At 38.4% G+C, this 288,358-nt stretch overlaps 1 protein-coding gene and 1 long non-coding RNA gene across 8 annotated transcripts; one reads left to right on the top strand and one right to left on the bottom strand.

The window, feature by feature from the left end:
- Window positions 1-3,277: 3,277 nt before the first annotated feature.
- Window positions 3,278-23,730, bottom strand: LOC103008118 (uncharacterized). The gene is made up of 3 exons (XR_451941.2): window positions 23,591-23,730; window positions 5,937-6,045; window positions 3,278-3,522 (listed from the first exon to the last, which is right to left on the bottom strand). It is a non-coding gene; the product is annotated as an uncharacterized LOC103008118 (long non-coding RNA).
- COMMD10 (COMM domain containing 10) lies at window positions 23,716-198,645 on the top strand. 7 transcript variants are annotated; one of them, XM_057540906.1, is made up of 7 exons: window positions 23,716-23,815; window positions 25,265-25,355; window positions 34,916-35,026; window positions 37,685-37,840; window positions 54,537-54,647; window positions 192,324-192,383; window positions 193,118-198,645. In XM_057540906.1, exons 1-7 carry the CDS (start codon window positions 23,775-23,777, stop codon window positions 193,154-193,156), a joined length of 609 nt encoding a protein of 202 aa, XP_057396889.1. In that variant the 5' UTR covers window positions 23,716-23,774; the 3' UTR covers window positions 193,157-198,645. The 7 variants fall into 7 exon arrangements, with proteins under 7 accessions (XP_057396889.1, XP_057396888.1, XP_057396892.1 ...); XM_057540905.1 differs by having other exon boundaries at window positions 193,122-198,645; XM_057540909.1 differs by lacking the exon at window positions 37,685-37,840 and having other exon boundaries at window positions 193,122-198,645.
- Window positions 198,646-288,358: the final 89,713 nt, after the last annotated feature.

Below are 288,358 nucleotides of genomic sequence, written 5' to 3' on the forward strand. Positions count from 1 at the left end.
ACATGATGTGGTCTTTTTCAATTCCGATACATTGTAGGAGGTTTATAGAAACTTCCACAGAGCCTTCTTTGAATTTGTTTTTAGGAGTCCTGTTTACCCTAACTCAGTGGTTCTCATCCTTCAGTGTACATCAGAATCACCTGGAAGACTGGTTGTATGGTAGATTTTTCTGCCCCACCCCCAGAGTTTCTGATTAGGTCTGGGGCAGGGGTCAAGAATTTTATTTCCCAGGTGATGTTGTTGCCACTGGTGTGGGGACTTGAAATGTTAGTTTTTTTTCCTGCCTAATCAGTTTCAAAAGCACTTATTACTGCACAATCCGCATGCAGGGGAAGGTTCCTGATAATTCTAGACTTGTTACTTGACAGTATGTTTTGGGACTAAAGTAACAAAAATCCTGCAAGGCATGCTGTGAGGGCACTATTCCTGTATGTGCAGCAGGAGAACTGACTCTGTTTTTCACAGAATTTACTGAGTTTTCCAGACTCAACTTTGTGCTACATGTTTCCAATTCACTACCTTTAACCATCACAGCCCTGGGAGGAAGAAATCAAATTACCCAAGTCAGATCCTTTGAAGTGCTTCATCAGGAGTGCACAGCCCTGAGACCAAAGGAGTAGGAGCCTTTTTTGGTTTATATTATATTTTGTTTTGAGAATAATTGTTGTTTTGTAAATGACTGACCAAGTGAATTGTTTCTTTACTTATTTATTTTAGAATCATATAATTTTAAAGTTGAAAAGGAATCTTACAGGTTGTCTAACTAGTGATCTGTCAACAAATAATAACCAAGAGGCTGTTCTGTGCCAGGCTCGGGGATGGAGCTGTGAGTAAAACTCAGCTGGTCCTGGTCTTCATGGGGTTTATAGACTAAAAACAGTCTTGTTGTTGTTGTTTTGTTTGTTTTTCTTACAGCTGAGGAAATTTGGACCCAGTGAGATTCAAATGACTCTGTTAAGGACAAACAGAAGCCCTGGCAACCTTGGTGTTTTGAACCCTAAGACTAGGTCAGTGTTCTTTCCATGACACCAAGTATGTCCCTAATTGGCCTGATTGTAAAGCTCATCCAGGTGCTTTTAATAGTATGCATTCCTGAGCTCCATCCCAAACTTCAGGAGTCAGAACCTCTAGGCCTGGGAATCCATACTTTAAAACAAGCACCCCCAAGTAGGTCTCATGATCAGGTAAGTTTGAGAAACACTGCCTTATCATAGCTGTCTTATTTTCATATTAAAGAATAATCAGGCAAATTGACATTAAAGTGTATTTCCCTTTTGTCTCCTCCTACTGTCTTAAACATTAGATGAGAGGATCTGATTTAAAATGATCTCATTTAAAACATGTGTTGGCAAATTACGTTGGTAAGTTTTCCAAGTAAAGCAAAAAATAAAATAAATTCACATATTTATTAAGCAGACACCTCATACTACTTTTATGGAAACCTAGTAAAACCTTTGATGAAGTCCTTTTTTATAAACCAGTGTATTTCATCTTGATCTACTGCCAATTCAATTCATTTTTAAAAAGGCTCCTGCACTAAAATGATTCTTGCAAAAATAAATTTATGTGAATTGTCAGAAATTTATTTTGTAAGTGTCTAGTTCTATCACAAAGTGAACAAAGCTCTTTAGTTATTTGAACTAAATTCAGATTAACAAGGAATATAGCTGTACTATCTGATTACATTAAGGAAATTGTCTTAGTGTAATCGGATTTTTTTTTTTTATCGGATTTTTTTCTCTTTCTGCGTGGCTATCTTTCTTTCAATGTTGACAGTGTGTCTTCATGAATATGTATAGAAATTGCAAGGAAAGCTATTTCACAGAAGGTTGTTTAAATATAAACTGTTATTTACTGAAGGATTTAAACAAGTCACTCAGTAATCCTTTACACAAGGATTTACAAGTGGGATGCCGTATCACATCAATTTGCAGAATACTTTATCTGAGTCTGATTTGTAAGAGAAAGAATCCATACAGCGTCTGAGAGAATCCTTAGGCACCTCCCGCCCCCGCCCCCCCAATACAGTATCCTGGATCCATTACAGGTATGAACCTTGGGATGCTAGCTCATAGAAAAATCATTTAAGCTCTCCTTTATATATTTATTTGCTTTTCCTGGAAAGTGAACACTGCCAACTTGGATATTTTGTGGCTATCATGGATTGCAGTTCTATAATGCCTCGGAAACGTAAACACTTACGTGAGCAGGTCTGCAGTGTTTGGCTACGCAGGCTATTGGCTGCACATGTCCAGGGGTGCCTTTCACATGGGCTGCACTGCCTCCAGTGCCCCCCGGAAACACAGCAAAGTGGTTCTGCTAGCAGGTGCCATTGATGTGTGGATTTCTTGATTGTCTAGTATTTATGGACACAGTATATGCTAGGCATTGAGTGCTTTACGTTAGCTTACATCTTGCATAAAATAATTAAAAGAATATCCCTACATCTTGCTTTTTCCCCTTCTACTGTTTCTTTTTCCTTCATTCTCTGTGGTGTCTATAACCGCAGACTACAATTTTCAGGTTAGTTCGAACAGTACTCCAAATATATTATCTAGCCAAAGCAGTTTTCATACTTTGTTTCTTTTCCATAATCTATATTTTAATCCTAGATTTGGAATATTCTTTTTCATATTCACAGATTTTCTGAAATTCTGCTTTTTCCATAATAATTTTTTTTCACTCTGTGCAAGGGATATGACTCTCTTATCATCACTATTCATGTCTAACGAGCAGTTTATTTTGTGTTTATAGTTTGTAGTTTCAGAAGAATTTCCCGCCACACTTTGTATGCTTCTTTTAAAATTGGCCGATGCTTAGGTCAGATATAATAAATTCAAAGAGATCAGAGACTGACTTTGTTTTCCTTTGACAGTGAATTCAATGGCCCTGAATGCTTAATAGATATACTACTTAGTGACCATTCATTTGTTCATTCATTCATCAAGCACCTCCTATCTGCCAGCTACTTTACTAGGTGCCAAGGATACAATGGGTAAGAAAAAAAAATTTTTTAACCTAGGATACATAAAGTAGAAAGAAAACCCAGGCTACTTAAACTGTGTCATTCCTCATATCCAAGGTCCCTATCCTGTCCGCCTTCCTCTCTCTATTTTTCAGAGTCATCTTATGTTTTATTTATCATGTCTAACCTTTTAACCTGTACTTACCGAAAGAAATGGAAAAAAGTACGTCTGATACCACTAGGTGGCGTTCTGGGGGGGGCTCCAAGGAGCTCCAGTCTCAGCGCAGAAAGAATTCAGCAAGAGGCAAAGTGGTAAATAAGAACTGATTTATTAGAATAGGGACACTTGTGAGACTCACAAGTGGGTGGGTGAGAGGGTGCTTCACCCTGAGAACTTAGTGGGATACAGTTTTATAATCAAAGGAAATGTAGGGATAGGGAAAAGGCCATCTTCCTCATTCTTGAGTAGATGTCATGCTTCCACCATCAACTCCTCCTCCAGGTTGGGCAGGGGAGTTTTCTTCTCCCTACATCGTCAAGCCAGGACTGCCATGGCACTATGGAAAAATTATTTTAGGTTTCAGTACAATGAGAGTCTTTCACTTTGAAATATCACCTTTCAATAAATTATTGTTTTTTATGTGTGCAGAGAGCATGTCCCAGGGGTCATTAACTTACTGAGCTCACTGGGCAGGATGTGATTCTCATGCCACCATTGTTCTATTGTTTGGGAGCATGTCTGATGCTTCTGTTGGATGGTTTTTTTGCTAAGCAGACCTGCTTGGTGGTGTGGTTAAGCAAACCTGCTTTCTTGAGTGATCATTAACTTACATGGGTTTCCCATACTTTTTTCTTTACTTACAATCCCCTAGGGGGATTAACTACTTAATTACCTAATTTGTCCCTTTACTCTGTCCCTATCACATCTACCCCATCTTTCTGGAAGTGGAATCCCTTGTGGTCTTTGATATCGAGGTAATACTCGTCTCACAAAAGGAGTTGTGGATTACTATCTCTTTTTTCTTCTCTGGAAGGCTTTGTTTCAGATGACTTTGGTTTCCAGATATTCCTTAAATATTTGCTGGAACTTGCCAGTGAAGCCATTTGGGTCTGAGGTTGGTTGGTTGGTTGGTTTTTATAAGAAAGTGTTTAATAATACATGCATTTGTAAAAACAGTTATATTCTATTTTATTCTATCCTAATGTCAATTTTGGAGAGTTATATTTTTTCTAGGAATTATCCATTTAATCTAAATTTTCAAATTTATGAACATAAGTTTGTTCAAAATAAACTCTTATTATCATTTTTCATTATAAAATATTCCCCCAAATTTTAGTTATAAACTATTCAAAGGATAGTACAAACCAGCATCCTTTCAGTAAATTCCTTTCCCCACTAAGTTAGTCAGAATTGGATTTTCTTGCTTATAAACAAGATACCCTAACACAGGTATCATGCAGAAAATGGAAAGACACTTCTATTTAGTGGCAGCAATTTTTTTTAACAGACTTCCATGAGAAATGCGTCCCTTCTCTTTCCTAAGTTATGCCTGAAGCCTGACTTAAGAGGTCTGAGCCAGAGCTTCTTGTCCTGTTTCTTGTCAACACACCTGTAACAAGTATGCTCCCTGCAGCAGGAGCTGAACAAGTGTTGATACAACTCACAGAAAGTTTCCACTTAAATAGAATACAAATGACCTAGCTTTGGGGAGTCACTACAAACCAGCCCCAGAGAGAGGAGAGAAACAGAGAGAGGGAGGGAGGGAGGAATGCTTCTTTTTTGAACTACTTGAGATTCAGAATCCCCTTGTAGCTTTGAAATTTTCTCTAATGTACTTGGCATCAGAGTAGCATTAAATTATACTATTTCTTTAATTTTTGCATACATTCTTGGAAGATGAAGTTTATTTGCATTTGCAGTTTTTAATAATCCACTTTCCTAAAAGCTTTGTAGAAAAGCTATATGCATGGTTTTGGCTCCCTCAGCTGGCCATTCATATGTACTTTAAGTTTTAGAGAACAAAACCAAGACACCGCTATTGAAATAGATTTGGGTTTCCCCCCCAAAGTTTATTGCAAATTTAATGCTTCCAAATTTTTGACAATCTTTCAAGTTTCGTAAGTACATTTTTATTCTGGTGTTTTTTTTCTTTAAAGTTATAACTGAAAGCAAAGGCTACATTTTAGCAAAAACATCAAGTTTAGAAAATATTTCAGATAAAATGTGTAATTCCTTTATGTCTCTTTCTCAAGCTGTCTGTGATGAAGGTACTAGTTAAGCAGACTGATGCTGTTGCCTGTTCCCATGGCAATGCATCCTTTGGTCAAATGAGCTCCTCAGCTGTCGCCACGGTAACCTTGTAACCTTTAGCCTTTTATTTATCTATTTATTTTGAAGTTTTGAATTTTATTTATTTTATTTAGTTTTTATATAGCAGGTTCTTATTAGTTATCTATTTTATACATATTAGTGTATATATGTCAATCCCAATCTCCCAGTTCATCCCACCACCACCCCCCCACTTCCCCACCTTTAGCCTTTTAAACTCACCACCTCTTCATCCTCTCAGCAATGTTTCCTCTTTCTTAGAAATGATAGAGGTTACCCAACACAAATAACTTTGACATCCTGATTATCTCCCCTGCCCCAAGTCTTCAGACAAATCTCTATCCTTTTCTTGCCTCCGTGTCTCTAGGTTCAGTGAAACAAGTTTCTCTCCTGTCAAGGACCAGTCAGTTGGAATGACCTCTGGATCCCTTTTCCCCTGATTCTTCAGGAGCCTCACTCTATTCATCGTTGTTATTTCTCCTCTTTCTTTTCTATATCTCTGCACTCTTAGTCTTTGTTGGCTTTCCGTGATCAGCATACAGACATGCTTATGTCAGCTAAGGTTTTTCAACTGCAAACAGTTCTGGCTAATTTAAGCCAAAAAAGGGCTCACCCCATGTTAGGAAATGTGCAAGAGCTCACCTCGGGAAGAGCAGGTGCCAGGACAGCTCTATGGAGCTGGGGAGCAATGCACGGTGGACAGTGTCCTCAGGACCAGTTGCCGGGAGCTTAGCTGAGCAGGGAGAAGGAGCTGAGTTGTCAGGTGTCAAAGAGCCAAAAAGGAATGAGTTAAGTCTTTAATCACTTACTGCGATCGTATAAGTAAGAGGCTAAAACCAAACGATGCACCACCCCCCCCAACCCCGTTCCTTTTTCCCCATGGTGGAGGGTCAGGTAGATCAGTGCAGTCATGGCGGGCATCTTACAGTTGACAAGCCCTGAACAAAATGCTCCTGCGGTTTTATGGACCCTGGGATGGGGAGGCCAGGGGGTGAGGACTAGGAGTGGATGAGTACTGGGTATTGAGTCAGAGTGGGGAAAGATGTCTTCAGAATTCCCTCCTCTTCCCGATAAGGAGGGCTCAGCAGAGGTCTGCCCAAGGCCTCAGATAAAGACACCAAGAATTGATGAATGCAAATGTGCAAAGCGCAGGTCTGAGAGGCCCGAGTCCTTGACTGCAACACCCCTCAGAGATTACAGTGCCCTGGCTGTGCACCAGTGTGGGGAGGGCAGCCTTCCCATGAGGCGTCCAGGGAGAGCTCTTGTAATGGCCCATGGTCAGGCCTGAAAAGTCACATGTAGGTTTTTTAACCAGGAGCCGGACTCATCACTGTGTGGGTGAATCAACTCTAACCATTTTTTGTCCTGGTGTCAATCAGTCCCTGGGAAAGTGCTGAATGGTCCTACAGTAGGTCAGAACCTTCCCAGATTAGCAGTCCCACCAAGACAGCATAGAGTGGGAGAAGGGGATTAGCCCAAATAAAATCAGGGGCTGTTACAAAAAAGGTGGAAGAGAAGCTAGGCAAGTCAACTCAACAGCCATAAGCTACCCATGCTCCCTTCTTAGAAAAACCAAAGCAAAACCTATTGTAGAAAGGTCTCCCTTTAAACCTGTCTATTGACCCCTCCTCTTTTCCGAACAGCTGAGCTTCTAGAAATAATATTCAACACTCACTGTGTCCATTTCTCTGTCACTTATTTACTTATTTCTCAACTCACTGTGATCAGCTCCGCCTACCCCCTAGTCAACCAAAACTTCCCTTGCCAAGATCTCCAAGGACCACACCATGGTTAAAGCCCAAGGACCTTTACATCTTTATTTTGGTTGACCTTCTCTTGGTATTTGACTCTGCTGACCATGCTCTGCTTTTTGAAATCATCTCTACCCTTGTTTCTTTCCCCTCCTTCCTCTCTGAGTGTTTTTTCCCAGTCTCTTTTGTGGTCTCTTTGTTATTCTTTCATTACAGAGTTTCTGTCTTCAGCCCAATCACACACTCCGTGTTAGATTCAGTCATTCTCCATCCCTCAGCAGGACGGTGGTTAGGAGTTCTAGGTCTTGAGTTAGCACATGGGGTCCAAATCATGGCTCTACCCACCACTCATTGAGTCACTGTGGGAAAGCCACTCAGACTCTCGTTGTGAGTTTTCTTATCTGTGAGAGTGGACCTGCCGACAGGATTGTTGTGGGATTTAATGAAACAATGCTTGCAAAGCATTTAAAACAATGCCGGGCACACAGTAAGCATAGCTTGATAAATGGTGGCTATCGTTGTGTATTCAGAGCATCTACCCTGCCTTGTGCTCACATCAATCCTGGCACTTTTTTGCTTTGTATTGTCCTTTTTTAGACCTCACATTAGTTAGTAACTTCCTTTTGAGGAGGACTGTGTTTTTTGGACACCAGATTCTTAGCACAGAGCTTGGCACAAAGAAGATGCTGGATAAAAGCACATTGGTTGAAGATGAGTGACATCATGGATCACGTGTTGAGGGGAATGTGAAAGTAAAGCTGGCGTGGTTATGAAAGGTCCTCTGGGTTTCCTAGATGGTAACATAAATTCTTTTCATTAAGATGTTTGGCTATCATTTTTATTTTTTCAGTCCCACCTGACAAATATCCTGAATCCTTGTTCAAATAAAATTCAGGAGTCTATCAGACAAAAACTTTTCCTTTCCTTTGTCTTCCCATCACCATGACCACCTCTACCATCATCATCACCATCATAATTGTCTTCAAGTACCTGAGGCAGTCATTGAGTAATAATCTTGATCAGTTTGTCCAGTAAGAATCCCTGTTGCAACTTAGGTTCCCCAGTAAGTGGAATCTGAGCTGAAATTAGCATGCAGGAAGTTGGTTAAGGAGGGCTCTTGAGTTCAACACCTGGAAAGGGGTGGGAAGAAAGCAGGATTTGATGGAGGGGGAGAGTGGGCTGTGATGCAGTCAGACCAAGCACTCAGCTGGCCCCAGGAAGCTCTGGAGCTGAAATGGTTCTTTGACATTGTCCCAGTTTGACTTCAGGGAGACACAGTGGTGTGCTGGAGTTGGCTCCTACTAGCTCTGGAGGGGAGAGATTGCATACATCTCTTCCCAAGTGTGCATTCATTGACAAAACATTGGTAGCTTGAAACAGGCCATGGTGGGAGCATTTACGTTATAGAAATTGGAGACAGGCTGCCCTGAGAAGTGTATGTGACCTTGAGCTGGGTGGGGTTCTTTAGGTGAGGAGATCCCTGAAGAACACTGACAGCTTAGAGCTGTCAGCCAGCAACCTTCCCAGCAGCTGGGGGAATATAGCCCTCCTTCCTGGAGGAGGGTATGGGCTGCACAGCACAGCATCCCCAACGGTCCCTGTGATCTAGTTGTGCTGCTATGAGAAACCACGGAGATGATGATATATTTAAGTTTTATATGTGTCATTTTGACAGCAGTATTGCCTTTATAATTTAAAAAGTTGCAAATAGTTAATAGGTTTTTTTTTAAAAAAATAAACTTTCTCTTTTAGAACAGTTTTAGAAAACAGAAAACTTGCAAAGACAGTACAAAAGTTCCCAAGTACCCCACACTCAGTTTCCCCTATTATTAACATCTTAGATTAAATAGCATATTTGTTACAATTAATGAACCAATACCAACAAATTATTATTAACTAAAATCCATAGTTTATTCAAATCACAAAGGAGAACCTCCTCGACTCCAGATTTAGAACTGAGAATGGGCAGGCAGGTGGTTGGAACAATGAGGAAACGGGGAGAAGGGTCAAACAAACCTTATGTTGTTACCTGTGGCTCTAATGAAGCAGACTGGGGCCTCTCTGGCTATTTGGCTTTGTCTTTACTGATACTATGCTTTGTCTTTACTGACGCTATGCTGACAGTTCCTGGGGGATAGTAACTATGTCGTCTCATCAATTTGCTAATCGAAGCAAACGATAAAGAAAAAACCTTTAAAAATCCTGTGTAAATAAAAGAGGGGCAGTTACACTGAAGAGATATATGATTGCATTCTTTTCAAATGCAGGGATATTAATAAATTATTTTGGGCTTTTCTTTCCTTGAACACAAAAAAAAAACAAGTAAATTTTGATAATGATTAATAAATTAATATTATATACAAATTACCTTGAGAATGGTGTTAATATTTGGGTCACCCAAAGTATTTGTATTGATATGTAACCTCCTTTAGTACCTAATACATATAAAAAAACTAACTTGAACATGTAACTAATTCACTTTGTTTTCATTATATTTTGAATAATGATTTTATTGTTTTTATTAAAATAATACATTCTCATTATTGGAAATTCAAGCAGTACAGAGAAGTAAAGTAGAAGGTAAAAAATTATAGAAAATTTTAGCAACCAGAGATAATACTGTAAACACTAGCCAAACCTAATTCCGGTAATCTCTATATGGATATTTTTCTAGATCTCAAACTGTATGCAGTCTATAACACCTATATATGGCTATATAGACATAGTTTTATCAAAGTGGATAAGAGAAAAGAAAGAAAGCGAAGAAATTGCTTTTTAAAAAAATAAGTTGTTTCTTTAACAAAGTTATGTGTGTTCCTAAAATATTCCTCTAAGACAGGGGTCACAAACTCAAGTGGCTTTACGAGCAGTGACAATACGATTCATGAAGCATGCTATAGATTTCAAGTTGCTGCTATTGTTTTCAAAAGAAAAAATCTCTCTGATTACATTGCCTATGTCATCACTGAGTAGGTCAAAGAAAATGAGGAAGCAAAATATTTCCATAGTCCATTAGCCGTATTCAGACTACAGCTCTCTAGATTGTTACCCTTGGAAAGATCAAGAAAAGATTAAGAAGTTACAGTCAATTCATTTTTTAAGTGATGTATTTCATTTAAGATAGCATTTATTGATACTGTGCCATGAAAGTTTAAGAAATCAGTACTCCTAAAACTTTATTCCACTTATTTTGTGCATTTTAAATTAGGTTTCTTAGCTATATATAAATTTTACATTTTCAAATATTAAAATATTTATATTTAATCTCATAAGCATAATTCCCATTTTTACTAAATCTCGGTTCTAAATGGATTTAATGTTCACTACATGCCATAGCACCTCCATTCCTGTGTTCTTTGTTTTTATTAATCTCTTGGTTGGCTTGTTTTTAACTATCAGTCTTCCCAAAAAGAACTCATGAAAACTATAACTACAATCATATTTGAGTATATCTGACTTTTGCTTTAATAACTGAATAGCATCATGGCTGGACAGAATGTACTTTTCTCAAAACTTTGTAGACATTGCTATGGAGGAGTCTGAGAATTGTTAATTTCTTTCCTCTTGTAAGTGACTTACATTTTTTACCTAGATGCTTGAAGAATTTCTTCTTTATCCTAGGAGTTTGATAATTTTACAAGAATTTGTCCTAGCATCATCATTCTATATCAGGTTCTTCCAGAAAACAATTTACTCTTTCATCAAAGTACAGATTCAGTTTTTCCAACATTGTAGGCAACTTGTCTTCTAGTGTATATTTGTTGTGATCATCTCATAGAGAGGAGATGGACTCCCCACCCCAAATTTGGTTTGCTATTAAGACTGATGATCCAAAATCTTGGAAATAGAAGGGAGAAAATACAAGAAACATTTAACAAGGAACTAGAAGAACTAAAGAGCAAACAAACAATGATGAACAGCACAATAAATGAAATTAAAAATTCTCTAGAAGGAATCAATAGCAGAATAACTGATGCAGAAGAACGGACAAGTGACCTGGAAGATAAAATAGTGGAAATAACTACCACAGAGCAGAATAAAGAAAAAATCATGAAAAGAATTGAGGACAGTCTCAGAGACCTCTGGGATAACATTAAACACACCAACATTCAAATTATAGGGGTCCCAGAAGAAGAAGAGAAAAAAGAAAGGGTCTGAAAAAATATTAGAAGAGATTATAGTTGAAAACTTCCCTAACATGGGAAAGGAAATAGTCAATCAAGCCCAGGAAGTGCAGAGAGTCCCATACAGGATAAATCCAAGGAGAAACACACCAAGACACATATTAATCAAACTATCAAAAATTAAATACAAAGAAAAAATATTAAAAGCAGCAAGGGAAAAGCAACAAACAACATACAAGGGAATCCCCATAAGGTAAACAGCTGATCTTTCAGCAGAAACTCTGCAAGCCAGAGGGAGTGGCAGGACATATTTAAAGTGATGAAAGGGGAAAACCTACAACCAAGATTACTCTACCCAGCAAGGATCTCATTCAGATTCGATGGAGAAATTAAAACCTTTACAGGGAAGCAAAAGCTAAGAGAATTCAGCACTGCCAAAACCAGCTTTACAACAAGTGCTAAAGGAACTTCTCTAGGCAGGAAATGCAAGAGAAGGAAAAGACCTAAAAAAACAAACCCAAAACAATTAAGAAAATGGTAATAAGAACATACATATCAATAATTACCTTAAATGTAAATGGACTAAATGCTCCAACCAAAGGACACAGACTGGCTGAATGGATACAAAATAAGACCCATATATATGCTGTCTACAAGAGACCCACGTCAGACCTAGGGACACATACAGACTGAAAATGAGGGGATGGAAAAAGATATTCCATGCAAATGGAAATCAAAAGAAAGCTGGAGTAGCAATACCCATATCAGACAAAATAGACTTTAAAATAAAGACTATTAAAAGAGACAAAGAAGGACACTACGTAATGATCAAGGGATCAATCCAAGAAGAAGATATAACAGTTGTAAATATTTATGCACCCAACATAGGAGCACCTCAATACGTAAGCCAAATGCTAAGAGTCATAAAAGGGGAAATCGACAGTAAAACAATCATAGTAGGGAACGTTAACACCCCACTTTCACCAAAGGACAGATCAACCAAAATGAAAATAAATAAGGAAACACAAGCTTTAAATGACACATTAAACAAGATGGACTTAATTGATATTTATAGGACATTCCATCCAAAAACAACAGAATACACGTTCTTCTCAAGTGCTCATGGAACATTCTCCAAGATAAATCATGTCTTGGGTCACAAATCAAGCCTTGGTAAATTTAAGAAAATTGAAGTCATATCAAGTATCTTTTCCGACCACAATGCTATGAGATTAGATATCAATTACAAGAAAAAAACTGTAAAAAATACAAACACATGGAGGCTAAACAATATGCTACTAAATAACAAAGAGATCGCTGAAGAAATCAAAGAGGAAATCAAAAAATACCTAGAAACAAATGACAATGAAAACATGATGGCCCAAAACCTATGGGATGCAGCAAAAGCAGTTTTAAGAGGGAAGTATATAGCAATACAATCCTACCTCAAGAAACAAGAAACATCTCAGATAAACAACCTAACCTTATACCTAAAGCAATTAGAGAAAGAAGAACCAAAAAAACCTCCAAAGTTAGCACAAGGAAAGAAGTCATAAAGACCAGATCAGAAATAAATGAAAAAGAAATGAAGGAAATAGCAAAGATCAATAAAACTAAAAGCTGGTTCTTTGAGAAAATAAACAAAACTGATAAACCACTAGCCTGACTCATCAAGAAAAAAGTGAGAAGACTCAAATCAACAGAATTAGAAATGAAAAAGGAGAAGTAACAACTGACACTGCAGAAGTACAAAGGATCATGAGAGATTACTACAAGCAACTATATGCCAATAAAATGGACAACCTGGAAGAAATGGACAAATCCTTAGAAAAACACAACCTTCTGAGACTGAACCAGGGAGAAATAGAAAATATAAACAGAACAATCACAAGCACTGAAATTGAAACTGATTAAAAATCTTCCAACAAACAAAAGCCCAGGACCAGATGGATTCACAGGCAAATTCTATCAAACATTTAGAGAAGAGCTAACACCTATCCTTCACAAACTCTTTCAAAATATAGCAGAGGGAGGAATACTCCCAAACTCATTCTACAAGGCCACTATCATATCACCCTGATACCAAAACCAAAGATGTCACAAAAAAAGAAAACTACAGACCAATATCACTGATGAACATAGATGCAAAAATCCTCAACAAAATACTAGCAGACAGAATCCAACAGCACATTAAAAGGATCACACACCATGATCAAGTGGGATTTATCCCAGGAATGCAAGGATTCATCAATATATGCAAATCAATCAATGTGATACACCATATTAACAAACTGAAGGATAAAAACCATATGATAATCTCAGTAGATGTAGAAAAAGCTTTCAACAAAATTCAACACTCATTGATGATAAAAACTCTCCAGAAAGTAGGCATAGAGGGAACTTTCCTCAACATAATAAAGGCCATATATGACAAACCCACAGCCAACATCCTTCTCAGTGGTGAAAAACTGAAACCATTTCCTCTAAGATCAGGAACAAGACGAGGTTGCCCACTCTCATCACTGTTATTCAACATAGTTTTGGAAGTTTTAGCCACAGCTATCAGAGAAGAAAAAGAAATAAAAGGAATCCAAATCAGAAAAGAAGAAGTAAAGCTGTCACTGTTTGCAGATAACATGATACTATACATAGATAATCCTAGAGATGCTACCAGAAAACTACTAGAGCTAATCAATGAATTTGGTAAAGTAGCAGGATACAAAATTAATGCCAGAAATCTCTGTGTATAGATTTCATTCCTATGCACTAATAATGAAAAATCTGAAAAAGAAATTAAGGAAACACTCTCGTTTACCATTGCAGCAAAAAGAATAAAATACCTTGGAATTAACCTACCTAAGGAGACAAAAGATCTGTATGCAGAACAGTATAAGACACTGATGAAAGAAATTAAAGATGATACAAACAGATGGAGAGATACACCATGTTCTTGGATTGGAAGTATCAACATTGTGAAAAGACTACACTACCCAAAGCAATCTACAGATTCAGTGCAATCCCTATCAAACTACCAATGGCATTTTTCAAAGAACTAGAACAAAAAATGTCACAATTTGTATGCAAACACAAAAGACCCCGAATAGCCAAAGCAATCTTGAGAAAGAAAAATGGAGCTGGAGCAATCAGGCGCCCTGACTTCAGACAATACTACAAAGCTACAGTAATCAAGACAGTATGATACTGGCACAAAAACAGAAATATAGATCAATGGAACAGGATAGAAAGCCCAGAGATAAACCCACGCACACATGGTCACCTTATCTTTGATAAAGGAGGCAAGGATATACAGTGGAGAAAAGACAGTCTCTTCAATAAGTGGTGCTGGGAAAACTGGACAGCTGCATGTAAAAGAATGAAATTAGAACACTTCCTAACACCATACACAGAAATAAACTCAAAATGGATTAAAGACCTAAATGTAAGGCCAGACACTATCAAACTCTTAGAGGAAAACATAGGCAGAACACTCTATGACATAAATCACAGCAAGATCCTTTTTGACCCACCTCCTAGAGAAATGGAAATAAAAACAAAAATAAACAAATGGGACCTAATGAAACTTCAAAGCTTTTGCACAGCAAAGGAAACCATAAACAAGACGAAAAGACAACCCTCAGAATGGGAGAGAATATTTGCAAACAAAGCAACTGACAAAGGATTCATCTCTAAAATATACAACCAGCTCATGCAGCTCAAAATGAAAAAAACAAACAACCCAATCCAAAAATGGGCCTAAGACCTAAATAGACATTTCTCCAAAGAAGATATACAGATTGCCAACAAACACATGAAAGGATGCTCAACATCACTAATGTTAGAGAAAGGCAAATCAAAACTACAATGAGGTATCCCCTCACACCAGTCAGAATGGCCATCATCAAAAAAATCTACAAACAATAAATGCTGGAGAGGGTGTGGAGAAAAGCGAACCCTCTTGCACTGTTGGTGGGAATGTAAATTGATACAGCCACTATGGAGAACAGTATGGAGGTTCCTTAAAAAACTAAAAATAGAACTACCATATGTCCCAGCAATCCCACTACTGGGCATATACCCTGAGAAAACCATAATTCAAAAAGAGTCATGTACCACAGTGTTCATTGCAGCACTATTTACAATAGCCAGGACATGGAAGCAACCTAAGTGTCCATCCACAGATGAATGGATAAAGAAGATGTGGCACATATATACAATGGAATATTACTCAGCCATAAAAAGAAACGAAATTGAGTTATTTGTAGTGAGGTGGATGGACCTAGAGTCTGTCATACAGAGAGAAGTAAGTCAGAAAGAGAAAAACAAATACTGTATGCTAACATGTATATATGGAATCTAAAAAAGCAAAAAGGTTCTGATAAACCTAGGGGCAGGACAGGAATAAAGAAGCAGACCTACTAGAGAATGGACTTGAGGACATGGGGAGGGGGAAGGGTAAGCTGGGACGAAGTGAAAGAGTGGTATGGACATATATACACTACCAAATGTAAAATAGATAGCTAGTGGGAAGCAGTTGCATCGCATGGGGAGATCAGCTTGGTGCTCTGTGACCACCTAGAGGGGTGGGATAGGGAGGGTGGGAGGGAGACGCAAGAGGGAGGAGATATGGGGATATAAGTATACGTATAGCTGATTCACTTTGTTATACAGCAGAAACTATCACAACATTGTAAAGCAATTATACTCCAATAAAGATGTTAAAAAAAAAAAAAAAAAGACTGGTGGCACCACACGCACACTCCAAGAAGCTATGAAAGTGTTTATTGCTCATATCATGAGGCTTTCTGGGGTGAGCAGGACAGGCTCCCAGCAGGTCAGAAAACAGCTGGAGAGAGCAGGGAGTGTGACCTGCTTGGGGTCTTATGGTGCTCAGGGAGCAGGGCCGGGATGAGGGTTCCCCCACACAGGCAGGGGCTTGTGTGGTTTGAACATCCTGCCAGGGACTAAGGAGGGAGCAACCGGGCTTCCTCATCACTTTGCCCAGATGTGGGGCAGAAGGGAAGAGGGAGTGATGGGGGCTTGAAATCTGTCCGCAGTCACATCGAAATGGAGTCAGACTCTTTATTACAGTAAATGAATGTCTTTTTGTGTCTTTTTGTTGTGTTCTTGTCTTGGGGACACAGTTATCCTCAGGTTGGCTTTTCTTTGTTCTCAGTATCTACTTTGTGCTTGTCTCTCTCCTTTGCCTTTGCTATAAATAGCCGTTTCTTTCTATCAGTAATTCAATTTGCAATTGTATCTAGTCTGTTTCTTTCCATTTCTTATTTACCTATTAATTAGGAGATGGTGTGCTTTTAGTCCTCAATTTCTTTCTTTGGTTTTGCCATGCCTTTTACATCTAATTTTGTTGTTTCATCAAGTTGTCTTTTAGCTCTTGTTCCACTGAATTTATTTTCGTCTTAAATTTTTTAATTTATAAATTTAGGTTTTTTTTTTCTTTTCTTTTTTTTTTAAACTTTGGATTTATTTATTTATTTATTTATTTATTTATTTATTTATTTATGGCTGTGTTGGGTCTTCGTTTCTGTGCGAGGGCTTTCTCTAGTTGTGGCAAGTGGGGGCCACTCTTCATCACGGTGCGCGGGCCTCTCATTATCGCGGCCTCTCTTGTTGTGGAGCATAGGCTCCAGACGCGCAGGCTCAGTAATTGTGGCTCACGGGCCTAGTTGCTCCACGGCATGTGGGATCTTCCCAGACCAGGGCTCGAACCCGTGTCCCCTGCATTGGCAGGCAGATTCTCAACCACTGCACCACCAGGGAAGCCCCTCGTCTTAAATTTTATCTTGAGCAATCACGTGGCATTTTCTTGTGTCTCTTAGGCTATGTTTTATTCCAGGCTGAACTTTTCATCTGTTTCTTGTATGCTGAATACCTCTCTTTTTCTGTAGGATGATTGCATAGTTGTTATGCCCTTTCTTCTCATCCTATTTATGTTTAGCGTGGACAGTTCTGGCCAGACCTCTGTTGTCTCTGATGTAGTGCCTAATCACCTTACTTCCTTTGCCTGTTTGAGTGAGATCTGTTTTTCCATCCCGGTGGCTCAGAATTGCATTCTATCTACTTTTCTTCTCCTCCTCCTCCTCCCCCTCCTCCCCCTTCTCTCCTTCCTCCTCCCCCTCCCTCTCCCCCTCCTCCTTCTTCCTACAAAAGCTTAAGTGAGGGAAGCTGGGACTGAGCACTTGTTGGTGGATTTAATTTTCGCTGTCTCAACTCTGAGGTTCCCTTAACTGTTCTGTATCAGGATTCACTCCACTTGGTAGGGGCATGCCCAGTCCCTGAAGGTGGACAAACCTTCACTAACTGTGGCACCGCAGAGCCTCTGATTCCTCCTGGGTCAGCCCTGGTTGTTCACACCCCTATTTCAGTCTTTCATTTCCATGTAGCATGGGGGGAAGGATTGGGGTGCCCATGGGTTTCAGCCAGTGTTAACAATGAGGTGGGGAGCTCGGGGTGGAAGAAAGGCTATTTTCACTGCAGCTCTGATGTAACCTTTTCCACTGGCTTTTTTCCTCAGGATAGCTTTTCTTATTTTCTCTTCAGATTTCCAGCTCCACATTCATCATTTGGCATATTAGATATAGTTTTGTTTTTTTCCGCCTGTTCTACTTTTCCCCTCCCCCAGGGGCACCAAAAGATTGACTCCTGGAGGTTCCTCCACCCTCCGTGGCATCCTGCACCTGCCTTCACAGACATACATTCTCCAAGGATGTCCCGTGACTCCCCTTGGGCTGACTATTTACCCCCCTCCACTTCTGCTCTTCTTTTTTTTTTTTTTTTTAAACTCGGTTTCTTTTTTTTTTTTTTTTTTAAAGGATTTTCTTATTTATTTATTTATTTATTTATTTATTTATTATTTTTGGCTGTGTTGGGTCTTCGGTTCGTGCGAGGGCTTTCTCCAGCTGCGGCAAGCGGGGGCCACTCTTCATCGCGGTGCAGGGACCGCTCTTCATCGCGGTGTGCGGGCCTCTCTCTATCGCGGCCCCTCCCGTCGCGGGGCACAGGCTCCAGACGCGCAGGCTCAGCAACTGTGGCTCACGGGCCCAGCCGCTCCGCGGCACGCGGGATCCTCCCAGACCAGGGCTCGAACCCGTGTCCCTCGCATTAGCAGGCAGATTCTCAACCACTGCGCCACCAGGGAAGCCCTCTGCTCTTCTTTAAGGTGCAGGGTAGGAGAATTCTCCTGGCTTTGTGGACGCCTTCTTTTCCTAGTACTGTTTCAGCAGTGCGGGGCTCACCTTTAAGAGACAGCTTAGCCAAAGCAGACATTCTTTTTTTTCTTGGCAGATGCTTTTCCAAGTGTGTTGTTAAGCTATGCTTCTTCCTTTGTTTGCTGTCAACAGGTAGGTTTCTTTTTTCCAGTTGCCTATTTGTGGTGTTTACTGTTTTTATTTCCTTTCCTAGTCATTGGGTAAAGAGGAATCTGCAATTGTGCCTCCGTGGACATGTCTATAAGGGAAGCACCATTTAATTCTTTTCAAACTGTGCTCACGGGTGAAAATTACTGAAGAAACCATTCAATGTTTCACACATCCTACGTGTAAATATCAGTCCTGTTAATGGCACGGGCCTCTGAGAGGTTGAGTGAAGGAAATTAGGTACAAATTAAAATGGAAGGGTGATAATTTGAGATGGTTTTCAACTTTAAGTTGGAGAATAGATTAGAACGGAGATCTGTTCATATATCACAAAGTATATTTTTGTTACATTTTAATAAAAGTTTCCCTCCCATTCCCTTCCCCACCCTCCATTCAGTTAAGGGTGGGTGAACATAAATACTGTTTGTATGGACAAATGTGGCCTGCACCCTTGATACCGTTCCTTCTTTTCTTTTTTTCTAAGCTTCTTGCTTCCTTTCCACATCACAGCCTGGTACGCAAATACTCAGAGAAGACTTTATGTTTATGCTTTCTTGATTCCTAATGTATCTCACATTAAACAGGAACATTCACATAACCAACTCATAAATTAGAATATGTGATTTTAAAACTTCATTCCCCTGAGAATCTGGGGAGAAAATGTGGAACAATTACACGTTTACCACGTAGAAGGCTGTTCTTCAGTTACATCCCAACTGATTCACTCACACTTATGAGGTAAGTGCTGACAACAGAGCTAAAAACAGGGCTGGAAAGTGTGACTGATGCTGGTGTGGAGACGGGGAGGTGGAGGGAAGGAGGAAAACTGGGCCAATGGCTTCTGCAAGCGAGCATGACAAAGCAGCTGGATGTGACTTTTGTATTTGCCAGTCGTCTGGGTATAGGCCATGAGTGGCAGGCAGCTCCAGTCCTCTGCCCTGATGTGACTCTCAACTACCTTTGATAGCTCACCTGAGAAACTCAGGGTGAGTTGTAAGACTGCAGACTTTCATAGCGTTAGGGTCCTGGGCCAGATACTTAGCTAACCCATTGCCAGAATAATCTGGGTATGTAATAAAATCCTTTACACCCGGCACCCCCCCACCACCACAATTTGACAGTATATATCAAGAGCTTACTTAAAAGGTCATTTCAGCTGGACTAGATTCCTGGGGCTCAGATACCGTTCTGATGGCTGAGTAGGTGTTACCTTTCCTCCAAAGATAATCATTTACATTTGTGGCTGGAATGTTGAGGAATGGATTTGGGCTGGGTTCCTTGATGTACCCAGGGTTTTCTTAAGCGTTGGAGGAGACTTCTGGAAAAAGTAGGCCCAGACTTTGGCTCTACTTCATTGCGTGTTAAACATATAAATCATGCCTAGTAGGGAGAAGGCGGGTGCAGACTGAGGCCACATTGCTGGATACTGCCATGGGGCCCTTGGGAAGGAACCCATCAAAAAGGAGGGGCTCCAGGGACTTCCCTGGCGGTCCAGTGGATAAGACTTTGCCTTCCAATGCAGGGGGTGTGGGTTCGATCCCTGGTTGGGGAGGTAAGATCCCACATACCTCGCGGCCAAAAAACCAAAACATAAAACAGAAACAGTATTGTAAGGAATTCAATAAAGACTTTAAAAGTGGTCCATATCAAAAACAAACAAACAAACAAACAAAAAACACAAAAAGGAGGTGCTCCAAATGGGACAAAGTTCACACCTAGTTCTAAAGACAGAGTGGAGGGTGGTCACCAACCTCACTCCAACCTGTGTTCTGATAGACTTTGGTAAAACAACTAGGCACACGTGAATTGAAAAAGCTGCATCAATTAAGAGCTGAAGCACTCAGGGCCCAAGCAGTTCTTGTATTGAGATTCCACTTGAGGAGTAAAACTGTCTTCAGGCTATGTACCTCCCCAGATATGCTCACCCCGCTGCATCCCAGGCTTCAGCCCGTTGCTTGACTTTCCCAGTAAAGTGACCCCTGGGAATGCTGAATTATTCCCGTGGTCTTAAATCTCCTGTCACTTGCTGCCAGCCTTAGTGGGGCAGGGATTGGGGAGGAGACATCTGAGATGGGTGTTGGCAGGGATTGAGCCGAGGGCTCTTTTCTACAGCTGCAGACTCAGTTCCTACTCTACCCGACTCATGGAAGCTCTGGATTTCCCAGTGGCCGCCTAGAGGTGCCAGGTAACACACCCCAGGAGCTCAGGGGAGGCGTGAACCATAGGACAAATTTGGACCAAAAAAAGACAGCAGATTGGAAAGAGTTTGCAGACAAAATTTTTCCCCCTCCTGCTATCTCTTTGCTGTTGCAAGACACAGCAACTTGAAATAGTCTCTCTGAGAAATAAGCTGGGTTTTGAAGCTGTAACAATTTGGATAACATGCCACCTTTTATTTGCTTTCCTCCTCCCTTCATTCCTCCTTTCCTTCCCTTTGCCCTCACTCCTACTTCCCTACAATTACAGGCCCCAATGAAACACCAGCATGCAACTCAGGTTGTTTTCTAGAGAACCCAGACTAACACAGAAAATAAAAAAAGGTGAATTTGGCAGAAGTTTGCAATAAAGGCAAGGGTATGGAAGAAACTTCAGGGCACTGAGCATGTTTAGTAGCCCTAATAGATCAGGGGCAACAGGTCTGGGCTCTGGATCTATCATAAAGATGGGTTGACAAGTTGGGGGTTAGGAGTAAAGTGTGGTTATGGAATTATGCCTCCAGGAGGTACATTTCCTGCTCTCCAGCAGGTGGCAACAGGAAGACAACTACAAGGACTTGTAGCTTTGGATAGGTATGCCTATACTCCAGAGACTACAGAAATATTTGGGGTAATAGTCTCATTTAGGGGTTGAAATTATTCACTGCATCAAGCCTTTATAGGAAAAAGTAGTAATAAGAAGTGATCACCCCAGGGCTTCCCTGGTGGCACAGTGGTTGAGAATCCGCCTGCCAATGCAGGGGACATGGGTTCGAGCCCTGGTCTGGGAAGATTCCCACATGCTGTGGAGCAACGAAGCCTGTGTGCCACAACTACTGAACCTGCACTCTAGAGCCCGTGAGCCACAACTATTGAGCCCGCGTGCTGCAACTACTCAGGCCCGCGTGCCTAGAGCCCGTGCTCCACAACGAAAGAAGCCACTGCAATGAGAAGCCCGTGCACCGCAAAGAAGAGTAGCCCCCACTCGCCGCAACTAGAGAAAGCCCGTGCGCAGCAACGAAGACCGCAACACAGCCAAAAATAAATAAATAAATAAATAAATTTATTAAAAAAAAAAAAAGAAGTGATCATCCCATCAGTGAAAATGAAGAGAAATATAGTGAGAGGCCCTCTGTGTCCACTGGACACCGTTTTGCTAAAATCTTGGAAGTCTGTGCTTTGCTTTATAAGGGAAGGTAGAGAGATTCTTGCACATACACATCAGGCTGTTTAATTCTCACCACAGCCCAGGGGAGCAGACATTATTCTCACCTCCATTTTGCAGATCAGGAAGAGGAAACTTGGTGAGGTAGAGTGCTTTGTTCCAGGTTACACAGATTCAGGGCTCAAACCACCCTGAGGTTCTTTGGCTCAAAATCCCAGCTATAGTTTTGAAGGGAACTGAAGAGGAGGTAAACTTCACCTCCTCCTCCTAGAGATTCAAAATAGTTTTACCTGGTTAGTGGCTCTACTTCAGGCAATGAATCAAGACAAAAGGGAAATGATTCAAAAGTTGAGCGAACTGGGACTCTATTAATGTGCCAGGTAAGGTAATCTGTGTTTGTATCAGACACCTATAATTTATGTAGATCCACGTACATTTTTTTCAGATGCTGCACAAATTGGGAAATGTGTGGAGTGTTGTGGAACCATATGTATTTGTATGTGTTCAATACACTGTATAATTGACTCAATTATCCATGTGGGGATTATTCACTTTTAATTTGCAATCTGGCTTCTCCTTTCAGTTAGGATGTTTCAGGGCTGCTCTAGGAATGCCAACTAATGTAAATAATAATTTAAGTAAAACATAATTGGGTACGAAAATTAAATCCAATCTTTTCTCAGCTCCTGAAGATTCTACAGCTGAAATGTAACTCTAATTCATCCACTATCTTTTCATTCTCCAATGCCATTTTACTACCAAGGATTTTATTGCTTTCCATAGGTGATTGCAGTAGCTCCCTATCTGGCTTTCCTGCTTACCTCTTTCCCATCCAATAATCATTCTGCTTACGGTAATCTTCAACAAACAAACAAACAGAGTTCTCACAAACATTTCTTTGCTTGAAAACATTTAATGGCTCCCCATTTCTCACCAGACTAAATGTACATGCCACAACCTATCATTCAAGGCTTCTTAATGCCACCTGTCCCAGGAAGTTTTCCTGATCCAACCTCGGATGCCTTATCACTGTTCCCAGCTCTGAATCCCCTTAATGCACTACATGTTTTTCTCTAAGTGAGACAAAGGTATTCCTGAACCCGCGTTGTCTCTCTATTCTCCTGAGACGTCCTTAATCGCATTCTCTGCGGCGATTCATCTCCGCTACTCTGCAGTACCTAGCTCAGTGCCCGACCACAAAGAAAGGCGCAACGGACACTTGCCCATTTACCTGCTGGCAAACCTCAAGGGCAGGAATTTTGGTCTTTTTGTATCCCGAGTGTCTAGCACAGTGCCTGGCACACAGTAGGTGCTCAGAGAACACTATTGAACGAATAAAAGTACAAAGAGCCCAGGCTCCGCGTGGGGCACTGCAGAGCTCCAGGGATGTAGATACAGGAAGGGCTGGTGGCGCAGGGTACAGGGTGGAGCTGGCCCTGGGCTCCTTCGGGGAGCGCGTTCCACCGCCTGCCCATCTGCAGCGCAGGCCAGACACCGCGGGCAGTGCTTAAACTTTTTTTTCCAAAAAAAAAGTATGTGTATATGCACGCAAGAGTAAAAGTATATGTTTATACACACACACTACCTACATAATACATAAAAATAGCCACACCATATCCAGGTATGCGTATATATATAAAATAGGCAAAAATGTACATATAAATAAATCAATATATGTACAGCCTTACCTCGGAACGGCGGGAGCGGCGGGGAGGACGACGGCGACACCCCTTCGCCCCTCCAGGACCGCTGGACCGGAGCGGCGCGGCCCCTGCGCGGCTTGAGCCTTCCGGCTTGCCGTCCGCCGCTGCCGCCGCCATTGGCTGGACTCCAGACAGCTGATCCTGGCGGCGGGGCCAGGGAGCTTCGAGGATGGCGGCGTCCGCGGCGCTGATTCTGCGGGAGAGCCCCAGGTAACCCCGGCTGGGCACGGGGGCAGCGCGGGCAGGGCAGGCGTAAGGGTGCTGCTGCTGTCTGTCGCCGAGGCGCGGGTTGGGGTCCGGGGCGGAGGGGCAGGTGCGGGGCCGCGGGTGTCCGGAGGGGCGGGCGCGGGGCTGGCAGAGTCGCGGTGCGGGCCCCGCGGGAGCGCGCGAGACTGCGGGTGCGTCCACCTGCACGGTAGTTCACCTGCGTGGGCTTACAGTGGGCCTGGGCAGCTGAGGTCAGTACGACAGTGTGTGGTCAGTGTCACCGTTCCCCGAGGCTGTATCGCAGGTACCCAGGCCATCCTGGAGTAACACTGAAATCACGTGGAAAGGTATTCCGTTTCCGTTTTCAGTTCTCTTTCAGACCTCCTGATGATGAGAAAGTCTCCCATTGGTCCCGGATGGTCTTGAATACCTAACACGCGTTAATATATCTTTTCAATCAAGATAGACTAGGCCTCAGGCCAGGAGTTTTTGGCTTGTAACAGTATCTAGACAGAATTTAGTAACATTGCTTTTGTTTTCATTTGATTTCTTTTGAATTCATTTGTTTATTTAGTTCATTTCTGTTTATGGTAGGTAAGTAAGGTCGGCTGTCTATAGTGGTGATGTAAACTTATGTTTTAAAATAAAATTATTTAAGTAAAAATGACTCCATTTAGTGAAAAATAAATAATAGTGCAGGTGGTGTGTGGATGCAGAAAAGTGCGGAAGTATACAGGCAAATAATTGAGGCTGGAGAATAACTTTGTGTCTAGATTGGACAGGAGTCTTTTTGAAGAAGAGAGTTGTCATTTTGAAGTTTTAACTTTTTTGATTACTTGAGTTCTGACAGCCAGTTCCTTTTCTCACACCAGTGTCCTGGGTAACACATGACATCAGTAAACCATATTCAACGTGGTGCAGTAGAATTGTTCTTATCACATAATTTAAGTTGATTATTACAATTGAAACAGGGTTTTAAAACAGCTGTGTACTCAGTGACCCCAAATGATATTGTATGTAGTTTTGTTTGTTTTTTTTTTATTCCATTACCTGCCATGCAGCAGTCTTTTCTTTCTATTTTTGGTGTAATTGCCAATTCCCTCCTCCCACTCTTCTCAAAGTTCTGTTTTAAGTTAAGTGGATACATAAACTTTCACTCCTAAATTAATACCATTCCCCACAGAGTGCAGGCTTCTCCTAGTAGTTTGCCTTGCCCAGAAGAAAGAGAAAATTTGCCAAATAGACCTTTTCAACAGAAGTACTTTTGGGGGCATCTTTTGGAAACGTCCTGCCTTTGCTGGCCATCACCTGTTTTTCTTTATTTTACTCAGACTTACCTTGTAGCAAGCAGAGTTGTCGAAATGAAAACTTAACAGGCAGCTGTACTTACGGTAACTACAGTACCACTTGGGGAAAACTCATTCTAAAACTTTGTTTTATGAATTTATTTAGCATGAAAAAAGCAGTGTCGCTGATAAATGAAATAGATATAGGAAGATTTCCACGATTGCTCACCCGAATTCTTCAAAAACTTCACCTGAAGGTTTGTATGTTTGCACTTCTGTAGATTATAATATATTCTCGTGATTCCACTGCAACTCTAGGTTTCTACTTGAAGTACTTTTTTGCGAGGTATTGTTCTCCAGCATGTCCTCAGGAACACCGGGTCTCTAGAAAATATAATATCCCACGGTCAAAAGTTTGGGAACTTCTGTCTTCATTCAAATTAATTTTTTTAAATCATGGGACTTTTCAGAGTATATTTTATGGTGGTGTTAATGGTAAATATTTAAGCGTGACTGTTGTGTGCAAAATTTTCCAAATGTGTTTGACCAGGGAACTGTTTTATCATGGTATTTATTTTGGGACCAAGGCTCTGTGGAACACGCTTTGGGAAAATTCTGATATCATGATTTCATTCTTTGTCTTAAAAATAACTCTGTAGTTTTGCTATCAACCAGTATGTAATTTTTCATTTAATCTTTCTCTTCCACTTTTATTTCACGGATGTGGTTATCTTGGATATATTGATGCTTAGTAATTCATTACTTGGTTAACTTGCTAACATTACTTAGTTAACTTCTTTATCAGGTTAATAAAATTTAATTCCATTCAACATGTGTTAAAGGAATGCCCACTAACTGCTCTGCCTGGTGCAAAGTATCACCATTAAATGAGAACCCAGACTCTTACCTCTTCTTTTTCCTGGCCAGAGGCCAGTCCCAAAGCCCTGCCGTTTCTCCCTCTGAAGTATCTCTCAAATCCAAGTTCTCTTCGTAATCCTAGTTCAGACCCTTATTATTTCTCCCTTGGACTACAACAGTTACCTTCAAACTGGTAGCGCTGTCTGTAGTCTTCTACCTTCTTATCACTTCTTCATGGTGCTGTTCCATTTATCTTTCCAAATATTTTTTTCCTAAAAAAAAAAAAAAAAGTTGATCATATCTTTACAGTGTTCAAAGCCATCAATGACTTTCCATTGCTCTTGGGAAAAAGTTCATATTCCTTAACATTGTATCATAATAACGTTACAATATAGGTGCAGTCTGTGTTTTCCCCACTTTGCAAGTGTTTCAGTTACCCTGGACTATGCTCTTTTACTGGAACGTACTGTGAACTTTTTCCACTTGGTGTCTGTGTAATATATTCTTTCCCTTACCTGAAATATCTTCCCTTCTTTAGTGAATAAACTATTCATCTTCCAAGGATTTGACAGTCCTACTCTCAGCAGCTCGTCCTCTCTTCTTTGCTTCTAAAACGGTTCATCCTCACCTCACTTTAGTACTACATCATTAAGTATTTGTTTCATGATTACAGGGTCTTTCTCTGACCTTGAATACTTTAAGTATCATGTCTTACTCATCTTTATATTTCCTACACTTGATATATTGATACTTATGCAGTTGGCACTCAATAGCTATTCTTGGAGTTCATTCTTTTCCTTGCCATGGGAAACACAAAATGAATATAGGTTCTCTGAATTCCTGCCCATAAGGAATTTGTGATGTAGAAGGAGAAACAGGAGGAACAACCACAGTAACAATGGCAGCTACATTCTGTGGTGTTTGCTATGCACAGTTCCATTGCTCCCTCTGTGACCCGTGCTGTTCTGATGGCTTTGTGGTGTTAACTCATATGATCCTCACAGCACCCTTAGGAAGTAAGTACTGTTGTCATCCTTATTTTATCCATGAAGAAACTGAGATAGAGACCAGTTAAGTAATTTGCCCAAGGTCACACAGCTAGCTAGTAAGGCAGTCTGGCTCCAGAATCCATCCCTCTGACTCATTACAGTAAGCCTCAGGAAAGAGTGTGAAACGGTATATAAATCAGTCCCAAAGTGAATGATGCAGGCAGTTGATAGAGAATTTCTTTGATTGTCTGAGTTGGTGGCTGCCTTCTTTTTAATTTTTATTTTATTTATTTTATTGTATTTTTCAATTGAAGTATAGTTGATTTACAATGTTGTGGGTGGCTGCCTTCTTAAACACATACAAAGTGATATGGGACACAAAACACTTATATACATCTTTTGTTCTTCATACTGTGGGAGGATGGAACATCTGCAGGAAACTCGTGACCTTCTGGAGTTTGTCTTTGACCCTCTGGAGTTGAGAAAACATTAATATCTATCTTAGGGTAACTGAATGGCCAAAGCATTCCACAGAGGTGTTTGAATGCTGTGCCTTCAGAGGTGGGGAGTGGAGGTGAGAAGGTGTGGTTGTTGAGAGCTGAAGCAGCTGAGGACAGAAACATCTGTATTTGATTACTTGCCTGCAGAAAGTCAGGAGAGAAAGTCAGGAAAGGGGCAACCCATCCCCACTCCCCCAACCCACCCGGACAGTTTTAGGGAATGTTCTTCCAGAGGGACTCCAGTTGTGATAAGGGCTCTTATCAAAGAGTTTGCAGTGACATCTCAGATCTGCCAGCTTTCTTTTATGTACTCTTGGTCTGTCAAGTTGGCCTTTGCCTTGGGACAGGCAGAGTCCTGAGAGCGGTGAAACCGCATGCAGGTAAGTTGGTGAAGAGGTTTAGGGATTTGGTTGCTATTCTTAATGCTATCAGCTTGACATTTTGATTTTACCAAGTTTGATCTTGGTAAAATGGGATTGTGGGCAGAGGATATCTGTTTTTGTCCAGACTGGTTCCTTGGAATCTCTAGTAGAAATAAACATGGGGAAAGTAAGCTTAGGTATAGAATATGGGCACGCCTAAGTATGGGTCTGGGAGTCTTCTTTGAACTGGCCCTACTCCTGAGCAATCGTAGCATATAGGAATACTTGGGAATTTTGGGTGGTTTGTTACCAATGTGTGTAGGGTGCTGGTGGCATTTAATGCCCAGGAACTTTATTTATTTTTTTAACTTTTTATATTATATTGGAGTATAGTTGATTAACAATGTTGTGTTAGTTTCAGGTGTACAGCAGAGTGATTCAGTTATACACATACATGGATCTATTCTTTTTCAAATTCTTTTCCCATTTAGGTTGTTACATAATATTGAGCAGAGTTCCTTGTGCTATACAGTAGGTCCTTGTTGGTTATCCATTTTAAATATAGGAGTGTGTACGTGTCAATCCCAAACTCCCTAACTATCCCTTCCCCCCTGGTAACCATAAGTTCGTTTTCCAAGTCTGTGAGTCTGTTTCTGTTTTGTAAATAAGTTCATTTATATCCTGTTTTTAGATTCTGCATATAAGCGATATCATTTAATACTTGTCTTTCTCTGTCTGACTTACTTCACTCAGTTTGACAATCTCTAGGTCCATCCATGTTGCTGCAAATGGCATTATTTCATTCTTTTTAATGGCTGAGTAATATTCCATTGTGTATGTGTACCTTTAAATGTCTTGCAGTGAGTAGGACAGCCCTGTACAAAGAACTGTCTCATCCTGCATGCTAATAGGGTCTGCATTGGGAAACACTGAAGGAACTCATAGTAACTTCCTTATCTGTGAACTTAAAAACAAACATTTGTGGCCTCTAAGTTTTTAAAAATAGCTGTCACAACTCATGCAATTAAAAAAAAACCCTCATATACCTTGCTCCAGAGACTCTTAGGCCCTCCCACAAAACCTATCGATGTTACTATGTTAAATGTCTAGTTCTGCGAGATGAGGTGTCTGGATTTCTGGCCATGGCCTACTAGCAACAACAAACTGGGGGTTGAAGGCGCTCCTGTAATGGGGCATGTGGGCAGTTTCAAGGATCGACTGCTGGGTATAGACTGAAATGGAAGAATTACGAAAATCAGACACAAGAAGTACAAAAGCAAAGAAATCTGAGGGTTTTTTCTGAAGTGAAAAATCATCAGTGTACCTTAGCAGTTCTTTAGGAAACTAACTGCAGGACGGAACTTGGATGCTCGTAATTATGATCTGACTTATTGCAAGAATCTAGTGTAATCCAATATACTTTGTTTACAGAAGCCTAGAATGGGTGCCGTACATTTCAGAAAGATTGCTTTTAAAAGTTTAAAATAAAAGTTCTTTTATTTGATAGATTGACTTGTGAGTACCACCATATTTCCTCATTATGACCGCTAGAGAAGTCTCATTATATTAATATAAAGGACAGTCACAGTTGTAAACCCCAGCCTACAGAAATGCCTGAGGATTTTGTTGTTGTTGTTGTCACAATGTATGGAGGGTGCTGCCGGCATTTCATGCCCCGGGACTTTAAATGTCCTAGCAATGTGCAGCACAGTCCTGTTCAAAGAAGAATTGGCCTCACCCATGTGGACAAAGAAAGAAAAGAGTAGCTTATCCCTGAAAATGCATTTATTTTGTACTTAATATAAGCTGGAGGGCTTCTTACAACTTAGTTTATTAGGTTAAAATGATATGTATACATTTTAAATTATGGCATATGCAGACTACTAGTACCATGTGTTCTTGCATTGTGGTGTTGGTGTGTGTGTATGCCTGTGTATGTGAGTCAGAGCTTGGATTCCGGACCACAGGCCTCTCTTGTCTCTCAAGCCGTGCTCTGAGTTTTTAAAACCTAATTGCCTTCATAATTATTTAGATAGTATACTGTCTTCATAGAATAGAAGATCGGTATAACTTTCTGAGGAATGTGACCTGATTTCAACTGTATGTGGAATTAAGATGAGTTCACTCATCATGCATGTTAAGAAAATAAATTCTTCAAAAAAAGAAAAAGTTGGAAGGATGGATTTTTTGATTTGTTCTTTTTTGTGCCCTTAAAGTTCAAAATAGAGTGCGTAAGTGAAGTGTTTCAGTAACATTTTAAATTTCACAAATAGTTTATGAGGAAGTTTTTGTTTTAAGACATTTAAACAACATGGACGAACTGAAATGCCCCCCTTGGCTAACTCTTGCCCCTTCCTCCATCTTCATTCTCTCCTGTGTGAGTTATCTATTGCTGAATTGAAAATTTCCCCCAAAGTTAGCAGATTAAACCAACAATAAACATTTATTATCTCTCACGCTTCCTGTAAGTCAGGAATTTAGCAGTGGCTTGGCTGGGTGGTCCTGGCTTGGGGTTCTCATGAAATTGCTCTCAGATGTTGGTTGAGGCCGCTGGTACCTGAAGTTTTGTCTGGGGTAGAGGATTTCCTTCTAACATGGCTAGATGGTGGTACCAGTTAGATCCTTGTCACATGGGCCTTTGCTCCTGACGTGGAAGTTGTCTTCTTCCAGAATGAGTGGTCCAAGAGAGGGGGGTGCTGTCCTTTTTATGACCTAGGCTTGGATATCACATACCTTCACTTTTACTATATTCTGCTGGTTAGAAGTAAGTCAGTAAGTCTGGCTCATATTCAGGGGAGAGGAAATTAGGCTCCATCTTTTGAACAGAGGAGTGTTAAAATAATTTGCAGATATGATAAAACCACCACACCTCCCTAGAAGTAGCCTTTGTTGTCGATTTGGCTTTCATCTTTCCAGGTCTTTTTTTCAAGTATTAATAAATACAGATGTGCAAACATATGTGCACGCATATATAAATAGAAATTTTTGGTTTTTATATAAATGTGTTCATAAGTGGCATTATACTGTTTACCTTTTTCACTTATCACTTGTATCAGAGATCTTTCCATGTCAAGCCGTACAGCAGTTATTCTTTTTAAATACTGTTTTTCCTTTCTGCCTGTGTATATATGTTTATGGCATATGCTTTTTAAATATATAGAAAAAATTAACATCCATTTTCCATTTAAAATTTAAGTTTCTTAGACACTTGCTCTCTAATTTTATAAACGTGGGCCTTAAATTTCTCCCATTGAGAGGGTAAAAACGAATATATCTCCTTTACTTTCTCTTCAACACCCAGATATGTGTGGGTTACTTTTGGTACCTAGGAAGAAGTTAACCTGCTGCTGTCTGGAAGCAAATAGAGTGACTTACATTTAATATTGATCTACCCAGGGTCGTTGTTGGAGCAAGATATTGACTATGGATTTGGAACTTTGTTTTATGGCTGTATTTTATTCTCCATTTGTTGTTCTGCTCACATATTTTAAGCGCCACCTTATTTTAAGGGTGCATGTTTCAGGTACCAGTGGATGGGGGAGATACATGTTCCCTTGTCCCCCTTCACTCCAAACCACTTCATTAATATGATGCCCTTGAAGATCTTGAGAATATCCCTTTTCTTGCTCTTTTTTAAAAAGTCTCGGGACTTCCCTGGCGGTCCAGTGGTTAAGAGTCTGCCTTCCAATGCAGGGGAAGCAGGTTCGATCCCTGGTCGGGGAGCTAAGATCCCACATGCCTCGTGGCCAAAAAACCAAAACATAAAGCAGAAGCAGTATTGTAACAAATTCAGTAAAGACTTTAAAAATGGTCCACATCAAAAAAAAAAAATCTTAAAAAAAAAAGTCTCACTTTCTTGTACATATTGGGGACACTGAAGTTTATTTTTCTACGTGCTCAATCACTATTTTTATTTTGTCAAAATACCTCGTTTGGTGTATATTTAAAGGAATCAGATTGACAAACTTGGAAGTTAAATTGTACATATCCATTGAATTTAATGCAACATGTGGTTCATTGATTGTACATGAGTAATACTGTTATTGTCTTTCTCATATTGATAAAGTCTGGTACTGTAGGTCACTATTTCAAGAAGGTGTATGGTAGTCACAGAAATTCTGGAACTTTAAAATCAAAACATTGCTCTTGAGGTAAGTGATTGGCATTTTGGCCAAATTGGGTTCATGCTTTTCTCAGTCATAAAACAGGTAGTAGATACTGGGAGTTCTGGTGACTAGCCTCCCCAAACCAAAAATATGCCAGCTTAGAGTTCTAATGCTGCTTCACTTGAGCAACTGTAAGGTTGTACCTCATCCTAAGCTGTTGAGGCATGGACTTCTGAAACTTCTCCATGTAGCTGTTGGGGAGAGGCAGCAACAGGGAAAGTTGTTTTTGGTATGTGTAGATAAAGTATTTTTATTTGAAAGCAGTTCTAATAGTGTATATTTTTCATACATGAAAAACAGTCTTTAGATCAAGGAGATTATTTTGGAAATGAAAGAAAGGAGACTAGCCAGAAGTTATACTCAGATGGCTAACTTCTTTCTTTCATATATTGCTTATAAAAGTAATGTGTGTAATGTGTAAGTTTTGGAAAATATTAAAATTATCAAAAAGACTTAATTTCTCGCTTTATATATGCTCTTATAATAACCCATACTTTTGCAGAACTCATTAGAAAGGGAAGTTATTTGAACAATTATTTGTTTTTAATTTGTCTTTCTAACTAGAGGATAGTACTCCTGAGGACATAAACTGTCTATGTAGCACATAATAAGTACTCAGCAAATATATATATGTGTGTGTGTGTATATATATATTTTTATATAGAGATATATATATATATATATATTTGTACTTCTGCAGTATCAGTTGTGATTTCTCCTCTTTCATTTCTTATTTTGTTTATTTGGGTCTTCTTTCTTTTCTTCTTGGTGAGCCTGGCCAGAGGTTTGTCAATTTTGTTTACCCTTTCAAAGAACCAGCTCTTGGTTTTACTGATTTTTTTTCTATTGTTTTTTTAATCTTTATTTTATTTATTTCCTCTCTGACCTTTATTAGCTCCTTCCTTCTTCTGACTTCAGGTTTTGTTTGTTTTTCTTTTTCTAATTCTTTTAGGTGGTGGGTTAGATTGTTTGAGATTTTTTTTGTTCCTTAAAGAAGGCCTGTATCACTGTAAATTTCCCTCTAAGAATTGCTTTTGCTGCATCCCATAACCCATTGACTTTTTTTTTTTAATTAATTAATTAATTAATTAATTTTTGGCTGTGTTGGGTCTTCGTTTCTGTGCGAGGGCTTTCTCTAGTTGCGGCAAGCGGGGGCCACTCTTCATCGCGGTGCGCGGGCCTCTCACTATCGTGGCCTGTCTTGTTGCGGAGCACAGGCTCTGGACGCGCAGGCTCAGTAGTTGTGGCTTACGGGCCTAGTTGCTCCACGGCATGTGGGATCCTCCCAGACCAGGGCTCGAACCCGTATCGCCTGCATTAGCAGGCAGATTCTCAACCACTGCACCACCAGGGAAGCCCAACCCATTGACTTTTAATAAAATAATCCTAAGGGTTAAACTAGTTGCCACCTCTCTATCTGATGGGAATCCTGGTGCTAGGTAATGGAGGATATAGATTAAGGTTCTCAAGGTTAACAGTTTTTATCTGTTTAATCCTTCCAGGGTAGGCTCCCTCTTATTAAATGCCTACAGGGGCTTAGGGCTAGGTAAGGTCATATACTGGCAGAGGTTTTGGGGTGAGTTGGGGGGAGGAAAGAGCTACCAAAGGAAAGGAGCCCTCAGGTATTTTCTATCTTAAAATGCTGTTCTCTTAAATGGAGGTTTTGCTTTGGGCTCTTAGAAGAGTTGCTGGGACCCATTATAATTGGATAGTATTATTACAGAGAAGGTGTTTCCCCCCCCATGTTTTTTAATTTTCTTTCTTAATTTTTATCTTATACTGGAATATAGTTGATTATAACGTTGTGAGTAAAGATGGAAATTACTATTAATTATTGTTAACATTTTGGGGTTTTACCTTTTAGTATTGTTTTTTCTAAATGTCCTTTTTTTGTTTTTTTTTTTAATAAATTTATTTATTTTATTTATTTTTATTTTTGGCTGCACTGGGTCGTCATTGCTGCTCGCGGGCTTTCTCTAGTTGCAGAGAGCAGGGGCTACTCTTTGTTGTGGTGCACGGGCTTCTCATTGTGGTGGCTTCTCTCGTTGCAGAGCACGGGCTCTAGGCACGCGGGTTTCTGTAGTTGTGGCACGTGGGCTCAGTAGTTGTGGCTCGCAGGCTCCAGAGCGCAGGCTCAGCAGCTGTGGTGCATGGGCCCAGCTGCTCCACGGCATGTGGGATCTCCCCAGACCAGGGCTCGAACCCACGTGCCCTGCATTGGCAGGCGGGCTCTCAATCACTGCACCACCAGGGAAGCCCTAAATGTCCATTTTTTTTTTTTTTTTTTAATTTATTTATTTATTTATTTATTTATGGCTGTGTTGGGTCTTTGTTTCTGTGCGAGGGCTTTCTCCAGTTGCGGCAAGCGGGGCCACTCTTCATCGCGGTGCGCGGGCCTCTCACTATCGCGGCCTCTCTTGCTGCGGAGCACAAGCTCCAGACGCGCAGGCTCAGTAATTGTGGCTCACGGGCCTAGTTGCTCCGCGGCATGTGGGATCTTCCCAGACCAGGGCTCGAACCCGTGTCCCCTGCATTGGCAGGCAGATTCTCAACCACTGCGCCACCAGGGAAGCCCATAAATGTCCATTTTTAAAAAAATATTTTTTTATACAGCAGGTTATTTTTAGTTATCCATTTTATACATATTAGTGTATATGTTAAATGTCCATCGTTTATGTTATTTACCATTGTTTTCCACCTCCTGTAAATCATAGAATTGAAAATACTGGGTTTTTTAAATGAAATTTATTTGGCAAGAGCCAGATAATGAACTGTGTACTATGATTTTAAGATATTGAAATTTACAGACACATCAGTTTCTTTCAAGGATGGATTTACTTTCTTTCAAGTTCTCATTGTCATATGAATAAATGAATCTTCTGTTGAGTATCTGAGTTTTGAATACCTGAGTGTATGCTAATAGATTGCTTTCTGTGTTGTAGGCTGAGAATAGTTTCAGTGAAGAAGAGGAAGAAAAACTTCAAGCTGCATTTTCTCTGGAGAGACAAGATCTTCACCTAGTTCTTGAAACAATATCTTTTATTTTAGAACAGGTATTTTTATTGCCCCAAACTTCCTAACCATGGTTTGTTTACTACATGTTTGCATTGCTGTGATAGCTATAACATTTTATCTTATTTTTCTCAAGTATACAGATGGAAGCAGTGAATATGTTTTATCAAAAAATTTTGATGTAGTAAAAATATTTTGAATGTGTGATTTTTTTTCCATGGTATTGCGTTCTGCTAAAACAGTCTTAGTGTTGAGCAGCCTAAGTATTTGACAGTATGAATCAAGACTTCGTTGACTTGAGACAGTTAAAAAAGATTCAAATTTATTGTTACTTGGTATAATAATTTGGAAAAATGATTTGGAAAAATGAACACATTTTATTTAAGAAATTTAATAAATGATTTTGGAGGATTTATTTGACTAGGTTGATAAATAAAACATTTAGATAAGAAATATTTGTAAAAGGACCTTTTGTCATACTATTTCTTCCTACTGAGCTGTTCTTCTGCATCCCTTCTTTATATCTAAATTCAGTTCTTTGTTTAAGTTCATTGTGCTGTTCAAATCACATCTCCTCCCACTGCAGCCTTGACCCCTTATACTTGCAATCCTCCCCTTATTTGGGTTCCTTTTATGCTTGGCTCATCATGGTAGAGCACATTGTTCGTCTTTTCATTATTTCATGTATGTCAGTTGTGTCTCCTTCACTAGGTTTTGAATTTGTGTGGGGCCAGGATCACATTTTCTGTGCATCTTATGTAAATGCAGCACATTGCTGGGCTAAAAATAAATTCTTTTTTTTAACATCTTTATTGGAGTGTAATTGCTTTATAATGTTGTGTTAGTTTCTGCTGTATAACAAAGTGAATCAGCTATATGTATACATATAACACCGTATCCCCTCCCTCTTGCGTCTCCCTCCCACCTTCCCTATCCCACCTTTCTAGGTGGTCACAAAGCACCCAGCTGATCTCCCTGTGCTATGCGGCTGCTTCCCACTAGCTATTTTACATTTGGTAGTGTGTACATGTCATTGCCACTCTCTCACTTTGTCCCAGCTTACCCTTCCCCCTCCCCGTGTCCTCAAGTCCATTCTCTATGTCTGCGTCTTTATTCCTGTCCTGCCCCTAGGTTCATCAGAACCTTTTTTTTTTTTTAGATTCCATACATATGTGTTAGCATACCGTATTTGTTTTTCTCTTTCTGACTTGCTTCACTATGTATGACAGACTCCAGGTCCATCCACCTCACTACAAATAACTCAATTTCGTTTCTTTTTATGGCTGAGTAATATTCCATTGTATATATGTGCCACATCTTCTTTATCCATTCATCTGTCAGTGGACACTTAGGTTGCTTCCATGTCCTGGCTACTGTAAACAGAGCTGCAATGAACATTGTGGTACATGACTCTTTTTGAATTATGGTTTTCTCAGGGTATATGCCCAGTAGTGGGACTGCTGGGTCATATGGTAGTTCTATTTTTAGTTTGTTTTTTTTTTTTTTTTAATAGATTGAGAAACTGATTGGAAATTGAATGCAAACTAAGACCACTTGACTGTTACTGAAATGAATAGCCCAGTTTGCTTTTTTTTTTTTAAAGAAATTCACGTTCTTTTATTTATTTATTTATTTATTTATTTATTTATGACTGTGTTGAGCCTTCGTTTCTGTGCGAGGGCTTTCTCTAGTTGCGGCAAGTGGGGACCACTCTTCATCGCGGTGCGCGGGCCTCTCACCATCGCGGCCTCTCTTGTTGCGGAGCACAGGCTCCCGACGCGCAGGCTCAGTAATTGTGGCTCACGGGCCCAGTTGCTCCGTGGCATGTGGGATCTTCCCAGACCAGGGCTCGAACCCATGTCCCCTGCATTGGCAGGCAGATTCTCAACCACTGCGCCACCAGGGAAGCCCCTATTTTTAGTTTTTTAAGGAACCTCCATGCTGTTCTCCATAGTGGCTATAAAAATAGATTCTTAATAAATTCCTGTTGTTTGTTTATTTCACAGTAAACAATACTGTAGCTTCCTGGGCATTCTAGTGAATAGATACCGTTAGGAAGACAAGCTGCTGGGCATCTACTACATGCAGCCTTATACAGATTACAGATCATAAAGATGATTATGGTTCCTATCCTTGGTGAACCTTCAGTAGAAGGAAAGGATAACTGAACAGGGCAGAGCAGCCTGGGGTTTATGAGAAAGTTTTTTCAGAATAATGTAAAAAACAACAGGTATCACCGTGAAAAAAGTTTTCAATTTTTTATTATATATTACCTAGGAAGTCGGTAGATGAACGTGGTTTTGAGAAAGTGTTTCTTGGAAAAATTTTGATAGTTGGGAAACAAAACCACTGTGTACTTATTTGAAATAATGAAGTGAAATAAGGAAATGAACTTTTAATTAGGATACCATTTACATAGCCAAAGCAAAGAAGTTTTTCTGTTAAGTGGATTTAGTATTACTTAAACCACAGGCAAAAATGAAGCAGTTTAGCTTGAAAAATTTAGACCATTTAATTCTGAATCTTCCAGCCCTTGGTTGAGTATATTATTATTTGTAAAATAATAAAAAAATCTCTGCAACAGAAATATGAAATTTTTAAAATTTAAATCATTTAAAATAATGTTGTATTTGATTACAGTTCAAGGTCTCTGTATGAACATTTGGGATATATGTAATTTTTTTTTTCCTCTTTAATAGGCAGTATATTACAACGTGAAGCCAGCAGCTTTGCAGCAGCAGTTAGAGAACATTCATCTTAGACAAGACAAAGCAGAAGCATTTGTCAATGCTTGGTCTTCTATGGGTCAAGAAACAATTGAAAAATTCAGGCAGAGAATTCTTGCACCCCACAAGGTATAGGATATACTACTCAAAAGATATTTTTCAATATGTATGTATGGCATAAATTATTATATCTGAAAAGTTCCACTCTCTTCTTCTATTTTCTGGAAATATTTGTGATTGGTGTTATTTTACATTTTCAGCAGCATTATATGAGCGTTCCAGTAGTTCCAAATCCTTGTCAACACTTGGTATTGTCAGTTGTTTGTATTAAAGCTATTCTGTTAGGTTTTGTAATGATATCTTGTGTTTTTAATTTACATTTCCCTAATAACAGATTATGATGATTATCTTTTTATGTACTTACTTGCCATCCATATGTCTCCTTTGGTGAAGTGTCTGTTCAGATCTTTTGTGTAACTGTATTTCCACACTGTGACAGATAAAGAATTATAGTAATATAAATATAAAGGACAATTACAAGTGTAAATCCCAGCATATAGAAATGCATGGGTTTTGTTTTTGTTTTTGTTTTTGTTTTTGTTTTTTGGTTGTTACAATTTGTAGAAGGTGTTTGTTTTCTTTCTGTTGAGTTTTGTGAATCTTTGAGTCCTTTGTCAGATATGTGATTTGCAGATATTTTCTCTTAGTCTGTAGCTTTCCGTTTTAGTTTCTAACAGTGTCTTTTGCAAAGTAAAACCTTTAAAATCTGATCAAGTTTGGTTTATCATTTTTTTCTTTTATTGATACTGCCTTTGGTTTTGTATCTTAAGAATTTGTAGCTTGATGCAATGTCACAAACTTTTGTTTACTTCTAAGTGTTTTATAGTTTGTGTTTTACATTTAAGTCTAACATCCAGTTTGGGTTAATTTTATATAAGCCATGGGGTACAGGTCCAAGTTCTTTTTTTTTTTTCTGATATGGACGTTCATTTGTTTCAGCATAATTATTGATAACATTCTTTTGTTATTGAATTGCCTTAGCCCCTTTGTCAAAAATCGTTTGACATATTTGTGTGTCTCTTTCTGGACTCTCTTTTTGGTTTCATTTATATATTTGTCTATCTTTATGCCAATATCATGCTGCTTTAATTACTGTAGCTTTGTAGTAAGTCTTAAAATCAAGTATTGTTAATCTGTTGACTTTGTTCTTTTTAATAATTGTTTTGGCTATTCTAGTTTCTTTACCTTTTAATACAAATTTGAAAACCAGGTTTTTTAATATCTGCAAAAAATCCTCTGGAATTTTGATTGAGATTTTGTTTAATTTATAGTTCACTTTGTAGAGAAATGACTTCTTAACAGTATTGAGTATATCTCCATTTATTTAGGTCTTGTTTGATTTCTTATATCAGTGTTTTTCATTTTTCAGCATATTTTGTTAGATTTGAACACTCTTAACCTAAGTTTTTTTTTTTGTAGTTGTTGTAAATGGTACTGGTTTTAGAATTTTGGTTTCTAGTTGTTTGTTGCTAGTATATAGAAACAATTGATTTTTATATATTGATACTGTATTCAAGACCTTGGTAAACTCACTAATTAGTTATAGCAGTGTTTTTGGTGGTTTTCCTTGTGATTTTCTTTGTAGAAAGTCAGATTGTTCATGAATATAGAGATAGTTTTATTTCTTCCTTTTCAGTTTGTTCAGCTTTTGTTTTTCCTACCTTACTGTACTGACTAGGACTTCTAATATGATGTTGAATAAGACTGGTAAGTTTGAACATCATGCTTTGTTCCCAGTTTTAGAGAGGAAGCATTCAGTCTCTCATCATTAAGTAAGATGCTAGGGACTTCCCTGGTGGTCCAGTGGTTAAGACTCCTCACTTCCATGGCAGGGGCACAGGTTCAATCCCTGGTCAGGGAACTAAGATCCTGCATGCTGCGCGGTACAGCAAAAAAAAAAAAAAAGAGAGTAGGATGGTGGTTACCAGGGGCTGGGGCTGGGGTAGGGAAATGGAGGCAATGTTGTTCAAAGAATACAAATTTCCACTTATAAGATGAATAAATTCTGGGGATCTAATGTATAAAATAGAAACAAAAAGATGCTAGCTGTGGGTTTCCAGAAAATGCCCCTGTATTGTTTTCATTTCTCTCTTTTTTTTTAAACTCTACATTCTAAGAGCTCTCAAGTGTCCTCCACATCACAGCTTCATTTTTCATTTTAATTTCTGCTTTTTCCTGTATCCTGTACAGATTTTAAGTTTTCCATTTTTTTAAAAAAATTTTTATTTATTATTTATTTATTATATTTATTTTTGGCTGTGTTGGGTCTTCGTTTCTGTGTGAGGGCTTTCTCCAGTTGCGGCGAGTGGGGGCCACTCTTCATCGCGGTGCGCGGACCTGTCACTATCACGGCCTCTCTTGTTGCGGAGCAGAGGCTCCAGACGCTCAGGCTCAGTAGTTGTGGCTCACGGGCCCAGTCGCTCCGCGGCATGTGGGATCCTCCCAGACCAGGGCTCGAACCCGTGTCCCCTGCACTGGCAGGCAGATTCTCAACCACTGCGCCACCAGGGAAGCCCAAGTTTTCCACTTTTTATCCCTAAAATTTTTTTAACCATCATCATTTAAAAAGAAAAAAATCTCCACTTGCCTTTGAATATTTGCCTATTTTTTATATTTATATAATTTTCTTCTGTTTTTTTTTCTTGTATTTATATATGTACAGTATACTTGTATAGTTAAAAATATTTCTTTTTTCACCTCTAATAGTATGTCATTTTTTATTGTTTTCTGGATGATAGTTTGTTGCTTTTTTAAAAGTAATATTTCTGGGGCTTCCCTGGTGGCGCAGTGGTTAAGAGTCCGCCTGCCAATGCAGGGGACACAGGTTCAAGCCCTGGTCCGGGAAGATCCCACATGCCGCAGAGCAGCTAGGCCCGTGCACCACAACTACTGAGCCTGCGCTCTAGAGCCTGCGAGCCACAACTACTGAGCCTACACGCCACAACTACTGAAGCCCGTGTGCCTAGAGCCCGTGCTCCGCAACAAGAGAAGCTACTGCAGTGAGAAGCCCGTGCACTGAATGAAGAGTAGTCCCCACTCGCCACAACTAGAGAAAACCCGTGCATCGCGGTGAGGACCCAATGCAGCCAAAAAAAAAAAAAAGTAATATTTCTTCCTTATGTTGTATTACGTTAACTTCTGTTTAAGAAGTAGTTTGATCAGTTGTCATATAAAATATGCAAAAAAGTAGTTGGATATGATTAATTGGTCCCTACAACGTTGGTCCCTTAAGAATGTAGGAAATTATCTTTTGCCAATACAGAGTATGTGAGAGGGTAGCTAATACATTTTTTAATACCTTAAATGCTAATTAAGATCATATAATAATAGCAAACATTTCTTGTGTTTACGGTGGGCCAAAAACTCTACTAAGTGCATTATATCTTGTAAAATCCATTAATAGTTCTAGTTTATATGTAAAATTAAACTGAGGCTTAGAGAGATTAAATAATTGGTCCATGGTCACACAGCTATATAAGTGGTAGAGTTGGGATTTGACAGTTACACTCCTAAGCCACTGTGCTATACTACCACCTAAATGTTAGCAGCAAAATTTTTCTGTGTCAGGCATTATGCAGGGTGGTTTACATAGTTTGTGTGTGTGTGTGTGTATACGTGTGTGTGTGCTTTATATCTTTGAAAAAGAAATAAAACTTTCGAAAGTGTACCTTTACTGTGTTAACCCAAGTGGTCCATGGTGAAGGTGAGGTGGGAATCAGATTGGGCTCTCTCTCTCGCTCTTTTTTTATTTTCAATTTTATTTATTTATTTTTGACTGCATTGGGTCTTCGTTGCTACGTGCAGGCTTTCTCTAGTTGTGGTGAGTGGGGGCTACTCTTCGCTGCAGTGTGTGGGCTTCTCATTGCGGTGGCTTCTCGTTGCAGAGCACGGGGTCTAGGTGTGTGGGCTTCAGTAGTTGTGGCACGCAGGCTCAGTAGTTGTGGCACACGGGCTCTAGAGCACAGGCTCGGTAGTTGTGGCGCACGGGCTTTAGTTGCTCCGCGGCATGTGGGATCTTCCCAGACCAGGGCTCGAACCCATGTCCCCTGCATTGGCAGGCGGATTCTCAACCAGTGCGCCACCAGGGAAGTCCGAGATTGGTCTCTCTCTTAATTAAGCCTTGTTCCTTTTATGTCATGGTACCTCTGGCAGCTATAATGTTATCTTCCTTTATTGCCCTGATGACTGTTAAAGATATGGTGACTAAAATAGCTGTGGATGAAAATAGAGCATGTCATTTAAATTGTAACGAAAATATATGACAGTGATATATCATATAATGAACAAAAGTTGTATTTGCAGTGACTGTTTTACAGTCATTTAGAGGTTCACGTAAACTGTGTGGTGCTTGCAGTGGAACATCTGTGTAAGTAATTCTTTCTTTTTAATTAATTAATTTATTTATTTATTTATTTTTGGCTGTGTTGGGTCTTCGTTTCTGTGCGAGGGCTTTCTCCAGTTGCGGCGAGCGGGGGCCACTCTTCATCGCGGTGCGCGGGCCTCTCACTGTCGTGGCCTCTCCCGTTGCGGAGCACAGGCTTCAGACGCGCAGGCTCGGTAGTTGTGGCTCACGGGCCCAGCTGCTCCGCGGCATGTGGGATCTTCCCAGACCAGGGCTCGAACCCGTGTGCCCTGCATTGGCAGGCGGATTCTCAACCACTGCACCACCAGGGAAGCCCTGTTTAAGTAATTCTGAATTCAAAGAGAGTCAGATTCAATTAAATAACAAGTTAAAAAATCAAAAGGAACTTATTTTTAATTCAGTTTTTAAAAACACCTCTTTTCATCTTCTATTATTTTAATCTAATAAGTGAGAGGCAGATTGAAAATTGATTGGATAGCTTTTTACAGGATATGATTGAAGGGATTTAAAAATTTTATCCCGTCTCACTTTTTTTTTTTTTTTAAATACACTTTATCTTAACCTCTTTGGACACTGAAATGTTACCACTGCTTATTAGAATTGGTAGTCTTCCCTCTTTTATCAGTGTTGACTATGTTAGCAGTGTCCTTCTAACAGGGTTTTCTGTTTGATTTTTGTTAAAATGCCTGTGTGGTTACAACATTTATTAAATTATGAATACCCTTTCAGACAGAACTTGAATACTATGTTTAATTTTACTCCTAAAATTCTGGTTAGAGTTCCTTTATGTATATTCCTGCTCTACAAAATGTAAAAACTTACATGTTAAATATTACTGACATATTGATACATCTCTTTTTTTCTGAGACCTTAAGGAAAAGAATTGTGTTTTTTTATATGATATTTTTTCTAAAATATTTTTACATTTGAAGCTCACCCTATTCCTCAGTAACAGGTATGATTATGAGAAATATACCTAAGGCTTTTCTTTAGCACTCTGAGTTGCCTGCTCTTTAAAGGCTACTGATTCCTTTTCTTAAAATGCACTTGTATGTTTGTTAGGGAGATTTTAAAGATAAATGTGACAGTTGTATTTGTTTTGAATGCTCAAAATGTGTGTATTGTGATTTCATCCTGTTAAGAGTGTTCTTAATTTTACCAGTTACATAGCAAATTTATTATTTCATTATGTAGTAAAAATTCATCATGTCTCATATGTTCTTGAGAAACCTGCATTTAAAAATGGATGGCTATGATAGTGAGAGGCCCGCGCACCGCGATGAAGAGTGGCCCCCACTTGCCACAACTAGAGAAAGCCCTCGCACAGAAACGAAGACCCAACACAGCCATAAATAAATAAATAAATAAATTAAAAAAAAAAAATGGATGGCTACTGGCCAGGACCAGAGGGGACTCACTCTCTAGACTCTCAACATCTCTTAATTCCCTAGCTAATGTGGTGATGGATAATAGACTGGTCTTGGATTATCTCCTAGCTGAGCAGGTTGCAACAATTTGACATAAACATGATGGTCATACAGGGACTCCAGCCACTGCCTACTGCTGAGGCCTCTATGGAAATCTTGGGACCCCTTGACCAGAAAGGAGGAAAGTTTCATTCCCAGGTTCAGACAAGGGAAGACTGCCCCTGCCAGCTTGAAGAAGTTACAGAAGAATGAGACTTTTGGCCCTGAATAACCCCAAAAGATTTTGGGAAGGAACTCTTTCAGGGTGGAATTGAGGCAGGAAAGACAGGGCTGGACCCAAGGACAGCCTCCTCATACACAGACTTTAGGCAACAGGCAAAGCCACCTCTCCTTGTTTTGCACTTAATGAGACTATGAAGCATGGAGGAATGGCCATCAGCAACAAGAACATAAATTAAACCTTGATTAAACTTCGTGATACCTAAACAGAGAACCCTAACCAGAAAACCCACAGAGCTAGAGCTTGGCGGAGCATGAGCAGTAAAAATGCACAGGCTGTGGGTGGCTGCTATACAACCTTCCACACGTGGCGCTAAGGAAAAATTTAAGGGAAAACAGCTTTCAGAAGTGCTGTGGCTTTAAAAGACCAATGCGCAAGAGAAGCTGATGTAACCAGATGCAATCAAGATCCCACCCCAGGGACTTCCCTGGTGGCACAGTGGTTAAGAATCCTTCTGCCAGTGCAGGGGACACGGGTTCGATGGCTGGTCCAGGAAGATCCCACATGCCACGGAGCAACTAAGCCTGTGCTCCACAACTGCTGAGCCTGCACTCCAGAGCCTGCAAGCCACAACTACTGAGCCCATGCGCCGCAACTACTGAAGCCATGTGCGTAGAGCCGGTACTCCACAAGAGAAGTCACTGCAACGAGAAGCCCGAGAACAGCAACGAAGGCCTAACGCAGCCAAAAATAAAAAATAAATTTTTTTTTAAAAAGCAAATATTAAAAGAAAAAAGATCCCACCCCATCCTTCCAACAATGAATATTCCGCCCCTAATCAAAGAAACCTGCATCCATTCAAGGAATTAAAATGAAATTAAAAAGGGGGGGCGGTGGTCACAAAACTCAAAAAAAAAAAAAAATGGATGGCTAACGTTCTTAAGATAATAATGTTCCTAAACAATCTTTTAAAAAAATCCTCTTTAAGCCATTATAATAAGATTTACTTTATTGTTAAGTGTAACAACTAATTGTTTACTTCATTAATTGTTAAATATCTGTCTTTTATATGTAATATAAGAAATTTAGATTTGACATTTTTAAAACTTAGTGTATTCTTTTGTTTTATTATTTTCTCTTATATTCTTATTTCATTTCTTTTGGAATTCTAAGGATGGATGAATGGCTTTATTATAAAGAGAACAGAAAAAGCACACTTCATATAGCTAAATCTAAATACGTTAACTATGAATACATATCTGAGTGCTTTTCCAAGATTTAAACGCTTCTTAACATTATCATCTGCATTTATAGGAGAGGTATTTTGTTATAATTACATCCATATACAAGTCAAATTTCTGCCTCATTTGTTACGTTAGTTGTTGGCATGTTAAGAATCAAGTGAAAGCCATAGTTTTTCCATGTGCTGGAATTGACTGAATGTAAATGTTTGTGAGGTTTAAATGCTGCTATATTCATTTACTGTTTTTTTATTGAAATATAATTTACCTGCAGAAAACGCAGAGATTTTAAGTGTGTTCAGTTTGATGAATTTCAGAAATTATATATACCCATTTAATCATTCTCCTTAACAAAATAGAGAAAATTTTCATTACCTGGAAAGTGCCCAGTTTTAATTCCCTCCACCTTCATACTCAGATTTCCATCACTGTAGGTTGTTTTTTTTCTGTTCTTAGACTGAATATAAATGAACTCAAATAAATGTGTCTGTCTACTGTCTCTCAACATAATGTTTTTTGGGATTCATTCATGTTGTTACTTGTGTCAGCAATTCTTTTGTTGCTGAGTAATATTTCCTTGTATGAAAATAACACAATTTGTTTATCTGTACTCCTCTTGATAGACTTTTGGGTTGTTTCCAGTTTCTGGCTATTATGAATAAGACTGCTATTGACATTTGTGTACAAGTCTTTTTGTGGACATATGTTTTTATTTCCCTTGAGTAAATGTCTAGCAATGGGATTGCTGACCCCTTAAGCCAAATCTGAGGCTTTGTATTTGAGTTTTAGCCAGTCCGTGCTGCACGGTTTGGGAAAAAGTCATATAAATGTAAAAAGTTATAGAATTGTGAATCTGTCACCTTGTGTGGTTCCCTTCCCTTTAACTTCTTTCTGCTTTTAGTCATTCTCCAATGCCTTCAAATCACTGTTTTTAAAATATTTTGTTTAGAAGTTATACTTTTTATTTGCAAGGGAAGTTGATGTGATATAAACTCCTTCCTACCATTATCAGATTAGGAACTCTAAAACTGCTTCTTTTAAATTGTAAGTCTTATTCTGTCCCAGCTCTGCTCCAGATCCACCAAAGTCTTTCCGTGTTGTTTAATTCTTTCTTTCTTTATTTATTTTTGGCTGTGTTGGGTCTTCGTTTCTGTGCGAGGGCTTTCTCTGGTTGCGGCGAGCAGGGGCCACTCTTCATCGCGGTGCGCGGGCCTCTCACTATCACGGCCTCTCTTGTTGCAGAGCACAGGCTCCAGACGCACAGGCTCAGTAGTTGTGGCTCACGGGCCCAGTTGCTCCGCGGCATGTGGGATCTTCCCAGACCAGGGCTCGAACCCATGTCCCCTGCATTGGCAGGCAGATTCTCAACCACTGCACCACCAGGGAAGCCCCTTCTGTGTTGTTTATAATGGAAGTCAAAGTTCTTACAATTGCCTTTAAGACCCTACATGATCAGTGACCCCTTTTGATCCACTATCTTGTTGACGTCCACCTGGCTCACTTTGGATAATTCTAGTCTCTTTACCTCAGAAGCTCTTGGTTGTTCATGTGGTTGGTTGGCTTCCTTATCTTTTTCAGCTCTTTGCGCAAATATCACACTTATCAGTGAGCCTTGCTGCAATCATCATAGTGAAAAGTGCTTCCACCTGTATGGTACATTCTTACTTCATTTTTTTCTATAATACTTATTCTTATCTGGCTCTCTATATATTCTACGTGTTCATTTTTTTAAATTGTCTGTCTCTACTACTAAACTATAAACTCCACAAGGGTAGGAATTTTTGTCTGTTTTATTCACTACTGTATTTTCACTACTTTACATGGCCCTTGGTAGATAGTGGGTTCTCAAAAAATAGTTGTTGATTAAATAAATGCACAATATCCCTGCTTTACTAATTGTGCTATTTTGAGGTTCAGTTTATAGGGTTTTCTTATAAAGAGGGATATTTGCGTTCATTGGTGGAGGAAAGAAAAGTAAAGAGAGGAGGGTATGGATTATATTTTGTATTTCCTAGTGTTCTTTTGTGTTTTCGTTTTGGTTGTACTTTAAGCCTTTTGTGGTTCATTTATTTCACGACTCGAGTTTTGCTGGAATACTAGATTCAGTCATTTACATTTTTCCTCTTTAAAAGTGGGAATATGTATAATAAGAATTGCTTTAGTTTGAAATGGAAATTCTCCAGGGAAAAAAGGTGATGTCATTAGCTGTTCATGCAGCAATCAATTTAAAGAACTTTAGATCTAAGAGGCCTTTAATCAGTCTAATTTGAAATAGAAATGTATTCTCTGCTTTATAAATAATTGACTAAAACCAGACCATTAACAAATTAAATAAAGATTTTACTAATGCCAAAGAACTGTGCTGTTAGCAAAATTACTCTTACGTCATAGTCGTCAAAGATGTGCACTTGCTAAATAGAATTGATGTACTTTTTCAGAGTGTTGCCAACTGTGAGAGCATTGGTTGAATGACATTTCGGTGTCCTCAAACGTGTACTATGGTCTTCATATATTCATGGTATGCAGAGGTGGCAAGCAGTCTGAAGGATGATTCATTGATGTTTTCCCTCATCACTTTATAACTTGGATATGAAGACCAATTAGGTATTTTGGCCAAACCTGTGGGTCAAGGAGTATAATTTTAAGTTTCATGCCACCCTGGCAGTGACACTAGGTTGACTTTTGTGGCATCTAAACTTGAGGGTATAGGTTAGAGAGTATCCCTAAGTTGTGATATTTGTAATAAAGCATTTATACCTCTTGTAATGTGGATACTGTATTGCATAATAGTCATCCCCAAGATCCTGACCTTGTCTTCGTATATGTATAGATGTCACAGTATAGAATTCTTTCTCTGGGAGGCAAGTAGTAGTGTGGCTTGTTCCTTTGAGACTTACTGCCTCCTGTTCTTGCCCATGACTAGAGGATGGCAAAGAGGTTGAAGATGTTCTCTCATCGCACCTATACATTCCTCTGTTACAGCCTTTAATATATTGTATCTTTTAAAAAATAGCATTATTAAATTATCATTTACATAGTGTAATCTGTATCCTTTTAATTGCACTGTTTGGTGAATTTTGATAGCATTGTATCTGTGAGATCATGGTCATAATCAAAATACAGAGCATTTTCATCGTGCTAAAAAGTTTCCTCATGCCCCCTGGCAGTTCTTTCCTCCCTAAACCCTGGCTGCAGGAAACCACTGATCTGCTTTGTGTCACTATAGATTGTGTTTAGTAGGATTTTATATAAATGGAATCATACACATGTACTTTCCTCTGGCTTCTTCCACTGAGTATGATTTTGAGGTTCATCCATGTTGTTTAATTGTTTTTTATTGTGGGTTGGTATTCTTTTTTATTGCGGGGTGGTATTCTATCATACGGATGTGTCACAGTTTGTTTATCCATTCACTTGTTGATGGATAGTGGGGCTCTTTCCAGCTTTGGGCAATTTTGAATAAATCTGTTAGCATTCATGTACACATCTTTTTATGGACATATATTTTCATTTCTCTTGAGTAACTTCTTAGGGGTGGATAGACTGGGTTGTAGGGTCAGTGTATATTTAACTATATGAGAAACTACCAAACAGTTTTCCAAAGTGGTTATACTATTTTACCTTCCAACCAGCAGTTTCTTCATATCCTGGCCAACACTTGGTGCTGCCATTCTTTAAAGTTTTAGCCGTTCTAATGGGTATAAGGGTGTTGAACATAAGGATTTTGAATATCTTTTTATATGTTTATTGGCCATTTGTTTATCTTCTTTTGTGAATTATCTGTTCCAATCTTCGCCCTTTTTGTATAGATTTCATTTTCTTTTTAAATTTATTTTTCTTTTAACATCTTTATTGGAGTATAATTGCTTTACAGTGGGGTAGATTTCATTTTCTTATTGTGATAAGAATTCTTTATATAGTTTGGGTACAAGTCCTTTGTCAGGTATATGTATTGTGAATATTTTATTAGTCCGTGGCTTGCCTTTTTCTTAATGGTAACTTTTAAAAAAGAGAATTTTTTATTTTGATGAAATCTAGTTTATAATTGTTTTCTTTTATGGTTCATATTTTATTAGTCCGTGGCTTGCCTTTTTCTTAATGGTGACTTTTAAAAAAGAGAATTTTTTATTTTGATGAAATCTAGCTTAATTGTTTTCTTTTATGGTTCATACTTTTATGGCTCTCTCTAAAATCTTTGCCTATCCTAAGATCACAAAGATTTCCTTTTATGTTTTCTTCTGGAAGTTTGATGGTTTTAGCACTTACATTTAGGTCTGTGATCCATTTTGAGTTCATTTTTGTGTTTGGTGTTAGGTAGAGGTTGTTTTTTATTTTGTTTCCATGTACATATCTAGTTGTTCCAGCATCATTTACCTTGGTACCTTCGTTAGAAGTCAATTGATGGGTCTTTATGTCTATCCTTTGCCAATGCCACATTGTCTTTATTGCTGTAGTTTTATATTCTTCAAGTTAGGTAATATAGCTCCTCCAACTCTTTAAAAAAATTGGTTTGACACTTTTAGGTCATTTGCCTTTCCATTTAAATTTTAGAATCAACTTGTCAGTTTCTGTTAAAAAATTCCTGCTGGGGATTTAATTAGATTGTCCTAAATTCTATAGATCATTTTTGGAAGAACTGACATCTTAATAATATTGAATCTTTAAATTCTTGAGCATGGTATATCTCTCCATTTATTGATATCTTCTTTAATTTATTCCAGTAATGTTTGTAGTTTTTCCAGTGACCAGGATTTCCACAAATTTTGTTATCCTTATGCTATAGACTGAATGTTTGTGTCTCTTCAAGATTTGTATGTTGAAACCTCACCCCCATGGTGATGATATTAGGAGGTAGGACCTTTAGAGGGTGATTAGGTAATAAGGAAAGAACCCTAATGAATGGGATTAGTGCCCTTATAAAGAGGCCCTAGAGAACTCCCTTGCCTCCTTCTGCCATGTGAGGATACAAGAAGTCTGCAGTCTGAAAGAGGGCCCTCACTCAACCTTGCTGGCACCCTTATCTCAGACTTCCAGTCTCCACAACTGTGAGAAATAAATGTTGTTCTTATTAAGCTGTGCAGTCTGTGGTATTTTGTTTTAGTGGCCTGAACAGACTAAGACTGTATATTTGCATGATTTTGGTTGCTACTATAAATGGAATTGCATTTTTAATATTTTCCAATTGTTTGTTTCCAGTATATTGAAAACTATTGATGTTTCATATTAATCTTTTGCCATAACTTTCTTAAAATTGGCCATTAGTTTTAGTAGCTTTTTTGCAGTTACTTAGGATTTTCTACATATGTGTTATATCAAAATTACTTTTGTGTATGTTTGTCTTCATCACTAGACTTGGAGCTTTTGGGACAGAGATTGTAAGTTTATTGATTTTTATGTCCCCAGCATCTGTGACGGTACAAAAGTCAGGTCCATGCTCTTCTGGTTTTTCTCCTTTCTGGCTGCTTCTTTTAGTCAGTCATATTTGCTACTTTCTTCTCATTTCCATAACCTCTAAATTTTGTATTGTGCCAGGAGTCAGTCCCTGATCCTCTTCTTTTTTCTTTTGTACTTCCCTGGCAATCACATCTAGGCTTCTGGGTTTAAAAACTATTTTCTAATAAAACATTTTTTCTCTAGCCTACTTGATAGTTTCATTGGATATAGAATAGGCATCTCAAGCTTAACATTAAAAAAATAAACTGATCTTTGGATCATTCCTCTTGAAACTGTTCCTGTAGTTTTCTCATCTCAGTTAATGGTAAACTTGTTTTTGTTTGTTTGTTTGTTTTTGTTTTTTCATTTGCAGAGGCCAGTCTTTATATCATTGTGCCATTATTATTTAAAAATGGGTAGAAGACTAGGATGAAAGTCTGATTCTACTGATAAGAAGTGTAGGTTTCATCAGCATACAACTTGTGGTATTTACGTAAAGATGGGAATCATTAGTGTCCTGAAAGCAACAGGCTTTTTCTCAAATTATATGCTTGTTGAGTTAAGGCTGATATCTATTGTATATAATAGTTAAGAAAACCACATATATAAAATGCCGGAAATTGAAGATTTTTCTTAATGCCAAGGTATTATTTTTAGCCATTTAGGACTGGAATTTATTATTTTTTGAGTTTTAGATATTCCTCTAGTTAGGACAAAAGTAGGGAACCACTTGCATTCCTTCTGTTAAATTACTTGGTAATTTAATCACCATTTATAATTTTATTATATTTGCAGATTTGTTCTAAGTCCCAAACAAATAGCTTTTTTAGAATCTGATTTTGTAAATTGGGCACTGCCAGCTTAAAAATGGGGAATAAAATTTGGCATCTCCCGGAGGGCATCCAAATGACAGCCTGTTGAAATTTTTGCTGATTTGATTAATGAACCTATTTGAGCAGATTATAAATACCTTCTTCATTTCTTCTACAGCATTTTTTTTCCAAAGGAAAAAGGTGAAAATTTGAGGTATAATCATCAGTGCCTCTATTGTTCACTGGTACATAGAATGTTTCCAATTCATTCATTCACTGTTCATTTCAAATCGAACTTTCTCCACTTAAATTTAGTATCCATTGATGATTTTTACTTGCATCAATTTCTGTAACTTTTGATTTTGATATAATTTCAAACTTAGAGAAAAGTGGGAATAATAGCATAAGGAATCTTCATATACTCTTTACTCCTATTCACCAGTTGTTTACATTTTTCATATTTAATCTCTAGAATGGGGATAATAAGAGTACCTATCTCAAGTAGTGTTGGTATTGTCTCCTAGTTTCACTGTAAATATTTTGTTAGTTTTGTTTTTCTTACTACTCTGTGTAACTGTAAAGTATTTTTAAAAATAATTCTAGTTATCCTATATTCCCTCTTCATTTAAGTTTTCTGAATACTGATCTTTTTCTGTGAAATTTTATGTGTGGGTGTGTGTATGTGCGTATACCTACATATGAATTTAGCGATTTTTTATTTTTAATTTTTATATTACTCTTTCATGTGGGCATGGGACAAATATTTTTAAATCACAAAATTCAATAGAAAAGGCTCTAGAATTTAAGAACGTCAACCAACGAACTCTTTTTAGTTATGATGGTTTTAAAAATTTACCTTTCCTTGAAATTTTTAATTTGTTTCAATTCAACAGATAGATATAGAGTGCCAACTATATTTAAAAGATACTATTAAAAAAAGAGGGCTTCCCTGGTGGCGCAGTGGTTGAGAATCTGCCTGCTAATGCAGGGGACACGGGTTCGAGCCCTGGTCTGGGAAAATCCCACATGCCGCGGAGCAACTGGGCCCGTGAGCCACAACTGCTGAGCCTGCGGGTCTGGAGCCTGTGCCCCGCAACGGGAGGGGCCGTGATAGTGAGAGGCCCGCGCACCGCGATGAAGAGTGGCCCCCGCTTGCCGCAACTAGAGAAAGCCCTCGCACGAAACGAAGACCCAACATGGCTAAAAATAAATAAATAAATAAATAAATAAATAAATAAATAAAGTAGCTATTAAAAAAAAAAATACTGTAGGAAACATTAGGCGACCCAAATGCCTTATATTTATAATGCTTTGTAGTTTCCAAAACAATTTGAATATGCATTTTCTTATTTGATATTACCAATAACTCAGAAAAGTAGATAATTCACGTAGATTTATTTCCATTTTTTATGAGGAAATTGAGACCTTGAAAGATTGTGACTTAACTATCAGGGTCACCTAGCTAGTGAGTGACAGCGTAAGCATGAACTAAAGCATAAGCTTTAAGTTAGTGATCTCAATTCTCCCATTCCACCTCTGTGCAGTGACTGAGCATCCATTAATTTATGCAGAGGCCTGACCTAGTGGGACCATATTTTAATTTATTCACTTAATATTTATCTTTGTCATTTATCTTAAGTACTTAAAGGACAGGGATAGGATTAGTTAAATGAGATCAAAACAGTGTCTTACAGGTCCATACAAATACCTAGAGGGTGCTTTTCAATTAAGACGGTGATGTGTGTCAAAATGCTTGGATATATGAGAGTAGTTATGACATGTTCTTTCCTGTTATATTGGAGGGTCTACTGCATGTGACTGTTGAAAAAGTAGTGGGCTGCCATTAGAGACTATGTTACTACTGCAATCAGTGCTAAAGATCAGTACATTACGGATCCTTACTTAACATGTACCATTAAATTGATTTTTTTACTTGTGGTATTATGGATTATGTCTTTGCAACATCTTCCCCCTTTTTACCCATAACCTCTAAAAGGTTCAGTGCCAGAAAGTACAGAATTGTATCTTTATTTTCTCATCACATCCTCTCTTGAATAGATAATACTTTCATTGCTCTCTTTCCAGTTTGGCTTTGAGTCACTGCTGTGATTCTAGCTGTTGAACAGTCTTTCAAGTTAGCAATTAGTATTCCAGTTAAGTAAAAATTGTTGTGAGGCTGCCATTCTTACCAGTGTAGCTAAGGTAGTTTTACTAAATCAATTACTAGAGTCATGTTGTCAGAGGTATATGACAATTACATGTCACAAAACTTCCCTAAATATTGATACTTTAGATTTATTGGAAATTAGATTTAAAACTTCATAGTTTTAAGGTTGGAGAAACCAATAATCTGTCCTGTTCAGTAAAGCCACATTTATGCTGCTTAATATTTTGAAACTTAAGCTGTTTTAGTTTGTCTTTACTGTTTTTGCCTTCCTGATTCAATTTTGCTGTTGTTAATTAATAAATTCAAAGAAAGTATTCTAATTAGTTTCTGTCATAACTGGGAACCATAGTAAGTTAGAATACTTTGGAAAGCATGATAACACCTGCTCACTAGTATATATCAATTCTTTGCCTGGCTCTATTCCAGTCTCACTAACTGTGTCTAAATGTGTGAACCTCTTACCATCTGGGCACTTCAATTTCCCTTTAAAAAAAAAAAAAAGTTCTACCGTGTTCTACTTACTGCAAAGAGTTTTGAAAGATAATAGGAGGTCATTGAAGTACTTATCACCAGTATATGCTATTTACTGGTTAAAATTTATAGCTATTTAAAAAACATTGGCTTTAAAATATACTGGTTTTTGTTTTTGTTTTTTTTTGCTGCACCGCGTGGCTTGTGGGATCCTAGTTCCCTGACCAGGGAGGGATCAAATCCTGGCCCTCGGCAGTGAGAGCGCGGAGTCCTAACCACTGGATGGCCAGGGAATTCCCTAAAATATACTGTTTTAAAATAGTAATTTACTATTTAAAAACCATTGACTCCTTTAGTGTAGTTCATTGCTTAGTCTCAGAACTTTTATTTTTAGAACAGAGTGTATTTAAAGACCAGTTTTACTGTTGAATTTGACAGGCGTGGCACGTGGCCAATCTAATGAGCCCAAAGGGATAGTGTACAGAGTGTGCAGGTTAAAGGAGCCCTGAAACTGACTTTCCACAAAGTCCAGGCTCTCCATGTTCATTCCTGCTGATTGGAGATTTGCTTAAAGTTGACTCTTTTCTTCCTTCTGTACCATCTGATTCCAATCTGTGCTTGTCTTTTGTAGCTGGAGACGGTTGGATGGCAGCTTAACCTTCAGATGGCTCACTCTGCCCAAGCAAAACTAAAATCTCCTCAAGCTGTGTTACAGCTAGGAGTGAGCAATGAGGATTCGAAGGTAAGAAAGGGTATCCCATTGAAAGGATGTATTTTGTTTACTAGGTCTTGTACTTTATTGTTAGCAAGGTCTTTGTTCTCTGAATTGAAGATTTAAACATAATTTAATTAAAATTAAAGAAAGATTAACAAAATGACAGGTCTTTGTGACAAGTTTTGATGTCAGATTTACATATCACTTTGTTATTTATTTGAAAAAACAGGTTGTCTTACAAGGTACTTTTCTTGCAAGAATATGTTATAATGTCTTCTTTTAAATTCTGCAGTGGAAAAAATTGGTAGTAGTCATATAAAATTATGATTTTAATGTTTTAGATAATTGTGGATGTTTCTGGGTGTTTTGTGTTTTAAGCTGCATACATATGGCAAAGGGAATAATCTTGTCCAGCCAATGCCTGAAATATGAAGGTGACCTGAGTTCTGTTTGTGTATGTATAGTATGTCTGTGTGTGTGTTTAAATCTCAGCTATTACAAAATAGAATTTTGGATTAGTTTTAAACTGCATGGTGATTTCTTCTTTAGTATTAATGTAAGAAAACTAGAACATGTTTTCAAAGGTCAAAGAGTTGCTATGGAATAGTTTTTACTACAGCATATTGAGAAATGTGTATTTCAGTTGTCATTGAATGCTATTTTTACATATTTTTTACTACAATTGAGTATCTTTAAGAGAGAGAGAGAAGGGGGAGTGACTTTTTTTCCTTAAATAAATGAGACTGTCTCATTTTAAGACAAATGAAATAGAGGTGAGAATGAGGTAGGAAGATCTGAAGAAGAAGAGATGACTGTGGCTGTATGTGATCAGAGAAGAATGGAAGAAATGTTATTATTTATAATGGGCATTGAAGGATGTGTATATTATTACTTCTTTGTTAGCACTTTCACTGTTTATTATGTCTTGTACATTTCTGTCTTCCATAAGAACTGGCATCAGTGCCTAGCTCAGGTTACATGTCTACAGAATTTTAGGCAATTGAATTGGATCTTAACATATATAATTTATTAATTTATTACAGTGTTTGCAAAGAATCATTTCATTTCACACATTTTCAACAGAAAAGAACATAAACTTAATGGTTAAGTGTCGAATTGACTGGTATATTATATATGCTCTGCAATTTAGTAGCGGTCTAACCTTGGGCAAGTTACTTAATCTTTATGAGTGTCAGTTTCTTCATCTGTAAAACAGGACTAATATTATCTGTCTCACAGGGCTTTTATGAAGATCAGATACTCAGTGTATGTAAAGTACATGATGCTCTATAAATGCTGGCTGCTGCCATCTTCATCATCATCAATAAAAGTTTTCTTGGGCTAATGAATAAGTAAATCTCTTTGTTTTAAACCAAAGCTGCCACTAACTTTATTTCTTGATGAAATTAACCTTTTCCCTTTTCTTTCATTCTCTCTCCCTTTAATTTTTGATCATATTTTTCATATGTATGCTTCTGAGAATAGGGGAGGGAAAGGATAGCCTGGAAAGTCCTTTATTTTTTTTTCTCCCGATGAACTAGGGAAGACATTCCCTTAGGTTTAGGATAATAACCTGGAACTCAGTGGTGTGGACTGGGGCTATTCCATGAGGGAAAACACACACCTGTATACACACATACATATATGCGTTCTCCAGGTATACGTTCACTGCTTTATTTCTCGTGACTATCATATGTTAAGTCTGAGTAGCTAAATGGAATTTATGGCTTGGAAGGATACAATTTTGACTCTATATTTGATATACTTTAAGCATCATGACTTTGGCAGTGTGTAACTTTGGGATGGATGCTTGAGTCCTCCCAACTTCTTTATTATGTCTTCAAAACATGTCTCTGTGTCAGTTATATCTTTAGGCAGTAGGAATGAATGAGTAATGCTTCAAGTAAAAGAGTCATGTTTTTAATTCATATTATTCAGGAAATCTATACAGATGTGAGATCCAACTCATTTGAGATATAGGCTTGAGTACATTTGTATTTTTCTGTCTGTTGCTATTTTAAAATTTTAGATGAACATTTGGTTACCCTTATGACTTGCAGAGCTAGAGAACCGTTTTCATTAACAGACACTTGGGAAGAGGCGCAGCAGCACACAAATGTAAAGGATATTTTCATTTCGTATGCAGACTTAAGTGACCCTCTTTCTCTGTGTTGCCTATCTCCCCTGTGGCATTTTGTGGATTTGGTCCCTATTTCTTATATATTGTAAGCAGCAGACATAATGGAATGTACAACCACGGTCAACCTGGTTAGAAACATGCCCTCTCCAAGTGACGTGTGCCCTAGCTATAAAGGAACAGTTATCTACCATACCTCTGTTCCCCTCAGTGAACTGCTGCTGGGAAGCTTTACTTTTTCTCCATGTTTTTATGATCTGGTATTCTATTCTTTGTACTCTTGTTATATCTGATTCCTTGATGTTAATTTTTACATAACTTCTTTTATTAAGGACCACACACTACTCTTCCCCCAAACATTTGCTCTGTTCTGAAATGAGAATTCGGGAATTCTAGACAGGTTAGAATATTAGGTGAAAGGAACATGAGTATGGAACATGTTTTAAAAACCAAATTTGTTAAAGGAAGGGAGAAATTTTATTAAAAGGAAGATTAAAAGTTATCGCTGATTAGTTTATGATGCAGAGTATCAAAGTACAAAGTTGTCATGCTTAAGAAATTGACATTTGTTTAAAACAGGAAACGGGTAAAATTCTTTCAAATGTATGTTTTACAGTGTAGTTATCCTGAAAGTACATATATATTAAAATAATTCTGAGAGGATTAGAGTCAGTGCAAATTGTAAGAGAATATTTTGATAGTATTTACAATACTTTTGAGCTGCTGAACTGAAAACTTACAGTAATTCGCTGAAAAGCATGGTTTCTAAGAATCTCTTTCTTCTCATTCCCTTCCAACATACACATGAAAAGTGTAGCCTGCAGTGAAGTTTTAATTGCTGTCACTTTAGATAACATTGTTGTACTGGCCTCCTTTCTGTTAGAACATTTCTGTCTCGAGGCTTTCCTGTTTTGCTACTAATTTTATCATGAAAACTGGTTGATTCTAGCTTTTCCTGTAGTATTTTGATAGATATTCTAGTTGTTTTCAGTTAATTTTCTTACTGTTTGTCTACTGCATTTAGCAAAGTAAGATTATCTTCCTGTTCCACACATACCTCAAAACAAGTTTTCTGAGTTTTTTGGCTTTTTTGTTTTTTTTGTTTTACTTCATTAGGGGGCAGTAGAGCTCTTTGCTTACCTAACCTCTGGCACTCATAGTGTTATTTGAAATAACATTCAAAATAATTTGTGAAGTCAGTAGTTGTGGGAAATGCTAAGTGTTTACATTTCTAATCTGTATATAACAATAGAGTTCTCTTGTTTCCATCAACAAAATTAGTGCCTATTAATCAGATATGTACAGAACAAATAAATAAAATCATCCTGATTTCAATATTTGCTAATTTGTATATGATCATTTGCCAAAATGAAATTTATTAAAAAGCTTTCTACACTGTTGATTTTTTTTGTTACATTCTGCCACCTGTATTAACTTCTCTATGAGAAAAGAGAATACAGTAATCCCAAAGATAGTTGAATGGCTGTGTTAGGTTAGAGCATAACTGGTTCCAAGACTAGTCATAGACAGTTGAAATTTCTTTATTTATAGAGAATAGCAATTTTATATGTAACAGATTTGGTAATTTTGAATGGCATCAACACTTTAACTGAATATCCTAAAAACACTAAAATATTTGAATTTTACTACTAATCTTGCATTTTCCAAAGTAAATTTGCTGTTCAAGACAATCATATTTTGTAAATGCAGTGATTCTAAATTCTTTTTGTTCATCCTTTAAGAAAGGATCCTTGTGTTTCATTCTTTTTTTCTTCTTCTTTTGAAACAACTGGGATAAAGTCACCTTGACAAGAGAACTTTCTAAACATTTATCTAAGTGTTCCATTGGATTGTGCTCAGGTTGCAGAAGGGTAATTATGGTCTTGAGTGAACTTAGGACTTTTAATACCAATTTTTAAAATTAGAGGTCTTCATTCTTATTTTCAAAATGTATGACAAATTCTATTTAGATTGAGAAAAGGGGAAAAAAGCCTTTTTTTAATTGCTTACTCTATGTAGATATGGTATTACCTCCTTTGATATTTAAAACATCTCTTCCAGGTATGAATTCTTATTATTATCTGTATTTTATAGATAGATGGAGAAATGGAAACATGTAGTGGTTAGTTTATTTTCCTAGGTTATTCCTAACTAATAAACAGAGCTAGGATTTGAAGTCAGGCAATTTTATTTCAGAGACCTATGCTATATTTATTGCTAGGATACTGTATCATTTTGCTTATTTAATAACTTAGCAGTTATCCTGTAATATGTGTATATGTTTCAAGGTGTTGAAAGCTTTTCTAAAATGCAATGATTGTTTTATTATTGTTCTTCATAAAACTAAAATTACGTGGATTCTAAATTTCCTTTTCTTTTTCTTTGATTAAATTGAAACAATTTTACACTAAAGTCAATGAAAGATGCTAATATATTCTTCTATGTGGTAAGTAAAGTTGTATGTTTTGATGTTGTCTCAGTTCAATAGACACTGCATTTATTAACAGACCTTATTGTAAGGGCTATATGACATCATTGATGTTGATGTGTCGTGAACAAAGAAATAGGGTGTATCATTAAAAACACATCCTTAGCTGTATATATGACAGGTTTTTCAGTAAGAGAAAAACACACATATGCTGTTCAAATCATGAACTCTTTGTATTAGAAATTTAAAGTATTTTGATCTTCTTAAAGGTAATGTTTGTATTGACTGATTCGGAAGGACCTTCAAATTTTTCTGAGCTGCTTTGATGAACAGGTCTAAATTTTACAAATGTTGTATTTTTATTAATCTAATCTATATAGTGAATATATTTCAGCATATTCTCTTGATAATTTAATTTATTTTTCTGTGTTACAATATTTGTGCATATATTTATAATGGACATTTTGGAAAATATAGGGAAAAAAAGCTAATTAAAATCAAGTGTAATTCTAGTACCCACAGCATTGTTATGTTTTGTTATATGACCTTCCAGTCATTTTTTTCCTATACCTCTGTTATAAGTGATTTTTTAAAAAACAGTGATGTTTGCATTTGGTTTAAGAAAAGGAATTGAACTTTTGTTATTACTGTTCAGTACTAGATGTGGTATGAGAAGATAGTCTCATTCATCAGTCAGAACTTTTTTTTTCTTTTTTGATAAATAGCAATTATTCATTTTCTACAGTATACTATCTTATGATCTGAAAAGACATTCTATAAAGTCTTGGGCTTTTTTACTCACTGATTTTGATCAGAAATTTATAAAATTAGCTTTGTCTAATGAGCAGGTCTGTGTCAAGATACTTTTATTTGTGTCATTTGGGATAATTTTATTCAGGGTTTAGAAGAATTTTAAGACAGGTCAGTGGTTTTTACTTTTGAAATGAAATGATTGATGAATATTGCTTGTCTTTTAAAAAAGATGTTTCTGGTTCTTTTTTTATTACCTAAGTTGTATACGTTTATTTTGAAAATTTTATAGATATGGAAAGAAAAACTCACAGATTTACCACCACTGTGCAGTCTCTTTTATTTCAGTGTTCGTTCAATAGCTACTTTCTTTTGAAAGTCTTCTGATTTTATATTCTGCTTTTTTCATTTAACTCTGTAACAGATCTTTTCCATATTCAGACTCATCACTAATATATTTTAAATGACTGACTGCATCACATTTTGGCTATGACTTACTACAATTTCCTACAAGTTCCTCTGTTGTCACATAATGAGTTTGCTTCCAGTATTTTCCTATTATATTGTGATAAACATCTTTGTGTATAAATACATGGTAGGTGTTCAGTAAACACTTATTGGATGATGAATGAACAAATGAATGAATGAATAAAACATCCTTGGAATTTATGGTTATTCTTCAGGAGTGTAATTACTGGGTGAAAGGGTGTAAACCAAAAAAAAGGTCCTTACTATAGTTTGATAATGGGCTTTTCATAATCGTTTTAGGAACACACACACTCAGAGGTGGCATTCAAAGGATATGAGCTTCTGGAGAAAAGTGTAACATTACTATCTCAAAAGTAGGTTCTTTGATAACTAGTTAATTATTTTGGATAATTTTAGGAGACCAGTGAAAAGCCCTGGTATTTTTGTAAGATTATAGAGCCCTCTCATTTATAATTTCTTTATTCCATTAGTATACACATTAAAGAAGCTTTTGTTGTATGTGTTTTATTATAGAACATGTAGAAGCAATCTCATAAAATATTCTAGCAGTTAGAGTAAATAGAAACAGCCCTTATTTGGTAGACAATTGCCCATATACTTTGAAAAAAAAGCCTGGTTCTTTGCAATCAAATTTATTTATTTAAGTAATCCTAAGGCTTTGTGGCTCTAGTTTTCTGATTCTTAATTTTGTTTTGTATCCTTTTTCATTGTGATCAGTTTCTCAATGATAGTATCCTTTAAGGTGTCATGTTTTCTAAATGAGAGCAATACAAAACTGTCTTTCCTCAATTTAGTGTGTTTTTTTTTTTTTAGTTTTGTGATCAGTATGACTTTCTGAAAGATCTTAGGTATTCAAGTATATTGAAGTGTTCAAATCATATGTGTATAGCTCCTTGGTATCACAAAATGAACCCCCTTGTATGCATGTGAAGAGTAAGTCTTTTTCTGTACTTTAGGTTGCCTAATGGAAAGTCTGCATTTATCCATAATAAGACTTTTAAGCTAGCAAAAATATTGTTTTAGACACTGTGTATCTTTGATGAGTAAAAACAAAATATTAATACACAGTGTGATGGAAGTTAGTATTCATGTGGAGAAAATGATAAAAACGACTTGGAGGAGAAAATCTTTTTTTTTTTTTTTAATTAATTTATTTATTTTCAGCTGTGTTGGGTCTTCGTTTCTGTGCGAGGGCTTTCTCTAGTTGCGGCAAGCGGGGGCCACTCTTCATCGCGGTGCGCGGGCCTCTCACTGTCGCGGCCTCTCCCGTTGCGGAGCACAGGCTCCAGACGCGCAGGCTCAGTAGTTGTGGCTCACGGGCTTAGTTGCTCCGCGGCATGTGGGATCTTCCCAGACCAGGGCTCGAACCCGTGTCCCCTGCATTGGCAGGCAGATTCTTACCACTGCGCCACCAGGGAAGCCCCAGGAGAAAATCTTTTTAAAAAATACTCCATTCATGTATTTCATAATTTAAAAAATCATCTTTTTACTAAAATTCTTTTCAAAAATTTTGTGAAATTTCCAAGTAGGCAAACAATATCACCCTAACTTTTCTTTCCTAGCTTCTGAACTTCTTTACTTTTTTGAAATCTGGAGGCAATTGATAATTGTAGAATTCCTCAAACATAATAGAATATGTTTAAAAGTACCTTTAAATTTTGTTTAATGTATTTTTATGGATTAGAAATGATAGCAATGTAAGTGAGTGGCTTATGTATTTTGAAATAAAAGTGTTAACAATGAATTAGACATCTGAACAAATAAAATTCAATAAATTAAAGTTCAATAAATTAAATAAGCTTTTAAAATAGCTCAAATTCAATTCAAGAAACATTTATTAAACCTTTACCATGCATGAGGTACTAGGCAAGGTATTTGTGACACAGACGGGTTTTATTTTCCATCATGGAGCTTAATGGCCTAAAAGGGAATACATACATTAAGCCGGTAAATATATTTAAGTTTATGACTGTTACAAAAGAGGAAATACATGGAACTGTGGAAACTGACAGCAAGGAGTTGGAGACTGCAACAGGCAGGGGAGTTTCAGGTGGAGGAAAGAACACATGAAAAAGGATAGGGGCTTATCTTCTGAGCATGTTGAGTATGAGGTAGCTGAGATATCCAGGTAGAGATTGTTTGGATGGCAGTCGGTGAGGTGGGGAGTGGATTATAGACTAGAAATTGAGACTTGGAAATCATCAAGGTTTTGATTATCATTTCAGTTATGAGATGGAAGAGGTTAGTCACTTAGGGAGGAAGTATAGAACCTGATGAAATCCCAAATTTAAAAGGCAAGTAGAGCTACAGGAGCTTATCACAGTGATTGGGAAAGGAGCAGCCAGCGACCAAAGCAAGAGAGCATTTCTTGGGGGGTGAATAATGTTACATGCTGTAAGAGGTAAAAGAGAGAAAAAAAAAAGATACTAATTTAACCCTCACAGCTGTGAATTAAGTACTAGTATTTTCCCTAGCTTGTAGATTAAGAAGACTAGTCTCAGTGGATAAGTATCTTTCCCTAAATTGGATATTAGAAAGTAATATGGGCAAGATTTGAACCCAGGTCCACCTGCCACAATAGCCTGAACTTATAATCACTATATAGCAGTTTAAAAAAAAAAATGAATTTAGTGTCATGGAGGTCACTGGTGATCACTTTGTGGGGCAGGAGAAGGAGGTGTTTCAAGACGGAGGGCGGTATTGAATACTGTTGAGAGGTCAGGAAAGAGAAGAACAGACATATATATGACTGTTGGATTTGGTTAGATGGACTTCTCTGATAACCTTGGTAATTGTAGTCTCAATTACAATTGAGAGGCAAAAGAATCCTGATTGGAGTAAATTGAGGAAAGAAAACGAGGCAAAAAATGAAAGCAACCACATACGTAACTCCTTCAAGAAACAGAAACGGAATAGTCAGTGTAGGGGAATGTGGATTCAGTGACTGGAGATATTAGAGGAGGTTTGTATGCCGATTCCACATCCAGTGGGGAGAAATTGATGCTGCAGGACAGAGAGGGATATAAGTTCCATGAGAAAGTGAGAAGATAAGAGGGCCAGAGCACAAATGAAAGGGTTGGACTTTGATGAGAGTGGGAACACATTATTTGTTGTAACAGCAAAAAAGAAAGAGAATGGATTGGGTAGGTAGTTTTGGTGGTAGAAGAGGAAGCTGTGTCTGATTGCTTCTGTTTCTGAATGCAGTCATTAGTTGAGAGAGTGGGTAGGTCTAGAAGGTTTGGGAACAGGGGAGGAAGTATGAAACAGTTATTTTGGATATTGGGAAAATGAACAAACTAGTTATTTTAGGCTGTTTCACTGTTACTGACCAGTGCTTATTGCCCATTTGAGATTTGTGACCATGAATTTGAAATGAGAACTGTTGAAATGGTGTACATTTTCCTTCATCCTTTTTAGTTGCTCTGATGCAACTGTGAAGTAGGTAGATAATTGGGTTTAATCAGCGTTTCATCTTTGCCAGGTGTATCAGGTGAAGGGAGAAAGGGACAAAAGGATTGGCCTTGTGTACAAGGGAGTGATTTTAGTGATGGACCATAGATTCTAAATCAGATCAGTTGGAAAGTGAGGATATGGTGTATGTTGCGGGTGGCGTGATGGAGAGTGAGAATCTGGCTATAGAACTGGAACCCTAGCCGCAGGCTCCCTTGAGTTGTTTGTGGTACAGAGGAACCTCAGACACATTAGTTCCAGGGCCGCTTGGGAATTTTTTATTTGAATCTTCTCCCTCCCTTCCTCTCTTCTTCCCTCTCTTTCCCCTTCTTCCTTTCTTTTTATAATCAAGCAAAAATGCAGTTTCTTTCAGCGTTACTCCATTTTATCTCAAGGAGTTCCAACCTATCCATCTTTAAAGGGCCATTTTATCCAAAGTTAAAATACTGCCACTTCCTTGGTAAGGGTAATATAATAGTAACTCCAAATATAACCCTTTTATAATTATCAGCAGTAAAACAAATGGAATTATTATTCATATACAACGTTATTTATGGATTGAGCAAAGGCTGATGGAATTTTCCAGCAAAAAGAGATCTTAGATGGATATGGCAGTGGATTCTTAGATATAATATCAAAAGCACGAATGACAAAATAGATAGATTGGACTTCATCAGAATTAAAAACTTGTGCATCAAAGGACATTATGAAGAAAAAGAAAAGGTAGCCTAAAGAATGAGAGAAAATGTTTGCAAATTCCTGATAAGGAATTTCTGTCTAGAATATGTAAAGAACTCCTACAACTCAACAACAAAAAGGCAAACAACTCAAATAAAAAATGGGTAATGGACTTGCATAGACATTTCTCCAAAGAAGATATAAAAATGGCCAACATGCACATGAAAAGACACTCAACATCATTAATCACTAGGGAAATGCAAATCAAAACAAGAGTGAGATACCACTTCACACCCATTAGGATGGCTATAATTAAAAACAAAAAAAAGTAGAATAACAAGTGTTCGTGAGGATGTGGAGAAATTAGGACCCTCATATATCGCTGGTGGAAATGTAAAGTGGTTCAGCCACTATAGGAAATAGTTTGTCAGTTCCACAGAAATTCAAACATAGAACTATTGAATGACTCAGCAGTTTCACTCCTAGATATATACCCAGAAGAAGTGAGAACAAGGACTCAAATGTGTACATCTGCATGCATGTTTATAGCAGTACATAACAGGAGCCAAAAGGTGGAAACAACTCAAATGCCCATCAATGGATGAATGGATAAACAAATAGTAGTATACACATACAATGGAATATTATTGAGCCATAAACAGAAATGAAGTCCTGATACATGCTACAATGTATATGAACCTCAAAAATATTTTTCTTAGTAAAAGGAACCAGACACAAAAGGTCACATATTGTATGGTCTCATTTATATAAAATATCCAGGTTAGGCAAATCCATAGAACCAACAAGCAGATTAGCAGTTGTCAGGACCTGGGGGAAGGAAAGAATGGGGACTGACAGCTTAAAGGTTATTGGTTTCTTTCTGGGGTGATGAAAACGTTCTGAAATTAATGCACAACATTGTGAATGTATTGGAAGCCGCTGAATTGTATACTTTAAAAGGATTAAAATAGTACATTTTAAAGACAGAGAGAATGAGAGAGAGAGAGAGAGAGAGAGAGAAGGAGGATGAAGGAGACCAACTTAGGGAATATTTCAGCCCTCTAAGTTTACTGAGAAAACTCAGGCCCAGTGAGGTTGAATGGTTTGTCAGTTGATTATTGGCATAGCCAGATGAGACCCTAGTCTGACAGAATAAAGGGAGTACACTGGATTTAAAGTGTAAAAGTGAGATGACTTGAGTTTAGATTCTTAGACTGTGGGCAAGAATCTGAATCTTTCTGCAGCAAATTTCCCAATTTGAAAATGTGGCTAGTAATACCTGTCTTCTAGGATTATTGATAGAATTAAATATCTGTGCAGTGCCTGTTATCGATAGAATGACTCTCACACAGTAGGCACTTAATGTTAATTGAATTTGAATTTTCAGTGCTATAGTTCAACATTGTGTTAGGAACATAGTTTATTCTGGAAAATATTTTTAGGAGTATATTATTTTGGAAGATAGTTGAGTACTGACTTGATGGCTTATATAGTAGTTTGCCCTTATTAAAAAAATTGTTCAGTGTTACAATATTCTCCTTTGTAACCAGGCTGTTGGAATTCAGATTGAATCTTCTGTAACCATCATTTTTAACAAATCACTGTTCCTTTTCTCTTAATTAGTAGAAATGATTCCCAAATGAATATAGAGGAAGAATACCACTTCCTTAATTACTAGTATTGCATTGTAGGCTACTTGAACTCCCTGTGGGATTTTTTTTTCACCCACAGTGACCTTTCGTAGAGTATGTACTCTGAAAGAACAAGTCCACAGGGGTAGTATGGCATTGTGCCACTTATAAATGTAATTTTCTAGTATCTTAAACCATCTTTGTTTTTATATCGCTATTCTTGATTATAATACTTTGTATGTACTCTTTTAGCCACGAGGCTCAAAAATCTACAAATATTGAGTCTCAAAACACTCCAATGAGGCAGGCATATTGCAATCATCCTTTTTAGTTAAGAGAGGAGGAGAAGGATATTATTTAATTGTTAATGTATAATAATAGAAGAAATAGTCTACCAAAAATCTGTTGCTAGTTTTACGATAGTCTTGTTTTAAAATGAGAAATCAAAAGTTCTTCTGCCTCATGTAAATGATGCTCAGATTTTCATCCTCATTTTATTTTGGGTATTTTCTCTACTTTTCAACTGATTTTTATATATATTGACTTCTTTTGACTCCTAAGTACAAGAAAATATGAACATTGTAAGCATATACCTAAAGTAGCTTGAACAATTTAAATTTATCAAGCATTTTGCTGTAGACAGATAAGTAATTTATAGATTTATATATAAATTTATATTTAGATATAATTTATAGATTTCTTAGCTTTGAGAGTGGGTATTGTGTATTCGTTTATAGGTTAAATTATAGTCACCTCCTCAGGTATTTTAGGTTGGCATGGTAATGACTAATAATAACACTGCTGCCATATAAGTGTATTTATACTTCTCTTTGATGGTACACATGTTATTTATGAATTAAGTACTACCTAATTCTATGTATTTCAGCTGTCTGCTTCTAAAGCGTAGAGATCTTTGGAGATGAGGGGATATTATATAGGACAAGAACAAGTTTAAAAATAAAAACAAGTTTAAAAATACAGTTTAAAATGCGATCTAATTAATGGTAATTCCTAAAAAAAGGTAAACATTTCTCATAAGAAAATTTTGTTTATTTAAGAAGTGAACCCACAAGTTGCCTTGGGTCAGTTCATATGGATTAGGACCTATTTGGAGGCTGAGGGGACATCTAATTTCTTCATAATATTATATGAAATATGCAGGTGGCTGAGATACCTCATTGTCTCTTTCCTAAGTGCTGCCACTTTGTATTTTTCTGAATTCTAGTCAGCCTAGGTGGATGGAGCTCATTAAAGCTGAGTGTCTCGATAGCTGCAGTGCACCGAAAGTAACCACTATGCCTGATACTGCCACATTTAAACAATTAAGAAGGTAATGATAATAGATAACATTTATTGACCATTTAATATATGCCAGGTATCCTATGTGCTTTTATACTTCATCTCATTGGACCCTTGAAATTAATAAACAATAAGTCACTTTTTTATTTGCCCAGAAGGACTGAAAATAATGTACAATTTAATAAAGTAACCACTATGCTTCCGCAGTCATTACTTTGCCCTCTGTCTTTAGTGAGGTCCATGGCTAGTGCCTATTCTCATAGTCTATATGGTTTTATCTTGCTCTTAAACATTTTGTTTTGATAGTCATGAAACTCTCCGGAGGGTAGGTGATTTATTTCCGTTTGCCAAGTGTGAGGAGTGAGAGAATGACCTTGATAGACGATTGCATTGAGAGTTTTCCTATTCTTTTCTGGCCGGGCTGTCTGGGTGATGAAGTTCTCATAGTACTAGAGAATCACGGAGTTTCTGGTAGTAAAATAGAGTCTGTACTGGATTTTTCTAGATGATAGCTGCTCAGCTGAAGTGCAAGTAGGTAACAGGTTAGCTGAATATTGATTGCTCTGTTCTGCCCTTGGGGCAGCCAAGCAGTGTCTGGGGGAACTGGAGGGCCCGGCCAGTCACCCAACCTCAGGCTGCCTTGTTGGTTAACCACGTTGTAAAGTACAAACATGATCATTTTTTTTTGTCAGCGCCGGGATGTGAGTTAGGCTTAGGAAACATGATTTCCCTCAGAAGTGGGAAGAAGTAGAAATTGTAAAATATTTTATCTTTTTTTTATACCTAATTCTCTCTCTCCTGTTGTTTAATTGCTGGTGGGATGTTGAATTTGGAGCTTGAAATTTGTACTTAGCAGCTTAACCATAGCCACTTGCATAAAAGTGTAAACATTTCCTGACCATAATGTGTCTACCAGTCAATTGTATATATTGACAGAGGGCAAACTTGACCTGTTTACTTGAGGGTGCTTTTCGCTTCCAATATTCTTTTTGGGGAAGTTTGGTTTACAAATAGTTTTAGGTAATTTTTGAAACTCTGATGTAAAAATTCTATCAGATAGTTTATAATTCATTAAGTTACATTAAAAAATTCTATCAGTTTATAATTCATTAACTTACATTAAGCGATTCATATTGCAAATTGGCCCAAATCTACAAAGACTGCCTTTATTAGCCCACATAGTTTTCCCTAATTCTCATTTCTGCCAGGCTCTCCCATAAAACTTCTTATTTTTCTTTTTGCACATTAATATTAAAAAGAGTGATGTCCTCTTTTTTTTTCTTTTACGTATAAGGAATCTTATGGAGAGATGGGTTTTAGGGTCTCTAATGTCAGTGCAGAAGGTGATGATCTCATAGAGACAAGACTATTCTTGGGAGGGAGAGGAAATCACTTAGGAAAGTAACACATTGGATCCCATCATAGCATTTCTTATTAAGTCAATTTCAGCCGTATTATTTTTCTTCAGAAGTTTGTTGGAACAGTTTGCTGTTTCTTTAGTTGAACATTTAGATTTACAGTGCATGTATGTATTTTAGCCCTAGAATCACCTTCGTACGCGAGGCCTCAGCACACATCGACTGAGGAAACAGAAGATTCACATTTTCCGTCTCACACTCACACTGACTCCAGGAGCTACACTCATTCAGGGAATGGTGGGCCTCATTGCTTTCATTATTTAATTAGTATTCTATCTCTGTTTGCAGAGTGTATAGTTGAAGTCCATATATATAGTTGAATTTAACTGACTCACAGTTAAATTCACATGAATTAAATATGTCACTTGTATTAACTGATGACTTGTTTGTGCTTTGGTCCCTCTTATGTTTTACTAATTTATGCCTTCAGAATCTTCAAGTTCTCTTGTCTTAGAATTTAAAAGTACTAGTGTGTTCATTAAGAAAGCCTCCTGCCTATTACCAATCTGTTACTGATTTATAGGATTAGAGCCTGTTAGGAGAGAGAAAAGGTTCTTAAATATAAACTCACTGGTATTCTGTATTTGTCAGGGAAGTATATTCTTGTAAAAATCTTGTAGGTAAACAAATATTCTGTGTGTCCTAGTGAAAAAAGGAGGGGATAAGATAGTATAGATGATGGTTCCTAACTTTTAAATTTGACAGGAAGGAATGTGAGTATATTGACCTAGTTAATGCCAATTTGAAGAATTCTAATATGATTCCCTATTTTCCTTCAAATTGTATTGAGCTGGATTCTGTTGGTACCAGCCATGTTATTTTAATTGGATTTAGATTCAGACATGACTGTCTCCCGTGGCTTCCATTCTTGTACGCTCTACTTATACTGCTTTGTACAGTAGGGGTTTGCCTTTATTTATATTTGCAGCATTAATCACCTATTAATTTTTCATTTTAGGTCGCTAAAATATATCACATACATTAGTATAAGAATTATAAAAATCAATTATCCTAATAAATTGCGGAGCAAAAAAATTGCAAACAACTGTGATTTTACTTTCTTATATTTCAAAACGTCTGGTTGAAGATTTTTATTCATGATTTCTTCCCCCCTCACCTCTCCCATGTTAATATTGTTGTAGAGAAGGTTTAGACTTTGTTACTAAATACACACCTTATTAAATAGGTGTGTGTCCTAGGACAGAGCATTTCTCTGGTTCCTAGTTATTTCTACCATTCAGCTAAAAAATAGCTCTGTATTACATTTGACAGATAATAGAGAATAATGTAAAGGACTTTGAAGGTGGCATTGGTATGTAGTAAAAGCAACACAAGCTTTGGAATCACACTGTTTACCTCTTGGGAAATAGCTGAAGAATCTCGAGCAGGTTACTTACCTGATTGAGGCTCAAATTCTGATCTGAAAGTTTGGACAATAATAGCAACCTTCCAGGGTTTTTCTGAGAATTAAATATGGTAGGAAATGTAAAAGTGTCTGTTACAGTACAGTACATTGATATCTTCATTACTTAAAGAGGTCTTTCCAGTTTAGAGCAGGAAAATTGAAATGCCTAACTCTTTATAAGGCCATTATTAAGTTTTGCCAGAAGTAGAACTAGTTGTGAAAGTAGAAGGCATAAAGAAGATAATTCCTTCTTTCTTTCTTTTTTTTTTTTTTTTTTGGTCTCTCTAATATCTTTAGGATAAATTTAGGAAGAAAATGTTTAAGGGAAGATTAGGTCTATTAAAAGACCTTACTGAATTTTGTTCTTTGATGCTAGTGACCTTCTTTTCCTAGCTGTTTGAACCAAGTGAAAAAGGGTAATAATGCTCTACAATAAAACAATCTGATTAAAAATAAAGCTGCATACTTAATAAAAAGCCTGTCCCTTTGCTTACAACAAGTGGGAGAATATAACTTTGAATGTTTGATGAATGCAGAACTTTAACAAGAGTTATGAATATACCTGCTCAATTTTAAAATAAAAATGAAAAGAAGTTTGAAATATACAGATCACCAGATGAGAGTATAAATTATTATTGGGAAATTTATATAAAATAGAAATTAGAGAGATTATGGGCATCCTAATCTCACATTATTATGAAGATATGAAAAATTAAATGAAATGTCTTCAAATTTTGTAGTTTTAACCAGAGAAAAGTTATTTTCTGAATACTTCTATTTACAAAAAACAGCCACTGACTTGGTTCTAAAAAAGTTAGATTATTTAAGTCCTGTAAGAATTTCATCTGAAATAGTTTTAGCAGCATGCAGTATCAGTAATTATACTATGAAGTCAGCATGATGTTTGGATCTTCTAAAACTGTTTTGAAATTTGCTTAGTGCAGTTTTACCCAAATGTGTTAGTGACCTTGAGAATTTTTTTTTTAAACAATACCAGTTACAGTGGTGTCCTGTGAAAGAAGTTTCAGTAAACTGAAGTTAATTTAAAATTACTTATGATTGTCACTTGGTCAAGAGAAATTATTTAACATGGCATTTCCCTCAATTGATAGTAACATAAACAAAGAAGTAGATTTTAAAAATATTACTGATAAGTTTGCTTCCATAAAACCAGGAAAGTAAACTTAAAACATTCTGTTGTTGATATAAATAAAATACTTAAACTTAAAATGTTATGAATTTCAATTTCTCAATAATGTTCTGCAAAAATATTAACCATTAAAATATGCATTAAAACGTGAATGGGGGCACGTGTTTTTCCTTTAGCGTCAAGTTCCAGGCACTGATAAGAACTTTACAGTAGTATACATTCATTCCTCCCAACCCCTGGCTTTTTGCTTTTATTATCACATATTTTTCTTAAATATGTTATAAACCTTACACTATACTATTTTTGTTTAAATAGATAATTATCTTTTACAGATTTAATTAAAGTCCCAAGTCAGTTGGTTTAAGATATGGAGATTTTTCTGGGTGGGCTTGGCCCAATCAGCTCTTCACTTTAGAAGCAGAAAGTTTTCTTTGGCTGGTAGCAGAAGAGAAATCAGAAAGATCTGAAGTGTACAAAGGACTCTGCATGTTGCTGGTTTGAAGATGGAGACATTGGTGAGAAAGAATGAGGGCAACCCCTAGGAGAAGAGAGTGTTTTCTGGTTGACAGCAAGGAAACAGGGAACACGGACCATTAGCTGCAAGAACTAGATTCTGCCACCAACCTGAATGAGTGTGGAAACAGATTCTTCCCCAGAGCCTCCAGATAAGAGCCCTGCCTGACTTACATCTGATTATACCCTTGTGAGAGGCCAGCCAAGCCTGTCTGAACTGCTGACCTACAGAACTATAAACTAATAATTTGATGTTGTTTTAAGCCACTCAGTTTGTGGTAATTAGTTATATAGCAATACAAATACTAATATACCTTATAAGACCTTTTGTCAATCTGAACATTTCTATGAGGCTTTGTCTTAGCTCTTTCTGAAGTCTTAGCACAGCATGTTACAGCCCTACTCTGGATTTGATCTTTACCTGAAAGCCATTTCATTATTTGAGAATCATTTTGTCATCTGGAGGTCCTTGTAACTTCACACACTTTTATTTAACCCAGCGAGTCCTTGCTCTTTTGGAGCTAATAGTTCATTCTTTAGCTCATCTCTTTCCTATATGCAATGAGAAGAAACCCAGTGGCACTTTTAGTCATTGAGTTCATTAGGAACATTTCCCATTTTCAATTTTTCTACCAACAACAGTATTTCTAAACTTCCCTCCAAAATAAAACAAGGAACCCCTTTCTTGCAGCTTCCAATCACACTTCAGTACTTTTAAACCCTTACCAACAACCGCTTCTGGTCCTTTTAGGCTTCCACTAACACTGTCCTCAGTGCCCTTTAGGCTTTAACCTGATTCCATTGCCAATGGCAGCTAAATCCAAGAGCATCCTAAGGCAGAAGTGCATGACATTTTTATGACCTAGGCTCATAAGTCACATAGCATAATTTCTGTTGTCCTCTATTGGTTGAAGCAATCACAAAGGTCTGCAAGCTTCAGGGGGGAGGGATATTGACCACACTTCTCTATGAGAGAAGTGTTAAGGTCATATTGAAAGAGGGGCCCGTGGGATAAAAGATATTGTGTCTATATTTGGATAATTAAATCTACCACAGATCTCAACATTTTAGCTTGTATTTTAAAATTGCATTTTGTCTGATTTGTAATGCTCTTTCAAAATATAATGCTACCAAACCTGTAGCCCATTTCACAATTATAGATTTATGGGAAAATCTAAGGTTTTATTTATAACAGTCTTATAGTATATCCAATACTGACATCAGCCAACTGGTACATTCTTTAATATAATTTAAAAATTAAAAATTAAATTTAATTAAATTATTAGCTAGTGATTCAAGCTGATTTTTTTTTCTTGTTTAATGAGTTTAGATTTTTAAAGAAAAGTATTTTCTTAACTGAATCAATCTGTAACCCTCTTTTATACTTTGTGTTACAGATTTCAGAAATGGTGTAGCAGTAGAATATGAACTGGACAAATACAAGTTATGATGTATGATTTTTCAGCATTTTTTTTTTTACAGTGGTGCCTTTTTCTTTAAGAGAAGGTTCTAAGTGTAGCATATTATTATTTTGTGTTATACATGTCTCTTCTCACCTAAGTCAAGCTGATCGTCAATGCGATACATACTGAAGCCTTGAGGGAAGGTTCTCTCATCTCTTGTGGCTTCTCTCATCTCTGGTCTTTCCCTGGCAGAAAAAGTCTAGGACTTAGCTTTCAGCTGTAATGGGGCTAGGAGGCAATTCTACTCAAACGTTTCTCATCACAGTAAAATTTCACAAGGAACTTCTGAAGAAGTAGATAAATGATGGAGGAATAATACTGTATCAGGACTTTTTGAATTGCTATTGAGCACACATCTTACAAAACTATTATTGAGGGACTTCCCTGGTGGCGCAGTGGTTAAGAATTCGCCTGCGAATGCAGGGGACACGGGTTCGAGCCCTGGTCCGGGAAGATCCCACATGCCGTGGAGCAACTAAGCCCGTGTGCCACAACTACTGAGCCTGTGCTCTAGAGCCCGCAAGCCACAACTACTGAGCCCGCATGCCACAACTACTGAAGCCTGTGTGCACAGAGGCCATGCTCCGCAATGAGAAGCCACCGCAATGAAGAGTAGCCCCCGCTCGACGCAACTAGAGAAAGCCTGCGCACAGCAATGAAGACCCAATGCAGCCAAAAATAAAAAAAATTAAAATAAAAACAAAAAACAAAACTATTATTGAAAGTGAATGGTGCTCCTGATGAGAGACGGTGACAGATCATCTCATAATATAGTACCTGCTAGATTTTATTGAATCATTAAGCAAATACAGGGAATCCTCTTTTCCCCTTTAGTCTTAAACAGGCTGACAGAATAAATCAGTGTTGCTCTGATTACATGAATTGAATAAAATCTCAGCAGAGCATATCATTTAAACAAAATAGTTCTGTCTAAAGTGCTTTTGAACCTGGACATGTTCCTAGTTCTTTGGCTGCCACAGTCCTTTGGTCTCACTGATGCACATCTTTTATACATGTTAAATTATGTATGTACAGAAAAGTGCATAAAGCACAAATGTCCAGTTAATCACAAAGCTGACATCTGTGTAACTACCACACAGATCAAGATATAAAATATTGCCAGCTTGCCAGAACTCTCCTTGGCCTCTTCTAAATAGTTTCCCCTTCTTTTCCCTCTCATGTAGTCTACCTTCTATGATAATATTTTCTTTTTGTTTTTATATTTTTACCCCTTAATCATACATCTCTAAACACCACAGTTTAGTTTTAACTGTTTTATTTTTGACCTTATTTAAAAGGAATTATATTATTTTCTTGTGTTGCTTGCTTCAAAATTATGTTTTTGCTATTCATTTTTGTTGCATATAGATATAGTTTATTTTCATTGCTGTATAGCATATTATTATATGAAAGAACACATTTTATTCAGTACAGTTTTTAAAAATTTATATTCATATTCATTACAATGTTGATAGGCATTTGGGTTGTTTCCAGTTTTTAGCTATTATGAGTATTACTGCTGTGGACATTCTGGTACATGCCTCTTGTTACATATGATCATCCATTTCTGTTGGGTATCTGCCTGGGAGTAGAATTGCTGGGTGTTATTATATGCGAAAAGTCAAACTTATAACTGTTTTTGAGACACACTTCTTTTTCTAGACTTATTTTGGGTGTGTCAGACTTCTGTGAGACAACTCCTTTAAGACCATAGAAGGCCTTTTATTTAGCTGAGGGGGTCTTGTAGGCCCCTTCATTATTCTTTTAGAGACATTAATGAGGGGGTTTTATATCTTGATTTGGTCTACAGTCCCAGACTATACATTTGGAGAATGTTTTGCCAGCTGAGAGACTGGAGATGAGAAGCAGTTGTGTTTTCCAACCCAACAAGTCCTGGCCCCTCTTTATTCCTTCTAAATTTTGCTTGTAAACTGATCACTTTTTTCTTTAGCTCATCTCTTTGTTGCCCTGTTACCTTAGTCGTGCACAGCTGGGAACAACCAGCTGCCTTAACATTTGCCTGGAAATCTCAGACAAATCTAAATGTTTATTAAGTAACTTTTTCATCTTCTGAGTATTATAGAGAACACAATTTTGCCACATATTTTGTTACTACGTGCACAAATTCCCATTTTTTCAGCGTCCAGTGAACATTTTCTTACCCTTTTCCAGCTTTTGCTAAGAGTTTGCTCACCATTTTTCAAGCCTTAGGCCACTGTTTGGTTCCAAAACCAATATTACATATTTTATTTTTAAAATTGTGGCAGTACCTCACTTCTGATGTCATCAGTTAGCTGTTGCTGTAGAACGAACCCCTCCAAAACTCAATGGTTTAAAACAGTAACCATTTATTATTGATCGTGGGTCTGTGTGTGGGCAAGGTAGTTTTCTGGCTGGGCTTGGCTGGTCTCAGCTGGGCTTGCTCGTGTGTCAGCAGTTTGCTGGGGCCACACTAGTTTAGGATGGCTTTAGTCACCGTGGCGACTCAGGTAGCTGGGCTTCACGTCTTCCATCATTTGGCAAGTTAACCTGGGCTCGTTCACTTGGTTCAGAGGGAGCATGAAACGCAAGACACAAGGCTTCTTGAGGCCTAGGTGCCGAACTGGCACACGGTTGTTTTCAACACATTCTGTTGGCCAGAGTAAGTCATACGTACAGACCAAATCCAAGGAGTAGGAAAATAGATTCTAATTATGGATGAGAGACGCTACAGAGTCACATTTCAGAGGTAATCTCTATAGTAAAGGGTGGAGAATTGAAGGTATTTTTACAGTCTTCTAAAGTATATGTATGTTTAATTTTGAAGTAGTTGTACAGTTTACACTCACACCAACAGTGTATAAAAGTTGTATTTGTTCTGCATTGTTATCAGAACTTAGTAATGAATCTTTTTAGTTTCAGCTATTTTGGTGAGTGTCCAGTGGTATTTTGTTGTGGTTTCAATATTTATTTTCTTAAATTTCCTAATAAGATGGCTTTCCTTTTTTCCCCTTTTATTGGCTATTTGAATATCTACTTTTGTTAAGGAGGAGGGGAGAAGTAGCTCCAAAAGAGAGTTCACTTCTGGGCTGCTCCTGAGCCTCAACTGTAAGTCATTACTTTGTTGTTAGCTATCCAGTGCCTTCAAGAAAATGTTTTTAAGTTTTTGCTTTTAATTTTTTCTTGGTAAGTTTTGCTAGTTAATCCTTAGTGGGAGAGTTGGTCTTAGGCTCCCATTCCTGGAAGTAGAATAATTCATTGCTATTTCTTTGTAGTTTTGACTTTCATGAATCTGAGAGATTTGGGGATGCACATCTAAAGATTTAAGGGTTAATGTACATTATGGAAAGACCTTTGTCAATGAAATATCATTTGCCTTGCAAACAATGATTTTTTTTTTCCTGAGGGCTGACTAATCTGTTAGCAAACAATTTTGTTGTGTTTGACATGTAACAGGTGCTAACGTCTTTTACAGTCTTGTCGCAGGGAATAGAGGGTCTAGGTCACCATATTCATTAATTAAGTCCAGGAAATTTTATTTCTCCTGTGGCTAATCATTTACATTTGACATGAATCTGTCATTTGTGCCTCTGGTTTCCCTGCTTCTGCCTTTGTTCTGTGTAGCTTACTTTTCACACAGCAGTCATAATTTTTAGACATAATTCAGATTATGTTATTTATCTGCTCAGTATACTCTAAGGACTTACAACTAAAAGTAAGACCCAAAGGCCTTAGCATAGCCTGTAAGATCCTACTGGATATAACCCCATGCTGCCTGTTTAATTAACTTTATCTGATACCTTTTCCCCTCTGTTCCCTCTGCCCTATCCATAGAAGTTGCCTTGTTTTTCCTGGAACACTTCACGGCCTTTGCAGTTTCTATTTCCTCTTCTAGAATGCTTCTTCCCTTGATATCCACATAGATTGGTATTTCCCCTCTGTTAGTTTTCTGTTCAGATATCTTTTCAGAGAGAAGCCTTCCCTGAACACCTTACAAATAATTGTAGCATCTCTCCTGTCACTCTTTATCCCCCTTAACTTACTTTGTTTTTCTTCATATAACTGTCATCTCCTAACATATTATTTATTAATATGTTTATTTACAGTTCCGCTGTCCTAGAAAGTAAACTCCATGAGAGCAGAAACATGCCTAAAACAGTGCCTGGCACACGGTGGACCTTCACTTATTATATTTTTAATGAATGAATAGGTGGCTACTGCAGTATTTTTATTTCACACTTAACAGACTGTTCTAAATTGATGAGCTAAATAACTAAGTTGAACAGCAGTAAAACATAGAAACTTATACCAGCAGATAGGACTGAGACCTTTGTTGACATAGTAGAAGAGCAGTTTTGAGCCCTGAGCACATCTGGCCATGGTGATAGTGTTAAAGATCTTTCTTCAGGCAGTGGCAGTGTTGACAGGGCATTGTCCTTCTGATTTTATAAACCAATAAACACCAAATTAGGAATAGATTATAGAGGGAAAATATTTTTTCTGCATCTTAAATCTTTACAAGGATTTTAAAGCAATATAATTATTTTAATTAAGCATTTATTGCTTAAGAGAGCTTGTTGTATAAACAAATATTTAATAAAATATGTCTAATGGGAAATAGAAAATTCAAATTTGGCATTTTAACAAATCCACCATTTTAACTGTTAGTAAATGGATTCGGGAATGGACTCATAAAAGGTTTAATAAATTTAATATTTAGTGATTTCAACTGTGATTTTAAAGACATTGGGGGATAGTTTTCTAACTCTGTGCCTATACCTTACTTCCTTTGTCCTTGCACCAACAGCAAATCTCAGAATGAGGTGTGGGATATAAGTTATATTTTTATCAGTCACACAAGTATTTTTTGTGTTCTTTGTTAGACACATCTCTTTGAGTATCACTGGTTTAAAGTAAGACTGTAATCATTGCTGGGTTAGGGACAAATCTCTATCATAGGGACAACAGCTGCATATTTACTGAATGTTTAGTATGTGCCATTGCTTAAAATACATTATCTAATTTGCTCTTCACAGTAACTCTATGAAATAGATACCACTTATTATCTCCATTCAATAAAGAAGAAACTGAGCAAGATCATATAGCTAGTAAGTAACTGAGCTGAGATTTGAGCACAGGTCTGTCTGACTCCAATTTAATAAATCATTCAGTGAATAACTCTCCTGATTTAGAGACGAAATTATTTCAGCACTTGATTTTCTATTTAAAATGGAAAAAAAAGTCAGAAATGAGGATATGACGTGGAAAATATATTGATGCTAAGCAGCTATTTATATCAATTTCACTTGTTGAAGAAAATCAAGAATCAAATTTTGCATTAGAATAACAAAACTTGAAGATTCTGATCAAATTATAGTCCTTATATTTTGGGCAAATACAATTGTATATTTCTGGTAACAGAATGTGTACTCTTTTTTTACTGAAGTATAGTTGATTTACAGTATCATTTTAGTTTCAGGTGTTCAGCATAGTGATTCAGTATTTTTGCAGATTATACTCCATTACAGGTTATTACAAGATAGTGGTTATAATTCCCTGTGCTATACAGTATATCCTTGTTGCTTATCTGTAATATATATTGAAGTTTGTATCAGTTAACCCCAAACCCCTAATTCATCCCTCCCTACTCTCCTCTCCCCTTTGGTAACCACAAGTTTGTTTTCTGTGTCTGTGAGTCTGTTTCTGTTTTGCATATACATTCATCTGTATTATTTTCAGATTCCAAATATAAGTGATATCATACAGTATTTGTTTTTCTCTGTCTGACTTATTTCACTGAGCATAATATTCTGTAGGTCTCTCCAGTTTTCTGCAAATGGCAGTATTTCATTTTTTTTATGGCTGAGTAATATTCCTAAAATGTGTATTCTTAATAAAGTATGAACATTTATTCAAAACCTATTATGTCCCAAGCTCTGTGATAGGTGCTGAGTGGATAAAAATGGGTATTAAGGTTCCTCTTCTGGACAGACTCACAATGATATGATAGATAAAGACTTGGAAACAATGCAGTTAGTTGGGAAATATGTTAAACACCTAAAATCGTGCCTGACATACTAGAAGCTTATAAATAGTGATGAATTATGGATGTTTATTCACAGTGCAGTGTGAATGTACAATGTAGGGTATTGATTTTATGTAGATTCATAGGAAAGTGTCCACAGTGGAGTACATATTTGATTTAGGCCTTAAAAAGTGAGTGAAGGGCTTCCCTGGTGGTGCAGTGGTTGAGAGTCCGCCTGCCGATGCAGGGGACACGGGTTCGAGCCCTGGTCTGGGAGGATCCCGCGTGCCGCGGAGCGACTAGGCCCGTGAGCCACAACTACTGAGCCTGCGCGTCTGGAGCCTGTGCTCCGCAACAAGAGAGGCCGCAATAGTGAGAGGCCCGCGCACCGCAATGAAGAGTGGCCCCCGCTTGCTGCAGCTGGAGAAAGCCCTCGCACAGAAACGAAGACCCAACACAGCCATAAATAAATAATAAATAAATTAAAAAAAAAAAAAAAAAGTGAGTGAAAAAAGGAGTGGATAATCTGAGTAAAGGGAAGAGTATACACAATGACTAAATTCAGTAAGATTGAAACCTAAATATATTGCCCACAAAGATACTTCATTTACCTCCCTTGTAGCTTTAAAAAAAAAAAAAAACAGAAGGCGTTTCATTTACTGTATGAGTAGATTGTTCCAATAATATTGTATTATGACAGGGAGTCATTGACAAAATCAGGAATATTTATTTTTATTTTTCATTTTTTTATCTTTGAGCAATGTAGATACATAACCTAACTGTACCATATAAAGTACAGTAGATCAATCAGGATACTATTTAATCCTTAAAAGAGAGGATTGCCAAATATGTTGGCCTAAAAGAGTTATTTCATAAAACTTTGGACTTTATTGCCAAGTGATCGTTTAGAAGCTTCAGGTGTCTAGTGAGTACGCTCCATTCTTAAGACTTTTAGGACAATTCAGGATGGAATAGTGATGGAGCAGGGACCTAATGTTATGCCTGATACATTAGATGCTCATAAATGTTAATGAGTTTTAGAGGTCAGTTCCAAGTGCCATTGGACAGCAAATAGCAAGTTTTCTGTCTGTCTGCTTCCCATCCTAGACTCTTGAACCCATCCTCTGCCTAGTAAGTAGATGAAATTAGAAATAGAGATATGGAAGAGACTACAGTATTTAGGTTGTATGTGTCTCAGAATTGTTATGACTTTTCCTGTTGGTCACTGTTGGAAGACAAACTGTGAATTTTTTAAAATGTAGATTTATTAGAAATTTTAGCTCAAATTCACACTTACTAATGTTTTACACTTTTTCTGACATTGAGCTAATAAATTCATTGTAATTGACCCTAAAATAGTAACTTAGGATCCTAATATCAGATCCTACATCAGAAACATGAGAAAGACAAGGTCCTTGCTCTTTTTAATTAATATGTGATAGATAAGGCTGGAAAGACAGGAAAGCAACTGAAGACGGATGAGTCTCTCAGGTGTGAGGTAATAGATCTGTATTCTTTAACCACTCTTTTGATTGCATCGATATAAAGATTTTGTTTGAAGGAAAAGCCTAAAGAATGACTGCTATCTGTGAAAATACATAATAATACTGGAAATGTTGATCTGTTGATACCAGAAGCTTCCTTAACTTATTTTTAAGCTTCTGAAGTTGTCTTTGTCCTCAGAGCCTCAGCATATATATAAAACTTTGAGAAAGCCCATGGCTTTAGTCAAGGAAATATGCATTCTTTTCACCTTAGTACTAAAATTAGAAGGAGTAAATAGAGTGTTTTAGGTTCTGTATTCTACTTCTCTCTTATGGGAAACAGCGTGCTTCAGTGCATTTGTTCTCATTTGCCGCTTGGAGGACCTGTTTTGTGGTGAAAATATCTGTCTTTCTTTGATATTGAGATTGTCTTTCTTTTGATATTGTCTTTCCTTTTTTTTTTTAATGTTAATATCCTTTTGTTTTATAAAATAATGCTGATGGTAGATAGTAGGACTTAAAAAATATATAATTTCTTAGAAAGTAAAATGTTGCCAGCCACGTGAGTACCACCAATTGTGTGTGGGTATGTGCGTGAGTGTTGTTCTGGTTTGTAAAATCTAAAAGTCTGGAAAGTACTGACTTAATGGAAAGATCATAGGCTTTGGATTCAGCAAACCTGGTTTAAATTTTTTCTCTGCTATCGTTATCTTCTTTATCTCTAAAATGGGATGCAAATACTTATCTCTTACGGTTGTTGTGAGGATTCACTGAGATAATGTAAGTGTAAATGTAGTGCCATGAGTATAATAGGAGCTGAATAAATTTAGTTTCTTCTCTTCTTTCTTAAGTGGTTGGGGATAGAGGGAATCTCAGTAAAGTTACCATTTAAATTGAATATAAATCCAAGAGGAAGAAATGAAGAAAGGAAAGGGGCTTGGCAATCCACAGTTTGATGAGCCTCTTAGTAAAGGGATATGACATAGTGCCTTGTACATATTTGGAATTTAATAAATATGTATTGATTTTAAATTATTTGAAAATGTTGGAAAAGGGAGTTAATAAAATGTTTGAGTCATAAAACAAAGAAAAATAAATCAAATTTAGAGAAAAATTGAAAGATTAAAAATTTTATTGTTGTAGTAAAGTGAATCAGGCAATGAACAAAATACTGTGGTGAAGAATCCACCATTTTTACATTCCACATTTTAATAAAGTGTTAAAAGTATTAAAAATTTTTCCAATCTCATTATACTTATAACAATAATTTATAATAATTCAAAAATGTGTTCTTTTTTGTTTTAAAGTGTTTTCACACATTGTGCCGTCGATGTTTCTATGTATGTACTATGCATATTAATATTTTATTAAGTTTAATAGATGAGAGAAAACTGAAGGTAAGATGGTTAAGTGACTAGCACAGTTAGTCATGGTTAGTAAGTGATAATCAGACCAGATCTTAAGATAGCTAGTATAATTGTCTTTTATTTTTGTTGCTATTATTATGACTAAGACAACTTTATGAGGACCCAGTGATTTTAAATATTTTATTTTCCCTTTTGCCTTCTATGCAACATTTTAATCCTTATTCTTATAAATTCAGAATTTAATAAAAAGGACGATGATTTCCCCAGGGTCACATTAATGACCTTATAACTCTGAAGCAGAATATATGTAATCACTGAACTCCCTTGCTTTAGCTGAATTACAGTGACAACAGTTGATGCCATGGCAGTTGGATAAAATCAGCCTAAGAAAATATTTCTTGGTGTAGATACTTGGAATAGATGATCTAGATACCTTTTCCACGTTTATGAGCAACTATGTTTTTTTGGGTTGAAATATTTAGAAAACCTTTTCAAATTGCTTTAAACATCTGGAGATTTCTGTGTAAAATAATTTACCTGGACCAAACATATGCAAACCAGCTCTCATTTAGTGACATATATATACATACATACACACACACACACACACACACACACACACACACACACACACACACACACATATATGGTGTCAACTGTGTAATATATAAGATATATTTGTATCTTACATACATACAGTGTATATATGTTTAACATTTTAATTGAGCATGCGCTGTAACCTTTGGTAGCTGTTGTCTCTATAATTAGATACCCATATAGGCTGTGATCTAACCCAGTAGCTTTTGATAACTTTCTTTGCTGTAAGAAAGAATATATTGGTTGGAGGTGGAGGGTAACCATGCCCCAGCCCAGCTGGATGGAGTACGTATATTCATCATTCTCCATAATTGAACTTGGTTAATTTAGAACTAATTTTGTTTTAAAGACTTTAAAGCATGGATAACACAGCAGTTTAATGAGCAGCAAAAATGTGCACCTTGATGTCTGAAAGGACAGTTGGTAATATCTCTTGTCAAATCTGTGAGACTAAGTTAAGAAGCATAAGTCTTTTGGAAGAGATACTGGTACATGTCCCAATCAGTGTTTAATTATCACTAGGATCTAATTTGGAGCAGTAATTTTGGAACTGTTTTAGATGCAGGACCTTTTATCCTGGTAGTCATTCAGCTTCCCCCCACCCCTTCCTCCCTCGCTCTCTCTCTCTGTCTGCTCTCTCTCTCTCTCTCTCTCTCTCTGTGTGTGTGTGTGTGTGTGTGTGTGTGTGTGTAAATATTTGACAAAACTTGAGCAACTCCTGTTGGAATGAGGGAGCCAGGCATAGTTAGTAATTTGGCCTGCTCGTACTCCCCCCCTTAATTCCTAGAAATCTCTCTACCACCCTTAGGACTCCTTACCACTTCTTTAGAGGTTCAAATAAGAAAAGGGGAATCTTTTGACTTAAAGAATAAGCTAAAGGGAAATAATAATTTACCTTAGTGAGAAATTTTTAAATAATACAGCAGTTAACTAGATATATACAAATGCTTTTAATGTCAAAAGATAAAACATATCTGTTAGTACCTCTTATCTAGATCTGCTTAAATCTTTTAAAAGTATCTTCCTAAGCAGCGTCATAGCACAGGGAGATCAGCTCGGTGCTTTGTGACCACCTAGAGGGGTGGGATAGGGAGGGTGGGAGGGAGGGAGATGCAAGAGGGAAGAGACATGGGGATATATATATATGTATAACTGATTCACTTTGTTATAAAGTAGAAACTAACACACCATTGTAAAGAAGTTATACTGCAATAAAGATGTTAAAAATAAAAAGTATCTTCCTAAAGTTTATTTTTTAAATGTTGGCTTTTTTTTTCTTGAAAGCATCTTGTAATTAAAAAAAAAAAATCCTCAAATCAGTGTGAGAAGTTCTTGATTATTTTGTGAATAATTTATAGTTTATGGTTGGATTTATTTTGTGGCATTACATTCTTGAATTAGTCAGATTACTTTCACCAAATAGTGCTATTTTACTTTTTAAAACCATTTTTTGGTATAGAGCACTTTTTATGTTTTCTAAAAATACATTAAATGATATATTTATTTTAATTTAAAAACTAAATGATGTGCAAAAAATACCCCACCCAATTTCCATTTGAATGAAATTTATGTGTAAGTTTCTGGTTATGTCTTGTATGTGAGTAAATAAGCCTAGTCTCTTCCCCTTCCCCCACTGAAGTTATGGGTTTATAGCTACACGGGGTGATTGAGATTACTTTGTGTAACTGTTCTCCCTCACCAATAGAAACAAACTCTGGATTAGTCTGTATTTCAAATTACTGGTTAACTTTTGCTCTACCTCCAAGTAAGTGTGGGTTGTAGATAATTGTTTGTTCAAAGCTTTGGATAGATCTTTGATGAAATTTCATCAATTTGGAATAAGTCCTAATGAGCATGCCCACATTGTCAAATCTTCATGCCATAACTGCTAATGAAATAAAAATGTTAAGCTAAAATAGTACCCATCTAGCTTTTTAAACTTTAATTATAGAAGCTAACTGTCATGGTTTACAAATGACCACAGATATCTTTATTTCAAGGAAATTTTGGGATACTTCATTTATTTACACATAATATATGAAGTAAAAAAAAGAAAATAAAAAGAGTGTGGTTCTGGGCTTTGCCACTTACTAAGACTCAGTTTTATAATTTTGGAGAGAGGAAAGTGTATATATTTCTTAGAAGGGGTTGTGTTGTACAGATCAAATATGATATTTGACATACAGCCACTTAATAAGCTATAATGTGCTCTTGGTAAAATAGAGTGAACAGGAGTTATAGTCTGAACCCTGGAATCTATTTCAAGTCCTTGGAGGCTAGAGTAAAGCACCCCCTAAAGACTTGGAAATGAAGAAAATGCTTCATACAAGATAAGTCCCTCTGAGACTTATCTTGTATGTACACAAAATGAATCATGGCTAACATATGAAAAGTCACTGATAAAGTCAATATTTATCTTAGTCTGTAGTTATAGCTTTTTCAATTTATCAACATATCTAAAGAAGTATGTGCTCCTCTGAAGCTGCTCAAATGGCCTTGTGCTGTTGAATCCCAAAGAGATCCCTGAGACAAGGACCAGAATTGGCAGTCCATGAAGAAAGGAAATTTAACTCAGAAAAGTCTGAATAATCTGGTTCCATTGTTGAGGGAGTGCCTGTGGTGAGAAGGATATTTCAGGCCATTAAAATATCCTGTTCATCAGACTCCCCTGGTTTTGTTTCTTGGCTCCAGGCACAGTTCTAACAAGGAATACAGTTGACCGTATCATATTTTTGGTAAGTGTACTTATTATAAATTAATAATTAGCTGTTCTTATAGGTCTGATGTACATAGTGTATTAGTTTGCTTGGGCTGCCATAACAAAATACCCCAGCCTGGGTGGCTTAAACAACAGACATTTATCTCTAGCAGTTCTGGAGGCTGGGAAGTTCAACATCAAGGTGCCAGTAAATTTAGTTTCTGGTAAGGGCGCTCTTCCTGGCTTGTAGACGTCTACTTTCTCACTAGGTTCTTAGATGGGCTTTTCTCAGTGTGTATGCTCAGAGAGAGCAGGTTAGCTCTCTGGTGTCTCTTCTTATAAGGACACTAATTCTTTCAGATTAGGGCCCCACTTAACCTTAATTACTTCTGTAGGGGCCCCATCCAAATACAGCCACACTGGGGTAGGGCTTCAGTATGTGAATTTTGGGGGGCATAAACATTTAGTCCATAACACTTGGTTACCATGTATCTGTCTCAGAGAGGTGACCCCCACCTTGTACCTTTTTTTTTTTTTTTAAATCAAATTAGGATTTGGGGACTTGTACTGCTAAGAGCGGCAAACTTTGGTGGGAAACTCGCTAAGCATATCATTTTTTGCTTTTTGGGAGCTATTCTGTGTCCCTTGTGTCATACTTAGACATTGTATGGTTGGCTGAAAAAGCCAGCACATTAAAAGATTTCTGTGTTTCAGGCTTGGCTCTGGTACATCTAGCTCCGTGGACCTGAGTCTGTTTCTCTGTAAAATGGCAGTAATAATTGCTCCCCAGGGTTGTTATTGGTCATGATTCTTTAAGAGGAAAATATGTTAAAAACTATAATAGGATACAAAGATGAGGGTTTTTTTAAATAAAGATGTGCAGTTCTGTTAGGATACAAAGATGAGATTTTTTAAATAAAGATGTGCAGTTCTATTTTATTATTATTTACAAACTTAAGAACTTGAACTCAGACCTCCTAATTCCAAGATTAGGACTCTATAAGTGGCCAAACATGCCCATTTTCCCAGAAATAATTGTAATTCTCTATGACCAAGTCCTCTGGGGAAAGTCCCATAAAGTTTTATTTGCACCATCTCATGCAAATAAACCAAAATGCTGTGCTTTGTTTTGTGAATTTTATCTAAATTCAGCTGCTAGTGGTTGGTGCCCAAAATAAAAGATTTTTCTTAGTGATATATCTAGAGCTTACAGAAGAAAAATCCAAAACTGGAAAAATACATCTCTTAGCCCAGCCACTTTATATGTTACATATTGAGAAGTCTGTAAAATGTTAAGGAAATATCCTGTATTGGCTTACCAGCTGGCACTTTTATAGAGAGAAATCTGATTTAAGTTGATATCTAAGGCTGGATGGAGGTGGGGAGGAAAGTAGAGAAAAGGTTTTGATTATTACAGGAGGAGGAAGGATATTATCTACACTACCTCAGTGATAGCAAGGGGGTAAGAGGTAGAGAGGTAGGGAGAGGGAGAGTAAGAGAGATTATATGAGGAAAAATTCTATTCTGATGCTAATTATATTTTGTAGGAATATTGATACTGCCTCTTTTCCCTCTAAATTTGCTACCTTGAATTATAAGGCCTTTTTAGCTTTTTGATTCTACTAAACCATAGGACTTCCCTCAAACTTGAAGCATTTGCTCAGACTGACTAATTGCTTTATGGTTATCTATCCTAGGTAGGAAATATTTAAGTGCTTTTTCTTCAGTCCTACAGAGTTTTAGGCTGATACCTTAGAAAGCAGAGCTGAGTTCCCATTTGGAGAAAAGCTTTACTTACAGTGTTCTGTGTTGTGAAGCCATGTCTCTGGGGTGTCTTCTTCTGTAGCCGCAGCCCTGGACTAGGCCAGGAGCCATGGAGAAGAGGTGCGCAGGGACTTGCGCTCCTGAGTCCTGGCTGTGCCTATATGTGGGTTAACATTAAAAATAAACTAATTTACCTCACTCATTTGAAATAGAGAGGCTTTGGAGCTTGAACTCTCTGTGCTTTTTAACTTTTTGAAAAATTGTTTAATGATATTTCAGTGTTATTATTGTAAAACCTCGAGTAATAGAGTAATACATCCTAGTTTGAATTAGGATGAGAGAACGCCTTTAATAATTTTATGTAATATGGTCAAATCTTTGTCTTTTGCTCTTGTAAAGCTTATAATATTTAAACTATCTAAAATTATGACACTATTGTATTCTTCATTGAGGTTCATAATAGTGTAAATGAAATACATTTGCATTCATGTTTTCTTTTAATATATAATGAAAATATTTAGATAATAAGTTAAGGTCAAGACAAAGTCCTATAATTTTAATTCATCTAACAGCTGTCTCTTGTCCCCATTTATTCCCTTTTAAAGGTACCTGACAAGTGAAAAAAGCTTCGGTATTAAACTCTGTTTCTTAGAAATCAGGAAATTCCTAGGTTATACTTCCTATAGAATCATATTTCAACATTATTTCTTTGACTATAGTAATTTTCAATTTTCCTGTTATACGTTCCTTTTAAATGCTAAGTAAGCCAAGTTAAGCAAGTTAATATTAGAGTGGAGTATAAACTTTGGAGTTTCCTGACTTTTAGCATTTAAACTTTTTACTTTGCTTTGGTGGGCTGGATCATGCAATTTAATTTATATAGTTAGTATAGATATATTCATATTCAAAGAGTAGTGGTTATTTTCTGCCATCACACTGTGAGTAGCTTAAAAAATAACTAATTTGCATCCTAGATAGTGAAGTACTTGGTGTTTGCCCTTCACTTTTGGTAGCTTTTAATTTTCACCTTTCTAGCTATGATCAGAGATCTTTCCAAAAGTTCTAGTATGTTCTTTGTTTTCGGTAGAGGAGTTATAGTTTCATAAATCATCCACCTTCTGTAGATATATTTGTACAAATGCAAATACAGTTGTATGTGCTAACTGAGGAAGCCAAAGTATTGGGTATTAATTTCCTTGTGAATACATTTTAACTCTTTCTCTTCCCTCCCCTGCAATGAGTACAATCAGAACACTAGTAATAAGAATTCGTTCATTCATTCTGTCAGTCAACAGACATCTATGGAAAGTATACTATGTGCCAGGCACTTCTAGCTATTGGGGATAGAGTAGTAATCAAAGCAAAGTCCCTGTCCTCTTAGATGTTTTTTTCTGGTAGGTGGAGAAAGAGCATAAACAGATTGAACAAGTGTATATTCTATCAGGTAGTGATAAATGCTCTGAAGAAAATCTAAGTGGAGTATGGAGACAGAGTAATAATGGGGTACTATTTGAGATAGGGAAGGCGTTTCTCTCAATAAGGTAGTTTCTAACTGGAGACCTGAAAGAGGTGTGCACATCTTGAGGAAGAACAGTCTAGTAAGCAGGAACAAGTGTCAAGGCCCTGAGATGGAAGTGTGCTTGTAGTAGTCCCAGAATATCAAGGAAACTGCTGTCGTGGGGTAGAGTGTGTTTGGGAAGAGAGTTTCAGATGATACGGTGAGAGTAGTAAGACGGGTAGAGGGTGTGAAATCCTGTAGTGCCTTATAGGCCTTGGTAAAACCTTGAATTTTACTGAGTGGAGAATTTTGAACAGAAGAGATGGATGATCTGAATTACAGTCTACAAAGATAACTATGGCTACTGTACAGAGAAGAAGTTGTAGAAAAGCAGTGGTAGAAGCAGAATAACCAATTAGTAGATTTTAATAATAATTCAATCAAGAGATCAAAGTGGTTTAGACCAAAATGACAGTGGTACAGGTGGTGCAAGGGGGATTCGGGGACTTTGAAGATAAAGATGGTAGGATTTGTTGGTTAGATAGAAAGTGTGACAGATAATGAGTCATTAAGGATGAGTCCAGAGTTTACCTGGATAATTTATGTCTCTCTCACTTGTCTGTATTTGCAGGAACCCTTTCCCAACCATTCTGCTTACCCTCAAAAGAGTAGCCACTCTGACTCAGTGTTTATCAAAACTAGCAATCTTCCTTTAAGTCTGTTGACGTGTCCTTTTTTAACTTCTCTATAAAGAAGTGGTCAAAATCTAAATGTTTACTAAAAGTTTGAAATTGATTTAAACCATTTAAAATAGTAGATTAACTTTTATTTTTTAATACTTGTATTTTATGGCAGATAAGATAAAATACAGCCTGCCGATGCAGATATGGAGGACTAGTTCGCTGGGGAGCAAGTCTGTTTTGCTCTTTTCAGTCTCTCATAGCTATTTCCTTCACCTCCCTCAGGCCTCTTCTTTTTTTTTTTTTTTTTAATGTAAGGGCTTGGGTGCTCTCATAGCTACTTTATTTATTTATTTATTTATTTATTTTTCACTGTGTTGGGTCTTCGGTTCGTGCGAGGGCTTTCTCTAGTTGCGGCAAGCGGGGGCCACTCCTCATCGCAGTGCGGGGACCGCTCTTCATCGCGGTGCGCGGGCCTTTCACTATCGCGGCCCCTCCCGTTGCGGGGCACAGGCTCCAGACGTGCAGGCTCAGCAGTTGTGGCTCACAGGCCCAGCTGCTCCGTGGCATGTGGGATCTTCCCAGACCAGGGCTCGAACCCGTGTCCCCTGCATTGGCAGGCAGACTCTCAACCACTGCGCCACCAGGGAAGCCCCCTCAGGCCTCTTCTTAAATGTCATCGTTCAAAGAGGAATATCTTACCACCCCATACGAAACACCTGCTCATTACTTTCTGTCTCCTTAACTTGTTTATTTGTCTTCCTTGAACTTATCATTATCTGATATATACTTGTTTCTTATTTTTGTGTCTATCACCCCACTGAAATATAAACTCATTAAGGCAGTGGCATTTTTTTTTCCACTGCAGTAGTCACAGGGGCTAGAACAGTACTCAGCATGTAGTAGTTACTCAGTAAATAACTACACATGAATTGAATGAATGAATGGTTTTAAGTAGATGTCCTTATTGTGAAAACATAGCACAGTACATGGCACAGAATTAGGGGTTTATTAAATGGCAGCATGAAAAGAAAAATGAGCATCCTTGTGGATTGCTTGTGGGAATGTAAAACAGTGCAGCCAGTGTGGAAAACCGCATTGTGAGTCCTCAAAAAGTTAAACATATTACCATATGATCCAGCAGTTACACTTCTATGTATGTGCCCAGAAGAAGTGAAAGCAGGGACTCAGGTATCTGTACACCCATGTTCATAGTGGCATTATTCACAATAGCCAAAAGGTGGAGGCTACCCAAGTGTTTGTCGACAGATGAATGGATAAAAATATAGTATATACATACCATGGGATATTATTCAGCGTTAAAAAGAAATGAAATTCTGACACATGCTACAACGTGGATGAACCTCGAAGACATTGTCCTAATAAGTAAAATAAGCCGGTTACAAAAGGACAAATACTGTATGATTCCACTTATATGAGGTACCTAGAGTAGTCAAATTCATAGAGACAGAAAGTAGATAGAATGGTGGTTGCCAGGGTTAGGGGAGGAGGAAAATGAGGAGTTAGTGTTTAACGGGTACAGAGTTTCAGTTGGGGAAGATGAAAAAGTTCTGGAGACGGATGGTGGTGATGATTGCACAATAATGTGAATGTATTTAATGCCACAGAACTGTACACCTAAAAATGGTTAGAATGGTAAATTTTTTATTATGTATATTTTACTACAATTTTTAAAAAAACAACAACAGAAAGAAAAATGGACTTGAAAGCAGGCTGTTCTGCGTTTGAATCTTACCTTGACCTTGTTGGCTTTCTGGGCTTTTTCATGGTTCTACTCTGGGCTTTAATAAATAGAACCTAAAGTATTTAACATAATATTCATTGAATTGGCAACATGCCAGTGTTATTCTGAGGGCTTTAATTTTATATTTCCTCATTTCTAGCTACTCGGACTCAATTTTATTTATGGTTATTTTTCAGTATTTTTTAAACTTCATTGTATATCTCAAATTCTTCTTCTGAAGTCTTAAATTCTTTATTTTCTGATGTTTAGGTCCTGTGTTGTACTCTTAATAGATGGTTTACTTTCATTTCCTCCTTTTATTATTTGTAAAAAATATTTCCTGGTTATTAGTTCTCACGTTATTCATTCTTGAGTAATAGGTTATTTATTTTTGACCACTGTTGTCTTTATTTCTCTGGGTTGAATCAGGAGACAGAAACCACAAAGTAATTCAAACAGGGGAAGTTTACTATAAAGAATTATTAAGCTATGATAGGTGAGAAATTCAGAGGTCTCCAAATATCATTTTCTTCTCCTTTGCATATTTTGTCCCTTCTGCTGTCCCTTACTCCCTTTGCCATCTGGAAAATATCTACTCATTCTTTAAGACTTAAATGCCATCTATTCTTTCCTTATTTGCCCAAGGCTTCCTTAGTGCTAAGTGACCATTTTGCTTTAAACATGCATCTATTTGTTTATGTACGTCTCATCTCACAATGGAACTGAGTTTTTTCTTATGTCTTAGTGCATTTGGGCTCCTATAACAAAATACTGCAGACCGGGTGGCTTATAAACACAGACATTTATTGCTCGCAGTTCTGGAGAGTAGAGGTCCAAGATCAGAGTGCCAGCATGGTTGGGTGAGGGCCCTCTTCTGAGTATCAGAGTATCATCACACGGCAAAAGCTGCTAGGGATCTCTCTGGAGCCTTTTTTTGTAAGGCATTAATCCCAGTCATGAGGGGTCTGTCCTCACGACTTAAGCACCTCCCAAAGGCCCCATCTACTAATGCTATCACTTTTGGGGGTTAAGATTTCAGCATATAAATTGGAGGGGGCACAAACATTCAAGCATAGCACCCTATCCATCTTTTAACCCTTGGTATTTTAACCCTTGGTATTTACAGCACATAGTAAGTGTTAGGTGTTTGTTAGATGAATAAATAAACTATATCCATGCATTCTTGGCTTTAAATAGTTTTTTATTCAAATAACATAATCACCTACCATAACTTAAAAAAAATAGAATTCAGAAGGATACATACTATAATTGATAATTATTTGGGTTCCGTGTGTTTATACCTGAAAAAAAAAAACACCTTAATTTCTATAGTTCTTTGATTTCCCTAATGCTTAAAAGTATATTGCTATGTGATAGGTAGAGCAAATTAGAGATGAAGAAAATGAGGTGAAAAGGAGCTAACTGCTGAAATGAATGATGGAGTTGAAATTAGGAACCACCTCTTTTTGGATTATCTTCCTTTAATCTTTCTAGTATTAAAAATCAAGTAGATATGGGGGCTTCCCTGGTGGCGCAGTGGTTGAGAATCTGCCTGCCAATGCAGGGGACACGGGTTCGAGCCCTGGTCTGGGAAGATCCCACATGCCGCGGAGCAACTAGCCCCGTGAGCCACAATTACTGAGCCTGCGCGTCTGGAGCCTGTGCTCTGCAACAAGAGAGGCCGCGATAGTGAGAGGCCCGCGCACCGCAATGAAGAGTGGCCCCCGCTTGCCGCAACTAGAGAAAGCCCTCGGACAGAAATGAAGACCCAACACAGCCATAAATAAATAAATCAATAAAATTAAAAAAAAAAAATCAAGTAGATAAATATTTATTTATTGAGCTCTTCACTATGTGATGTTGTGTTAGATCTGTGACTCTAGGTTCTCTTCCACATCTAAGATTCTGTTATTACTTAGTAAGTTTGAAAGCCTAAAGAAACCTTATTTAAATATTTTGCTAAAGTAGGTGGTTATGTCAAATATTTGAAATAATTATAAATTACTGTAAAATTATCACATATTAAATAAAATACAATAAAGTATAATATACAGCAAACTCTATGCTGCACTACCCAAAGATATCCTAAAATGTATGTTTTTATGTTTGCATATGCATGTTTACTCACACCTATGTGTGCCTATTTAGAATTTCTTAAATTGGCACATAAATTTATAATTTTTTAAATTGGCACGTAAATATAATATGGGTGATGGTACCCCTTTTTTGAGTTCCTGTCTCTGAAAAAATTGTACCATTCTAATTCCTAAGAAGCGCTTAAAATTATAGTACCAGGAAATACAGCCTCTTTGGTAAAGTTTGTTTTCTAGACGATATAAGGCCTTTTGTAGTTGGTTCTGCTTTTTCTAGTAACCTTAAGGAAGATTGGTTCGATAATAAGATTTTAACACAAAGTTTGCCCTGACTTATTCTCAGGAGGGGTCAGGTACAGTTGATGAAATCAGCCATTAGAATGTATTCACAGAAACATCTTGATTCCTAAGAGTTTGAAAATGTAATATTGTATGTCTTAATCATTCAGTTGCATTAGATACATGATAATTCTGTAATGCACCTGGACGAGAGACTTATGGGTTTCAGGTACTCTATGTTAAAGGGATACAAAGAAAGCATGTTTTTTTTTTTAACATCTTTATTGGAGTATAATTGCTTTACATTGTTGTGCTAGTTTCTGCTGTATAACACAATGAATCAGCTATACGTATACATATATCCCCATACCCCCTCCCGCGGCGTCTCCCTCCCACCCTCCCTATCCCACCCCTCTAGGTGGTCATAAAGCACCAAGCTGATCTCCCTGTGCTATGCGGCTGCTTCCCATGAGCTATCTATTTTACATTTGGTAGTGTATATATGTCCATGCCACTCTCTCACTTTGTCCCAGCTTACCCTTCCCCCTCCCCGTGTCCTCAAGTCCATTCTCTATGTCTGCGTCTTTATTCCTGTGCTGCCCCTAGGTTCTTCAGAACCATTTCTTTTTTTTAGATTCCATATATATGTGTTAGCATACCGTATTTGTTTTTCTCTTTCTGACTTACTTCACTCTGTATGACAGACTCTAGGTCCATCCACCTCACTACAAATAACTCAATTTCGTTTCTTTTTATGGCTGAGTAATATTCCATTGTATATATGTGCCACATCTTCTTTATCCATTCATCTGTCGATGGACACTTAGGTTGCTTCCATGTCCTGGCTATTGTAAATAGTGCTACAATGAACATTGTGGTACATGACTCTTTTTGAATTATGGTTTTCTCAGGGTATATGCCCAGTAGTGGGATTGCTGGGTCATATGGTAGGTCTATTTTTAGTTTTTTAAGCAACCTCCATACTGTTCTCCATAGTGGCTGTATCAATTTACATTCCCACCAGCAGTATGGTACTGGCCAGTATGTGCAAGAGGGTTCCCTTTTCTCCACACCCTCTCCAGCATTTATTGTTTGTAGATTTTTTGATGATGGCCATTCTGACTGGTGTGAGGTGATACCTCATTGTAGTTTTGATTTGCATTTCTCTAATGATTAGTGATGTTGAGCATCCTTTCATGTGTGTGTTGGCAATCTGTATATCTTCTTTGGAGAAATGTCTGTTTAGGTCTTCTGCCCATTTTTGTATTGGGTTGTTTGTTTTTGTGATATTGAGCTGCATGAGCTGCTTGTATATTTTGGAGATTAATCCTTTGTCCGTTGCTTCATTTGCAAATATTCTCTCCCATTCTGAGGGTTGTCTTTTCATCTTGTTTATGGTTTCCTTTGCTGTGCAAAAGCTTTTAAGTTTCATTAGATCCCATTTGTTTCTTTCTGTTTTTATTTCCATTTCTCTAGAAGGCAGGTCGAAAAGGATATTGCTGTGATTTATGTCATAGAGTGTTCTGCCTATGTTTTCCTCTAAGAGTTTTATAGTGTCTGGCCTTACATTTAGCTCTTTAATCCATTTTGAGTTTATTTTTGTGTATGGTGTTAGGGAGTGTTCTAATTTCATTCTTTTACATGTAGCTGTCCAGTTTTCCCAGCACCACTTATTGAAGAGACTGTCTTTTCTCCATTGTATATCCTTGCCTCCTTTGTCATAGATTAGTTGACCATAGGTGCGTGGGTTTATCTCTGGGCTTTCTATCCTGTTCCACTGATTTATATTAATGTTTTTTTGTCAGTACCATACTGTCTTGATTACTGTAGCTTTGTAGTATAGTCTGAAATCAGGGAGCCTGATTCCTCCAACTCCGTTTTTTTTTTTGAATTCGATTATTTTATAGCTACTTTATTTATTTATTTATTTATTTTTGGCTGTGTTGGGTCTTCGGTTCGTGCAAGGGCTTTCTCTAGTTGCGGCAAGCGGGGGCCACTCTTCATCGCGGTGTGGGGACCGCTCATCGCGGTGCACGGGCCTTTCACTGTCGCGGCCCCTCCCGTTGCGGAGCACAGGCTCCAGATGTGCAGGCTCAGCAGTTGTGGCTCACGGGCCCAGCTGCTCCGTGGCATGTGGGATCTTCCCAGACCAGGGCTCGAACTCATGTCCCCTGCATTGGCAGGCAGATTCTCAACCACTGCGCCACCAGGGAAGCCCATCCAACTCCGTTTTTTTTTTTCCTCAAGATTGCTTCGTCTATTCGGGGTCTTTTGTATTTCCATACAAATTGTGAAATTTTTTGCTCTACTTCTGTGAAAAATGCCATTGGTAGTTTGGTAGAGATTACATTGAATCTGTAGATTGCTTTGGGTAGTATAGTCATTTTCACAATGTTGATTCTTCCAATCCAAGAACATGGTATATCTCTCCATCTGTTTGTATCATCTTTAATTTCTTTCATCAGTGTCTTATAGTTTTCGACATACAGGTCTTTTGTCTCCTTAGGTAGGTTTATTCCTAGGTATTTTATTCTTTTTGTTGCAGTGGTAAATTGGAGTGTTTCCTTAATTTCTCTTTCAGATTTTTCATCATTAGTGTATAGGTATGCAAGAGATTTCTGTGCATTAATTTTGTATCCGGCTACTTTACCAAATTCATTGATTAGCTCTAGTAGTTTTCTGGTAGCGTCTTTAGGTTTCTCTATGTATAGTATCATGTCATCTGCAAACAGTGACAGTTTTACTTCTTCTTTTCCAATTTGGATTCCTTTTATTTCTTTTTCGTCTCTGATTGCTGTGGCTAAAACTTCCAAAACTATGTTGAATAATAGTGGTGAGAGTGGGCAGCCTTGTCTTGTTCCTGATCTTAGTGGAAATGGTTTCAGTTTTTCACCACTGAGAACGATGTTGGCTGTGGGTTTGTCATATATGGCCTTTATTATGTTGAGGTAAGTTCCCTCTATGCCTACTTTCTGGAGAGTTTTTATCATCAATGAGTGTTGAATTTTGTCGAAAGCTTTTTCTGCATCTATTGAGATTATCATATGGTTTTTATCCTTCAGTTTGTTAATATGGTGTATCACATTGATTTGTGTATACTGAAGAATCCTTGCATTCCTGGGATAAATCCCACTTGATCATGATGTATGATCCTTTTAATGTGCTGTTGGATTCTGTTTGCTAGTATTTTGTTGAGGATTTTTGCATCTATGTTCATCAGTGATATTGGCCTGTAATTTTCTTTTTTTGTGACATCTTTGTCTGGTTTTGGTATCAAGGTGATGGTGGCCTTGTAGAATGAGTTTCAGAGTATTCCTCCCTCTGCTATATTTTGGAAGAGTTTGTGAAGGATAGGTGTTAGCTCTTCTCGAAATGTTTGGTAGAATTTGCCTGTGAATCCATCAGGTCCTGGGCTTCTGTTTGTTGGAAGATTTTTAATCACAGTTTCAATTTCAGTGCTTGTGATTGTTCTGTTTATATTTTCTATTTCTTCCTGGTTCAGTCTCAGAAGGTTGTGCTTTTCTAAGAATTTGTCCATATCTTCCAGGTTGTCCATTTTATTGGCATATAGTTGCTTGTAGTAATCTCTCATGATCCTTTGTACTTCTGCAGTGTCAGTTGTTAACTTCTCCTTTTTCATTTCTAATTCTGTTGATTTGAGTCTTCTCGCTTTTTTCTTGATGAGTCAGGCTAGTGGTTTATCAGTTTTATTTTCTCAAAGAACCAGCTTTTAGTTTTATTGATCTTTGCTATTTCCTTCATTTCTTTTTCATTTATTTCTGATCTGGTCTTTATGACTTCTTTCCTTGTGCTAACTTTGGAGGTTTTTTTGGTTCTTCTTTCTCTAATTGCTTTAGGTATAAGGTTAGGTTGTTTATCTGAGATGTTTCTTATTTCTTGAGGTAGGATTGTATTGCTATATACTTCCCTCTTAAAACTGCTTTTGCTGCATCCCATAGGTTTTGGGCCATCGTGTTTTCATTGTCATTTGTTTCTAGGTATTTTTTGATTTCCTCTTTGATTTCTTCAGCGATCTCTTTGTTATTTAGTAGCATATTGTTTAGCCTCCATGTGTTTGTATTTTTTACAGTTTTTTTCTTGTAATTGATATCTAATCTCATAGCATTGTGGTCGGAAAAGATACTTGATATGACTTCAGTTTTCTTAAATTTACCAAGGCGTGATTTGTGACCCAAGATATCATCTATCCTGGAGACTATTCCATGAGCACTTGAGAAGAAAGTGTATTCTCTTGTTTTTGGATGGCATGTCCTATAAATATCAAGTCCATCTTGTTTAATGTGTCATTTAAAGCTTGTGTTTCCTTATTTATTTTCATTTTGGTTGATCTGTCCATTGGTGAAAGTGGGGTGTTAAATCTGCTACTGTGATTGTGTTACTGTCGATTTCTCCTTTTATGGCTGTTAGCATTTGCCTTATGTATTGAGGTGCTCCTATGTTGGGTACATAAATATTTACAATTGTTATATCTTCTTGGATTGATCCCTTGATCATTACATAGTGTCCATTTTTGTCTCTTTTAATAGTCTTTATTTTAAAGTCTATTTTGTCTGATACGAGAATTGCTACTCCAGCTTTCTTTTGATTTCCATTTGCATGGAATATCTTTTTCCGTCCCCTCACTTTCAGTCTGTATGTGTCCCTAGGTCTGAAATGGGTCTCTTGTAGACAGCATATATACGGGTCTTGTTTTATGTATCCATTCAGCCAGTCTGTGTCTTTTGGTTGGAGCCTTTAATCCATTTCCATTTAAGGCAATTATCGATATGTATGTTCCTATTACCATTTTCTCAGTTGTTTAGCATTTGTTATTGTAGGTCTTTTCCTTCTCTTGTGGTTCCTGCCTAAAGAAGTTCCTTTAGCATTTGTTGTAAAGGTGGTTTGGTGGTGCTGAATTCTCCTCGCTTTTGCTTGTCTGTAAAGGTTTTGATTTCTCCGTCGAATCTGAATGATATACTTGCTGGGTAGAGTAATCTTGGTTGTAGTTTTTTCCCTTTCATCACTCTAAATATGTCCTGCCACTCCCTTCTGGCTTGCAGAGTTTCTCCTGAAAGATCAGCTGTTAACCTTATGGGGATTCCCTTGTATGTTATTTGTTGCTTTTCCCTTGCTGCTTTTAATATTTTTTCTTTGTATTTAATTTTTGATAGTTTGTTTAATATGTGTCTTGGCATGTTTCTCCTTGGATTTATCCTTTACGGGACTCTCTGCACTTCTTGGATTTGATTGACTATTTCCTTTCCCATATTAGGGAAGTTTTCAACTATAATCTCTTCAAATATTTTCTCAGTCCCTTTCTTTTTCTCTTCTTCTTCTTGGACACCTATAATTCGAATGTTTGTGTGTTTAATGTTGTCCCAGAAGTCTCTTGAGACTGTCCTCAATTCTTTTCATTCTTTTTTCTTTATTCTGCTCTGTGGAATAGTGGAAATAATTATTTTCACTATTTTATCTTCCAGGTCACTTATCCGTTCTTCTGCCTCTGTTATTCTGCTATTGATTCCTTCTAGAGACTTTTTAATTTCATTTATTGTGTTGTTCATCATTGTTTGTTTGCTCTTTTGTTTTTCTAGGTCCTTGTTAAACGTTTCGTGTTTTTTCTCCATTCTGTTTCCAAGATTTTGGATCATCTTAGTATCATTACTCTGCATTCTTTTTCAGGTAGACTGCCTATTTCCTCTTCATTTGTTTGGTCTGGTGGGTTTTTACCTTGCTCCTTCATCTGTTGTGTATTTCTCTCCTCATTTTGCTTAACTTACTGTGTTTGGCGTCTCCTCTTTGCAGGCTGCAGGTCCGTAGTTCCCGTTGTCTTTAGTGTCTTCCCCCAGTGGCTAAGGTTGGTTCAGTGGGTTGTGTAGGTTTCCTGGTGGAGGGGACTGTTGCCTGTGTTTTTTGGTGGGTGAGGCTCGATCTTGTCTTTCTCGTGGGCAGGAACGAGTCTGATGGTGTGTTTTGGGGTGTCTGTGAACTTATGTTTTTGGCAGCCTCTCTGCTAATGGGTGGGATTGTGTTCCTGTCTTGCTAGTTGTTTGGCATGGGGTGTCCAGCACTGGAGCTTGCTGGTCCTTGAGTGGAGCCGGGTCTTAGTGTTGAGACGGAGATCTCTGGGAGAGCTCTTGCCGACTGATATTACGTGGGGCTGGGAGTCCAGTGTCCTGAACTCGGCTCTCCCACCTCCGAGGCTCAGGCCTCATACCTGGCCGGAACACCAATACCCTGTCAGTCACACGGCTGCTAGTGCTGGAGGGTCTCCTGCAGAGGCAGGGGGTGGCTGTGGCTCACCACGGGGACAAGGACACTGGCAGCAGAAGTTCTGGGCAGTACTCCTTGGTGTGAGCCCTCCTGGAGTCCAATAAGCATGTTTTTAAATGTAATTCTGGCTTCCTGTTTATCTATGTAATTTTATAATCCCAGAAACAAAATAAAATAACAGAAAGGGAACCAATATAAAAACGAACAGTATTTTGCTATAAAAGTTCCTAAAAGAGCTGAGCTAGAGTTTGCCACTCTTTCCAAGAGTAATTATCTGAAATACTGAATATAGCTAAGCATTACAAAATATATTCTTATGGGCTTCCTAAAAAGAAATTCTCAGATCCTGTTTTATCTTTTGCTACTTAAATTAATTGAAGAAAAGGAAAGGAAAAAAATAAACTTCCCCTCATACCCTGATTTCATGATTTTGAAAATTATGAAATTATTTTAAGGTTTTATTACTTAAAAGAGTATTGCTTTATTCATTTTGCTTGATATAGACAGAGGAGTTGTCAGAGTTAGTCAGTCACAGGTATTAAGGATCTACTTATCAAACACTGTGCTGTGTCTTGCTGAGTTTGCAACTAGTTGTTACCTCAAAAATCTGCCCAGAGTCACAGTACTGGATAATGTCAGAAGCAGAGTTAGAACCCACGTTTCCTGACCATAGTGGAGTATTTTCTGTTTGTAAGCACCTATGAGCATATGTGGAGTGGGCTTGATTCAAGACACGTGGAAGAAGTGAGATGTTGAAGGATATGAACAGGTGGTAGGGAGAAGAGCTGGTGTTCCATGAGGGAGAGAGCTTAGAAGCCTTGGGGAAGAATAAAGGGAGCAGCCTAATGAGAGTGGAAGGCACATAGTAGGAATTGTTAGTAACCTGGGGTTAGATTAAGGAGATCCTTGCAAACCATGTACTTTTTATGTTGTAGGCCCTGGAGTGCTTTTATAGATTTCTCAAACAGAATGACTTGATAAAATTGTATTTTGGGAAGATCATTCTGTGACGGTGAGCATGAAGGATTGAAGTAAGGTAATACCAGGGGGTGGAAAGGCAGGATAGATTGAGCTATCAGGTTGTCGTAGTAGGAATGAAGTAGAAAATTCAAACCCACGAGGCATATCTAGGGAGAAAAGCAATAGGACTAGATTTTAGTTTAATACAGAGAATGAAGGGAAGAGTGTAGAAGGATTGTGATCCTGATGCTGCTGGTCTAGGAACACATTTTGAGAGCCACTGTTACAGATCTTGACAGACGCGTTTGAAGTTATCCAGATGAGAATGAGAAGGAAGATTTTTTAATTTAAGAAAGTGATCTTTAACTTCTGGCATCCATGGTCTTATTTACCACAATGGTAGTGTGTTATGAAACTGGCCGGCATCTCAGCATTTTTTCATCTGAACTTTCCATTATTTATTCATTTATTCAATAAATGTTTTCTAAATATTTAATATGTGCTAGGCATATTTAGAACTGGAGATAAAGAGTAAGACAGACTTAGCTCCTGCTCTCATGGAGTTTACATTCTCCTGGGGGCCATATATAGACAAATAGGTAAACAGGCAAATTATGTAGTTGCCAGTTGAAGTACGTCATATGAAGGGCACAAACAAGGGAAAGAAGATAGAGAGTATCAGAGACCAGACTCTGTTAGGTATGGTGGTCTCTGAAGAGATGACACTGAAGTTGAAACCCAAATAAGAGAAGGAACTAGGTCTATTGAGAGGAGGAGGCGGGAGTATTATCTTAGTTAAATATTTATAGGCCTTCTAATGAGAGTGGCCTTCTAATTTTATATTTATAAAATATAATATTTTATAAATATTTATATTTATAGTGCTATTATTATTTTTAAAAAGTTATATGATAAGGCAAGATGAAAAATCTTTATTCTAGGAACTGAAAGTAGACTAGCTTGCTTATAAGTTTGGGGAAGGGAGGCAGGGGGGAGGTGAGGGAGAAAGAGGAGAGAAATTAAGGGCAATCCTTGGCTTTCTGGTTTATGTAAATAGATGAATAGTATTGTTGGAAATGGGAAGAACGTGCGTGTTTGTGTGTGTGTGTGTGTGTGTGTGTGTGTAGGGTCAGGGGGAGCTCAGCTGTGTTTTGAGAGTTTGGTCAAAGAAGCAGTCAATGAAGGTGATTAAAATCATTACTACATTAAAGTAAGATTACACAGTAAGATTAAGATTACACAGAGAGGAAACTTTCATTATTACTAAGAAGATTAGGAGATCCCCTAATTTTGGGGTTGTTTAAAGTAATATTGGTACCCACAAAGATTAAAAAGTTAGAAAGTCAAGTAAAAGATTAAAATTCTTTATCAAATGGAAAAAAGGCAGATTGTCCAGATGGGAAGTGAAAATAATAAATTAATATGTAATCATAAAGATAGATTGTTGGTGAGAGAGGCTGTTGGCTCTTCAGAGAATATAGAAAATAATTACCACGGACATAGAATATCTAACATTATCGTTGAAATATGAAATGTTAGTATTCATAGGGGTTACTAAAGGGACAGTGTCAGAATTGAAAGGAAAAAGCAGTTTCTAGGACCTAAAACCTAAAAATCTTAGCAAACTCCTTGAGAATAAAATTTAAATGCCTAAAATAGTTTTTAAAATCTGGGTTTAGCTAGCTCAGTGCCTTAGAATTTCAATGACTACATAGAAAATTAGCTCATTAAAATCAAAGTCAACCTTGTTTTTATTTTTAATGTGATATTTCCCAGATCTCTAAGGGACCATTGGAAGGATTTAAATATTCTGTATCCTTATGAAACTGAATTATATAGGCCTCCTTGAATTTAAAAAGTGTAAAGACTTTCCAAGTAGTGTTCAATTTAAACTTGTGGCTTTCTTTCAGAAGGAAGCTCTGTTCTGAGAGAATACGGTTTTGTTTACATTTGGAAGAAATAGACATTGGTGTTTTGTTTGCCACTTATGTATTCATCATACTTACCACAGTGCCAGACACATAGTAAACATTTAGTCAATAGTTTTTGAATGAATAAATGAATGAATGAATATGAATTTTACATTCAGTTTTGCTTTTTCTGGAAAGCTGATAATCTGCAAAGCAGTTCATTTGTGGTATGTGAGGAGATCTCTCTCCCATTACTGCATTCAAGTATTGTACAGTAGCAGGGCTATACCTAAATAGTGTTAGTGTTGATCAGAAATGGGCTAGAACATTTTTTTTTTTAATTTATTTATTTATGGCTGTGTTGGGTCTTTGTTTCTGTGCGAGGGCTTTCTCCAGTTGGGGCAAGTGGGGGCCACTCTTCATCGCGGTGCGCGGGCCTCTCACTGTCGCGGCCTCTCTTGTTGCGGAGCACAGGCTCCAGACGCGCAGGCTCAGCAACTGTGGCTCACGGGCCTAGTTTGCTCCACGGCATGTGGGATCTTCCCGGACCAGGGCTCGAACCCGTGTCCCCTGCATTGGCAGGCAGATTCTCAACCACTGCGCCACCAGGGAAGCCCTGGGCTAGAACATTTTTGAGATTGTGTTTCCATGCATTACAGAAGAGACTGATATTATTTTAAGCCAAATAAAAATTCCTTTTCGAATTTGTGTGAATTTTGATCATTTTGATCAGTCTCCTGTTTACGGCTAATAATCTACAGTTGACTGTGTTGTCCCTCAGTTCCAAATATGAAAGGATTGAATTCATGATGCTTTTGAGAAGAAATACTGTAAAAGAATATTGGAAACAGTTATATGAATAATGAGATATGCCAGGACCTCATTTTACTTGGATTATTTTTGAAAGTTTAATAGATGTACTTATTACTCTAGTCACATGTAGAAAAATGACAGATATTTCTATCTGGTCCATAGTTCTCTGTTCTTAAAAAAATCTGGCATGTTCTTTTGTATTTACTTCCTAGTTATGTATCCATACTTCCTTTATTTTGCTTATTTATGTATCTGACTTTTTTCCTGAAGCTCTTAATTAAAATCAACTTTTCCTCTACAATACTTAAAATTAATTTGGGCTCCTTTTTCTCATGATCCTGTTACTCAGTGATTGTTTTCTCAAATACTTGTTTCCAAGACCTTTGTTAGTTTTATGTAGACATATTTTAGTGGTTGGAGTTTGATCTCCAGCCAACCTTTCTGGGTTAGTAATACTGCTTTACCCTGGCTTCTAGGCTAGAACCTCATCAATCATGCAGATGTAGAATAGGACATAAGGAACACTAAAGAAGCAACATCATCTTTTATTCTAGCAGCAGTGGAGAGGATCATTATTTACCAAAAGGAAACAGATTGAGCAGAGATTTGACTATGTTAAGTGCTATTATTATTTTTAAAAAGTTATATGATAATTCTCAAGGGTTGAGCTGTTTTTAATGTTTTTTATGCAAAAACATTTTATGGGCTTTTAGCCAGAGAATTTTATATATAAATGGTAATAGAGGGACAGCGTAACATTTATGAACTTGGAGGCAATGTGATATAATGGACTTGGGACTTTAGGAGCAGATGCTTTGAGTTCTGACACCTTTACTTAATAGTTTTGTAACTGTGGGCTAGTTACTTGACCTCTTTGGGCCTCAACTTCTTGTTTTGCAAAATGGAAATAATATGATTTATTCTCCAGAATTTTGAGGGAGTTGAATGCAAATATATACACAAAATGCCTAATGAAACTTTTGGCACATTAAGTTTTTCTCCAAAGACAAATAGATCCTATCGCTAAGTATAGAAAGGAAGACGTAAAAAAAGTTTCTTCATGATTTGCTAGAGCTTTGTGCCCATAGATCTCTATATTGTCTTAACCTGTGATCCATAATGATCCCAACAAGGATGCGTGTTTTAAGAAGGCATAGAGTTTTTACTTTTTTGTTCACTTTGAATAAAAAGTCAGTTTGTGCTCTGAGGTCCTAGGTGGCTGCTAGATACAACAATATGGGAAGATGGAGGATGGGCAAGGGGAGTTTAACGGGCCCCTGGTCCTACTTCCACCTATATTTTTCTGTTTTAGCTTTTGTATTTATGTGGACAGTATTGTTTGAACAAAAGGATCGGTGTCTTTCAAGAAAGTTTGGAAAACCAAGAGCAGGCTCAAGCATACTATTCCTTGACTTCCCTTTCTCTCGGGTCCCACTCTGCTTTCTCCTTAGCCTTGGTGGGGCAGGGAGGAGGGAAGAGTTTTCCAGGCTGTCTTCTTGGTAGAGTTCTCAGCCAACAAAACATCACAGAAGAAGGGTCCTATGCAAAGAAGGCACTCCTGGTAGAAAAGTTCCTTGACCTGCTTAGCTCTAGGATTGATCTCTGCCCATACAGAGGCACATTTTGGGCCATGATCAGAAATTTTCCAACTTTGAAATAACAAAAACAGACATCTTGCCTCTGATTACTTTCTCCTATTTGTCCTTATTGAGAACTCTTTGATTGACCTTTACTATTTTTGTTTTCTTCTGTATCTATCTAAGACTCTAATCCATCATTTACTCTCTTTTCAGTGTCCTAGTCTTCCCTGAACCCACCAGCAAGAACTGTGCTTTGGGATAAGTCTATCTGACTTTACTCTGCCATCAAGCATTAAGCATTGCTGGAGAAAATAACACACTGGCTGATGAGTTGCCTAATAATTTCTTGAGCTCTGAGTTCCTTCTCTTTCCGTTGTCCGAGTGACTTCTCTCTCCTCCATCATCCTCTCTGTTGGCTTCTTACCATCAACACTTAAGCATGCTCAAAAGAATCCAGCATCAAATAAAAGTAACAAATGAATCCATCTGCTATTTGAGATGCCTCCCTCTTTCTCATATTCTCACAAACTTTTTAAACAAGTTGTTTATTTTCATGGTCTTTAGACCATTCCAATACTGTTTCTGCTTTTGTAAATTTATTTTACCTTCCTGCTTAATAATGCTTAACAGCTTTCTCATTACTTTATGAGAGAGTCTCATATCCCCAGCCTTACATTCATATCATTCTATTTCCCCTTTTCTTGTCATATGCACTCCCTTCATTTCATCAGATATACCTGGTTTTTTCTTCTGTCTCTGGGTTTTTACAGGTTCTGTTTCTTCTATCTAGAAAGCACTCTCCTCGATTTCCCCAACTCCTCGAACATACTGTTCAGTTGTCACATGTCATTTCCCAAGAGATTTTCCCTGACCTGACCTGACATGCCTTAGTCTTCCTACTTTATACCTTATCTTCATAGAACTTGTCACATTTGTAGTAATTTATTTAATGTCTTTCTTCCCATGTCTTTTAGTGTTAGCTTCTAAAGAGTAGGGATTTCATTGGTCATAGGGCCTGATACTTGTAAGGAGCTCAAGACATATTTGTTGAAGAAATGACTGAATAAGTGAACAACTTTATTTCTCCATAGCTCTGTAGATCAGTATGTCTTTGACCTTATGAAGCTTCTTTTCATTGGTAGTGTATAATAATAAGTTTTAAGTGGAGGAGCAGCAATTAGTTCCTCTACTAGAGTTATTAAGCAGTGTACTCAATAGGGCATAATAGCTGTATAGCATATACACTTTTTCTTTATCATCCTCTGCTTTTTACTTTTTAAAAAAACTAGAAATATGTAATAATCTCAAAGTTTTTTATTAGGAAGCTGAATATTTTGTTTCTTATGGCATTTTAAATTAAATCACATATTTATTGACTACTATTTAGTGTATGCCCCTAAATGAAAAACTAAAATATAGGTAAAAGATTTTTATCAATTTTCCAAAGAATGTTTTTCTAAAAATAAAATACACTTTAAAAACAGTTAAGGAATACATATATCCAAAAGAGACACCAGAAATTCTGTTTTCTACCTAAATATATTAGACTTTTCTCAGCTCCTAATACTCTAGTAAATAAAATGTTACGAAACTTTTATAATGAAGAACAATTTGACAGCTGAAAGTACAGCTAAAAGTATAAGGTAAATTAATGAATATATAAAGGAGCAGAGAGCAGTGACATTGTACTCATTTTGTAGATTTATCATTTCTACACAAAATAATAATGGTATGTGCATTTAAGTACAGTCAAATATTGCACATATGTACAGAGATTGCTACCATGTTTTATGGATTAGTAAAGAGTGTTAAGTGGAATTCTGAAGATATTTTAGTGTTTAAAAGTAACCTTTATATCATTTATAGAGCTACTTTAGTGCTGTAAAAAAAATCCCCGTCTACATATCTACCTGTGAATATGACAAAGAAGAATGACAGAATTTGGTTTACCACTAGGAAGCAGATTAAATGATCTCTTAATTACTTCTCGTATTAACATTTACATGTAACTATATTCCCAGCATATTCTAATTCAAACTCAAAACAGAAATTTAGAAATGAATGTAGTTTATATTTAACTGAGTTGAGAAAACATATGGTAGTAATTAAATTCTGCCTTTTTTTTTTTAAACAAAGCTTTTTTATGAATAAAATTGCTGGCTTCCAAGTACTTGTACTTTAATTAAAACAACAACTGTACATTGTAATCCAGATTTTCCTCTTAAATACTTCCTTTATATCTTATACTTTATTTTCTTTAAATTATAGCTCTGTGTCTTGGGTAGAATTCTAAGAGAGTAATAATGGACTTTACCCTGCAATCAAAAAAGCAGTGTGGTAATATAGGAGCCAAGTGACAGCTTTTTCCCTCTAAGTATATAGATCCTTAGTCTGGACAGGAATCTTTATGAGTGAGATAACACGTCTTTCTGTCAGTTTACAACAGAATATTGACTCTTTCAGTTTCCAGTAGCTGTAATGGAAACTAACCTAGATGAACATCACTACTTACTTTGCAGTAAGTGACTGACTACTTGACCCATTATACTTATGGTGGAGAAAGAAGTAACTTGTTCATGACCTGCCATAATCTACCCCAGCAGGTCAAGCTTTGATTGCCTCCTGTTTATTGATTGCCTTAGTATGCCCATTTGAATTAAATTATGTGGTAGAGGCAGGATATATCTGGGGGGAAAGGAGATGGAGTTTATTTTTAAGGAATTCTTTCTGCAGGAATTGGAGCCAAGAGTTGATTCGGAATAATCAGTTTTTGCTTATTTTCTACCAATAATTTTGTGATTTGGGAAATATCTTTGTTGCGTTTTTTTTTTTTTTAATGAAAACGATCTATCGCTCATATAGTATCATGGTAAAAACATTATTTGCCACATAATTACTTAAACCATGCTTTTATGAGAATAATAAATTATATTTATTAAGGGCTTATTATATGTTAGGGTTTATTCTAAGTGCTTGAAGTCCTACTTCTACTGTGGAAGCCATAATGCTGCGATCATGCCTCTCATACCTCTTGATACAGCTTGAGTTCAGGCACATGATTTATGCTCAACTGGTTAGAAATCTCTGCATGAAACTTCACATCTGAAAAAAGCAATACAAAGGAATAGGGGACAGTTACAAATGAGGCACTGGTACCAGCAGTGGTAGTGGTGCCAACATTCTCAGCAGAGGCTTCCTAAGACAACTTTTCTTTCCTTCAGCATGATTTTCGTGGCATTTCTGGCCTCCTAGTGCTCTTTAGTTCCAGCTTGTTTCCTAAGTCTGTTTCTTCAGCTTCGTTTATGTGTCCTTTTCTGCTTAACTTAACAGATTGCACCTGCTCCTGCAACCAAGAACTCTGACTGGTACAATTATTAGTGGCAGTAATTGGGCTTAATCTCTAACTATCTGGAAATATATCCTTTTTTTTTTTTTTTTTGGTAGCTACAGCTGTCAAAACCCTGAATTTCAGTTAACGTTGTAAAAGGGAATTTGAAAGGGGGAAATTATAGGTTTTAATTATTTCAGTAGTGGCATCAGAAGGAAACAACGAACATCTAATTAAGAATACTATTTTCAAGAAATTGTTCATATAGTTCCACTCTAAAAAACTTAAAACATTTTTTTGTAGATGTTATTTTTTGTTCATATAATTTTTATTATGAAAAGATATAATTTGTATTGGGCATGTATTCCTGATATTATGGAAAACATCCCTTTGATTTTCTTTTGAAGAATCCACCCCTTCCTTGCTCGTAGGGTAAGGCCACACCCACCAGCCAACTCAGAGATGGTGTATGTGACCTATACCTAAGCAATCAGCACATTGTGTCTCCTTACATACATGGATTGGTGCAGATTGGGTGAGTATATATCAGTATATACTGATAGAAAGATGGCTGTAGCAGCTTCAAGCACTACAGCCTCACACATCACATGGAGCCTGAGAAGGAGGCCAACAAAGCAGAAAGTAGAACTGAGAGGATGGAGGGAGAGAAACTGAGTCCTGATGATATATTTTGAAGCCTAAATCCAGCTATGCCTGAAGCCATTCCTACTTATACATTTTAATCCTTTGAGCCAATACATTACCTTTTTGCTTATGCTAGTTTAGGGCGTAGGTTTCTGTTGTTGGCAACCAAGAGTCCTAGTTTCTTTGGGATGTAAATGCTAAATCATCTTGAATTGGCATCATGGATTATTGCCACCACATTTTAAAGGTTAGCTTTTTATTTATATTTTAGTTATATATACCTTTTATACATGAAATATTAACAAGGAAAAGCAACTAATACTTGAAGGTGAAGAATTAATCGAGAAAGAGATGAGAATTGAAACCTTGAATTCTATAAAACTTTAAGATAGCTGCATTTTTACTTTCTGTATGACTTAAATCTGTAAAACCCAAGATGAGAAACAAAACTTAAAAAGAATATTATAGTCATGTAAAACGTGTATTTTAAAAAGTCAAATTAAACACATTACAAACATTTGCTGAATTGTATTTGATTTGTAATAAGCACTTCCCTACATTTTATACTGTTATTGCCTTATTATATAACTTTCTGAAGTTTTGATGTTGAAACATTGTGATTTTCTGTCAAACATCGTGACTGAAAATATGAGCGTATGGATGAGAATCATGCTATTTCCAGATTTTTGTACATAAATATTTTAAGTAGGAAAGTATATTTATTAATACTGCCTTTAACTGCCCCAACGTCATTCAGTATCCCTGTATTTTCCCTTTACCAATCATTCTTGGTCTGAAATTGAAATTGATTATCTTCATTTCCCTCTTGCTTGGAATGGATAAAGAAAAGAACCAGTGAAAGCACTCCAGGGGGAAGATGCCCTCAAGAGCAAACTCTCAAAAACCTATGTTAGTCAGGATTCTTCTGGGTGTGAACGTCAGAGATCTAACACAAATTAACTTAGTCAAAATTTGCTGGCTCAAATAGCTACTGTGAAACAAGAGGTGAATCTCTAACCTCAGTCATGGTGGGATGCAGGGGTTCAAGCAGTATCACCACGGCTTTGTCTCTACATTGTTCAGTTTTACTACTCTTTTGTGATGGCTTTATTCTCCAGCAAGTACTCTCTATGGACTGCATGTGTCCAAATGTCTATCATTCTTATAGTTCCAGACTTCAGATAAGTATGAATGACTGTTGTTTTCCCCAGTGACAATTTAAAAAAATCTCTGGGGGGTGGGGGAACCCCAAAAACTATTGGCCTTGCTTGGTTCTCATGGCCACCAGGGTTTGGGGATGGACGGCCACATGATTGATAGCTCTATCAGTATCACACTGAATGGAGTTGTGATATTTCCAAAAAAGAAAAGATGCCAGTGAGACAAGTATAGAAGTCCTCTTCCAGTAGGGCTGATCTACTTCCCATTGCAAGCTGTTCTGCTTGCTTTTGTTTCCCTATCTAATCTATCATTCTTGAATTCAGTTGAATTCAATTGCCTCCTTTTGAAAAGATGCAAATGCTACTTCTGGTAGGATTTAGTTATTTATATCCAGTGCAAATTACATAAGAAAGGTTTCTTCTAGTGTGTAGCTGGGATCACCTGTGTTAAGGACTGCAAATTTTGGCTCTGGAAAGGAAAGTAGGTATTTTGAAGGTTGGCAGTGTAGCAAAGTGGTAGACAGCATGGACTTTGGAAGCCATGTGGACCTGAGTATGACTTTGCCACTTCCCAACTATATGACCTTAGGCAAGTCACTTAATTTTTCAAGTCTTCATTATTTTAACCTGTAGGATGAAAATAATACCTATATCACTGAGTGGCTATGAAAATTAAATGAGGCAAAATATGTGAAGCATTTATCACAATACCTAGCATGTAGTGGGTACTTGGTAAGTAATAGCTTACTGGATATTATGATTCGCACTGGTAATAACAATAATAAACACTGTCTCTTGCCACCCTTGTTCCCAAATGCTTCCCAACTACCTAGGATTAAGAGTTTGAAAAGGTTCTGTAGTTCAGCTACATTAAGGTTCACATCAAATTTTACAAGTGAGTCTGGAAGTCTGATTGCTGTTCATAATGTTGGTTCTATGGGGAAAATTTTCTTGAACTTGAAGAAAATATATTTTTGTAACATAAGTGATTCTTCAGTGGAATTTGCTTCTCTTTTCTGTGTTATTGTTGTTTTTTAAATTATATTTAGTTTTTCCTTTTATGAGGGTCAATCAAGTAAGTAAGGGTCAGAATCTATTTAATAAAATGCTAGAATTAAAGTATATCCTAGCAGAATAAAATATATTCGCAGAGGCTGCTGATGGCTATAAGAAGTTGTGTCATAGCCATATGACTTGTTGTGGGGAGAGGTGCTTAACTTAGAGCCTAATTAAGCCACAGATGAAATTTCAAGCGTTTTCATTTTGTTTTTATAGTCAGATATTTAACATTTCACTTTAAAACTCCTGTCATAACTTGTGGCCCTTTACAGTGGTGGGCTGACTGACTCAGTATGAGGAAATGTGGTTATGGTAAGCAGGCACAGAATTCAGCTGTTTTGTTATTAATGAGAATAAATTCATGCATGAATAATCATAGACACACATAGCTAAAATGATGACTTTCTAGTATAAAAAACTTAATAGCCAACTGTGTTAACATTCCCATCCCTGCTTTGGTGAATGTAGGTGATTATCATGATATTAAGAAGTCAGAGTTATGGAGTTGATATTGTACTAGCTTACCTTTAAGAAAATTTATTTATGACTATAGACGGTGATACTTTATTCAGACATCCCTCATGCTATTATTAGTCACAGAAATACTAAATCTGTGTGTATGGATGGCTTGTCACAATCTAATATAATGATTAGGAAAATAATATAGTGTACTCTAAATGATAAATTTTTATCTTCATATATAAACGATAGCACAGATTTTCAAATTTATCAGGAAAAGGAGACACTAAGCAAAACCTAAGAAATAATGGATATTGTTTTAGTGTGACATATGATTTTCTAAATAAAGCTTAGAAGCACTTAGAATATACCTGTATTCCTGTTCTTTCAGCATGTGCAAAAATAACATCTTGATAATAAAGGTTTTCTTTTTATAGATTGTCAGTAACTTTTATCAGAAGTATATAATCAAGAAAGGATAATTGTTTCTGCCAAATAAATATCTATCCTTTTTTATGTTTTCTGCAGTAAACACTTGTGGCATTTTTAATATGTGGGATTGTTTGCCACATTTTGCAGAGTCTAGTTCACAGTCATAGTCTTCAGTTTTGGAAGAGAGCATAAAAAGGTCATTTCATTTGATGGTAATGTGCTTTGCAGATATAATATGAAATTAACACCTTAGGCAACAATTTTTACTTTCTAAAATGTCATTGTATTTCATGTAAACAGTTGGGTTTTTTTATCTTTCTTGCCAATAAGAATTATAAGTAGAGTTGAGGACAATTTTATTTTTATAGAAATAGAAAATCTGTGGAAGAACTCTGCTACTTTTTCTTTCTGAAAGTGCTGTAAAGTGTAAATTACCATAGGCCCCCATGGAAGGAGCCAGTTACCGTTTGAGTAGAATCCAGTTCAGATACTGAAGCACAGGGAGATTACATGACTTGCCTATGTTGTATATTGAATTAGTAGTAGAGGTAGAATTGAAGTACTAGTGTTTCGGAACCAAACTTGGGTCTGCTCGCAATAAAGCCAATCTGCAGACACCAGGTTGTGGTGAAGAGAAGTGCAGCATTTATTGCAGGGCTCCAGGCAAGGAGTTCAGGATAGCTAGTGCTCAAAGCACCCAAACTCCCCACGGGTTTCAGCAAAGCATTTTTAAAGGTGAGGTGAAGGACGGGCATCCCAGGGAATGTGATCAGCTCATGCATAATTCTCTGATTGGTTGATGGTGAGGTAACATGGGCGGTATCACAGGGGTTAACATTATCAGTCCTTAGGCACCAGTACGTCTGGGGGCTCTGTGCTCATGATCATCAAGTAGTTAATTTCTTACATTTGGTGGTGGTTTTAGCATCTGTAGAACAACACAGGAAATGTGCATCAGATACTATTATCTAGGTACTTCCAAGAGGAGCTAGAGCAGAGGATATGGGGCAGGGAGTCTGTCCTGGGAAGGCCCCATAAGGTCCTGCTCCGTTATACTAGGCCCTAATTCTCAAGTCAGTTCAGCCCAGAGCCAGAGCCGTGGATGCTTTCTTTGTGGTTATTATGTGAAAGGCTTGACAACCAAAGATGTAAAGAGAGTGGTCTCAGATGCGTCTCCCCTCTCCTCTCCTCTCCTCTCTTCTCACACACAGTCTTAGTTAGCTTGAGATAGATATACATGTATATATAAATCTAAAACCACATATATATACTGCCTGCTACAATTAAAACTTAATTTCATAGTCTTAAGTCAAGTTATCCTCAGAAATGTCCATTGTTACCCTTAAAAAGAAAGGCTTTAATATTAGTCACAGCTGGAGAGAGAAGAGGAAACTTAGAAGGAGCAGTTTAATTTTCAAGTACATTTTGGTTCTCTCCTTGCTCTGTAGTAGAGATGCATGCTTTTAGTAGATGTTCACCTTTAGAAGCCAGTCTCTTGCTTTTGACTGAATAGAAAGAATTATAAATACTGTATTGACACCAACTGGTTGCTGTGGAAATCATTTTAATGTTATAAACTGACACCCTGACCACACTGCAGCATTAAGTGAAGAGAATGAGGGGCTTCCCTGGTGGTGCAGTGGTTGGGAGTCTGCTTGCCAATGCAGGGGACACGGGTTCGAGCCCTGGTCTGGGAAGATCCCACATGCCGCGGAGTGACTGGGCCCGTGAGCCATAGCTGCTGAGCCTGCGCGTCTGGAGCCTGTGCTCCGCAACAGGAGAGGCCGCGACAGTGAGAGGCCTGTGCATCGCGATGAAGAGTGGCCCCCACTTGCCACAACTAGAGAAAGCCCTCGCACAGAGGCGAAGACCCAACGCAGCCAAAAATAAATAAATTAATTAATTAATTTTTAAAAAAATGTACTTTAAAAAAAAAATTTAAATGAAGAGAATGAGAAGTTGCTGTTTGGTTTTAAGTCTGTAAAGCAAATGCTAGGAAGGTTTTTGGTTTCCCCGAAGTTCCACAGCCTGTAAATGACAGAGATGGGACTAGAACCTAAATATTTGCACTCTCAATCAAATTCTCTTTCTACTGCACTAAATTACATTTTTCTGAAAAGTAATATGAGTGGTTCATATAGGGAAATGTTTCAATGAGGCTTAAGTTACTGTTTCTTATCTCATGTTCACTTAGGTGTTTTCACCCCTTCTTTTCTTTTTTTTTTTCTTTTTTTTTCTTTTTGGCTGTGTTGGGTCTTCGTTTCTGTGCAAGGGCTTTCTCTAGTTTGGCGAGTGGCGGCCACTCTTCATCGCGGTGCGCGAGCCTCTCACTATCGCGGTCTCTCTTGTTGTGGAGCACAAGCCCCAGACGCGCAGGCTCAGTAGTTATGGCTCACGGGCCTAGTTGCTCCGCGGCATGTGGGATCTTCCCAGACCAGGGCTCGAACCCGTGTCCCCTGCATTGGCAGGCAGATTCTCAACCACTGCTCCACCAGGGAAGCCCCACTCCTTCTTTTCTGTACCTTCTTCATTAATTTTTCTTTTGGATCTGGTTCCTGATTATGTTGAATATTTAGAGAAATACCTGCCATTTTTGAGGAGAAAATATTTAATAATGTTACCCTCATTTCTACTTTATATTACAGGCAGAAGGAGAACTAGAGCACAAATTTGTCTTCCCTCTTATTCATTTGAATAACAGAATATGTTAAAAATAATTGTAATATGCAAACAAAAAATCACGCAATGAAACTACTTACATGCTTAATAAGAATTCAGCACCATAATTAAATTGCAAAGTTTAACATCATTGTATTCCATTTTAATGTTAATATTTGATCTTACTTATAATGGATGTCTGCATGTAAACTTTTTATTTACTATAGAGGTTGTAGTATAGGATATTAAAGAAGACATTCAACTAGAACTGGATTTTTCTTATGAGCTCTGAGGTTCCCGTAGCAATTTTAGACAACACATGCTGTTTTACTGGAAGAGTAACTAGAGGATATAGTCTGATCACTCTCTACCTCCCATGGTAAACCTTCTGTTTGTTTTGTGAATTTAGTAGTTAAAGGTGCATGATAAAACTTGTCATCTCTGTTGGATGATGCTAAATCAGATGGTAATAAAATGGCTGCCAAGCTCCAGCAGCTCTTCTTTTTATGCCATTAAACATCAGTTTCCTAGATGGTCATACATCTGGTGTGTTCAAAACCTTCTTACTCTGAAAGGACTAAAATGTACAACGTAAGTTTTAAATTCCAAAGTAAAGGGAGGAGGGGGATTCTTCATAAATGAAAACGTTCCTCAAACATGTGAAAGAAAACAGAATTTTTCGTGGAAATTTATTTTCACTTTTCTGACCATTATATGATTTTCCTAGCAATACAAAATAATTCCCTGCAGTTCCTCCCATTTACTTGTTGAAGTAGAAAAGTACATTAAATCTTAATTAGCCATACTACCTATAGTAGCATCTGGTGTTACTGAGTTTCTGCAGGCATCTAAAAGCAGTGTAGTAATCATTCCTTACCTGGAGGAAAAGATTTCAGCATTCTGTTTCATTAGGTGTTTTTTCTAGTCTTTCCTTCAGTTACATGATATGTTGGGGAAAAAATTATATATTCAGTTAACATGATTTGTTGAGAAAATACACATATGCATATACACACATATGCATATATGTGTATTTGTATATGCACCTATGTGTGTATGTATATATACACATATATATATACATGCATATGTGTGTGTTGTGTTTGTATGTATATATTTATGTTCCTTTCTCAATAGTATTCTATTTCATACCTTGGAAAATATAAATAACCACCAAAAATATAAGATCAAGATGACTTCTTTTAAGAAACTAAGTTGTTATTCCACTTTTTTTTGCCTTCACATCACAGATATTAAGAAAACTAGAGGACTTAATTTGGCTTAGACATTTTTTAGCATCTGTTTGGTTTTTACTTTGTTTTCTTGACTCGCTCAGTTATAGTGGGTTGGCCAAAAAGTTCTTTTGGTATTTGCTTCCTTTTATTGTGAGTGTTTCTTATTTCTCTAAAACACTTTGAATTCCCCCTCCACTGATTCTTTTCCCTCCTTTGTTTGTTTACATGCCTTACTTATGTGGTAGTATCTGAAAGTAAAAAAGCAATTTAGAAACAAAGTTGAATAAAATTTCATTGTTCTTAATTCTGGAGATTGTTTACTGAGGTTATTATCTTGTTGATGAGTTATCTTCACATCAAGCATTCAGGATATCAGTTACCAGACACTTCATATTTAGTTATGGTGGGCTTATGGTTGTGTATTGTGCAGAATTCATGAAGGCATTTTCTACAGATTTATCATGAATTTATGGCCAATGGACCTGTTTAAACTTCCTAATCCATTTGTTCCACTGAGTAGCCTTAGAGTTAAAACAGCAGTTTCCATTTCCCTTATGGGTAGGTGAACCCATGCACACATTTATCATTGATTTCTAGCACTGGAAAAATGTAGAAAGTGGGTGAGTTGCTCTATATTCAAAGGAGGGAGAATATTTGGGAGGAGTTTTCCTGAAAATAGGATTGGTGAAATAAAAATAAAATTTATATTCACCCTAAGGGAGATAAACTACCAGGAGCAAACCTCTTTGGTAGATGTTTGAATCAGGGATATAATCCAACCATGGTAGAGTATTTGGTTTGACTTTCCTTTGAGAAGCAGGGACAACCCATGGTGTTGGGCTGGCAGGCGTGAGGAAGCAATCACCCTTCTCCTCTCCCTTCCTTCCCCCCAAATTATAAATAGAAACATTGTGTCCAAATAACTGCAAAGATACAATCTAGCTTTTTTCTTTTCCTATTTTAATAAGCCTTTTTATTTTTTAAGAATTAAGGTTAGCAAACTTGAGAGAGAATCTAAAAGTACTCTTTCAAATGTTTCTGATCTTCAGTTGAGTTACTTGAATTAGACACATCTATTAATATAATTATTGCATTACTACATCCATTTTATTATATGCAGTCTAGAATACCTGGTCTTTTTACTCCTATAATCCTGAAATAAACATTTAATTTTTAGGCATTACAAATGCCCAATAGCTGTGTTTTTAATTAATGTGAATTGTATTTTTTTTTAATTAATAGTTTAGATGAATCTGTATATCCAAGTCTTGACCCACTGAAATGAGTAATCCTTTGTATTAGGGAAGAACATCAGTAGGATTAGAGATTTCTTGACTTTCTCGATCCTTCTTGTTAGTCCTTCAAGAGACTGCATAAAGATGATAATAGGGGTTCTGTCCTATTCACCAAGTTTTCTCCATTGATTTCAGAACATTACATTGTCAGAGAGAGAGGGAAATATCAGTACTTTTTTCTGTATCACACCTTTAGCACTGCTTCCCATTCTTTCTTTTAGCCATTATTTACTGAGGACCTACTGTGAACCAGAAGTTGTACAAAGCTCTGGCAATATGTGACCTTAATCATTCTGACCATTATGGAGTTACAGTTTAATAAAGAAGGCAGAAAAGAACGTGGATTCCTGAGTCACACTGCCTGGGTTTTACTCTTGGTTGCATCACTTCCTGGTGAAGTTGGACAAGTCACTTCATCATTTGTTTCAATTTCCTTCTTGCTAAAATGAAAATAACAACTCTACATTAAATGAGATAATGCATGTGAAACATTTAGCACTCATGTTAGGAGAAGAAACTTCTAGGCTACTATCTCTAACCCTGTTTAAAAAGTGATTTGACCAGCTTTATTTAGTTATAATATTTTTATTTAGCTTTTGTAGCCTTTTCCCAGTCCTAGTATAATACAGCCTCTTGAATACACTCTGGTCACCTTTTCTTTTCTCCTTCAAAAGCTCCTGGTATTCTGTCATTTCTTGGAAGCTTCCTCATTTAACAGCTCTTGGCTAGACATTCCTATCCATGTAACACTCAAGACTCCCATTACACGCTGTGCAGTAACGTGCAGTTACTCCTTCCTTGTACATGTTGCTAATGTGGATTATTTATTTACTTATTTGAGGTGTGACTACTGGGTATCTTTTCAGTTATTTATTATCTGTCTCTTGTTGTAAACACCTAGAAGGGAAGAAACCATAGCAATCTGCACAGTAGGCATTTAATAATTGAAATAAGTGAAAACAATTTCCATTCTCAGTAGAGGAGAGTATAGCTTTCTTTCCCCAGGCTGTTTACGTGGTTGAGAACAAACAGGACTGTCAGAACTGTCCATCTTATCCTTTAGATGCAGAGGTGTATCAAGTTCTATTGAACCCTTTGTAAAATGAATTACCTTTTTCATTCTTAAGTTTTTACAGTTTTAACTGTGTGTTTTCCAGTTTCAACTGTGTACTATTTCTCCATTGTAGCTCATTTGTTAGATTAAACTTTGGGAATGTCTTTTATTGTGAATAGTAATTTTCTAAATTTTTACTTTTGTTTTGCTTTTTGATTCTTTGACTACTTTCCCATAGCCATTCACTTTCTTCCAAGTCTTACTCAGAAGCCATTCAAAGCTCTACAATTAGATTACGTTTATTAACCACCTTATGATTAAGCCATGTCTTCTTTTTTTCTTTTTTCTTTGCAGTTTGCATATTATGTGCTGTACTTTGACTCATTTAATAAATAATTACTCTCCTTTCTTCTTATAATTCTGTCTGGAAATTTTCATTTTCATTTTATTTTCTTCCTTCCTTTACAAAAACTAGAGATCAAGTGTAAAACTTTCTGGATAAGTACATACTAAGGCTTTGTGTACTTAGCCCTTAATATTTTCACTGTTTTACAAGAGAAGAGGTTGTCAACTGACTGCTAACCACATAAGATGCCAGTTTGAAGTGACAAATCTGTCCGTTAAGACTGATTTTCCAAATAGTATTTCTTGGAAACACAAAATAAAAGCTGTGGAGTACTCTGTATGATTTTTAGTTCTAAGGATGTAGCATGCAAGTATTACTGTTCTCATTTTGGAGAGCAAAAAATAGACTAGGAGAATTAAAGGGATTTATGTGTTATTTCTCCATTCATGTGGTTAGTGTTGGCTAGTATGTGTTGGTATTACTGAATCTGAACCCAAGTTCCCTGTCTCCTGTTGAATGGTTGTAAATTCAAATGAAAACGCTAAGAAAAAAGTAAACATTAAAAATACAATAGCAATTGGTGATTTAGCAAAGGGCATGAAATATTACCTCAGGTCATAGTATGCTCATTAAAACATTTTAAATTAACTTCCTCAAGGCATCTCTTAAAGTATTTGGTTTTATGTTCTTTAAAAAAATTTTATTGACAGATCTATTTGTCAGTCTTCTTTAAGATATTGTTAGCTACTCATTCACTGAAATAGTGACGTACTAAATAAAAGATAACTTTTCATATAGTCACTTGCGTTGTTAAACTTAAGCATTTGATGTTAAGATTATGTATATACATATATATAAACACACATATACAGACATGCTCATGTTTTTTTGTGTTATTTATAAATCTTTTTCTCTAGGAAAAATAATAATTATTTATTTACAAAGTTATTATTGACATTGTTGGGATGACAACAGAGGAAGATTTGAAATACAATCTAAGTATTATTGTAGAAGATGTACTCAGTACTTTGAAAACTGCCTAAAAGCCACCTGATAAATGAGTGTGCATTTGTTGGCAAGTAGTAGATCATGCTACAAACTTACTATCAGATAATGTTATTCATCCAAATATTTATGAATAACTATCATAATCAGTGTACTCACACCCCATATCAAATCCATTAACAAATCCTGTTATCTCTACTTTCAGAGTATATGCTAAATGTAATTACTCTCACCACCACCTACTTCAAAATTAGATTTCACCTTTTGAGAGACACCTGCCCCATGCATTTTATCTAAATTGAGACTCTATTTCCCAACTCCACATTCTTTCCCTCTATTCCACTTTATTTTTTTTTCATAGAACTTTCCACTTTTTGATATTATATCTTTTTTTAAAACTTATCACCTGTGGTTTATTGTTTGTTTCGCCATTAGATTGTAAGCACCATGAGGGTGAGGATTTTGTCTTTCTTATTAATCCAGTGGTCACTAAATGTAGAACAGTACCTGGCACACCTTAGTTATTCAGGAAAATGAATGTAGGAAGGAATTAGTGCTGTGGAGATATTGGAACTTGGTGCAAGCCATGTAACACATTTTTGCTTAACACATTTTTAAAAATTAGGGAATGAGTGAATAAATCAATGTAAAAATTAGGCTTTGGCAGTCCACTTTGGAAAAATATTTGTCATTATCTACTGAAATTGAACATACTTATACCATGTAACTCAGAAATTCCACTTCTAGGGATATACCCCACTGAAATGGAGATGTATGTTGTGGACAACCGTGTTCGTAGTAATACTATTCATGAGAGCTCCAATGTATAAACTGCCCACATGCCCATGAATAGTAGAATGGATAAGTAAATTGTAGTATGGTCATACAACAAAATACATCATTGAGAATATACAAACTATAGCTGTATTAAACTATGGATGAATCATATAAATATAACGTTGAGTGAAAGAAGCCAGAGGCAAAAGAGCACATATTGTGTGATTTTACTTATATAAAGTCCAAATCTATGTTTTTAGATGTCAGGATAGTGTTTATCCTTGAAGGGATGGCACTAGAAGGGGACATGAGGAGGTACTCTAGTGTTTTATGTCTTAAAGATAGTACAACATGACAATCCTAGTCTTAAAAGAACTAACTTAATGAAGGAGCAACAAACTAACATTAGGCTGACTAAAATAACTAATGTATAAAGTGCTTTGAATGAGCAGAGGATGAAATAATTAATTCTGTTGAGGTGTGTGTGGAAAGACAAAAATAAGTAGTTTTAATACCTCTAATAGTTTTAATAACCTTTGTCATAAGCACCAAAATTTTTTTTGAATTTTATTTTTTTATACAGCAGATTCTTATTAGTTATCTATTTTATACATATTAGTGTATATGTGTCAATCCCAATCTCCCAATTCATCCCACCACCACCCCTCCCCCTGCTTTACCCCCTTAGTGTCCATATGTTTGTTCTCTACATCTGTGTCTCTATTTTCTGCCTTGCAAACCAGTTCATCTGTACCATTTTTCTAGATTCCACATATATGCGTTAATATATGATACTTGTTTTTCTCTTTCTGACTTACTTCACTCTGTATGACAGTCTCTAGGTCCATCCACGTCTCTGCAAATGACCAAATTTCGCTCCTTTTTATGTCTGAGAAATATTCCGTTGTATATATGTACCACATCTTCTTTATCCATTCGTCTGTCAATGGGCATTTAGGTTGCTTGCATGACCTGGCTATTGTAAATTGTGCTGCAATGAACATTGGGGTGCATGTGTCTTTTTGAATTACGGTTTTCTCTGGATATATGCCCAATAGTGGGCTTGTTGGGTCATATGGTAATTCTATTTTTAGTTTTTTAAGGAACGTCCATACTGTTCTCCATAGTGGCTGTATCAATTTACATTCCCACCAACAGTGCAAGAGGGTTCCCTTTTCTCCACACCCTCTCCAGCATTTGTTGTTTGTAGATTTTCTGACGATGCCCATTCTAACCGGTGTGAGGTGATACCTCATTGTAGTTTTGATTTGCATTTCTCTAATAATTAGTGATGTTGAGCATCCTTTCATGTGCCTCTTGACCATCTGTATGTCTTCTTTGGAGAAATGTCTATTTAGGTCTTCTGCCCATTTTTGGATTGGGTTGTTTGTTTTTTTTAATACTGAGCTGCATGAGCTGTTTATATATTTTGGAGATTAATCCTTTGTCCATTGATTCATTTGCAAATATTTTCTCCCATTCTGAGGGTTATCTTTTCATCTTGTTCATAGCTTCCTTTGCTGTGCAAAAGCTTTTAAGTTGTATTAGGTCCCATTTGTTTATTTTTGTTTTTATTTCCATTACTCTAGGAGGTGGGTCAAAAAAGATCTTGCTGTGATTTATGTCAAAGAATGTTCTTCCTTTGTTTTCCTCTAAGAGTTTTATGGTGTCCGGTCTTACATTTAGGTCTTTAATCCATTTTTGAGTTTATTTTTGTGTATTGTGTTAGGGAGTGTTCTAATTTCATTCTTTTACATGTAGCTGTTCAGTTTTCCCAGCACCACTTATTGAAGAGGCTGTCTTTTCTCCATTGTATATCCTTGCCTCCTTTGTTATAGATTAGTTGACCATAGGTGCGTGGGTTTATCTCTGGGCTTTCTATCCTGTTGCATTGAACTATATTTCTGTTTTTGTGCCAGTACCATATCGTCTTGATGACTGTAGCTTTGTAGTATAGTCTGAAGTCAGGATGTCTGATTCCTCCAGCTCCATTTTTTCCCTCAAGATTGCTTTGGCTATTCAGGGTCTTTTGTGTCTCCGTACAAATTTTAAGATTTTTTGTTCTAGTTCTGTAAAAAATGCCATTGGTAATTTGATAGGGATTGCATTGAATCTGTAGATTGCTTTGGGTAGTATACTCATTTTCACAATATTGATTCTTCCAATCCAAGAACATGGTATATCTCTCCATCTGTTTGTGTTATCTTTGATTTCTTTCATCAGTGTCTTATAGTTTTCTGAATACAGGTCTTTCACCTCCTTAGGTAGGTTACCAAATGTTTTTATAGCATAAAACTTAGAAGTTCTTTTCTTTTTAATTAATAGAATCCTCAAAACCAGATAATTTTATGATGAAGAGGCCAAGCGCTTTTTAACAGACATTGTCTTAACTTATGGCAAACTAGAACATTCCTTAGGAGAGAGAGAGTTTATTTCCAGACTTAAAAACTGAGTTTTTAAATGTTCTGAATCACAGCAAGTTGAAAATGATTAATAAAATATGTAAACACTATCACAATACAGTGTCAGCCCTAAGAAAAATAAAATTTTATATCAATAATAAATTTCACTGATGAACCAATGGAATATCAGGTAACAAACATGGATGAGATAGCATTGGCACAACCATCAAATTGACAAAAATGTGAAGGTCTGGTATTTGCCAAATATTTATATAGGGAAATGGGAACTCTTTTATACATTTCTGGTGGCAAAGTAAATTGGTACAGCCACTTTGAAAAGCAATTGTATAACACCTAGTAATCTTCGAGATGCACAAACCCTATGGCTCTGCAGTTCACCTCTCCAGATGTCAGCATGAACCAACACTGTACATGTATAGTGGAACCAAGCAGAACCCTGCAGGACCCCCGCCCCCACCCCAAATACAAACGCTCCTCTTTGTCCCCTGCCTTTTGTTTGTAGAAAAACTGAAGTCTCCCAGTCATCCCTGAGTCACAAAAGAGCAGGCTTAAGCAGTTAATGATTAGCATAATACAGTCACAGACTCAATGTCTGGTGCACATTCTTGAGTTGTTTTGCAGATACTATAACTCCCATCAGAGGGAAAAAACTAACTGCATGATAACCAGATTGTAGCCATGACATAAGCTGCTCCATCTTGAGCAGTACTGAATCTATAGCTAGCACTATTTGAAGAACTGGCCTTAAGAGAATGGGATTAACACTATTGCTCAAAATAATCTATATCTTTGTGGTCATCAGAGGAAGTCGCTTGTTCTGCCTGTATACATAACAGGCAACTAAAATTGTCAGCAGAGAGGTGCTACAGACCCATCTTCCACTCTAATTATACGGCACCCTATGTAAGTGTGAAGAAGTTATGGAAGACAGACCTTGGCCCCTAATCCCGTAGAAATGGAATTGTGTCCGATGGGTGGGGATTTGTAAGCAGCTCTTTTGCCCCTTTCCTGTTTGTCTGTTTTTGTTCCCCTTAAGCCTTAATTATAAAAATGAGATCACGAGGTAACATTTAACCTAACTCCTGACTTATGTTCTACTAAATGCATACAGTACCTTGCCTAACCTGTTGATTCTTTCCCTAGACTAAAAGAAGTAGGAATGAAGAATTAAGTAGTTAAAGAATGACTAGCTCTGTAACTCTAGCAGCCCCCTTAGCAATCCTGCAGCCAGACCACATGGTCAAGATAACATCTGAGGAAAGATCATTAGGAGTCAGTCAGCCTTCATGCAGTGGAAAATGACACAGAACCTAACCTTCTGTCTCAATGATTAACTGGGATCACTTCCCCCTTTTCCCTTTAAAAATCATCATGGCTGAGCAGAATCTTCAGAGTTGTTTTTTGGGGACATGAGTCCACCTTTTCCCCAGACTGCAGGCTTTCTGATTAAGCAACTTTCCTTTCTACCAACATTTGCCTCTCGACTACTGGCTTTTGAGCAGTGAGCGCCTGAACCTGAGTTCGGTAACAATAGGATGATTGTTACATTTGCAGTAGTGACAAAGTAAAACAGTATCATGGCCTATTCTAGCTGGATAATTAAGCAGGTTTCTTTGTAATGTGAGACATCATATAGCAGTCAAAGTGGAAACATTAGACTTCCATTTTGCCAAGATAGATAAATTTCAAAAATCAGTGCAGATTGAAAAAAAGAAAGTTGCAAAATGAAGTGCACAGTAACAAGAATTGTATAAAATTTTAAAGCAGTAGTATGCATTTTTAATGTAATGAAAATAGAAAGGCTGAAATATTATCATAACCTGTAAAGTATCTCTACACAGAAAATACTGTAGTACAGTTTCTTTCTTCTGCAAGGGTTTAACTAGAGGTTTGAGGGAAGAAAGGTGAAGTATAAAAGTTAATGTTATTTGAAATTGCCATTAACTAAGCAAAATTTCAGTTTTGCTGCCTGATAGATTACCAGGAGGTCATGTTGTTAAATGAAAGAGTTTGGTAATGGTTATTATTTAGCTTGCTATTTTTACTCATTAGTGTATTAATATAAATTTGTGTAAAGGAATTTCCAGTGAGGCTCAAATCACATATATAGATGAAATTTTTCAGTTGCTTTTCAAATATATGGAAAACTTTAAATACATGGATTTTAAAGGTCAGGAAAGTTCAATACATATCTGTTTGTAACTGCATTTTACACACACACACGTACTCAACAATTCATGAAATAAGATTATATTATACAGTGATATTTAAAACTTGAAATACACATACAAGATAATGAAGTGTAGTGGCTAAGAGCACAGACTTGGATCAGACAGAACTGCATTTGAATTCCAGCCCTGGCAAGTTAACTTACCCTTTTAAGCCTTGGTTTTCTTAGATCTTGTTAAATAGTGATAATTCCTACTTCATTTTGTTGATTAAATTAGAATCTGTGTAAACTACTTAGTACAGTGCCTTCATACACAGCATATTCAGGAAACCATCAATATTTTAATTCTAACTTCTTTCTCCTGAAAAACAATTTGATGAGTATCATTTGAAGTTTATGATTCAGCTCTCAAAAGTTTATTTGATTCATAATGTAACTCAGAGTAATATAAATAGTACCTAGAGTGAAACGACCATCTGTAGCAGTGGTTTGATAGAAAAGTATAGTCAGACAGTGTTCCAGTTTGAAAAGCTGGAAGCTATACAGTCATCTTTTGGTATCTGTAAGGGATTGGTTCTAGGATTTACTGTGGATACCGAAATCTGTGGATGCTCAAGTCCCTTGTATAAAAAGGTGTGGTATTTGCATGTAACATACACACGTCCTCCCGTATACTTCAAATCATCGCTAGATTACTTATAATACCTAATACAATGTAAATGCTGTGTAAATAGCTATGAATACAATGTAAATGCTATGTGAATGGTGCTAAGTTGCTTGTGCGTGGTAAATTCAAGTTTTGCTTTTTGGAACTTTCCGGATTATTTTTTCCAAATATTTTTGATCTGGGGTTGGTTGAACCCACAGATGCATTACTTGCTCATACGGAGGGTCCACTGTACTTTCTCCTCTTAAAGTTCTATGAATAAAAGTGATAATCCTGTCCCCATCCACCCTTCTATCTTGTGAGGAGTAGGAATGAATATATATACATATATATATACACATATATATATATATATATATATATATATACATATATATATACACATATATATATATATATATATATATATATACACACACACACACATATATATATATATATATGTATATGTATATATATGTAAGCCTGTGGTAGTAGCTCTGGTTGCCTGGGGCTGGGGCTTTTTGCGGAATGGGGCTTACAAGGGGAGTGAAGATTGGAAATGAAGTTCCGATGACAGAAGGCGCTGGAATGCCATGTTGTGATGGGGGAAAGGGTGTTGGGGTGGGGAGATGGGTAGTGGAAGACGTAAAATTGTAGGCCAGGGTTACAGGTGCAGTAGAAGTTCTGAGTTTTAAAAAAATAACCATGCCAGCTGTACACTATTTCAAGAAATACTCTTGGCATTTCGTTGAGATTAGATAACGAATGTATCACATTTTATCATCCCAATAATCTTTATTTTAAGAAAATTAACTGGATTTCCAATTGTTTGTTTTAACATGAGATTGTTATAGAAGTTACTACAGACAGTAAAGGCTATCAGCAAACCCATGTTAGAACTTTAATGATTTTAAGAAATAAAGAGTTGTGTAAATATATCTGACACTTTAAGCTACCTGTTTTAGGGTGTCTATAATAAAACATCCGTCACGTGGTTCTTTGTGGTCAGTATTTTCAGGAATAAACTTGGTGCATAACACTGAATGCTCTTAGAAGATTATCTCTGTAAACTACACTATGACTAGCGTTCCTTCTACAAAATGGGAATTAAATAAATATGTTAATAAATAGCTGTCTATGGAGATAATATACTTTATTTCTTTTATTGGTTTGTTATCTTTGGTAAGCCTGCTTTCTTTTAGAGAATCAGCATGATATAATTTGCCAAGGAGACTTAGGATATGAAAGCACAGTGGACCGTTTTGAGTATGAGAAGTTCAGAGACCTTCTGAATATATTAATGATTACCACCAAAGCACTTCTTTTTTTTTTTATTTAATTAATTAATTTATTTATTTATTTTTGGCTGTGTTGGGTCTTCGTTTCTGTGTGAGGGCTTTCTATAGTTGCGGCAAGCAGGTGCCACTCTTCATCGCGGTGCGCGGGCCTCTCACTATCGCGGCCTCTCTTGTTGCGGAGCACAGGCTCCAGACGCGCAGGCTCAGTAATTGTGGCTCACAGGCCTAGTTGCTCCGCGGCACGTGGGATCCTCCCAGACCAGGGCTCGAACCCGTGTCCCCTGCATTGGCAAGCGGATTCTCAACCACTGCACCACCAGGGAAGCCCCAAAGCACTTCTTGATATTTATTCTTCTAATAGTGAATTGTAAAGATGCCAGAGTCAAACTGAGAGGTGAATGCCAGGCTCCCTCACTATCTGGGTGACTTGCTATTTCACATCCGTTTTCCAGCTTTATTTTAGCATGATTCAAATGTGTGCCTCTGCAAAATGATAAATTACCACAAGCCCTGAACTTTGGGGTCACTGTGAAAATAGTCACTGAATATCAAGGGTCTATATAAGGATTCTTAACCTATATGGATTCTGTCTTCAGAAGGTCTATGAAAGTCCTGAAATTGCTACATTTTGTGTATATGTGCAAACACATTTTTTTCCTAAGATGTCTGTAGCATTTGTGAGCACTATCAAGTCTGTAACCCAAGAAAGGTTAAGGACCAATCGGTTCGAAACCTCTTCAGAAGTCTTTTACATAGAGTAAAGGTTTGCCGTCTCATTTCCTTGATATACAGCATGTACCTCTAGAGGAATGAGGATACAATGTTTGTTTACTTATCAATCTTACTTTAATTTTACAGTCCAGAAAATTTGTGGCCTTTTCATAATACAGTGGTATTTCTTTTTGATGAGAATTCATATTTTAATGCAAATGCAGTATCACTGAGTGAATGTGATTGATAAAATGTGAATGATGCTTTACATAGTTTTATTATTTATGTACCTGAATTTGTTATTAAAGGGGGAAAGAAGAAATTTTTCATATTTTACATGTAGTTTGTTTTATGGAGTAAAATAGTTTAAAATAAATTTTGGATTGAATTTAAAATGTTCATATTCAGAAAACACCTGCCTTTTTTTTTTTTTTAAAGAAAATACCTGCTTTTATGGAAATACTAAACCCTAACACATTCTGTAGAAATAGGATCTTATCATGCAGAAAATGGTAGTATAATATATAGACTAAACCATAGTTGATTATTATGAGTGTATGTGAATATTTTGTCCTATTTGAATTGGACTTGACAATAGAGTCAGAATTCTTCTTTAAAGCTTTAGCTGTTGCTTCCTGGACCTTTGTGTTGCCCAAGGGAAGCAGACTTCCTAGAAAGTGGAACTGTAGAGAGAGTTGAAAATGAACAAGAGGATTAGAAGATGTAATTACAGTCTAACCTTAATTAATATTTTTGAACTAGACAATGAGTAATTTATTTGAAAATTCCAACACCCAAGGTCATAAAATTTATCACCTACATTAATGAGCAAATGTGGAGCTATTTTGCTGACTTAGGAATTAAATTTTTGAAAACAAGAAATTTTTATTCTGTCACCAAAGAAAGGAAGCACAATGGTTATGTTAATTAATAAAAATCCTGGAATTAATAGCCATTTTGGGGTGTTTACTTGTTATAGACACTTTTACATATTACCTCATTTGATCTTTACAACTGTATGAGATAAATATAACTGCCATTTTGATGAGGAAACTGAAACAGAGTAGCTTGTTCAAGGTGTTCTTTGGGACCTTCAAAACCAGGGAATAATAGGTGCTCAATATTTGTTAAATTGAATTGCATTGATATCTGTGAATCTCTTATCCTTTCCTTTTTTAGTGTTTCCATTTCCCCATTTATCTGTGGTTAAATTATGGCCTCAGGACCCCAGGCCTTGATACATATAACATGGAAATGTCCCCAGTGAAATATGTGCTACCCTGTCAGCAAGATTGTTTAGGAGAAATATGACCTATTTTATATAATCCTATATAAAAGGTTAGTGAAGTAGATTTCTTATACCTCCACTCCTTTTGGGAAGGAGAGTATATTTTATGGATATACCATAATTCTATTTTTGCTCTCTCTCATTTTGCTATCAGCCTCATTTTAAAATAGTAGCTAATTCTGTGAATGATAACAAATTTGTGTGTTGTGGAATATGAGAAAAAGAAATGAAAATTTATATTGTATAGTCAGCATTTTATAAAGATCTATGTATATGAGGAAAGTTTACTTACATTAAATATAATTCCTCAGCATATTTTAAGTGTTATAGCAAGTATTGGTGCATTATGGTCAAGTTCATTTAGTTGAAGGGAATATGATAGAAAATAATATTAAGCCATGTCCTACTACATCTAACTTTTATAAAAGGGAGCAATTTTTAAGAGTCTGTGAAGATTATATTAAATATTTTGTTTATGCAGGTGTAGTACTATATTTTAAAATAAATGGATTTTTTCCTTATTCTCATTTGTTTATAATCACTATTTTAATATTGCCTAATTATTTAGATCAATCCAGAGTATGTGTTTGTTTTTTTCAAAGGAAGATTTGCTTTGTGAAGAAAATTTTGGTATGAATAGTAGAAGATAGACTGAGTACGTAGAAGAAAAACAATATTTTTCCTTCCTAATATAGAGGTCAGACTAGAAAAGCTGCTCTTGAAGTTGTCCCTGTGGGAAAGGAAAAGCCTTATCATTTACAGAATTTGATATCAAGGGGACAGTTGTTTTGAAGTAAGACAACCCAGACCATTACAGCACTGATAATTTTCTCCAAGTAGATTAGAGGTTTAATCATAAAAGAACACAATGTCCAGTATTTTTTGATACAATGTTTTTGCATACAGAAGAAACATTTTTAACTTTAAGGAAATTCTTTTTCCTTAGATTTATATTTTTTAACCATTATGTAAAAGTTTTTATTATTGGAAAAGGAATAGATAGCAAACTGATCAGAAGATTTTACATTGAGGAGAAAATTTGAATTTCTACATAGTTTTTATTAGTAATATTTTCTGTTGTGGTTCTGTTGATTCAGAAGATTATTTTACTTCTCAATGATATACATTACAAGAGTGAGGAAAAGTTGATCACGTAAAATGCACGTAGCACGTATGTAATATTTACATAAGCCAAAAAGTTTTGTTCTTGGGCTTTGAATAGAAATATAAGACAAATCTGATGTTCTCATAGGAACAGTTTCCAAAATAATAGTTTGTTTTTTTATCTAAGACCTGTATTTTTACCAGAATTTTTACAAACTTCATAGTTAATCACCAGTAAATTTTACACGTCTAGATAGAACTTTACAAAGTGGATATAAATTAAACATAGCAGTTCTAAATTATAATTTTTTTCAAGTTTTTATTATATCCTATAATATCTGTACTATATCTTTAGTACTAAAAAGATGAAAACTTTTAAATTGGGATTGTAGAATTCAGAAGGATGGGGGACAGAGGGTAGATTTTAATAGATCCTTTTGAAGATCCTTTTGAGTAAACTGAATCATTAAATAGCCATTTAAAAAACCCACAGATTTATGTATTTTTATGAAAGGGTTTTTAAATTCTGAAGGTAACAGATGACCATTATAGATGATTTGGAAAATACAGAGAAATATAAAGAAGAAAAAAGAAATCACCCTGATTCTACCACCCAAAATCAATCGCTTAATAGTGAACTCTTCACAGATATTGACTACTATGTAGATTTTGGGTTGTTTATAAATTTTCACAAAAATAGTTTTGTCTTGCACAGTTTCTAAGGATACTTGCTAATGACAACACAACACAGTTTTCTAAATACATTAACCCAACTTGGTAAACAAAACCAACAGTTCTTTATTCAAAAGTTCAGGAACAGTACATGGGCTAGCTGTAGGAGGGAGTTTCTCTAATCGAGGTTTGGCATACATTTTCAGAGAGCAGGGAAAGTGGAACCATATTTCCAGGAAGTAGTCTCTTGGCGAGACAGGATAGAAGAAAGAATAGATATTGTAAGAACCCTTTAGGCCCAATCATGGGTAGTAAAGAAATAAAGACTCAAACAGAACTTATATTCAGTCTTTTGTCATTAGAAAATTTCAGCTAGCCTTGAATAGGGCCTTGAGTCCTCCTTGACATGAACCTTCTTAGAGAGTGTTACGGACTGAATTCTATTCCCCACAAATATATATGCTGAAGCTGTAACCCCTAATGTGATTGTATTTGGAAATAGGGCCTTTAAAGGGTTAATTAGGGTTAAATGAGGTTATAAGGGTGGGTCCCTAAGCCAATATGAGGGATGTCCTTATAAGAAGAGGGCGAGACACCAGGATTACATGCACACAGAGAAAAGACCACGTGAGGACAAAGCGAGAAGGCGGCTATGTGCAAGCCAACGAGAGAGGCCTCAGTAGAAACCAACCATGCTGGCGCCTTCATCTTGGACTTCTTCTAGAACTGTGAGAAAGTAATCTTCTGTTGTTTAAGCCACCCAGTCTGTAGTAGTTCGTTATGGCAACCCTAGCAAACTTAATAGAGAGTAAAGCTTTTTTTTTTTTTTTTAAAGAATAATGGGTCCCCAAAGATATCAGGTGCTAATCTGTGGACCCTGTAAATGTTACCTTATAAGGAAAAAGGGTCTTTGCAGTTTTGATTAAGTTAAATATCTTGAGATAGAGAGATTATTCTGGGTTGTCTGGCTAGGCCCTAAGCACAATAAAAAAAAATGTCCTTATAAGAGAGAGAGGAAGAGGGAGATTTGACACAGACATATATAAGAGAAGTTGATGGTATCCCTAAGGTAGAGACCAGATATGGCCACAAGTCAAGGAATACTGGCTGTCACTAGAAGCTGGAATAGGCAAGAAGTAGATTCCTAGAGGGAGCATAGCCCCGCTGACACCTTGATGTTGGCCTAATGTAACTGTTTTCAGGTTTTGTGAGTGAATAAATTCCTGTTGTTTTAAGCCGTCAAGTTGGTGGTAATTTGTTACAGCAGCCATAGGAAACTAAAACAAATAGCTACTAAAAATACCAGATAATTTTCAGCATGTGTTGAAGGAATCTTAGGATTTTGTGTCATATGAGATTTGCCTCTTATTTTATGAAGTTATGAATTATGTTGATTATTTTTCTATTGTTGAGCCATCATCTTATTCTTGGATAAACTCACTTAGTTCTGATTTTTTTTAATATACCAGTGAATTTGATAATATTTTGATGATAGTTTACTTAGAATTTTTTTTTTTAATTAAAGAATGAAATTAGCCTCTAGTTTTTCTTTTTCATACTGTCTTTGTCAAATTTTGGTCATAAGGTTATGTCAAATTTGTTTGAATGTGTGGCTGGAGCCCCGATTATGCTAACTTTGAAAGCCAGACATCAAAGCTAAAGCTTCCTGTGTAGACAGTTGGGAGCTATTGTTGGTTCTTTAGCAGTAGAAACCTCATGAAAGGGGTGGTTTAGACAATAAGACATAACAGTGCATTTAATAGTCATCTATAGTTACCTATAAAACATAATCAGGTATTACAGTCTCAGATAACAAATCCAGGTACTGAGTTTCTTGAACATATTCCACTCCATTCATGTTCTTCAGCAGTGAAGGCTTATGTGGGTTATGGGACATTCATAACCCACATTGGGAAGCAAAGGCACGCTAAGCCACTAAAGAGTGAGTGACTGAAAGGTGACCATATTTATCTTTGCCTTTTGATTCTTTTATTCCATTTTGTTCTTGTTTGGAAGAGAATCACAAGAATTGTAGGCATCATAGAATCATAAACTTTGGGAATGTTAGTGGATGATAGGAAAATATCTGTGTAGATCAAAGTTTCTGAACTGTGGCTTTGGATTCTGTGAGAAAAAGAAGAGTGGAGATATTACTGAGGATCTATGGACCCATATGCAACCCAAGCATTATCTAAACACTAAAGAAAAAATAACATTCATCTGTTATTCCAGATTTTCAATATACTAAATTATCTCATTAAAACATCTATATCATCAACTGAACAATTATATTTTTGAATTTGTGGTACATTTGTTTGGTTTTTAATGTTTTCAAGCAACATTAATCTACCTACTATTCCATGGTAGTCTGTAATTTTTTTGTTCATTTGTTTGTTTTAAAGGGACTGTCTTTTTTTTTTTTAATATCTTTATTGGAGTATAATTGCTTTACAACGTTGTGTTAGTCTCTGCTGTACAACAAAGTGAATCAGCTATATGTATACACATGTCCCCATATCCCCTCCCTCTTGAGCCTCCCTCCCACCCTCCCTATCCCACCCCTATAGGTGGTCGCAAAGCACTGAGCTGATCTCCCTGTGCTATGCAGCAGCTTCCCACTAACCATCCATTTTACATTTGGTAGTGTATATACGTCAACGCTACTCTCTCACTTCGCCCCAGCTTCCCCTTCCCATGCTGTGTCCTCAAGTCTATTCTCTACATATGCATCTTTATTCCTGCCCTGCCACTAGGTTCATCAGTACCGTTTTTTTTAGATTCCATATATATGTGTTAGCATACGGTATTCGTTTTTCTCTTTCTGACTTACTTCACTCTGTATGACAGACTCTGTGTCCATCCACCTCATTACAAATAACTCAATTTCAAAGGGACTGTCTTCTAATCAAACACCAATCACTTTATCTTACTGCTGAGGGTATTCATGATTATACTGTTACTCATGTTTACACATCTGGTTAGTCAGACTCCTGGTCAGAGCCTGTGTTTTCAAGATTCCTTAGAAATTTTATGAAGAAGAGTTCCTAGATTTATAGCATTAATTACTGGTGTTTAACTGAAAAATTATAGATACCTGCATCTTTTGACCTTGAGCTGTGCATAGATTGAAAGTTATATTGTTGCATTTTGAAAGTTAACAAGATAGCTACTGTTTTTATAAAATTGTTCTTAAATCAAAAAATTTTTTTGTACTTTCAATTTAGTAAACTATTTTTGAGGGGGTCCCGCTGATTGTTTTGGATGTTACGTTTGAGTTCTAGCCACCATTCTTTGTTTAAATGGGTAGTAAGTCAAGAAGAAAAATAAGGGTGAATTTTTGGAGACCTTTGTTTGTTTTCCACAATTTTTCTTACCAGAGGAAAAATAACTAGATAGGAAGACAGACAGTTCAACAAGAAAAAAAATAATAAAAACTGTGTAGCAGGTTTGTGAGAAAATGTGCTGAGTCCATCGATCTGTGCATGTCCTTTAGTGAGCAGGTGGATGTGAGTAAGCCTCAGCGCATCAGCCAGCACTGGTAAGTGTGTGATCATTCCAGATAGAGATGTGGTGACAGGAAGAAAGAAAATGTTAACGCTCCCTGGGGTATTACGGAGTTGGGTGAGGGCACAGAGCGCAATTAAGAAGAAATTATGATGACTTACCCTCTAGTGATAGTTAAGTCCAATTGAAACCTGTTTGTTCTCATGAAAATATTCCCAAAGCTGTAAAGAGTAAGTAGTAAGACAGTTTATGTGGATCGTAAGAAAAGTTAGTTTTGGGTGTTGGAATTAAATTTTAATAGTTTAATTTGAAAATCTGTTCATCCTGAAATCTATCTTTCTTAGTAAAAACAATTCTAACATGGGTTAGAATTATTTTGGTTAACAATTAATAGTTTCTGTATCCATCAGGCTATCAAACTCTTATATTCCAAATGATATTAAATTGACTCATTGACTCATCTAGTTAAATGGGAGTATGTTTTTAGAAGTAGGATAGTAGAATGGAAGTACAAGAGTCTACTTGTAATCATAAAGTTGACACAGGGTTTAATGAGTGAATTTAACCTTCTATTCAGGAACATGCGGCTGGACAGAAAGAGACTCATAAGAAATTATCTTGGGTATTCATTTTGACCTTTTGTTCACAGAAGAAACTAGAATTCAAAAGAAAACAACATTTAGACTTTTTTTTTTACATTATGATTATTTTATTTGATTGGTATCTGCAGATTGCTCTTAATTAGACTATATAAAATATTTAATAGTGTTTTGTGTTGTTTTAGTTTTATTTGTCTGTGTTTCTTATTTCTTTTAAGTTGACACATTTTACTGTATTTTTACTGTCCATATATAAATTATACATTGCCAGTCTTTAAAGGAATCATATATTCTATATTAAATATTTTTCTTAAAAAGAAAAAACAGGATAAAATGTGAAGAAATGAAATCTAGGAACTACTTTAGAAACATCAGTGGATTTCTACTTATTTAGTAATAAGGAATGTAAAATAAGTTGAATTTACATACCAGAGGAAAAAAGTTTTCTCTGCAAAGTAAAATGTGAAGCAAGAAATGAGTATGCTTATCCATATTTTACGTGAATGTAATTTATTCAGCAAATGACAGTTGAGTTCCAAACTGGTGTTAGAGTCTTTCCTAGGCTCTGAGAATATATTTGCAAGCATATTGGTGAATCAGACATTACATTTATAATTGGAAATTTTAGGAGTTCTAAGAAGGGAAAGGTCGTGGTGCGTGCAAAGCCCAGTTTAGGGAGCTTAACCTAGTCCAGGGAACCTCAGGAAAGATGCAAGCTGAGACATGAGCTGAAACTGTTAAGGTTGAGTCAGAGCCAGCAAGAGGGAAAGGGTTTGGAGAGAGTTGTAGGCGGTGGGAATTGCATGTTCAAAAACCCTGAAGAGACAGTAATGGTAGGAAACTCTAAAAGATGTTCATGATCACTCGAATGGAGGCAGTGAGATGAGGTGAAGCCAGCCAGACTGGAATGATTCAAAAGGCAACACTTGAAATCATCTGATTAAAATAAGGTACTCAGCATAGCCATAAGAATGCAGGTATTTTAATTGGTGCTCCGTGCCTAATTGCTTAAAAGCATTTTTATGTTTCTAAGTGCTGAATTCATTTTACATATTTTTTAAAGGAAATCATTTATTAGAAACATCATTATAAGTCTGTGGAAATGGTTTTACTATTAACCTCCTATTTTGTTGTACTTTTTTTTAAACATCTTTATTGGAGTATAATTGCTTTACAGTGGTTCACTTTGTTATAAAGCAGAAACTAACACAACCACTGTTGTACTTTTTAAAGAGCAAAGCATTTTAAACTTCCGTCTCCAGGTCTGTTCCCTTAATTATGATCTTTTCTGTCCTTCAGTCCAGGTCCTGTAAGGAAACGAGTTTGGAATTTAATTCAACCCTTTTTTACATTGAACCAATATTTTTTCATTGAGAAACAGTCCATAAATTCTTGCTGTTCAAATAAGTGTTAATCTATATAAGGACTTTGGTAGGGAAATTGCTTTTTTGTTGTTGTTCACTAGAATTAGAAAACTACATGTACAAAGGAACCATCTGTGTTTTTAGTCATCATTGTATCTCCAGTGCCCTTCATTGCCTGGTATCTTATTGATGCTCTATAAATATTTGTTAATTGGATTAATATTAAATTTTATTTTTAAGCCCTGCTATTTGATATTTCTATGCTTTTGTGATTAAAATCTAGGCCTGGGTGAATGAAGTATTATAGTTGATTTGAGTAATCTTTTAAATTTAAATATAAGATGGGTGAGAATATTATTTTAACATTTTATGTATCAGTTAAGAAACTATATGTGAATCTTTAGTTTATGAGGCTCCTTTTGAAATCAGTGTGGGTTTGATATTAAGAGGACATATAGAATAAAAAACATAAAAAACAAGAATTGGATTGTTCATGAATTTTTATATTTTAGTTGTATTGGGAATCAGACAAAGTAATTATATACTTGAAACTACCATATTTTCACTTGTAGGGAGACTATAAATTTTTCTAGTCATATCAAACTCTTTTAAAAAAATACTTACATGCCATAAAATTTATCCATTGTGAGTATAAAATTTAATAAATTTTTACAAATTTATGGAGGTGTGCAGCCATCACCACAGTCCAGTTCTAGAATATTTGCATCATCCTTAAAAGTTCCCTTTGGAACATTTGCAGTCAGTCCTTGCACCCAACCCTAGGCAACGACTGATGTACTTTCTGTGTATATGGATTTGTCTTTTCTGGAAATTTCCTACAGTTGGAATCATATATGGTCTTGTCTGAATTCTTTCAGTTAGAATAATGTTTTTGAGGTTCCTTGATGTTGTGGAATATATCAGTGATTGGTTACTTTTTATTGTTAAATAGTTTTCCATTGTCCAAATATATCCTATTTTGTTTATCCATTCAGCAGTGGATGGTCATTTGGATTTTTTCCAGTCTAGGACTGTTATTCATAATGCTTCTGTAACATTCATGTGCAATTCTTCATAGGGAAACATGTTTTCATTTCTTTTATGGTAAAACCTAAGAGTAGAATTGGTGGGTCATATGGTAAGTTTATGTTTAACTTTTTAAGAAATTGCTAAACTCTTCCAAAGTGGCTGTACCATTTTACATTCCCACCAGCAAAGTAGGAACCTTTCAGTTTTTCCTCTTCCATAACACTTGATACCATCAGTCTTTGTGATTATACCCATTCTAGCAAATTGTAGTGGTGTCTTATTGTGGTTTTGAATTTGCATTTCCTTAAAGACCAGTGATGTTGGGAGTATTTTCATGTACTTATTAGTCATCTTATGTTTTCTATTGTGGAACGTCTATTCAAATCTTTAGTCTGTTTTTTCTTGTGCTGTTTGTCTTCTTATTAATGAATTGTTAAAGTTCTTTACATATTCTGGGTACAAGTACTTTTATCAGATTTGCAGATATTTTCTCCCAGTCAATGGTGTGCCCTTTTGCTTTCTTTATGATGTCTTTTCAAGAGCAGAAGTTTTTAATTTTGATGGTCCAATTTATCAAATTTTTCTTTTACAGATTATGTTTTTAGTGTCATATCTAGGAAACTTTTGCCTAGCTCAAGATCAAAAAGGTTTTCTCCTATGGATGTTTTCTTCTAGGCATTTTATAGAGGAAAAAGTCTTCAACAAGGAGTGTTGGGACAATTAGATGGCTATATGGGTTATCCTTTCCTCCAGATAATTTCCTGGTGGCTGTTTTGTCTAAAATCAAATTGTCATAAATGAAAGGCTTTGTTTCTGGATTTTTCTCTTCTGGTGCATTGATGTATATGTTCATCTTTAGACCAATACCACACTGTTTTTATTATTGTAACTTTATAGCAAGTTTTTGAAATTGGGTTGTGTAATTCCTTTGACCTTGTTCTTCTTTCTCAAAATTATTTTGCCTACTTTACACTCTTAGCAGTTCCATATATAAATTAACACCAGCTTGTCAATTTCTACAAAAATACTTATTGGGATTTTGTTAGAGATTATGTTTTATCAGATGAAGTGGGGAAAATATCCACTTTAACAATTTTGAGTTTTTCAATGTATAAACATGGAATGTAGCTATGTATTTATTTACACTTTCTTTAAATTCGCTTAATGATGTTGGATAGTTCTCAGTGAATAGCTCTTGTACTTTTATGGCTAAATTTATTGCTAAGGATTTTTTTTTAGAGCTCCTATGAGTGGAATTATTTTCTTAATATCACTTTTGAGTTGTTGGTGGTATATAGAAATATAATTTACTTTTTTTTTAATTATTTATTTATTTTTATTTATTTATTTATTTATGGCTGTGTTGTGTCTTCGTTTCTGTGCGAGGGCTTTCTCCAGTTGTGGCGAGCGGGGGCCACTGTTCATTGCGGTGCGCGGGCCTCTCACTATCGTGGCCTCTCTTGTTGCAGAGCACAGGCTCCAGACGCGCAGGCTCAGTAGCTGTGGCTCACGGGCCTAGTTGCTCTGCGGCATGTGGGATCTTCCCAGACCAGGGCTCGAACCCGTGTCCCCTGCATTGGCAGGCAGACTCTCAACCACTGCGCCACCAGGGAAGCCCTCTAATTTACTTTTTTAAAATTAATTTTTATTGGAGTATAGTTGATTTACAATGTTGTGTTAGTTTCTGTTGTACAGCAAAGTGAATCAGTTATACATATACATATATCCACTCTTTTTTAGATTCTGTTCCCATATAGGTCATTACAGAGTATTGAGTAGAGTTCTCTGTGCTATACAGTAGGTTCTTCTTAGTTATCTATTTTATATATAGTAGTGTGTATATGTCAATCCCAATCTCCCAATTTATACTTTTAATATTGGCCTTGTACCCTGTGACTTTGCTAAATGCATTTACTAGTTCTAGTTGTTTGTTTTTGGAAATTTCTTAGGATTTTTTACATATGTCTGAGAGTACATACATTTTATTGTTGTGTTGTTGTTTTAAAGATGATTTTGTTTAATGCTAGGATTTCTATTACACCAAACAATTCTTCAGAAGTTGGAGTCACGATATAATCACTATTATATTACCTTATGTTAGTAATTAAATTTTTTATAAACTTTATTTTTAGAGCAATTTTAGGTTTACAGAAGAACTGAACAGAAAGTACAGAGTCTCCATCTATCCCATCTCTCCCTGCATAGCTTCTCCTATTATTAACATCTTGCTTTAGTGCAGTGCATTTGTTACAATTGATGAACCAATATTAATACATTATTATTAACATAAAGTCCATACAGTGTTATAACTTTTGCTTTAAATAATTATATATTTTCTTTAATTAAGAGAAGGAAGGAAAAATTTTACATACTCTTTATGTTTACCCATATATTTACTCATACTCTTCTTTTCTGTAGACCTGAGTTGCCTTTAGTCATTCAGACTGAAGAATTTCTGTTAGCATTTCTTGTTATTCAGGCCCGCTGACAATATATTCTGTTTTTGTTTATCTGAACATGTCCTTATTTTACTTTTATTATTGAAGGATTGGACTTCCTGGAAATAGAATTCTTGGTTTCTGTACTTTGTGTTGTTTCAATTTCTTTGGCTCCATAGTTTCTGAAGAGAATTCAGTCTTACCATTTTCCCCTTTATGGAATTTCTCTGGCCCCTTTCAAGATTTGGTTTTTATCTTTGACTTTCAGCAGTTTTTTTTTGTTTGTTTGTTTGATTTTTTAATAAATTTATTTATTTATTTTTTGGCTGAGTTGGGTCTTCGTTGCTGCGTGCAGGCTTTCTCTAGTTGCAGCGAGCGGGAGCTACTTTTTGTTGTGGAGCGTGGGCTTCTCATTGTGGTGGCTTTTCTTGTTGCGAAGCATGGGCTCTAGGCATGTGGGCTCAGTAGTTGTGGCTCGCGGGCTCTAGAGCGCAGGCTTAGTAGTTGTGGTGCACAGGTTTAGTTGCTCTGCAGCATGTGGGATCTTGCCGGACCAGGGCTCGAACCTGTGTCCCCTGTGTTGGCAGGCGGATTCTTAACCACTGTGCCACCAGGGAAGCCCTTTCAGCAGTTTGACTGTTTTTTTTAGTATAAATTTTCCTTGTGTTTATCCTGCTTAGATTTTATTTAATTTCTTGGGCCTTAACTTACTGTTTTCCATCAAATTTGGGAATTTTTCAGCCATTATATCTAAGGATATTTTTTTCTTGTCTTTTATCACCTGTCCTGCTAAGATACCAATTACATGTGTTGGATCATTTCTTATTGTCTCATATGAACATCTCTAATGTTCTGATCATTTTACTTTGGTCTTTCTTTTGTTTTACCTTTGGCTTGGGTAATTTCTATTAATCCAACTTCAATTTTTCTGATTCTTCCCCTACCATCTCCGCTTTGTTGTGCTCATTTGGGAATGTTTTATTTCAATTACTATACTTTCAGGTCTGGAGTCTCCTTTTTTTTTTTTTTTTTTAAGCTTCCATTTTTCCCGTGAGATTTCCTCTATATTCACTCACTAACAGCATGTTTTCGTTACATTTTTTGATCATAGCTTCTTTGAGTTACATATAGCTTCTTTGAATTATCTTATCTGCTAAATTCAGCATCTGAGACCAGAGTGCACTTTTTTTCCTGAACATAAGCAGCGTTTCCTGTTTCTTTGCATGTCTAGAAATTTTTGGTTGTAGACTGGACATTGTAGATTATATGGTGAAGAAACTCTGAGGTCCGTCATATTCTTTATTTTTAAAAAAATTTTATTTATTTGTTTATTTATTTATTTATTTGGCTGTGCCGGATCTTCATTGTGGTGTGCGGGATCTTTAATTGCGACACATGAGATCTTTAGTTGCAGCTTGTGGGATCTTTTATTTGTGGCATGCGGGCTCTTAGTTGCGACATGCAGGATCTAGTTTCCTGACCAGGGATCGAACCTGGGCCCCCTGCATTGGGAGCACAGAGTCCCAACCACTGGACCACCAGGGAAGTCCCTGTCATATTCTTTAGAGGTCCTTGTTTTTTTGATCCAGTAGGCTTCCTTGAATTGAAACTACAAATGTTGTCTCCTATGCATTATACAGCTTATAGCTTCCCACTAATGTTTTCTTTTTTTAGCCTGAACCCTTGTAGGTCTCCCTTGTGCCTGCAAAATTTGGCCATTAGCCCAAGGATTTAGGCTAAGATGGTGTTCATGCTTTGTATTGTTTCTTTGCTTCTAAGGATTCCCTCCTAAATGATAGTGGCTCTGGTGACTTTGGGCTCTCTTCTCTGACAGTAAAGTCTGTCCACAGTCATCTTTTTCCCACTCAAGCTACAAATGATTGATGAATTAACTCAGTTAATAATAGCATTACAAATAAAAATCTGATTTTTTTTCCTCTTCCTACTTTTTCATCAGGCTTCATGGGTCTCCTATGTTCATGTGTAATTTTGCCATCAGCCAGGAATTTGTGTAGCTTATGCTCTGAATTTGGGTCTTCATGCCTTCTGAGGTAGACTTACTGCCAAGATTTCCTCTTTAAATTTTCAGCTGCTTTTCCACCCTAAACTCTAATTTCTAACATCTTTAGCCAGTGTGGCTGCTTTTTTTTTTTTCTCTCTATTTTCTGCAGCTGTAGCTGTAGCTATGGAGCTTGGTCAGTGCCTTGGGACCAGTAAGCCATGAACTCTTACCCATTCCACTTTCATTTTTCAAAATTAAAATTAAACTCTCTTCAGCCTTATATGTGCTTTTGAATACTTTCCAGTGTCATAATTAGTTTGTTTGTATTAATCTTGTATTTTATCACTGTTACCTCTGGCATTTTGTGTGACCACTTCAGTCATCCACCATGACCAGAAGTTGAACTTATTCATCTATGTTGATTTTAATGGTACTTTTTTTTAAAAAGCCTCTAAACATTCAGTAAAATATAAGTGAAGTTTTTAGCTATTAACTTATACCTCAGTTCTCCCAGGTTCATGTTGACAGTTTATACTGTTTTTAGGGGAAAGCAAATTTACATTTTAGCTGATAGGCTCTTCAGTTTCTGTAAGGTGTGTGTGTGTGTGTGTGTGTGTGTGTGTGTGTGTTTACGTGCATGTGCAGGTGTGTGCATGTGTGTGTGTTTAATAGTACAATTAAAGTCACTGTTCATTCTTCACATCTGTCGGAGTTTTAGGCATTTGGTTGGGAAATAGTTTGGCATTGAACTTGGTGATGTTATTGGGGAACTTAAAAGACAGTGCAAATATTTTTATTCTCAAAGGAACATTTTATGTCACACTGTTTTGTAGGACACTTTCTTCTATTGTAATCTAACCAATTTTTATATTTTCTCTAATGGCTAGCATTGTACCTACTAATGTGCAGTCAGTTTATTGAATTATTCCCAGTTTAAATCAATAAAAATGTGTCACTGTCCTTTGTATTTTATGTGGATTAATACCCCTATTTACATGTGGGAATGTGCTTTCTCTGATGAAACTGGAACTTTTGTCTCTCCAGCTTTTCTAACATATTAACCTCTATTGTTAACTATTCTAAATATAGTTTCATAAAACTGTTGGGTTTTAGAGCTGGAAGAGAAACAAATGATTAGTACTACGCCCTGCTTACTTTATTGGTGAAAAACTAAAGTACAAACAGGTAAAGTAATACTTTACTCAGTCGATTATTAATATATAGTATCAGAACTAGTTCTTGAATCCAGGTCTCCTAAACCTTACTTCATTAACTATTCTTCTACATCTAACTCTACTCCCTCCTCAAAAAACTTATAATAATGTCACTTTTAAGAAACTTTCATGTCCCTTTCAAGAAACCATCCCACCCACAATTATAAAATTTTCTTACTCAGGTTTGATTAGCACATACAGCTTCCTTTTTTTCTCCCTCAGGTTTCAGAGTATTTATAAGCTGTAAATTCATATTTTAAACTTTTACTTAGAATGGAACATCAATAAGTTTGTAAGTGTGGTTTTTGTAACAACTGTAGAAGAAATTAATTCCAACATGAGTTTTCATTTTAGAGTATGCTTATTTTATGCAAATTATCTGTAAATGGAAAATAAATATGGAGATGGGCAGGTAAATAACAAGAATCAGTTTAGGCATGTTGTACAATGCCTTATCTAGTGTTGTGAGGTATGGTTGGGTTATTGGAATGCCCCTAATGATGGCAGGGATTCCCACTCTCTCTCTTTCCCTGTTTCTCTCCCTCTCTATCTGCTTCCCTCCTTTCCTTCCTCCTTTGTCCCCTTTCTTCCTTCCTCCTTCCTCCTTTTCATCCTTCTTTCTTTAATTAGTGGGTTATTTTAAATACTTGTTCTAAATCTTAGCTCTTTTTCTAAATGACCCTTTGAGTGTGCTAGGACTTGGATATTTGTCTTGAAGAACTTTTGGTATAATATTACCTTAAAATTACTCAAGGCAGAAACCTAGGATTTATTCCTTAAGTCCTTTTTGGTATTCCCCATTCATTTCTTAGCTTAATTGCTTCTGTCTTCAAATTCTGTCTTGAATCTACCCTCATCTGTTTATATCTCCTGCCACCTATCTCAAAGTATCATCATCCTTTAACTTTCCTAACTCCTGCTGGAGCCCCTTTAATCCATTTATACGCAGTTTATACACAGTTTAAAGCTGACCTTCTTAAAATATTATTTAGATCACATTACTCCCTGCTTAAAACACTTTTCAATAGCTTTCTGTTGTGCTTAGTATAATATCCAGATTCTTTTCCATTGCTTATGATACCTTGTCTGATTGAGCCCAGTTCTCTAGCTCTCCAGGCTGATCTTGTTCATTGACCACAATCACATTGATGTCCTTGTAGTTCCTCAAATGCTAGTGTTTTTCTCCTGTGGTTTATTTCACATCCTTTTTCATCTGCCTGGAACTCTTTTTCCTGCTTTGCACATAGCTAACTTCTCTCACTTTATCAACTCAAATATTATATCCTTGGAGAGGCATACCATGAGCACCATGCCCATCCCAGTTCATTGTTAGTTTCCTTTTTAGTGAACAGCTTGCAGTTATTTTGCCTGTTTTCTTGTATTTTTGTCTGTTTTTCTAAAATTTAAATTTCATGAGAGTAAAAAGACCCTAAACACACTGTCTGGCTCATAATAAGCATTTGGTTTTTACCAACTGCTTGAGTAAAAGTTAAAGTTTTTTGGACAAGTAATTCGGCTTAAGCTAGAGAGTCTGTGGGGGGGGGGGGAAAGGAACTTGTAAAATGTAATTAATTAACTGAAAGTACCTGTAAAATGTTATCATCTAGTCTTACATTTTGAATGTAGCCATAAATTTATTTTGCCACTATTAAATATGGCATTCAGAATGTAACAGCAGACTGTAAATGTGTCTTAAAGATTTAAGTGCTAGTGTTGCAGACTACTTATCAACTGAAAATTTTTTGTGTTGCTTAGAGGTAAAAGATTTATCATTTTTAAATGATTATGCATAAATTAGCTTGACCATCTTGTGTTTGGTTTTCTCATTTGTGACATTTTGTGTCATGTATGCTTTTCATTTATTACTTATTTTGAGTGTTTCATGTCATCTATTTCCTATGGACTACAAAAGAGTTTTTATAATTCAAGTGGTAAACAGTTTTCTAACTTTCACTTTTTTAGAAGCTGAGTGATGGTTGGGTTTGAAGTGGGGTACAAACAGTTGGGCATATTAATGTGTTTTGGTTGTGGGGAGGACCTTGAAGTTGTGGGATCCACACTCTCATTCATTCATTCATGATGTGGAATGTTGAATTCCTAACGTTTGAGGGGAAACAAGAGATAAGCCTGATAAGACTTAAGTGATCTTCATTTCTTACCCTCACTCCAAGCCACTTGAATTTGAGGAAATTCATCTTCTGCCGTTATTCTGAATAGCAGTGACTCTTCTTGGTATGGGTAGAACAGTTGGAGAATTCCAGCATATTATGGAAACACTTTAAGTACTACACAGCCCTATGCAGGGTACTTGAATTCTGCGCCTCTCCTGGTTAGCCTCAAGAAGGAGACTGAGGGCATGGTTCATTGTCGTAGCCCTTATTGCTGCTTCTAGCCTTGGCTAATGATACTCTCAGGTTTCCACTCTGTGCACTCTCCGAGGAGCTGCCATACAGAATGGTTCTGGGGCAGAGGTCCTGCCAAAACGCCCCTAAGCTGCTGCTACCACCACTTACCTTTTATGTAAGGTAAATTCTAAGCTCAGTTCCATTATTAATCAAGCAAGTTTAATAATAGCAGCACCTACCCCATAACGTTATTGTGAGAATTCTTTGAGTTAATGAATAATAAAATATTTTTCACAGCAGCTGACACTAGGCAAATATCATTTGTTATGGTTGTCATCATCATTAAGAAAACCAGCCCCCCGCCCCAGTACCATTAAGGATGCTATAAAGACGGTCATAGGGGAGAAGACTACTTTTCTAAGCATTCTGGAGTAATAAGTCTATTCTAGGATATGTACTCTTCCCCTAACCTCTACTCTTTTCTAAATCATTCTTAACTTTGTCACGTCTATCAGAATAGAACATTCCCAGAGTCTCAAAACATGTATTATGCCGCACCTCAGTTTCTCCATGCCTCACCATTCCGGAGACCCACATGCAGTCACATTAATGGTAATAACTCAGTTATTTTGGCTCATGTCCTACCTAAATGATGCAAGGCCTCCACCTTCCTGTAAAGTATCCCGCAGTTTATTCTGGTAGTCCCCAGGGCCATCTCACTAGTGCACACAGGCTCTACTTGTTCCTTTACTCTTGTCTTCTCATTCAGTCGCGTGAGGGCAGACCCTCACCACCACCTCTGTAATGTACACGTGGTGTAACTGCTTCCCTATTAGAGATGCTGTCCCTTGCTACTCTCACAGATGCAAATCTGGAGCGCGTAAAACGGCATTACATTTACCGTAGTCACCCCAGCTGTGCTTGGACTCCATGTTTCACAGAGTCCTTTCTGAAAACAACCTGTGCTATGGGTTCACAGACATAAACATATGTCCACAGACACAGACATTTCCATAGGTCCAGCCTAGTCTTTTCTCTCCCCTCCCCTGCAACCTCCCTCTCAAGTCAGCATCCCTTGGGTTTCCAGCCCCTGTGCAAGTCAGGTCATGCACACAGCTTAGATACGTTACCAGCTTGACTGTAATATCCTGCTACAGACATCCAGGCACCTTTGAATTCCAGAGTAACTTTCGCACTTATATTCTGTGTTTATTCATAAAAGTAGTAGCTACATGATTGGTTATAACCCCTCATATGATAATAGGAGTGTTACATATAGGCAAATTGCTGCTCTTGATAGTTTAAAACATTAAACACTATTTTCAGATTTTCTCTAATTTCACTTCCATTTCATACAAATTCACATTATTTCTGTGCCCCGGGCCAAAGTCTAGGTAAATTTACTGCTCTAATGCATACTCTATCTGACTCGCTGTCACTCTCTTTTGCCTTCCTGGTTCACAGTAGTGGTAAGCAGGATCCGTTTCTATCTGTATTACAATTTCACTTCTCCTTGGCATAAGTTAGAGTGATACTTAAAAAATATCACTAAGTACTGGATTCACCCCACTGACAGAAATTTTTTCTCTTTGTCTCAGGCCGCTGAGCCGCTTACCTAATTTTCTCCTTAATGGAGCTTCACATTTTCAATCAACGTGACTTGGATTTCTTTGAGCAGACATTATTATTCCTGCTAATAATTTTAATAACTTCTGGTAAATTGTAATTACCCATCCTCTTTATTCTCCAGCAGTTCATTATAGATATTCTTCTGTTTCCCTTTTTCTGTCTTCCACAGTATCTTTGAAAGACACCTTTATTTTACATCTTTAATCTGGTACTATCTGCAAAGACTTGTTGTTCAATTCATGCTCCATGATAATTTAACATAGAATAGTACTGTCCTTGAAATTCCACGTGTATGTTTTGTCTCATATGCCTCCCAGCCGCCAGTCCGCTATTACTTGCGGGGAGTAGGGCATGTGACCCCAGATACTAAGACCACCCATTTATGTGATTTCATTTTCTGTTATCTTCATATCCCAAGGTGTTGGCTTCAGGATTTTTTTTTTTTTTAACCTTGTGTTATTAGGTTTAGTTTTCTGACTTGATTGGTGATGCTGAACATTCACAACTTTTCACTTTTTCAGTTTATAAGCAAGAAACTTTAAAAGTCACTATCAGTGCCTTTTGTCATGAAAAAGACAAGTAGAAGGAATTAGTCTTCCTCACCCAAGGATGTCAGTTTGTGTATACCAGTGGGAACCAGACAGCATGTCTAGGTAAAATCACTTATCACAATGCAGCTACTTCTTTACTATGGTAATTTTAGCTCAACTAGGTCATGTTAAAAATGTCAGCAATGCGCGAGAGGGAATAAAATGTCATCAGAATAATACACATGTGCTTACATTTCATTGGAACTTAAAATCTTTTGTAGGAATCAGGATTAGCAGGATTTTTTTTTCATTGTAGTAATAAATGTGAATACAGTTACTGTCACCATGGCTCTTTCTTAAGTGTTCAATTTGGTCTCACCCCTGGTTTCCTTAAATTAGAAAGAAAATCTCAATTTTGTTATTGGAGGTTAGTACAGATAAGAGTTTTTCAGCTAAGTAGATAACAGTCATTGTAGTGGCTTGATTTAAAAATACACTTCCAATTCACCTTTAAAAACTGGGTTAAGAGGAATGAGATATAATGTAAGCCACAAAACCACCATTTGATACTAACATTATTCATATTCTAGGCCAGAGTTTTAAAATTAAAAAAAAAATAAAATTTTATTCATTGTTGTTGATTTTGTACCTCACAAACTAGATGTTAATTTTAATTTAAATTAATTTAGGCAGAGAAAGGAAGAAAGGAAATATCACATTTCTCATGTTTATATATAGTAATTTTTTCCCTTCCTTCAAGAGAAAGAATTACAGACATAAAAGATGTAACAAAATAGATTTGCCAAAGAACCTTTAATAGGCCGCTGCTTTTTTTTTTTCTTCAAAGTTTCAATTAAACCTGAAGAGATAATACAGTCCTGCTGTGATTTTAAATGACTCTTTTCATGGTTGCATAAATTGTGATTTGTCATAAATTGTAGATTGTGAATGACAGTTATGTCTGGATTCTGATCCTTTTCCTTTTCTGATTCATGCTTGTTAAAATAGGACCTTTAGGATCACTGTGACTATCTCCTTGTTTGTTTCATACTATAACTTAGCCTTGATTATAAACAAGCTTTAACTACTTCTTAATTCAGTTTAATCTTTCTGCATTTGCAAAGAAAAAATTCTTCACTGCAGTAAATAAGTATTAAGACATACTCTTATATTTCAAAGATTAACTTAATTTGAGAATCATACTTTTGATTTTGACCCCCAACTTGTGATAGGATTAAGGTAGATTATTTTATCTTCTTGTAAAATAGTATAAAATAAATATGTGCTTATAGATGTTACAGTTTAAAGTAGAAGAATTTCACTTTATAAGAAACTAATTTGCCTTCACATTGGGCATAAAAATGCCAGTATGTAGAGGACATTTATAATTTATCTACTTTTAAAGTATTTTAATTATTTCCCTTTTTACTATTTTTTTTATTCCCACTTACAGAATGAAAGATACAGGTAGTGAACTTCTATTTAAGATTGATCATTTGTTTTGAATCAGGTACAGACTAATAATGACTCAGTCTAATATAATATTTTGGGTTCAGTCTCTAGGTGACAGGTATTCGTGTGTAATAAAACTCACCATCTGAATTAGCATTGATTGTCATTGTTGTTGATAATCCTGGTAGGAGCAGCATTGATTGAACAAATGTGAAGATTGAATTTGCCTTTTCCTAGCACGGTGGTCACAGAAGCAGGATGAAGTATAAAAGCTGACAATACCACAGCATTAAATCTATTCAACTGTACTTCAGAGAAAAGGAATGGCAGTGATTAAGGGTACTGTTCAATTCAACAAGCATCTATTGAGCAATTCTATAGCGCAACACAGTGTTAGCTGCTAATAGATACAAAAGGAGAAGATAGTATGATTTGCCCTAAAGAAGTTTATCATGTAATTTGGGAGACAAATGATTCATATATGAAACAGCTGGAGAACAAAATATGACAATATATATACTCAAACAAAATACAAGCACAGTTATTTGTCCAGCAAATGAAAAGGCATATCTGTATGATTTGAAATTCTGTGTGGTGACATAAAGTAACAGCCTGGGGTATTTGAGATTTTTGGTTATTTAACATGAAAAAAAAAAGTAATTTAAAAGATGTCTATTTAAACTATCCTTTAGCCCAGTCTAAACACCAGTTACCTACATGATCACTTATACATGAGACACTAAATGAATTCAAGAATACTTTGCTTCCTTTTAATGGCTCTTTTGCAGTGTCTTCTATATATTCTAAATACAGTTTATTTTTCCAATGTCCAGGTAGTCTGAATTGTATTTTTTAAAAAGTAGGTCTCAAAGAGCACGGTCATCTGCTTAGCTTGTGTAAGGAGGCCATGTAGCAAAGCAGCCTCACTACGTTCTGTTTATGTTATTTTTTTCTCCATTGCTTGCTCAGTGGTAATGGTCTAGAAGATTCCTTTTTTGTTGTTGTTAATTGTGGTAAGAACAGTTAACCTGAGATCTACTCTCTTAACAAATTTTAAGTTTTTAATACAGTATTGTTAACTGTAGGTACAGTGTTGAATAGCAGATCTTTAGAACTTAATCATCTAGCACAGCGGTCCCCAACCTTTTTGGCACTGGGGACCAGTTTCATGGAAGACAATTTTTCCATGGACGGGGCTTGGGATCAGGGGGGTGGGGGGAGATGGTTCAGGTGGTAATGCAAGTGATGGGGAGCGGCAGATGAAGCTTCACTCACTCACCCACTGCTTACCTCCTGCTGTGCGGCCCCGTTCCTAACAGGTACCGGTACTGGTCCACAGCCCAGGGGTTGGGGACCCCTGATCTAGCATAACTAAAACTTTATGCTTATTTTATAGCAACTCCCCATTTCCTGAGTCTCCCTCCCCATCCAGCCCCTGGCAGCCACCGTTCTGTTCTTTGCTTCTATTTGTTTGACTCTTTCAAAGACTTAATCTAAGTGGAATCATGCAGTATCTGTCTGTGATTGGCTCATTTCACTTAGCATACTGTCCTCAAAGTTTTTCCGTGTTGCATGTGGCAGAATTTCCTTCTTTCTTTCTTTTTTTTTTTTTTAAAGCTGAGTATTATTCCATTTATGAGTATAGCACATTTTCTTTATCCATTCATCTACTGATGGATATTTTAGGTTGTTTCTACATCTTGGCTATTGTGAATAATGCAGTGAACATTAGAGCAAATGTCTCTTCAAGGTCCTGATTTCAATTCTTTTGGAGAAATACCCAGAAGTTCTGTTGCTGGATCATATGGTAGTTCTATTTCTAATTTTTTGAGGAACCTCCATACTGTTTTCCATGGTGGTTACACCACTTTACATTTCCACCAACAATGTACAAGAGTTCCAGTTTTTCCATATCCTCACCAACACTTGTTACCTTTTGCTTTTTGATAACAAAAAAATAACCATTTTAACAGGTGTGAGGTAGTATCTCATTGTGGTTTTGATTTGCATTTCCTTGATGGCTAGTGATGTTTACATCTTTTTATATACCTGTTGTCCATTTGTAGGTATTCTTTTTTTAAAAATTAATTTTTATTGGAGTATAGTTGATTTACAGTGTTGTGTTAGTTTCTGCTGTGCAGCAAAGTGAATCAGTTATACATATACATATACCCAGTTTTTTTTAGATTCTGTTCCCATATAGGTCATTATAGAGTATTGAGTAAAGTTCCCTGTGCTATATAGTAGGGTCTTCTTAGTTATCTATTTTATATATAGTAGTGTGTATATGTCAATCCCAATCTCCCAATTTATCCCTCCCCCACCCCTTTCCCCCTTGGTAACCGTATGTTTGTTTTCTACATCTGCAACTCTATTTCTGTTTTGCAAATAGGTTCATTTGTACCATTTTTTTTAGATTCTACATATAAGCGACATCATATGATATTTGTCTTTCTCTGACTTACTTCACTCAGTATGACAATCACTAGGTCTATCCATGTCATTTGTAAGTATTCTTTAGCAAAATGTCTATTCAGGTCCTTTGCCTATTTTTTAATGAGTTATATCAGGTTTTTGGGTTTTGTTGTTTTTTATTTGATTGATTGTTTTGCTATTGAGTTGGAAGAATCCTTTTTATATTTTGGATATTAACCCTTTATCAGATATATGGTTTGCACATATTTTCACCTATTCTGTAGGTTGCTGTTTCCACTCTTTTAATTCTTCCCTTTACTGTACAGAAACTTTTTAGTATGATGTAGCTCCGTTTGTCTATTTTTGCTTTTGTTACCTGGGTTTTGGGTGTCCTATCAAGAAATCATTGCCAAGACCAATGTCACGAAGTTTTTTCCCTCTTCTTTCTTTTAGTCGTTTTACATTTTCAGGTCTTACGATTAAGTCATTAGTCCATTTTGGGTTGATTTTTGTGTATAGTGTAAGATAAGGGTTCAGTTTTATTCTTTCACATTTGGATATCCAGTTTTCCTAACACCGTTTACTGAAGTGACTATTGTTTCCTGTTATGTATTCTTGGTACCCTTGTTGAAGATTGGTTGAGCATATATACATGGGTTTATTTCTGGGCTCACTGTTCTGTTCCATTGGTCTATATGTGTGTCTTTATGTTAGTACCATGCTGTTTTAATTACTGTAGCTTTGTCATATATATTGAAATCAGGAAGTGTGATGCCATCAGCCATGTTCTTCTTTCTCAAGATTGTTTTAGGCATTTGGGGTTTTTTGTGTTCCCATACGAATAATAGGATTGTTTGTTCTATTTCTATAAAAACTGCCATTAGTATTTTGAAATGCCATTGAATCTGTAGCTCACTTTGGGTAGTACAGACATGTTAACAATACTAAGTGTTCCAAGCCATTAACATGGGATTTCTTTCCATTTATTTTGTGTCTTCTTTAACTTGTTTCATCATGTTTTGTACTTTACAGTATACAAGTCTTTCACCTCTTTGTTAAATTTATTCCTAACTATCTTATTCTTTTTGATGGCATTATAAACGAGATTGTTTTCTTAATTTCTTTTTTGGATAGTTCATTTTTAGTATATAGAGATGCAACTGATTTTTGCATGTTGATTTTTTTTTTTTATCTTTCAACTTTACTGAATTTCTTTATTAGTTCTATCCAGTTTTTTCTGTGGAATCTCTGGAGTTAAGTGTATATGAGATTATGTTATCTGGAAACAGAGATAATTTTACTTCGTCCTGTAGTAAACTCTTAATATACTCTTCAGATTCAGCTTTGGCTGGGAAGCTTTCTCTCTTCTGTGTCTCTCCTTAGATATTTCTTCACTGTACCTCCAGACCCGCTGCACATCTATCATGACATATATCATTGTATTTTAATTTATTTTAATAAATTCATTTGTTTGATTCACTAGATTGGCATTTTTACCATATTACGAGGACTTTACATAGTTCTTGGTGCATTGTAGATTCTTAATAAACACTTACTGAATGAATAAAATATATGAATTTGTTATATATCACAATGCTAGTGAAAATTTGTTATTGCATTTAGTTCTTACAATAAACATGGGTTACATCCTATCATTAAGTGTCCAGTGGGTATGGATCTTTAAGATCCAGTGATGTATACAAGTTTAAAATTTAAAAGTCCACCTCTTTTACAACCCCACCTCTACCATATAATTTTCTCCAAAAAAACTGATATGAAAAGCTGTGATGTTCATTTCTCCACACCATCAACAGTTCTTAAAGTTGCTTGAATCAGTCCAAATATAGATGTGATGTATAGATATATTATGTGTGTACACACACTCATCCTCCTTAGAAACAGCTTTTCCAATGTTAACTGACATTGCCTTCCTCCCAGTTTTCCACTTGACTTAATGATTCCAGATACAGTTTTAAATTGCATTAAATTTTTTTTTTTTTAGTATTTAGTCTCTGTTTATTCTTTTTAAAGGTTATTTCTAAGACTGGCTTGGAGTAGTTCAAATCCAGAATAAATACAGTTTGCTCCCCGTCACTCCATACTCTTAAAATGGTTTTGCTAGCTCTTAGAGCCTCTTAGATACCTTTAAAATAAGGTCAAGCTGATTCCACAGCCTATCGGTGGTATATATTAGTGCTATACTTTTGGCTAAATGTAATTGACATGAAATACAATAATTAATACAGTTAATAAACTTATTGCTTGTTCACCTGGAATTTTTGGTGTTGCAGTTTTTCATAATAGAGTTTTTTAACATCAGCTAGTTTATTTTTGGCCAAACTATATTTTATTTCTTAAGTCCTTAAACACCAGAATATTTGGAAAATCATACACTCTCTGACAAATGAGAATTCTTGTATTTTATTGTTTTGAACTATTTTCTTCAAAGTCATTATTTCAACAATGAAGGTATCTAAGTTTTCGCTTCTGTAGGTGTTATTTCTTGGCAGTGAATAGAAGAAATTCTCCAGTTCAGTTTAAAAGAGTAAAATTTGAAATTTGTGTTTTTGTTAATTAGGCTTTCCATGAACACCTGGTTCTTGGCTTTCTTCTAACTATAGTGTAGTAGCCTTAAAAGCACTGAAATCATATCTAGGATTTTATATGTTGCAGAATGTAGTAGCTACAACTGCACTTTTCTAAGTTCATACATAGTGTGGTCAGTATCTATCATAATTTTAAAATGTGACAAGTTTTTTTTTTTCTTTTTTTCCTGTAAGTAGTGCTTCTTGGACATCACAGTCACTTCAGGCTGTGCCCTTAATTCCTGTCCATAGCATTATTTTATAAACATAAATGAGAGGATTAAAGGAAACATTTTAAAAACAAACATTTGAACTAGCATTTGAAAATTCAAGCAGTTTCATCAAATGTGGCTCCCAATAAGTTACTTCAATTTAATCAGAATTTTATCAGCTTGTTAAGGTCCACCTCAGATGGACCTTCAAATATTTTTTGAAGGCTTTCCATTCGTTTCTCTCTTCTTCATTCTATTTTCTTTTTGCCCTCCTAACCTCTCCTTTCTCTTCCCATGTTTTTCTCCACTTACCTATCTTCCTATCCCCATGTTACCTCTTCCATTTCCTCCCCTATTTTTCTTCATTCACCTGTATTCAGTTCCTTTCTCACATTTATGTGCTTTATCCCCTTGCCATTCTGTCTTCCCTTTATACAGTCTAAGAAGGGACACACCCTGGCTCACAGAGTAATCTCCTGTTGTCTGCCTGTCCTTCCCGTGCTCATTTTTATGAAACAAAGTTGAAGGGAAATAAGAGTTTGGATGGGAAGAATAGAGGTTCATTTTTAAAAATATTTGTTATTAACTCCAACAAATCTTGTGAGGATTGTTGATTAACTACGAGTGTATAAAATCTACTATGAACTTAGTGTGAAAAGAGTTATGTTAGTATAGCATTCTTGGTTGAAAGCCATGATTCAAATTGAGTATATGTTTGTGACTGGCATTTAAAAGAAACTTTGCTGTTCCCTTCTCTTTAATTAAAGAGACAACAGTGAAGAACATTGATCCCTTCAATAGAAGACATATTTATTAAAAATCAGCTTTTTGATGCAATATGTTGCTATAGGATGCTAGAATTACTTTAAGCTTGAAGCAAAACCAAAACCCAAAACTTGGAAAGCTAAGTGCAAAGGCTTCAAAGCAGTTTAGGATCATCCAAATGGTTAGTCTAAATAACTGAAGACATTAAACAGATCCATATTTGTAAATGACAGAAATGATTACTGGTTTAAGTATTATTCAGTGGTACTTTATCAAAGCAGAGTCCCCTCACATTCCTGGTTCTGTGCTTTGCTGGACTCATTCTCTGGGAGTTTGCCCCATGTAATAAGTTTTGGTTTTCATATTGTTGCCAGTAGAAATGGGTTTTTATGGCTTAACTGGAGTTGATATTGTTTGGTTGAATATGAACTCCTAGGGAGCCTACACATTAAAAAAATTTTCAAAACCAACTGTTAGATTAATGTTGAAATACACTACTAATCCGGTTACAGTATAGTGGGTACTTACTTATGAGGTTCTCAGAGCAGAATCTTGAGGTTTCGTGAATAAAGCTTAATGGGAATTTAAGCTGGTTTGTAACTATTAACAAATGTAACTTAGAAACATTTTCAAATTACTTTAAACTAGTTAAAAGTGGTCAGGACAATCATCAAAGATTTGAAAGTTGCTCAAGTTGGGTTCATTGAAAACTCCTGCCTTTTAACCTATTAATCATAAAAATGTTCTGTTCTTAATTGTCATGTGGTCCAGTAAATATGAGCAGTTTTTCTATGTCACCAATGCTGTGAACAATCAGGCTGACGATTTCCTGATAATGTTCTATTATGGTGGTGGCAAGTAATTCTGGAAATCGTGTTCGAAGAAATGTCTTGCTCAGAAGCATCATTTCTTCCAGAAAATAGCCTTTCATTTTGGCCAGAAAGTTCAAGGATACGGCATCCTTTTGGAGCTCTGGGGTATTACTATTTTCAGACCTTGTTTGTGTGCAACATGAGCCATATTGATTTCCAGATAATATGAATTTATTCAAAACAGGAGATTGTAACATTCTAGGAGCAGATTGTTTTTAGTTTTATTAAATTTACTTTGATTACAACCAAGAAAATTGCTTTGAAACAACTAAGACATTATATTCTGACCCCATAGCTTTGCTGTCATTTAATCTCAAGGTTTCTACTGTTATCCTAACTCTTCTCAGTAGGAGATGATGGTATTGGTACAAATCAAGAGATGTAAGATTTAACATCACTGCTGACTTAGCGAGAAATGCAAAATATATTTAATCCATTTTTTTCTTAAATAAATACGACCAAATGAACTTTGCTAAGTAATAATTTGACCATATAATAGAAAGCAGATTAGATTAGAGATAGCTACTTATATGATGGAAATATCTTCTAAGAGTACTTCAGCCTCAAATATTGCATAAAATTTTTGTTCTTGTAACATCTACAATTTAGAATAAAAGCATGGTATGGTGTTGGTTTTTTTCAAAATTTCTGAGATTATGATAGAAATAAAGTAAAAATAAATCATGTAATTTTTATGACTGGAACATTAAATCTGTTTTTTAGTAATACTACCAATTAAAGGGGGAAATGCTCAGATTTAACCGTTACTATTCTACCATGTAAAGGCTTCCCATTTTACAGACTGGAGAGTCTCTACATTAGCCTACAAAATCCTAAATGATATGGCCCCCTCCAGGTTTTCTCTCTGATCTTATTTTCTACCACTCTCTCTCCCTCACACAGTTCACTTCAGTCACACTAATCATCTTACTGTTCCTCGAACTTTCCAGGGACTTTCTGCTTTAGAGTCTTTGTACTAGTTGTGTCTCTACCTGCAGTGTTCGTCTCTCAGATGGCCGTGTAGCCTTTCCTCAGTGCTCACATGTCAGCTTCTTAGGCAGGCCTGCGTTCGTCATCGTATTCAAAAAGCACAGCCTTCACTCCCCACACTACCCACAGCACCTGAACTAACTTACTCTGCTCTACCTTTTCATTTTCAATAGCATCTCTCACTTCCTAACAAACTATAAAATTTGCTCTTATTTTTAAAGAACATAATGTGTGAAATATTAACACAGAAGGGTGTTCAAAGGTAATGATGTATGTGTAATACAGAGAAGAAGTTACGGAAATAATAATTACAGAATCACAAGACCTAAAGAAAGGTATTAATCTTTGAATGGAAGGGCTGAGCAAGTACCAGGCAGAATGAATGAATATAAAATACTTCCATGTAAATGCATACTTTTGGCATTTCAGTCCCCTGACCATAAAGAAGGAAATCCTGAGATTCCAAAGAGGAAAAAAAAAAGTTACCAACGTAAAAACATGAATCAAACTGGTATTACATTTCTCATGGGTGACCCTGAATTCTAGGGCATAGTGTAGAAAATGTTGTTAGGGTTCTGTAGGAGAATGATTTTGAAACTAGAAGTTTATATACCAAGCAAAACTGTCCATGAAATGTGAAAGCAAACAAAGATAATTGAGACTTGCAAGAACTCTAAAAGTGCATCTCCAATAAAATCATAATAGATGAAGAGGTGAGAGCTAAGAAACAGTGACTCTAACCCCAGAGTGTAATAGTATAGTGAAATACGCCAAAAATATAAGTGAGAGCTTAACAGTTATCCAAGAAGGCAACTGATTCAAATTGGAACTCAAAATCTAACACACAAGCAGCAGTCCTACAATTAGCAGTCAAAGGGAATTACAGCTTTTATAATTCTGAACCCTGAAGACCCAAAAAGACTCCTCAAAGGAGTTAAAAAGTATTCATTATCAACCTGTTCTCCATTTAATCTGTTTTTAACTGATGAGCTTCTTCTTATTAGCCCACACTCTCTCTTCTTAACTGTATCAGTGTTCTTTGTTTAAAAAAAAAAAAAAGTAGATGAGTAGATTCTGGCACATTTCACAAATGGAAAAAACTGCAAAATATGTAAGAAAAAGCACAGATCTGCAGTTATAGAAATGATTGACTTCTGTGTCCTCTTACAAATAGTACCTTCAAGGTGGAAGTTCATAGGTAGGATGTAGACTGTTGGATAGACCGGGTGAGGGTTTTCCAGCAAAATGAAAAGTCTCAGAGCCTCCGAGCCTGCTCAGACCCAGACTGTTTTCTGAGTGACTGGTTCGGAGAGCTGTTGCTCTTCTTCCCCCAGCACTCCTGAGGCTGCACGTCAGCTGCTTCCTGTGCTCTGCAACCATTTACACTTTCGAGGATCTCTTCACAAAAGGGACTCTGAGACCCTTTAAAAATCTGACCTTAGAGCCAAAATCATCCTATTGGGTATGTTTTTAGAACTCATACTGTTTTTAAGCTAGTTCATAACTCGATCTGTGTGTAAATTATTTACAGATGAATGCAGTTCCAGCCAAATTGCCTTATTTAAATGTATCATGACAGATACTTCAATAGCTTCTACATTTGAACGCTGAATTTTACTTCATTTCAAATATATTTGCACAAGCAGTTTATATCATTCCTTACCATGCATTTTACAGTGTTAAAGTAATAATTTTACCCATCTTCAAAACTGTATGCATTAGATTATTACTACCATGAGAATTTATATGTGAACTGTGGGTATTTTTTCCTCTTTATGTGACCTTCTTTTAATGATTATTACAAAATTGAAATTGTTTTCCTTTCAGCGCTATCTAGTACTTTTTTGTTTGTTTTCAAAGCAGGCAAGTCTTTTAAATGCCTGACTTGCAAGTGTCTGTTAGCTAGCAAAGCTGGCTAGTTGATTGGTATTGGTGTCCAGGGACATTCTCTTGTCTTTCCCTGTGAGTATTTCTGTGAGGAATTCATTATATTACTCTGATGCTGCTGAGAATTTCCCTACCTTGCTTTGTTATGTCTGCCTCCACTGTCACTTTGGCTTCCATAACAGATATTAGTTCAGATCCCATTCTTCCCCACCACAATGCCAGTGAAAATTTTAGCCTCTTGCCACTTCCTTTCTCTCTGCCAGTAGAGACCCCGACCCTTCAGAAATGGTAACCTCACTGATTACAATCCTCCTCTTTTTGTTTATTAATTTTATCTCTTATGTGGATACAGAACACTTCTCCAGTTACCACAGATTCTTCTAGAACCCTTAAACCCCAAAATTCTTTGAAGTTTTGGTTGTCTGTGGGAATCCCTCAAATGGCTCCCCATTTGAAAACAATAGCCAAGATCTAACAGTGGCTTTATATAATTTGTCCCACTACTACCTCTCTTACTTAATCATCTACTAATCTCCCTCTTACTTACTTTGTTCCAGTCATACTGTCTCCTTGTTGTTTCTTGAAGATACCATGCACAGTTTCTCCTTAGGAACATTGTACTTGCTGATTTTTCTGTCTGGAACGTTCTACTCCCAGATAGTCTCATGGTTTACCCTTTCACTTCTTGCACATCTTTACTCACATTTCACCTTATCGATGAGACCTTCCCTTTCCACCCTAAGAAATAACAGGGTACCGTATTTCCAGCATGTCCCATGCCACATAGCTTCAGACAAGCTATCTGTTTTATTAGACAAATTATGTATTTTACTTATTTATTAATTGTCAGCCTCCACCAAAATGCAAACTTCCACAAGAGCAGGGAACTTTAGTTTTATGAGCTGTTGAATTCTGAGCACCTAGAATAGTGCCTGGCCTGTCATAAGCATTCAGTAAGTATTTGTTGAATGAATGAATGTTATAAATGCGACTGTGTTCAGTATTTTATACGGGTATACATTTTAGCTGGAGTTGACCAGTCTCTTTCATTATGAGCATGGAATTACAATCCGATTGCCTGGGTTCAAACGCCATTTTTGTTACCTTGCACAAGTACTTAACTTCTCTGTGTCTCATCGTGTATCTCATAGGTTGCTTGAGGGTTAAATGAATTAATATATGTAAAGCAGCTTTAACAGTATATGGCACACAGAGTATTCTATAACTTGATGTCTACGGAAATGTTCAACATCAACAGATTGGCTTTAGTCGTTTCTTTCAGCTTACTGAGCATTGTTATTTCTGAATATTTATGCTAAGGTTCTTTTGAGGTGGAAAGTACAAGCCCCAACACCATGGATTGAATTTTTTTCTAAAAATTTTTTATCTTTTTTTAATCATGGTTTTGATACTTTAACATAAAAAATACTTTCTTTAGGACAGAGATATTTAACTTGTATGTGTACAGTATTATATATACCTACTTCTGGGCCCCCACTTGTAACATCTCAAAGCCCTCCATTTCTGATCAGAGTTGCTTTGGTTTAACCCAGTTTGGTTCAAACCAGTATGACAATGGATAAATCACAAAGGACAGCTTAAGCTTACTTGCTGCTGGTAACAAAACAAATATGCAGATATAACCTGTACTTCTGAAATATAGTGTACGATCCTGACATGCTATGTGGTGTCAGAAACAGGGTTTCTGCCCTTCACAATGTGGCAGTGAAGTCTGTGGCTCTCCAGCTCCCATATACAATTCAGCTCAGTATGAAGTGGCTCTTTAGCTTGACACAGTTGTGTATCACTGATTAAGGTAACCTCTCTACCTTGGAGGGAGTGTGAAGTAGTATCCTTCGGTTCAGAAGTAGTTGTCTTTCTACATAGCTCAAACAGTTCTTTAAATACAACTTGACTTTTCTTTTATGTTAAAAACATTTCATTTGTATCTTCATCTGTTAGTTTCTGGATTGTACAGAAGTAATTACTCCAGTATTCATGTTCAACTGTTATTTCCCAGTTGGTTTCTTTGAAGCCTTTTAAGTTTTCAGTGACAGTTACATAGAAATTAAAATTAATATATTTGCTAATGATGATTTTAAAAGAATGAGGACATTTTAGCTATTACACTAAAATAATTTTTGCCCTTCTTCTTAGTCAGTAGGATTCTTTGGTTAGGAGAAAAATTTGCCCATGTTTAAGAAAATAGTAAATTTGTCTTCAGACTAAAGCTGCTAAAGTTAGTCTTTGGTCTCCATATGTTTTAAAGAAATATAACATACATACAGTTAAATGAGTTATCACAAAATGAACACTCCTATGTAACCACCAACCATTGGAGAAGGAAAGTGTTATCTGCATCCCCAGAAACCCTCTTACTGATTCCTAACCACTGCCCCTTTCCTGCTCCCCAAAGTTAACCACCCTCCCACCTATTCTAATATCATGGGTTAGTTTTGCCTTTTTAATAAACTTTGTATAAATTGAATTAGTCAGAATATACAGTTTTCTCTCTGGGTTTTTTTTGCTCTACATCACTTGGGTGCAATTTCTCCATGTTTTGTGTAGCAGTACTTTTGTTCCCGGCTGCATAGTATTCCATTGTATGACCATACCGCAGTGTGTTTAACCATTTTTCATATGGATAGAAATTTGAATTTGTACTATGATTGATGCACATGCACATGCATCTCTGTTGAGCATATACTTAGGAATTGTTAGATCACAAGTTCAATTTTAGTAGATAATCAAGTTTCCCAAAGTCACTATACGAATTTGCTTACCACCAGCTGTGTATGAGAGTTGTGGTTGCTACGCATCTTCTCCAAAACTCGGTATTGTCCGTGTTTTTAATTTCAGCTATTCTGGTGAGTTTGTAGAAAGGCATCACGTTGAGCTTTTAGTTTGCATTTCCCTGATTATTAGTGAGTTGAGCACTTTTTGACATGTGTATTGACTATTTAGATACCCACTTATATAGAGAGCTTTTTCAAGTCTCTTGTCCATTTATCTATCAAGTTGTCCGTTTTTCATACTTATTTGTAGATATTCTAGATACCAGCCCTTTGTTGATTGTATATGTTGAAATTATTGTTTCCTACTCTGTGGCTTGCTTTCTGTCTTAAGGCATTTTTTGAGGAAAAGAAATCTTTAATTTTAATATGATCTTATTTCTCTGATTTATTTCTCAATCTTTTCCTTCATGGTTTCTACTTTCTGTGCCATATTTAAGCAGTAATTACATTCTTATGTCATGAAATATTTTCCAGTGTGATTGTTGGAAAATTTTATTGTTTTACTCCAGCCTTCCTGTATTATATAGCCTATCAATAAAAATTTAGGTGTATGCACCCTTCTGTATACATATAATTTATTTATATGTATCATATATATACAGTATACTCATTTTTACATAAAACAAACAAAAGAAAATAGAAAATAATTAGATAAGTATGTAAGTAGATACGTGTCCTTTTCCACACCCCAGTATTATGAAACACCCAGTATTGTGCATTTTCTGATTTATACACACTACATTTTATGTCAGTCTTTTTAGAATCAAATAATATTGTCAAGTAAATTACTTAAACTGTCAAGTAGGAAACTTAACTCATTGATAATCCAGTCAGAAAGCTTTTATTTGGAAATTTTCACTTGATATCAATTTGAGAAAATACGTTTTCTATAAGGCAGAAGTTATTCCCCCAATTTTCACATACTGTAATTTAGGAAATATCATAGTCTCAAATTAGTTAGGCATGTGACCGTCAGCAAATACTTGATTTTTTCCAAAATGCGTATTTAATCATTTTATTTCCCTACTTTAAATTCTCAAATTTAACAAACATCTCCTTACATTATATATTTGTCTGAAGATTTTGTTATTCTTATAAGATTTGCTCAGATAGAGAAAAGGCTTGAACTAATCATGAAAAGTTAAAGAAAACAAATTGCACAGTTTTCCTTTCTTTTTTATTTAATAGCTAAACACAGACTTTTTAAAAAAAGAATTGTTCTGGTTTCCAGTAAATAAGTTTGTGGTTTAAGATGGCTTTAGTCACTAAGCCCAGTAAATATCCTCCAACTCTTTCTCTCCCTCTCAGAAAGCTTCTTATATGTGGGATCAGCAGTCCCCAGTTTAGACCATTTAAGTGGTGTTTTGGAATAGGATCACATATTATCTGTTTTCTGCAAGAATTGACATATTTTAAAAGAAATCTTCTCTCAGTTCAAAACAAACTCAGATTTACCTGTTTATCTGACCTTCTAATCTATTCATAGCTTGGACAACTTAATTTGGAATCTTTACCCAACAAATAGAAAATAAGAGGTTATTTCTGACTCTAAAATTATTATCCTTTTAATGTTGGAGTATTCCTCTGTGTCAAAAATAAAATCTTATGAACTTTTTCCTTAACCTATATGTGAAGGTAAGGTCCAAAGAAAAACAATGTAAAGAATATCTTACTATTAATTAGGTTTCAAAACAATCAAGAATGAGATAGGTTTCCTGGAATTATTTAAGCATCCGGTTTCCCAATAACCTCCACTACGTAGCCATAGTTTTTAAAGGTGATTACAGGGACTTCCCTGGTAGTCCAGTAGTAGAGAATCCACCTTACAGTGCAGGGGACATGGGTTCGATCCCTGGTCAGGGAACTAAGATCCCACATGCCGCAGGGCAACTAAGCCTGCGCGCCACAACTACTGAGCTCGCACACCTCAACTAGAGAGCCTGCGTGCCGCCAACTACAGAGCCCACGTGCCTTGGAGCCTGCACACCACAACTAGAGAGATAAAACCTGCACACCACAACTAGAGAGAAGCCCGCGCGCCGCAATGAAGAGCCCGCATGCCGCAAAGAAAGATCCCACATGCCTCAACGAAAGATCCCACATGCCTCAACGAAGATCCCGTGTGCTGCAACTAAGACCCGACACAGCCAAAATAAATAATAAATAAATCTTTTTTTAAAAAAGGTGGTTGCATAGTTACCAGAAAAATTGAATTCTGATGAGGTGCAATTTTAATGCATTTGAGCTAGAGTAAAAAGTTTTAGGTTTGGATATAGAGCGGACAACAAAGGCAAAAGTCTGATGTAGTTAAAATTTATTGTACTAAGGGCAACTTCTAGAGTATAATGCACTTTGTTAATATGCATACACAGACTAAAGGTTGGTAAATTGTGTATGTTAGCATCGGAAGATCAGTAGTTGTTATTAAGATAGTCAGTGAGCTTACTAATTGCAAAATAAGTAAGAAATTACAAATTACTAAAGTAAAATGAAGTCTGTTCGAAAAGCATTGTATTTTAAAAAATGTTCAAAAATGTAAACGATAGAGATTGGAAACATAAGTTTCAAACTGAACCGCAATGCATCTAACGACTTCTAGGCCATGTAATCTATTTATAGAGGGGTACCATGAAAGGCCACTACAAGAGATCCCCTGTAATTACTGATGAAGTCTTCATCCCTGAGATGAAATCCCTGAGAGATTGCTTTTGTTCAAAAGATTATCATTTTTTTTTCCTTCAGATTGTTGAGTTCCAAACCAACACATTTTGGGGTACTGAAATCTGCCAGGTATAAACTGATCTGTCTTTGAATTCACCTGCACAGCTTTTCACCAGAATCTCATGCTTTTTGTCATGTGTTGCTTTTCTTGAATAAAGGATTAAAACCTCAGTATTTTTCCCTCTTCTCTGTACTACTGTGTGCTCCCGTCAGAATATTCATTAACCAGTTATACCTCTGTGACCTTGAATTCTCCTTAAATAAAAATTTAGAGTCCATAAATTGACTTCAGTGTAGCTTTGGGGCAACACTGAAAGTTTCAATGATACAGATGAACTACAAGGCGACCCTATGAGGAATAGTTAGAAAAAGTATAACGTGAAAGTTAGGTAAACTGGATGACAAAGACTGGAGATTTTTACAACAAAGACTTGGGAAAGGTAAGGGAAGAAAGTAAGCTGTGCCAGGTGTGCCAGATCCTAGCTACACATCAAAATAGCCTCATGCAGTTTTGTTTTTGTTGATGAAATTTTGCTTTGTTTAATACAGCTGCCCTGGCCTCAAGATTCACAGAATCTTTGGGAGTGGCTCTGAGGATAGAAAAATTTTAATAGAGGTCCCTGTTGGTTCTGTTAGAGCCAAAGTTGAGAACTACTGTGGCATGGCTGTGCAGATCATCTTATTTTTTTTTACTTTCCCACTGATCTTTTCAAACAACACTAAAATAAAAACTAAAAATAGTACAATATCCATTATTACAATTTTATGCTGTGGTAAATTTCAGTAATGCTGTCTTTAGCAATTTTTATTGTTTTTAGTGAAGGAATATTTAAACTAGTTCACTTCAAAGCATGGTTACCAGTTCTCTTCTTCCTTTAAAGTCAAAATTTTTACCACATATTCTATTTACCTTAGTATATTCAGGACTCCTGTGGTTAGGGCTGTTTCAAATATATGAATGATTACAAGTAAGTATTTACTTTTTATTGAAAAATTCTTTACTTTTTGTTTCATGACAACAGGTAGGTTCCCAAACATTATTCCAGTGATTATTGTGCACTAGCATTGGTATCTTTCATCTGTCAGACATGTGGGTAAATCAGACGACCTGGCCATGGCAAACTGCTGAGTCTGAGATTCTAGTGTTCATTTGTCTTAATGTAGGGTTTTAATTCTAAACACATTTATCTAATGTAGGATTCTGAAGTTACTGTCATATAAATGGAAAGCAACTTTTATTTGTAATGGTAATAAAGTATTACAGTATTAGTAAATAAAAAATTGAGACTGTGAAATTGACTAGAAAATTTTGAAATGAGAAAAGATAGTTGAGGTCAGTTTATCCCCTCTCCCTACTTTCACTATGGCCCTCTTCCTCCACTACATAAAGTTTGAATTCTAAAAGATTAAAAGATAATGCCAGCATGGCTGAGACGTTCATTGGGTTTACATCAAGTAAACTATACTATTTTGTAATTTTAAAGAACAGTTTTCTCTTTCTGTAGTTAATTAAAATCTTAACGTGTATGATACAGTGCAGATTTTAAGCCGCCTTTAGATGACTTGTGCTTCTTATTATATTTGTTTCTTTGGGAATTCTTGGCTTGAGACCAGTTCCACATCTGATTTTATGAACCAGCAATAGACAATGGCAGTAAAGTAATAAATCAACATAATGATTCAATTAATTGTGCTTCACATAAGTCACTTAACAGTCATATTTGTTACTCAGTGGTGTGTTTGTCATAAAGTTAATATCTGTTTCCACAGTTTTTAAGGATTATATTATTGCTGTTTTTTCAAATTTGATTTTATGAATAATAATAATTTATATTCCCCCAAACTTCCAACTATTGTAGTTGATCCTTTTTACTCATGCCCTCTTTGGGGGGAAGAAAAGCAAATTCTTACTTTCAAACATCTAGTTTTCATTATCTTGCAGCTAATTGATAATTATTCAGTTGCTGAGATAATTGGAAAAAATACATTTTATCTTTTAGTTTGTAAGGAATCCTTTGAACTTGAAACAGAAACTGAATCTTTTTGAGATTCACTAGATGGATTAGGTTTTCTTAATTAAGCATTGGATATCATAATAGTAACTTTTTATCCTTCAGGTATAAAAATAACTGATTTCCCATCCATAAACAATTTATATTAAATTGAAATGCTGAGGAGTTTTAAAGTTTGTGTAGATCTCAGGAAAGTTAGCTGTTCTACAAGTTAGCAGGTAAGATTTTTGTGTACAATTATATGCACTAGATGGTAGTAGACTGGTTAAAAAATTTAGAAAGTTGTCCCACCTGGTATAAGATGGAGGCCTGCGCATACATGTTGATTTCTTATCCCTCATGAGACATCACTAAAATAGAAGCATAGAAGCACATAATAGATTGATGCAGCAAAGAAAATCAGAGAGACTCACTAGTACTTGTAAGTTTTCAAGAAATTACCGGGAGAAGGAAAGATGGGCGTGAGAAGACTGATGAAATAAGCTGTGAGGAGGCTACAGAGGAGGTGAGAGGAAACTGATCGCCTATGTGAACCTGAAAGAGCCTCTCGACTGAGAATCTGCCAAGTATGAAGTAGGGCAGGAAGATGTAGAGCTGAAACAGGAGGATTAATTAAAGGTCTGTCCCTGAAAGCAGAACAGTTGGCTCCCCTATCCCACTTCTCCATCCCCAGGCCAGAAACCGGAGCCTCATCTCAGAAGAAAGGCAGTGAACCATATGGGAGGGAGTAAGGTTTCTGTTGTGCATCTTGGCACTCTACAAATAAGTCTGCATTATTCTGGCCTTTGAAGGGTTGCAGGCTGACAGCTGGCTTCCTGCGTGCTCACTACAGCTCTTGTCTAAAGTGAAGCTTGCCTATGTCCAAACATGCCAGTGTACACAGAGCTCTAGTTAATGCTACCAAGTAGACAAGAAGACAGAGGAAACCTATTTTCATTATTATGCTTGTCTATTGTTTCTGAAGCCCTCATATTATTACAAATGCTTAAATTTCTGTTATGTTTTTATTATCATTTTGATTGTTCGCTGAGTATTTGTCCCCTATTTGACAGATTTTTCATAAATGGAAGCAAATTCTGTTTTCAAGGGTAATTCATTTTGGTAGCCCAATCTTAGGAATCTACCAGAAACTGCTTTTTCCTCCCAAGGTGTTTTCATTTGCTATTGTATTAGTGGGATATGATTTAGGAACAATTAGTCTTTATTATTCATAATCTTAGTTTGAATTTAATCATAGCATAAGCTCACCCTGATATTTAATAATGTACACATATGCTAACTGCAAATTCAGGTTTATTTAGCCTCTTGGGTTGTATCTTTTTTGCCTGTAAGAGATACAGAATGCTTTATTAAAGCAGTGAGAAATGTTATCTCATTAAGTGGAAGAGAAGGACATATTTCTTGTCTTTAAAACATTTAGTAATGTGAATTGAGTTGTAGTGTTCGGAAACATTGCAGTTAGACCCAACCTTAATTTTTCTTATTTCCTTACATTTTCATGGATATGCATAGGGAACTATTTTTGTATTCATTCTCAGCTAAATAAATTAGTCCAAATATGCCTGACTGAAATTACCTTCCATAAAAATTTCCAAAAGCATTTGAAAAATATCCCAAGGGTGGCAAATCCATAATATTTTACTTGATTTAAATGCTGTGCCTAGCTTCTGGATGGATATATGATCAGAAGAACAAATCTAAAATGTAATGAAAGTTAACCATACTGTTGTAAAGTCCAAAATGATCTTGTATCACTGAATGAGACTGACCTTGGAGACTAGTGGAAACTTCAAGTGGTAGTTTCCAACTTCTATTCATTTTGGAGTTATTGAGTATATGAAGAATATATTATACCTGTTCCTGAAGGTCAATAGCATGGACATGATTATGCTGAAGTATATTTTGGATATTGGCTTTAATCTATAGAAGACTTTCATATTTTGTACTTTGGGTTCTATAGAAATTACCATTCCCATGCATCCTTATGACAATTGAGATCTGAAAAGTCTTAATTAATGGTCCTTGGTTTTGTGTTTCAAGAAGTCAAAGGATGGGCATTTCCCCCCCTCTGTCTCACTTTGACATTAGAGACAAGATACAAACAAGTTTTTTTAGATCTTGTAAAGACCCTTTATAGATATTTTAAATATACAGCTTATTATTGTCTACTGAGTAGAAAGATCGAGTCCTTTTTTCTTCTATTTAATATTTTAAACTTCTGTATTAACCCATTTCCAGATGCCTTGTGCTGTAGAAACATTTATTTATTTTCATCTGAAATTTATCAAAGGAATGTGCACAAGAGGGCATTTTAGCAAAACAATGAAGACGAAACAGCTTTTGACACTTGGTCTGCCCTTAATGAGTTCATTGTAAATTGAAGGCTCATTTAGACCTTCAAAATTAACTTTCATGAGCATTCTTAGCAGCAGGCCCTCTGCCTGAAATCACGGTGCCAGTTTAGGACTTCATGTTCTTTTTTGTAAATACCAGTTCTTTTCAAAATTAGATAAACTTCTCAGGAGAAAAATAGACATCAAACCTATTTACTGAACAAAATGAAAACTATTGTGGTGGGTTCAGGTCAGTTCTAATTGGAAAATTGTAAGAGATAGTTTGAATATTCTCATGTATGGACTGTTTTTACATAATGTAACTCCAATATAAAGCTTCTGTGGTCATCTGAACTTTGGGGGAAGTAATTTTCCAAGAATTAGTACTGAAACTTTCTGAGTTACAAATTCATATACCTGATTTCATTATTTGGTTCTATTCCATATGGACATTCAAAACTATGTATAACCATTTTTGTCTAATTAGGTTTAAAGAGCATTCAGAACCTCTAGGAACAGTGCAGTGGTGATGTTTACACACCAGTAAGGGTTTATCGATGTACAAGTATGGGTATATGTGGAGAAAAGCAAATTTATATTAAATCTAAAGATGCAGAAATTAGATCCTTTTTCCATTGTCAGGCATCTCTTTGTATAAATGAATGAAAGGAATATTTTGAGGACATCCAAAAGCTTTTCTCTTACTGAATGTTTTTATTCTTTTCTAAAAATGTCTAGAGTTTTTTTTAGTATATATGTATTTCTTCCTCCCTGACAGTTATTCTAAAATAGTTTTGTACTTTATTTTAGATTATTTCTTTTTAATATTATGCATCAATGATGATATAAATTTAGTTTTACTAAATTTAATTTAGTAATTTAGTAAATTTAGTTTTACTGCTTTTGGACATCACGATTTCTTGTATTTTACATCTTCCTCATTGTTTTTTGTTTGTTTTACTAGAATTGATCATTTAATAATTCTTTTAGATTATACCTGAAGGTGTTGAACTAGTCTGAGTCTTTTCCTGACTATGTCTATTTAATCTCTCACTTGATTGCTAATTGGGCTTGACAGAGTTCTACATATAAATAGTTTCACCTGGAATTTTGAAGACTGTGCTTTATTTATTTTTAAAATATTTACTTATTTATTTGGCTGTGCCGGGTCTTAGTTCTGGCATGCAGGATCTAGTTCCCTGACCAGGGATCAAATCCAGGCCCCCTTCAGTGGGAGTGCGGAGTCTTAACCACTGGACCACCAGGGAAGTCCCTGTGCTTTACTGACTTCTGTTATCTGATTTTGCTAAAAAGAATTCTGATATATAATATGATTTTCATACCTTTGTAAATAACCATTTTCTCCCTCCCTCCGTCTGTCCCCCTGCAGCCAAAGATTTTGAAATGTATATCTGTAGAGTCCTGATATTACACTAAGATGTGATTCAGTGTCTGTCTTTAATTATTACTGTTCTTCTGGTGCCTCTGCCCCTGAATCTATCTTCAGCCAAGAAGGAAATTTTCTTCTTTTATTTCTCTGATTACTTTTTCATCCAGTTCTTTCAGTTTTCTCATTCTATTAGGTAGCTACTGGAACTTGTAAATCTGCCTTCCATTTCTCTTTCTTTATGTTTTCCTAATTTTGCATCGGGTTATGGAGAGTCTCTTATCCTTCTTGTCTAGCTCAATAATTTTTTCTTTAGCTGGTCCCTTTAAATTATCAGTCCATTTTTTTAGGCTTTGTTTTATCATTTTTTTATCAGGCATGTTTTTAATTTTGTAGAACTCTTTTTCAAAATAGCCTGTTCTTTTGTTGTTATTGTTGATGTACTATCTTTTCATTTCACTGAGAATGTCAATTATATTTAAAGTTTTCTTTTTCTTCTACTCTGCCTGAATCGTATTTCTTCAGTTTAAATTCAGTGGCTTTGTTGCTAATTTTTCTTCAAATGATTGGTGATTCTTGGTTATTAGTATGTACGGTTGAAAACATAGATGGAGGAGTTTTCATGGCTGGAGAGTATTTATTCCTCAGCCCAGGTGAGACGCCATCCCTCTTAGGGGTAATAAGATTCTTATTACAGAAGCCTTCATCCAATGACTGCATGACAAAAGGAGGGAGTTCCGCTAGGCAGGGTGTTCCTTGTTGCAGGATTTTGTCCTCTGGGTTTGGGAGTCCTTTCCCATAAATTGCCTGCTATCTTGCTCTGTTTCTCTCATCCCCCTGTCCACTCCAGGACTCTCCATAGATATAAATCACATTTGAGAAAATATACACCTGCTTTTGTTGAGCATGAGCTTTATGTTTCTCTGGGCCTCTACAGTAGCTTCTTCTTTGCTTGTTTTAGATTCAGTTTTTTCATTTTATTATTACTTTTTTAATCAAATCTCTGATTTTTAGTTTATAGAACTTCCTCAGATTTTCTGGCCTGCAGTGTTATTCTTTCTTATTTTCCTGCACTGTTAATGTTTCTTCTTTTAAAAAAATGTATTTTTTGTGGAATTTGAAGGGAAGGGGAAGAGGTAAATGTGTCCTTATTTGCCATCATGATTCATTTTCTCTTAAAAGTATAGATTTCAAAATTAAGAGAAACTGAAAAGATGATGAAACTATTTAATGGAGGTTTATCAACATTTTAAAAGAAGGAAAATGTGCTGAATGTTTATAGTACGTAATGAGTTTATAAAAGCTATTTATTTATCATTAACCTTCTTCATGAGTTCATTTTTTTCCCGCCAAGAAAACAAATTGAAGCTACTGACTTTGGAGCAATTTCTTGGGCAGTGTTTATTGTTAGTCATCCTATTTAAGAAGAACTTGCTTAAGTGGTATTTTTATTTCATAGTAACAAATGGATTATTTTGATATATTCAGTACTCAGTATTGATCCATTTTATTAAAGTAGACATGTTATTTTCAAAAGTAGCATGGCAAGTCAGCATTTTGGTTGGTAAATTTTAACTTAGCAATATTAAAAGAAGTAAACCTTAGGTACTTTAATGGGGATTATAAAATAACTTCACTGTCTTGTTCCAGGCAAGATTCAGTATAAACCAAAAATCAGATATTATATTAATAGTCATGCAAAGCAATAACCAATCTGTACAAGTAAATTACCTACCTGCTAAAATGGACAGATTGATTTTTTTATAACCTCATTTTAATTAATTACATTTTTGGAAAATGAATGCAATTTTAAATTAGACCCCAGGCTTGAATGTCATATTTTTCATAATTGTATTTTGAAACAAAGTTTGCTAATAAGTGTTTAGAATAAGGAAATATTGTCATTTACGTAGTTCTGGTTTACTTATGGTGTAAGTACTATATGTTTTTTCATTAAGCTCTTCAAAAGTAGGAAGACGCGGAACAACACGTTCTCTTTGTGAAAGTTAGAAATTATTAACAAGTCAGTAAGGTTGCTTTTGTACATGAACTGCTTCATGGAGACTTACAAAATTTGATTTCGTTTTTGTCTTTTACTTTTTTCTAGCAAAACCAGTTCCTACTTTAGAGACATCAGTAGCCCATAGAAATTTGTTGCTTTTCTTTTAAAAGTGCACCTGCATCCAAAACTGATTAAAAACATACTGAAGGGGCTTCCCTGGTGGCGCAGTGGTTGAGAGTCTGCCTGCTAGTGCAGGGGACACGGGTTCGAGCCCTGGTCTGGGAAGATCCCACATGCCGCGGAGCGGCTGGGCCCGTGAGCCACAATTGCTGAGCCTGCGCGTCTGGAGCCTGTGCCCCGCAACGGGAGGGGCTGCGATGGAGAAAGGCCCGCGCATCGCGATGAAGAGCGGTCCCCGCACCGCGATGAAGAGTGGCCCCCGCTTGCCACAACTGGAGAAAGCCCTCGCACGAACCGAAGACCCAATACAGACAAAAATAAATAAATTAATTAATTAAAAAGAAAATCCTTAAAAAAAAAAAAAACATACTGAAAAAGAAAGCTGCCATAATGAATTATATTTCTCAGTACTACCTAATTTACCAATATGACTAGTTTTGATTAAAAAGAAGTTGATTATAATGTTCAAAACTGTTTATTGAATAGAAAACCTGGATGCAATCAGTAATCAGAGGTGTACCTATGGAGTTACTGATTCTGAAAATCTTGATGTGACAATTGCTGTTTCCTTTTAAGGTTTTACTGATCTTGCTAGGGTAATACTAAGTAGTTCTTCTACAGGCATCGGGAGGATTTTCTTGTTGGGGTGGGGAGATGGTAATGCTTTTATTTTATATTTATTTTTTTAGTAAGGTTAGAGTGATGTTACAGTGTATTCTTATCATATTTTAGTAAAACTCTTTTGTCAAATTGATCAGTATAACCTGTAGCTGGGTATTTCCAAAAATACATTATCATGACTAGAAGTTTTCATTTCATTGCATTTATTTGACATCTTTCTGATTATTATTGACTAAAACACCTGACTCTTGCCTCTTCTTCTTTCTGTGTATCCTTTTCTCGTTTTTATTTTGCAGCCTTTTGTGTATGTCCATATCTCTGGCTTCTTCATTCCTATCAACCAGCACTAATTTTTTAGTGCCTGACTTTTATCTTCACTTATCAACTAAAATTGTTCCTGTTTATGGTTTACCAACAGGCTCAATGTTCCTGTTCTGCATCTTCTCGATCTCTCATCAACCTTTGGTATTACTGGCTAGCCATTCTTAGTGTTTTGACTTCAGAAATATTCTTTTTTCCTTAGTTTTATAATAATTTTAGGTAACATTTATTGAGCACTTAATTTGTGTCATTCACTATGCCAAGCACTTTTCATGTCATATGATCTTTACTACAATCCTGAGATTAGTTACTATTATTATTCCCATTCACAGAAAAGGAAAGTGAGGAACTGAGAGATGAATTACTTTGTGTGAAGCCACACAACTATAAAGTGATGGAACCAGGATTGAAACATAGGCAGTCTGACTCAAGAACTGGTACTTTCAACTTCTAGATGCTACATCGCTTTTCTAATCAGTGTTTCCTCTCATCTTTTTCAGTTTTAGTCTAGGTTTCTATGTTTTCATTTGGCCCACTCTTACCTAAATATTATGTTAAACATTTCTGTATTCCTCAAAACTGTCCAAGTATCAGTTAATGTACTTTTCAACCCACTAGGAGTTTAATACATGTTATGGACAAATTTCTTTTTGTTGTCCTTTGAAATTAAATTTAAGGAGAACAAATCATTACAAGGTTCAAAGTTAGACCTAAAAGGATGTAGAAGTGACCTACATAGGTGTTTTTATCTTATCCATAATCCTTCAGTTTCCTAATTGCCAGTACTATAACAAGACATTATTATGCTTGGATTTCATCATTAACAATTAAGATACGATTTTCTTAGAGTTTAAGACTGAATTTAGGGCCAGTTTTTTCAATGTTAATTATTTGAAAATGTGTAGCTCTACTCATTATAAAATGGATTATTGTCTAAGTATTGGTTGTCAGGTCCTAGTCTATGCATTCCCATGTCTTTTTACTCTAATAACTAAGCTAAAGATAAAATACCTATGAATTTTGTTCTTTACATTTTGTACCAGCAGAATGAAAATAATTTTTTATAACTTCATTACTCATTTCCAAAATAATTTGAGGTACAAGTTAGGCCCGTTTGTACAATATTTGGCAATATTTCTATGTCAAATATTTTACAACCTTGCACTTAGTATGTCCCATGTATTATCAGGAGCCATTGTTTTCCTTTTTTAAAATGAGTGTAAAATTAATAAACAGTGCTTTGGAAATTATTTCTTTAGTGACTGTAATAGGAATAGTTCATCTAGCAAAGGAAAAAACTTGAAATAAGTTTTCCTATTTGGTTGTCATGACTAAAAATTTCTCTGGTTTTATAGAAGTTTAGTAATATAAGCAAGTTTTTATTTATAGGTGCACATTTTAGAAAGTGAATAGTTCCTATTTTGCTCTTTGAGGACTTTTCTTAAAAACGTGTTAAACACTAAGATGTATTTGACTTGCAGCAAACCATAGTTCCTGAGACGATTAAGAAGAGTTAGAGAGAGCTGGATGTCATCCATAGTGTGAACCTGTACCCTGTTTAAAATGCCAGCTTGAGAGCCTTTAACTAACAGTGAGGCCCCTACATCAAATGAAACTGTTTCAGGTCCAAACCACCTCCTGCCATTCAGGATCCATCTGGCCCTTCTTTCTCAGGTGTACATTTTCCTTAGATGAATCCTAGTGATTAAAATGCAGGACATGGTGCTGGGGGAAAAGAAGGGTTTTATTCTGCAGATTTATTCAACAATAACTCAGGTCAAATTTTCAATGTATGTTTGAAGCCATAATATTGTTTAATATTCTAGTTCATTCCCTTTAGTATTTAAAAAAATTACTGCTTAGCTAAAGTTCAGCTAGTCAGAATATTCCTTCACTGAAATCTAGCTCTGTCATTTTATAATTCGTTCCACAGCACCTCACATCACTGTTACCTCCACCATAGCACTTAGCATTCAGAGATTTGATTTTCTACAACTCTCAGTTTCCTCTCTTATCAGGAGATAAGAGGGCATTAGCTACAGTGCCATGTAAAAGACAAATCAAGGTTTAATTTGAAAACAGAAGCCTGCAGTTTTGAGGCCCACCTGTTGACATAACAGAGACAGCATTGTGATCTCCTTTATGACTTTTGGATCTGGGCCTTGCATCATATTGCTAATTTCTCACTGGCCTTTCTTAGCATGTTTTTTTGTTTTTGTTTTTGTTTTCCTAGTTAGGAGCTTGGTGGAGAGAGAGAACATTTCTGTTAGATTTTGCACAATGTCTTCAGCTCCTTGAAAGATGTGTCATCTAAATGCAAAACATGGTCAGTTCTTTTAGTCTAAGACTTGGTTGAATTATTTGCCTTGCCATTGAAAAGAATATTTACTTCTTTAAAGCAAGTCTATACTATGTAAATGACACATAGTACTTCCCATACATGAGTTCATGTCCTGAAAATTTAAGATACTATGTTCAGAGCAGTTGGCATTCATTTTGTGTCACATATTCATGAAAAAGAGTAGTGAAAATATTTCTGATACTAATATTATGTTTTAATCTCTGGATTAGGTCACCAGTGAAAATGGACCTAATAGACTCATTCTATTAAAGACATTTTATCTACTTCACAAAACAGTAACGTACTTTTGCATTATTTGGTAGTCTGTGCACAAAAGACATTACATCCAAAAATAGCTGGAAGATGCAGTTTTAGCGTGAAGCAGTGTCATGTGGGAAAGGAAACCAACCCTCTGCATGCTCTCTGCCTAAAACATAATTCTCTACTTACTGGCTTTTTTTCACTGCCTTGGAAAGTCAGGATTTTTCATGTAGTTCTAATAGTACTATTGAGATGGACCTTCATTATAGTACAGTTGTCTCTTGGTATCAGCAGGGGATTGGTTCCAGGATTCCTTGTGGCTACCAAAATCTGCGGATGCTCAAATCCCACAGTCTGCCCTCAGTACCCGCGGATTCCACATCTGTGGTTGCTGAACCCGCAGATGAGGAACCTGCAGATACGAAACCCTCTGATCGAGAGGGCTGACTGTATATTTATTGAAAAAAATCCATGTATAAGTGGACCCGCTCAGTTCAAACCCTAGTCATTGAAGGGTCAACTACTGTATTAATATATGTAAATGTATATGGAAAGGCCCTCTCTGACAACCCACACGTATGAAAATACTTAGCTTTCAGAATCGTAACCCACATTTAGCTTAGATCTAAAGGATGTTACATCTTTTCTGGAAAGTAATTTATTTAGACAACATTTATATAACTCTTTGTATTTAATTATTAATCTACTACTTGCTCATTTAAAATGTTACATTTAAGAGAGATTTTGTTTTTGGATTTCCCTGCTCAATATTTTCCATGCGGCTTTATTTTCCACTTGATTTGAAAAGCCAAAAAAGATTATATTCAATTTAGTAAGCATTTATTAAATACTTGTTATGTTCAAGGCCCTGGGCTAGGTGCATGTGGAGCATAAAAAATGATGACTATGATGATGATGACAAGGATTGTAAACACTTGCAGTCATTGATTACTTGCTGAATACCAGGTCAGGCAGCTGGCCTAAATGCTTCTACACGTAATACCTACTTAATCCTCCTGTCCCTGGCAGGTAGGTGCTGTTATTATCCCCATGGTACAAATGAGGAAACTGAGGCCTAGAACATTTCATAATTTGTTCAAGACAGTGACTTGTGAAGATGGGTTTAAAACACAAGCAGTTTGACACTCAAGATCCTACCATAAAGAAGCTTGCGTCCTACTAGAAAAGTGATGGCATATTCACAAGGAAAATGCAGTACAAGGTGGAATATATTAGATGCTGCACTACTAGCTGAAGTGTGGAAGATATTGGAGCTCAGAAGGAGACATGCATTTCTTTTGGGAGATGGGGGAAGGCCTCATGGAAGAGGTGCCTCAGCTGAGCCCTGAAGAATGGCAGGGTTTTGCCATGTGTAAGTTAGAGGAGTACATTCCCATTGAAGGGGGAAGTGGGAAAAGAGGCATTATTTTGAGAAAATACAGAAGTGTTCAAGGGTAGTAATAAGCAAATTTGTATAGCATCCTTCTAGAGGTAGCAGGGAGAAGATAATTCAACTTGCATTGTAGAAGGATTAAAGTGGCAACCTGGGGAATTTAAACTTCTGCCAGTAATGAAGAATCTTTGGAGGATCCAAACTCTAGGAAAAGAGTTCATGATCAGAATTGGATGGACTGAAGGGGGAAGAGAAGAACGGCCATGAGACTTTTTAAAACTTGGGCAGAGAGCATATTTAGTAATTGCATCAAATATTTAAAATATATTTTACTCTGTAACTAAATGAAAACTAGGATGGCCGAAGTTAATTTGAATACATGGAAAAGAAAAATCTTCGTGCTTACACAGACCCTTAAATATGCATAGGTTTTCATTTAAGCTTGAAAACTCAATTTTCTGGTATTATTATAGATTCAAATTATAGATTATTTAAAAATGGAATTGTTATATTTTCTTTTTTAACTATAGGAGACTGTTTCAATGGAAAGGGATTATCCAAAATGGAATCTGGACAAGGTTTAACATCTCTTTCTTATAAAGATGTTATAAAATATTTTATAGATTTTAATGTTTTACATCTAATCTTAGAAGATATCCTCTTAAGCTGAAGTAATAGGTCTGAGTTGATGCAACAGAAATAAATCTGTTGATACCTTCTAAAGAACTCCTCCTATTATGCTCTTTCATTTAAATCTCTTTCCATGACCTGACAATATTTAAAGTACAACATTAAAGAGAGTTGCACTCAAAACGCAATTTCATTTTTAGTCATGCGAATGGTTACATGTGAATACCTTACTTCATAGCACTGAAATAGTATTCTCTGAACATAGTATTTCTAGAGGAAAGATTTTCTATCATGGCTGCCAGGGGAAAGCTGATACACTTGGAGAAATTTTGGGCCACTCACCAAACCTGTGATTTCCTAACCCAGTTTGTCAACCAAGTTATACTGAGGTCATTATGCAGGCTGTGATTTCTCCTTAATGATTTTCATATTTTACTTCATAGGTTATGTTGACCTTTGGATTTCAGGCAGTAAATAAAATTTAAAAATCTTAGTTTAAGTTAGAAAAAATTGAGTTATTCTGTACCATATTTTTGTCCAGTATCTTTTTTTAGGCATTTTCATGTTACTTTTTATGATTTTTATGTAATAAAGCGATATATTTTTAATTTTAGATTTGTCCCTTATCCTTTTCTAAAAACAACTCTAAATATACTGATTCTTTTTGGCTATTTTAGCCTCTTCCTAATAATCACCTCCCTCCCAACTTTCCATGCATGTACTATGTACTGAGAATGATTTTTAACCATTATTTTGGTTCCTTAGATGGTAAGCCATCTTAGCTTACATGCATATAGGTTATTAAAGAAGATAATGGGCTCTCACGTCTTCTGATCTGTGCCTTGTCAGTCTTAGTTCTTTATCTTTTATTAGAGGAATAAGGGATAGACATGGGAGAAGTAGTGAATACTCTTTATCCCATTTCTGCATATTCAAGTCCCATCTTCAAACACTAGGTCTAATTTTACCTCTATTACAAATTTGAAATGAAAGTAAAAGAGATAATTAGTTGCCATTTTTTCCCTTTATTTTCAACTTTCTAATCTAAGGTTAATAGTTGGAGGGCATTTAAAAAACCATTAATCTTGATGTAGTTAAGAATTATATTTGTACATTTTTAAGTCTTTTGTTTGTTGTTTCTCATTTCCTTCTTTGTATTTTTATTTCTAGTAAATCTTTATCCTTCTACTAAAGGGAAGGAGACAAGATGAGTGGTGGCAGACTTAACTGTATTCTTTATTTACTCTTTTTAAGGACAAAATGTTAACCTGAATTATATCTGGGTATTGGGTTACATGCGTGTCAGCTCTGTTAGTCTCTGTAAATTTTTAATGTTTTAAATATTTCATAATTAAAAAGGAAAAGGTAGACTGGGAGAGGTTTATGGAAAGCTTTGACTTCTAGCCAAAAGAGGTAGAACTTCAATTGTTGGTAATGGGGGAGATACTATTTTTAGTAGAAAAGCAACTTGATGAAAGTGGCACTTTAAAAAACTGAATTTGGCATCTGTATTTAGAATGATCTAGAGAATAATGAGACTGAAGAAAAGAAATTTGAGCAAATTCAACATTCTAATTTTTGAGGAATTTGTGCTTAGGCCAGGGGGAATAGGAAGGAAAGGGCAAGGGATGCTGCTTTGTTTAATAGTTTTGGTAAGCATTCCCAAATGAAAGCGTAGGTGTATTACTAATGCTGCATAATGCATTTCGTGTGCTTGAGAGCCTATCTCAGATCTAGTTCCTGCTGCATAAATACAAGTGCTCTCCATGAACTAGGCTAACATTTCAAACCAAGACCAAACCGAGAGCATGACCAGTAATATGGTTCTTACTCCCAAGCCACCCACGTGGAAGATCATTTTTTAAGAAGGGCATCAGTTAGCTCTGTTACCAATAATACTGGTTTCCAATTAGTCTGGCCCATCTAGAAGTAGCCTTTGTCTATTTGGAAGAGGTCTGATTTGCGACATAGTCATTGGCTGCTTCTACAGGTTTCCACAGACTTTTATTTTAAGCCAGTATCTTCATAAATGGCTAAAAGAGAAACCTTTAAACCATTATTTCACCCCACTTTAAATAACATTGCTCCACACAAACACCCTGTATTTTTACAAAATCATTAACTTTTTCCAACTCCGTGACACAACTGAGTAGTTTTTTCACAACTATTTTGGGTAAATCCCATCAACCTTATCAATTTTATATTTGTTAACTCAGATGTGACTTGAAAGTAAAAATTACTTGTAATCACTTTGGGGTTACACAGATTTAACCTGTTCTTAAATTAAGCCGTATTCCAGTCATCTGTGGAATAATCTGTGTCTTAATTCCCTGTTACCTTTATCTGATTTTAAAGCAGCCCTATGTGACCTATAATCAAAAAGTGATGTTTGATGGATACTTTTACCATTCTGTCATTTTTTTCCCATCCAGGTTAGGAAATGTATTTGAAACCCTTGTTTATTTTCTAGCACTGTAAAATGCTAGAAATTCTATAAAGCAATTTCAAGTTCAAAATTATTATTGACAACTTTTTAATAGGTTATTTAAAGGTTTGTTTTATTAACTTGGCCTAGGTCAGAAAACTCATTAATATTAATGACTAGGCTAGAGAGGCTTGTAGCCTCTCTAATCATCAACAGAAACAAAACATTAAACCAAATTGTGTAGCTTTATTATGTTATGAGTCATTCTAGGCAAAGACCACATATAACAAGCAAGAGCTGAACAGTCCAGTTTTAATGTTTCTGATTCAAACCTTTGGCTTTTTATTTCTCTTTGTAGAGGAACTAGAGTTTTAAAATTGACACGCAAACAATTTTTTTATGGACTTTGTATGAATATATAATTCATTAAAACAAAACACTTGGAACTAATCATTCAAAAAAACATTTTTATTAATAAACTTTAGAAAAAAGATAAAGCTTGAGGCACAAGTTACTTTTTAAAAAACACCTATTTTAAAATCACATTTTTCTTCTCTTAAAGAAGTTTGCATGATATAAGGCCTTACTGTCGTTTGAAAATTTATATAAATGTGAGCTGCTAAGTGATGTATTCTATTTATTCCAAAGATCTAACAGCCTCTGCAGCTGTCTCTAGGCCTTTCCTATAAAACAGCAGTGCATCAAATGATAGTGAAGAGGGCCTGAAATTTCAACCTTGACATGAGTATTTATGCTGTATTCAAGACAGCTGATTTTACTTACTTCCACTTTCATATAAACAGCAGGTCCTTTTAAACTGGTAGTAGTGAACATAATGTGGAATATGAATGCTTATTAGGTCACTTTTGTTAAGTAGAACTAATAATTTGAGATGTTTGTGTACAATAGGGGTTAGCAAACTTTTTTTCTGCAAAGGGCCAAATAGTAAATATTTATTAAAAGCTTCCAGGCTGTGCAACTCCACTATTGTAACAGAAAAGCAACCACAGACAATTCATAAACAAATGAGTGTGTCTGTGTTCCAGTAAACCTTTATTTATGAACACGGACAGCAAGCCAGGTTTAGCCTGTGGACTGCAGTTCACCAGCCCCTGGTCTACATGCATTTGAATTCCTCACTTTCTACTCACCTGTTTAATCTACCGGTATTGGCTTCTCCCTACCAACCCACCAAAAATACTTCTGCCAATGTCAGTAGCATTCTCCTTGTCATCTAAAATAAAAACTTACCAGTCCTTTTCTCAGTTGGTTTTGGGGAGCCTTGACACTTGAATCACACCTTCCTTCCTAAAACTCTTTCTCTAGGGTCTGTGATAGCATTTGTCTAGTTTTTATCCGACTTCTCAAGGCATTCCTCAGGTTTTGTTTTTGCAAAGCTCCACTTTTTTTTATAGCCTATTCCTTAAATATTAGTGTGCATTAGGGATCCATTTAAATTTTATGTTGTTTCCAGAATAGGCAAATCTATAGGCACAGAGAGTAGATTGCTGGTTGGGACAAGGAGTCAGGAGGGTTGGTAGATGATAGCTAAAGGGCATACAGTTTCTTTTTTGGGTGATGAAAATGCTCTAAAATTAATTGTGGTGATAGTTGCACAATTCTGTGAATATGCTCAAAACCATTGAACTATACGCTTCAAATGGGTGAATTGTATGGTGTATGATCATCCTCATAAGGCTGTTAAAAAAGCGTAAGTTAAATTCTCCAATGTCATTATTTTTCCTAAATTACAAATTAAACCTACGTTCCACCCTTTACTCAAGTACCATAGTACAGACTGAACTATCTCCCAGTGCTGTTCTGAATTCATAGTAGCTTGCCCCAGACACTACGTTTTAAATGTAAAATGAAAATCTTTTTTTTTTTTTAACATCTTTATTGGAGTACAGCTGCTCCACAATGGTGTGCTAGCTTCTGCTGTGTACCAAAGTGAATCAGTTATACATATACATATGTTCCCATATCTCTTCCCTCTTGCATCTCCCTCCCTCCAACCCTCCCTATCCCACCCCTCTAGGTGATCACAAAGCACCGAGCTGATCTCCCTGTACTACGCGGCTGCTTCCCACTAGCTATCTATTTTACGTTTTCTAGTGTATGTATGAAAATCTTATTTATGAGCTCCAGATGTATTCAGAATTATAGAAAAATATCAACTTGTTAGAACCATTTCTTTTTTAGAATATGCATTATTAGTTCATTTGATGATTCCAAGAGGAATTTGCAAATTATAATCAGGTAATTAGGTTAGCAGGGAACTAACGTGGATGGAAAAAATGAGCTCAATCTTCATCTGTCACCATTACAAGTTAAAAATTTGTAATGGAACAACATGATTACAAGTTAACAATTTCTTCTAGATGGTTACTGCCTTAAATTAACCCATAATTAAATTAGTATTATAGCTGCCTGTCTTTAGGATTTTGGGTCCACATGTGTTGAGGGTGAAATAGGGGGTTTCCTATTATTATATTGCGGGTTAACAGTGGATTTTCAGATGCCGCTTACATGATAAATTCAGTGCCCTCCAGAACATGGAGCAAATGTTGAACTTACCCTTTTTATTTTGTAGAAACAGAGCTTCCAATTAGCTGATAAGAAGTGTAAATTGTAACTAAATTGTGAAATTAACACTCATTTAGGTGCACATATTCGTTCTCTTTTCCTTGAAGACTGACCTGACAGCACAATATGTAAAAAAATTAAACCGACTTATGTGTTTAATTGGTTTTTTCTTAACACTGTGAATTACATTAGGTTGTTTAGTTTAGGATGCAAAGTACATAGTAGCTCTTGAAAGTACACACACACCATCCAAATGTCTATGAATTTACTATGAGTACAGTAATGTGATTTTATGAACAAAGGAGAAACCCAAACTTGGACACTGAGCTCATAGTCTTTAAAACTACGCATTGAAAACATAGTATGATTTCAATTTGATATCTGTAGTTTACCCGGAATCCCTCAGCTAGGATACTAACACGTGTTTTGAGAAGTTAAGTAATGCAGCTATTCCTAAATCTGTAATGATAATGCTTCAGTAATCAGATAAGTATTTATAATTAGAATAAAGTATAATTTTCAGAAAAAGATAGCATCACTTATAATATTTATACAGGAAGAAACTCCATTTTATTGCTGTCAGTGCTCTTCTTAACATAATTTCTTACCATATTTAAGGAGCTCCATGTAATCATATTCAAAACCTCTTATCTTGCTGATTATATTCAGCAACCATAGCTAAATATTTCAATACCAAAGCTGAAAATCATAATGACATATCAGCATACACATAATAAATTATAGTTAATGAATACTATAGAAGGTGCATTTTGATTGGCTCCAAGTTTGCGATCTGCTCATGCATAGCACACTGTTAATTTTTAAAAGGACAGAAAATATGGTGATGATATGACTGCCAAGCATATTGTTTTGTCAACGCAAGAATAAAGTAATATTTTAGCCAGAATGAAAAGAGCATACACAGATAACGGAGTAAGTATTCTAACAGCTGAAGTATATATCCCAGATTAAACATTTAGTGACAATATTTCATACACACTTTTACACAGTTTTTATATTGAATAAAGATTTCTGGCCAAAAGTGGTTTATTGTTATGTTGACAGCCACAGCTACTGTATTTTTAGCTAAGTATGTACAAAACCTCGAATCTTCAGCTTTCGCCAGTTTGAGGCAGGCACCTTCAAGTATGAGAAGCCATTTTTCAAGCTAACTAGAGAATCAATACTTAGAGTTTAATTTTTGTCCTATTTAGCCTACATGTTTACTGAGTAATAAGCAAGAGTTATAAGACCTGTAAAACTACTGTCAGCATTGGGGCAAATGCTATAGAATACTTTGAAAACATTGTCATCAGAAAAAATCCATTTATTCTGATACTTTCCATATATAATAATTTTCCCCCAGTGGGGTGAGAGGGAACATATTTAAATTTAATTCTAAAAATTAAGCTCAATAATCATATATTGTTATTAAGTACTATGGTCAAGTACCATACTAGGCTATTAGACTACAATAAAGAAAATAAAGGCCAGCCCCTCCCTTGAAGAGCCTACCATCAGTGGAACAAATGTAAGTAATTCCATACAGTATAATAGGGAAAGGCAAAGATAGAGGTATGCATAGGGTGCCGCAGTGTCAACTGAGCTGAGTGTTAAAGGATCTAGCCAAATGAAATAGCTGGTATGTGTGCATGTGTGTATGTCCATGCACACACAAGAGTAGTTGGGAGCATTGCTGGGAGAAGACAGGGAACAGCATGAACAAAGACCTGAAGTATGCAGAATGCTACTGGTACTGCTGGTGCATGCAGCACATTAGGAGGGTATTAGGAGATGAGGCCATAGGTGGAGTCATGGGCCAGGTTTTGGAAGTCTTGAGTGCCATGTTAATGAGCTAGAAATCTGCTTTTGCTGTTTATGTACTGCCTGTATTCTTAAACAGATAAGCATTTTGTCAAAATGTACTTCTCAAAGATTGAAAAAAGACAAGTTATAATTTGTTTGATTTGACCCTGGGGAAATGCCTTTTGTGGCTTGTATTTGTTGCAGTCGTCCTTTTATAACGTCTATCAAACTTTGACATAAGCTCAGGGTTTTCAGTGTGCCCACTGCCCTCCTCAAACAGCAGGGCCAATGCCTGTGAGGTTTTGGAGCCTGCTAGGCTAGACAGTGTTTTAATGAAGAGCTTTTGGAATTGTAGGCTTGAGGGAGCAACAGAAATCAGCTCCATATTCAGGTGAAAGTAGTAATTTTCTTGCTCCATTTCTCTGTATAATGTAGTATATTCATTGGGCTAACAGTTTTGTTTATATATTTGGAATTAGAATTTTAAACATGGCAATTGTATTGTTAACTTTTGTGAAATTTTCACAGTAGCTTTTTTAAAAAAATTAATGTAACTGAGACAAAGAGAGTTGCTTATATTTTTGTCTGAAAATTTTTGAGAAATTTAAGGCCTTAACCTGACATTTTACATCTCCTATTTGGCATCTCATCCGCCATATTTATCAAACTATTTACCCTCAGCAAAGCTTTTATGTATTTCTCTGTATAATGAGTTAGAGAAGGGAAGCAATTGTGCAAATTCATGGGAAGAAATTTTTTTGTATAAATTAGCTTGATATGCAGGTGAAAGTGTTGTTTTATCTTGAGTTACCGTAATAATGCAGTGGAAAGAACAATGACTAGTTCCACTGCTGTATACTTTATATGAGTTCATTCATCTTTGTAAGACTAGTTTTCTCATCGGTTAAGTAAGACGGTTGAACTATGTTATTGCTAAAGCTCTTTCTTACTGGCATTTTGTGGTCCTCTAACTCCCTCAGTTCCCCAATTTACTTTGCTTATAGAGGTGTGCCTTTCAACATCCTTGAGTCAATTGAAAAGAACCTTGGGAGATTGTATAGTCCAACCGCCTCGCAGAAAAATGGAAATTTGCTCTTTCCCTCTACCTAGAATGTTTTGCTTGCACCTTCTCAAGCTAGCATCCTCTGAATCAGAGCTGGTTGTAACCCCTTTTGTTGCTAGGATTAATTCCATTGATCTGATAATGGGCAGAGAATCCCTTCTTTCTCACTGTTCCATGTACATTCTTCTTATAGTTGGAAGCTTAGCTGTAGAGGGCAACCTGCCTACCTAGAAAAGGATCTTTCTTTGGTCAAGAGTATATGGCTTACTCATCTCTGTTTCAGTACCGTTTAGATGTTTATTGAATAACTGAATATTATTGGGTGGCAGAAATGGTTAATGTTCATGTACATGAGTAGAGTTTCACTAACTATTCAATAATAGTGAAGATAGTCAACAAATAATAATAGAAATACTGGAATATTTTTGCAATGATCTGTAACTGTATATAGGTACAGTTGTAGATAATATAATTTATAGATGTATTTATTTAATAAATGGTGCCTAATGATTTCTGTTTTATAAACCCATTCAGTAGAACTTGAAATATTATTTAAATTTTATATCTATCCTTCATTTCTGTAAGTGAAAAGGAGAAAACTTCCTCTCTAAGTCCCTAGCAAATTATTTTTAGATTTAACCAGGACAAGAGATTAGTAGTTTTTCTTTTACTAGAATCCTCTACTCCTGATTTTCTAGATGAAAGGATAATTGTATGATTTCTAATTCTAATATCCTACTTAATTTTAAAAGCTAAGCAATGTATATTTGGTTTAATTCTTATCTAGTGTATATCTATGTTATTTAGAGGTTATTTCTGCTTAGATAATTTGTGATGAGGTTAATACATTTCTCTCTTGGAAAATGTATATGTGTTCCTAATTTCTAACTAATGGGAAAGCAGACGATATTTTTACTGTCAGCTTTCATCAAGTTAGACCTCTCTGAAGACCTTACTAAATTCTATTTCCGTGGGAATTTTGCTAATGGGTATGTGCAACATTATCCAGGTGCTCGCAGACAGGATTACAAATTAAAAATAAAAGAAATGGGTGAACAAATACATCTTTCTTCTCTTTTAAAAAATTGGCAGAATGATAATCTTTGCACTTTCATTTTCACTTGGCAGTGTTTTCAGATAGGGTGCAGAAAGTCTGTGTGGTATTAATGCATGAGACCAGCTTAGACAACATAAGTAATGAATTTCCTAAATGGGTTCTTGGTTGCAATCTTACATGTATAAGGCAGAAGAAAGAGAGTAAATCTTCTGGTCTGTGTATATTTAGTTAACAATATTAGTGAGTTTAATGGGTCTTACTGGAAAATGGAACATTGAAGGCAAGCCACCCAGTTTTATTGCCTGTGTGCCAACCTACTAAATTATTTTGATTCATGTCATAAATGCCATACATTTCCACATACCATGCAGAAAACATTTGTGGACCTGCTGATACTCATCATTTATGAAACACCCTAAGTATTGGAGTTCCGAAGGGTTCTGTCTCAGGCTGCCCTCTCTTCTCATACTGCATTCTTCTCCTGGGCAGTCTCATTCAGTTCTAAATAGCAATATATCAGTAACTCCCAAATGTATATCTCTTATCTAATTTCCTTTTCTGTCTTTCCAGACTTATTTCACATATTTTCAGGGAAATATCACAGACATATCAAGCTAATTGTGTCTGAAACTGTACTTTTGATTCTCTTTCTTGGCATCTACTCCTCTAGTTTCCTATCTCAGTTGCATCCATCAGTTTCTCTTGCGGGAAACTCGAGAGTCATTCTTGACTCCACCTATTCCTTCACCTCCTCCCCCAACTCAAATCTTTCACTAAATGCTATCTCTTCTACCTCTTAAACCATTTTTCAAGTTTTTTCACTTTTCTCTGTCACTGTTGCCATCATATTAGATCAGGTCACTATCTTTTGCCTAGACGAATGCAATATAGCCTCCTAAGTGGTTTCTCCACATCTAGTTTGTCCAGCTCTAATCCATTTACAAATAAAACCCAAAGTAACTTGTTAATATGTAAATACAATTACATCATTCTTAAAATTCTCCAGTGGCTTTCCGTTGCTCTTAAAGATCTTCTCTCCATCCCAGAAGAGATGATGGGGCCTACGTTAGTTTGCTGGGACTGCCATAACTGTACCACAGACTGGGTGGCTTAAACGACAGAAATTTATTTCCTCACAGTTCTGGAGGCTAGAAGTTTGAGATCAAGGTGTCATCAGGATTGGTTTCTTCTAAGGCCTCACTCCTTGGCTTGTAGATGGCCATCTTCCTCCAGTGTCTTCATACAATCGTTCCTTTGTGTGTGTCTGTGTCCTAATCTCTTCTTATAAGGACAGTAGTCATGTTGGATTAGGGCCCACCCACATGGGTTTGTCTTTTTATTGTTGAATTATAGGAGTTCTTTATATATTCTGGGTGCTATACTCTTATTAGATAATGATTCACAAATATTTTCTCCTATTCTGTGGGGTTTTTTTACTCCTTTACTTCTTGTAAATCTTAACTCAAATGTTATCAGCTCAGTGAGACCCTTTTTGACCATCTAACCTTGAATCTTCACCTACCTACCCCCCAAACACACATTCCCTCTCCCTGCTTTATTTTTCTTCCTAGCATTTATCACCAACAAACATTTCTATATGTAAGTTGTGAATTATGATGATGATTTTATTATTATTGTTATTATTGTCTTTATTACATTTCTTGTTTATTGTCTGTTTTCTTCAACTAGAATATGGGGGATTTTGATTTCTATTGCTCATTGCTCTTTACGTAGCACCTAGAACAGGCCTGTAGGCCTTTAATTAAAGTTTATTGAATAAAAAGGAATGAATTTAACACATAACAGTGCCGTTTTATTTTTAATTGGGGAAATATAGCACACATACAGAAAAAGAGCACAATAATTTGTCAGAAAAAAAGGACACCCTTTTACCTACCACCAAGATCAAGAAATAAATTATTGCCTAATTTATAATAACAATAATAAGAAGAAATCAGAAGCCTCTCTTATGCCTCCTCCCAATTACTGCCTCCTTTCTCCAGTCACCCGGAGGTGATCAGTATTTTGGTATTTCTGGTAATATTTTTGTTGCTTTACTTTATACTTTTACCACCTAAGCATTTGTCTCTAAAACCTTTTCTGTTGTTTTTTTAAATATTCATATGCATAAAATTAATCATACATGTTCTTCTGTGCCCCCCGCCCCGACGTTCAACTTTATTTTGTTAGTCATGCATGATATTGTATTCGGCTGTAGTTTATTTTCATGTCTGTATAACATTCCATTGTATTACTATACTACAACTTACTTATATATTCTTCTGTTGAAAGAAATTTTGGTTACTTCCATTTTTAGTTCTTTTGAATCATAATACTATCAATATTCTAGTACCTATGTCATGGTGCCCAAATGTGTACATTTCTACTGAGCTCAATATTAATACCTAGCAGTGAATTTCTGGGTCATAGGGTGTGTATATATTCAGCTTTAGTAAATAATGCCAGACAAGTTTCCAGGGTAGTTAGAAAAATTTCACCCCTTCCAGCATATATTTTCATATGTTTTTGTCTGTTTGGACATCCTTTTCTGGGAAATGCCTGTTCAAGTCTCTTGGTTTTTTTTTTCAAATCAGATCAAGCCTGTCAGTCCAGGGTACTCATGGGCAATCTGGATGCACCCCTTTCAGCTGGGGGAACTGCCAGGAAACCTACCAAGAAAGGTAGAAAAGGGCTGTTCCTAATTATTCTCCCCCACCCCCAACCCTTGTGTTCCACCACCAGCCAGGCTTCCAGATCATTCACATTGGCTAGAGTCCCTTTTAACAATCGAATCTGGCATCTGAGGGTCTCCTGACGGTGTCCTCCTTCTCCCCAGCCAAATGCTACCACCCAGGTGGCTTTTTTTCTTTTTTATTGAGAGATAATTGACATAACATGGTATTAGTTTTAGGTGTACAACATAATGATTTGAACCTTCCATACATTTTCTGAAGAGTAAACAATGAAGTTTAAAGAGTTGATTCTCATTTGATAAGCAAATTTGTCACTTTCTGGTTATATTCTCAAGGAAAGCTAAGAGTGTGCTTTCCTCCAAAAAATGCTGTAGTCCCAGGGAAGATTTTGATCAGGTCTACTCCTAATATTTATGGGACCTGAAGAAAGAGTAAAAATGGAGGCCATCACCCATTCTAAATTTAAAGTCATAAAGTTACCAAACTCTTAAATGAAATGTGAACTGTACTTTTTTCTTGGTAAGGTCCTTTTGTACAACGTCCTGGAAGGCCAGATTTGGATTTAAGACTCTTAGACTGTGTGGGGTTCCGTGTCAGAACACGACAATGCGGGAAGTCGGCCCCTGGCCAGCACCCCCTTTCCTTTTCATCCCACACATCTAAGCTCCATCCTTGCTTCCCTACACCTAAAAAACAACTGCCACTGGCCACCCCTCAGGTAAACATAGATGCTCAAAATTTAGGATAATCTCTCTACACATAGACATGAAACACTTAAAACCACTCCCATACCCTTCCGTATTCTCATGGTCTTCTCTAAGTCATTATGAGTTGAATGGAAAATGGTAATGATAATAGCTACCAGTTATTGTGTCAAACATAAGAAATTTTATATCAGGTATCAGCTTTATTTCCTTCGTGGGGCTAAGTATTTCAGTAAAGTAAGACACGAAATTTAGTTGACCTTTGAACAACACAGGTTTGAACTGCACAGGTCAATTTATACTTGGATTTTTGTCAATAAATACTGTGGCACTACTTCATCCACGGTTGTTTGAATCTACGGATTTGGAACCACAGATCTGGAGGGGCATTTATGGGACTTCATCCGGAAAATTCAGTATCCACAGCGGGTCCTGGAACCAGTCTCCCGCAGATATCGAGGGATTACTGTTATGGATGGATGGATAGGGGTGTGTGTGTGTGTGTGTGTGTATGTGTGTGTGTAAAATAAACATATCCATATATATGCACACACTTATGCACACACACATTATTTTAGCTATTGTTATTTTAAGGAAGTATTTTTCTTAAGTTACCTTCCTTCCCTTTCCTCAGTGTAACATTTTAGAAAACACTACCCTGAAAGAAAGCAAAGCGAAGTACAGGAAACAAGAGCCTAGATTGGCTGCTACCTCTAGGGGTACATCAAATGAGCTGTGCACATACTGATTCAGTCTTCAGTCTCTCCCAACTTTCGGCTGGGGAGGGGGTGGTAAAGAAATGAACCTGCTTTGCTTTTCCCTAGGGTAAACCTAGGCTTATCATTCCCCTCTAACTGCTGGAAGGAAATATAGCACTGCTAGATAATGCCGATTCAGCCTTTGGAGGTTTCAGGATATGTGCCAGTTAACCAACTGATTCTTCTAATGTGGTTTGAAAACTTCATAGTTTTTTTTTTTTTAATCATTCGTAAAGGATAAGGCTTTAAAGCCGATATGCTTCTTCCTTCATTTTAAAACTTACATGGGTGTATAAGAGAAAACAAAGAAAGGAATTCGAGCCTTTGTGCTTAGGCTTCATGGAAAGGGAGGTGCCGTTTCTGAGCAGAGCCCCACTGACTCTCCTAAAATTAGGAGAAAACTTGTTTTGAAAATGTTGGCTTTGTGAATGGAAATGGAAATCATTAAAACAAAGAAAACAAAGAAAAAAGTGAGCATAGAAACTGAGAAATAGAATTAATACAGTGTTGGAAATGACCATAGGCAATTAAGTGCATGAATCAATGTCTGTTTGCAGCAGTTTTCCACTTCTTCAATTTGTGGTGCCTGTTTTATGTCACGTGAGCATGACAGTATGGTCAGAGCGGGTGACACATTCTTGGTATTCTCTCCCCATTAACTTTCACTTCCCAAAGGTACGTTGAGTAAAATAAACATGTTTGAACAATTTTCAGAAACAGTGTTTCCTCAGTTTACAAAATCAACCAAAAGCGGATTGGGGTGGGTTGGGTTAATGTCGCACTTTACTGCACTATCATGCATACGTACACAATATTACTTAGCACCTGTAGCATCCATAAAGATTTCTCTATTGCATTTGAGGTGAAAGGAAGGAGCAGGTTTAAGTCCTAGCTTTGAAGCTGTTGGGTTAATTGTTAACTTTTGCCGAGTCTGTACATTACAAAAGGTAACAATCTCAGCATGTTAAGATCATAACTGTTAGATTAATGCTTGGAGGCAGCAGCTGTGCTGATGTGAGGCATTAATGGCTGGATGAGTTCAATCAGATATGCTGCCTCCAGTGTCTTTGTGTAATGGTATTTACTAGATTTCAAATGGACTGCTGAGAAAGATGAAATATAATCTCATGTATTATCTCTGTCTTGAAAAAATACATAATGAAATTGTTCTCTTGTTGGAATATATTTTATTAACCTTTGTGGAGTCAACTTAAAGAACAGATACCCCTATAGAGTTGAAACCTTTTGCTAAAGTGGAGTGTTATTAAATGTATTTTTGAGTTCTTGGAACAGTGGGGTTGAGTAGAGGAGGTAAGTTTGGTTTGTTCGTTTTTTTTAAACCACTCAGAATAATATGGCATATTCTGAGACTAGCTGGAGAGGAAAAAAAATGCAATGTAAGTTGTACACAACTAAATTTTTTTCTTTCTTTCTTTCTTTCTTTCTTTTTTCTTTACAGAGCCTGAAGAAAGTTCTTGTGGAATTCAGTCACAAGGAATTGTTTGATTTCTATAACAAGGTCTGTATTTTTTAAATAATTTCTGATAATGTGGGGTTTTTCACAATGTTTCCTCCACTTTATGAATTCTTATTTTTAAATGCCCATTACAAAGCTGAGTTCTTTAAATTTCCCTTATAAACATCTTATGTTTCACAGTAGGAAGCATTGCCAAGATGAAGAGAATCTGACAAACTAAATCAGGAAGAGAATGGATATGGTTTTAATTAAAGCAGTAGGATTGTTGTTTTAATGTAAAGCATTAAATAATAAAACGGTGTGGTATCTAGCCACACTGGCACTTTAGAGATAGGTAATGTTAAATATTTTAATTTCTGGGCCCAAGGGAAAAGGCAGATGCCAGGCCTTTAAAGATTTATCTTTGAGGATATTTCATGTTTCTTTGTAAATACTGATTTTGTAATCCAGGAAAATGCACTGCCCCCTCTACCACCCTCCCCCCTTCAAAAATCTAAAATGAAAGAGCTGGGTGCATTTTCAACAGTAGTATTTAGAAATCCTCTTTTACAGATTTGAAAACAGATAGCAAGCCTGAATTCTAATATCCACATAAAAAGAAAAATTTTCTAAGTGGTATATTTATTGCTTATGTGAGTGCATTTAAAATACATAGTTACCAGTTACATTCTTTTCTTTCATTTGCATGTTTCTAAACAACACTTCATATGAATTTCTCTCGCTTCACCAACTTTCTCTCTCTCTCTCTCTTTTTTTTTTTTTGTCTTTGTAAATAGCTAGAGACCATACAAGCACAGCTGGATTCCCTTACATGATGTTCTCAAAGACTGGTTTCTCTATCACACTCCTGCCACCTCATTGTTTTGCATTGAAGATAAACTGCCAGGTTGTGTTTTCTGAAGGATTCATTAGCTTTCTTCTTACAAATTACACGGTTTATTGCTTCTTATACAAATAACAGCCAAGGAAGATCATTGTTTTGAGTACTGAAGTTCTAATATACATTCTCCAGTTCTGTGAGCCAACAGCAAGCAATTGTTAAGAACATTTTTGTTTTAAGGGGAACAAAAGTGAATATCATATTGTTTTTACTGTCCTATTTTTGCTTTATTGCCTGACCTATTTATTTTTTACATACTTGATGATACTTTTATGTATCAAGAAGGGTCCATGGATACAAAGTGTAATATGTACCTTAGAACACAGAACTTCTTTAATTACATTAATAAAAATAAGAAAGTAGCCACATTCAATTAAATACATTATGGCATTTGTTTCCTTTAATATAATGAGTGTATTTTGCTTGGGAAATAATATAGGAAAGAAATTTTAAATAGAGCTAGTACTAGTACATCAGCCAACTCCAGTATGAGCATCTCTGTGCACTTTAATTTTTTCTCTGAGTTTAATGATTTAATAACAGTTCAGGTTTTTGTGTGCTTTTTTTTGTACTGAAAATTAATAATGATTCATTTCAAGGTGTGGGAGACAGATTCAGATCATGAATAAAAATAATTGTAATGAGTGCTAAATGATTATCCTTAAAATTTTAAAATGGAATGTAAAACAAATTTTATGTTCTCTTTTTGTAAATATGTTAATTTCAGTCAAGAAGATTTTTATGTCTTAGAATTAGTTGAACTGAAGTGCACAGTATTTTATGCTATGGATCTATATAAATGTGAGTATGGTTGCCTGCAAAAAATAATACCAGTTGAATTTTTTATGAATGAAATGTCTACACTATATTATTTCCAGCGAGAAAGACAGAGTGAGGGAGGAAAGAAGAGAAAGGGAGAGGGGAGGGGGGGAGAAAATGAGAGAGAGAGAACAGAGAGACAGAGAGAGAGAGATTCAAATATGACTTCACATGAAATAATTTGATTTCAGAAATATCCTATAGTTAAACAGAACCATTGGATTTAAATCACATTCTTTATATGAGGTATCTGAGTAATATGAATGTTAAATGTCTCCCAAATAAATGTTCAGTATATGGAATTTATGCCCTTACTTATTTATACATGTGCTTGTATGTTGTTGCTTAGAAGGATTAGGTGTTTGGATTATTTCAGAATGTAAATATTATAGTGGCTGTCCATACTTGGTTGATTTGAAAAGTTTTTAAACTCAAACTTCCATTGATAGGATATCTAGAAGACGTGTTTATAATATAATGGGATTTGTTTCCATATGTAGCTTGTGGGATCTGTCTTATATTTTTACGCTCTGTTCTGCTGGTCCCCAGAGGAAAGTACCTGACTACTGTAAACATTTTGGTAAATATTCTTTCAGACTTCTTCTTATGTACAAATAAACATACATCATTTCAAGTTGAATTTGTTGGGCCTTCCCAACAGTGACCATATGAATAGGTAGAAGTTTTCATTGGTATGATGCCAACTTAACTCCCAGTGTAGGTATCTAAGTTAAATGTGACACTTCATAATGAAATTTCCTATTTGTAGCTTAAAATAGTGGTAAATAGTTTTCTCTCCATCAGTCTAGTTCAGGAAAGTCTGACCAAAGGCATTGAAGGAAGGACAAGTAAGTAGTAGGTCTAATTCTAACTAAGAACATAATTATCCCTGAAATATATTTAATTCCAGATAATTTTATTTCTTAAGCTACCACCATTGTTACGATACACAAGTAAAAGAAGATATCATTCCCAAAGATTATTAAGGTGTGTGTTACATTTTCATAGAAATAAGGTGGGTGGAGCCATAAGTGGGAACTGAAACCTACTGTCTTAGCAAATAAACATGTTTTGTATGAGTGCTTGTCATGAGGATTGAATAAAAATATAAATTACTTGTTAGAAAGGAGTACTACAAATAATATTTGCAATTCTCCAATTATAAAATGTGATTATTTTTAAGTAGGAAACACCAAAAAAGTCATAAAGGAGTAACCTAAAATCATAGATTCTCAACATCCAGAAACAGCCATTAATGACATTTTGGTAGATTTTATTGAAGGTTTTTTTTTTTTTTCCTATTCATATATCTTTCTCTACTATCTTTAAGTAGTCCTTCATTTGAATGAGTTGCACTTTATTGATTCAATCTATTGTTGGACATTTAGATTATTTCCAGTTTTTTAAAATACTAAAGAACTCAACTGGTAAAGATCATTATAAATAAACCCTAAACCACATTTCTCATTACTTTATTAATACGGGTTCCTAGAAGTGGGATTATTATGCCAAAAGTATGAAGATTTATTTTCTGTTTTTACTTTTAATGGGATTTTATTATAAATATAAAATTGCCTATATTTTTTAAAAAGTGTTTTTTAAAAAGTCTATTTTGCTCTCTTACTCCCTAGAAATACCTACCTAACTAGTTAGAGACATTTGGTTTATATCTTTTCAGATATCTCATGTAAATTCAAACACACACACACCCCTCTTTGTGTATGTTTTTATTTATTTACATTTATTTATTTTTTTTATTTTGGTTGCGCTGGGTCTTAGTTGGGGCAGGCAGGCTCCTTAGTTGCAGCACATGGCCTCCTTAGTTGTGGCATGTGAACTCTTAGTTGCAGCATGCACGTGGGATCTAGATCCCTGACCAGGGATTGAACCCGGGCCCCCTGCATTGGGAGTGCAGAGTCTTAACCACTGTGCCACCAAGGCAGTCCCTATTTACATTTATTTTAAGGCCATTTTTGCATATTGATAAATTGTTTTCTCAAAGGTTCATAACAGTTTATACTCTTACCAACAATAAATGAGAACTCACCTGCCTCAAGCCAACTTCATCACCCTCTTCCTCCTACTGTACATTTTATTCTCAACATTTTTTAAAATCTAGGAATGGGTTTGGGAAGAGTGTGGAGTGAGAGTGGGTTGGAGATTGAAGCATCACTAATTACTTGGGATATGTTATGTTGATAATTCCAGAGGGATAGAAGAGAAAAATTTCTTCTAAAATCAGCGAATGTGAAAAACAGTTGCACAGTGTTTAAGCGTAAAAGCACTGAAGTCAGACATTTACTTCCTCAACAAATATTCAGTGACTGCCTATGGTGCCAGGAACTGTGTGTATGCTAGACATTATGTTGACAGTGATGAGCAAAATTAATATAGTTCCTGGCGTCTTGAAGTGTAATGTGTTAGACAGTCAGTTAAAAAACAAGCAAAATGTAGCAACCTAATTGGGAAAAGAATTTGAAAAAGTATAGATACATGTATATGTATAACTGAATCACTTTGTTGTACACCCGAAACTAATACAACATTGTTAATCAACTATACTCCAATATAAAATGAAAAGTTAGGGGCTTCCCTGGTGGCGGAGTGGTTAAGAATCCGCCTGCCAATGCAGGGGACACGGGTTCAAGCCCTGGTCCAGGAAGATCCCACATGCCACAGAGCAGCTAAGCCCGTGCGCCACAACTACTGAGCCTGCGCTCTAGGGCCCGCGAGCCACAAGTGCTGAGCCTGCATGCCACAACTACTGAAGCCCGCGTGCCTAGAGCCCGTGCTCTGCAACAAGAGAAGCCACCGCAATGAGAGGCCCGCGCACCACAACGAAGAGTAGCCCCCGCTCGCCACAACTAGAGAGAGCCCGTGCGCAGCAACGAAGACCCGATGCAGCCAAAAGTAAATAAAATAAAATATTTAAAAAATGAAAAGCTAAAAAAAAAAAACCAAGCAAAATATAATAAATTGTGAATAAGTATGGGATGAAAAATAATTGGATTCTCTTAAGAGAAAATAAAAGATAGGACGAAACTTAGATGGTGCATCAAGGAAAGACTCTCTGAGGAAGTGAGATTTGGGCTGAGTCCTGTAAGATGAGTTAGAATGAGGCAATAGCAGAATACAGTGAAAAGCATTCTAGATAGAGAGAATGGCCAATGCAGAATCTCAGAGATTGGAAAAGGCTTAGCGCGTTTCAGGAACCAAAGATCAGTGTGGCTAGAGTGTCGTGAACAAGGGAATAGTGGAGTGCTTTTCAATTAGAGAGGTAGCCTGCCACTTCTACCACCTAAATAGCTTGCAAATATATCTCTAGGATACTACCTTTTCCAAGCTACCATCATCTTTGCCCTGGACTACCTTGCTTCCTCTAGCCCCCCTTCAGTCCAGTCTCCACACAGAGCTAATACTTTTAAAACTTTAATCATATTAATTACACTACCTCCCTGCTTTAAACCCTTCAAAGACTTCCCATTACACTTCAAATAAAATTTAAAAGTGTCTGGACCCTCAGGACAGACTAAGAGTCATATACTAGTTCTGCTGCTTTTTGTGTTGCTTAATTCGCTAAAGCTCAGTTTCCTCATCTTTGTGGTGGGAATAATAATAATCTAAATTACATGGGAGTGTTATGAAGATTAAATGAGGTCATTCATGTTAAACATTTAGCATAATTCCTGATTTGCAATAATCACGTAAGTGTTAGCTGTCATTTTCATAATCACTAAGAAAATGACCAGGTTTTCTGTTGAAATTATTCGAGGTAAGGTTTGAATTGAACTAAAATTGGAGAAAGCTTGCTATGAAGCCCCTTCACTTTGAATTTAGTTAGAGTTCCAATAACAACTCTATTTTATGATAAATAAATCTGAGCATAATGCTCATCTATCCCATTCTTAATTTTTCTATAACAAGGTAATAGGTGTATTATGGGATAGGACCAGAATCAGAAATGCATTTTTTCTATGACTGTGTTTCTACAAAGCTCCTCTGGCTCTGAGGATTCTTTTTCTCTGACTCTATTCAATTAATTTTTATCTTTTCTTACCTTAAACAATGGCTTCTACACCTTATTTATTATGCCAGGAGTCTGTAAACTATGGCCTGTGGGCCTAATCCAGCCCACCAGTTGTTTTCATAAAGTTTTATTGGAACACAGCTCTGATGGACAGACTCCCGATCATCTGTCAAAGGTAATGGAATGTCACTGCCGTGACTTACATTATGTGAAATTCTGTCATGCTACCAAACTCACTCTAGAGACTTTCTCCCCTCTTGGCTTTGAAGAAGCAAGCTGCCATGTTGTAGGAGGGCCTGGACAGAACCACAAGACAAGGAACTACGGGTGGCCTGTAGGTGCTGAGTGCAACCAGTAGCCACCAGAAAGCTGAGGCCCTAAGCACTCTGCCCTACAGCCACAAGGAAATAGATCTGCAAACAACTTGTGTGAGTTTGGAAGTGGATTCTTTCCCAGTCAAGCCTCCAGAAGAGAACACACTCCAACTGACTGTGACTGCAGGCTTGTGAGATCCTACGTGAAGACCCAGACTCCTGACCCATGGTAATTGTGAGATAATAAATGTGTGTTGATTTGAACTTCTGATGTTAGAGTCATTTGTTATGTTGTGATAGATAACTAAAACAACAGCCATGTTCTTTCGCTTACTTATAGTAATACAGTCTACAGCTGCTTCTGCACCACAACAGTAGTTGCAAAAGAGAGCATATACCCAGGAAGCCTAAAATATTTACTACCTGGCTCTTTACGTGAAATGTTTGCAGACCCATTCCTTATACCGTGCTGCTCTAGGGCACCTCTAGAGGAATATAGCAGTTGGTAGATACATGAATCCATAAGATAGGTGTGGTATATATTTCTGTAGCATCACCTTTATTTTAATTTTTGCCAGCCACATGGCCATCCAATTGGAAATTATATTTTTCCATGCTCTGTAGCTACTGCAGCCATATGATTAGGTCTCACCAGTGAAACGTGAGTGAAAATTATATTCATCTTCACTTTTCTTTGCCCTTTCTATGACTGAAACATAGATTTGAAGCTAAGTTAGGTTTGACTGAGCAGATAAGGATAATGCCTTAAGGGGTAGAGAGCAACAAGATGGAAGGAAGCTGGGTCCTTGAATATCCTCATGGAGCAGTACTGCTGATAGGCCCCTGGCAAAGCTGCTGCCTCCAGACCCTTACATGAGAAATAAAACATCTTGTTTAACGACTATATTTGGTATCTTTTTAATATAGCAGCGTAGCCTATAGCCTAACTAATATGGGGGTAACATTTTAATTAGCCAGTGATTTAGAGCATGTATATTTTTAAAGAGAGATGAATATTTTACAGCATATAGTTGGAAATACATATAAAAGTTAAAGAGAGAATGGGAAACTTCAAAAAAAAAAACCAAAACACTGTGCTTGCAGCCTGCGACTTCAGGCTGAAATCTCAGAGCTACTGAGAGGATATATGAATCCCCACCCCCAGTGTTGCTACTTGGAAGGGAAAGTTTAAGAAAACGTAGGTGTACATTGTAAATTTCCCCCAACATCTTGGGGCCGGATGAGGGCCAGGACATTTCTGACTTGTTCAGGCTCATTAGTCAGAAGCTGCTTAGGAATTAGAATTTAAGTTTCAAATGAGTCAATTTTGCTTCTCTAAAACTTTGATTTTTGTCATCATTATGCAAATAGTTCTACTCAATACACCAGCCTCATTTAATGCTAAAATTAGAAACACATTAATTTGAGGGATTTTATAGTAAAGCTTAATGGCATTTATAATTTGGGAGAATTTCAAGGATTTTATCATTGCTTCCATCCCCCTCCCTCCCACCTTCCCCTGTCATACATACTCTTGAATCTTATTAAAGGTCTTTTGCTTTTGTCTGAAGTGTGAGGTTGTACTAACTGACTGAAGACCTATGATCCAAATCCAAGTGATGGCTATTCTCATAGCTTGCTTTGTTTTATTTGAAATAGACAGTTATTAGTTTTTATTTCAAAAGAAGTAGTCTGCAAAGACAAAGTTGAAGCAGGTCCAGGCTATAAAACGGTAAGGAAGAGGATGCTACAGGATTAGAGAAACTGTTTTAATCTCCAAAGCAGGAAAAATAATGAATATATAATAATCCCTTAGTAAAACTAGAGTTCAGTCATTTTTAGCTTCTTTTAATGAGTACGAGAATCTCATTCTATAAATGACTTGATTTTTTTTTCAAAACAGATCTGTTTTATTATTTTTTATTGAAGTAAAATTGCTGTACGATGTTGTATTAGTTTCTGCTGTACAATGAAGTGAATCAGCTATATGTATACCTATATCCTCTCCCTCTTGGACCTCCCTCCCACCCCACCCCCCATCCCACCCATCTAGGTCATCACAGAGCACCGAGCTCAGCTCCCTGTGCTATACAGCAGGTTCCCTCTAGCTATTTTACACATAGTAGTGTATTTATGTCAAACCTAATCTTCCAATTCGTCCCCCCGTCCCCTTCCCCACCAGTGTCCACATGTCTGTTCTCTACGTCTACATCTCTATTCCTGCCCTGAAAGTAGGTTCATCTGTACTATTTTTCTAGATTCCACATATATGCGTTAATATACGATATTTGTTTTTCTTTTTCTGACTGACTTCACTCTGTATGCCAGACTCTAGGTCCATCCACATCTCTACAAATGACCCAATTTTGTTCCTTTTTATGGCCAAGTAATATTCCATTGTATATATGTACCACATCTTCTTTATCCATTCTTCTATTGTAGGACATTTAGGTTGTTTCCATGTCCTGGCTATTGTAAATAGTGCTGCAATGAACATTGGGGTGCATGTGTCCTTTTGAATTATGGTTTTCTCAGGATATATGCCCAGTAGTGGGGTTGCTGGGTCATATGGTAGCTCTATTTTTAGTTTTTTAAGGAACCTCCATACTGTTCTCCATTGTGGCTGTATCAATTTACATTCCCACCAACAGGGCAAAAAGGTTCCCTTTTCTCCACACCCTCTCCAGCATTTATTGTTTGTAGACTTTTTGATGATGGCCATTCTAACCTGTGTGAGGTGATACTTCATTGTAGTTTTGATTTGCATTTCTCTAATAATTAGTGATGTTGAGCATCTTTTCATGTGCTTCTTGGCCATCTGTACATCTTCTTTGGTGAAATATCTATTTAAGTCATCTGCCCATTTTTTAATTGGGTTGTTTGTTTTTTTGATATTGAGCTGCATGAGCATTTGTATATTTTGGAGGTTAATTCTTTGTCCGTTGCTTCATTTGCAAATATTTTCTCCCATTCTGAGGGTTGTCTTTTCATCTTGTTTATGGTTTCCTTTGCTGTGCAAAAGCTTTTAAGTTTCATTAGGTCCCATTTGTTTATTTTTGTTTTTATTTTCATTACCCTAGAAGGTGAGTCAAAAAAGATCTTGCTGTGATTTATGTCAAAGAATGTTTTTCCTATGTTTTCCTGTAAGAGTTTGATAGTGTCTGGCTTTACAGTTAGGTCTTTAATCCATTTGGAGTTTATTTTTGTGTATGGTGTCAGGGAGTGTTCTAATTTCATTCTTTTACATGTAGCTGTCCAGTTTTCCCAGCACCACTTATTGAAGAGGCTGTCTTTTAATGGGAGTATGAGAATCTCATTCTATAAATGACTTGGGTTTTTAAATTTTTTTTTCTTCAAAGGAATCTAGGTAAAGGAAAGAAGGGGAAAGCAATTAATAGTATTTTTAATAGTTGTATTTATTTCTGAAACTGAGTATTAAAGAACACAATACATCCTTCCTGCATTGTTTAAGGAAAAGTCAATAATAAGGTTTTTCTCATCTTTAATAAATGTAGATTTGCTGTGAGGCGTGGAGCTCAGTGATGTCTCAAGGTCTTTCCCCATGTCTCCTTCCTTCTGAGATAAACAGATTTTCTTTGTGCTCTCTTTCTAGTCCACAGTTCAGATTCTTCCTGCAGGTTCAACCAGGCTACGTATGAACAAAGCAAAAAGCTGTCCCCAGAAACAGGCTGCTCTCACACTTTAGCGTTGGAAGCTTCAGTGTTTCTCCCCATCCAGGAATGCAGTTTTGCTTTGGCAGCAGAGCACAGGAATTTTCCACATGATCAGAGATAGTAGTGACTCATAACATCCCAGACCATGAGCTTCACTTTGCAGTCCAGCCTCTCTATTACGTGCTGATGTAAGTAGTCCTGTGAACATCGGGGTATTTAAGAAATATTGGCTGAACGAATTAATGGAGTACATTAATAGTTTTTCTCCCTCTGCTTCTTTTATTTGCACGGTACCATCTGAATTCTTAAAAACAAACAAAACCATCATAAACCTAGATTTCAAATGGCTTTAGGTGATCCACTGGGGAGGATCACCTAAAGTCACTGAACCTTTCATTCACCAATGAAAGGAGATATATACGAGTAGAATAAAAGCCTGATAACCTGCCAGATTTCTCCTATCCAGAATGCTAGAGCACGTTCTCCCACTGCTGTGAGGAGATTTATGGTGGTCATGAAGTTGACCTAGATATGCTTCTGGTACTGATGCTACAAAGTCTGAAAAACAATCACGCCCCTACCAAATTCAGAGGCGATGTCTGTGACAGGATCAAATGGAGTGCTCCAGAAAGGCATCAGCGACATCCTGATATTGAGATGCATGTAAAGTATGGATAGATTTTGTGAGCTCATTACCCAGGTTTTAATTTCCTATTGAAAAAGTTGTCTTGATTAAAGATACACATATACACACTGCCTACAAAGAGGCTTTCCTTACTGATGTGGGTAATTCGATGACAAAGTTTTAGAAAGAAGTCTCCCCTTACATGACACTGATTGTTCCAAGTTAGCACGCATATACAGGCTGGACAAAAATCTGAAAAAGTTCACATAGATAATGCAAAATGCATTAAAAAAAAAAAACGCGTGTCCTATCCAGCTCCTCCGTGTGCCCACACACCGGCCCCCCGACAATGACTCACCCGTGCCCCCTGCCCCTCCAGTTTTCCCTTCTGACACTGTGGGTGTCCCAAGCCTCCTATGAACAGTGGCATTCCCTCTGCGGCTGGACACATCTGGTCACTGGCTGGAGCTTACTTACCTGCCAGAGAGTTGCTTCCTGCTCTCCCAGTGACTGTAGACCAGCTCTGTCTTGGGAAAAGCAACAAATTTCTCTTCCATCCAGTAGACTTCAACTACCTTCTCTAACCAGGTATGAACCCCAGCCTTGAGATGGTGGGGGGATCCCCTTCCAAGTTCAGCCTTCCTTGGGCTCTCTACCTCAAACCTGTGGTACCCTATAACGTTTTTTGAGAAGTAAAAAATCCTCCTGTAATTAAATAATTACTCCTTATTTCATCAGCTTTCTAAGACTAAATTACATGTGTTTCAGGCTTTCCTAAAGAAGCCACGTCTATTTCATAAGCTTCTCTGTATAGGATTTCAAATAGAGTGTGTTTGTGGGGAGAGGGTGAATGTTTCATAGGGGATGGAATGTTTCTATTTCTTTACCTACTTTCCTACTGTCTCCCTTTCTAACTCCCTCGCATCTTTTAAGGGAGAATGATCTGCCATTCTGTTTGGTTAATTATAGAATATTGGTTGATGTTTACCGATGAGCAGAGTGCTATAAAAAGCCCACGTTTGTGCAGGGGTGACCCTCTCTTGCACTCCCTGCTTTTGCTCCGTGGGTTGGACTTGCAAGAAGCACCAGGGGAAGAGAGCCTCGCCATCTTTCTCTGCCTCAGAAAAGCATCCCTGCTTTAGTTCTGTGCCATGTGGCTGGCAGCGACTAGTGATGATCCAGAATTTGAGCTGAAGCTGATGTGTGTGGGGTAGGAGGCTCCTTCTCAGGCCTTAAGGGTGAACCCCGCACTCTTAACCCAGCCTGACCAAGCTCTGAAAGGTAATAATACAGTGTTACTTTTTTTCTCATTTGCTATCAGTCTTTCTGTATGCAGCTCCCTTGGGAATGTCAAGGGTTGAGGAGTGATTGTCAGGACAAGATTTGAGCGTTTGGAGGTTCTCTAGTCAAGTGCCATTAAATGCAATCACAATTTCTCCTCTGTCCCTTTTCTTAGCAAATCTGTCTTATTTTTCAGTGGTAAACATGTGTAGAGAGCTATGGACAAAAATATCAACGGCATCATTCATACCTCAACTCTCAAATGGGCACTGAGTAACAGAAGAAGGCTTTAAAATCAGTGACTGACTCTCTCTGAAGAAGACCAGCTTGACATTCTTAATAAACAAAATATACACTTCTGTGAAAACAGAAGGGAGCCGTTGCTAGGTCAGTTTCAAAGGCCACAACAGACCAATGAGACCAGTTCAAGGGAGGATGGAAATTGACCTCATGTTCACCACTTCCTCTGTATTTCCGAGAACTTGAACTTCAGCCTCTCCCTCAAGCTCCTTAGGAAGCTAAAGAGGTATGGAATGTACCTTTGATAGACTGATTCTATCAGAAGTGATAGACTGACATGATTCTGTCTTTTGATCATTTGCTGAATTTGTGGAAGGAAAAGAACGGTCGAAAACCGGCCTCCTCTCTTTCCAGGCTAAGCGTTGACAAAGCAACACAGCTAAGGAGGAAACTGAGAAGAAGAGAGGACGAGATATTAATTGACTGATCAAGTTACCCTTACGTGCTCCAGTAACAGATGTCCAAGCCACTTCAGGGCTACCTTTGTGCCTCCTTTTCTAAATGTGTTTAGTTATCTGCAAGTGAGGCTGATTCACATCATATGAAACCCACAGGATTTGCTTCAGGCAGGGGAATGATTGAATTAAAGGCTTCTTCCATATGTTAGTTTCACCCTGAAGTATTTAACCCATACCAGTGTGAATCAAAAGCAGAGCAAACTGATTTTGCAATGCCAGTTGTTTCTGCCTCAATTAACCACTACCTTGCGCAAATCTATGAAAGTGCTTACTGGCTGAACCTCCTCTACATTTAAAATGCGTTATAGGCAGGAGACAAAAAATTTCTAATTACGTTAGTGACGTTTAGTGTTAAAAAACATGCAACACAATACTTGGTGTCAGTTTATTTATCTCTTGTAAAAATAAAATACAGTGTGTGTATGTGAAAAAAAAAAACCACAAAAAACATGCAACATTTCAGTTCCATGCAGGGGGCTCTGAAATGTCCCAGGATATGTTCAGAGTAATTAAACTTGCTTGCCTTTTTCTGCTTCTTCAGGACTGCTGTTGTGGGAGAGGAGAGGCCGATGGCAGGAAGTTCCTCTCCCAGACCAATCAGCATGTCCTCAATTTTCATCCCCTCCAGTTGTTCCCAGCTTCCTCCCCCACATGAATCTGTAGCGGTCCCAGGGTAGGCAGAGTGGGCGCCGCAGACCACCAGGAGCTTACCCTTTATGCAGAGAGAGACACCTCAGACAGATTCAGACCTCAGATAGCAATGCCCACAGTGTCCAGACAGAGCTCTGGTCTAGTCTGTGAGGTTTCTGCTCCAAAAATACAATCAATCAATGAGTAAATTAGCAGTTGCTTTGCATGTATACCCAATTTCTTCATTTATTTATTTTTTTTTAAGGGAGTAATGGAGAAAGGAATGGACAAAGGATTGTGTGCGTGTGCGTGTTTTAAGGTGTTATATTTAACAAAAAATGGATTTTAGTATCCCTATGGTTATCATTTTCATATGGGCAAGACCTTAGCTGGGCAACTCTGCTTTTTCATTCATTCATCTATACATCTGTTTATCCACCAGCTGTTTAATAGGCCAGCAAGTGAGGTCCTCTGGAAGCTCCTTGAGTTGATAATACCATAAAGGCATTGCCCCAGGGCCTCAGGAAGAGGCTGATCAGGGGGCCAAGGGGCTCTCCCTACTGACTCCTCTGCAGCTTTCTGGCTGAAAGATGGGGAAATACCAGTGGGACCACTTCTGAGGAGCTACGGTCTGTCCCTGCTTGGTCAGACACATCTTTACCTTAAGCTTCAGCTTCTCACTTAATGTGACTGTCAGTAAGTAAAAGAGTACAGGTCTGCTAATAAAGACTAATTAACTGACTGCTTTGTGCCAGTTCGTGTGCTAGGTGTCAGGGATTCAAAAGAAATAAGACAAGGTCTCATGTCTTTGGCCTTAAAACCAGGGGAACGTCGTGCAGCTTGGAGAGACAGCACATGGAATACTGAATACAGCTAACAGCCATGCCCATTGGAAATGTGAAGCACTTTACAGTTTACAAAGCCCTTCATACTCCTCATCGTACTTGATCCTCACAGTATTGTTGTTTAGTAAACTGGACAAGTAGTATTTCCATTTTGTAGATGAATGAGCTGAAACTGAGACATCGAAGTCACTTGCCTGAGATTACACAGGTTGTGCTCAGAATTCTGACACCTGGTTTAAGGCTCTTTTGATGTCCATTTTTGCCTCTTGGCTCCTCCTGCTCTGCACTAATGGTTGGAATTCCTTCAAGTTCTCCTCTCCAGAGAGCACCACGTTAAGCTTTCTCAGTGGAGGGCACTGGGGGGCGGGGACGGTGCAGGAGGAGGAGGCTTCTGCAGGTCCCACCAGCTGCCCCATTGGTCTCCAGTGGGTGTGAGGGCATCTGGTGGTGCTCTGCCCCAGCTAGGGCTCCAGAGCACCCAGCCCTTCGGCAGTCTTGCAGCCTGGCCTAGCCTGCTGGGCGCTCTCCCTTGGCTCTCCCAACACAGACACTGCGTGTCCTGTCCAGTTCCTCCGTGTGCCCACACACCAGCTCCCCGACAGTGACTCACCCCTGCCCCCTGCCCGTCCAGTTTTCCCTTCTGACACTGTGGGTGTCCCAAGCCTCCTACGAACAGTGGCATTCCTTCTGCAGCTGGACACATCTGGTCACTGGCTGGAGCTTACTTACCTGCCAGAGAGTTGCTTCCTGCTCTCCCAGTGACTGTAGACCAGCTCTGTCTCGGGAAAAGCAACAAATTTCTCTTCCATCCAGTAGACTTCAACTACCTTCTCCAACCAGGTATGAACGCCAGCCTTGAGATGGTGGGGGGATCCCCTTCCAAGTTCAGTCTGCCTTGGGTTCTCTCTCAAACCTGTGGTACCCTATAACGTTCTCATATCTTAGAGTTACTGTTTTATCACAGCTTCATAATTCTTTTTTTTTTAATAGGTCAGATCTATTTTAAATTTATTTATTTATTTATGGCTGTGTTGGGTCTTCGTTTCTGTGCGAGGGCTTTCTCTAGTTGCGGCAAGCGGGGGCCACTCTTCATCGTGGTGTGCGGGCCTCTCACTATCGCGGCTTCTCTTGTTGCGGAGCACAGGCTCCAGACGCGCAGGCTCAGTAATTGTGGCTCATGGGCCTAGTTGCTCCGCGGCATGTGGGATCTTCCCAGACCAGGGTTCGAACCCGTGTCCCCTGCATTAGCAGGCAGATTCTCAACCACTGCGCCACCAGGGAAGCCCCCTCATGATTCTTTATGTTAAACTTCCCCTATTTAAATCACTGTTTGGTTTCTGTCTCCTGATTGGACCCTGACTGACATACTCACCAACTGTTGGTGTGCGGTCACAGACAAGGTACAGGAGATAGTTAAAGTTTCTAAAGTGTCTTATGGGCCGTATCTTGTCATCTGTCTTTGATCACTGCAAGCACCTGCCTACTTTGATGCCTGACAAATAGAAGGTCCTGAATAAGGACTGATTAACTGAGCACAGTTGAAGTTAATTTTAACACCCCTGTTTGATGGAAGTAATAGCAGCCCACAGAGATGCAGGAAGGAGCCTGAATTTATTTATGCATGTGGTTATCCACTCGTTTGTTCAATGAAATTGATCAAATGTCATTTGGGAACAACGGCATTGGCTCCAAGGGCAGGTCAAACAGCAGCATTGACCCTTAACTGGGAGACCAAGTAAATGGTTGCCTCAAGAGGACAAGCTAAAGAACATTCTGGAAAACTGAAAACATGAAAAGACCCAGAAGGAACTAGGGAAGTACCAAGTGGTCTAACCACTTGTGAAGCTCAGAGAAGGTAAGTGACTTACCTAAGATCACAGGGCCCCTTCTTGGTAGAGCCAGGAGCAGAGAGCAGGTCTCATGGTCCTCAGTCCAAACCCTTAACCATTACACTGCATTGCTTCTTCAAGTGGGGTGGGAAGGGGTGGCGACACAAACTGCCATCTTGGGAAATGGGGGGAAAATGCCCCGAAAATGGTTGTCCCTTACCTAGTAGTTCAGAAGAGTCTGTTTGGGGAATCCAAAAAATTCTCCTGCTCATGCTGTTACCTTTGGAAAAGCAACTAGCGGTCTGTCAAGTATGTTGAGTTTGGGGTTCGACTCCTGTGAAGGTAATTGGCCACCTGTTAATCCACAGCATCCCAGGCTTTTGGGGCAAAGCAAAATGTTCTTTGTCCTACCCTCCTCAAGGCATCACTGGTTTCTCTGAGGTGGTCTTACACCCGCACATAAAGCCTCTCCATCACTCCTCTCCAACATCTGCTGCTTAATTGTCCTAAAGATCTTCCTTTGTCATGTTGGTTTACTTAGCAGGACATTTTGCTATTTCTGATCAGGTGTTTGTCCAGGGAGCCAAGGTATGGAGTCTTTTATTAAGTGAGGGAGCGCCCACAGAGCCTGTTCCACGTGCTCCTCTGGAGCTTCCGCCAAAGCATGACTTCTAGCTTGAATCCTACAGTGAATGTATGGGCATATGTGACATACTGTGTCATTAATTTTTCACCAACACATGGGTCACATATGAGCCAAGGGGGAATGTGGATATAGCAAGAGCTGTGTGAGTCAAGCCATGTTTAGACTGTCTTTGTTGGCTGTCATTGGGAAGGAGTCCATGCTGATTAATTGATTTCGGGTGTGCATACACCTCTGTGGTGGGAAGCAAGAGACACGTGGGTCCAGAGAAAATAGGCCTGCCTGTGAGCGTCCTGGGAGAGGCCAGGTTCTCTGCAAAGAGTAACAGTGAAATGCGAGTTGCACTTTACAGGCTGGCCCAGGCTGGAGATGCATCTTGCTGGGAATTGCAGGTACCCAGGAAATAAAATGTTCCTCACTAGGGACTCTGTTACAGTGAGGACGGCTCTATTTACCCGGCCCAGTGAAATCAGTGAGGAAGGACACTGCCAGGATTTACAAATGCTTGGGTTGTGCATCTGGTTGTACGCTTCATAACCTGGGCTTGCTCCAAGAGCCAGTACTGAGGCACTTCCTGGCTTGATGGTTTCCTTCAAGGCCACTGTTTTGCCTCCCTCTCTCTCCACCCCTGACTCTCTCAGTCCTTGCATATGTACTGCTCTAGAGATCTAAGGTTTCCTCCGGGAATACAAGCATCCCTCAGAGGTATTGCGGGTTCACTTCCAGATCACCAAAGTAAGGTGAATATCACAGTAAAGCAAAGGACACACATTTTTTGGTTTCCCAATGCATATAAAAGTTACATTCACACTGTTCTGTAGTATATTGTGTGCAATAGCATTATGTCTAAAAAAAACAATATACATACCTTTATTTTAAAATAACGCTGTTGGAAAAAAGGCACCAATAGACTTGCTCAACACAGGGTTGCCACAAACCTTCTATTTGTAAAAAAAAAAAAAAAAAAAAAAAAACACAAAACAAAAAAAAACTGTGAAGCACGATAAAGCAAAGTGCAATAAAATGAGGTATGCCTGTACTCTTCTTTTACTTTTGTCTTATTTATTCAGTCAAGAGGCATGTGCTAAGCTCTAGGAGTACAATAGCTCTTCATGGGACTTCTTTGTTAGCCAAGTCTTCATCACCCTCTTCTAGCAGCTAGGATAGGATTCTATAAACAGAGACATTGAGAACAGTGGACTTCTAGACCTGGGATGTTACTGTTTCTGAAAGGAAGGTGGTCCCGGGCCTCTGGTCCAGCAGCTGGCTAGAGTTCAGGCCTTAGAATGGCATAGCTTATTCCATTGCAATGTGTCATTCTGGATGTTGAGATCTAGCTGTCTGTCTGAAAACTAAGTATAAAAATAACTAGGATTTATATTTTTAGTCAAATTTGTTGAAATTCGGTTTATTTATAATAAAATATATTTATTTTAATTGTACAATACGTTTTGACAAATGTATACACAAATGTAACCACCATTACAGTCAAGAAATAGAACATTTCCTTCATCCCAAAAGATCCCATGTGCTCCTTTGCAGTCAATCTTTTCCACCTCTGGATCCAGGCAACCACTGATTCCTTTTATGTCATTATAGATTAGTTTTGCCTATCCTAGAATTTCATGTAAATGGAAAGTATACAGTATGTACTCTTTTGTGTCTGGCTTCTTTTGTTCAGTATATTTTTTAGATTTATCCATGGTGCTGTATATATGCAAAGTTTGTTCCTTTTTATTGCTGAAGTGTATTTCATTGCATGGATATGCCACAGAATGTTTGTTTATCTATTGATGGGTTTTGGACTAATTCTGGTTTGGGGCTATTATGAGTAAAGCTGCTGTGAACATTTGTGTCTGTCTTTGGGAGAGCACATGTTTTCATTTTTCTTGTGGAAATGCCTAGGAACTAATGAATTATATGGGAAGTGTTTGTTTATAAGAAATTGCCAAGTTGTTTTCCAAAATAATTGTACCATGTTACATTCCCACCATCCATCTATGAGGATGGTCATTGATTCACATCCTCACCAACACTTGGTATTGTCAGTCTTTCTAATTTCAGCTTTTCTAGGTACGTAGTGGTTTTAATTTGCATTCCCATGGTGACTAAAGATATTGAGCAATTTTTCATATGCTTGTTTGGCCATTCATATATCTTCTTTTGAGAATTGTCCTTTCAAATATTTTGCTCATCTTTTTAATTAGGTTGTCTTTTTAATAAGAGTTATTTGTATTTTCTGGAAACAATTCCATTGTCAGACATATTTATTGCAAATATTTTCTCCCTGTCAGTGGCTTGCCTTCCAAAAGCAGAGGGCTTAATTTTTTAAAAGTCTACCCTTACCAATTTTTTTCTATTATGGTTCGTGCTTTCTGCGTCCTAAGAAATCTTTGCCTTCTTCAAATTCACAAACATTTTCTCCTGTACTTTCTTTTTAAAGTTTTTTAGTTTTAGCTTTTATGTTTAAATCTATAATTCATTTTAAGGCAATTTTGATAAATGATGTGAGGTAAGGGCCAAAGTTCATTTCTTCTCTAAATAGATATCCAGTTTGGCCAGCATCATTTGTTGAAAAGAATACATATCTTTTCCTCATTGAATTATCTTGGCACCTTTGTCAAAATCACTTGACCATTGATTATGAGGGTCTATTCTAGACTCTGTTCGAAACATGTACGTGTTTATCCTTACACCAAACCCACCCACACTGCTTGATAACTGTAGCTCTATAATAAGTCATGAAATAAACTTCATTATAATTTTTCAAGACTGTTTAAAATATTCTAGGTCCTCTATTTCTCTCTAAATTTTGGAATGAACTTATCAGTTGCTACGAAGGAAAAAAAAGCCAGTGGGATCTCGATTGAGACTGCATTTAATCTATCAATCAATTTGGGAAGAAGTCACATCTTAACAGTAGTGAATTACCATTTATTCAGTTCTTAAATTTTGCTCAGCAATGTTTTGTCATTTTAAAAGTACAAGTTTTATATTTGTTTTATTAAATTTATTCCTTAGGATTTCAATTTTACTTCTATATTAAATGGTGTTTTTTGTATTCCATTTTCTAATTGTTCACTGCTAATATATAAGAATACAACTGATATTTGTATTTTAATCTTGCGTCCTGTAACCTTGATAAACTCACTTCTTAGTTCTAGTAGCTTTTTGAGTATTCCTTCGTGTTTTCTGCACATGTGATCATGTAGTCTGGGGAAAATGACAGTTTTACTTCCTCCTTTCTGATCTCCACAATTTTTTTCTAATTGTACTAGCTATGACCTCCAGGGCAGTATTAGCTAGAAATGATGAAAACAAACAACATTGCCTTTTTTCTTATCTTTCAACCATTAACTATGATGTTAACTTTAAATTTTGGTATATGCCGTTCATGAGACTGAGAAAGTTCTTTGCTGAGAATTTTTATCGTGAATGAATGTTCAATTTTGACAGGTGCTTTTTCTGCATTTATTAAGAGGAAAATATGTTTTTATTTCTCCCTTATTCTGTTGATATTATGGATTACATTGATTGACTTTTGAATGTTCAACCTAATGTACCTTTCTGGGACAAACCCAACTTTGTCACTGTGTAGTGTATAGGATTAGTATATAGTGCTCAATTCATAGCACATTTTGGGTTGACAGTTTTCTCTTTCAGCCCACTTAAGATCTTACTCCATTGTCTTCTTGTTTGCCTGGTTCCTGATAAGACATTGACTCTAATTCTTATCCTCGTTTCCTTATTGATAATGTGTCTTTTTTCCTCTGGCTGCCTTCAAGATTTTCTCTTTGGTGTTTGGTTTTCAGCAGTTTGACTATGATATGCCTGGGTCTGGGACTTTTAGTTTTTATTTTAATCCTGCTTAGTCTTCTCTGAGCTTCTTGGATCTGGGTTTGGTGTCTGTCATTAATTTTGGAAAATCCTGCCATTATTTCTTCAGGTATTTACTTTGTCCCATTCTCTTCTTCTCAAGGGATTCGAATTTTGCACCATTTAATAGTGTCCCACAGCTCTTTGATGTCTGTTCTAGATTTTTGTTTTTGTTTTTGTTTTCCATTCTCTTTTGTCTTTGTGTTTCAATTTGGATAAATTCTATTTACTTATCTTCAAGTTCACTGATTTTTTTTTCCCCTCAGTTGTGTCAAGTCTACTGATAAGTTTATTGGAAGCATTCTTCATCTCTTTTACTGTGTTTTTTATTTCTTAAAGTTCCATTTATTCTTTCTTATAGTTTCCATTTGTCTGTTGAAATTATCTATCTGATCTTTTATAGTGTCTACATTTTTTATTACAGCATTTAACAGTATTAACCATAGATGTTTTAAATTTCCTGTCTGATAGTTCCAACATGTATCATACTTGAGTCTGGTTCCAACCATTACTTTCTCTTGGTACATTGTGAAGAGACGTCATATGTCCATGATGAACAAAATATTGCTGAGTTTTTCATTTGCTTCACATTCCAATATAGCTCAGAATGGCACTTTTACTGATCTGTCTTTATTTAAAATTTTGATATTTTATTCATCATGAAATTTTTTCATTAATTTTGATTTTTTAAAATAATGCATTATAATATGATTTACCTTGATTGAAGAGTCCCCTTAAATTTTGTGCCTGAGGAAAGTGCTTCACTCAGCTACCTCAGTCCAAGGACTTTTGCTCTCTATATCTTGAAGCTGAAAAAATTGAAATTTTAATAATTTACATTGAAATAAGTAACCCTAATATCAATGCAGAGGGATTTTAGGATGAAAAACATTCTGAAAATTTCTATTTTAGACCAAAAAGCAGTAAAGCACACACTCCACCGGAGCTCTTAGATCAAGGAAGTGTGTGCCTCGCTGACTTCTCACAGAAGGGCCTCATAAAGTTTTATTCCACTGTCTCCCAGAGTCTGTGAGTGAAGGCTAAGCTCGGTATAGTGTACTGTTTTTAAAGATTATCGGTTAGCTTTCATTTGAATACAGCTAAAAGGATTCTGGGGCCTGTTCCCCATAGGAAAAGGTACCCAGGGCTGACCAGGTCCTACAGTTGAGAGTATAAGAACATAAAGAAGCCACTACTCTGTGACCACTTGACAGTGTCTGAGGCTTGAGAAGGTACCACTTTGGAAGAAAGTGCTCAGCATAATATCTTCTCAGCTCCTTCCGGTGAGGGGAACCAGGAGGGAGAAATGAGACTGAAGGCACTTTGGTGTCTCCTTTCTCTGACCTCCATGAGGTTGCCAGGCTCTCCCTGCATTGTGGGAATCACACAGACGGATGGGAAGGGCCTGTGTGACTATCCTCCTCCAACCCCCAGAGGTCACATTTTTAACAGGGGCGTGTGCAGTCACTTATTATTTGGCTGTTTTGCTTTAGCACTGTAAATCTCACTGTGATCTTTCCCCCCTATAATTCTTTGCGTTAGAGAACGCTCAAAGAGAAAAAACACACCTTTTATGTGTCGGTGCTGGTGAGATAACTGAAAAGATGAAACTGAAAACTGAATCTTAAAGATCCAGGAAGTGAATCCCAGGACGAAAAGGCCAAACGTCTGTTTATGGTTTGATCAAGGATTCTGTAAACATCGTGGTTCTAGATGCTGTTCTGGGAGTTCAGAGGTAAAATGACTCTCCCCACCCTCTGGCCCCTCAGTCAAGTGGCAAGACACTTTGGGTCCAAAATACAAGGCTGCATGACTAGAGGATTTAAGGAGTATAGTCAAGATTTCTTTTCTCCTTAAGTGACATTCTCTATCATTAAAAGCCTTAAGTTATAGGGACAAACTTTATAGAGCCTGATTAACTGTTCCTGTGCTTTAGGGTTGGTGACTCTCCCCACTGAATGGTGATGGGTTTGGCGGCCGAATAGGCACAGGGCTTAGGCTTTCCTTAAGAATTAGATTAGCTATTTTTGGAAACATATTTATTTATTTAGGCTGCATGGGATCTTTAGTTGCTGCATGCGGAATCTAGTTCTGTGACCAGGGATTGAACCCGGGCCCCCTGCATTGGGAGCATGGAGTCTTACCCACTGGACCACCAGGGAAGTCCCTAGATTAAATATTATTAAAGTATTTTCTACAAAATTGTTTACTATTTACTCAGAATGTGTTTTCGGAAATACATAATTTTCCCTGATCAGAGCACGCTAGAGCAAAATTCAGTATATCCCCTAACAAAATGTTAACTCTTTTTACCAAACGTTGCTGTTTGTTAAAATACATCACTTAACCTCAGTGCCTCCCAAACTTTTTTTCCCATCATGCTGCACACAGAAAATACTTGTCCGTTGGAGTAAACTGTAGAGGATTTGTGAACCCTCAACTAGGCTGCTTACTGCTTGAAAAGTTGAAAAGATGCACATGTCAGTGGGAAAGAGCTACATCCATGAAAGTATAGGGAGTTAAGTATGTGGGAATCTCGTTAGTTGTCAGGTACCTGCCAAATAAGTTGCTGAATCTTGTGTCCCAATCCATCAAAGAGGCAGCTTAATGCTTGTTGGGCTTCTTTGGCTTCTGCAAGTAAAGTATTTCTCATTAGGGTGGCTGCTGTAACCCATTCAATAGCTACCTGATTAAGACCTTTAGATGACCTAAATACTGAGAAGATTTTGCTTCCCTACTAAATAATCCAAAATAAAATTCCAGCTTATGAAAAGGCACAATTAGGATGTTTGTTAAAATTAAGAATTTCTTTGTAAATTTCCAGATTTCAAAATATCAAGATAAGTTCTTTGAAGGTGAATAAATCAATAGCCCTTTCTTCCTCTGTCTCTCTCTTTCTCCCCCTAAGCACATTCTTATTCTACTTGGTGGATAATCTAGCCTTCATTTCCCATGTGGCAAAAAAGATGTGAGGTTTGAGTAGATCTTAAGGAAAAAGGGGCTCTCCAGTGGGTCCAGGCACTGGTGCTTGTGACCCAGCAGCTTCCAGAAGGGCTTGTGGTATCTGCAGCAACTTGGAATATTGTTTCGATTCTGTGGTGAGGCCATTAAGATTTTGGAGCAAAGCCTTTAACAGGTAACTGTTCTCCTTTGAAACATTGCTCCTGGCTCTTTGCTGGGCTTTGGTGGATTTTGGACATAGGGCACTAAGTGACCATATAATCCAAATCACCCCCCTCCATGAATACTATCTGCTCTATCTGTAATGGTGAGCAGGCCAAGAAGCATTCCATTATTGGATGGAAGTGATGTTTATGAGGCCAGAGCCCACCACATCCATGAAGCCTCATGGAAAGTTCCCTGTGACCAGGTACCTGAGAGGGAAAATTAAAATTCAGACCCAGTTGCAGATGGTTTTGCTTGATATGTTGGCAGCTGCAAATGCTGGATAGATCAGCTACAGTATAATGGTCCCACTCAAGGTACCTTGAAACACAAATGGCAGGAAAATCCAGTAGGCATAACTTTGATTAATACATACTGTTGTTCACTTGTTGGAAAGTAGATGTGGCCTGAACCCAGGAACACAATTTATGTGGATTCCAGCAAGAATTTAGAATCTTGGGCAAGGATTCAAAATAATTGGAGCTCCTCCTTTATATGTATAAAGTATTTGAAGGCCCTGGTAGCCATATAGCCACTATTCATCTACATACATAAGCCTGAGGGATTCCCAGTCAGGAATTATGGGTGACAGATAGCAGGAAAAATATGTCCTTGGAGGGAACTGGGGTGAAGTCACTGAACCTTACTCCAAAGGCCTCAGATAAATTCAATTCAGTGGTCATTTATTAAGCAAACGCTTACCCTGGGTCAGGCACTGTGCTAGCTACTGGGGATCTGGCAGCACACAAAGCATGGTGCCTGTCTCAAGACTCTGTGGGATATCTCCCTCCCACAGTCCAGGAACTGAAATAGTGTTTTCTACGAGCTCAGGCCAGGTCTCTATTGCATATTTATATCCTGCTAAGGTAAGAAATGGGCATGTTGGTGAGTACAGAGAGCCAGATCAGTGTGAAAAGTAGTAGGGGTTTGGGAAATGACAGATAAGTTAATGACTAAAGCTGTATTTCTGAACCCACTTTCCACAACTGGTGGTAGTTAAATTCATGAGAGCCTCAACAGACTCCTGTTAATGATTCAGATCCTGTGATAATCCTGACAGCCCCAGTTGAAGCATGATTTTGAGCTCATTCTGACCTCAAGAGCTGGAACAAAGGGGATCATACTCATTAATAATTAGACTCAAATTGCATACTGTCTTGCCTGGGGTGGGTGGTGACTTGGTTCTCAATTTAGTTCTCTAAGTTTTATCTACAAGCTCCTACCAGTTCTCCCCAGCATGCGTGATACATTGATCAGTCATAGACTTGGGCTAAGTTTACACACAGAATTAAGGTGTAATTCTCTCCAACTCTCTCCTTTCTAAGGTTCCCTCTTCGTTCTTCAGTGGCTGTGGTTTTCCCATGCATCTAGCCCTGCTTTCTCTCAACAATATGTTGATGGCTTTTCCTGTTGGAGTTTTAGTGACCCGGCGATGTTGCCACCATGTCTGTGGTCTGCCCTCAGGGTAAAGTGACACAAATGGAATTCATTCTGTGCTGACCACTTTTCTAAGTTTCAACTCCTTTATAACAGGCCTGTGTTTTTCAATCTTCAGAGCCTTCAGATAGTTTTTTTCCCCTTTGTTTTATTTTTTTCCCCTTTGTTTTATTTTTTTTTTCAGGGCGTATAGCTGTTATTTGATGGAGGATGGGGTTTATTAATAGCTCAGTCCTTCTAAACTAAAAATAGAGCCACTGAGATATTTTTTTGCAGTTCTAGAGTGCCAATTTGAGTCTTTTTAAATAGAGATTCAAATTGTTTGTTATAATGCTTCATTGTTTCCATTCAGTAGTTCCATCATTCTTCCCATTTTATCTTTATATTAATCTTATTTATTTTTAAACCCTTGTCTACAAACTTCAATGTCTGGTTCGTTTTTCAGTCTGCTTCTAATGACTGTTTTATCTCTTGATTGTCAGTCACTTCCCTGTTTCTCAACTCTAGTTTTATTTTTTTGTACACTAGACATTGTAGATTTTAAACATTTTTGAGGCTTCAAATGATATTATCTTCCACTAGAATTAATTTACCTTTTCCTTTGTGAGGCTTACAGAACGGAGATTGATGGCTTAATCCAATCAGGGACTGCGCTAAGAAAATGCTTACTTGAGATTTTTGTCAGTCTCAGTCTACCTCTGGTTCATCCCTACTCCTAGGGTATTGTTCTCTAAATCTTTTGTGGTATGGTCATTGATCCCCCTCCCATCGTGGTAAGTCTTGGGCTCTATTCTTTGTTTCTTCATCACTGTGAGAGCACCCCAAAGTCCATTCTGCTTTTCAAAACCTTTCTGCTTAGGATTTTTGGCTCACAAACTTCAGAATTTGGCAGAAGTCTTTGGGAAAAACTGGAGGTGTTTTGAGGCCACTCAGATTTCCAGCCCTGTGCAACTGCCAAAGAATTCTTCTGGTTTCTCTCACTCTGCTCAGGTAAAGCCTGAATCAGGTGCTTGCCCTTTGGCTGAAATCAACAAATGCCTCCAGAGAAAAAGAAGTTACAGAAGGTTAGTTCATTTCTCTTCAGTCTTTCTCCAGAATCTTAACCCCTGTAATCCCCTCAGATGTCTTTATACAAATGATTTCCAAAAAAAAGTATGTGGCCTTTTGTTACAGGGGTTATCTGTTATCAGCAGGAGGCTTAGTATGTCACAAGCTAAAAGCCAGTCTATGGGAAAAAGTAATAGATGTATAAATGAAACGAGAGAAACCTGAACAGACCAATTATGATAGTATGCCATGAACATAGGACTATGATTCACTCTAATCTCTGCACTCACTCTTGACAACCGAAACAGGAAAGAAAAGAGAAAGAGAGAGACATACAATACTGTCACAAACATTCTACATAATCTCATGTCTCCCTACCTCATGCTGTTCCCTCTTCTGGAAATATCCCAGTTCTCACACAAGACACGAAGGCAGGTAAAAACAATTAAGACTTCACACTTTGACCATAAAGGTAAAGGATGAGTCTATGAGGGAAAACGTGTCTTTCAGAAGAGGAAGAGTGAGTGACCCATCCGGGTCCACTTTTTGTCTCTTGTCCATCACTTCAGCAAGGAAAGAGGGAGCAGCACATTTTTTCTCAGACAGGGGGCTCCCCAGGGCTCTACCACTGATTGTGTATCACGTGCTGTGCTTCTGCTCTATCCAGCAGTGCCCTAGGCACTGAGGATACAGAGTAAAAATGAAACACAACTCTGCCCCAAAAGGAGCTCCCAACTCCTCATCGCAGCTTTTTCTGCATTTTTGAGGCCCTTGTTAGCAGTTGCTAAGGGAAGAGTTTTAGTAATATGCTCAGTGAGATATCCTTTGTTTCTCCTCCCTGGCGGTATCTGCTGCCAATTTTCTATCTCTCCAGCTAAGCAGGCATAAACTTGTAAGCAAGAGAAATGAGAAAGTTTTGTACTTCTCATAGCTTGAAACTGACCCCACAGGCCACTATCCTCTGCTAAACATTAATACTATTCTCAGAGTTTTGCCACTGTGTTGAAAATGGGAAAGGAAATCTTTTATAGGGATTATTATATCAACCAGATACAGTCATGCCTGGGTTCTTTTTTGATAAGGTAAATGGGAGATTACTATCTAATGGTTTCCAAATAATAATAGTTAAATTATGAATTTGTATCTGAATAAAATGTTAATACAACTGGCATGCAGAGGTTATAGAAATGTAAATTGTATCAGTCCCAATTGTGTAGCTTAAAAAATACTAAATTCTACTTGCACTCATTGCCAGAGACTTAAAAATTAAGTTTCCTTCCCTGGAGTGGTTTAACTGTAAGAATGGATACTTCCATTATCTGCCCATCCAAAATTAGTCAGTGGATTTAATCCCCTCAAAATTAGCGGATTTTCACCATGGGATTTAGCCAGGGGATTTTTCCAGCTCTGCTGATACCAACATTTAAAGTGATTATGTATAATCTATTTCCTTTCCACTATCTCATTTCATAAAATACCATTTTCCCAATTTCTCTATCTTCAGCAGAAAGGAGATCAGGACTGAGTATGCTATCAGGATTTGGCTCTGTGCCATTTATTAGACAAAATAGCTTTAAGAATTGCTGCTGAGGTCTCTCTGGCAGTGGATTCTCTTTCCAAAATCCTGATATGCCCTGGCCAGAGCTGTTCACAGGTCAGAGGAGAGTAGGCTGTTTGGTTGTTGACATAAGAAGATTTGGATAACCCAAGAGACATTTGGAGATGTGGAAAGAGGTCTTTGTAATAATATAGTCCTTGTGAGCATTTCTGTTCTGAGTGATAGGAGGCAAGGGGAGGGGATGAGCAGTGTTGTTTTGTTACCCCTAAATATTTTCATTGTCACACAGTGGTGGGAATTGACCCAACTGCATTATAGAGGTTAAAGTCTAAGCCCTATACACAAAGGCATAGAGTGCACAATAGATTTTACATAACTTTAAAAAGCTGGGACATTTATTGTGCTCAAGTACTAACCCCCTTCACCATGTAATCATTGCTTTATATAGAGCAAGGGCCAGAGAACTAATGTTGGATATAAAGCAACTTAGATATGGCCCTGAATGGCTTGTTTTTAGGAATTAGGTCTAAATCTTCAAGACATAAATATTTTGGAGAACATTTATTAAAAATAACCCTTGGTCCCTTGAATCTTAGGGAAATGTGAAGTTGAGGGCAAGGACAGTTCTGCATCTCCTTCTATCCCCATTAAACATAGATAAAGCTGCTTCTGCTTCTGTCCCTGAAGGATTAATTGCTATAGAAGTGCACATAGGGGTTTCGTGAGTCTTTGGTTGATTAACAATCTGTGCGTGCTCTGTTCAAAGAATTAAAGAGAAACATGAATGTAAGAGGAGAGAAATGGAAAACATCCCACAAAGTTGGACAAAGTAAAATAATTACAAGGAAACTGTAAAATAAGCAATTCCCAGAGCTCACACAGGACTGAAGAGTTTTGACTAATATCCAGCAAGAGTAAAGAGACATTGTTGAATTAAAAGACATTTAGTAGAGACCTCAAAAGGGCCAAGCCTTAGAAGGGGGGCAAAAGAGCTCTAAACAAGGGCTCTTCTAAGCCCTCTTAAAAAGAACTTTTAAAAGGTACTTCAAAAGGATCAAATTAATGTGAGAGTAACTGAATTACCTGCCAGAAAAAAAAAATTGAAGAAATTGTCAAATTTTTTTCAAATTTGGCAAAAATGTTGAACCCACAGATCCAAGAAGCTCAATAAACCTCGAGCAGAAGAAACATACTGGTTGGGTTTTACCTCCAGGAGCCCTACCAGGTTCTCATGGTGAATATTGGAGAAAAATCCCTCATGCTTCTGGTAAGGGGAGTAGAAAAGTAACCATTTTCAGATATGCCAGAACATTCTCTTCTCAACAAAGTCTGCCCTTAAGATAAAATATTTTACCAGAGCCTAAATTATTGGGGCTTTATTAGAGCTTAACCAACCTGGGGGGAGAAAAATACCCAACTCCAGCCCCCTCTAGCCATCCTGTCCCACCTAGGAGGGGAAAACAACTGAGAAGCCCTTGTGAAGTTCACAGTCACAGGCTCACGAAAAGACTGAGACCTAATCACAGAACTATAGGATCCTTCCCCTTTCCTCATGTCTTACCACATCATAATTAAAGGCCTGTTTACCAGAGGGTTTTTTGCCCAGTACAGCATGTCTGGCTTTCAACAAAAAATTGCAAGGCATATAAAAGACAAAAAACAGTTTGAAGAGACAAAGCAATGTTAGAACCAGATTCAGTTATGGAAGGAATGTTGGAATAAGCAGACTGGAAATTTAAAATGACTATGATTAATATGCTAAGGAGTCTTATGGAAAAAGGAGACAAGAACAGGTGAGTAATATAAGCAGAGATATAGAAATTCTCAGTAAGAATCAAAATAAATGATAGAATTCAAAGACACTGTAACAGAATGAACAATGCCTTTCCTGGGCTCATTAGTAGACTGGGACAGCTGAAGAAAAAAATCTCTGAGCTTAAGGATGTATGAATAGAACATCACAAAACTAAAAAGCAAAGATAAAAATGACTGAAAAAATGAAACAATATCCAGGAACTGTGGGATGACTACAAAAGGAAAAGAAAGAGAGAAAGGAGCAGAAGCAATATTTGAAGAAATAATGATTGAGAATTTCTCCCAAATTAATGTCAGACACCAAGCCACAGATCCAAAGTTCACAGACCACCAAGCAGGATTAATGCAAAACAAAACAACCCTCCCCCCAAATCCACACATTCAAAAAAACAAACAAAAAGACTACACCTAGGCAAACCATCTTCAAACTGCAGAATTTAAAAGATAAAGAAAGTAATCTTGAAAGAAAGCAGAGGAAAAAAACACCTTATAGAGGTGCAAAGTTAAGAATTATATCCAGCTTTTCCTCAGAAACTAGGTGAGCAAGAAGAAAATTAAGTGAAATATTTAAAGTGTTGAGAGAAATAAAACACCAACCTAGAATTGTGTCCTGTGAAAATATCTTCAAAACGAAGAAATAAAGGCTTTCTCAGACAAACAAAAATTGACGGAATTTGCTGCCAGTGGACCTGCCTTGCACAAGATGTTAAAATAAGTTCTTTGGAGAGAAGGAATATGGTATAGGTCAGAAGCTTGAATTTACATAAAGAAAGGAAGAACATTAGAGAAGGGTAAATAATTGAAGGAATTACAGAAGGAATTCCATTAGAAAAGGAATATATAAGTGAAGGTAAAAAGCATCCAGAGTAAAAATGCACATTACATATAGAGAAATAAAATATGACAGCAGATTTCTCAAAAATACATTCAAATGATACCTTTAAAGTGAGGGAGAGAGCTGTCAACCTAGAATTCTAAACCTAATGAAAACATCATTAAAAGATGAAAGTAAAATAAAGAATTTCAGACAAATGAAAGCTAAGAAAATTCATTGCTACCAGATCTGCTCTAGAAAACACCGTTAAAGGAAGGTTTTCAGAAGTGAAATGGTTTCTGATGGAAATTTGAAACCCCCCTGCCATACACACACAAATGAAGAGCACTGGAAATGGTAAATATGGATATGTGAGTAAATATAAAAGAAATTTTTTTTCTAATTTTTACTGTCTTGTAAATATAACTGTTTAAAACAAAAATAGCAACAGTGGGCTGTAGGGCTTATATGTAGTAGTAAAATGTATGGGAACAAAGGATAGGAAGAGGGAGATGGAAGCATACTGGTGTAAGATTCTTTAATCATATGCCAATTTGTACAATGTTATGTGAAGGTAGACTGTGATAAATTAGAGATATAGATGGTACACCTTAGAGCAAATACTAAAAAATATTCAATTAATCCAAAAGAAGGCAGGAAAAAAGGACAAAGAAACAAAGAACAAATGTGACAAATAGAAAACAAACAGGAATATTGTAGATATAAACCCAGCTGTATTGATAATTGCATTAAATATTAGTGGTCTAAACATTGAAATTAAAAAACAGATTATAAAATAAATAAAAAATAAAAACCAACTTGGTAACAGTTTACAAGAAACACACTTTCAATATAAAGACAGAGATGGATTAAAAGTAAAAGGAGAGAAAAGATATCCCATATAAACATGAATGAAAAGAAAGCTAGAGTGGCTATGTTAATATAAGATAAAGTGGGCTTAGGACAAGTACTATTCCAGGAATGAAGAAGGCTATTACATTATGATCAAGGATTCAAAATATCAACAAGAAGTAACAGTCTTATATGTATATGTACCTAATCACAGACCTTTAAAAAAAATGAAGCAAAAATTGATAGAACCTAAAAGAGAAAAAGACAAATCCACAGATGAAGTTGAAGATTTCAATTAATAGAACTAGCAGACAAAAGAAATTCAGTAAATATATAGGAGACTTGAACAGTACTATCAGCCAACTTGACCTAATGGACGTGTAGATGATGCACCACCCAAAATGAAACAGAGGAAAGAAAAAGTTTCTATGATTTTATGTGTAAAAAATAAAATTATAAAAATGCGAGAAGAAATCATATGTGTTTCACCATGTTTTTAACCTTAGGATAGAGAAAACCTAAGCACAACATGCAACTCGTGGAGATTTAAAAAAAGAGATAAATATAACTATAGGAAAGTAAAAATTTCTTCCTGGCAAAAACATCATAAGTAAATTCAAACTGTAAATAAACCAAGGAAAATATTTGCTACTCCAACCATAGAAGAAACTGATAACCATTATATATAAAGTGCTTCTACAAATAAGCAAGAAAAGGACCCTAACCCAATAGAAAAATAAACAAAAGACATAAATAGCTCCTAGAAAAGGAAATGTTCTTAAATATATGAAAGTATACTCAATCTCATGCACAATATTAATTTTCACTGTCAGATGAAGATTGAAATGTTTGCTAACACGCTGTGTGGGTGAGGACAGTGTAAGAGCTGATAATGGACATCTCTTCCCAACTCTTCATATAGTGACTTCATGTTGATAGCTTAAAATCAGCGATGATGAAAGTATTATTTATATCATGGAAATTGGCATATGCTACAAATCAAGTTTTTTCTTCCCTGAAAGTCAGTTGGTAATCATTTACCAACACACCACCAGGTAAGAGTGTAGGGAAACAGGCTCTCTCATACTACTGTTGTTTTGAATATAAATAGCACAATCTCCACACAGCACTTTATTAAAGTCCAGCAAAGTTATTAATAAACTTTTCACCTTTTGAAGCAACAATCCTACTTCTAGGTACATGGCCTAGTTATTTCTGCACACATGTGAAATTGTATGCTTTTTTTTTTTTGTATTAGCACATGTCTGTCAATAGTGGATTGGTTTTTTAAAATGTAGTACATCTCATACAATGGAATGTAAAGCAGCTGTTAAAATAGATGAGAACATCCTTTATGTCCTAACATGGAATGAGATCCATGCAATATTGTTAACTGAAATAAGATTTTGAGAGAGAGAGAAGAGGATGTATTTACATATATTTGCTAACAAAGTCCTATTCACAAGGAGTATCAGTTGCCTCTGGGGAAGAGGATGCCTGGAAGATAGGACTGGGAGGGAAATTTCACTGTGTTTAAAAAATTTTTTTAATTTTGCTTTATGCACAGTATTTCTTATTAAATGAATAAATTTAAATTTCAATGCCATAAAAACACTTACTGAGGCGTTGTGAGACAGGCTATTTTATACACTCTTGATAATACTGAGCTGGAATAGTCCTTATCAAAAGCGATTTGGTAATATGTAATCAAAATCTTTAAGTAGTTCTTACCTTTAATAGAGCAATTACACTTTTCGGTATCTATCCTGAGAAAATAAGCAGAGATGAAAACAAAGATTTATACAAATGATGCTCATCATGGTGTTATTTATAAAAGTGAAAAGTTAGAAATAACCTAGATGTTCATTGAAATGGAAACAGTTAAATAAATTTGGTCCAGTCATACAACTGAAGGAATAGCCATTTAAAATAAAGTTTTGAAAAACTTTAATAGCATAGTCAAAACATTATAAATAGAAAAGTAAGATGCAGAGTTTCACACAAGGTATGACCCTAATTTTTCTGAAAAGCAATGTGTACACATTCACATGCTTACGTACACATACACATACAGGGACAAGATATGTGGCGTGTTAAGAGGATTATCTCTGGATGATAATATTATGGAATTTCACTCTCATCTTGATATGATTTTCAGTATCTTCTTGATAATTATCTGTAAGAATAATTGTTAGAAATAATAATCTGTTAGAAAATATTAAATTTTTAATGTTTAACAGTATCTTAAACATAAAGAAATACCTTGCATCCTATTGTACAGTCACTCTGTATATTGTTACTAAATAAAACGGGTGGCACTACAACACATCTCATCTATAAAAATGAAGGCAAAAATGTTACTAAATAAAACGTGTGACACTACAACACATCTCATCTATAAAAATGAAGGCAAAAATACAAATATATCCCCTCTTACCAAAGTATCTTGTAAAAACTAGGGGTTCCAGAAAGAGAAGAGTTCTGTGGTCAAATAAAGAAACATTAAGCTGTATTTCATGGTCTCTTCCTCGTAGAGATATGTAATTAATATTAAAGTTTCTGAGTGATCCTGCAGTAAGGAAAATTAACTCTTTATAGTTTCTTTCTCCTCCTCCTCCCTCCCCCCTCTCTAAATACCTAAATGTGGACCTAGTGTTCCAAAGGACATAGTTTAGAACATGATGAGCTCAGGAATTTTGGAGACCCCTTTCTCTGATCTCTAATTTTTGTTTGTTTGTTTGCTTCCATGGCATTTGCTCCCTGTAACAGCAGTGACAACTAGTGTGAGAGCTGTGCTGACTCTCCTCTCTTCCCCAAGGCAAGAAATCGCACCTGATCACTTCATTGTCCTGAGCACTCCCATCCCCGCAGCAGAGTTTACCTGTACATCATCATTCCTGCCCATCAGCATGTCAGAAAGAAAGGACCAGAAAGTACTTGGACACATACTAAAACACTGTGCACTTGTGTTTCTGATAGGACAAAAATTATTAGCACGTATTTTTTTCCCATTTCCCAGCATTTCCATTTCCTTTAGAAGAGGAATCTTGTTTTTCAGTTTCCTCTGCTCACTTCTTTCCTCTTCCTTGCTCTCCAACGCAGTCTCTGCCATTTTTAGAGGTATTCTTTGGTCTTTAGAGATGCAGATTTGGGGGAAAGAAGAAGAGGTGACAGGCAAGATGTTGGGAGGAATTTTGGAAGAGAAATACAAGGGGGAGGGATATGGAATATATAAGAGAAGTAGAAGGAAGACAAAGTGGGATTTTAAGAATTAATCTTCTGAAATATGTATTATCTTCGTAGTGTTCAAGAAATGATAAATGTGTGTGGCTGGAAGGAGGGAAGGAAGGAAGGAAGTCCAGTAGGCTACCTTGAACATTCTGTTTTGGTGGCTAAGCTGAAATTCTTTGACTGTAACATAGCTCTTAGATGGTGTATGATCAGGCCACCCAAGATGGCTGTTGTCTTGCTCTCTGAACATCCCCTGCCGGACCTGTCCCTGCTTCACCTACACCCCACTCACATGGCTGACCTTCCCCCTAAATCATGGAGCCTAATCAGCAAATGCCTACATATTTGCCCCAGCTAGTGACTGTTCTAATCTTTAGATCAGACCCATCTCCCCTCTATCTGATAGTTTATTAAAGGGGTGGTGAGGGGCATGGTCCTCCGCTGGTTTCCCTGGTAACTGATGAGCCGACCTGATATCAGTTCCCCCTATAGTTGGCAACCTCCCTCTCCCCCAGTTGTGAAGACTACTGCCGTATCCTGCCCACTGTCTGCCACACACGGTGGGGTGTTGCTCCAGGACGTTGTTTCAGACATGTGAGCTCCCCTTATCTGTTAAACCATTGATGTCTCTGTAGCTGACTCCAGGCTCTTTCTTTGGTCTTGAGGCTGGGCAAGCACAGGGCTTGCAGGGTGCAGCCCAACAGATGGACTATGCTAGTCACCTTTAATAGTGTAACAGGTTTAAATCTGCATTCTCCAAAGCCTGCACACTGTAAATAGAAGATTGTATGGGCTTGGAAAAAAACTGTCGAGATACTGCCAATCACTCAGCTTCTTTGACTAGAAAGAAGAGAAAAGAAGTGAAGTGAGCAGATTCTGCAGCATAAAGAGGGAAAAGAATTACAGCTCTGAAATTAGCATCTTAGTCACTCAGGTCGCTGTATCCTAAGCAGAAAATATGGTTTAGGAGAGATTCTGAATAATCCTGCATCCTGAAAGACTGCTTTCTGTTCTGAAAGGAAACATAACCAAAAAGAATTTTTGAATTTTCCATGGGACAAACTGATGAAGAGAAAAAAGCAGGACAAAGCCAAGGCTGTATAGAGGAAATCAGCAAAAGGGAATCCAGATAGCTCACTAGACAGTAAGAGTTCAATAGCACAGTTTGAAAAGAAATGTAAATAATAATGCTCAGCACATCAAAGAAGGAAAATATTGACAAAACTCGGTGCTAAAAAGGACGACAATGCATAAGGCAGTTTTATAAACTGTGGAGGGACTGTGAATTGGCAAACCTTTCTGGAATGCAGTCTGGCAATATGTACCAAAATTTAAAATTTTAAATGTATATACCCTTGATAGGGCAATCTCTTTGTAGGAATTTTCTCTGAGGACATAAATAAACAAGTACATTAAGATGTATGGGAAGGATTTTTTAAAAGCTATTTTTATATAATAGTAAAAAAAAGAAATGCCCTGTGAATAATTTAATATCCATGAGGAGGTGCTTGGTTTGATAAATTAAGTACATCCATACAGTGGAATACTATGCACTGTGTATCTCTTATAAGCAAGCATAGGCTCTGGAGTCAGATTGTCTGAGTTTAAATCTGGCTCTACTAGTATGATTTTGATCACATCATTTAACATCTTTTTGCCTAAGTTTCCTAATATATAAAATGTTTTAAAAACCTCTAAAATAGCTTCATAATCTATAAAAGCTATTTCAGAAAGTGTGACAAAGATTGAATGAATTAATACATTGAAAGCCCATGCACATAATAAGTACTCAATAAGTGTTAGATATTATTATGTAAACATTATAGATGATAATATCACAATGGAAAATGATCATGTTAAGCAAAAGTTACAGACTAGCTAGTAATGTAGGTTTATGTTTATGTAGAATAATTTATGTTTGTATGCATAGAATTCTGAAAAGATGTTTACTCCAATTTTAATGCTGGCTATCTCTGAGAGTGGTATTTCAGATTATTTATTTTCTTTATCCCTATTTTCTGATTTGATATTTTTTATTAACATATAAGATAATAACTCCTGAAATGGCAAGCTAGGAAATGTAAATCAACTTTTCTACTGGGAAAACAAAAACTCTGGATAAAATATAAAAGTCACAATTTTAAAGCCCTAAGGAGCCAACTAGATAGGGAGGAATTACCAAGCCAAAATCTTGGAAGAAGTTAAATGACTCACTCAAAGCAACTTTGATTCTGAGGGCATTTGCTGATATGTTAAGAAACAACTGCTAACTGAGCTGTAGTTTTGATGACCGCATGTGACAAGGGGAAGGGAAGTTAAAGACAAGGGTTTGCAGCTCAAGATGGGAGTCTAACACTCATTTTTCCATATACCTATTAGGCTGGTGTCCTGATTGGCTTTATTCTCAGAGTAAGGATGCACTAACGGTAATTCTGTCTTTATTCAGTTTCTTTCCTTCCTTCCTTCTCTTCTTTTCTCTTTTGTTTTCTTTTTCCTTCCTTCCTCCCTTCCTTCCTCCCTTCCTTTCTTCCTTCGTTCCTTCATTCCTTCCCCCCCCCCTTTCTTTTCTTCTCAGATTGGCAGCCTGGCTTAACATCACCTGTATAATCCAAGACACCTTAAAGCCCTGAATTCAGATTACGGTGGCTCCAGACTGGTGATGAGCAAGAGCAAACAAAAATCCTCTCTGGAAGGAAGGTGACTTCATCTAAGTTGGCTTCAAATTATTTCTAACAACTTTATTTTCAAACACAATGGCCAGCATTCTTCAAAGATAAACAAACATACAAGGAAACAAGATACCTTGAGCAAGAACCAGCTCAAAGACATAAACAGATTTAAAAGATTAGAATTATCAAACACAGAATATAAAACTCTTAGGCTTAGTAGTAAAGTCAGTTTGATCTACAGGAAACAGGAAACTATAAAAAGCAATACAGTAGATATTTAAAAGAACCAGAATGTCTAGAACTAAGAACGGTATAACTTAAATTAACAATTTAATAAATGGGTTTATTAGGAAACTAGACCCAACTGAAGAGAGAACTGGTAAATTAGAAAATGGATTGAAAGAAATTATCTAAACTACAGCGCAGAAAGACCAAAAAATAAATTAATTAAAGAAAATACAAGAAAGGATGAGACATGAGTGATAGAGTAAGAAGACCTAAAATAAGGTAAAAATGAATCTCAGAAGGAGAGGAGGGAAAGAATGGGATAGAGGCAAATTTAAAGAGATAATTGCTGATAATTGTCCAGAACCAAACCCACATATTCAAGGAACTCATCACATGCCAAACAGTATAAATAAAAGGAAATCCACCCCGTCATAATGAAACTACAGAAAATCAAACCAAAGAGAAAATCTTAAAAAACAGGCAGAGAAAAAAGACAGATTAGTATCAAAGGAACAACAGACTGACATCTGACTTTTGGTGGCCACCTGGAAGCTAACAAGCAGTAAAATGATTAAGTCAATATGTTAAAAGAACAAAAATCTACCAACATAGAATTCTATACCCACCTAAAATATTCTTCAAGAATAAAGAAGAAATAAGGACAAACATAAAATCTAGAACTGAAGCAAAAAGATGGAGAGATTTTGACACTGGTATACTCACACCAAGGAAAATTCTAAAGGACGTACTTTAGGCAGGAAGATAGTGATCCCAGTTGGAAAGTCTAAGAAGGACTAAAGAGGAAATAAAGGGGAAAATATGTAAACCTAAATGAACTTTGTATAAACAATAATAATATCTTGTGGGGTTTTTATAATACAGCATTAAAATACAACTCTATGTGTGTGTGTGTGTGTGTATGCGTGCACACATAGATAATGAACAACTGAGGGCTTTAAAACATCCTTTTTTCATTGAAGTATAGTTTTATTGAGGTATAGTATGTAATTATAAAAGTTAAAGGTGTACATTGTAGTGATTCACAGTTTTTAAAGGTTATATACTCCATTTATAGTTATTGTAAAATGTTGGCTGTATTCCCTGTGTTGTACAATATAGCTTTGTAGCTTATTTTATGCATAATAGTTTGTATCTCTTAATCCCCTATCCCTCTATTGCCCCTACCCCCTTCCCTTTCACCACTGGTAACCACTAATTTGTTCTCTATATCTGTGAGTCTGCTTTCTTTTTGTTATAGTCACTAGTTTGTTGTATTTTTTAGATTTCACATGTAAGTGATATCATACAGTATTTGTCTCTCTGTCTGATTTATTTCACTTAGCATAATGCCCTCCAAGTCCATCCATGTTGTTGCAAATGGCAAAATTTCATTCCTTTTTATAGCTGAGTAGTATTCCATTGTATATACATACCATATCTTCTTTATCCATTCATCTCTTTTTAAAAATTATTTATTAAAAAAATTTTTATATTATATTGGAGTATAGTTGATTAACAGTGTTGTGTTAGTTTCAGGTGTACAGCAAAGGTGTACATGTATACATATACATGTATCTATTCTTTTTCAAATTCTTTTCCCATTTAGGTTATTACAGAATATTGAGCAGCGTTCCCTGTGCTATACAGGAGGTCCTTGTTGGGACCATTCATCTCTTGATGGACACTTAAGTTGCTTCCATATCTTGGCTGTTGTAAATAATGCTGCTATGAACGTTGGGGTGCATGTATTTTTTCAAATTGTTGGTTTTGATTTATTTGGGTACATACCCAGGAGTGGAGTTGCTGGGTCATATGGTAGTTCTAATTTTAGTGTTTTGATGATTAGTGATGATGACCATCTTTTCATGTGCCTGTTGTCTATCTACATTTCCTTTTTGGAGAAATGTCTGTTCAGGTCTTCTGCCCGTTTTTTAATCAGATATTTTTTTGATGTTGAGGTGTATATGCTGTTTGTATATTTTGGATATTAACCCCTTATTGGTCATATCATTTGCAAATATTTTCTTGCACTCTGTAGGTTGTCTCTTCATTTTGTCAATGGTTTCCTTTACTGTGCAAAAGCATTTATGTTTAATTACGTCTCATTTGTTTATTTTTGCTTTTATTGTCTTTGCTTTAGGAGACAGATGCAAAAAAATATTGCTACAATTTATGTCAAAGAGTGTTCTGCTTATGTAAATCATCCTTCTTGTGAGCGCTGAGACAGTATGGTGAGAATGTCATCTGTCAATGTGGGAAGAGTAGGCACAGGAAAGTTGTCTGAGGTATACTTTGAGCCACAACAGTCTTAGGCAGTATATTTAGAGAGATACCAGACTGTCATCAGGGAAGGTATAGTGGACATCACTTTTCTTTTGCCTGTAATCACCCTTCCTTTCATCTTGGAATAACACTTCCCGTTTCTTTGGGAGAATTTATCCTCCACTCCACCTATATGCTTTTATTGGTACTTTCAATCATAATACCCAGTAGTCATGGAGATGGGCACATACCTGAGTGTCTTAGTCTGTTTGGGGAGGTGTATCAAAATACCAGACTGGGTATCTTGTAAACAATAGAAATGTATTTCTTACCCTTCTGGAGGGTAGCAGTCTGAGATCAGGGTGCCAGCATGGTTGAATGAGGGGCTTCTTCCAAGCTGCAGACTTCTTGTTGTGTCCTCACATGGTGGGAGGGGCTAAGGATCTCTCTGGAGCCTCTTTTTATAAGGTATAATGCCATTCATGAGGGTTCCTCCCTCATGACTTAAGCACCTCCCAACGGCCCCACCTACTAATACCATCACCTTTGGAGGTTCAGATTTCACCGTATGAATTTGGAGGAGGAGAACACAAATATTCAGACCATAGCACTAAAACAAGTCAATCAGAATCCTTCCCCAGCGTTTTCTTTTTTAAATTGGTGCTATAGAATGAGGTTAATCCCTCTCTGATGGAAAGATGTGAATTGTGGGAGTGGCAGATGGCCAATTTCCAACCATGTGAAGGAAGCTGATCTTAGAAAATGAACTAAACACCAGCGGGGATCAGAGAAGGAATTGGAGAAGGAAAAACTTAGATGTATTCAAGTGCTTTGTTCCATCAGCCCTGAGGGTCAGCTTCTTCCCTCCCTTTCCCTTCTGTTCCAAAAGATTTACCTTTTTGCCTCAGCCAGTTCAGGTCCTAATTGTTCTGCCAAATCAGAGGGAGGCAGCGGGGCAGGCTAGAGAACTGTGTCTAAGGGTAAGGTTAGGCTATTAAAACTAAGCTGCAGAAACCAGGGAGTGGAGGCAGGTGACACTCGCTGATCAGGGGGAGATCAAAGCAGTTGAACAGCAACTGATTGGAGTTGATTCGAGGCTCATTTTTCTGGGTTGTTGTTGGTGTAGTTTTTGTTTTTTGTTTTGCCACCTACATTTCATGGGGGCAGAAAAAAAACAGGCTAAGGGAGCCTCTGGATGTTACAGAGAACTCTCAATACTGAAGCCACAAGTTGTCTGTGGATAGTTATGGAGAAACGAGAACTGGATTTTAAAATATAAGGGTTTCTGAGATGATACATGGAAAAACATAAATTAAGAGGAACAGCTGATGTTAGTCAGAAAGCATTCATTTGTACCTATGCGTTCTTAGTTACTAAAATCTTGCTTGATATCCATGTTGACTTACTTCTTAGGGGTTAAAATTAGCACTACTTTATAACATAGTTGTTAGGAAGAGTTAGGTACGTCTGGAAAATGTTGCACTAGATGGGAGTCAGGATAAAATCAATCTCATTTTAGCCCCGTGCTCCCTTAATGGCAGCTACTCAGTCTGCAGGCATGTCGCCCATGTTGGGCATTTGATAGAGACTTTCTTGTAGAGTTTATTGCTCAGACATGGTGTTCATGCCTTGGCTTTGTAGCTTGTGTTTCTTCCCTCATCACCTGCTGTCTGCCTCCCCCTGCCAAGTTAGGGTGGTATTATTTCATAGCTTTTAAGAACAGAGACATTCCACCTTCCACACAGATTTAGTCGGCGAGAATTTCCTTGTAACACATGCTGCTCACAAATACATGTTGTCAAACACATGTCCTAGTGCAGGTAACTCTTAGTAAGAGGGAGGAGCCCCAGCTAGCTAACTTGGGATCAGCAGAGAATTAAAGTCCCGATCAGAAACCAAAGTGGAGGGCCAGTTGGGAAACTGGCTGCATGCCTGGCATCAGGAAGGGAGGCTGCACTTATGCCTCGGGACTCAGCTTTTCCTAGCGCAGGAACGGGCTCCCCTCACCAGTGGGGTGGGCAGGTCCAATGTGCTGCCATGCTGAGTGCCGGTGGGTAGCATCCCATGTCGCATGGAAGGGGCGGGGTTCTGTTCTTCGTTCTTAGCAGCTGGATTGGAAGAGCTGGGATAGGCTAGGTTGATAGGTAATTCTACTGGAAATTCTAAAATTTGAGATCATCCTTTCCCTTTTTTTTATGCATGGAAAGAATCTAAAACCCATTGTCTGAGGCATGACTGTTTCTTTTTGTTTTTATAAAGCTATCAAGTGTTTCTCTTTTCACGTAGGGCTTTCAAGGACTTCTCCCGGTTCTAAACAAGTGAACGCTCTAGTAGTTGAGATCTCCTCTCCCCTCCTTGCATTTATTCAGTCCCCTACCTCTACACCTCTTCTGGGACGCAGCCTGTCATTCTGGATTTGAAGCCCCATGGAGCAGAGTTGAAAATGGCTGCCTGTGTTATCTCTTTTCCCAGAACTGTCTGCCTCACAGTCGGATCCACCGCAGACCAGGGGAGCTCAGTCTCGCAAGAATTCACTGAGCACCTCCGAGGTGCCAGGCACTGGGGCAGATGCTGGACACATGATCCCAGACAAGGATTGCTCCGTGATGTCACGGAGCTTGTCTTCATCAGCTGCTGTTCTGAAACAGGTGGCGGGCTTTACAAGAGGTTTGGTAAAATTCTGCCTTGAGCGCTGGAGTAACTTAAGGATTTAGAAGGATGTGCCCGTTTCAAATACAAATGTGACTGTGCTTCATCCGGTCAGTTTAGGGTGAGTGACGTAGGTGTTAGAGGCCGAAGTGGTTTAGGACCTGAGCGCCCTTCTCAGGGTCTGCCCAAGGCAGGACTCTTTTCTACATGGTAGGAAGTGACTTCTCCTTTGGCCTCGGGATGGACATGCAAAAAGAGAAAACAAGGAAGACAGAGCTTCTGGGTTACTGTTCATCAGAGAAGCCAACTTATATTTCCCTGCAGATTTACCCTGTCAGTCTTTCTTTCCCACTGAACCCAAGCCACTGTCTGGGAGATCTGAAGTCCAATTTGCGTCTCAGAGCAGCGTGATGCTCTACATTTCCTGAAAAACGGACGTGCTGTTCCTTCCTACTATCCTGTCCGGGTTCTTGCAGAAAAAGACTTTTGCTCCATTTTGCTCCTGGCCAGAGATAATATTTTGTTCCTAATTTCTGAGTAGCTGCTTTTGGGTGATTCAGGATGGGATGAAGAGGATACATTCTGTCAGGCTGTCCACTGGAGTGTGGTTTGGGCAGCCCATTGCTGTGGAGACCGGGGAGCTAGGCAGAGGCGATTGCCGGTGGAAACAGGAGCTGCATATGTAGGTTGGGGGGGCAAGGAGGCAATCAGGGATGGTGTTTGAGCACAGGGGGCTTGAGGAATGAAAGGACAGCACAGTAAGTCTGGCCAGACCCTGCAAGCTTGGTCTGTGAACCCAAAACAAGGAGAAGGGAATTTGCGCTTCTTGAGCCAGGCTCTGTATATACTTTACGCTACTTACTCCTTGCAGAAAGTTGAGCACTATGAGGAACTGAAGCCAAAGACACTAAGTCCCATTCCTGAGGCCACACAGAAGATGCTGGCCTCCAATTCAAACTCGGGCCTCCTGATTCCAAAGCTGGTACCCTCTCCACCAGCCCAAGCCCTCTGGGTGGAGAAGAGCACCTGATCACATGCCATGAAGAACAGTACCAGTGATGTTGTCCTAGGACACAGAGGACGAAGGCTGGACTCCCTGCTGCCTTTCTGTCATTCAGGGGCTAGTCTCTGGCTGTCAATTTGTATTGACTCATCTCCTGGCGTTTTTCTGGCAACTCAGCCAGCCCATTCATTCCCTTGCCCTTGGACCATTATAGGACTATATAGGTGCATGGGAAAAGCTAAATTTTCCAGATTGAGGTTCATTGTTACACTGTTAAATCCTCCAATACAAGTGCTGTCACTTGTCCTGGTTTGCCTAGATTTCAGCAATGCGGCTGCCCCCTCCATCTCTCCCTGAGAGTGCTTGAGGTCCACAGCTCTGGTCGGCTCTGAGGAGTGGTTCACAGAGGATGCTGGCCACACTCGAGGGGTGGGGGAGTGTCAGACCTACGGACAGAGGTTGTGACCTCCTCTGGCCCCACCATGGATGTCGGCCACATCTTTGGGCTGTCAAGACCAGCTCCTGAGACTGAGCCATGAGACTGAGCCTCCTGCAGGACCCTGGGACACCTTCCTTTCCAGGTGGAATCCACCACTTCCACGGGGCATCATCTCTGTAACAAAGGGGGAGTGAACAGGCAAGAGGAAAGGCAGCCCTTGTGGGTCAAAGGCTTGAGAAAGGGGTGGGGAGCCAGCTCAGGGATCATGCAAGTCTTTGGAGATGGGAAAGAACCAGAGCTAGGTGATCATTTCCACCATGTAAATGCAAGTACAGTTGATGTCTACTTTGGGCTGCTTTGGTTTTTTAAATAGAACGCTTCCCCTGCTAATAAGCTAGCAAAGTTCTGTTCCTCTCTTTATAAGAGGGCGAGGATGACGTAGTTCTATCAACACTTTCCTGTGTTTTTTCAACTGTAGCTTTTTCGTCTCCTCACACCTCACAACTGCAGATTTATCCTTCATATTCACTCCTCTCTCTCCGACCTCCTTGTTTCAGTAGGTGTTTAGGTCCTTCTAAAAAGCTCAGCACAAACCTGCTGCCGTTGATTGAGCCCCAGCTCTGTGCCAGGTGTGTGTTCAACATCATATATGCACTTACCTCATTTAATCTTCCTAGCAACTTTAGGTGTACATCTCTAATTTACAAATGAGAAAACAAACCCAGAGAGGTTCAGCAACTTGCTCAAGGTTGCACAGCTTCTTATAAGTGGTGGAACTGGGATTTGCGCTTAGGTCTGTCTCATCCCAAGGGCTGTGTTCTGAGCACTGCCTCCTGGCACTGTCCTGCCTTGTGAGGTAAGAGGCGGCTCTTCAAACCTGTCTTTCGTATCTGTGATGTTGGTGGAGGGGGAATGAACACTGCCTTCAGCTCTGCTCCCACACTACTGAGGGCTCCAGGTGTTTGCTTTTGGCAGAAGTCCCTTCAGGCATGCCTGATGTCTGATCAGGCTGTCAGGGAGCCTCCCGCCTCCCGCCTCCCACCTCCCCCCTCCCCCAGGGAGGCAGCTGCTATTTCCAGCTCCGTGATTTGAGCAGGCCTCCCAAAGGAAGAATTATTGCAAACCTGGCCTTTACCCTTCCCTGTTCCAGTGATGGCAACTCCCGGCTCTAGCTGGAGGTCTAGAGGGCAAGATAAGGAAAAGAGCTGGGCCAATTTTCTGGTCACTTCTTGGCACCGAGTGCTCATGTTTTTACAGCAGCTACGGGCCCTACGTCCTTCCTGGAGACTCTAGGGTAGAGCACAGGCAAACTCACCTCTTCCCACTTTCCCAGCCTTTGTCAGGCGGCTGTCTTGATCTGCTATGCTCGCAGCCTCCCTTCACTGGGCAGGGGCTTCCATACGGTCCTCATTAGAAGAGGATGGTTTCGAGGGGCTCCTGGAAATGTGTTGCAGGTGGGCTCCTGGGCACTTGGCTTGCCTACCGCCTCTTCAGCTCTGTTTGCTTTGCCTCATTGTTTTTTTCTCTGCCGATTTGTCTAAGTTTCTTTTCCCCATTTTGTCCAAGGTGCATCCGGCACCCATTTGGCTGGGGAGGGAGCAGAAGCAGGGTCGTTAAGTGAATGCTTAGCATGGGGCTGCAAGAAGTAAACCGAGGAGAAAGACAAGATCTGGGAGAGCGTGAGGAATGTGGTTGGTTGGAGCCTTTGCACAGAGCAGAAATTCCACAACCTCCATCCTTGCGCTTGGTTTCTGTCCAGAAACAGAGCCTCGAGAAGGCCGAGGGAAGGACTTTGATGTGATTCTGAAAGTAGATTGCAACTCCTACTTCAGTGGAAGCCTCACAAGTGGCCTATCTTTCTTTCACAGGGGCCGTGGCTTCTGGGCAGGTGGCCAGGGTACCAGAGGCCCTGCTTGCCAGGAGGAGAGAAAGAAAGGGCCAGGAAAGATCACCTGTGTCTCTGTTCTTGCTTTCATCTAGTTTGCAGTCAGGCCTCTGGTTCTGCAGCAGGAATTTTGGCTCCAGACCCTGGTCTGGATCCAGAAAGCCAGGTAGAAGTAAAAGTGAAGCAGTACCACTTGGAATCCCCATTCCTGGCAAGGGTCCAGGGCCAGCCCAGCCACAGCAGGGGGACTTCGGCCCGTTTACTTGCCTGTCTGTGTCTCTGACTTTGAGAGACCGAAATGAGCACAGGCATTAGAGTCACGAAGTTTGGGTTTCAAATTGGGCTCCTACTTGATGTATGTCAACCAGTAAGTGCCTATTCATTTTGGAGCCTCAGTTTCCCCTCTGTAAAACATGACAAATCACATTGTTCCGAAGAGTAAATGAAATGACTGAAAACACATATCAGCTCTGCGCCTCTCTTAAGACTCCACACGTGTGACTACGTTCAGTCCGCACAACCCTAGGAGGAAGTAGTGTCGTCATCGCCATCAGCATCCCTGTTTTATGGAGGAAGAAACTGAGGCAGAGACGGCATAGGCTGGGACCTGGGACCCGCTACCAGATTGCTTGCACCTGGACAAAGTCTTCTCCAGCAACAGAATACAAAGAAACCATAAGGGACTAAAAATAACTGCACGCCTGCGCAGTTGGGGCAGTTATGAGCAATAGGATACCCAAAGGCCACAAGCCAACCGCCGTCTCTTAGGTGCCAGGAGCAAAAGTAGGGTACTGCGCATGGTACCACCAAGGGGGTGGGCAGACCACCTAAGCTACGCCTCCTTCCCAACCCACGGGCCCGCCCCCCGTTGTTACCTCATTTAAGGACCTAAGCAGCTCCCCTCCAGGAGCAAGCGAGGGCACCTGTTTCTTGTTTTTGCTTCCTGTGCTGCAGCACAAGCCCCAGTAAAGTCTTGCCTAAAATTCTCATCTGGCCTTTTTACCAATTTCTATTGATTAAAGAGTCCAAGGACCCAGGTTGGTAACAGGGAGAAGCTAATGCCTTGTCCGTGGTCTCACATCCAGGAAGTGGCGGAAGTGGCGGAAGTGGCAGAGCCCAGACTCCAGGCAAGGAGTCTGACCCAGAGCCTGCACGCCTAGCCTGTGCTCTCCTGCCTCCAGGACAGCGGGGAAGCTCCTGGTGCCTGGCGGGGGAAGGCACACGCTGAATACCGGCCCTCCCTCTTATTGCCTTGGGGCTGCCGGAGCTGCTCTGGGAGTTGTTCCGGCTGCTCTCTGGAAGGACAGTGACATGGGGGCTACCAAACAGTACAAGAATGAGCGTGAGGAGAGGAGGCTGCGGGGTCAGGAAGGACACGCGAGGCGCTGACACAAGCAAGGTCAGTGGGGAACCCGAGGGGCGGAGGAGGGGACGCAGGAACCGGGGCCGCCCTGGCCCGTTCCCTCACGGACGCTCTTGAAATCCACATGGTCTATTTCTGACCAGCTCTGAGGAGTTGGCGAGGTGAGGCCTGACAGCTTGCCCTGGCGGCGGCTGCTGTCTTCTCCAAACATCTCCAGATTCAGGGCCCCTCCAGCCGATTGCTCCTGCCCCCGCCGCTTTCACGAGACTCGGCTGCCGTCCCTGCCTCTCCTTGATGAGAGCGAGTCTGTCATTTGGGTCCTGCCTGCAGCCCTCCCTGCCCTGCCCGCCCGCTGTCCTTGCTGTGGTGTCACTGCTCCCAGCACAGACCAAGGTCCCCTCACGTAAGGAGGCGGCCGCAGCACTCGCTGGCCACCCCTCTGGACTTCATCCAGCCTTGCGAAGGGTGACCCAGGCTGGGTGTTTTAGACGGGGAAGCTCGCGGGAAGAAAGTGACTAGAAGGAGAAAGGTGTGTTCCCTGGATGGGTTAGAAGGAATCACACTGGTTGGTCTGCCCAAGACACCCCACTCCCAAAAGAACAGTGAGAAAAGAAAGAACCGTGGTGGAGAAAGGATGGAGGAAAAGAGGCCTCAGGGAGCGAGCTTGTGGCTGGTCGCGTCTCACCAATTTTACACGCGTCAATCAGGTTGAGCTCCCTGGTGTTTGGAAGGAGTGTGCCCATATGTCTCCCCACAGGCCTCAGCCCCCCAGAGCGGAGGCACAGGGCTGACGGAGTGGGGGGCTTTGCAGTCAGTTCTGGCTATGAGCTCTGGCTCAGCAAGTTAGTTCCCTGCTCTGAGCTTCTATTGCCCCTATGAAAACGGAAATCATAAAATCACCCTCACCTGAAAACAAGTCACCTAAACCACCTGACCCCACAGTAAGTGCTCAGGAAAAGACAGGCCCTTCTTTGCGAAGTTAATGAGGAAGGGCTTTGGCACGCATCCCACTCCTATGGAGAACTTTTGGAGCCTCTCACCTTCTTCCCTCTTCCCTTCTCCCCAGGGCTGATGCCCTCGTACTCCTCCTGCTGCCCTAGGCCCCCGTTGCCGTGAGGCTGGATGGCTGCTAGCGAGCCAGGGAGGGCAGGGGGTCTATGTCTGAAGCTAGGGCATATACGGAAGTGACTTTCAGTGCTTTCTTGCCCAACAACTATGGTGAACAGGCAACTCAGCAACCATGACCTGATAAGGGCAAGGCATTGAGGATCAGACCTCCTGGGGGATAAAGGTGTCTGTCACTGCCTATAGCAATCAACTTACAGCAGTGAAGTGCTGGCAGAGAATGAGGGAAATGGAAAATGGGTGGGAGAAATAGATGAGGAGTATCAATCATGGCCTTGAGATCAGCTGGGGCAGGGAACCAGAGCTTGTTTCGCTCACTCTCGCATTAAGTCCTGTCAGAGGTTGCAGACTTAATAAGACCCAGTTGGACTTAGAGGGTCCGTGACAGATATGAGAGGTGTGAGGGACATTCCTTGTGCCTTCGTTCAAATCCTCTCAGCCTCGCTCCTTGCTTTGCTGACTGTTGCAGGGAACAGGTCTGTACAGGCTTCAAAACAGCTCAGCTCAGTGGCAGTGTGACAGTATCCCGCCCCAGGGCTTCCCTGGAGCTGCTGTGTGAATGTCCCCGAATTCACTGGGCGCTAACCCAGTGATAGCCGGAGATGTGGGGCAGTTAGTGTGAGGGGCCACGCTTGACCAATGGAAGACAGGAGCCTATGGATAAATGCTTACCCATTTCATTCCCTGAGCAGAGAAATCTGAGCTACATCCCATCAGGCTCCACAGCAGTTCCCACAGGACTGATCATCTGTTGCCCATGGGGGCAGCCAACCCAGTGATGTGTCTTTGCTTTCCCCACTTTTCCCGTTTCACTCTTCAGGGCCAGTCTCTGGATCCCTGAGATCACTTCCCATATAAACTACCTTCAGGTAAGCCTGTATCTCAGGCACAGCTTTTAGGGGATCTCAGGCTAAGACAGCCATGTATAAAGTTTCAAGAGGGAGAAGGAGGTGTGAAACAATCTTCACAGAATGGAAACGTGGGAACGTTACAGAAGTAGCATAAAACTGCCAAGTGTGCTGGGTTCCTATTTGGGTGTGTGCTCAAGGTAAACGCCCTGGCTCTTTTGTATTTTCTACCACAGCCTTGAGCATCTCAGTGTAATCACAAAATATGTGGATATGAATTTAATCTTGAATAACTTTTTGCCAGATGAATTTGATGAAAAGAGAAAGGCAAGAAAAATAAGGGAGTTCACAAAGCAGTAATTATAATGGTAAACCATGGAATTAAGCAGAACGTGGAGGCAAGTGAGGATATAAAGAGAAGATAGATAGACAGATATAGATAGATATAGTCTTTGTATACATTTTGTACCTTTACAAAGATACAAAGGTGGATGGTAGGATCAATGGATTGATATCAGAGAGTGGTGATGCCAGGGTGAGGGGACACAAGCATGAGAGTGTGGATCAAATGGCATAGGGATTAAAGACTGTCAGAGGTGAGGAGGTCGTGGGACTCAGAAGGCAAAGTATTGAATGGGTCACTATTCTACAAGGTTGTTAAATCACCAAGAATGGTGACAGGAACAGGGGTTGAGAGCCAGGTGCTAAGTCATTAAGGAAAGAAGGAGGGTAGGTTAGGAGGTAATAGTAGCAAGGACAGATGGTAGGTGTTAAAGGCTGGCATGAATTTCAAAGGGTCTGGGGGTTTTGAAGGAGGAGGGAAGATAACTGAATTGCAAGTACAATGGGACACCTACCCCACCCTTGAGCCCTCTGGGATATAGTCACCCCTACACCCCAGCATTTAGAAACGAGAATGGAGGTGGGGCCTGAATGACCTCCACTCAAGAGGCTGCAGATGAGGTGGTATTTGCAGGGGACAGCCAAATTTCCATTAGGGCAAGATATGAAGCGACCTTAAAAAAAGGATGAAAGATACAGGGTACTTGCTGATGACAGATCCCAAGTGTCAGGGTACATAGTATGTAAAGGTTGGGAACATGGACAGGGAGTGAGAAACAGAGATAATACTTGCCTTGTAGGATTACTGCAAATTTGAGAGATAACTTTACGTAAAGTGGCCAGTAGGGTGTTTGGCGGAGATGATGATGATGGTGCTGGTGTTGATGGCGATCGCCAGAAGAGCAGGTGTCAAAGCTGAATTATAGGGAATGTCAGAAGAAGCACTGGTCTAGGAATCGAGTGTCTTATGTCTCATCCTGGCTCGGCTATTAACTAACTGTGTGGCCTTAGACAAATCAATCACCTCCTCTCTCTGGGTCATGGTTCCTCCATCTATAAAATGGCAAGGTTAGACAGCATCACTGGTTGTCAACTCCAAGGTGGCAGAGTGGTCATACATAAAAAATAGATGATAATTTTCTGAAACACTTTCTAAAAACATGTGTATTTGCTCTCTCCTCCCCCTGTCCCCAAGAGGTCACATCTCATTTTCTGGGGGTAGAGACCCAGAATGTGCATGTTGAAAAAGCCCTCTGGGTGATTTAATAAGTGCCCACCCCCAACCCTATTTTCTTTCTTTGGGGAATCACTTTGCCAAGAAGCTAGTCTTTCCTCTCCCAAATGTCATCGCTCAGAAAGTGATAGTGAGAAAGACGTGGTTAGTCAATCAGAGTTGGGTCAGAGCATTTATCAGAGGTACCAGATGCCCTGAGCTCTGCCCTTGGTGGGCAGATGGCCAAAGAGCAGGCAGCATTATTTTTACAGCTTGTTCTTTGGGCACTTCCCCATTCACATGCATAAGAATGAGAACTGAATCAGCATAGCTCAGTTTTGTTGCTGTTGTTTTTGATTTAATATCAGGCCACACCATGCTCTTGACTAGCCTAGGCATTGGCTATCCTTGAGGAGGGTGGCCCCTTAGCCAGTAACTGGGGGAAGCACAGGAGATATGGGCCCAGTGGTGGGGAGTGAACCCAGCACACTTAGTCACCGTTATCCACAGCATGTAGAGATGTACTCAGCACATAGTAGGCACTCAACAAATACTTGTTAAACTGGAATCTAAGGAAAAGCAATAGTAGACCAAAAAAATTCACCTAGCAGTTTAGGGGAATTCATTGGTTTTCAACTGCAGGAAAGAGAATGGCTTCAGAGAAGTACAAATTTATGCTGAGTCAAGCTAACATTAAAGTTGAAGGACAAAATAAAATCACTGACATGCAAGGACTTGAGAGATTACCACCTACAGACCTTCTCTGAGCAGATGTACTTGAATATTTCTAGTAAGAAGAAAAATGAATTTAAGTATTAACAAGTAACAGGGAAGTGGTAAACACATAAACCTGTAAAATTAATAGTTAAATCTAAAAACGTTTTGACAGAACAAAGTAAAAAATTATTACTATAACTAAACTAAAACTAAAGTCCCAAATGATTTCAAGATGGTGCGTTTTGAATGGAGAATAAAGTGATAGCAGACTAATATTGGAATTGTATCAAATCAATAGGTAAATTTTCAGGGAAGTTATAGCGACATTAACATAACCATAGATTCCTAGAAAAACATATACTTAAATGTGTGTTAATTACAAGGATAATCAACGGAAAAATAGAAATAGGACATATAATGTCCAAACTACTGGAGGAAAAAATTCAAAGTATTCAAAATCAATTAAAACAGATGGTAAAAAAAAAAGGGAAAACTAACAAAGATTTTAAAAAAAAATAGGATACATGGAAAACATAAGATTGTAGAAATACATCCAGTCATATTAGTAATCATGATACTTGTAAATGGATCAAATTTCCCCTATTGAAAGACAGAGATTCACAGATTGGGTAAAATAAAATCCAGTGTGTGTCATGATATGAAGAGGTTGGAAAGCACTACTTCTAGGGTATATACCCAGGAGTGAAATTTCCGAGTCAAAGAGTATGTGCCTATTTGGTTTTACTAGATACTGCCTCATTGCTCTCCAAATTAATTGTATTAATTTACCTTTAGAGTCGTGTTAGAGTTCCCATTGCCAAATCTGATATTGTTAGACTTTAAAATTTTTGCCAGTGTATCAGGTATAAATTTTATCTCATTATTATTGTATTTAATGTTACTTTGCTTACTGATGAGATTGAGCATCTTTATATGTGTGGGGTTTTCTGTTTTGGGGTTTTTTTTTTTGCTATTCCAGTTTATTATTTGAATGGCTTGTTCCTGTCATCTGGCCACACATTTATACATTTTGGCTTGTTCTTATTGGTTTTTAGGTCTTTATAAATTTGGATAGTAGTATCTTCTCCTTGTCTTTGATTTGTCTTTTCATTTTGTTTATGGTATTTTTGAACTATACAAATTTTAAATTTTAATGCAATCATCTTCTATAGATTATACTTATTGTAACTTGTTAAAAAGTCCTTTTGTACCCTAAAGGCATAACCAGATTCCAATCAGCCCAAATATTACTCCTTTAGGAAAGTCTTCTCCACTCCCTCAAAATAGATCATGTCCCATGGTTATATGCTCTTATGATACTGTTTTCTCTCTTTTATTACACTTATCTCAGCTGTAATTACACATTTATTTGTGTTATTGACAAAAAGTCTGAATCCTCCACTACAAAGTAAGCTCCATGAGGTCTCAGATCATGTCTTATATTCTCCCTTTCATTACAGTATCTCCAGGACTTAACATAGTTCCTGTCATATAATAGCTGAAATTTATTAAGTTCTTACTATACGCAAGCATTTTTCTAGGACTTTACATGTACTCATTTAATACTCAGGACAAACACATGAGGCAGTTACTACATTAGCCACATTTTAATGACATAAAAACTGGGGCACAGAGAAGTTGAGTAGCATATTCAATGTCACAAAGGTAGTAGATAGCAGATCCAGAATTCAACCCCAGGCTCTCTGGCTCCACACCCTCTGCTCTCAACCTTTAATGTATAGTCCCTCAAAGGGTAGGAACTCAGCAAATGTTTCCTGGATGAAATGAGTGACAAGTCTACAATTTTAACATGGTTCTATCAGAAATAGAAATAACATTTTTAAAAGAAAAATAGTATATTTGAATAACAAAATACAAGCTGTATCTAGAAACATTATTTCTAACAGAATAACATATTCTTTCAAATATTCATGGAGCAATAACAAAAATGCACTATCTAATAGGATTCAAAGAATCTGAATAAATATTAATAAGCTGACTGTATTTAAATAAGTTTACTGGCCAAATGCAATAATAGTATAAACTGATAGGAGGAGGAGGGCAAAAAAACACATTTTTCTTGTTGTCCTTGTTCTTCTAAGTTTAATTTACACAGTTAAATGCATAAGTATTCAGTGTACAGCTCAAAGAATTTTGATGTGTATACCTAAGTAACCATCATTCAGATCAAGATCTAGAACATTTCCACCACTCCCAAAAGACTACTCACACACCTTTCCAGTCATTCCTCAACCCAGAGACAATGACTGTCTGTTCTTAAACTTGATGTAAATGGCATCATGCAGCTTGTACTCTTTTGTGTCTGGCTCCTTTTACTCAACATAATGTTTTTGAGATGTATCCATGTTGTTTGTTGTGTATAGCAGCAGTTCATTCCTTACTTATTTATTCATTTCCTATATAGTATCTCTTTGTGTGAATATATTATTGTTTGCTAATCTGGTTTTCAGTTTGGGGTTATTGTAAACAAAGCTAATATAAACATTATTCTACAAGAATTTTTCTGAACACATGCATTCACTTCTCTTGTGTATATTCCTAATAATAGAATCTCTAGTTTGTAGGGTAGGGGTATGTTTAATTTTATTAGAAACTGCCCAAAACAACCACTCTTTTCCAAAGTGGTTGTACCATTTTATACTTTCTTTTATGTACAAGAGTTTTTGCTCCACTTTCGCACCAACATTTGATACTTTACATCTTTTAAATGGCAGCCATTTGGTGGATGTCAAGTGGTATGTCATTGCAGTTTGAATTTGCATTTCCCTGATGACGCTGAATACCTCTTACATGTTTATTGGCCATTCAGATATCTCCTTTTGTGAGTTGCCTGTTCAAATTTTGCCTATTTTATAAGGGGTTGTCTTTTTATTATTGATTTGTAGGAGTTCTTTAAATATTCTAGATACATCTACCAGGAAATTTTAGCACAGCGTTTTAAGTCACTCCTGGGTTAAAGAGAAAAATCGTATTAAAATTACAAGCTACTTGGGAATAAATGAAAATGTGAGCACAGCATTAAACAAAAAGTTTGTGGGATGCATGCAAAATGATATCAGAAAACATTTTATAGCTTTAAATGTCTGAACTAGACAATGAGAAAGATTTTTTTTCAATGAACTAAATTTATGAATCAAGAAGTTAGATAAAAAATGATAAGGTAACTCCCCAAAAAAGTAAAAGGAAAGAATTAATAAACATGTGAAAATGCAGGGGTTAATGGAGTAAAAGCAAAAAAGGAAAACTAATCAAGGCTATGCCCTTCCAATTATGAAAAGGAAGAAATTAATGAAACATTAGAAATAAGAAAGCACATATATTCTCTTAGGAGATTTGAAACATAAAAGCATACTGTGCTCAACCTCATTAAATAAATTTGAAAAACTGGATTAAAAAATGGGTGGTTTCCTGGTAAATATAAATTCTAAAATTAACTAAAGAGAGAGAAATAATTACAGAAACATTTAACAGTTGGTCGAAGTTAGTCATAAAGCTCAGATCATGAAGGCACGGATAATTTAGGGGTTATAGCACTTCTTTTGGAACATAGAATAAAGCTTGTCAACTCGTCTATGAGGCCTGCATAACCATATACCAAGACTAAACAAAGCTATCGTGGGAAAAGAAAACTATAGATCAATCACTTTTATGAACAAAGATACAAAAATCCTAAATAAAACATTAGCAAATTAAATCCATTGGTGTACTAAAAGAATAATACATCTTAACCAAGTAGGACTGATCTTTGGAATGCCAGGATATTTCAACATGAGGAAATCTATTAATGTAATTCATTTGATCAAGAATTAAGAGAGAAAAATGAAAACATCATCTTGATAGATTAAAAAAAATTTTAATGAATTCAACAAAGACCCATTTATGATTTTAAAAACCACTTAACAAAATAGAAATTAAAATAAAACTGCCCCATTTTAATGAAGGAAAGAAACCCCTCTACAAACATCATATTCAATGGTGAATCACTAGTTTGGAATCAGAAGCAAAGACATAACATTTACACTATTATTATTCAACATCCTAGCTAATGGAATAAAACAGTAAAAAGAAAACATAAATATTGAAAAAGAAGGGACAAAATTATTTTTACTTGCAGATAATATAATTGTCTATTTAGAAAATCCATGCAAATCAACTGAAAAATGATTTGAACTAATAAGAGAATTCAGCCAGTTGGCCAGAGACTATACCCCATTAATAAGCAACTGTGAAAATGTCGTGAGAAAAAAAGATGACCTTTTTGAAACTCTAAGCCACCCAGGAATAAACTGAATAAAAAGTGTGTAAGATGTACATGGGGAAAAAAAGCTGAAACAATTTCCTAAAGACTTAGGGAAACCTCACTGATGAATTGCTTAGATATCTGTGTAGAGGGAGTTATGATGGGACATGTCTGGGTGAGATGGGTCCACACACTGTCATATTTGACCAATGAATTCTCATCAGGACCATGGGTTTGCTTTTTCCTGTGTAGATTTTGCACAATTGAAAGTAACAATTCCATCCACCTGTCAAAGTTAGATATTATTTTAACCCCTTACCCTGATGAATCCAAGCTGTTGTATTTTCTGGTTTTTAATTTGATTTATAGGTTTTGCAGAACTGAAAGCTAATCCTCAAAATGACCTCTGGCCATTTATTCACTGGTTGGTTCAAACATGTCATACAATGGTTGTAGTTTCTAGAAAGGGGTTGCAGGGGTGAAGATAGCCCTGGGCTGATTTTTAGGCAGCAGGGAAAGATGGATTGGCTGCAACATGATTTGGAAAGACCAGTGATCACGGAGCCGTGGAGTTAACCTCATCCAAGAATGCAGGGGGTTTAGAGGGACATCCATCCTCTGGTCACACTGAGGTACTTTCTCAGCATCTCTTGAGGACTGAGTTCATGTGCCGTTTTCCTCCTTACAGAGGTGGGCTGGCATCAAGAACGGCAGCTGTCAAGCTCTCACGGGTTTATATGTGTGTGCCACGCATTTGAAAGTGGCCTTGCAGACTAATCAAGGCCTGATCTTGACATCCGAGCTGGGAACTCCCAAGACAACGGGGCCCGCCTTGGGGGTCAGTTGAAGTGCTGGGGGAGAAACAGAGAAAGAGACTTTGACTTTTAAGGTTCTTGGAACACTGATAATCAAGCAACCTGGGTGAAGAGCAGATGAATGCCAACCCCGAACTTTGGAGGCACCCTTGTCAGGATAGAGACTTTTCCCAAGAAGCTGGTCGCTTGTCTTGAGCTGTTGGGGAGTCATAAAAACATACGCCTTTCTAGGGCTGGTATGACCTGAAAAAAATTAAATTAAAACATTCTAACAACTTCTGATTCCAGGGGGAAACCTGGTGGCACACGGCTCCTGTAGGCTTGTTTCTTCACGGGTCAGTTCGCCCAGTGAATGTTGATGGCATACCTCCCAGGTTCCGGTGCCCGGGGCACAGTTCAGGCGGATGAGTCTAGAAATCAGGTCCCATCAGGAACAATTACAACTGCTTTGGGCATGTGCCCATTTTTCCCAACTGCCTTTGTCTCCGCGGATAATGGAGACTGTGTAGTAAGTGATTTCCTGCTGGCGGCAGGAATCCAGAGAGCACAGCTGATCGCTGCCCTGCGCTCAACTCCACTCCCGCCCGAGAGCTAAGCAGGAAATCACCTGACTACTTCAGGCCCATTTGGACGTCTGGCAGATGACACAGGCCGCAGCAGCTGCAAGAGTAGTAGGTTTCCTGGTTTTAGAGCAAAGAACAACAAAATATCCTGTTTGACTAAGTTGAGGGAAGCTGGCCAGCTCTGGAACAGGTGGACTGTTGATTTTTCTCCTTGACAACAATGAACTGAGTTTTTGTGTTCTGTTCCGAAAATCCCACATCTCCTGCCTGGTCAGGTGTAGCCAACATCCCTGCCTGACAGAGTTCTTCTGGGGACACCAGCAAGCCCAACACAATCTCTGCTCCCCTTCGGGTTTGGCACCTGATCTCGAGTTCATTCCTTCAGTCAAGTTAGGATAATGACTTATATGGTCTTGGCTGGAAGGTTCCTTGTAGGTGAAAAGGAGACCACAGCTGCCAGCTCCCAAGTGGAGGCTTTATAACAATAACATCTAAGCCCTCAGACAGATATTTGAAAACCACAATTTAAAATTGTAATCATATATAAAAGCAACAGGTTTGGCAGTGATGAGATTTTTTCCAGAATTCTTGTTTTGAGTTTGACCCTTCATGTGTCTGCTTCACCTTCTCCTCGGAATATACATTGTCAGGCTGTTCATAGGATTTGACATAAAGTTTATCTGGCTCCAGCCGCTCTGGAAAAGGGAGGGTTTGTTTGTTTGTTTTTCGTTTTTAAGTTTTACACTTCTCTCTGGAGCATTTGGATAGTGAACTTGAGTGGAGTTCAGTATATGTATAAGACTTTTAAAAGTCAAATATCATAGGATGAAAAGGAAGGCCACAAAAAGGAAATATTGTTTGCATAAGGCTGACGTTCCCTGGCTTTGCCAAATCTTGTTCCAGAGGTTAGTAACCTTCTGTTTCAAAACAGGAAAGGAGCTGAATCACAAGGGAGTCACCTACACACAGGCTTTGCTAGATAATTATTCAGCTGACAGTTCAGGGAGCTTAACAGACCCTGCTCCGTGGTCTCTGAAGACTGAATTCATCATGTCTTAAACAAGAAAAAAAAATTCCCATTGGGATTTTCAGGTCTTAGTGCTTTCTTTAACTGTGTGGTTTACCTGTTTAAGGACTTGGCAAAGAGGATAAAAACGCCTTTCTTAACAGTTACATCTCAGGTTTTAATTATTCCTATTTTTGATCTTCTAGCTGTAGATCTAGAATTAAACGGTCTTCCTTTAATGTGGGTACTGGCTTGTTTAAAAGCCGTTTTCAACTTGTAGACTTTAAATTTTTTTTTTTTTTTTTCCCTGCATGAACAGCTTGGGTGGACAGAGAAAAGAAAGTGCCAACTACTTTCTTTTTGTTTTCCTGGGGAGCTGGTGGGCAATTATCTGGAAATGTCTGGAGTGTCTTGTGCCACACGGATTGGGGAAAACCGTTGAGGAGTGCTCAGAGGTACCCGGGGGGAGACAGACATATGGGCAAATGCAAGGTAGCTCCCTCCACCCGGGTCCTTCACCAGCGCCTTCTGTGGAGATGGTCTTTGTTCCCACCTGCTCTGTGGGCTGTGAGGTAGGGGGCTCTGGGTAGGGAGAGGATGTTATGTGGGGCTTGGGAACGTTATTTGCAGAACTGCTACCCAAGTGGCCAAAAGAAGACAGGTTTACCTTAGAGAATTCTCTTTTAATTCTACTCCTCTGTTGTTGTAGCCTTAAAAAAAAGCCATTATATTCAGAGGGGGAAATGCTAAGAAAAATCAAAACAGTCTCCTGTGTGCCTCCTACATTTAAGGAGAGTTAGGAACATAGCAGAGCTGCCTTTTTCTCCCATCTTGGGCCGTGGCGTAGGGCTGAGTGTGGTGGTGGTGAGGTTGACATATTTGGGTCTTTTCATTTTTCTAAAATTAAGTATGTATCTGTTTATAAAATATAGATATATATTTCTCTCCGGGTAAGTGGGGCAGGGCGGGTATACAGAAACGTGAGTAAACAGATCGTTCTGGAGAAAGAGGAACTGTCCCAAGAACAGAAGAACTAAGCCACTCTGGAATCACAATAAGCAGGCAGAGAGAGTCAGACTGTGTGTCAAAATGTGATGGATTAACTCTGAGTGGAGAGCTGACTGGGCAGTCTCTGCTCGTTCTCTCCTCAGAGGAAACCTCTGAAGAACCCTGCTAATGATAAGATGTTACTGAGGCATAAGAAAGCAGTAATAAAGCAGTCAACAGCAGGGTGGCTGTGTTTATCACGGTCCAGACACTGAGTGCTTTACATGCATAAACTCATTTCATCCTCACAGTAACACTATAAAGGAGGAGCCATTATTATCCCCATTTTATGGGAGCAGAAACTGAGGCACAGAGAGACTAAGTAACTTGGTGAAAGCCACATACATAGTAATCGGGAGAGCAGCATTTAAACTCAGGTAGTGGGACTTCCCTGGCGGTCCAGTGGTTAGGACTTCACCTTCCGATGCAGGGGGTGCGGGTTCGATCTCTGGTCAGGGAGCTAAGATCCCACAGACCTCGGGGCCAAAAAACCAAAACATAAAATAAAGAAGGAATATTGTAACAAATTCAATAAAGACTTTAAAAGTGGTCCACCTCAAAAAATCTTTTAAAAAATAAATAAATAAATAAGTAAACAAACTCAGGTAGTCTGAGACGAGTCCATGCTATTCATGACTAAAATTTTACTAGTAAGAAAAAAAATTAAGCAAACAGTATTTCTAGGTAGGATATGCTGTGACTACGAGTTGAAGGACATCAGAGGGGGGATGGGAAGTTCCACCAGAGGAACTGTAGGTAGTCAAGGGCGAGAGAGAAGGAGGAGGCTTTTCTGTGTATCTTATCAGATCTGCCATCCCCCCGAGTCATCAAGTCCCCACCACATTCCAGCTGGCTGTGAACTCTCTCTGGGAGCATGTGCTCTCTAGCAGGAATCAAGTGAAAGTGGTCTCTGCTTTACTGACTCCTGCTTGTTCCCAGGCAGACACCTGTGGATGATAGTGTGTTGGATTTGGAGTCTCTTGGGACCGTACTGCCCATGGTGCAAGTTGGGGGCCCGTCCACAGGGAGGAATCAGACCTGTTGTCTGTGGCCTAAAGGGAAACCTGATTCTGCCCTCTTTCTCAGGGCCCTGACCCTGGCCTCTGGGAGGCCGTGGGAGTCCTGAAGCGGGAGCTCACTCAGCTCCAAGAGGAAGGAAGCCCCTCGTCATTTCCCCAAATGAAGCCTCCCACTTCCTCACTTCCAAATGGATTTGGAAGAACTCCTGAGTCTGGCCTGGGATTAAGGGTCAGAGAGATAGAAAGAGTTTGATGAGTATAACACACAGTTTCACATGACTCAAGATGCTACAGTATCTCAAGGTCACCATCCTAGAGCTCTCTAAGCATAGCTTCCAAGACACAACCTAGTTTAACATTTTTCAATTGATTTTTTTTTTTGGTCATATGGCCTTTTATGTCTATAAAAGTAGAAAGTAAAATGTCTGATTAATTGAGAAGTTTGGGTTAGTTGAATTCTGGTTAGTTGAGGTCTTTTTATACTATATGGTCTGCTCTACCTTTGTCCTGCCGGCCTCCTCAAACAAGTTGTGAAGAACATTTCATGGCATAGAAACTTCTTGAAGTTTATAAAAATACTGTGCATTCTTCCTAGCCTAGAGCATGTTCATTGTAAATCAAACAGAAAAAAAGATAAAACACTGGAGTGATTAACAGCCAGCTGAGAATATGAATCTACCTAAACTTCCTGTAGCTTCTCATCTGTTGTCAGGTTCTAAGAGGCTAAAGGAATCAAGCAGAACAGGGTTCTGACCTCTTCTCAGGCCACTTCTGCTGTGGTGCCTGTGCTGCCGCTGCCCGGAGGGGACGTGAGAGCTGCCTGGTATGACTTCAGTGTTTTGGGTTTCCAAATGGACAGCCGTTCTGGCAGGACAGATCAGATGCCGTCTTTCTCGCTCTGAGGCGATCAGGTTTACTCAATCTGTATAAATGGCACTGCCTTTGCCTGCCTGGATCATCCTCTCTGAGTCTGGTGATTGCCTCATAAATCAGGGCTTTTGTCTTCCTTCGTTTAATCAAACAGAACAGCGACAATTAAATGTGTTCTTAATATAATCACCCTTTTCTTGTTGGGCCCTGGGAAACAAGTCTCCCAAGATGTCGGTTGTGTTTTTCCAGGCTAGTTTTCAGGGAAGGAATAGAGCCTCAGGAAAGGGGAACTGCTGTTGAGGTATGTGTGCAGTAACAAGGAGGGCCAGAAACCTAGGACAGAATACAAGGCATCGCTTGGTCGCCTGGAAATGGTACAGAGGATTCAAAGGGGCTCCAGCAGTGTCCTTGCTCAAGCACTCCTCCGCTAGGATGAAATACAGTCCGCCCTCCATATCCGCAGAGGCGGAACCCCTGGAGGCTGAGGGCCAGCTATGGGATCGGGGTGGGGGGGGGGGTCCTGGAATCAGTGCCCCATGATACCAAGGGACGACTGTACCTACATTCACTGTGATGGCCTCTTTCTCTCTCTCTCCCAACCATTAGTGGCTCCTTTGCTTGCCTATGGCCCTAGCTCACCCTTACTTTTGATTTCTTTAGCTCTACGTTTACTTCATGACTCTTCAGAAGTAATTTCTCCTGCCAGCAGGGAAGTCTTGTCTGATTCATGGTTCATATTAGAGAGAGAGAGAGAGAATTTAATCATTACTTCCTCCTTCTCTTTGTTTGTTTGTTTTTTGAAATATATGGGTCATAGGTCACTGGAAAGGTAATTATTGGTTCTTTTTGTGGGTCAGGTCTCCAAGCCGTGGTCCAACGAGCTGTGCAGGAGGAGTATGGATGGAGAGAAATGGTTCAGAAGTACACACCTAAGCAGCAAGGGCTTTACGTGGACCAGCTTCCCTTTGAACAGAGTGTGGTCCAACCAGGCATCAGCTACCCACCAACATAGCCAGCATTTATGGGCATTGGAGAGTCTTTTTAGAGGAGCCATCAACTAGTCATAAACTACACTCCCGTGGAAGACCTGGTTCCATAGGAGAGTGGAAAAAGCGGGGAGAAGGTGAAAAATGTGTCTTTGGCTCTAACGGTCCAACACACATTTTCCATTTAAGGGCAAAGCCATGGACGATCTGGCTATTTCAGAGTGGAATGAAAGAGCCACACCCAGAGCCGCTAGGGCCGCCCTGTGCTCCCAGCTCTAAGCCCGGCTCTGGAATCAGAGTAAGTCTTCATCACTGGCACGTGCACACCGGGAGGCAGGGGCAGGTGCTGCGGAAGATGTGAAACTCCCCTGCGGTCTTGTTGGGAAGTCTCCTGGTGCCCCTCTCTTGTTGGCCTGGACCGAGCAGCCAGCAGCTCCCATCCTTTAGGCCAGAAATGCCTACAGAGCTGCTATCGTTTCCCTCAGGTAACAAATGCCACCGGCCTGGGCCAGCCCAGCTGCTTCCGCGCCATCCAATGAGAAGGGTGCTTTGTTTTAATTGTCACATTTGTTGTTTGGAAGGATGCTCTTTGACCACAGAGTTTTCTGGGTGACCTTTACATAAGAATTGCATGCAAATGTCCGAAGGAAAGGTTGTGATTGGTTTGGAAAGGTTATCTACATTTGTCTAGATGGCTGTCTTCACAAGGGCAGAAAGTTCAGGTGCGGAACCCAGGGCTGGGGTGCAGCCGAGGAGAAAGGTCATCTGGTCTACACCCCTCAGCCCACTGGGCCGCATCTGCAGGTGGCGGCTTCTGTTTGCTTCTGGCCTCCCACGTGTCACCTCAGCCTGGAATAGCCCTGCTGGCTGAGTCGCCTCGCTGCTCTTTCCCCCAGATCGCCTGTTTCCTCAGAACAGGCTCTCTTTGAGCAGATGTAATACATCCTCCAATCACCCTGAGATAGGCCATGCAGACGAATCACCCCTCTGAACAACCAAGGCTCTGTTAATAGGTCCTTAAAGGGTTTGTTGAAGGGACAGCGTATTAATGGTTCACCCTCCAAACAACTCTATTTAAATAACTGCCCTTTCTGAACCAAAAAAAAAAAAAAGATCTCTCTGGAAACTCAGCTGAGATTAATGTGTTCCTTATTACCGTAGAGGCGTCTGATAACCCCTTATCCCTAATCTCAGGCTGGCGATGGGAGAGAGATGGATTTTAAATGAGACGTACTCAGATTTAAGCTACTGAAGAGAAAGGCCTCTGCTATGATTTATGTGTGTGGGGAGTGGATTTCTTGCCCCCCTGGCCAGTCGCTCCCAGCGAAATCAGACTGTTGATTTTCCTACTGGGTGGAGGTCCGGAGGCAGCGTAATTAACCTTAAAGGTCAAGTGGGGCGAGGGTGGGAGAGAGGGAAAGCCCGGAACATGAAGCTAGGGACCAGGGTTGTGCCTGACGGATAGCAGAGAAGGTTCCAGAGGCGTGAGGGGATTGCAGTGGAGGAGTGTGGTGTTCTCACGGATCACGTCAGCTGTTGACGGGGGATTCACAACAGCTGCGTGTGCAAGCCGCAGCCCAGTGCCTGGGGAAGCAGGTGGTGGGGACGTGTGGGCTACAGCCTGCCCCAGCCTGTCTCCATTAGCTGTAATTACGCTCATGACTTGTGCTCGGGGACAGCAAGGAGCCAGCAAGGCCTGCTGGGACTACCAGAGACCTGCCTTTCTAGCCGGTGGTCAGTCAGCTGTAAAAATGGGCCACAGTTGGCAACAACAGACGGAGTCTGAGGCCTGAAGCAATTTTTCTTTGAAATCAGCTTCTAAATTGCAGGGAGTCCAAATAAATGGACACACTTACTAGCTCCAGCGGCTTTCTCATTCCTGCTCCATTGCCTCAGCCTGGCCACTCCTTGCCGGGGCAGTTCTGGCCATGGGGTTGGAGACGGGGGATGGGGGTCTCCTCCACTCCCTCAGCCTCACCCCCGAGGCTGGAGGCGGCTCTGAGCTATCTGGAGGGCTGTCACAGGCTGGGCACTTAGCTGACGATTAATGTGTGCGAGCCCAGTTTCATTACCAACATTACTGAGTGCTTTTTACCTTATAAACTGAAAACATGTTCCACAAAAGAAACCTGTAATCTACAAGGGAAAGACCCTATAAACTAAAAAGCAAAGAGGTACCAAGTGTTCACTCCAAGATAAATATGTGTCGAACGACGATGCAGGCTCTCTCCCCAATCTGCCCTCCTGGGTAGAGAAAGCCTCTTTCTTAGGCGGCAGAATTTTCTTATAATTTACCCAGTTTAAGTTCTGGCCTGTTTCCTTCCCTAATCATAACTGAAATTAAATGACAAAAGAAGGCCCTCATGAGTTTTGATCAATCGCTTAGCATTTACGGCATCTTGGTCGCTCGGATTTGAAAGTGCAGGCCTGACTGGGCGGCCTTGAAGCACTTAGGGAGGAGTGGTCCTTGGTGGTCGGCAGTCTGTGTGGGTGGCCAGCTTAGGGACGGGGCTGCCGGCACAGGCGTGAACACAGATCCCAGTTCGGCCGCTTAATGGCTGGGCAAGGAACGTCATCTTTCTAAGGCTCAGGCTCCTCGTCCATCAGTGGGGATAATAATAACTGTCTAATGGTTAGTTTGGGATTGACTGACAGATGTGACAGCACCGGCGTACTGTCAATGCTTAGTGAGTGTCGGCTCTTTTTCGTCATCACTGAGGATCAACACAGTCACGCTTTCTCTTCACAATGCTGGCTCAGGTGGGGAGGTGGGGCGTGCAGGATCACATTCTGGTATCATCCTTGACACGAGACCCGACTTTTCCTCCTCCTGTCCTCTACGCAAAGTCGAAAAGCCAGCTGGGTTGGGTCCTTGCCCTGTTCCAAATAGGCCCTTTGAACTCTGATTTCTGCTCATTCTCCTTTCTCCTGCATCTATCTTCACACCCTGGCTGAAGTCTCACCCCCTCTAGGAAGCCTTCCTGAAGTCACCCATAATAATTCCTAGAGTATTCCTGGAGTATTCATTAGCACTCCCTGCCTCTTACCGAATGTAATGCTGTGATATTAATTAGCTTTAGATGAATCCGTGTCACCTCTTCATCCAGCTGGCTACAATTTTGAGGTCAGGAGTGGCTTTCTCTTTCCTTGCATTTTCCTCTAGCTTAGTGACGGGCTCAAAATAGGTGCTTAGCAAATGCTTGTTTAGACTCTTGTAAAAATACAAAGAGGGCTGAAGACTTGTGCAAAGATCAGAGTTTGTTTTGATTATCTCTGGCATTGATTCATTCAACCAAATTTGACTGAGAACCTTCTAGGCCCAGGGATATGGTGGTGAGCAAAACACAAATAGGTGTTGATGAGAACGAATGCACTGCATTGGGATTGGTATTTCTCCCACAGGTGTGGGAGAGGGATACGGAGGTGGAAGATCACGGCTCTCTTAACAAGTATTATGGTTGTTTGTACTGTACCAGCTTAGCTAACTGGAGCTACAGCCTCCTGAATTCCCTGTGCCGTATGGTTCTAGGTGAGCATTGGCCACGTGAGACATTTTGAGTAAAATTTGGAAGGTGGAGGTAAAGCAGGAGTCACAGTTCTTTTCTTTTTTTAATTTATTTTATTGAAGTATAGTTGATTTACAATGTTGATTTCTACTGTATATCAAAGTGATTCAGTTTTATATATATATACATATATATAAAATACAATGTTGATTTCTACTGTATATCAAAGTGATTCAGTTTTATATATATATATATATAAAACATATATATTCTCTTTCATATTCTTTTCCATTATGTTTTATCTCAGCATATTGAATATAGTTCCTGTGCTAAACAGTAGGACCTTGTTGTTTATCCATTCTGTATATAATAGTTTGCATCTGCTAATCCCAAGCTCCCACTCCACCCCCACCCCTCTCTCTTGGCAACCACAAATCTGTTCTCTATGTCTGAGTCTGGTTCTGTTTCGTAGATAAATTAATTTGTGCTATATTTTAGATTCCACGTATAAGTGATATAATAACTGTATTTGTCTTTCTCTTTCTGACTTACTTCACTTAGTATGATAATCTCTAGCTTCATCCATGTTGCTGCAAATGGCATTATTTCATTCTTATTTATGGCTGAGTAATATTCCATGGTATATATGTACCACATCTTCTTTATCCATTCATCTGTCAATGGACATTTAGGTTTTTTCCATGTCCTGGCTATTGTGAATATTGCTGCAATGAACATTGGGGTAAATGTTTTTTTTTTTTAATGTGGACCATTTTTAGTCTTTATTGAACTTGTTACAATATTACTTCTGTTTTATATTTTGGTTTTTTGGCTGAGAGGCATGTGGGATCCCAGCTCCCCGACCAGGGATCGAACCCACACCCCCTGCATTGGAAGGCGAAGTCTTAACCACTGGACCACCAGGGAAGTCCCTGGGGTGCATGTGTCTTTTTGAATTATAGTTTTGTCCAGATATATGCCCAGGAGTGGGATTACTGGATCATATGGCAGCTCTATTTTTAGTTTTTTGAGGAACCTCCATACTGTTCTCCATAGTGGCCACACCAATTTATGTTCCCACCAACAGTGTAGGGGGGTTCCCTTTTCCGGGAGCCACAGTTCTTAAGCTCTGAATGTGGGTACAAGGTGCAAGCAAAGTAACAGCTTACAGGCACCAATGCTGATGTGATGGCTCACCCAGGTGGTACAGGGCAGCTCTTGGCTCTGCAGATCTTCCTGCTCCCACCAGGTCTCCTTCAGCCTCTCCAAGGCCTGGGCCAGGTGTGCGTGCAGCTCCGTAGCATAGAACCCCTACTTCTCCCGCACGTCACCCGCCGCGTCCAGGTGCTGAGACACAGAGCAGCATCCCCCCAGTTCCAGACGTCATGTGAGTCTCAGTTCATACTGTAGGTTCCAATTTGTCCTTGCTGCCACCCACGTCTGCTCCCTTCTCAGCGGATGGTCTGGCTGACCCAGAGCAACTGCAGATCCAGCGCTAGACATGGAAGCAGCAGGCGGCACAGACTACATCAGTCCGCTGAGGAAGGTCTAACTCCCGTCAACTCTAACAGATCCGCATCTAAATCATCCAGAATGGTCCTGCTTCTCTAATCAAACCCTGCCCGATCCAATGAGTACAGCACATAACATTTGCGGAGTCTCACTGTGTGCAGGTCCAGTGGTCATCCTCGCCTAAGAGAGTTGCATGCAAATGATGTGGCAGGGACCCTTAAAACCCCCATCTCAGGGGGAGAGGCACCCACTACTCCCCTCTCTCCTGGGCTGTTCAGGCTGGCCTTGGGGTTGATGGAGAGGAGGTAGAATCTGTGCACGTGACCACCATTGGAGGAACAACCGTTCACCACAAAACTGGCACGATGGAGACGCAAAGCAGCTTCGGATTGCGTCCCTGGAAGCGAGAGATGCAGCAGCTTTCTTTCAGTCCGGCGGATTATTGCCTGGCTTCTGCCAACTGGTGGTGGGAAGAGGTACCAGGAAATCCCATGTCCCAGATTCGCAGGATGCATTTGCCTTCAGAGGGGCCTCAGCCGTCCCTGGTCTTTGAATGATGTGGCCCAGGGCTAGGCGGGGGCTGCACACGTGTCCCCCTGGAGCGGCACTGGACCTGCAGCTCCCGCTTCACACAAGGGCCAACACACAGCCATCACCGAGCAGCAGGGCCGCAGGGATCTAGGACGGGACGAGATGAGCAAAAGCATCCAAATGTGAAGCCACATAGGCGACCGTGTACACATTCACGGGAGGAGAACATGGGGACGTGGAGAAGGAAGCGGAGTGGAAACAGGGAGCTTCCCCGGGGCGCACTTTTATAGAGTGGTGAAGCGAAGCCTCGCTGTCTGTCACTGTTCGGAGTGCCGTCACTTTATCATCCTTCCCACGCGGTGCTGTGCTATTTTGGGTTCTGTTATTTTTTTTTTCCCCTCTCTCACCTCAGTGTGCCCGAGTTGCCTGACAAACGAATGTGTAAGAAAATGCTTTATTTTCCCCAGCTCAGATGGAGGGTTTATTACGGGATGGCCACCTGCTCCTCCGTGCTGTCTGCCCTGCCGAAGATTCCTGCTGAGAGCAGGGGCCTGCTGCCGTCTTGTGCCCAGGATCTGAAGCCCTGTTTGCTAGTAAGATTCCTTTGCTTAGCCGGGATCCAAACAGAAGAGGAAAGAATGCCAGCCGCCCTTTTGCAAAGACCACATATCACCCCTCTCCCTTACACACGGTGTGCCAAAGGTTTGTCTAATTTCCTCCGTTAAAAAACAAAGCAAGACAAAACCAAAATAAAACAAACAAACAAACAAAAAGAAACAAAAAAAGACTTGGAACTCTTTTGAGGACAAGGAAGGAGACGCCAGAGGAAGTGGAAGCATTTGATGTTATCTTCGTACCATCTGTTCACCTAAGTTAGCTATTTAATCAAATGAACAGTTGAGAGCCTGTATAAACCAGGAGGCTGGCAGTCACCCTCAGTCACCCCACTCCTTCCCTCACTGCCCTTTCTGGCCAGGCCTCCTCAGTTTCAGGGCGGCGGAAACCCTCATCACTTGTGTCCATCTTCCCGCCCTGGGTGAGGGCAGAGCTGTGAGCTGGGCCTAGGCAGGCCCTGGTGTCGTGTTACCTCTCGACCTGCATTTTCCGGGCCAGTGAGGGGCCAGCTCTCCTTGCAGTAAATCTCTCCGCCTGTAACCCTGGGGCTGGGACAGCCACGAGCAGCACACCAGAGGCCATGTTACTTTGAGAACAGTATTCCCAGCAGTGGGACAAGCCGTTAAACTTCAGGAAAGAAGCTACGAGCCACCTCCAGCAGGGCATGCGTCCCCTGAGACTCGGGGCACAGGACGTGGCCAGAGACCGGTCACCAGTCAGCCTAAGTAGCCATCTGCAGACACCAAGCCATCTCTCCTTGGAACTGATGACACTTCACCTTCAAAAGGGAACTGAGCCCGTTTGGGGCATCAGCTCAGGCCTAGTCTAACCTTGTGCTAATATAAAGTTATGTTGCCCTAGGAGAGTTTTGCAGTGACAGCAGAAAGGTGACTGCCTGGGTTCAATACTCCATTGACAGGTGTCCCCAGCCCCCCTCATTTTCCTAGCACCCCTAGGCAGATGCTCCTCCATCCTGCCATTTATATGCTTCTCTGTGAGGGAATCAGACCTAAATGAGCCCTGTAATGCTTGGGAGATTTATTTCACAATATAAAATGCATGACCTCCTCTCTCTAAACCATTTTCAATTCTACCTCAGACGACTCTCATTTAACTCTTTAGCTGGATGTTTTACTGTTCTGTGTTTCTCTGTTGCTTCTAAGACCACATTAACCATATCATTTCTACCTGAAAAGCTCCTCCAGAAGTACTAGTTTTTCAGACTCATCCATTCTTAAAGGTGAGCACAAATGCCGAATCCTCGGTGAAGCCTTGGCTGAGGTGATCTCCAACCCCTCTGGATTCCCATAGCTATTTACTGCTATTCATTTACTGTTTATTTACTATTTACCTATTTTACAGATCCCATTCATTTCTGCCTCATTTAATGGTTGCCTAGCTTCTTGGTATAGTGGTTAAGTATGTGTATTCAGGAGGCAGGTTTTCTGGGAGCAAACCCTGGTTTGGGCATTTGCTGTGTGGCTTTGGGCATATTAACCAGGCTTTCTATGCATCACTTTCTTCATCTATGAGATGGGATAATAATTAAGTACCGTGTAGGACTGTTGTGCAAATCAAATGAGCAAATCCGTGTTGAATGTGTATGACAGTGACAGGCAGGGCTTGGCAATGTTAGCTGGCTTATTATTATTATTAATTATTACTATTGTTATCATTATTATTATATCTTCTCCTTTAAACTTTCTGATGGCAGGGGCCCATCTTGTCTATCTTTCTGCTCCACCACATGGCACTTTGCATATTGATACATGTTGATTTACTTTGTATATTGATAGATGTTTATTTATAAACAAGTAGATGGCCAAAGAATAAATAAGACTTCCATTCCTAACAAATTGATCCCATTTTCCTCCATTAATTTTAAGTTACAGGGGACTTGATAAAACTGACTTAGGCTTCAGATGACAGTATTAACACATTTTCTTAAACATCATACATCAGACGGGCATCCTTTCCATCTCGGCATGTCAGCCCATGCTGTCATTGCTCAGAGGTAGTATCAAGAGTCCATAGCCCAAGGCAAGCCTTCCAGCAGTAAACCATTAAGAAGCAACTCACCACTGGGCAGAGGCCTGTCTACGATTGCCTGGCATCTGGCAGTATTCCCTGGCCCACTATGCAGAGATGGGCCCAGGAAGGCCAGAGGTGTGACAACCTAGAAGTAGAGGTTGGAGATTCAGACACACCTGGGATCTAGGAAGGCCTTGGAGAAGCCATGGAATTTTTCTCATAGACATAGAGTGGCCCCCTCAAATTTTAAGAGGTGTCCCCACGCAAGTACTGTTGTCCATAGGCCTCAGGATCACTTTGTAAAAGGACATGGTGGTTTTTCCTAAGTCTGGGCCCTGCTAGTTTCTGTCCCACCTCTTTCTGAGATTCTTGAGCAGGTGAGAGAAAATGTGGTGAAGGGAAAGAGAGGAGAAAGAGAAAGAGAGAGAGAGAGAGAGAAGAACTGGAGGAGAATAGCCACAGTGAAAATCACCAGGGAGAAGAAGGAGAGATTTCGATTTTGACATCTTTTTCCACTGCTGTTACCATGAATGAAACAACAGTGGAAACTGGAAGAGAGTGAGGAACGTGTGTGCCCAGACTGGCCATGCTGGTGCAGACCCGGACAGGCTGCTCTGTGGGGACAGAGGAGGTGGGCAGCCAGTGAGCTCAGGTGATGGAAATGTCACGGCAGCTGAGTTATACTGAAGCACTCAAAGTTCCTCTTTTCTTTCTTGATGAAAAATTTGTGATTTTTACTCTGTGGCAAAGCAAATGGAACAGTGACTTAATGATTCACAATTGATGCAATTTGACACTTCTATCATGTTTCTCGCGGGCACCAAGCTTTATTACACTCAGCTTCATGGAAAGAAGTAGCAGAGGGGAGGGGAGGCACTGTGCCCACTCCATCCTTGAAGTCATGTTGATGGCAGATGTTTGTTTATTTATTTAAATTCATTCACTCGACCAAGAAGTAATCTTGGGGCTGGATGGGAGTCCCGAGTTGCTTACAGAACTGTGCAGGAAGGACCAGGCTGACTCAGGAATCTGACTGGGAAATGAGGAAGAAGAGAAAGTCTTGAATAAATTAGAAGAGTCAAAATCCTGCCCAGCAATAGCTTAGAGGTGAATGTAATGCAGCAGAAATTTCGGTATCTTGTGGTGTATTCGACCTCGGTTAACAGGCACCGCAGAGCAGGGATGCGTGTCCCCTGCTGAGATGACAGTCTCTAGGAGGGGATCCAAATAGAGCCCAAAGTAGCAGCCAGCCACCCCAGGGAATTCCTTTAGTCCACTTTTAAACCTGTGAATACAGCAGATTTCTGCTGAAAGCAAATATGATTACGTTGGTTTAAATGATTTAAGGACCAAATAACATCTTCGCAGAGTCAGTTGAGGTGTGAAGCACAAATGTGTCTCAAGCTGTAGACTGAAGTGGGAGCAGGGCTTGCATGTGTGATGGAGGAGGTGTGATCCCCAAAGTGTCTGGGGGAAGATGAGGCCGCTGTAGCTTGACTTCTCTTCCTGGGCAGGACAGTGGGAAGGCAATTGTGTCAGGGCTGAGCTGTGTGGCAGTCTGAATACTCCATATAACCTCCCTGGGCAGGCCCTTTGCTCCCAGGCTAGGAAGTCAAGGTTGGGTTGTATTCAGCTTGTGCTGGGAGCTCCCCACTCACAGGTTGGAGGCTCCAGGTTAGGGGGGGGAGGGTGCTGAGTCCCACACCATGGCCTGAGGTCATCTCAGGTAATAATCCCTCTACCGGCCTGAAAGCTCCTCATCCAAGATGCAGGGTTCCCTTCCTGGCCCGAAGCACTGTCACAAAGAGCCCCCTCTCTGCTTAACGAAGGGTACACTGGCCCTCTTCAGGCCTAGGGACACCCTGGTCACAGTACAACCAAGAGAAGACCCCAGACCCCTGTGGCCTCCTTGCCCCTAACCCAGCAACCATTCACACAACCCTCAGGGGAGTATAAGACAAAGCCATTGAAAGAGTAGCTAAAGTGTTTCTTACTTACTGGATGACAGACTCAGTTGAACTGCAAAATGGAGAGACATCTGGCAACGTCCACTTGCATTTTAAAGGAATTTACCCTTGGACCTAGCAGCCCCACTTTTGGGCATCTATAAACAGATATACCTGTGCATATATTCAATGTACACAGAAGGCTATTCACTGTGATAGTACAATAGACAAAGGTTAGAATCAACTCAAGTATTTATTAATAGGGAACTAGTCAAATAATGGTACATCTGCATAATGACGTACTACACCACAATAAAAAAGAATGAGGTAAATCTGTTATCAGTTGATATGGAAAGATCTCTAGGATATATCGTAAAGTGAAAAAAGCAAGGTGTGGAACAGTGTCTATTGTATACTACTTTCCATATCACAGTTTCTCAATCCTTTTTTCATTATAACCCCCCAAGAAGCCTTTTTAAGACATTTTTTCTAATTGCCAGCCCCCCATGAAATTTGAATACCATGTATATCTGTTTATGTGCTGTATGTATAATGTATATCTGTGATTTATACATAAAAAGAGTATGAATTTTTCACTTCCAAAACCAATTTTCACCCCCTTGGGGGTGGTATCATCCCTGTTGAGAATGCCTGTTCAATAAGAAAGGGAGAAAATAAATATGTCATGTAACAAACTGGAAGGATACATAAGAAACTCATAAAAGTAGTTGCCTGTAAGGAAGGGAGAGAATAGGGAGATGAGAGCCAAGGTGTGAGCAAGATTTCTCCAGGTATTCATTTTCGTATTATTTTTGTTTTTGAACTATGCAAATGTATTGCCTGTTAAAAAAATTAAATTTAAAGACATGAATTCATTTTTTCTAAAGTAAAACAAACAAACAAATAAAGGACGTCTGAGGAAGTGCCACACAAAACACGCAAGCAAGCAATACATGCACCTCCGCCAAGGCTCTTCTCTTAACCACGCAGGTCCTGCAGGGCTGGAGGCTGCCTCTGGCAGAGCCGTGTATCCGGTACCGCCGGGGACCTCCGCCCCTCAGCAAGGGACTTCTGTCCTCCCAGGTTTATTTATTCATTTATTTTATTTATTTATTTTTGGCTGCGTTGGGTCTTCGTTGCTGCGCACGGGCTTTCTCTAGTTGCGGCGAGCGGGGGCTACTCTTTGTTGCGGTGCTCGGGCTTCTCATTGCGGTGGCTTCTCTTGTTGCGGAGCACGGGCTCTAGGCGCGTGGGCTTCAGGAGTTGTGGCTCGTGGGCTCTAGAGCGCAGGCTCAGTAGTTGTGGCGCACGGGCTTAGTTGCTCCGCAGCACACGGGATCTTCCCGGACCAGGGCTCGAACCTGTGTCCCCTGCAATGGCAGGTGGATTCTTAACAACTGTGCCACCAGGGAAGTCCCCTCCCCGGTTTATTTTTTAGCACAAAAGGAACCCAAGAGTATAGTCTGCCCTCTTATAAGGGCTGTTTGGGTTAGTTTTGAAGATTGTACCTTCTACTTTAAAAGCGTCAGGATGTTTCAAATTCAGAGGAAGAGGCGGCACAGGGGCTGGGAGGTAGCACTCCCAGCCAGCTTTTCGGAGAGAATGTGAAACGAACGGGGAGATCACCCGTGCCCTCTCGTCCTCCCACGGCCCACACAGGCTCTTGCCAGGAAGGGCCTGCGCTGGGGCCATGCAGCCCTGGTCGTGAGAGAGACGTAAAAGGGCAGAGATCCTGGGCCTGCTCTGGTTCCCGTCACCTGGACCAAGGCCGGGTCAGCTTCCTCCAACAGTGTGTTTCCTCCTTCCAGAGAGATCGCTCGGAGGAGGAAAGACCATGCTTAAGGTTGATTAGTAGACCAGAAATTCCACTGTAGGATTAACAAAACAAAACTAAACAAAAAATTGGGCTCACGCTTCAAGGTACCAGCAACTTTAATTTGATTGTGTAATGAGGCGAGGTGATAACTAAGACGTGCATGATTGCGCCCTTTCTTTTGCTTAAATATCAAACGCTGCCATGCGTATTTGGAATAAGTGGCCGCCTTTGATTGAGTTTTGTTTTTAAAATGCTCCAATATGGTACCTAGGGAAGAGAGTCAGTTCATTTAGGTCACTTCATTTGGTTGTGCCCCTCAGACTCAGTTTCCCCATCTGTAGAATGTGTAAATAATAATAATCACATCTACATGATAATGCTGTTGTAGAGAGTGAACGATTTGATGTAAGAAATGTTTCATGAGAGTAAGATATTGTCATGGTTGACATTGCTATTTCTAGAAGAGGGAGGGAGTCTTGCTTTTTAGAACTCAGTAGAGGACACTTAATAGACTTGTTGAGCTGAATTGCTGAGCTGAGTTGAAATGTCTCTGCTCCACTGAAGGAGATTCTAGAACAAACATCTCCCTTCTGTTATGTGGATTCATTTCTCGACTTTTTCAGAAGCCACTTACGAGAGGATGGTGTAGATATCCAGGGTGTTGTGTGCAAAATGGCAGCTTTTGATGCTCAGGTCTATACCTTCTTACCACATCTCCCTGCGGGGCCTCCGGTCTGTCACTTAACTTTTCTGTTTTCTCTCCTCTTTCTGTCTCTGAGTGTTGCTCTTTGAAATAACCACTGGGAAACGCAAAGCTGTCTCAGGCCACGCCAGTGCTCAGTGCTAAACTATAAACATTAGCGTTCTCCTCTCAGAACTGCCTAGACCCTCAGCATCATTTTATATCATAGTGAATTACCCTAACACCTGTCTGCCTTACTAACATGCACTCCTGGCAGAAACAACTGAGCCTTTTTTTTTTTAAATTTTTTTATTGGAATATAGTTGCTTTACAATCTGGCGTTAGTTTCTGCTGTACAACGAAGTGAATCAGCTATATGTATACATATATGCCCCCCTCTTGGACCTCCCTCCCACCTCTCCCCCCTATCCCACCCATCTAGGTCATCACAGAGCACCGAGCTGAGCTCCCTCTAGCAGGTTCCCTGCTAGCTATCTATTTTACACATGGCAGTGTATATATGTCAATCCTAATCTCCCAATTTGTCCCACCTTCCCCTTCACCACCTGTGTCCACACGTCCATTCTCTACGTCTGCGTCTATTCCTGCCCTGCAAATACGTTCATCTGTACCATTTTTCTAGATTCCACATATATGCGTTAATATCCAATATTTGTTTTACTCTTTCTGACTTATTACACTCTGTATGACAGACTCTAGCTCCATCCACATCTCTACAAATGACCCAATTTCGTTCCTTTTTATGGCTGAGTAATATTCCATTGTATATATGTACCACATCTTCTTTATCCATTCTGCTGTCGATGGACACTTAGGTTGCTTCCATGTCCTGGCTATTGTAAATAGTGCTGCAATGAACATTGGGGTACATGTGTCTTTTTGAATTATGGTTTTCTCAAGATATATGCCCAGTAGTGGGATTGCTGGGTCATATGGTAGTTCTATTTTTAGTTTTTTAAGGAACCTCCATACTGTTCCCTATAGTGGCTGTATCAATTTACATTCCCACAACAGTGCAAGAGGTTTCCCTTTTCTCCACACCCTCTCCAGAATTTATTGTTTGTAGATTTTTTGATGATGGCCATTTTGACTGGTGTGAGGTGATACCTCATTGTAGTTCTGATTTGCATTTCTCTAATAATTATAGTGATTTTGAGCATCTCTTCATGTGCCTCTTGGCCATTTGTATGTCTTCTTTGGTGAAATATCTGTTTAGGTCTTCTGCCCATTTTTTGATTGGGTTGTTTTTTTTTTTTTCGATATTGAGCTGCATGAGCCGTTTGTATATTTTGGAGATTAACCCTTTGTCAGTTGCTTCGTTTGCAAATATTTTCTCTCATTCTGAGGGTTGTCTTTTCATCTTGTTTATGGTTTCCTTTGCTGTGCAAAAGCTTTTAAGTTTCATTAGGTCCCATTTGTTTATTTTTGTTTTTATTTTCATTACTCTATATGCTTATTGTAGAAAAATTCTAAAATAAATGTAAAATGTATGCAGAAGAAGACATTACTCATAATGCTACTACTTAGAGATATGGAATGTTAACCTCTAGGTGTATAGACATCTATGCATTTATTTGCATATATGCATAATGTGTGTATACATGTATATATAGAGAAATATAGATATATGCATATGTGTATATATATTTATATGTGTATATTTAGGTTTATATAATTTTGTTTGCTCACTTTACTTTTATACACAAATGGAATCACAATGCACCTACTATTTTATGAACTACTCTATGCCTTTTCTGAAATCTGATAATATATTGCAAACAACCTTGCACAGTAATGAACATATTTCTTACACATTATTCTTGGCAGAAGTGTCCCACGCCCAACACCCCCTCGAGAAACAGAGCTGGGAGCAGGGCTTACTGTTCCAGAAAGATAGGGAACTGGTAGAAAAAGTGGTTTTCCACATTTTCCCCTTCCTCCAAAGAAGCAGATGACTGCAATAAGGATGTGCTGAACTGCTAAGAAGAGAGATTTTCTCTGTTACATGCGAGTCCCCCAGGAATGACGTGGACCCGAAGCTTTTCTTAACGGCAGACTTTTCCAGGTTTGCGTTCCCAAGTGGGGCAGTGATGCCGCGGGGCTCCCGGGCTTGCACTGGAACGCAGCACAGCATCCTGCCCTCCCCGCCTCTCTGGAGAGTCCTGCTGGTTTCCCAGGACCCTCAGGACTTCTCTTCGGGAGAGACGGAAGGAGATGCATTCCGAGGGCTTCTTTGTGCTTCTGTTGCCTGAATCTTCCTGGCTTCTGATTTTGTTTGTTTGTTTGGGGGTTTTGTTTTTGCAATGGAAGTATTTTGCATCTAGATACATCCTTGTGCTGTTTTCAACCAGCTCTTTACCGTTCTGCTGTTACCATGTCTCTCTTGGCTCGGGCAGCTGCCGCCGCTGCAACCTTCTAATAGTTCTTGTTTACCTCGAGGGGGTATTCTTTCTTTTAACACAGGATTATGTAGCACACTCAGCTCAGTGCAAACTGTTACGTTCTTTTCCTGGGGCTAGTCAGCGGCGGAATGCGGAGATGGCTCTGGAGCCTCTTGGCAGACTGCACTCTGTCCCCGAGAAGGCCCCTGCAGCCATCCGGTGGGTACCTTCTCCAGGAGGTGACTGAGTGTCTGTTTCCACTCTTGTAGAAGCCTGCTTTAGGAGAAGGAAGAGCCAGGAAGGATGAGGTTGAGGAGGGCAGCAGCGTTCCGTAAGAGTCAGGGAGAAAGAGCTGCCAATTGCTGAAGAGCCAACTACCAATTTCAGAGCCACGGTGTGGACCCTGTCTGCAGCTAACGCTCCAGGCAGGCGAAAACAGTTCCTGGAGGTCTGGGAGCAAAGAGCCCTGCTTCTCAGGGAGGAAGAACAGAGGAGGTTTACCTTCCCGGAGCAACAGTTCTTAACTGTTTTTGGATCCTGGATCTCTCAAGAAATAAGTAATAAGACCCCAGTAGGGACTGATAGGGGAACAGCAGGGGTCCTCACTGCCATGTACACGTACAATACAGACACATCACAGACAATTTCAGGAAGTTCACAGACCCGCTAACACCCAGCCAGAGCCCTGCTGGGAGTCAAGCCCAGGAAAAATGTCTGGTTAGAGCTTTTAGTGGAGGAAGCCCAAAGCCCTGGAGAGTGACTCTCCACTCCCAAACTGAACAGAAGGCAGAGACCATTTTCTGGAAAATTTAGGTAGAACCCCTCCCTCCCTTTTCCCAGTATTTCTTTTTTTTTTTTTTTTTAAATAATATTTATTTATTTATTTGGTTGTGCTGGGTCTTAGTTGTGGCAGGCGGGCTCCTTAGTTGTGGCTCGCCAGCTCCTTAGTTGTGGCATGCAAAGTCTTAGTTGTGGCCTGCATGTGGGATCTAGTTCCCTGACCAGGGATCGAACCCAGGACCCCTGCATTGGGAGTGCGGAGTCTTAACCACTGTGCCATCAGGGAAGTCCCCCCAGTATTTCTTTACAAGGGGAAGTCAAACCAAAAGCGTGTGGTTTGCTAGGTATGTAGTACCTTCTCTGCCAGCCCTAGACTCTTGGTGTGGAGACCCATGGCCGTGGCTTTGTGCACAGCTGTTGCTAGAGACGATTCAGCAAAGCTGGGAGGACGTGCTCTGATCAACCAGGATTTGTGAACCAGAAAATAAATCCTGCAGCACTGACTCTGAGTTTGGCCTATGACAACAGGGGCCCCTCATGGCCTCGAAGCTGGTGTGTTGGGACTGATTTATTGTGCAGACTGTGGGGAGCCATGGAGCTCCTCAGCTAGTGGAGAAAGGAAGGCTTCCTTCTCCGTTCTTCATCGGTCTGGATGTGTTTCTCTCTCACTGGCAGGACAACCTCATGGACCCAGACCACGTTTCTCGGCAGGGTGGCCGGTGGTGGCCTTGGCTCTGAGCTGTCCGTCAGCCCCAGCGCCTGGCCAGAGGCCTGGGGCCAGGCCAGTGAGGGTGGCAGTGTGAGAGGGGTGCCACTGGCCAAGCCCTTGTTTTTGGAGTCCTGTGAGCCCCAGAGATGGCCTTGGACAAAACTGGAGAGGATGAGGAGTTTGTCCTTTACTCTTCCTGCTTCTTTCAAGGCCACTTCCTTCTGCCTCCCCCTTAAAGATGTATTCCTCCCGTCATGGCCCAGCGGTGCCAAGTCTGCTTTTGGGGGAAGAGCCTATGTTTTGTGCAGCTTCCTTATCTCTTAATCAGAGCACGCCCGTTAATAAAGTCCTCCCTTCAGAGGTGAAAAGGTACTTTCTCATTTGAGCTTCAGAATAGCCCTGTGAAGTGAGCAGACTTACCTCTGCCCCAGCCTCACTCCCTGATTTACAGAGAAGGGACCCAAGATTCTGAGAAGGTGGGGAGTTGGTGTTTATTAAACAAAAGTGTGACTTCTGTGGAACCCTGGGTTTGGGGTCAAAAGGACCTGGATTCAAATTGAGGCCCTGCTACTGGCTTGCACATTTGCCTCTTTTAGTTTTGGGGACCATTCTGAGCCTAAGTTTCCTTCGAAAATGTATTAAGTGGGAATAACACACTGCCTGGGGTTGTTAGGAAAATTGAATGAGAATGCATAATGGCAGGTGCTCAGTCGTGGTGGAAATACTGGCTACAGCCTATGGAAAGCCAGTGCATCGTGTTTTGTTTTTCACTAGCTCACATACCGCTCACGTGGTGGCATCTCTTTAGAGCCAGTTTCCATTAACGATGGCCCAGTGTGAGGCTGACATAACACGGCCAGGACATTTCCCAGTGTCCTCACACTGAAATGACCCAGCTCATTAATTTTGTTCCTATGCTGTTTTAAATAGCTTGAATCCAAAGGGCACTTTCCGTTCTCATTCCCCTGGCAAATCGCTTGGTGCACTTGCCAGAATCTCCTTGGTTACTCTCACGTATGGATGTGGAACATGTTAATACCGGGGCAGACAGAGCCAAGCTGAGGATTTCACATTTTCAACATACAGATTATTTCTTTTAACTCGCAACTCTCCATTGAGGCCTCTTACAACCTCCTGTTCAATGGGTTTGCAGCTGTCAGTTCTCCCTCTGACACACCCACTGTCACTCCTCTGGTCCCACACTTTGTGGTTCCTTATCACTTACAGAGCCAATCCCAGATCTCGGCTGCTGGACGGTACACACACGCTCAAGTGTCTCAACATGACCCAGGGTGCCCAGTAGAGGACGTTCTTTCCTCCTGCCAACTATGCCCTTCCTCACCAACAGCCCTCCTCCCCAGATAGAATTCCCTGGACAAAGACATCTCTCATCTGGCAGCTGGAAGCACCCTCCCTCCCTCAGAAGCCCCTAGCACTGTCTTTTTTTTTTTTTTTAATTTTTTTAATTTAATTTAATTAATTAATGTATTTATTTATGGCTGTGTTGGGTCTTGGTTTCTGTGCAAGGGCTTTCTCTAGTTGCGGCAAGCGGGGGCCACTCTTCATCGTGGTGCGCGGGCCTCTCACTATCGCGGCCTCTCTTGTTGCGGAGCACAGGCTCCAGACGCACAGACTCAGTAGCCATGGCTCACGGGCCTAGTTGCTCCGCGGCATGTGGGATCTTCCCAGACCAGGGCTCGAACCCGTGTCCCCTGCATTGGCAGGCAGACTCTCAACCACTGTGCCACCAGGGAAGCCCCTAGCACTTGTCTTTGTCTTTCATATACCACTTATCACTTTCTCCTTTGAAGAATATTCATTTAATCTCATCTACCTGGCTTAGCACCTCTTATAGAAGTCTCCTTGGAGGCAAATTCCCTTCCTGATTCGTCTTTGTAGCCCCATGATACCAAGCACAATATCTTTCACAGATTTTCAAATGAATTAGTGAATGGAATGAATAGATTAAAATATTTTAAGTATGGAAGAAAATGGTAGAAGTAGTTTGAATTATTGAAAAGTTAGAATGTAGTTGAAGCCTTTTAGTCATATTACTTTCAAGTATATATCTCCAGCTAGGCTAATCTAGTCTTGCATCATCGATATCTTTAGGGAACCTATTTTAATGCATAATTGAATTATGATTAATATTATATCCATTATTTATATGTACTTGGTGCTTCTGAAATACTTTTCAGGTCTTTGGAGACTTTTTGTTTTTTCCTCCTAAGTATTTTACTATTTCTACCTTGAAATCTAGTTTACACTATTAATTTCTTGTTCATAGGTGTGCATAGATATATTTCAGCCCAACTCCTGTCTGAATGACCAGAGTACATTCTAGCAAACATCAGTCCTGGGAGACGTTCCATGAAAACAACATATTTTGTCATCCAGTACTTTTAGGATATATCATATCCTGTTCCTTTCTCTATAAGATTCCCAGCTACTAGTTCTCCAGAGGGATGCTGTATTATTCAGTAGCCTTCTGCTTTAATTCAGTCACCCTTTACTGGAGCCTCCACTGGGTGTCAGGCACCCATGCGAGGCGCTAGGAATGCACAGGAGACTGACACTATCCCTGCCTTCTGGAGACACCTGAAAACAAATTATTACAAGCCAGGGTGATGAGGACAATGGTGATATGGAGGCCACTCAAAGGAATAATCCCCCCTGACCACTCAGAGGGACAGGGTCACTTCTGAAGTCCACTCCTGCCTCTATGCTTCCTCCCCACAGCAGGGGGCAGACAGAGGTCTCCCCTGCAGCTCGGCTTCACTCTTCACCACCCTCCGTATGCCCAACTCCTACCACAGGCAAATTTCAGAGGCTCCCGTATCCTCCCTCTCAAGCCTTTCCATCAGGTAATTGTAAGTTAAACTATATGGAATTGCCAACGGTCAACCATTTTTTACCTAAAGATGGCAGTTTCATGTGGTTCAACTCAACACGTCTCTGTTGGCCTCTGTGACCCTCCGTTTGGGGTAGGGACCAAGGAGGAATTTCCGTAAAAGCAGGCAAAAAGACTGTCCCATTTGGGCTGCTATCACTCCACCTCCCAGATCATCTTCCCCTCCTCCTCCTCCTCTTGACCCCTGAGGGTCAGTATCTCCCACCTTCAGCCTCCATCCGTTGTTACTTCTTAATATTCAGAGCTCATCACTCACAGTTTCAACTTGCCACTTCCTAGAGGGACCCCAGGACAAACCCCGCCCTCTCCCCTGAGATACAGCCCTATGTATCCCACTCCTGGAGTTATAGGGCATAGGTCTTGCAGAGGGGAAAAGAATGTGATGGCTGTGTCCATCTGTGATGGCCCCCTCACCCCGGAGCAAGAGCGGGCTCAGGAGTGTGGATGGACTTGCACGCCCTTTCCCGCTGCTAGAGACCCAGCCGAGGCCCCTGCCCTCCTTGCTGCTGAGGGGCACCATCTGTGTCCTTCGCACAGCTCCCTCCAAGCAATGACTGTCAGGCTGAGGGCAAATCTCTCTGCAAAGACAGGAAACGGAGACACCAGTAAAACACCCATCCAGCAGAGCAGACAGGAGTCCTACTCAAAGCCAGAGCTCAAAAAATATTAGCCTGGATTTAAAAAATAAAAACAGAATGAATTACAAACCAGGTGTCTTGTTGGTAATGGCATAATTAGCATGTTATTGGGTGTCTATTGCATGCAATATGGTGTGTGGAGTCCCAGGGGACAGATGGAGACCGGGAGGCCTCTCCCGGCAGAGGGGATGGGTTCCAGAACCAAGGGGAAAAAATCACGCTGGACACGTCAGGATACATTTTTGGCTTTGCTGACCTAAGGAGTCAAATATTCTCATATATGTCATGGTCACATTTTATGCAGCGGATGCTTTTATGAAGATCTTGCATAATTCAAGACAACTTTTCCCATAGCAGCAAATGTAAAGTCAGGGGGGCGTGTTCCAGGAGAGCAGAAATCTGTAATTACTATGTTGTCCTTTTGCTTTAAAGCTGCTCTTTCTCCCAGCATTATCTTTAATATCTGGCGGAGCCTTTTCCCACATTAACAGCATGTCAGAGCGTGTGGATGGGTTTCATACTGGCATTTTACCACATCTAACTTCTCTTGCTAAGATTTTGATTTGGGGGCCCCTTTTATCAGCCTTAGCACCAGCATCCCCATTCAGGGGTCTTTTAGGTGATTCTGCTATAATCGATTTTTAAAAGACAATAAATTATATCAATAGCGATTAATATTAGCAGAATAGTCACCAAGATACTAACAAACTCTTTGATACATATAAACAATAAGAAGGTTCACAGATTACAGATCCTGAAAGAGGATGGCAGGCATCTCTATGGCCACACATGTGGGAAAAATACAAACTGTTTCCAAGGACCCCTGCTGGTCTTGAAATTATGCAGTTCTTGATGGATTTTTTTTTTTTTTGGAGGATTCATATTAATTCCAATTTTGTGTATAACATGAGACTGTCGAGTCCATACTACTTTATATCACCTGGTTTGGATTTGTCATGATTATGCTGTGATAACTAACTGGGATCCCGCTCCCTTGTGCCTGATAACTTAGGCTGAAAATCGTGTAGGCAGAGGGGCAGGCCTGAGCAGCTGTGAGGGGAGGTGGAGGGGAGGTGGGGTACAGGGGAGGCTGGACCTGGGCGACAGCTGGTAGCGATGAATGGGAAGTGAGTTTTCCACCCAAAGTGTGCTGCCCTGCCGGTTGGTCACCTCTGCCAGCAAGGAAATGAAAGCTCATTAACTGCCTCTTCTACCCGCACTGGAAAACACCCTGGGGGATACTCTGGGTGTGTAGATTACCTGACTAGCTCTCCGGTAGTGGTTCTCAAACTGGGGTCCCTGATTAGCAACATCAGCACCACCTGGGGGTCTTGTCACAACGCAGATTCTGATGCAGGACCGCTGCAGGGGCCTGGCCTCCTACATTCCTAACAAGCTCCCAGGGGACGCAGGGGATGCTGGTCCAGGGACCACCTTCTGAGTCGCAAGGCTGTTGGGTTCTTTTAGGGCCCATCAGTTCCCTTCCCTCATACCTCTTCACCACTTGCAAGTGCCTAAAATCCACCTTGATTATACAACTAGAGAAAAGGTTAAATACAGCTGAAGTGACAGTATCAGTGACGAATTCTTCCACAGGACGAAATGACTAATGTGCCTTTTGATGGTGGAGAGAGGATGAGGGCCCTGACTTTGACCCGGGAGAAAGGACAGAAACAGGAGTCTGGGGAAGCCAGAATCACTTTGCAGACTTGACTGTTCTGCACAGGGCAAGCCAAGGGAGTCCTGGCAGCCACCGTCTCTCGGTGTGGCTCTGGCCCCACGCTGCTTTGGCTATTTATTACGTCTGACTTCACAGAAAGGGGCTGTGTTTAGGGGGTGAGCTAACTGAGGCATCAAGGTATATGATATAGACCTTGCTGTCCAGGAGTGCAATGTGATTTTCAACTGTTTCCAGAACAAGACTTAAGCAACCCAACTCTGCACAAAACCCACCATGATTAGTTTTCACTTTCTAAGCACCTTCTCATTCTCGACCGAGAAGTGGACAATCCTGAAAGAGCATGTGTTCTTCTCCAAAAGCCACAGGCCCCTTACATGTCAGAATATATCCAGCCTTTGGGGGAAATGACATGACAACTAATTTTCAAGTAAAATTCATCTTCACAAAGAACAGCAGGCAATACACAATAACCGTGCATGGGATGCCTGAGATTTATTTTTCTTCTTAAAACATGCCTTTTACTGTGGTTTTAATGATGTGCATACAATAAAAACATTCATTTTAGAAGGCCGAAGAGTCCCTGAACTGTTTCTATTGTGCATTGTATTGGTAAGGATAGAATAAGCTCATTATTCACATACAGTCAGGAGAGCGGGAAGTGATTAAACCTTTTGATAAGAAGATAAATGATAGGAAATCCATCTGAAAGCCTGCACTGCCCCGAGTCAAGAGTTTCCACTCTGAGGCGGCACAAAGCCTGCCTTCTGTGCCAGGCGTCCGGGCATCTTCCTCCTTCCTGCCGGTGTCACACTTTGGCTGTGACCCTCTTAGAGACCCACACCCGGGGCAGTAGACTTTCCTGAAAGTAGGACCCGGAGGCATGGTTGGGCCCCTGCTTCTGCGCTCCTATCATACTCATTACCCTTGAAACCATTTGTTGTTCAGTGTGTCCTTCCCTGATGCTTGATGCTTCCAGATGTTGGAGACTGGGTCTCACGTGCACGGCCTGGCACACATGGGCCCTTGGGAATATTTGTTAGATGGATGGATGTATAGATGGACAGATGGATGGGCGGACAGATGGAAGTTTATCAAGCTTTAAAGTGGTCTTCATTGAGCGCTTGGCCCTAGGCCAGACTTTTGTACGAATTGGTAATTGACAGACCATGCGTATGTCACTTGCCCCTCCAAGGGACAGGCTTCTCCTTGGGGAAATCAAGGGAAGCCCATCTTTTCAGGAATTTTGTGTGCACACAGTGATTTCTTTAAAATGCACTGAAAATTATATCCACTGATCCCCACACTCTGAAACAACACAAACCACCTTCAGTTTGTCTGCTTCAGGTACCGTAACTCACATTCAGGGCCTTGAAGGCACTCATGGTGTATGACCCTCCAGCTCCCAGCTACCTCCCATTTCAACTCAGGTTGTGGCAGAGCAGGGTCTGGACTTCCAGTCCCAAGTTGAATATCCAGGAAGCAGGGAGTCACTGAGAGATTATGGAAACACCACTCCATTGCCCACCTTCCTCCCATTTCCGTGCTTCTGTGCTTCAGGTAAAGCAGAGCATGATTAGAATTAGTGCCTGGCCGACCACCAGCAAGAGTCCACTCATTTCGTTGAAGCTTCTGAACTTCTGTGTAGCAAGGATAAGGATTTAAAAAAATCTAGGTGGCATTACCCTGAAAAAAAGAAAAGCTTCCTTTTCTTATGTACAGGTAAATACAAACAAAAGAAAAACCCCCAGACTTCACATTAGATATCCTATTTATGCTCTTGATCTTGTCTGACAAATTAACAACTTTGTCACTTCCACAAGCCATATTCAGCTCTTCACTTTTGGAATTAATTGTGATAGGCTGACAGAACTCCAGAGAGCACTGAAGAATACATTTGGCTCTATTACCAGCTTACTGTAAATTTTGTCTCACTCATGTGAAAGCAACAGCACTTGGTAATCCTGAATCAGGAGTTTATCAAATTAGAGCTTTCTCTAGTGTCAGAGTAAATTAGAGCACAAATTATTTTCTTGAACATACTAATAAAATGAGGCCAATGGTCTCATTTGCCGTCTTGTATATGAAATGATATTGTTTACATGGGTTGATTTTTAACAGGTCTTTTACTCAGGAGTGCAGGATAAATTGACCCCAAATTTACCTGTTAAGACTGGTTAATAAAATATAAAAAGAGGGACACATCAATGAAATTTCTTTGGGCCTACAAAAATCTCTGGTTTAGGAATCAAAACATGTAAGTTCTAATGCCTGCTTTGCCATTTACTTACTGGCTCTCTGTCCAGAGTGGACAACTGTTGTTTTTGCCTGCCCATCACCCATGTCCTTGTCTTCAAGTAACAGCAGCTCTTTCTCACTCACACATCATGTTTTCCCTGGGACTGATCCCATATCCCAGCCCCAAGGAATGTGCAAGGCCAGAACATTCAGACTCATGGTGATTAGTTCAGCATTGGGCATGCAATTTAAACCAGGTCAATGAAATTCAAGCTGTGACTTTTACTAGAACTACTCATTTTTGCTGGGATTGCCCAGTTGATAGACTACAATGCTAGAGCTTCTGGTAAACATTTTTGCTCACAGGAAAGCAAATGCATTGCCAAGAAATGGAGAAACATACATTTGGGATAACGTTAATTGAGCACCTGGATACAGCCTTACCTGCACAAATAATGCCTGGAGTTTTCAGATACAAGAGCTAATAAACGTGCCGTGTATTTGCCTTTTTCTCCTCCCTCCCTCCCTCCCTTCCATTCTCCCTTCCTTCTTTTCTTCCATCCTTTCTTCCTTCCTTCCTTCCTTCCTTCCTTTCTGGCTTGGTTTTTGTCATTTGCAACCAAAAGAACAGTGACTTTAGCAAATGCCTTAACCTCTCTGGGCTTTAGTATACAATTGATACAATTAAATGAAATGAGATTCCTTTTATCTAAGAGTATTTGTGACACAAATATACACTGTAGAGACAGTGAAGCACTTTTGGAAATGTGTTTATTCTGGGACACCAACTAAACATTCAGGGACTGGAAAGAGGCAATGCATCTCCAAACCTTTCTAAGCTCTGGCTCCAGGGAGCAGTGGCTTCATTGTGTCACTGGCCATCTCATCTGTCCTGCTGGGCTGGTGAGTGGACTGACTGCTCTCACCAAGTCAGACCTGTCCAGAGGGTGATAACTTAATCCTTGCTAGTGCACGACAATCCCTGAAGCATATGTAACTGGCACATTGACTGACCCAAACTCTGTGGGGTGTAGGTAGAGAACAATTTTACTCTTTCTCATTGTTGACTCTTGAAATCCATTCTGTGGACCAGTTTTTACCCATCCATAATAAAAATTCTTGGGAATTCCCTGGTGGCCCAGTGGTTAGGAATCTGCACTTTCACTGCCATGGCCCTGAGTTCAATCCCTGGTTGGGGAGCTAAGATCCCGCAAGCCATGCAGTGCGGTCAAAAAAAAAAAAAAAAAAAAAAAATTCTTCCAGTCGCTTTAACTTTTAAGAATAATTTCAGTTCCATAGTTAAAATACCCAGTCTGCTGTAATAATTAAAACCTCAAACTTAATTCAAAAAGGAAAACTCTGTCCTCCCAGCTTAGGTTTGAGCAGTGAGAGAGGGATAATGGTTGGATTCTTTGCCATTCCCCCCCATCCTCCTCCTCCTCCTCTTCACTTCCCCAGGCTGCTTCGGCTTCCTGCAGGGCTTGGAGAGGGTGAGGGAGGAGGGGTGGGCGTAGCAAACTCATATTTGGCCGGCATCGCCGTAACCCATGTTGTTGCCTCCTGGTTTGACAGGTTCGCAGCAGGGCCCATTCTGTTGGGTTTCGTGGGGGACATTCTTGGGAGCCTTCAACTGCAATGGGCCTCACCTTTTCTCCTTCAGCCCCTGCAGTCCACTGGCCCTGTTGGGTCCCATTTCCCTCCAGGTAGCCCATATGGACCAGGTCTAAGATTTTGCTAAGCCAGGTCCCTTCCTGGGGTCCCATATCTAATCCCGGGGAGATGGCCGTTGTAGATGTGCAATCAGCCCTCAGTATACTTCTCTGCTCTGCCATCAGGCTGCTTCAGCAAGCCTCTGCCTGTGGACTTCTTGAGAAGTGAGTCAGACCCAGTCTCTGTCCCCTACATACACCAGGGGACACAGGTCAGACTCTCCAAGTGATTCTTTTGAAGCCCATGTCAGCTGAATAGAAAAGAGGGAAGCCTCATCCCTCCTCACGACCCCAATGTAGGACAGAGCACCTGCAGACTCAGAGCACGCTCTCACCTCTCTCCAGAGAGGGTCTGGCAGCTTCCTTCACTTCAGCCCTTTCGAGTCCTCCAGGCAGATGACGGCTAGTGGACAAATCTTCGCAATGGCCTCATAATGGTCGAGCACCCCACTTTAGATTGGGGCTTCCTTGGCTCTTAGTGTTCACTGGTACCTCTCTGCCTCTGGGGCCTTAATCGAAACTGAGACATAAAGAGTCCCATATTAACATCCTGTCCATGCCTTGGGGTCTGTGTCAGAATTTTCTGATTCCAGTTCTAAGTGTAAGTGGAATCTCCTTGGTAGAGGGGTCTCCCATCCCATCCTTGGGCTCTTCCCCCAACTCATCTCTCTGTCCAAGAACCAATAGGATCTGGGCCACAGTGGTCCCAGGAGTGAAAGGAACTTACCTTTGCACAGGAGTGTTCATTCAGATGCCTTGACACTTTGGTCATTTGGAGGGATTTCAATCCTACCTGATGAGACTTCCAACCACTCTTACCAGTAATTTGCATCATTATTTAGATTCTAACATAAATTATTGGTCTGAACATCTTTGTGAGTTAAACTCCTAAAAGGAGACCAGAGAGGTTAAGTAGCTCACCCAAGGTCACGCAGCAGAGCCGTGACAAAATCTCGGAGTGTGACCCCCAGCCCGTTACTCTGGCCTCTAGACCTTGCAAGCTCCTTCCTAAGCTCATTATCATCTGTTAAAATCCCTTCTCCCGTTTTGCGCACAGCCACCGAGATGTCTGCAGATTCATTTTAAACAGAATGCAAACATTTCCAGAATTCATTTCCATTTCCATTTCCAGCTCTGAGGAGGTGTTAACTTCGGAGTACTTCACTGATCATTTTTCCTCTAGCAGCAATAATTGTTTTGAAGAACTTGACACACATTTCACCAGGGCTCAGTGCTACCAGGCGGGCAGGGAGCAGTGAGGAACTGAATTCCAAGAGCTAAATTTGCATTCTGCGGCGTCCAGAGAGTGAGCTGAACCCCCCACTCCCATTAACAATAATGAGAGGTGTGCATTAAGCTCTTCCTCGTTGCCAGAAATATATTTCATCCTTTGGGGATCTGTTCTGATCCTTGGCCCTTCTGTGCATCCAGCCACCCCAGCATTTGCTCGGTAATTTATAAAAGATGTGTGTTGCACCTGGGTGCCTCAGAAAATTTTAAATAATTTAAAAGCATTCAACACCAGCCTTAAATTAAAGCTCCCCAAATCCCTTGCCAGATGAGTATAATTAAACTCAGACCCACACAGGTGAGTCTTTTAATACATTTCAGGGATCAGGAGGCCTGGGCTGGGTCTGAGGCAGGAGCAATTCCAGAGACTGGAAGGGGAGAATGATCATCCTGCAGGCAGCATGGCATGCTGAGGGCAGATCCCAGTCTGTAACAAAGCTTGGGAGCGCGCCATTATTCCAAGACACTCTGCCTGCTTAACAGACATCATCTTATTCATCTGACTCCACCCATCAGGGAGAATGGCTTTTGCTTCCCATTCAACACCCTGACCAGCAAGGTCCAGGATGGCCTGACCCCAGGCTTCTCAGCAGAGCAGGAGGGTGAATGACTCAAGAGTTTCTCCCAGTGCTGGGGTCACTTGCTCAATGGCGGTGGGTAGGTTCATGTGCAAAGTGCTTGAGGTTGGGACCTGAATAATCTGCTACAACAATAACAACAACACTTCCCAGTTTACCTTAGATTTTATTTTCTAAGACAGTTATTTTTAAACCCAAGTCCCTGGAACCTTGGGTACCGTGAAAAGCACCACTTTGGGAATTAAAGGGACCCCAGTTTGAGTCTTGGCTCTTATTACCCACTAGTGAGTGACCTCCAATAAGTTACATCACCTCTCAGCTTATGCTATAAAAATTTTATAATGATTCACTCATTAGTGTATAGGCTAGGCTACTGTGAAGCAATCATACCGATTACACTAGGCTACCATAAAGCAAACATATTGCTGCTGCTTTGTTATCAGTGCATGAACTGTTGTATCTGTAACTATGTTACATTTGTAAGGGGCAGGGGGATAACAGTGTCCACTCTGCCATGGCTGTCTTAACAGACAGACGTGGACACTCTTTTATGCTTCCAGGGTTGCCCTACCTCCGCGGTGCAAGCCGGGTAAATTCACATGATGCTGAATCCCTGGCCCTTTATCCCAGGCTGGCAAATCATCTCAATCTTTCCCTTGTTTCCAAATCTAAAAGCAAGCGTGCTGCATAAGTTCCTAGGTAAATACATCCTTATGCTCCATTCTGGATGGGATTCTAGAGAAACAGAATCACTCAACTGAGACAATAAAGAAAAAGCTGAGCTTAGGACCTGAACAATCCAGATAATGGCTTTACCTATGTACTTGGTGGGACTGGAGGCCCTGACTGGGATTGTCCCTTAGAATTGCACAGTCCAATGTGTGTGTGTGTATCTCTATGTGTATATATAATATATATATATACACATATATACTCTCATTAAACATTTTTATATCGCTTACATGTTGAAATGGTAATACTTTGGATTTATTGGGTTAGATAAAATATTTATTAAAGTTAATTTTACTGGCTTCTTTTTAATTTTTTTAATATGGCTACTAGATAATTAAAAATTACATATGTGTTTTATATTATATCGATACTGCCCTGGAGGTATCTTTTGTTTCCATTGCAAGAGGTAGATACATAGCAGGATCAGCTCAAACAAGGGGTTTTATTATCTGGATCCATGTGTAATTGTTCAGAAACCTCAGAACCCAAACCCCAGGGTGGGTTTCGCTCAGGTGACTGGATCTGGGAGGTATTCCTGGGTCCACAGTAGCTCAAAGGCTGCCAGCAACAGGGTTAGAAACGATCTTCGATCTATGTGGTTCACAAACTCTTGTTCCTGCATATTCTCTTTCCTTGCATGACCAATGGGTAGCCTCTCTCCAGATTTCCTGTTTATATTCCTGAGAGAGAGGGGATCATACTGGCCCAGCTAATGTCATGCTTTTCCTTCAGCTCTCTTTGTCAATCCCAACAGCATCCAATTGTTGTTTGGATTCTGGACAAAGCCCAGAAAGAAGCTCAAATGAGGTGTACACAGAGTAAGAGGAAATCACGCCACTGGGGAGAGAGGGCCCTTGTTATGGGCTGAGTTTCGTTCTCCCCAAATTCATACATTGAAATCATAACCCCCAGGACCCCTGAATGTGACTGTATTTGGAGACAGGGTCTTTGAAGAGGTTATTAAGATAAAATGAGGTCATGAGGTGGGCCCTAATTTAAAATGACTAGTGGCCTTATAAAAAGATTAGGATGCAGACTTACGGAGTGGGAAGACCGCATGAAGACACAGGGGAAGATGGCCATTTACAAGTGAAAGCGAGAGGCCTCAGAAGAAACCAACCCTGCTGACGTCTTGATCTCAGACTTCTAACCTCCAGAATCATGAGGAAATAAGTTTCTGTTGTTTAACACCTCACCTGCAGTACGTTTTAATGGCAGCCCTAGCAAACTAACACAGCCCTCAAAGATGAACTTTCCCCCAGGCTCAATTTTTCTGTCTGCTCAGCCTGCCTGTGCTGCAGACTTGGGACGGATGAAGGCAGCCAACGAGATTTCCCAACAGGAAGTCAGACCATCCAGGTGTTCACTTCTCCCTGAAGCTGTAGGGGGAGGCACAGGCCGTGGGGGGCGCCCTCCCCTCACCCCTGCTGCGGTGGCACTTCAGCCAGCCGCGCCTTTCTGCTCCGTTAGCTCCTGGAGGACGAGGTCGGCTTTCCACACCTGCTGTTGACTGTCTTTCCCTCCTGAGTTGGCAGCGGAAATACAAAGACTTGCCCTGGCTTTTCAGCAGCTGTGAGGCAACCATTTTTGCTTTGAAAGTCACAAACCTGGGAGCTACCAGAATTACTATCCCTTGGGTGGAACAGGCCCCGAAAGAGCAGGTGGCAGGACACCAAGTGCCAGGAGAAAGCTTAGTTGTCATCTGAGGCCTTGAAACTTTTAAAGTGACTCAGCAAAGCTGTGTACACAAAACTTTATCAACTATGCATCATAAAGAAGTCATTTAAATGCACAAAGTACTAATTGAATATTACTTTAATTCATGGCAATATGGAGTCATTATGAACCCCAATCCATCCCCTTTCAGAATGCAGAGGCTCACAGAATGGACTGCCTTTGAGATGCCTTGCCATTGGGGAAAAATGCCCAGAGTGTATTAATGTGAGGCAGTGGAGAGATGCCTCTTTAGTTCATTTCTGTACCTGCCTTTGCCTGTCCTCCGGTGACTGCAGAAATGTGCATGCCACAATCCCCATTCCTCCTCTCTGCTGAGTTTTTGGGTCCAAGAAAGGGAAAGCTGTTTGGCTTCTGACAGTATGCAATGCCCCTCACCAGCAACGGCCTCTGAAGAGCACACCTGGACCTGGGACACGTGTGGACGTAGCCCAGCGCCACCCTCCAGAAAGACTCCACCTTCACCTCCAGAACCTATTGCTTTGCATTGTCTTGGAATGTTCCTTATAGAAATCACTTGCCAGGTGTCTTGTTATATTGAAAGAAAACGGTTTAATGAGAAATCAGAGTGATAGTAATTTAGTTTTTAACAAGGGAGAGTTGAGATGCTTACAGATGAGATTCACTTACAGTGGTTATCTCCAAGGGGTGATGTCAGGAACTTTTCAATTTTCTGCTCCATTTTTTGGTAGCAGCATTTCATTCGTTTTCTAATAGTAATAAAAGAGACAAAGCATATAAATGTCTCCTTTTTCTGGTTGAATCAGATGCCCTGCTTCATGGCTGTGACAGACCATCGAACCAAACTGCACGGAGTCTGGGATGGCATCCACGCTGTGTGGCCCGCCAACAGTCAAGCCCATCACTTGGAGTGGGATTGCCAAATGGGCCTGAGTGTGGGAGAGAGCGTCCGGAAGAGGGAACATCCAAAACGTAGCCTCTGGCAAAGGAGAAGCCCTGGGCAGAGCCGGCTGTGAAGCACAGCCTAGGCGGCCTGTCTTTGCCCAGCGTTCTCTGCCCTTGCCTGACCTGTCTCCTCCGTGAGGTCTGCTCCCCAAAGCCAGGTAGTGTGAAAGGAGCTGGTTTCCCTGAGAGCGCAGCAAAGCTTTCCTGTCTTGAGGCCTGGAGGCGCAGGGGTGAGAGAGTAGAACTGCAGCTTTCTGCCTGCAAAATCCACATCTAAGAGTCCCGCCAGCCCCCTCCTGGCAGCAAACTCTCCTTCCCCCTGCGGGCTTCGCATTGGAAAGAGCGAAGGCGAGGAACTAGGGAATGAACAGTCAGTATTTGTCAACTGTGAGCCAGCTGCTCTACGTGAAATAATCCATCTGAACTGTCACAAGGACCCGGAGAGATTGGGGTGGTAATCTACTTTTTAAAATGAGGAAACTGGGGCTAAAGATCTAAGAAATGACTCATCTAGCATCATGTAGCCCATAAGAGAGACAGTCAAGATTTGACTCCAGGTTTTCTGACTCTGAAATCCAGGCTCGTGGCTTTACTTCTGGTGCATCCTGCAGGGTTAACAACTAGTTCTAAGACTCCGAGTTTATTTGTTTTTTCCTAAAATTTACTTCTGTGGGCTGAGAGGCTCTTTTGCCTGGCCTTGTGATATGTGTAGATACAGAGATGCAGATATATGGTTCATAGAGTATTGTCCTGCAAGACAACAGGAAGGTGACCACACTAGGCTAGAAAATTGCAGATAAAACAGGTTGTGTGGCTTTGCCATCCTTCCTCTCGTGCACACGTACCTCCCCGAGCATAGAGAGTGTCATGTCCCTTGCCTGGCGTCCCGCTCCTCCTCTCCCACTACTGCGCCCAGCACTGCTCTCCTCTTTAAGTAGAAGCTAGAAAAGTGTTGAACCAAAGTCAAAATAAAGTTGTGAGCGGATGAAACTTTTATTATGTGCCCCAGCGTGAAGTCTGCCTGTGAAGTGTGTATTAGAATCACCTAACCACCGGGGCACGTTTAATCATGTAACTCATTGTTCTTTCAGCATAGTCGAGAGGTCCTTGTAAGTCCAGCTGCTTGTTCACTGTTTTTACATAGCCAAATGTGACATTTCTGGGCTCAGCGGGGGGTGGGTGAGAGTTGAAGGCAAGGAAAACAAAACAAAATACTTTGAAGAAACGTGGCCCAGAGAAGCAGACCCCTTTGAAGACATTAGAGCGAGAACCAAGGGCAGAGTTTCCTAAATGTCCTTCCTTTCTCTGCCACCTTTATAATTTTTGTCAAATTTTGTCGATAGATCACTGAACTATTATTTATTTTATATTTTAGCTTGACTCACTTTGTAAGTGTTTTGGCCTCCTCTCAGGCAATCATAGCCGTGAAATTACTTACCAGTTATGTCTTTTTCTAAAGCACCCTTAAATTAGGATAATTGAAATAAAAAGTGTTTGTGTGGCATTTATAAATCATCTGAGGACCACACTTTGGTGATCAAGGTGCAAGGGGACCAAGAATGCTTTCTTCCTCTGCGCGGGGCTGTCTGTTCTTGGGGCTCTAAGAGCTGGAAGCTGCCGGCTCGGCTCCCACCCTCCCTGGTGTTGGAAAGGACAGCGACAGCACGGACAGGCCCTGAGTGACATCTGGGCAGCGCCTACCCTCTGCCATGGGGGCTGCGTTTCCTAAGAACCCAGACTAGCTTGGCTGCCGCTTTGTGAGCAGTAGTCATGCTTTCAGAAGCATAGATCAGGATACATGGTTTGGTCACAGGATAGAATATTTTTAAATGAAACAGTTCCAGAAAATATGGAGAGTGAGGTTGTTGTAGTCACAGAGCTTCCGGAGAGGGTGGTGCGGTGACTCTTCCTACCCCCCTTTGTGGGCCTGGTGCTTAGGGTGAAAGTGGACCCACCTAGAGACAGCTTGTGCCCTTTGCTGCCTCACTGGGTTTTGTGGGCTAGCTTGAAGGTAGCTGTACATTTTCTAAAACTTTAATTCCTTGTATCATATTACTTGACACACTCAGACTCCTTCACTAGCATGCACTGCTGTGGTCCAAACTAACTGGAGAGAGAGAGAGAGAGAATGAGAACAGGTGAGTTGATGTGATGCGAGAAGCATGAGGCCCAGCACTGAGATGGAAAATTATGTGGAAGCCCAAGGGTCCCCTGCCAGTGCCCTTTTCTGGCCCAGAGAAGGTGGCCAGAAGGGAAAATAAAAGCTCCCACTGGGATGGGTGTCTTTATAATATTTGAGCAGAGTGAACCGTTCGCCATGTGCTTTTCTTGCCTCAGGCACCTCAGAAAATTTTCTTTGTGTGTGTTGATTGGTTAGGACTCTTGATTGCAAGTGACAGGAGAGCCAGCTCAAATCGTCTTCAGCAAAACCAGAACGTATTGATTCATGTAGGCTGCATTGCACAGGGGTAGGACTGGCTTCAGGCATGGCTGGGCATGAACCTCAGACAGTGTCCTCAGGACTCAATTTTCTCTTCATTTTTCAGCTCTCTTTACCAAGTTGGCTTCCGTCTTTTTTTTTTAAATTGGAGTATAGTTGCTTTACACTGCTGTGTTAGTTTCTACTGTACAGCAAAGTGAATCAGCCATATGTATACATATATCCCCTCTTTTTTGGATTTCCTTCCCATTTAGGTCACCACAGAGCACTGAGTAGAGTTCCCTGTGCTATACAGTATGTTCTCATTAGTTATCTGTTTTAGACATAGTAGTGTATATATGTCAATCCCAATCTCCCAGTTCACCCCCCAGCTCCTTTCCCCCTTGGAATCCATACGTTTGTTCTCTACATCTGTGTCTCTATTTCTGCTTTGCAAATAGGTTCATCTGTACCATTTTTCTAGATTCCACATATAAGTGATATTATATGATATTTGTTTTTCTCTTTCGGACTTACTTCACTCTGTATGACAGTCTCTAGGTCTATCCAAGTCTCTGCAAATGGCACTATTTCATTCCTTTTTATGGTTGAGTAATATTCCATTGTATGTATGTACCACATCTTCTTTATCCATTCCTCTGTTGATGGAACTTTAGGTTGCTTCCATGTCCTGGCTATTGTAAATAGTGCTGCAATGAACATTGGGGTGCATGTGTCTTTTTGAATTATGGTTTTCTCTGGGTATATGCCCAGTAGTGGGATTGCTGGGTCATATGGTAGTTCTATTTTTAGTTTTTTAAGGAACCTCCATACTGTTCTCCATAGTGGCTGTATCCATTTACATTCCCACCAACAGTGCAAGAGGGTTCCCTTTTCTCCACACCCTCTCCAGCATTTATCGGTTTTAAATTTAATTTTTGATCTTTATTGGAGTATAGTTGATTTACAATGTTGTTAGTTTGAGGTGTACAACAAAGTGATTCAGTTATACATATACATATATCCATTCTTTTTCAGATTCTTTTCCCATATAGATTATTACAGAGTATTGAGTAGAGTTCCCTGTGCTATACAGTAGGTCCTTATTGATTATCTATTTTTTTTTTTTAAAGATTTATTTATTGATTAGCTGATTGATTGCTACGTTGGGTCTTCGTTTCTGTGCTAGGGCTTTCTCCAGTTGCGGCAAGTGGGGGCCACTCC

Source organism: Balaenoptera acutorostrata, chromosome 2, assembly GCF_949987535.1.
Source record: "Balaenoptera acutorostrata chromosome 2, mBalAcu1.1, whole genome shotgun sequence".
NCBI classification, from domain to species: domain Eukaryota; kingdom Metazoa; phylum Chordata; class Mammalia; order Artiodactyla; family Balaenopteridae; genus Balaenoptera; species Balaenoptera acutorostrata.

Bases quoted from the DNA above. Each gene is read 5' to 3' on its own strand.
- COMMD10 (XM_057540905.1), top strand. From the start codon at position 23,775: ATGGCGGCGTCCGCGGCGCTGATTCTGCGGGAGAGCCCCAG. The intron at 25,356-34,915 runs GTTTGTATGTTT...TCTGTGTTGTAG, and splicing joins TTCAAAAACTTCACCTGAAG to GCTGAGAATAGTTTCAGTGA. The intron at 54,648-192,323 runs GTAAGAAAGGGT...TTTTCTTTACAG, and splicing joins TGAGCAATGAGGATTCGAAG to AGCCTGAAGAAAGTTCTTGT.